Source organism: Hypomesus nipponensis, chromosome 9 (assembly GCF_054491055.1).
Source record: "Hypomesus nipponensis isolate SF chromosome 9, ASM5449105v1, whole genome shotgun sequence".
Taxonomy (NCBI): Eukaryota; Metazoa; Chordata; class Actinopteri; order Osmeriformes; family Osmeridae; genus Hypomesus; species Hypomesus nipponensis.
In genome coordinates this window covers 7,716,110-7,964,967 of record NC_140369.1, presented here as the reverse complement: position 1 = coordinate 7,964,967, position 248,858 = coordinate 7,716,110, and the positions used below count along the sequence as shown (strand labels likewise).

Here is a 248,858-nt window from a genome sequence, read left to right as displayed (position 1 = left end):
ACAGAAAACAGAAAGCGTTTGGAGAGGGTGATAACCCATAGGCATGCAGCGATGGCTCAGAATGCAATGTACAGCATTATATATACAAACAACAGTGAGACCCAAACATATGACAGACACCTCATCCTAATCAACTACAGAGAGAAAAAACACAGACCAACTTTCTTTTGGTAAATAAATTAAAAAAACACTTTTTTTAGCTCTCTTTTCTTTGTAAAAGTGCAACTCAATTAAAATAGAGCCCATTTCAAGGCTGAACATACAAATAAAAATATAATTTCCCACAAGTTATCAAAATGGAGCTATGAGAATATTGCATTTCTAGAATACCCACTCATTTTAGTTCAAGATTCCTGCTGAACAGTCTAAATAGTAATGTGAGATCACAGAGCATAGACACAGATGAAGAAACACCAGTCTAGAACATACCATTGATGTTGAGTGAGTAGACGAGAAGATGTTTATCCTAAACAGCATTGAACTTAAATACAGGGCTTCATTTTCAGATTGAAGCAGTTGGCATCCACTTAAAAACAAACAAAACAAAAAAGGGTTCATACACTCATCATCACAACAATGTACCATTAATGAATGTAGAATACGACAAAGAAGCGCCATATAGGTTTGCATTGGACAGGGACACACCTAATAATCTCACTCAACATTGTCAAACAAATGGTACTCCATATTGCTCAGGAACACATATATGAATTTAGAAATCGATGAGTCAAAGATAGGTGCTATCTTCATCATGAGACAGCTAAACTGTCAATCATGGTTATTTTTTCAACATTTTTATTTTATTTTCCTCAGCATAATTACTATTTTTTTAAGTTTATAGTTCCTTCATGGGCATTTCGAGCTGACAGAGGTCCTAGAGTGGCTGAGTAACAGAGTTGGTACATGCATTGATTACCAGGCTAAGTCAAAAGTGTGGTGGAGGGTTGGGGCAGGGCTGGGGAGTGGGGGGTGGGGGGTGGAGAGGGGGGTGACAGGGAGACGGGGGAGGAGCGAGGGGATGACAGGGGAGGAGCGAGGGGGTGACAGAGAGAGGGGGGAGGAGTGAGGGGGTGACAGAGAGAGGGGGAGGAGCGAGGGGATGACAGGGGAGGAGCGAGGGGGTGACAGAGAGAGGGGGAGGAGTGAGGGGATGACAGAGAGAGGGGGAGGAGCGAGGGGATGGAGTCAGTGCAGGCCCTCTAGTCATCGTCTTCATCCTCCTCATCGCTGTCCTTCATGGAGATGCCCTGCATGCCTCCCTCCCTCACGGACGCAGTGGCCTCCTCCAGGGTGAGCCGGTTCCTCACCGTGTCATACATCTTGCTGTTCAGGGTGGAGTCTAGCACTCCCTGCAGGCGGAAGTCACGGTACTTTTTCTATAAGGAGAGGAAAAGCAGAACGGGGGCTCATGGAAACAGGCGCGAACATAAGGCGAGGGCATGGGCTACTAGGAGCGTGGGCCCTCACAGGGCTATTCCTCCCCCCTGCGGTGGCTCTGTGTTACCTTCACAATCCTGATGAGGATCTTCAGCTGGTAGACGTGGAGCTGCTGTTCCATGCGCTCAGTCAGCCAGGTCCCCAGCAGGTTCATGGTGGCAGTGTACCATTGCTGAAACACACACAAACACAGTGCTCTCCAGCAAAACACACGCACACACAAACTCTGACAAACTGACATATATACCTACCCACTGTGGAGCATAGTAACACACAAATCAGACACTGCATACACATGCACTTTCATACGGTAATCACCGTCACATTGACAGTAGGGACAGACCTTTCTCTACACTATGACATGCTTCTCACACGCGCAGTCCAGATTTTTTCAGGCTACCCAGCCTACTGTACCTCCAGTACGGAACACATACACACATACTGTATTCACACATACACACATACTGTATTCACACATACACACATACTGTATTCACATACACACATAGAACATACATGCAAACACTTTACATGTAATTCCATACAAATAAACACATACAAATACTTTCCCTCCATGTATACATACATACTGTATATGGCACAGCACTCAGGAAAAGTGAGAGGCAGACAGTGAATTTCCACAAAATTGCCCATGAATCAAGTCACAGCCCAAATTTCTCCAAGCACTAAAAGGCACTGCATTTTATAAATGAATTACCATTGCCTAGCATGGAGAGTAGTGTGATGGGGGAAAAGTTGAACAAACGTATATATTAAACAAAACTCTAATAAACACTAACGTGCTTAGCTATAGTGAGATTCAGTTAGGACCTGTTTTAATCTTAGAGACAAATAACTGCGAACTTGCTTCAAGTTTCAGAAAGGCGATAACATCTGCTCCATAACGTAGTTCCATGGACAGAAGAGGTGATCGTTACAACACGCCTGAGCACTCGCATCTGCTTCAAGGACTTGTTAAGGTAAATATGTGTCATGATGAAAACCTATAGAAAGTCCTTTAAATCAAGAAAAGCTGAAAACTGATGAGGCTCCTTATCATAGAAGAGTCTTCTGTTGGCTACAGACAAAGTGAATCCCATGGAGAGTTTCAGCTCTGCAACAAGGAGCCCATTTGCAAAATGAAGTCAGAATGAGAACGTGAGTAAATGGCTAGCAGGCAGGGAGTTGTGCTATTTTCTTATACCTTTTCAAAACTTTTTTACTATTATTATGTAAAATTGATCCAGGCAGCTTAGATTTCAAGTTATAAGAGAACAGCACACAACAGTGACAGATCAAAGAAACAATTGTCGTCCCTCGAATGTCTAGAAAGTGGATCAACTGTTGTCATGTGGAGTGAGTAGGCAGGGGTACCGGACTGGACAGAATTGGACTCTAGGATTTGGAAATGTTTTGTCTGATTTGGGTCGAAGGTCAGGTTCATCCAGAGGAATGGTAACTTTTAAGGTGAGATATTTGGAGATGCCTGTCCACTTCACACAGTCGAGTTGAGCGTGCAGTGCATGCAGACCTGTCAAGTAGCTGGGTGCGTGGTGGTGAGTGGCTGGGTGCGTGCCGAGGTGTTGTATATGTGTGCAGTATGAGGCCAGAGCTCTGAAGAGGGTCATGCTAGAAGATGTACACAGGAAGATTATTTGACTCTAAAATCATGCCATTCAACAGAATGTGCTAAAACAACGCAACATTAGAGATAAGTGCCACTTTTTTGAAGAAGAGGCAGCAAGAATGGTGTTAATCCAAAAAGAAACAAATTGAGAGAAAATTTTAGGTTTGAAATAAACTAGTGAAAGATAGAGTAATTACATAGCTCATGCAACATTAAAATCATTGGCAGTTGCATGCAAACTAATGGGTGGCAATGCACTAGGAGAAGAAGAATACACACAGAGGCCTGGAAATGAACATACCATGGAAACACGTTGTTGCAACTAAAACATTCACACCTAAATTTTCCAAGGAACAGTTGATCATGATAGTGGGGCAGGGCTGGTTTGGAAGCAATGCAAGACCACACACATGATGCAAAGCATGAGTCGTTGAGGGGTGACAGGTGAGGGGTGAGGGGTCTCCACACTTGAGCAGTGATGACACAAAAGGAGACAGGACAGCCAGTGTTGCCCTCCAAGACAAAAGCAAACAATCCACACGAGTACTGGACGTCTCCAGAAAACACCCAGCCTGGCCACTGTTACGCTTACTGCACAGTCCCTGTCAAACATGGAAAACACACTGCGCCACAGCACTGCACACCTCGCACACACACACAGCCCGCACACACACACAGCCCGCACACACACACAGCACTGCACACACACACAGCCCGCACACACTCGTGAAACACCGCGCTGTACAAGCTGGATCTCTGAAGGGTGTGAAGCACTCATCACATCACAGCCGCACAGAGGAGGACCAACTCACAGATGTGGAAGACACATTACTTCAAATGTATCACAAAAGGATTATGTGTTTGTAAGACAGTGCTCTCAGTACCCAAGACATTTCCAGGACAATGTGTGACCTGAAAATACTGTCTATGAAAAGGTGTTTTTATCACATTTATAACATTATACAATTAATCTTAAAGTATAAATTTGATTCAATTACAAACCACTGCTGTGGTTTAAGTGTCTTTTGAGTGGAGTCTTTTAGTATATATCTATAACGCTGTGACTCCATGTACTGCATCCTGTGTGTAAGCAGTGTGTATGAGGAGAGAGCACTGCCTGGGATAATCCTGCCGGAGGGTGCTTTGGTTTGGACGCTTTGTTTGTAAATAACTGATCTGTTACACAAAGGTCCAAAAGCACTTTGGCAATGCACACCAGAATACAGTGGGCAGCAGCCAACGTTTAGAATATAGAAAGGATAAGAGATCGAGGAGGAGGAGGTGGGTGGGGAGAGAGAGAGAGAGAGAGAGAGAGAGAGAGAGAGAGATAGGTCTCTTCTGCCAGGCTGAGGTACAGTCCCTGGTCTCAAAATGGGACTCTGTTCTGTTGTTTTGCCACATTTTTGAAAAGCCCCTCCATATTGGTCAGGAGGAGACGGCATCTTACTTACATCAAATAACCTTTCTATATACACCTCCTCATTGACCTTATCACGCAGCATGTCCTGAGAGTGGCGCACAAAGGTCACGTAGCCGTCGGCAACATCCATCCCAGGCTTCTGCAAGACAGCAGAAACTCCCAGTCAGTAAGAGGCAGAGACAAACGGAAAGAAACACACTTCCTAAGCATGAGCATAATCCAGGATATGGACGTTATTTAAAAAGATCCCTCGCTATATCGTTGCGTACAGTGGTTTCGTCTTACAACAAGAGGTAGTATAAAGAAGAGTGCAGAGAAGCACACACACACTTGCACACACACAGTTGGTTTGGGACTGTGTCACACTTACAGGGACATCCACATACTTGGATGCTGCTTTCACCTGTAATCAGAAGCAAAATGTGTTTGGGCACAAACTGCACAACATTTGGTCAATATCATTAAAATGTTTTAACTTCACATGAAGACCACTCACCGTGAATGAAAGGAAAGAGGAGAAAAGAGTTCCTTCATCATATCTTGAAATCTTAGCCAACACACTCTCGAGAATGACCACAAACTGAAAATAAGTCACAAAATGAACCCGTTGTATATTGTCTGGTCTGCATTTACTACAGCCTGCGGTGAACTTCAGGTGAAAGCATGATGAAATGAGTTGAAAGTACCTTTGCAACCAGTAGGGAGATCATGTCTTTCACGGTCTCCTCAATCAGTTCATCTATCTGAGCATGGTACTGTTTCTGAAATCAGAAAAAGAATCCAATGAAACACACGCATGTAGCTAAGACAGACTCAGATATATTCTTTTACGAAATGAATGAAAGTTAAACTTAATACAAAACCACATCAGAAGACCGTCCAGTAATACAATCCAGTCTGCTACAAACACAGAATAAGTCTGACTTGGTAGGCTAACTGTCCAGTACCTCCTGCCCCATCTCCATGGCGCAGAGCTTGGCTGACTGGTCCTTGGCGTCCACCATCACGTTATACATGGTGCAGATGGATGGAGAGATGCGGAAGTCTGTGGACCTGCTGCTCTTGGTCAGCCTGGACTCAAACGCCATCCTGGTGCTGTGATACCAGGAGGGAATGCTATTATTCTATCGTGTCCAGAACGGGATAATACAACTTCTACAAGTCCACTTGTTCCATCTCTTTCTCCCTTAACAGGATCTACGTCATTTATGTCTCACACACACACACACCGTTTGACGCAGTTCTCAATCATGTCACTGGACATGAGCTTCATGCGGTTGTCCAGGTGCTTGGCGAACTCGTCCTCGGGCCAGTGGAGGTCCCTGATGAAGGTCTGCAGGGCCTCCAGCTTCCAGAACATGTCCTCTGATGCCCCAGAACCGTTGCTGTCGGTGACCCAAACACACACAGGTCAGAGGGGAAAGGTCACACTGCTGGACAGAAAGGGGTGAGGGGAGGAGGGGAGGGTGCAATAGCAGAGGAGGATGCTGTTCTTCCTCATCTCAACACAAGGTCTGTTATTCTGACCGCACACTGACTGTTCCAGATAAAAGGCTGCCCACAACCTGTCAATAAGATCCTCCTGAGTTTAGCAAGTCAGTGTATGGATAAAATAAGAGAACAAGAGGATTGTTTATATCAAATCAATAACCATGCTGCACAACATGATTATTGACCCTGAGATATGGAGTAGGCTCATGCAGGTTAGTCACTGCAGATATAAATAACATGAATGGGGGGATGGATAGGTGAGAGAGGGCATGTCAAAAAGTTTTGCTGTTCTAAAATGTCCTTCAATTAAAGCGGATTGCTTCTTCTCAGCTAGTTACAGTAGTAGTGACAACAGTATATTCTATAAGCTCTAAGTCAGCAACACAGGCCCTCTCTCATCATCCACATCCACAGGCTGCTGGTTGTCCCACAGTAGATACCAAACACAGCATGCAGGCTTGGCAGAGGGCAGGGGGCTGTCTTCTGGAGCGTACAGTAGCTGACTGGGATGCAAGGTATAGTGGAAGGGAGGGAAGGAGTGAGTGAGGGAGGGAAAGGACAGGAGAGCCAAGGACAGGAGCAGTGCATCCCATCCCACTTTCTGACCAGGAAACCACCCAGCACTGGCTGAAGGAGGACCAGCGGGGGTCACAGTGGCATGATGGGACACTCAACTGTGCCCTCGAAGACACAGTCAACTTTTCATCAGCATCTGACTATTTAACTATTCAGCACAGCTAGAGAAAGTGGTGGAGCTGTATTGTATGAGTAGGGTGGAGATATACATATTGAACAGAATGAATGACATCCCGATTTCCATTTTCTTTTTTTGGAATGAAGTTCAAATAGGGTCATAAGTCTGCAACTGACCCTTGATGGTGTGGTGATGAATGTTTTGGGTCTGACCGGTATCTCTGTAATTCACAGCTCTACTGCATGCATGTTGTGGAAAATGAGAAGCCCAACAACCTCTCATTCCTAAGACAGACCACCTACTCTAAGTACCTTAGAGGGCCCTTGGCATGAACATGATCAGGTAAATACTGGCTGCTACTGTGTTTTACTGGTATGTTAAGGCCAGATGTCACTTTGGTAAAAGACCAAGGTTCTTTTTTTTACCCTTTGAGAGACCATCAATCTTGAAGCTGCTAACCAGATTATGACAAACAACATCTTCATACCAAGGCATGTTTTGGTGATGCATTAGATCTAGGGTGAACTTGTTGAATACACACTCAGAGTCATATATAGCTGCCATCCATGACGGGGTGGAAAAGCTAGGCATTTGTGGAAGGTTAACTGATAGTCCTGCTACTGGCACTGGTAGATTTGGTACTTTGGGAATTTCGAGGTTCACATTTGGTAGTTTCACATTGGGCAGATTACTTGTTAAACTCCTGCAGAAGAGACAGACAAAAAGAAAAAGAAAAGAATCCATAACAGTGGTAATGTGGGCGCTGCAAAAAGCAATGTGACACTAAATATAAAATTAACTAAATCCAAAAGCAAAATTCACATGAAGTAACTGATTATTTTAAGACATACAGAACATACATAGCAGACATGTAGAGTACCCACAGGTTTAAGAGCAGTAGGGTTCGGATGCACAGATACAGTACATAGAGGACCTATATTTACACTCAGTTGAACTCAGAGACAAACATATTACAAAAGCAGCAGGACGGAACAACAATCATGTAAAGCAAATACTGTTTTTTTGTTTGTTTTTTTGCTTCAGTGCTGCTCATTGACAAGTTTCCTTAACGTTAAAATATAAACAGACCATAAGCAAACATTTAAAAGGAATGGCAAAGTCAGAAGCATACTATTTAATAATAAAATAACTTTGCAACAGAATAAACTGGAGACCTTCTCTCCCCGGGCGACATTTCAAAGCACACACTATGAGGGTTAGTCCACAGAACAAAAAGATGGAACTATTAGGTATTACCCTCAACAAAGGGACCTGGCGTGTAATAGGGTAAACATGGTAGTAGTTTTAGTAGTGCCTTAAAGTGAGTTGAACTTAACAAATCGCGCTTCATTCCTCTGGCTGTATGTGGAGCGTCATACACATATGGTGTTTCTGGATTTGTTCAGTCATTAGGCAAACGCCTGGCATCCCCAACCATCCTACACTTTGTTTGTTTAAAAGTAGGTCCCTTACTTAACAGGCTCCCATGACTCTCGCTCAAAGCCCCTGTGAATTGACTGTGCGATGGAAGACTCCATCAGGTCCACATATCTAACCACCAGAGGAGCATACAGGTCCTGCAGGTGTTTGTGGAACTTTCCATTGCACAGGTGATCTGGACAGAGAGAGAGAGAGGGAGAGAGAGAGAGAGAGAAAAGGAGAAAGAGAAGCATACACATTCACGTAGCCATTTGTTTATGTGTTTTATAAAAAGTTTGGTACCAGGCCTCAGTTCCTACAGAGAGTGAACACACGTACAGTCAGTGCGGAGGAAGTCATTAAGCAGCTGGAAGAGAGGGAAGCTGTCCCAGCTCTCAGGAGACTGGATCTCCAGGGCAGCATCCATGTCTACAGCATACATGGCCAGGAAATTCTCAGCATGCTCCACCATGAGGTCTGTCCACCAGGCGAAGGCCTAAGGAGACACCAGGGGCGGAGGGTGAATTCAGAGCCCAGTCAGGACAGAGGACTGCAGGCCGAGGCAAGGCAAGGTAAGGGAGGGCAGGGCGGAGAGAGGCACAAATAATCGGGAGCTAATAAGGACCTTACCACACCATAAACACTGCAATTCCCACACCAGCAGAGCAACATAGCATTGTGTATAGTTACCCGGTGCACTGTGTTTTAAGGACAACCTACCAAAAAATATTGTAATAGTGGTGTGACTGGACTGGACTGTGTAAAATGTCAAGTAAAACACAAACTCGATTCATTTGAAACTACTGTAGGACCCTACTGTGCAATCAGAACATTACATGTACTGTACTGTCTATATCAATAACATCTATTTACGTTTCTGAATTTGGATCTTAAAATTAAATTAACTGTCCATGAGATATGTATCAAAAGCAATTAATTTCATTTGGTTAACAGTCTGTGCCTTATTTCAGTTATAAGTATTCAGAGGTTTCCTGTAAACTAATGGGGAAAGCTTGGGTGCCTTTCTCATGCACACATGGAACTCCCTGCATGCATTGCTCTCCAAGTAGGAGACCGGGTTTCCACCATTCACATCGTTGGCATAACAACACACCCTGCGAGAGATGTGAATGTGACACATGCACCGTGCCGTTTTAGAGAAGGCACGTCAAAGACTGCAGCACATAGCATATCTGTCACAACACCTCCAGGTGATAGCCACAGCAATTGTCTGAGAGGTGAATTTGAGGTGGCAGTTTCCCAGTGTGGATATGTGGACCTCTCTCTCTGCATCTGTTGATGTTTGCTGTTGTGCTGGCAGTCTTGGCTCATTTGCTCATGACTTAAAATTTGACATTCTCCAAATTCAAGAAGGGAAACCATTAACAGACAAAGGCACAATCCTATATAATAATGCTGCATGCTCGGATTTCAACTCAGTCTTTCTGACAGACATCTGCCAAGGGGAACTAAAGCCACATGAATGGCAGTCACGTCCTTACTTACCTTTCCACTTACCTGCCAACCCCTCCTAACACGAACAATACTAGACAGCATTTAGGTTAGAGCCACAGTACAGGCAGCAAACAAGGCTGTCCTCCATCACATTCAAGGAGAGGGTGAGCACTCAGGGGCAGAGAAAATGGAGCAGGGGGAAGGGCAAATGGAACAAGGACAACCGGGGAGAGGCAGAGCCGAGGTGCTATTAGAGCTCCATTGTGTGAGGAGGGTCATGGGCCAGACACAGGCAAGGTCTGGAAGTCTCCGACAGGGCCGCAGCTCAACCACACTGGCTGGTGCTACAGTATCACCAAGGCAACAGTCGAGAGGGACTGTACCAGTGTTAAGGAGAAGTGAGGTGAGGGAAAGGGGGAGAGGGTCATCTACTGGACATGCACAGACCGTGTTTGGGAGGGGGGTGGGTTCTCATTCAGCTTCACCACATACCTCTTTTCCCTGCTTGGACCGTCACATATTGTACGAACAGTGAGAACACAGGGAGATGTACAAAACAACAACGTTTCTGTCAGACATTGTTCTTACAGGGTTTGGGAGCGTCTTAGACAGCAGGGACAGCAGAGTGATGACAGAGGAGAAGCCAGGAGGATAATGCTCTAAACTCAGAGTGAGCCGTGAACACCAACTTAAAACGCTGGATGGTAGAGAGACACGATGTTCATGGTGGACTCGGCCAAAGGACCACATGGAGCCTTCTCTGGCGATTTCTTACTTCAGCATGCTGCTACTGTACAGAGGCAAGGTCTTTATGGCCCAATGGACATGCTGTGTTCACACTGTAGGGCGCAGCCTTTCTGTACTTGAAATATTTAGTAGGTTGGCTGTTATTTCAGTGCCAACAAACACCCACCCATCCCACTCTATCCCCTCACCCCTACTCTACAGACACTACTATGGCCTCACTGGCACACATGCGAGAGGGGGAGGTTTGTGATGGGACTGGAGAGAAAGAGAAATAGTAGATACTGTACCGATTGATCTCCAGAACTTGTGACTGCCGCCTGTCAAGCATATTCAGAGAAATAGAATAAATCTGCTTATCTGCAAATATTCAGATCACACTAGGACCACCTCTAGATCTAGATCAATGTATACATGCTCCTCATGCTTCTCTCACAGAATCTATATATTTCTATATTAAAATACAGAAGACACTCGTAGTGCAGTGTAAACTGGGTAAGTGCAACTGTGTTCCATGTTTGGAAGATGTTCCACTGAATGAGCATGCATCATCTGCTGATCTACAGTGGAGTAGTGCAGTACTGCTACCCATAGTACACTGCATGGTTTACAGGGAGCTCTGTACCAGTGGTGTATGCAGCACTGCACCACTAAGAAAATGAAAGAGGGGACTGCACATACCACCCTTTTCCAATTCACAACCTGGCTGTACTGTATCCTGATATATTGTTAACATTCTTCATCCAACTAGACTATCCTACTAGGCTTTTGGCTGTTTCTAAGCACTTTCTTAGAGATATTTCAAAGACAGAGGCACATTTCAGAGGCCTGGGAGAACTACTTCTGTTGAGGGATGAGTGAGGGTGGAGAGAGATGGAGCTCCTGAGGCTGGAGAGAAGACGGCCGGCCCACTCACCTCAGCGTGGTGCTCCTGGTTCTGCTGGAGGACCTCTATGACTAACTCCGCCAGGCGAATAGTTTCCTCCAGTTTTTTGGCAGGCGTGACTAAGCGGCCTACGTTCTCTGAAGCAGAAGGATGAGGATGAGGGTGTGGGGGTTAGTCGAGCACACAGGGAAATGGCCGGAGAGCTTTCATTAGGAGCTTATCTAGGATTTCTAGCCCTCTAATGTCCCTACATAGAATTGTTTAAGACAACATGAATAAAATATCAAGATGCCTCTGCTGAAGTCACTCAGGCATGTGTACAAGTCAAACACTGTATAATCTTCGGTGAGTTGACCCTTTGCGGGACAGTCAGTAGATTTTTATAGGGATAGCAAGCAGGCCGATTGCACTAAAGATGAAAATGAGAAACGAAGACTATAGATTAGCATGCACTTATTATTCTCTTGTATACAGGCAAGTGATGTTAGGATATAAACCATCTACTTAACACGCGAAAGGAAACAAGAGTCATTATACCCTTCATGCAAAATGTTATACCCTGAATGCTGTTTCCGTGCCAAACGTATAACAGAATGTGTACAGTATGGTTGAATGGGTCGAGCATATAGCCTTTTACATGTCTTTTGATGCAAGATGACTCTAAACATCTGAATGTGATGATATGAGGCTGTCAGAACAATACAAAGTATGCAGCAACATAGGCAAATTATCGGAACATTTAACTGAATGGCTAACATGGACTGGAAATAAAAAGGACATACAGCTGTGCATACAGTTCTTGAGAAGATATTTGTGTGGATCTGATTAATCAGATGACACTGTGCTAAATGAAAAGTGTTGGTGACACATCACTTCAGTGATAGTCCACAGGTGCTTAAGGTTATGGCCATGAAGCCAAAGTGAATCAACAGCTATCTAATAAATAGGTAACTATGGTAAAAGGGTTGCAGTTTAGGCCTATGAGCTCATGAGATTACCTGTATTTATATGGGGCATGTTGTAGTGAGATTGTTGTGATATTCTGACAGATATAATTCTTACAGTATAGTCATGCTAAGGAGGGTCTTGCTAGGCCAAGAGCATTCCAAACATGTCTGAGGAGGGGTCATGCAAAGCAGTTCACCAGGGGGACAGAACAGGCTTCATTAGCCAGAGGGAGAGGGTACACTGTGTTTTCTAATTGGATCCTGGGTTTGCATGAGGCAGGCATATAGGTAGTGACTATCAAGGTAATGAGAGTGTTTCAAAGTCATTCATCTCATACTTCACCCATTTCCAATGTGTTTCTTGATGTGTAAACACTTTAAATATCAAACTTAAGAGTAGCTTTCTTGTTTTGTGATTGATCTTGTTGTAGTTCAGAAGTAATTAATTTCAATGCAAAAAATATGTATGAAATGTTTGCCAATTCCAACTCTGAGAATAAGGTGATCTTCTGATAGTTTAATATACTGCTGCACTGTTTTGCTGCAACACATTGGAGATGCTGTGTTCTTATAAAGTGTTCATTTGTAAGAGATTGCATCACTTTATCATATTTATCTTTCTTTCAATCATCACCGCCAGGAAAATTGAAAATGGGAAAGTACATTTTCTAACCCAACATGATTTGATACAATCTCCCAAAATATGTTTAGGTTTAAATCCCATTGAAAAGGGTTATTTGAGAAAGAACATGCCAAGACATGGGGGGGGGGGGGGTGTATGTGTCTGTATGGTGCATAAACATGGGCGTAGACATGGTCTGGGTCTGAGCCACAAGTTAAACAGGGCTTCACCTGGATCCTTTGGATCCTTTTTTTCATTTTTTTCATTTTTCTCAACTTGAGAGAGAGAAAAAGAGAAAAGACAAGAAAATAGTTAAGTAAATAATATTAAGGATTCATACATTTTAGGGTTATCTATAAGCTGCAGGGGGGAGGGGCGAGGGGGTAAGTAAAAGTTGTTATTCATCTCCATCTGGCCCTAGAGATTTCAGAGTATTTCTTAGAGCTCCAGCAGCATGATGTAGCTAGACAAAACACAAAGAATCCACAAAGGAGAGACAAGAGACGTGACACGTGGAAACCTGAAGCCTGAAGGCTGAGGAACATTGAAAAGTAAACACTGACGGCAGGACGTGTGTCGACAAACATACAAAGCTCAGACTGTCATCAAATTAAGACACACAACAGCTGCAAGGATCTGAGACAGGACACACTTGTAATGACTTGAGTTGAAACACAAACAGGAACTCTGCACATTATGCAGGTCATCCACTCTTCAGCTGGAACCTTTGCCAACAGCTACCGTTTCTACTGCGTGCTGTGGCAGTGCCAGGGGACATATCCTACCTGCCCGACCCGCACAGCCAGCACCACTGACACATGACTAGACGACTGAGGGAAATAACACAGAAGCAAAGTAACAATGCATTCAAGTCACAGGAATGGGTGTGTCCAACCAAAAGAAAGAAGCTTACAGACCGCTCATTCATGTTCATCACCACAAACAGTTGGCACAGTGCAGTACTGCCCAGGTCCCTGGCTGCTGTACTGCAGCAGTCCAGATCTCTGACTGGTGCTCTCCCCACTTGCTCTCTCACAGACATGAGCGACAGATACAAAAACACAGAGGAGAGGACATTGCTGAAGGAAGTGAAGGAGGATAGGGGCAATGTGGAGAAAGAATGTTGGAAGGGTTGGGAGAGATGGAGAGGATGAGGAAGGTACTCACGGATGGTTAAATCCATCACTTGTGACGCCAAGCAGAAGACAGGGTGCTCATACATTTCCCTCTTTTTCCCTACAGGAGAAAGGATTGGGGCATGCAAGAGGCTGGGGTCAGAAGGGGGAAGGCCAGACGTCAGGGACTGATGGGAAGAGGCCTGTCCTAGTGAGTGCTGCCTTGGCTTGGCCTTGCTGGTCCAATGACAAAGTCCAGTGAAAAATGTAGCCAACACTACAAGGAACTATTGATATTGGACCACCACCACGAGGACAGGGGGAAATAAGTTCACTTGGTATGACAAGATAATAAGGGTTTGTCACCTTAGTATCTTAGGCACCCTGGGGCTCTTCTTTTTAGGCATGGACATGGCTTTTGTCAGAAGATCAAATGGTGGGAAGTACAGTATTCCCAATCATCAGGTTTTCTGGAGTTTCTATCTGGTTAGCCCAATGCCTACAAAGAAACAGCTCTCCATAATAATGTATTGCAGCACATGCAGGTGACAGATGCTGGTTTGTAAGTGTCCAATTCCAGCATTCCTTTGCATTGGCTTGAAAGCCACTTATCACGAGTAGGGATCAGAGTGAAGTGATAAAAGTGACGAAGCCAATTACTGGGAAACGAGGAAGAGAAAACAGAAGGACAGGGAGAGGAAGGCAGAGGTCCCTTAGACAGGGGAGAGGAGAGAGAGAGGGACAGGTAGAGAGATACAGCAGGGGCGGAGAGAGGGGGCCAACTAGGACACTTGGTGGGGGAGGGGGTTTAAAGGTAGAGTCTAACGGGGGGAGGCTTCTAGGACAGGTAATAGTGGAGAGTCAGAGCAAGACTCACTGATAAAGATATACACATGGAGTGTAAAGTAGGTGGACTTTATGGACTTAGGCACCCTGGGGCTCTTCCATATGTCAAGATTCCTGAATAAAGCTAGAAAACTCATGACACAATATGGGACCAGCACTCAGATTTAAGGGCTTGGTTTTGAATGCATTTTTACTCACACATCTTTACAAAAAAGCCAACTTGACCTACAGTACACCACAGAGCTAAAGCAGGCCTGAAACAAAGGAGAGAGTTATTTGACTGAGAGACAAACAATAGACTGAGAAATGTTTGCTGGAAGTAAAATACACCAATACAATTTCAACTTGAATCCAGTTCTGTGACAAAGCAATAACGGCACCTTCAGAGGATGTCTGTCTCCGGTTGTGTTTTATACTTCTGTGAGGATTTCCCTCTTGACTAGTTTGGTTCTAAAGGTCCGATGCGCTGTAGAACCAAACCTGACCGTGCGCAACACTTGAGAGACTCAAGAGGCACTGAAACCATAAAGTTACTTTCACATGTTAAGACTATACCTTGGAAACGCCGTACTGCAAACACCATATCTGAAAAGCCCTATGACAAACTGATCTGAGATTCTTAACTGATCACAATAATGCACCTTCATCTTGAACAATTAATACTGTTGAGAATGTACAGTAGCCAAGCAAGGGTTAACTGCAAAGTCTGGGAGTATTACTGTAGCACACTGGTGCCATGTTGAAGATGTGTTTGTGACGCATGCTGTTTAGTTACCTTCAATCTTAGCATATTCTGTGATCCGTTGGTAGTTAAGCTGAGCAGCCTGCTCCAGACATTTGCGGATTACCCCTTTAACTTCCTCTTGTGGGACAGGGGTTACTATGTCCTTCATCAGCACCTGTCGGGATTGGGGGGGGGGGGGGACACACGAAGTACATATTGGTGTATTCCTCTCTTTTCATCTTAAAGTTAATTAACCCAATGATTTGCCGTATTCAGAAGTCACATGCAAGTTACAAACCCTCTCCAGCAGAGACAGGGTAGCCTTTAGCGCTCCCTCAGGACGGCCAAAAGGGAAGCAGTATCTAGAGGGAGACACACACAACTCACAGTGATGTGGCCCTGGACCTCACAGTCATTAAGACAACAAACATCAACAGATTAATAGTAACTATTTATTTTACTGCAGTACATTATTATTGCAGTGACATTTATTAGGTTAAGTAATTATGGGAATAAGTGGTGGGAAACAATTATATACAAGAGCACTTTTTTATTAGTAGAGTACATAATGTAAGAATAATTTATTTGATCTTAAAGTTACTTGGTACAGTACTTGGATAAAACAATACATTATAAATACACTTTTACATCTTGTTCATGTTTAGTAATCTAGGAGCAGTAAAAGCACACAGTAAAATAAAGAATGACCCTGTGAGTATGAGACAAGCAAGTTCACCTGAAATGTGTGATCTGGTTTTCCAGGATCACTCGCAACCGCTCTTTGATTTCTTCAAAGCGTTCTTTTTCATCCACTTTGACCGTGCTCAATCCATCTGGCCTGAGGAACACACACACACACCATAGAGCCACCATGAAGCACTGCGTCAGTGAGTCTGTCATGTGAACTGGAGGATTTTTGCCAAAGACAAGTCCGGTCATTCCATTCAGCATTCATCCGGTCTGCTGAAGGTCAGTACTTTTCTATGGTGTTGACCAAACTTCCATCTGAATGACGGGCATGAACCCGTCACTATACTGTAGCTATAGCTTGGCTATAGGTAAGCTGTAGCTGTAGCTTACCTTACTGGGGATTCTTGGGTGAGTTGTGATTTGGAGGATCTTTTCCTTCTAAACTTCATTTTGCTAGTCAGTTTAGAACTAGCCCCTGGTTCTGAGCTCTGGGAGCTCTGTGGGGCCCTGGGGCCATCAGAACACATCAAGGGCCCCCTGGGGCCATCAGAACACATCAGGGGCCCCCAATCACTGGTGCCCTCTCTGACTTTAGGGGATGCATGGGAGGATGAGCAACACGGACATTATAAGACTATGGCTTCAAAGGACAAAGGGAAAAGAAAAGACAGAGAAAAGAAATATCATGGAAACAAAAAATAAACAATAATTAATTAAAAATAAATATGAACAAAGAACAAACACATTTAGAATCAATAACTTAATGTAATGAGGCAAATACAGAAATGAGAAATCATAAGAGACGATTGGATGCTTCAGTGTAGATGGCTCGTTTTCTAGCTATGAAAAATATGAAGACGTCCCCTCTCCACTCTCAGATCGTGGAAACTTCCTCTACAGCACTCAGTGAGGGAGCTAGTTCGCACCTGTTGCCATGGACATGAGAGGCGCAAAATGCGAAACTGTAGTGCAGCAGGGTGGGGTCAATCATGGCCCCGTTATCCGCCCTCTCCAGCAGATCGCGCAGGTAACAGAGATGTCTGTGACACCCCCGCACTCCATTCCTGGCGCAGTACTCATCCAGGACAAACACCTGGCCTGGACTGAACCATCCCTGCACAGCACAGGGAAGGAAGGGGGTGTTAGCATAGTCCAGAGATACATTATACCTGTCAAACAATAATTGACAAGTATAATGAAGGCTGAACTGAAAAAAAAAAAAAAAGTATCAGTGCAAGCAAAAACAACATTTTTGTCTTTCTATAATGCAGCTACAGTCTGACATTTAATGAATACGCGCATTTATGAATGGATCCGCGCGTTCTACTGCTCGTGCCGTGAATGTAGCCCGCCGGCGCCAATCATGTCCTCGCGATTACTTATTCGGATTTAAATCAGTTAGCCGACATTGGCGCTTAAGTGGTCCAGTAAGAAAATGTTTAATACACCGAAACCTCGGCAAACACCAGGTAAGCGCCCCATCCCTCCACCACGATTAAAAACTAATGCTAAACATGCCTAGTGCAAGGCGAAAAGAGTGAGGAGATTTGTCCCGACCTGGCCAGAAGTTTCCCTGGCTTCGACATGATACTGATGGAGAAAGATGATGTAGCTTACTGCTCAACTTGAAGGGATTTCTCTGGTATTGCAGACAGGTAAGTCAACTGTCATAATTTAGCTTAAACAAATGTAATTATATAGCCTATCAAACTTGCTCTCACAGAATCAGTAGCTTTAAACCCAAATTTCCTTTTGAGATATAAGGCCACTGGAAACTAAAAGTTAGCTTTACTTCTTAGCTTTCGTAGCTTACGTCCCTCCTACCGGAGGAACCCTTATCAAACACACCCAATTAAAGTATAGCAGAGCCGAGCAAACATTGTGCCGTTTGTGACTGTGAGCTACAGTTATCTTCACTTTTAATAAACATATAAGGATCTTAATTTAAAAACTAGAATGTATAAATAAAATAAGTGTAATAGCCTACTAAAGAGCTAAACAATATGTAAAATATAAAATAGATATCAATATAAAATTAAGCACACCCAATTAAAGTAGAACGGCGTAGAGCCAAGCCTGCGTGTGCCTAAACAATAGTGATGTTTGTAAAAAAAAAATCGACAAGTGGCCCAAAAAATGAATGTCAACCGCTGATAGTCACAACTAAGTTACCACAGTCAGGTTAGCGATAAACAACTAACCTACACCTATCTGTTGTGACTCACTCACAGTGGAATAATGTAAAGGTCACTCACCAAGCAGCAGAAGGTGTCATTAAGCCTGTGGTCCAGGGTGAGGCGCTGCACCATCTCAAACAGGGAGGCGTGGTCAAAGCTACAGGGGTTAGCGGAGATAAACTCATCCATGCCGTGTTTCTGAGCTCTGTCTGCATCTATCCAGCCAACGGCACAAGGAAAAGGACATGGTTCAGAGGAGAGGATCTCAGAGAGGCAGAGGAACAGCATGTCTCTACCTAAGCACGACACATAAACACTAGGCTTCTCTTTCTACTTCTAGGGCAAATTATAAACACTTACAGCTTACATTGTCAACTTGCATTGTGTAATACAGAGTCAATTGGGCTGATCTGGACTAAGATATTTAGCTAATCTTTCTATCATGTCAGTAGCGGATGAGTTGTACTGTGTGGGAATGCATGCAACTTTTTGCTATTTGTGTAATAGTCCCTAGCATTTTAGTGCTATAGACCCAAAGTAGGTTTGAGAAAGTGTTGGGTAATGATGAATTCTCATTCATATGTATTCAATAGATTCTGCCATTCGCGATAGGTGAATGTCACTCAGTTCCTGACAAATGATGGGTCGTGTGCTGGAAAAAACAAAACAAGACAAATCAGAGAAAATAGTGATTTTGAATAATCTTGCTATAAAATAATCAATCAAAAATAGTTTAGTCAGTTCTGACAGCCGTCAAGTGACAAGTCAGCATAATTAAAAAAAATCTAAAATCAAATTAAGATTTAAATCTGTTCATCCAGCTTTGTAGTCTGTTTTGAAGTTGTCGATCCTAAACTGCGGTGTAAAATTTAGTAAAGAAAGATAATCATATCCCTAGAAGTCTAAAACACAATTTGATTAATCTGAGACATGTTCATATAATTCTTAGTGTTCCATTTACTCAGTAGCACAGTAAATACTGACACTATCAGTGATGAAGGGATGTATGTAAAGAGAATTCATAAAAGGATGAGAGAGTTTTTCATGTTCTCAAAGTGAGTGACAGCTGTCGTGACTGTGGGATACCGAGATGAGTGATGATGATGTGAGAGGGGAAGGTGGGGGGTTGAGGGAAGCCCTTACTGTCAACAACACTGAGGATTCTGACAGCCTGATGTGAGGAAAGGAGGAGGAGGGTGGGGGGGGGGGTGGTGTGGTGGCAGTTGATACCCATTCATTAGTTCTGGTTACAGGGGCCAAAGGCTTCCATTAAACAATTCTTCATCCCCTATAGATGTATAGTAGCGTATATCCCGGGAGTTGTTTCAGTAATCCTTATTAGGGATCAGATGGGGGGCCAAGGGAAAGAGAAGGGTGAGTAGGTCTAACAGATAGTGTTTCAGCAAGAGGAACGAGGGGTTTGAGAGCGGGGGGAAAAGTATGAAAATACATAGTTTAGGAGACAAGGACTGTTATTGTCAATAGCTTGTTATGGACTGAATTAAAGAGGAGTTGTTAGGTTAAGTAAGATAGTGTGAAGACAGAAATGAAGGAGAAAAAGAGAAAGACAGAGAGAAAGAGAGAAAGAGAGGCAGGTGGGCAAACTAGGGGTAAGAGACAGTTGATGAATAGGGTAGCAGGGAAGTGCTTAAAATATGGAAGACAGTGGGCCTGAGGCTTGAACTGGGAAGGAGTGGGACGACTTCTTTGACTGAGTTAAATGTAGGAATGAAATAGTTTGATTCCAGAATAGACTAAATGGGCTATGGGAATTATCATACTGTTTTTTTGTTGTTGTTTTTATCTCTTGATGACAAATACATACTCTACAGAAAAAAAAGAAACAAGACTGAATTGTTTTTGATGTAGATAGGCATAAGTAAATACTTTGTTACATAGATTATATCATCACATGCTGTAAAACAGTGTGACATTGTGCTTTAAAATGTCATGCAAATCTGCAGACCCATTTTTAACGTTGGATTTCATCTACCGGCATTCCTTTTCACTAAGCATTTGCAAGTTGACAATACTTGAGTATGTTGCAGTGTATTCATGATCTCTACAGAGCACACTAACAGGCATATCACTACTGAGATTCTCTAACAGGGTAGCAATACAATTTTGTGCAAGTACATGGGTATATAGCATGAAGCCAACAGAGGCCAATCTGTATCATTCTCTGGGAGATGGGCGGGAAAATGAGATAATAATTCCTGTAATTCCATCAATGTACACATGACACAGGTGTTCTCCTGTTCAGGCAATAAAGGGCAATCAAAAAGAAAACCAAAATGAAATATCTCCCTAAAGGAGGGGGTGGTTCAACAAGTCTAGCCTCTATCTATAGGCCCATCTACCGGGACAGGGGGGGTTGGTCCGGAGTATTTTATGGTAAGGAGGGGTGGCATTGGCTACTCCTTGTCATGGGCATTCAGAATACTCCGCATACATATTTGCCAACTCTCGTGAAGAGAAGCCCCAAAAAAGTACTGAAAGTAATTGAGCCCTGAACCGTGTCAGACAGGGTTAGCAAAGGGTCAAAACTCATGCCAGACTTTCCAAACTAGTCTGATATATTTCAAATTGACAGCCGTGGGTGTCGAATTATTTGTCGGTTTTTGTGCTCTCCACACAAGTTCACACTGAGTGAAAATGATTATTCCAAACTATTCAATAATGCTATCAAACATTCATATTTGTATCTCCCTCTATAGTAAATGTCTATAAAGTGGTGAAGATTTGTGACTAAAACTGAATCCAAAGTAAATTGCCTTACTTTGGAAGGCATTGACAGTTATGCCATCTCACTGCTTTACTCTGAGGGGTCGTACAACACCAATAGGATTAAAGAGAGAAGGCAATTATGCAAAAATAATAAATAGATAATAAACTTTAAGTCAAAATATAATTCTACTTCTCAAATACATGCATCCTAAACTGACAGAAATGGAGGCTTATATTTAAATCTTCAATTGAGGAGATAAAAGAAAAAAAAAGATATCTACGGTACTACTTTCTAGGACATGAATCGAGACTTGAGAAGAGGAAAGGGAAAGAGAGAGAAAAGCACGTTGCATTTGTCAGATAATCAGCGGGGATTATCTGAGCTGTGCCGGCTACAGGGAAGCACTTACCCTTGAGTCCAGCTAGAAGACAGCAGGGTAAGAAGGGACAAACCAGAATAACATAAAGACTAGCAACAAGGCTGGAGGAGAGCAAACACGAGAGACCCTGACCTAGCAGCTGCAATACTAGAGAAGGGTACAAGCAAAGCATGAGGAAGAAAACACAACTCAAAAAACAACAACCTGTACCAACATGAGAGAATTTGTGAGTGGTGGTCTGTGAGAGCGTGTGTGAGTTTATAATACAGATAGAGGTGCAAAGAGAGATTGAGAAAGAGAGAGACAAAGAGAGAGAGAGAGAGAGAGAGAGAGAGAGAGAGAAAGAAAGAGAAAAAGAAAAGTGAGTTACAGTAAGGGTTCTCATCACTCTGCTGCAGTTGACTTAGTCTGAATTCAGGATTTTAGATAGTTTGTTCACTACACTTTCAAGGCACAAAAGACTTTCACAACAATCTCCAGTCAGGTTAACTGGGCATACATAACCAGTGTACTGGCTCACTCAGGATCCACTGTAAACTTACTATACTGTACCTCCATGACTATGCTATGGACTTGTACGATTATGTGGAATTAAAGGGTTGGAGTGATGACCTTCAAAGAGACAAATAGCATTCATCACTATTCTAAATTATTATCAAACATTTGTGTTTCAGAAACACTTTAGTGTTATCCTCTATTGAAAACCAAATCCAACAACCTATTCAATCAATCAGACTCTATTCAGTTTGTCAGAGCAGAGAATAGTCCGATTGGATCTCTATATTTTAAACACTCCAGGACTTCTCCTAACCGTCACGGCATTGTAGAATCAGACCAAGCATCGGCAGCAGAGTCATAAGGGCTGTGTATGTTATGGTCCCTGTGCCATTCAAGACCACTGGGGGATGAAACATGTACGCTCAGTGTGCCACAATGTTTCAGAGGTGGGGGTGGGAGTGGGGTGGGGGGGGCTGTGCCACTGTGAGGGGATATTGAATGGCATCAGCTGGTATCAGAGGAGTCAACTAACCACAAGAACGATCACATACTGGACAAATAAATTAATGGAGAAATAACAAAGAATTTATGTTCATCTTGTTCTGCAAAGTTGTTCACACTATGGCTTGGAAAAATGTCCAATAGTGGGAAAACATTTAATTGGAAAGTTTTTTAATGAACTATATACCTTTTAGATTTTAATATAATCAAAATGTTTCGTCAAAGGACCTATCCGGATGTTGTGTTTAAGCGTTTATGTAAATGACATAAATGCCAATGTTGTAAAGAAAGAATAGTATACAAACCATCTAACATTTCTTTTGGACAAATTCAAAGCAAATATTTCTTTAAAATAAAGAAGTTGAAAGATGCACACCAAAAGCTATACGTTTTGTTTTGAATAGCAGGATCTATTATTGTGGAGTGTTCTTTAGTGTTGTACATGTTGACTTTTGAGTAACAAAAATTGTATATATGGTAGAAATACACAATCTACAGAGCAGGACTTGCAGTGAGTGTAGCATACTGACTGACAAAGCTAGATTACTGTATGTTTATACACTGTAGTAGACTTTACAGTGTCAAATGAGAAGACAAATCTAAAAAAATAATAATTAGTTACGCCGATTGAAAAGTTCATTTCTTAAGGAAAACAGCTACTCTTCTTTGATTTCATCATTAAACTGCATAAGTATTAGTTACTTGTTTAATGAAAGGTACACAGAAGAAACATTTACAACAGAATGTGTTGCCACACTGCTACAGACAGTCTTACCTTCTCTTTGCTACCTGACCAGAGGGCTGCTTAAAGGTGCAAGTAAAGTGACATAGCGGTTAAAACTACAGAGATATCTGACTAGACTGGGAGGGACTGGACAAACCAGAGGGGAGTGACCCTCTAAAAGGAGACAGAATATTCCACTGCTGTTCAAAAGTTGTTGTCAGCAGACAGGAACACAGGCTTGAGGATAGAGCAAAGTTCCCTAATATCAGTATTAGTGTCACAAACATAGCATGAGGTGAGGAAGTGCCACGATCAAAGACTAGCTTTAACACCAGCAGTGTTCAGATCGTATATATATTTCATGACCTATTTAAATTGTGGTTTGGCCTTCGTTCTTTTTCTCTCATTTTTCAGCCCGGTCGATGTTTAGAGAGCAGATGAACGAGGAGTCATGAGGAATTGCACCTTTAAACATGTGGAGTTGACAACGAGCGGAGGTCCATTAGATGCTGGACAGACCTGTGGGATAGCAGGGGCAGTGCGTTTCTGTGTGTGTGTGTGTGTGTGTGTGTGTGTGTGTGTGTGTGACTGTGTGCATGTGCGTGACTGTGTGTGTGTGACTGGGACTGTGACCGTGACTGCAGTGTGGGAGGCATGGCGTGAGACGTTCATGAGTGAGAGCCATCAGATGAAACCTGCTTTTTGCCTAGCTGATTATGTTCTGAACTGGGTTACTTACAGAACTGAGAAATGGGAGCATCCATCTGAGCTGCAGCCCCCCCCTTGGAGTTGAGTTTCTGGACCTGGGTGGGGGGGACGGGTTTGTGGGACTGGCCTGTGGCCCGGTACATGGCCTGCACCCACAGGATACGGTCCTGCTCGTCGTCGCTGGCGAAAACGACAGTGTCTCCCTCCTTCACGGCGTTGAAGAAAGATCTGCCACCATCCAGGCCTGAAGACGGACACATACTTGAATTAGCATCAGCCATTGGATGCTGGTGGCAGACAAACAGCATGTCTGCCTGAACGTGTGTGTGTGTGTGTGTGTGTGTGTGTGTGTGTGAGTGTGTGGTCCTACCAGGCTGGGGGTCAGTGTAGTCCACAGTGTAGCCGTCCAGCTGCAGCAGTTCTTGAGGCTCAGACTTCTTCTCTCTGTAGCTGCACATGGCAAACGTGTACTGGCTCACCTGCAAGACCGTTCATCATCATTCACTTGTACAGGATGACTACTGTATTTCCTCATATTAGCAACACATATAATAGTCTTGCTCTTGCAGGTTTCATCTTTCAAACCCACCTGCACCAGTACGAAGAATCGCTTCTTCCAGCGCTTCCACACATTTTTGCCAAATGCCCACAAGTACCTGGTAACACATGATGAGAAATATTAAAGTTCATCAGCATAAACATTCCAAACAAGATGAGCTTTGTGAGGGAGACACGCTGCGTCATTTATGCCTCCGCTGCCTTCAATACTTCAACTGTGTATAAATCAAAATACCCACTAGTATCCACTAGGGGGAGTATCAAACCTCACAGTACTTTTCCATTGTACGTGACTAGAAATTAGGCCAAGGATATGAAAAGGCTGAAGTTCTGTAAGAAACATGTGAGAAAGAAGTAGTGGTAAAGAGGCACTCCTCTTACCCAGAATGCTTCATGTTCTGGGGTTTGTCCATGCGGATGGCCAGTTTGATCTTCAGGTCATGATCAGGGCAGGCCTTGGTCAAGGCCATCTTATGCAGCTCGGACTGCTTGGGGCTATTAGGGGTTGGGTGAAGAACAACCTGTACACAAGCCAAACATGCGGCAGGCAGAAGTGACAAATCACAGTAATTCACTGGTTGTTTTTAGAACTAATAAATTAATTATGCCTTGTACAGTAAGCATCTACAATCAAAGCATAGGCCTAATGTCTGCCAGGTGTACTAAGTAATTTTTGGTCTGGATCTGTGCACTATTCAGCTCCACCAGTCAGCATTCTCAGGGATTCTGAACAGTCAATTCATTTTCACGAGGTTCCATTAAATCTTAATTGTTCTCTGGCAGGCCCGTGCGTGTGCGTGTATCTCTGTGTGTGTGTGTCTATCTCTGTGTGTGTGTCTGTGTGTGTGCATGTCTATCTCTATGTGTATGTGTGTGTCTATCACTCTCTGTGTGTGTGATGCTGAAGCCTGAGTCTCTGTATCACAGGAGAGTGAGCGGGGCGTAGGCCTAATCTCTCTTTGTTGAGTTAAAGAGCTTTGAGGAAGCCTTGCTGCCAGTGCTGCTTCTGCAGTAGGAGATCAAAGAGCCCTGTCACTGCCAAGGTCACCACCACGAGGTGATTTCCCAGCCCCCTTCCCCTCCACACATATCACCCTCAGTGCCCTTGATGGCCCCCACTCCTCATAGCCACCCAACACCAGATCGATCAGCATACAATTGGTGGCAGACAGTGAAAACCAAAGGTGAAATATAGGGTATCATATCACTTTTTTTTTTGTCTCCAGTGTATTTCCATTGTTATTATGCAAACAGCAGATGTTTTTAACTTTGGAGGAGTGGAGATTAGGCGAAGACAGAGAAGGATGTAGTTAGGACCACTAACAATGAACCTGTCAGGCCCTGTGTCAGTCTCAGCCCACCACACCACACAGCACAGGAAGGAGGAGAAAGGAGACAGGGCAGAGGGAGTAGACATGCACACCACACAACACTACGGAGCAGGTCGGCCATTCACAAAGAGATAACGGTGAATCACAGACTCTGATGATGAGCAGTTATGCCACTCCACTAGGGTCTAATAAAGGGACAGTATGGACCTGGGCAGCAGTTCTGTCTGGAGCTACTGTAAACACATTGTGCTTACCTGGCAATAGCTTATGACACAAGCCTTTTCCCTGACTGAGGTGATTAGGCTGAGCTGTGCCCTGAATGACAATACTACAGCAGGGTTGGAATGATGCACTGTACAGGATTAGTGTGAGTGAAGGCTAGGCTGGATGGCGTTTGTGTGTGTGTGTGTGTGTGTGCGTGTGTGTGCGTGTGTGTGTGCGTGCGTGTGGCTCTTCAAGCCAGGTCCCACGTGAGAACTGCTCAGTGGAAAGGGAGGAGAGGGAGGAGGGGAAGAATAGACAGATCTCGCCCACTTCGCTGCTCAGTATATGGGTCATACTGTATGACCTTTATTTTATTAACCAAGAAGAATGGATTTTCTTTGGAAGGCTTATAACTTCATTTGTGTGGAACCTGTCTATGTCTTTGTGAACTCGGACTTGTGGATATAGACACCAGAAAGTGAAGCAAGAAGACATAAGTAAGAAGAAATAAGATTTAAGTTCAATGACTAACAAAAGAATCTCAAAAATCCAATCAAAAGAGACGGGTTACCCTGCCCAGCTCCTTGTCCTCCAGTGCCAGCACTCCGGTGCTTTCTGTAAACAGTTTCACCTTGACAGCAGGGAGAGGGTGTGTGGTAGTGAAGTCCCCTTGGGTCCCCCAGCTGAAAGACACAACACCAAACACATTTGAATGGAAACCACTCTTCAAACTGCCCAGATAAAACTCACCGATCAACAGTTTCACCACGATACACAGCAGTCGCAAGGTCAACACGACTTGGAAACATTGCACCAATAAGACTCGAGGTGTCCTTCAGCGTCTGCCAGTCTCTCGCTGCCTCTCTGTCTCTCCTAATGTCCTATCTATGTGTATCCAGCAACACGCCTTTCCTGTGAAAGTTGTGAGATAGATCCTCGAAGAAGATTTCTGCGGTTGTTGAAAAGAGGCTCCTCCGAAGCAGAATGAAAAGAAAGACTGTAAGCCGTGACCATGTAACCAGTTTACTGCTCGGTTATGGCACAGGCCTGGGAAAGCAACTGACACTTTATTTGTCACTGAACCTGCCGTGTGCAACAATGAGGGGGTGATATGAAATGCATTGTCTAGTCCTACACACACTATGCTGCAGTAACATTTCAATTTGTTAGAGAGAGGAGATGGAGTGAGACTGAGTGAGTGCCTGGTGAACGAGCCTGAGGGAACACACTCACTCACACAGAAATACATCTAACAAACAAACGCTCGCACACACACACACACTCACTCACAATTGGAAATACTCAAAATAGCACTGCACGTAACAGCCTTCACAGAATAAGCATTGATGTACAATGGCTACACTACAATAACGTCTTCAATTTGTTCATCGTTGATTGATAGGGAAACATATGACATTGTCAGCTGTTGCAGAAAGGACATGTTCAAAGTCATGTTTTTGACTAATTCAAGGGCAGGAAGGGGAAACAGACATTGGTGCAGAAAGGAGGACATCACTAGCTTTGTTGAAGCCAAATTCTTGCTTCATACAACCACAAGGGGGGGCCATGGAGAAGACCAATGAATGCGTCATTCTGTAGGCTTTGTCGTAAATCTCACCCAGAAATAAGAATTTGACATCTTGTTTCATCTTGGACTGTTAAATGTATTATCCTTTACATACTGCAAACTGCTTGGTAATATAATTCCTCCTGTACTGAAGGCCAAGGGAGGAGAGTGTGTGGAGGGATGGGGGGAGGGGGGGCTTCTGGTTTGGGTGGGGTTTTGCCAAATGTAGCTATTACAATGGCATGAAGGTGACCTTGCAGATCCAACCAAATGTCTACAAAGGCATTGGTATTCAACACACCTTCAGCGCTACCAAGAGTCTTCTCATCAGTTGTCGGGTAAGCTGGTTATCCACAAAACATGTACACTAGGTTATTGGTAACACATTATATGAACCATAATAGCCTAATGCCTTTTAAACTGTAACTGACAAATACCCAAAGAAATCCCTGTTTCATACAGTATGTTTTCTGGGTTTTGTATTCTAGGATACCTACTGTACCATGAGTCACATATTCTGCAAACCAAAATGAATGATCACTATAATATATAAGATTTATATGCCGTTTTTGAAGTGCTCCACCATATGTAGAGAATATTTAAGCATAACATAATTCCTGCATTTATTCACTACAAATTGTATGTGTGTGTTTGTGTGTGTAGTGAATGTAGAGCATCACGTAATGTATGTAATTTTGAGGAGTGCTGGAGGAGCACTCACTCACTCTGTTCAAAGCTCTAATCAGCCTCCTCATACCAGACTGCACTATATGAGGCCCGTGGGTGAAGTCCCACTCTCCCCTATAACCTGCACTCCCCATCTGCCTCTCTCTTCTTCAACCCTAAATCTGTGGGTAGGAGTAGCCAAGGCTCAGAAATCTCATTTAATATTTACCTACTGGGAATTAATCCCTCTTTATCTAAGATAACTCCTAATCTTTCTGATTTTCTGAGTATTGAAATGTAATCTATGAAGTGACTAATCCTCTGACCCAACTCTATTTACCACCCCATGAGAAATAGTACCAAAGGTGGACAGGGAGACTTAACATCAAGTCGAGTCAAGATGGAATCTGGTTGTGAGGGTTTAACCATGAATCACAGATGACTCAGGGAATGTAAAGTACAGTCATGGTTGGTTGTGTTGGTCAGTGTGTGGGACAGATCAAGCTGGTTCTTACGTGGGCTTGGAGGCCTCAGCCTGGTCTGTCTGGAGTTTCTCTCCTCCTTCTACCTCCATGGTGCAGTAGACAATCCTGTTAGGAGCCAGAGACTTGAGGCCCACCACCTCCATGATCACCACCTGGAAATGACAAGTACCAGCCATGACTCAAGACTCACACTGAACCCCCTCCATCACCACAATACTCAGCCCTGAACCTCATGCCACCCTCCCAAACAGCACACTCCTGCCACAAGCCATGACATTATGGGATACTACCTCAATACCTTTAAATCTTTAAAAAGAAAGAATATGGTATTCTGTGACAAGTATCATAAGGGCTGCACCTAACATATATAAACAAATATTTTACAGTGGCTAGCTAGCTAACTAATGTATTTTATGTTCCCATGCATTATTTAGCTTGCTCCAGTAGTCGAGATGTTATTGTCGCACTGTTGTTGTGATTGGTTGATGAGATATCCATATAGCTAGTAAATACAGACAGTTTCTTGACTTGTTTCCTTTTACAAACAAAATACTGTAGAACCATCACTTCTGGTCCTTGATCTTCTGCTGTACTTTATATCTGCACTGTTTATGTGTTTCTATGGATAAAAGCATCCATTAAATGAATCAAACGTAAAATTGTATGTAAATTGTAAAAGTAAATTCAATGCAACACTAATCACTGCCTCTTTAAGATTCTAAAAACACCTGCTGAGAGAGGCATTGATCTGTGTAAGAATTGTCCTTGGACTCAGAAAGAGGAATAACAGCACTTGTGAAATAACAGTATTCTAGTTCATTTCTCTCTAGTGTGACATGATGCATTTCTGTCAACTATCACAGCTCATCATGATGACGGATAATGGCTGTGACTCATCATCTTTGTTAAGGTAGCATGTCAGTCTGCTCGCCTCAAAGATCCTGTTCTGGTCTCAGACTTGCCTTGCAGTCTGGATTTACTGGATTTATTTAAGTATACACAGTCTAAATGTTCGGTATTACCTTCAATCGATACAGGTGGTGATGGAGACAATTAATCTATACGTTCCACTAGGAAACATGCGTGGTTCCCACAAACATCCAGTGACTTTAAGGGCCTGCCTGGTGTGTACCTCCAGGGTGAAGGAGAGCACCACGTCAGACTTGGACAGCGTGTTCTCGTCCTCCTGGCCCATGTCTATGATGGACGTGTTGTGGCCCCGCTTGAGCTTCTGCAGTTTGAAGTCCCCCCCCTTGGACACGGGCATGCTCTCCAGGTTGGCCATCAGCTGGTTCACTGATGATTTGAGCTCTTCAATGTACATTGCTTCCATCTCTTTGGACACAAACTTGGGAAACTTTCCACCCTGCAATGGGACCAGGACAATGTGGTACTGTCACTTAGCATTTCTCTCATTTAGATTTGATGCCATTTAGAGGATTTTTATATTGGATTCAGTAGATATATAAACAAACTGTAGTGATCTGTTGATATACGGCTGAACTCAGGTCCTGATGGAATGAAAACTTGTTGTTCATGGTGTTTGACTTACCCGGGCAATCTGGTCTGCCATCTGAAGACGTCCGTCCAACTCTCGCCTGATCTGAGCAGCCTGCTCATCCAAGTTGTCCAACTGGTAGTAAACACAGGACACACAGCGCAGAGTCCTGGGGTCAGTACAGCCTCCATCACATCCCCACACCCTTCACCAGCCTGCTGTCCCAAACCAGAGGTGGACACTGTCTCTTCAGCCTTAACTTCATTTATTTCAGTTTACAGAATGCAAATAAATATTAACAACTCTGGATTGGACTCAATCATTCTGAGAACAGAGTACCAAAACTAAGAGTAATATATTGTCTTGCATTTTCTTTCCACAGTGCACAACTCCATTAGTTTGATTTGTTGGTTGAGAAACAATAACACAGAGACTGGGAATCAATGTGTAGACTGAAATAAGAGTGATAGGCATACTATACAGTGAGAGTCAACACTTGCATTCATATCAGAAGAAATTCCTTTATTTCTGTAACATCCATCCCGCCAAGTTTTTCTCTCTAAGCAATAACCACCCCCCCAGCTCTATGCCTGGCTGAAAGACTTGATCTATTATTCAATCCATATTTCTCCCACTAGGACTCCTGTCAGGACTGTGCCTGTGTTCTAGCATTATGACATGTCCATGGCTACACCCACACAAGCTCACAGAGCCCTCAGCACCACGAGCCAGGTTGGCCGTGCAGCAGTCACTTTCAGTCCTGTCACAAACACACACTCCCACCCACTCAGCCTTCAAGGCCTGTTACACCCTGCTAGCAAAAGCCACTGCCATGCAGCGATACTGAATCACCACAGGAGGCACAGCTCCTTAGACAAGGGAGCAATTGATCTACAGAGACCACAACCCACAGGGGGCCAAAAAGGTAGAGCTCCTTTTAGTGAAGACAAATAGGTTACCATGCTGACACCACATAAGGCGCATTGTCATGGTTGCCGTGTTGTGTGGTTATGGAGTGTGACCCAAGCTCGATTTCTAACGACTGGTGGTAAAGGAGAGCACTGGGGGAAGACAACCATGTCTGAAATGTTACTTTAAACTGGCAGTAACTGCACTAACCCTAACCCCTAACCCTAACCCTAACCCTAACCCTAACTGCATGTGAAAAAAACGCTATCTACAATATCAAAGTATGATTATTTATAGATAAAAAGGTAACGATTTAAACTCTTAAGGAAAATACTAAAATAATTTATCTCATGCACACATAGCCTACATAGCCTACAGGACAGTCACGACACACGTACAGTCACGAACCATGAACTGTGATGGAAGTAAGAGCTAAATAGACCTTCCCGTTTTGTCAGCAAATCTCTTAACCTCTGCCATGTAACACCAAATAGTTTAGAACTAGATAGGAAGAATGTATTTCAATAGTTAGCTTAGCTACTGTAGTGCTTAATAGCTAGCTGGTTAGGTAACTGAAGAGCTAGCTGTAAGCTATAGCTAGTTTACTTAATTTCAAATAAATACAGTACTTGGCTCCATACAGCTAGCTAGCGGTTTTGCTTAGTGGCTAGCTCAGTAGTTTAGGAACTTGGCGGCATCGCAAATATTTAAAGTGTGAAGTGACGTAGTCAGGGCAGCGCTCTGCTTAGATACTCGCATTACTGTGTAACTCTGTGTAGACTTTGACCAAAATGACATCTTACAGTGATGTGAACTCTGTACTTGTCACCAACGAGTTAAAAAACGTCCGCCGCCTTTGGTGTGTAAAGCCCTTTAAGCGTACACTGGGTTACTTGGTGAGGTGATTCTCCAATTGCATTATTGGTTGATGCAATACTTTTATTTAAACGCCACCGTGGCTGCAGGTTGTGCAAATTCACACGCATTTGGCTGGTGTGAATTTCCAAGCCTGGCCCCAAGATTTCAATCTTGCGGAAATGTTGCTTTTGTTTCCTCCTTGGAAGATGGGTCATAGTCTGAATGAGGGCAAAGGAACCCGTCTGTTAGCCTAGTTTTTGCCCTATAGTCATGAAAAGCACGGAAATGCATGACCCTCTCACATCAATAATGAATGAAGAGCTTTATATTAGCTGACACAAGGAAAGAGAACAGGGTTGATGGGATCTAACTCTCTCCTCATCTCCACTTTCTCTCTTCCTACTCTAATGGCCAGCATTGTTTATCTTTGCCCAACATAACTGTGACTCACCACCAACCCCTTCTGAAACCTCTGCATCCCAGCACAGTCTTTACTACAGAGGAAACTGTGTACAGAAGGTCAACCAGAAATGCCCCACAGGCACCAGATGATAGGCAACAATTCCCAACCCAATATACCATGAACCAATAAGCAGTTTTACTTGAGCTTTAAAGCAGGTACCATTTTGTCCGAATCTATGTGAGGAGAAAAAACATCCATTCAAAACGGCCTCTCCGGCCGAGTGCCCTCCTCTATGCCTGACTCAGAGCTCCAAGATCCCATAGCGTTCTACTGCTGGGATGTGAGCCAGAGAGCATCTCTCTCTGCCAGAGCATATTTCACCCACCTCTATTACATTAACATGGCCTCCTTCTGAGGCTTTGCTCTATTGATTCCCTTTAGCAATCCCCGTTAAGAGAGAATGAGCTGCAATCACTGTGAGGCTTCGCTAACAGGGAGGGAGGGGGCGGCTAAGTGAAATCTGCAGTTCTGTTTTCAGCCTGGACTAAGATGGAGAGATGGGGGAGTTGACAGAGAAAGACAGCGAGAGAGCGAGAGAGAGTGTGTGTGTGTGTTTGTGTGTGTGTGTGTGTGTGTGTGTGTAAAGGGCGCTCTGGATAAGTACACTGATGGATACCATTTTAATAATCGAGGATTCAATCCAGTGGGATTCAGCCTTCCAACTGAAAATAGGAAAATGACAGTAATGCAGGTCTTCCTGAAGTAGATCTGAGCATTCAAGACATACTATGCAAAATGTTTCGGCATAGATCAGAGAGAGGGACATTGGTGTGACCTGTGACGTACTGTGTGTTTCTAGTGTTAGCCACTGTGCATCCACCCTGCTGCATTTCCCAGAGTTCCTGGTTAGTAGAGCACATAATCAGACATAGCCACCAGCTGCAGCAGAATGCCTGCACAGCACTGACAGTCTGGGTCTGAAACTCACGAGCCAAGCAGCAGCAGCAGCAGCTCAGCACAGCCACACCACCACATCTTAGTAAAGATCTGCTCCGTGTGGCGGGAGCTCATTCTAGACGGGAGGAAATATATTTGTCCTGGTCCAGGCCTGGACTGAGAATGCGCTGCTGCTTATTGGAGTGCTCCCTGAGCTGTGCTTGGATGCGGTTTCCCTTGGCGCTGGCGGTCCTGCTCTGCCCGTCAAAGCGTAAAGAGCTCCAGGCACCCTCGGACTGCTGTGCCAGCGACCTCTGACTCGTGCTATCCAAACAGAACTGTCACAGGTCCAGCCACGCCTTGTCTGACGCTGCATTTTTACCAAGTCGCTTAGCAACTCTCTCCACTACACATCCACCAGAGAAAACTAGACATCACCTTCAAATTTAAATGTTCACATTTAAAGAGAACAAAAGATCCTATTCTATTTGAACGTCCTCTTAGATCTAAAAATGGATAATACATGAAACTAAGTGAGGCTTTGTTTGAAGTTACGTTGTCTAAGCAAATACCCTAGAATGTCTAGTAAGAGTGGAATATTGTGGAGAATGTTCTGATGGGCTGAGACGGAGTGAGGCTGTGGGTGGAGGTAGCTACAGTCATTACCATCACCTTTCTGAGACATGTGAGTCACACACCTCAATGTGTGTGTGTGTGTTGATGGCTGTTTGTGGTAGGGGTAGTGGGGGTGGTTGGTGGTGTTTCAGGCCACCCCCTGTAGTGCGCTATGGAACCTCAATCTAATCAGGCCGACCACTCAAAGGTCACTGCTGTCACCAGTCCCACACAGGTGATTTGAAGCACCAGCCCAGCCTTAAAGGTTCCGTCTGCGTTAGCTGAACTGACAGCAGCACTATATCTAACCCAAAGGTGACGTTCCTTCAGTGTTAGCTGAGCTGACAGTAGGTCAGGGGTGATGGAACCAAGTCAGGCCGGGTGTAGTTAACAGCCCAGCTGATGACAGCTACACAGGTGGAGAGGGGCTCTAACAGCAGACAGCCCACAGAACCGTGGTGGCTGGAGCCCGAGGGACAGAGAGGGATGAGTGCCATGTGTTGGGGAGAGAGCTAGTGGACAGGAGGGGCTGGCTAGTTCAGAAGGCGGATATGACATGGAGAGGTGGCAGCGGCTGGTCTATATTTAGACTCGCCATGTGTGAGCAAGCCTGTGTGTGAGAAAAGCTTCTCGTGTGAGAGGAGCTCTTATGCAAAGCATGCTAATTAGAAGGCTTCCACAATGTGCTCATCCTCAACACTTGCGGCAAGTCCAAAAGAAACCATCTCCACAGAGCACATTTTTGCCCTTTCAAATCAACAATGCAGATTTCCATGCCTGTGCAGTCAATCGTAGCCTGGACCACCGCTTCTCTGTAGAGGTGGCCAAGCCCAGGAAGCACGCGTCTCCTCTCCTCATCATCATCATCATTGCTGTGTGCAGTGAAGCATCTCAGTTACAGAATGATACCAGCCACAGGCTGAACCAGGAAGCTTTCAGACCCCATTTGCCAGCTAGCATTTGCTGACAAGACAAATTACAGTGGACTCGTCCAACATTCCAGCATCATGAAGTTCTTAAGGTGCATGCTAGGGAGGTGGGGATGTGTGGGGGTTGTAGTGGGGGTCAATTTGATGTGCTCTCATCAGACGTTGATGCCTAGGCGCAGGTAATTTAATCAGCAACCACTTACGATTGAGTAATCGTTTTAGCTAGTGAGAAAGTTCATCCGTGCGGGTAAATATTCATGATTACGTTAGGTGAGCGTGAGAAAATAAGGATTTTTTGGCCAATTAGTGACAGCGAAGTCTGTTATATACTGTTTTCTTACTCACTATAAAATAACAAGTCACTCCATTATATTCGATCATTTGTATCACATAGGTGCCACAAAATGAATAGGTCATCTATGATTTGTGAATGTTCTGAGTGACACTTTTATTCTAAATTCTTTGTCATTTTATAAACTGACTATAGAAAAAAGTTCACAAAACTATGTGTTTTCAATGTGTCTAAGTAACATACATACAACAAAATAAAATTGCTGTGGTACAAACCTTCTGTGGTGAAGGCAATCTCTATGCACTAGGAGTAGAAACTGACAGCTTTTATGTAATAGAAAGCATAAACGGGTGACAGCAAAATACATGTAACAAAAAGTGTTTATTTTGTCTTGGCAGACTGATGTTCTTCTCAACAGATGTTAATGTCCCTCCTCCACTTCTATAAAGGTAGCAGTGTAGCACAATGTGCATTCCCTGGTAAAGATGCTTTGTGTTAATTATGCAACACTGGACCTGAACACAAAACATTTAAGTATGAAGTATTCAACTGTTTCATAAGATAACTGTAAAGAGAACATTTCCTGTTCAGGTTCTTTCAAATTTCTATTTTTTGGGTGATTTTGGTACAGATCCTCATCTTGGGGATGTTTGGGTACAGCATGTATGCTCCCAAGAAGGAAAACAGGACGTTTTCTGTCTGTTGCTGGTGCCCGATGACTACTGGCAATTAGTGCTGATTGTGCTTTCATTAAATAAACTCCAGGTGGTGAATGAGTAGTCTATTGGCAAACTAATTTAATCTCTTTCACCACACATCTACACAAGACTGTCTTTTAAAAGAGAAGAACTGCTAATTGCTGAAGCTGTAAAGCGAAACATTTTTCTTTTGACGTCGATTTATTTCCTTGATTCAGACTTGCTCACAACTGACACATACCACAGAGAGGCATTTAGTCAGTCTACACATGTTAAATGGCCTCGAAAGCATTTAGTTGCTTGTCATTTTTACTCATCAAAACCTGTATTGTGAATTATGAAAAATGCAGTATTTTACAAACAGACAGCAGGTATGTATTTTCATGCTGTTCTTTTCCACATTCCCAAAGCATATTATTCACATTACCAACATTACCGCCATATGTTCTTCCTGCTCAGGGACTATCTTGAGAAAAATGAAAGCGTGATATCAGAAAGGCTGGTGACTGATCCATTGATTTGGTAAAGGATTCATTATTGACGTCACATAGCTATCAAGGTCACATAGCTCTATCTGCTCTCTAGCCTCCACTGAGCTGGCTCAGCGAGAAGGTGGTGGAGCCTCGCTTCATGCCCATCTACATCAGCTGTGAGTCACTTCCTTTTTTGAGCCTACACTGCTCTGTACTTCACTGCTTCACCATGGGAACAGAAATAGACGGCTGACTTTTTCCTACTCTCCAGATAGGAGACCATAAAACATGTAAATCCTCGGTGATAACAGCTAAAAATGATGGCCCCTGAATCCCAGCCAATCCCTGAAAACCTCTCATCAAATCCCTAACAGCCTTAAGCCTCCCTGTGTGAAATGCCTTCGGTGAGGACTCTGGCATTCATGGCAGTGGGAAGTGCAAGGCCACAGCATCTTATGAAGGAGTGGCTCAGTGTCGTCTTCGTGACAGCTATCCTGAAGGTTTTCTATCAAACTCGAAATGACAGCAAATCAAATGGCCGAAAACATTTGAGAGGGGATCATTAAAGCAATCGCTAAAAGAAAATCATTCATCATTCAGACCATCACTCTGCCCCTCTGCAAAGTAATCTACAGTTTGTTGAACTGAAAATACAGCATTAGAGCAACAACCACTTGTCCATTATCGTAAATACAACACAAAATAATGTCAAGCTTTCTAAAAAGAATGCCTTGATAAATTAAGCTCAGAATTAGGAAGAATACAACAGTTTTGAACCAAAGAAAAAAGTATAAACATAGATTTACAACACTGCGTCTTTCCTTTGTGTTCAGTTCTGCATTGCTGAAGGTGGGATTTGAAAAGAGGGAAGGCACACATTCTGCATACAGAATTTGACCCTACACCACTAGCTTGGCTGCCAGCATTAAAAACCAGGTTAAGAATCTTCAAAGAGATGCAGTGGGAGAATACACAAGGCCATTGGGGACTGCATGAATCTGGTTCACCTTAACATGAGAACCATAGAAGAAATGAGCTGCTCAAGGCTTAACAGGAATCAATTACATTCGATCCTCACTTTTTACTCATTCCATGTGGACCCATTAATCTCTAAAGGACATGCCTAGAGCATCCTGTAAGTGTACCTGTTCCAAATTTGTTAACATTAGAAAAAGTTATTATTGACTAAGATTATACCTTTCAAAGATAATCGTTTCCAAGGGCATGTTGATTGAATCAAAATAGAGAGAAGAAGGAAACGGTTTTTTTTGCATTAACTGAGCGGAGAATGTAAATGTAGCTGAGCTTGGCTCAAAATGGTCCCGTGATCAGACTTTTAATTAAGCTCCAGGAAGAAGAATATATTAGCACTGCTCTCAGAAGTCCCTGAGAGTGCTGTAAAACGGAGGCAGCAAGGATCAAGAGTTCTGTATGACACTAGCACCCTGGTGTCCACCATTATCCTTGTGCAATCTCAACATGTCAGCCAGCGGAGGACTGATGCTCTCAGCAGGATCCCCCAAGGGAGGATGGCAATGAGTGTCTTTGATATAGGACTGTTGGGGGCTCAATATCATCTAAGGTTGTGATCGCTAAGCCTGTATAGGGTAAAAGATGTCTTATGTTTTGTAGCTAAACCTTTTGGGAGTTTGTTTTTAGCCCTGTTTTACATATTTTAAATGAGAGACAAATGTAACACATTGAGTTGTGGGTGTCAGTGAAACTCACCTGGCAGGCTTGGTAGAGCAGCTGGTGCTCAAACTTCTTGATGCCCAGAATGTTCTGGAACATCTCGTACAGCTGGTCCTTGCTGAGGATGAGCTCGGAGGCGGCGCTGGCCGTCATGCGCTGCTGCGCCTTGCGTGGGTCCTCGTCTCCGCGGTAGATGGTGTCAAACTTGGCCATCCAGGAGCTCAGCACCGTCTCCTTGCTCAGGCCGTCGATCTCGGGCAGGCTGCGGACGCGCTTCTCGATGTGCCGCTTGAAGACCTCCCTGCAGTCATTGGCTGAGAAGCCTCCACTCTGGACCATCTTTGCCACACGGTCACTCTTGAGGAACACCTGTCAGAACACAGACCCCGGTAACAAGTATTAGCAAGTTCAGGCTATGGACAGGCAGGGAGGTGCATCAGGCAAAATGAAGTTTACACCTCCAAACCAAAAAGACAAAAGGTGTGGAAGTGAACCTCTTAATATCATGTGTAAGTTATCAAATAGGCTCAAGATACAGTACATTTAAAAAGACGGTTTACAAACATACTACTAATAAACTATAATTACCAACATGAATGATAAAATATAGCCTCATTGATGGGCTGTTTAGCTTTCATATAAGCGCAGCTAGTTCAGGCAGGGTAATCGGGCAGCGCGCGTCATCCATTTGTCGGGGACGTTAGGCGTCTTACTCCACCTTCCTTTCCTCCGCCCACTACTACACCCATGTTAGCAGCGCATATATTCATTGGGCCACGACCGATAAGGCGTCTTTAAAAGACGCGTGGATACGCACACACTCACCCCGGTCGTTGTATGATCAGTGCTGCTGCCGCCCTCCACCATCCCCTTCTCCCCCATGCTGTCTGTATGTTCTATCCATCAAGGGGAATATATCTCTATTGCTCCCTGCCTCATATGTCATGTATGTAAAGCACACAGGAGAAAAACAGGAAATGTATGTCGGCTCGGCAACGCAACAATTGTGGATTAATGTTTCTCTAGTGCTTTGCTCTGCAGTGATATCCTGAAGTATTCCACAAAACAAATAACAACAACAGAGCAGCATAGCACATTTCAAATGCTGGGGGATAATCTGACGGGTATGGATGAAAATTCACTCCCACACTCTCGGTTTGATTCAAGTTCATTCAGTGCATTATTTAGGGTGGTGAGAGGGCATTCTGTTCCACCCTCACTCAGTAAAAGGGTAAAGAACATGTCTGTCTCAAGACCCTGTGGGGGGAAGCCTTCTCTTCAGTTTGAAACTTTTACAGTTTTTACAGTAGTAAAGGAAAATATGTTTTTTTTTCCCTGTATAGCTATATGATTGGTAGAAGAGTCTGCCTAAAACATGAGACTTGAGTGAAAGCAGAGACTGATGAGGAACTTTTCAGAAAATAGCTTTTAATGGGTATTCATTTAGCATCTTCCAGTTTTTTTTTTGAAGAGAGTGTATGTGTATCAGGGTATACTTTCAGGGTCACCCCCATTGTCTCTCAAGACAGAGCTGGAGATGGCCATTTTCAGTGATGGAAAAAGACACAGAATCAGACACAGTTACCGTCAGGACCAGCTCCCCTGTCTGTGACAGTCACATTGTGGCTTCCTTATCTCCTATGACTAAACACCAGTGACACTACAATGGAAGGACAGTAGTGTTTTAGGCCTGCCATGTTGTTTGTCTCATCCACTGGAAGATGAGAGTAGACTGTGGTTAGAGAGGTGGAACCATGACAAGCTTGTAACTCAATTAACATTGTCCTTTTGAAATTGGAGCATTCAAGGTTGTATGACACAGAGAGCAAACGTCTGTTTGTGAGTTTTTAGTCTAAAGCCTACAGACAAAGTAACCTGTCATCATCCATTATGTGTATAATAATACCTCCCCACACTATTTCAATGGAGGTGCCATTTTGTATAATTAAATGCAATGACCTCATTTTCGAATTGATTGGTTTGGCTTTCCACGCCCTCTCCAGATGCAGTAGCAGCTATTCTTTTGATTTTTTCGTCATACATCACACGGAGATGCATATACTTCCTCTATAGGGTATGAGAGATTACTTCTGATTGTGGTTTTAACCGTTTTATTTGAACAATGTCTGTGCCTTGCTTTCAACACTGACTCATATTCCATCTGGTGAATACATGAGCACATAATACTGCATTTCCTCCACCAGCAGCTTTCTCTCATAACCTGTAAGACCGGTAAGCTCGCTGTGTGAGTGGGCTGGATCTATCGCCTATTTGTATCTCAACTGTCGCTCTTTTAGATTTATAGAGATGTTCTATGTCTCATGAGGCCGCGCTGGAGGGCCTTTTTATTACTCTCATCTCTATGCTAATTAAGTTACATCTTGAAACGATAACTAATCAGGCTTGGTATCAGATTTTTCTACTAAGGCTATCTAGTGCATTTTACATGAGAAACATAACACCACTACATGGCCATCTATTATAGACATGTGAAGATGAGTTTTGTAGAAGGGGACACAGGTCCAACAGTCCGATTACGCATCTGTAAAGAACCTAGGCTGACATTGCTGTGCAGGGTTAAGTCAACACATTATTACATCATCATTTTGCTGGCAGAGTCATAATGAAAAAGTGACGTTAGAAGCGGAAGGTTACCTCGTAGTAGCTCTGAACAGCATTGATGAAAGCCTCATCAGCCACAATCTGAGTGTCCCCGTTGAGGAAGGCCTGAAAGCGCCCCTTGGTCTGCTCCAGTTGCTGCTTGGTTATCTGTGGAGGCAAGGACACACAGAGGACACTTCAGAGGCACAGCCATGGAGAGAAGCAGAGACTCATAACCATGGTTCCGATCAATAAAAATAGCTGTGTACTGTGTGCAGTTATGATAGTGTCCAAATATAAGACTCCGTAGTGGTCACTCTTTGGCTAAATTATTGTATTTCTGTTTTGTCTATGCTTTGGGCTAAAAAGACAATAAGATATTTGTGGGTTATCAGGTAAAGGACCATTAGTATTCATTGTGAAGACTAATGGACTGACTGGAAAGGGTAGAACGACTATCATATAAACTTATGTTTGATAATCTAATCATCCTTTTCCTTACACATCCCATACACATACATTTGAATATGTATTTGACATGCTTTCATTAATGAGCAATGAACAGCATATATTTTATGAAAACATTAAATCAAAGTCTGCATTTAAAATTCGTAATATGTTCTCTGCAGGAATCCCAGTAATCTCATACTTTCCAAGAAATAATTCACTTTTTCACCTCAGTTATTATTTTTTATATGTTATATAGTGTAAGCGGCATGTTCACAGGTCAAGATGAAAGACGCAGAGGACAAACATTCCCTGACACCACCAGGGTAACAGCATGATTACTGAACAGACCATCTTAGACCTTATAACTCAGAGCCAGTGTGCTAACATGTAGAGATTATTTCAAAATGTACGTCCCTGATTACATTACTGTGTATGCTGTTATGACCCAGTATGTGTTCAGCAGGGCTCCATTTTAACTGAGTGCCAGACTTTGGTGTGGGAGGGAGTAAGGACAAAACTGCCTCATATTTTGTGCCTGTGAAGCTTTCAACACCATCTGTGTGTCCATGGCACTATTTCCCCACCTCTCAGTGCAGACCCGGAACCCACAATTTACAAGAGAAGCAAAGAGGAGACTGCCAGTGACTTCACTCTCTACAAAGATGAAAGCTCACACATCTACAAGCATACATGCATATGCACAAAAACACACATAGCTAAAAGGCAATTTGCTCCAGATTAGGTGACACTGACATCTCACTCTTTTTCTGCTGTCCTTGAAGAGATACACAAACTAAAATCACAAACCGTCATCAACCCCCAGCACACGACACAATCCCTCTTTGCTCGGTAGATCTGTCTGCCCAGACAACCTCTTCATCTTTAGGGAGTATTCTGCCTCAAACCCAAATCTCTGCTCTGACAACTTCTAACAGAGGGAAGCAAACCAGAAGAAGAGACTTCAGACTACGATCAATACTTTAGATTTGACCTCAGCTTTTATTTTTTGGCTTCTTTCTTGCAGCTTCAACAGCAGAACATTGAGACCATTCTGACTGGTGCCTGCTGTATTCTAATTGACTGCAGTGTTCAAGGACCGACCTAAGGCATCACTATGTTAATATTCAAACCGCTATGCAAATTAGTCAGTTCTACTGAAACACGGGGAGAGTGCAGCTCTCACAGTCGTCCTTCCCTGTCCTTTCTGGCATTAAGGGTGCGTCCTCTTAGAGTATGAATGCAGAACACACCTCTTCTTGGCAGCTATGCTTGACAATCTGCTTTTATTGTCCCTTATCATAATTAATGCTTACATATTTAACACTTCTGCAATCTTGCACTATTGTACTGTACTCCATTTAGGTTAGAATAGGTTATAGGGTTGCTTTTATGTGCATTTAGGGTTAGTATAGTGTATATTGTTTTCTGTAATTTAGGAAGTTTTAGTATTAGGGTTAGTATAGTCGATTATTTATTGCTATCTGTATATTTAGGAAGTTTCACTTATTTAAGCTCAGCATAGATGTAAATTATTTTCTGTGTACTTATGTTATGTTATGCCAGGTGCTTGTGTTGTCTTGTCTTAAGAATTTCAGTCTTGACCTTGTGTTATTCTGTGTACCTGTAACCTGACAATTAAAAAGACTTGAACTTGAACTTACACAAAATGTACACAATGCATCCAGACTACACTGGTTCAACATACCACATTTCAGACTAGCTTTAAAATAGTGGGGTGTGGTGGGGCGTGGTGGGGTGGGGGATCTGGGGTTTCATGGAGGGAGACTAAAAGACTTAAAGGAAGCTGACAGAAATATTCAAAGGCAAAACTGGCATGTCTGCTACTAGTCTGAAACTGAGGTCCCAGATAGCATCCTTGATAAATGCAGACAGTTTATTATTACGTATTAGCTGCTTCCATTACAGAGCTGAGCCTCAGAGTCAATCAATGTTCAATGTTATTGTCTTGCATTGGGGTCCATGTGGCACTTAATTCCATGAAGGAAATACAAATTGAATTTAGAGCAATTGTTTCTTTGAACAAAATCAATACACCTGTCAAAAGTCCACCTGATGTTGGTCAGTCAATGACCAGGCAATATTGCAACTTTACATGGTAGTACCTATAACTTGTGGAAATATCAATGGGTAGCCTTACAGTAATTGCAGGTTTTATTACAGTAAAAGCATGTACTGTAGATGACACCTTAGATATCTTATGTGTCTAATACTTTTGGTATAACATCTGATCTAAAGAAATACAGCAACCGTCATGCAGACTCTGGCAAACAATTTGTGTTTTTATCCCAGGACCCTTAAAGGTCAAAGCTAATAATACCTTTTGTTTATGCTGACAGTTTTGTACTGTGCTTTTGTGTGACTTGCTGTGATGCTACTGCATACTGTGTGAGTGTTAAGGGGCTAGTGTGTGTTTGTGTGCGTGTGCGTGTGTGTGTGTGTGTGTGTGTGTGTGTGAAGGGGCTAGTGTGTGTGTGCTGTGATTCTGTGATGCTGACAGCACAGCAGGACAACAGACATGTACAGGGGACATGTGCAGACAGAAGAACAAACCCAATAGTGCTCCAAAACAGTACACTGTGGATCACCAGCTATGCAGTTAAAAAAAAACTCTTTCCTACCATTAATTGGAGAACCCTTGAATAAGTAAATCTAGTGATAGATTAAAAAAGGGCTCCATTTTCATCAGTGTTCCCAGACTCCCATGTCGTGTTATCCAGCCTAGCTCCTATTGATTCTTTCTCACCCAGCTCTTATCAAGATTGCACTGTAACACGGTGATTCATTGACACGCAATAAAGTGGGCGGTGACATTAATCACCCTCAACATGTCAACACAAGAGGGACACGCACACCACACACACATTACACAAACACACAGTATACAGTACACACAAATGACACAAACACACAGTATACAGTAGAAATACATAGAAAAAAGCTACATTTACATCATGTTAAAATCTATTTTGTGATACTGTATCTTTAAACTATTTAGTATATCTCCTATTTTTGTCTTATTATCTTAGCAAGATTAAGGTACATTTGTGCTTTCCAGTGTAGATGCTGGGCAGGATTAACCCCTATTGTGGTAACCTATTTTTATGCAGCTGGCCAGTAGGGTGTAGGGCTGTATTTGGCAGTCCCTTTGTCACTGGTCACCCAGACACTCATCTGGGACAGTCGTTGGTTTGCATGAATGCTAAAATGACAATCACACCTTAATCACACCTCTGGAGAGGTGATCTCAACAGTTGAAAAGGAAGGTGGACCGAGGAAGACTCTGAAATTATCATTAAAACTTGTGTTCTTGTAAATATAGTTCTAAACAGTTTTTAATGTCATGTTTGATATGATTTTGTTTTTCTAATTTTATGTATTACATTTGAGTAATTATTTTAATACTGTAACATTTACAGAGTTCACAGAGTTTTGTGCTTGCAGCAGAACAACATGTGTTTAACATATTCCCTTGTCTTGCAAGGGCACCACTTGGTCTACTGCAGCCTTGATTAATGATCCAATTGGAATTTGTATGTGTCAGAAATGTGTCATATGGTGTCCCCATTTTAGTCAGGTTTGGGTGTATATAGGAAGAAGTTTTACCAATCACTTTGGATACAGCTCCGGTGCGTTTATGCGCCTAGTCTTCATTGTGAATACCTTTGTTAATCATTGCTCTGAAGGTATGCTTTATATTTGATTATGTTTCATTATCATTGTATTGATTATCTCACTATTTAGATAATAACCATTATTGTGCATTTTAAGTTACTTGTTCTCCTTGAAACGTATCTATCACGCTCCCACAGTGGGTCGATGCTCTGATCAATCAGACAATTTTTACCCACGCCAGAGTTTCATGTCATTAACTGTTTAGCGCTCAAGGTTACAGGTAACGGACTTGTGCACATTTCTAAAATTGGAGTCAGATATTAACGAGTCAATTATCTCCCTGAACATCTAACCAGAATTAAATTGTGTGTCCCAAGCCGGGGACAAACACGAAGCGTCTCCGGCCTTACAATTCACTACCTACAAGGGCACCAGTATGTGTGTGTGTGTGTGTGTGTGCGTGTGTGTGAAAGCTTGATCCTTGTAGTAGCGTGAATGGTGTCGCAATATTGCTTGATGAGGCCCTTGCAAGCCCCACACAGTAAACCCTCCTGCTGGATACTCATCATTTGTAGAAGGGAAGCAACATGAAGATGCACAATGTCAAGAGGATGCGAGTACACTTCAGAGTGTAACTTCTAAAATGGCCGCGCATTTAGTACTTCACGCTGTGTCAAGCGTCAGAAGCCGTATTTAACTAATTTATGCAGTGTTATTTTGAGGGTGTTGAAACACATCTTATGACTCATCTTGGCTACTCTGAAGCTCCACTTCTAACATAGAAATATTACTGTCGACATTACTTTGAGTGTGCAACCAACCAATATTGGAATACTGAACTCGTTTACGAAAGATAAGGACCAGGTTCCAAGATTCGTTAAGAAGCTCTTAACGCTAAGAGCTTCTTAGGAGCATTCTAAGAGCGTTCTAGAGCGTTCTTACAACGTTTAAAGAAGCTCTTAGCATTAAGAGCTTCTAAACGCATCTGGGAAACCCTGCCAAGAACTGTTCATCAGGAATGTGTACTTGAAATACAGGCACAAAAACATACAGACTGTACACACACACGTCACACACATTACACATGTCACAGACACTTCACACACCTCATACCTGTCTTACACACATCCATCATGCTGTCCCAAGGCAGACTGGTCTAAATGTCAGCCTGGTGTTTCACTTGCAGTCAGTATTACAGTCATCATCACTGTCCATAACAATCTTCAGAGTAGGTAACCAACACTGCAGAGCGCAAATTTGGTCAGATTCAGCATGAAGATTCTTTTAAAAGGGTGTAAGATGAATTATGCCTTTTTAATAATAATGGAGTCAGATGGCTGAGCGGTAAGGAAGCTGGGCTAGTAATCAGAAGGTTGCTGGATCAATTCCCCAATGATATGACATTGTGTCCTTGGGCAAGGCACTTCACCCTACTTGCCTCAGGGGGAATTTCCCTGTACTGACTGTAAGTCGCTCTGGATAAGAGTATCTACTAAATGTAAATATAAAACACCATATTATCCAATGAGTAGTAGCTACAATAAAGAAAGTAAAGTCTGCTGTTCGTTGTAGGTGGCCAAAATAAGATATTGTACTTGGGGGGTACATCATTTTTCAATAATCCCATTTATATTTTATGAGGACTTGATGAGAGAAAGTATCCTCCGGTCAGACAAAGCACATTTCTGTCATGAATCCAGATGACAGCAGCAGCAGCCTCCCTCTAAGTAAACAACAAACAGGAATGGTAGCTAGCACTCAGCGATAGTCACACACCGACACACACTCGCTGGGGCCAGAAGCAAACACAGAGGCACATCAGTCAAAAACTCACAGATGTACCCAGCCTGACACACACACAACATGCAAAGATACACACATACACATCTTAATAACTTGGATAGAGTTGGAGTTTCCTATTCTCTGTCTACAGAGACAGCAGAAAGTACTGGGAGGAAAATAGAGGCAACTGTCTCTATCCCAAACTCCAAGCTCTTGTCAAACTCTCAAGCTGTAGGACTACTCTGTAGAGGAACACAGTGTTCAGCTCCACCTTCCCCCACCCTCCTCCTCCCTGTCTTCATCCCAGATTCAGAGCGCCCACGAAGCTGCTGCTAGTCTGAGCTAGTTTCATTCCTGGGTCTCTTAAAAGATTCAGCTGCACTCTCTTTATGTGCTGAGCGTTGCTCAGGCCCCCATGTTAGTTTTCAATCACATTATAATAATATATTATAATTATATCATATTTACAGTGGATCAAACCCTGTTTCACGTTACCTCTGACCTGGCAAATCTGAGAGTTGTAAATCAGAAGCATACCAACACAGTAGCAATATGGGCATTTTAACGTTGTATGAAGATTAATGGCAAGATGTCGGCAGTCCATGGTAGCAGCAGCTTGTAGGCAGTGGAGCAAAGCTTGGATGGGCCAGAATACAATCTGACTGAGCATGGCCACCACTGGCTATAACAGTCTATGACGAGACATCAGGTTACACTCATCACAGAGACAAACCAATCCAATCCTCTCCTGGGGACACCCCTGTTCCCTTGCCCCCCACCCTCCTTCTCTCTTTTTCTTTCTCTCTTTCACTCTGAAGGAAAACAAAGAGAAAGATGAGCAATCCCCTCGTGTGTTTGTCAGATTTGAGGAAGATCATGTTGCACTCCAAAAGGCTTGCAACACAGACAACATTCTGTCACATACTGTACATCCAGCAAAAATATATATGTGAAACATGGATTGCATGTAAGCAAACAAATAAGTGCTCAGATACATTTACCTTAATCTGAGAATAAATGTGGCAAATCTTTTTTAATGCCAATCCTACTGAGCGAGACTGGGCCTTGATTGCCGTTTTTCCCTCAGAGGAAGACAGAAGGTCAAGATGACAAGGTCAGTGTTCGTGGTGGAGCTTTGAAAGGTGGGTAATGTGTGTGTGTGGAGGGGGTAGCAGGATAACAGGGTTGTATTGAGTGTCTCACTGTAGCCCACATAGCTCCTAGAGGACCCTGAGCTGCTCTGCGGTACGTTGCTGTTGTTGTCTCGTGATGCTTCAGGGACAGGAGGAGAGGCAAGAGGGTGAGGTAAGAGGTGCAGGAGGGTGAGGTACTGTTGCAAGGGTGCAGCTGGGAATTGTGGTAATGAGTTTCATGAGCTCAAGCTTTTGTCCCTACTGGGGGATGAGACTGTTTATTGTCCAATCCCATCTCATGTTGCTTGGCTCATGTTCCGTCTATCCCAGTTCTCCTGACTTATGTAACAATCTTCCATCTGACGCTTCCTCCAACACCTCTGAAAAACACCTGCATTTTGTTGGAGGTCATTTACCAGAAATTTAAGAACTTTTACGACATAAAATATAAACAGCTAACATATATAAAATGCTACTGAATCACTACTGAGGAGTGCACGTTGTGTGGAACATTGGCCTCAAACGGATTAACGGATTGGTTTGGAGACACGTTTTAAGAAGTATATCATGTAAGAGAACAGACTGCACTGGAGCAGGCAAGAATGTAACATCAAATACACAAGGACAAGTTGAGCTAGGCACATTCAGATTTACAGTTAATGACCTTCAAATCAGAAGGCACTACTCAAGTTCTGCATACTCTCGCAGACAAAAGGGTCCGGTTGTGCTTTGTGTGTGCTCTCTCCCTCAATGATAGCTAGTTCAATATGTACAGTAAGGTCTCTATTGTAGGGAAATTGTAGGCAGTTACCATTCATCTTCTCTAATTGACCTGTCGGTTTTTGGACAGCTGACGTTTACAAGGGTTTATTAGGCTCAAACGGACACATAGGTTAGTGTTTAATTACCATGCTGCAGAACATCTTATTGTTATGAATAACGTCAGCCATATCCAACAATGTTATGAAACAGGGCAGCTGGAGCACCAGTGAATTATGAATATACTGTAAATACAAAGACACAGACTGAATCACAGACAGACAAAGGGAAAAAACAGGCTTACGAGCGAAAAAAAGTGTTTGTATGCATTCGAAACACATGAATTGTCCATTTATAGCACAGTCATGAAAACCACCTTCTAGACATATCCCCTGTTTGAAATCAATCACATAATACATCAATTGACAAATTGTCTTTGTTCATTTTCTTTGCACTACATTGTGTTCCAAAGCACTGTTTGCTATAAAGCCCAATGGAAAATGTATATTTTCAAAAGCTTCTGTGATGAGTGCAGAGCTCCATGGTCTAACTGCAACATTGCTAACAGAGATATGTAACTGGTATGGATGTCTAAATCATCATGTTTTAAGAGAGGTGATATGAACTATAGAATGGGGCATGTGTGCTTGGTCCTCTTAGCCTGGGGGCTTCAGTTATTAATGACTTCTCAATCCCAATGTGTCATGTAACTTCCATTGGCTACTTGCATAGTCCACCAGTCTTTAAACAATCGTGGTCTGGAAATAAGGCTGAATGAGCAATGCATACACGGCACCATGACAGTTTTAATAAAAAAAGGCATGGTTATTTCAGGTAAGCTTTCATACACTATGCATGTATTTTAAAAGCATACTTGGCAAGTACATTATTTATCCAGATTAACAGTTTATACAGGATCAGCACAATGTCCACTCATCATCCAATATGTACTATGTATGTACTTACTGGCTCTGAATAACACCTCTTTTTGTTTTGTTTAAGACGTTTCTCTATTTATTGTAAACACTTTACCATATACTGTTGTCTCATTTTCTTTCCAGGACTGTGACACTGCTGTAAACCACTTTACTGTGACACTACAGTTTGTCATACTACTTGACCTAAACACAACCTTGGCGACACTAGACAGCATTATGGATCTCATAACATTTAACTGAATGTCCTTCACTACCTTTGTCCTGCTGTTAGGAGTGTCCATTATCCATAGCCTCAGAGCACATATTAACCTCCCTGCTTACAGTGTAACCTTGACAAAAATAATTCCCATCTCAACTCTCTGTTTCTTCTCACCTAATAGACTACCGAGTTATCTCTTCGAAGGCCTGTACACAATCCATGTCTGCTCTCTTCATTTCCAAAGACAATCCATATTATTATGGTATGATTGTTGATGATACTGCTGTGTCACTTATTGGCAGAGTTGAAACATATACAGTTCAGTGCAGCTACCGTATTCCATAGTGTACTGACCTATCCTAGCCTACTGTACACCTGTACATTAAATCAACGTCTGTTCTGCAAAGAAAAACTATTTTCCCTTCTGATTCTCCCAGACCTTTTAATAATGTGATATGTTTCTTGAGTCAATATCAATTCTCCTGTCTTTAAATAAGTGGACTGCATGCCTCCATCTTCATAATGTTTTCATCCCACTGTCTCTCATTTTCATCCTAACTATGGGTGTGAAATGACTTTATAATGGCATTAATCATTTGTCTTTTTCTCAGCTCAGTGGAGAAATGTGGATAACTGCAGTTCCTCTGTGCCTATTTCCTATGTCTCTAGTCCCTTCAACAAACACAATGGTTCCCATCACCCAACAGAATGTGAAGGTACAAAGAGGTTCCACTTTTTCAACAGTTTTCCCAGACCTGCGCAGGCAACTGAGGGAGGACCAAATTGCTAGGATCTACTACATTACAGGAGCACTAACTTCATCCATGCACTGATTTGCGTCTAAATCTGGTTTCACAATGAAATCATGAAATCCTGTTCTCCAGCAGCTGTGTGGCGTCACAGGGCAGCGGAGGAGGGGAGTGCAGTGCTGGAATAGAGGTGCTGGGCTCTTCACCCCACCACCAATCCTGACAGATGGGTTGGCTTGGCCTTGGGAGATCTGAGCATTCACAGGTTTCATGTACATAATTCATTCAACCATTAACATTCTCTTTAGGCCAAGACCATGTCAAGGGGGCCGTTGGAATATACTTTTATAAACCGTGCTCAATTCATAATATGCACAAAAGAAAGAATAACTGCAATCATGAACCATATTCAACAAAGAAGTCAATGACATAAGCAGGTACTGTGCATTACAGCATCATCACTTTCTCCCTTTGCTGTACAAAAACTTATGACCAAATGAACATTACGTAAAACTTGTTTTCATCTTACTAAAAAGAACAGACAGTCTTTAATTGCCCTATTGTGGTTGTCTTAATAGGGTCACAGCACTGCACTTCCAGGAGCAACAGCCCAGCTTGGACACTGGGCTGCCTATGCCTGTTTCACAGTGATAGCCCAGTCACTGCTGTTTGGGTGCCAAAGCTCCTAATAACAGATTATCATGCTGCCGCTCCACAAGCTACACAGAGGGCTTTCAAGTCTTTTCATTACAGAAATGCTTTCATCATATTTCTGTGACTAATCTATAACAAGTCAAGAGCTATAGGCTGTAAAATAAAATAACATTTCTGGTCAATAATTATGAGGAATTGTGGCAAATGAGATGGACTTCTTATGGGGTTGCAACAGCAGGGGCTTTTTACAAACAGTGTACTGTCTGCAGTCAACGTTTAGTCATAGTAGCTGAATACCCTGTAGCCTCTAACATTAGATTGGAAATTATACTTGTTTCACTAGCATATTCTTCTAATACCTACATTCTATCTCAACTAATTGTGTGTTATTTGTTAAGGCATTTTATGTATTTTATGTAAATGTGTATGTTCAAGTTTAGGATACAGTTAAATTAGTTTGACAAAGAGTTATTTCACCAACCATCTTCAGTATACATTCCTAAAATAAGTTCAAGGCCTGTGAATTGAAATTATGAAATGCGATCTCCGTTACGGAATTAAAAAACCGAACTGGTCTAAAAATTGACAAATAAGCTTATTTTAAAACAAATACATTACGACGTTGACACTTATTTAGAATTCAGAATACAGCAAGCTTTAACAGTTAGGCTGTGTGCACCACACCTGATTTGTAATAGAGCTTAATCTATTAAAGTAGGCCTGATGCAAGTGAGGTTTATGATAAGAGGACAGCGGGCCTGGCAGGTGTCGGCTGTTGCAGCAAGTAAGAATTGTCATCCGCAAAATACAGTTGGCTATGTTGAAAGATTGCTTCGTCTTTTACTAAAATAAGTAATTATGAAAAAAGAATTAACTAAATCCATCAAGCATCATCAACCTAAATGTAATGTAACGATTGTAGGCCTTATAGAAAATAAAATGAGTTGATTGGGCACCGCAGTTTGGATGTGTAGAGTTGATGTGTGCAGGCTGTAGCCTATACAAACACCACATCAACTCCAGACACAGTGCTCCGACGTCTGCTTCCAGTAGAAGTCACCTTGAGAAAACAAATCGACGGGGCAAGTGATGGCGCAAATGAGCTAGAATTGCATGCATCCGCTAAGATTAGACGCACACTGATCCTACAGTCCACTGAACATGAGCAAGTCACATGACCACGGAGGGTCTCAAACGGCGATGACACTACACAGTTTTGGATGATGTCTATCGATTCTTTCAGACTATATGTATTTTGGCCTGGCTGTCCCATAACCCAACTGTCCTGTCAGACTAGTTCAGGGATGGTTTATTTATGCTTATAAAATAATCTCATGTTGCCGGTTTGACAGACCTCTGCAGTGCCATGGTCCCCTCAATATAGGCTACAGACCTCAGAGCATTGATGCCTCGTGTTTGAGTGGCCGATTTCATTCCAATTTGCTTTTCTATTCTGTAGCCTAATCCATTAATGACCCAACCTGCATTTTCGAAAGTTCTCTAATTACTGGCTGAGGCATTGGGTAAATGTTCATGATATGGGACAGTAGGCTATTTAGGTCCTTAGGGAATGCATCTCACTGATATAAAAAAAAACGTTTGGCATGTGGTGATTTCTGTGTCATTCCACGGTGGCCTTACCTTCTGTTGTCGCCGTGCCATGTCAGTGGGTTGTTTTGCATTGAATGGATAGGCGACGCACCGCATTACAAATACATAAAGCTGCAGCTTCTTTTTACGCTCCTCTTCCTCCCTTTGCAAATTCTCCACCTCCTGTTTTTCCTGCTCACTGGCAGCCGACGGACTCGGACTAGTCGGTCGGGCGCTGCTGCGACTGCTGCTCGGCGCCAGTCCGCCAGAGCTCTCGCTGGTCCTGCTTGGAGATATGCGGGATCCGGCCTGGGGTGCCATCACCTCCTTGCTTTCCTCCTCCACTATCCCATCCGATTCCTCCTCGCTGGACGATGGATCCAACATATTGTCCCTAAAGAGGATGAAGGTAACTCAACTGACTGAAATTGGTCGATGTGTAAGGAATTCAGCCAAAATGTCCTTTCTAAAAGGTCGACAGTGAATAACTTGACACCCGTTCCGAAACGTTATCTTAATGCTATTCGGTTTTCTACGTGATGCAGAGAATAGGCTACGTCTGATGCTCTGAGAAATCCGTGATGCTGCGCGCAAAGACACAGTCTCCGCCTGCACTCGTCAATGCTTACGTGTTTTCTGTATTTTAACTCGCCAGTCACCGTCGTGGATGTGCAAGGAGGTAGAAGGGGTAGAGCGAGGGGGAGGGGTGCGGTTGAGTGAAAGCTGCTCTTTCAATGAAAAGCGCCAGCGATGGCCTCTTCATGCCTTGCAGTCCGCGCGCAGGAACACAGTCGTCAGGAACTAGCCGTGGTCCTGAATCCGCTCACTGGTGTCAATGTCTTAATCGAGGGTTTTAACCTATTTACGTTTTTGGGGGACAGCACTGTATTCAACCTATCATAAGAATCATGTTGGTTCTCACATAGCCCCATCACATTCATAAATCCAAATTAAATATGTAGAGATATGTAGTTGTACACCATTAACTCGTTGCTTTTACTTGTTAAAATAGTGTGGGAACGTTTATCTCCAACATTGATAGGTCACATATTCCCAAAATAGCATTGGTTTTGCCTCAATGATCCAAAACAAATCAGCCACAACAGAACTACAAAACACTGAATCTGGATTAATTATGCAGAACACGTTAAATGAACAAACACATTTGTACATTTGTATTTGCTTGCCAGTGTTGGACTCCGGGAGAAGGGGGGGCAACTAACCCCCTCTTGTGTCCCCACGCTAGCAAAAGAGCCCTTTTGGATACCCCTATGGTAGACTAAACATGAGAAACGGTCCTGTACGGTGGCCCAGTTTGCAAGCAAACGTGATAAAGTCCCTTCTAGGGGACTTACCAGTGGAGAAAACATGATGCAGTGCCCTCTAGGGTGTCCTACCAGTGGAGATAATATGCATCTATTTTGACTTGAACATAAAAACAACATGAATCCAACATATTATATGATATGAAGCTTTTTTGGCCTTCGCATGGTCACTCCTATTTACAGTGTAATTTCTGAACTGCTCTTGATAGAAACCTTATACAAAGAGGGGGTTATGCCATGGTAAAATGTTAGCAAAGAACTTCCTGGGACAATAATGACTGGTGCTAAGTAAGGTGTCAACTGCTAGCAGTGGATCTTTCTCAAGATTGATATCCCATCACATCAGTTGGTCTGAGGAGTACTATGGACTGTCAAGTTGTACTGACATCAGAGCATGGGGACAGAGCTCAAATCTGAATGAACAGGGTTTATCGTTAGCAAGGAGTGAGTACTATGGGTTGATATGACATCTATGTAAATGCACTTGGGGTTTGAATGCACTTGTTTTTCTCATCCCCTCCAAAATACATTGAGTATTAATCATTTAGATTAACCTGGTGGTTGACTTTGATTAATTTAACAATTTTAATTTTTTTAAATTTAATTACATTTTTTTTTTTATGAATTAAGCTTTGCATAAACATAATCCATCCACAGGGAAAACAAGCATGTTTGCACAGTATGAAATGTTGAAGAGCATTACAGAATTGGCCTAGAATCTCAACGCAATCGTCTATCATTTTCCACGTTTAGAATGTTGCATGTGCACAATCACTTCATAAAGTTATATGACACCCATTACAAGAGCTCAGAATTTTGACGAGGATCAGAGAGAGACCTCTCTCCATGTACAGAATGGGTGCTGGTGGTTCTATCTCAGTGGAGCTGTGCACCCTTCAGTGAAGTCACTGCACCTTCATCTCTCTCTGAAGACACTTTTACTGGGGGAGTGTTATCAAGCCACAGGGGTTACAAGCACACTGAAGTCTCTGCACTTAGACTAAAAATAAGAAAACCCACTGGCCCTGACTGAAGTGCCAGATGCTCCGCAATATAAGGCAGCATATCAGCATACAATATATCTTTTATTGCAGTCTGGTAGAGGTGCTTGTTAAATTGACCGTTGTAACATTAATTTAATGGCCAAGGGATCATACCAGATTGATCTCAACAATAGAGCAAGAATGAGAAAAGGAAGATGACCCTTCAATCATACTTTTCCTCCTTGATAAATATATGTTTTGTTGTCAAACCAAAGCCGTAGGTTAACTACCACCGCTACTCCGGGTCACTGCCTGTGCCCCATTGGGAGGTCTAGCACTGACTTACTTAGCAGAACAACTCTCAGAATTTTAACCATTAATTATTTAATTATGTTCTCTTCTCTGGTCTTGCAGCCTCAACCTAAGTGTCTGTACTTAAATGTTGATGAACTTCAAAGTATACTGAAAGTATATCTTGCACATGGTGTTTTAAGTAACAACACATATTGTATACATTTGGTAAGTAATTATGGTAACACAGACCATCTGTATCTGGTTTAATGCATTGGGAACATACTGAGTACATGTAGTAGTATACTTTTCATTTATGGGTTAGCAGTTTATCATGATTTATTTTGATAAGTGTTCACAACGAATGTCATAATGTTGTTTTAATGTACAATTAAAGTGTACTATAGTTTCTTAAATGCCTACGTTGGTTTATAGACTAAATACTTTAGATAGACTACAATTGCATTCTACAACAATTGCACCTCTTTGAATTTACATTATCTACCTGTTGTATCCTTGTGGGAACTGAGGTTTGGGGATGGGAAAGGTTGATGTGAAATTCATGTGGTTCTTCCTCTCCTCTGGACCCACTCCCTAGAGTGCTGTTAAGGGCAGGATGTCATCTTGACATCAAGTCCTCTCTTGGAAGCAGCAGATGTAAGATAAAGGCAATCCCATCTTGCCCTTCATGAAAACATGGACACACTCAACACAGAGTTTCCTCTGACACTTTCTCCTAATACTTCTTTGCATTTCTTATGTTGCTGTGAGGCTTACAAGAATCCTTGTTATTAAGATGTTCGCAGTGTTTCATTTTCATTTTTTTTAATTGCCTTCCATTTCTATATGCAGTTAATTGAGTCATTTTTTTAAACCGTGCTTTACTGGTAATCAATCACTGGAACAACCCTTATTTCCATATTCATGCCTTAAGATTCAGAGCGGGAGTGGAATTTACTGTTTCATTCCCACACTGCTTCAGATGCTCATCAGAGACTGCTAGTAACAATTCTATGATATACGACAGTAGATGGTCAAGTAAACATTACATGATAGATTACAGTAGAAGGCACAGTCTATGTGAAAGTAGTATGATTTTGAAGGCCATGCAGAATTAAGTGTGTTTTTTTATTTTCATGATTCAGTTTTAGTAAACATTAATATGTGTGCATTTTATATCATTACTTTTAATTTCACCAAATGTTGAAAATAGAAATCCTACCAACTGACTATTTCACCATAACTGTCTGTGTTGAGCAAGAGGTAAGAGGGGAACAATTGTTTTGTTTTCTTCCACATGTGTTGCTGCCCCAACAAAGAGCACACCTTAATGTTGAATATACATTCGATTCCCAGATTCAGCCTAATGGATGGGTCCATCAGCCTGTAAAATGACAGTTTCCTCAACGTCTTCATGCAAACAGCTGTCTGTGATCGGGAGTGAGGGTTCAGGAAGAGTGCGCAATAGTCTAGGATGGTTGGTACTACAGTGTTGAGAGTGATGCACTGAACGTCTGCAGAGGTAGCTGAAGAGCTCTTTGAAATATTTAAATGCTGGGAGTGTTTTAATGTGAGATTGATGGAATAAGGTCAGTGTCAGCAGCAGTAACTTGCTTGTGGAGTGCATCCATCTCGTGGTGAACAGACAATTCACAAAACACTGCACCAGACCAAATGAACACCAGCTTGTTAGCCAGAAACGTCCACACAAGTGCTGATTGAGCTGTAAGATGTATCTGTAAATGATACATTAACCTTTTGATCAAAGTGATGGATTTCAGGGTTGAACAGATCCGACATCTGAACTTTAAAATTGAATTGTCAAGAAAGTTTATATTAAAGATGGTATCCACTCATTGTTTTATTATTAGATAATTTCTTGTGTCTCTTTGCTTTGTGACCCAAGGGCTCTGAGTGATTGTTTATTCAAATTCAAATCCTACAGCACTGTATTCCCACTTTCTCTTTGCTAATCATGTATTGCCTTTGAAGTGGTCTAGAGTAGCACTCATCATCCTTTAACTCATGTTCTTCCCTTTCTAAACAACAAGTTCCAGGTCCAAATACATTTACTGCACATTTGTCCTTTGCTTTCTCTTTTTGTTTTGTGTTTATAATATTACATTACAGAAAATTACTTCAAAGACATGTTGTGGGAATCCTTTTCCTTCTAATATGGAAGCTCGAATGCCTCAAGCTGTCTCCCCTCATCCACCAGTCCCATTCTGAGCCTGAAGGTTGGCTTTGAATAGAATCCCATCTAGCCCAAGGCTCGGGGTGGTGTTCTGTAAGAAGTTAGACAGGCATTTTAACTTTGGTACATCATTGTTGTTGTCTGTCTTTGGACTGCAAGGCCATGGCGGTTTTGTTTTGGGTGGAGGGTTTGTGGAAAATGGCAGATTTTTACAGGGCTCCTCCATTCCCCAGTTTCAAGGTAGGGACCGGAGATGGTGTCTGAAAGATAACAATTAATAATGCAGCTAGTGGCTGCAGTCTCCCCACTTCTGCTTGGTGGGAGAAAAAAAACCTTTCCATGCTGTCAGACCCATACAGCAGCACATGTTCATCCACCAGAGTATGCTGTCATACCACTACAATCTAAAACAAAATAATGGACATGGTGCTTTTCTTGTCCTGTAAGTTTGAGACATGAGTCGAAGGCAGTGAGTGTGTCAAAATCAGCAAGAGAGAGGGACTGAAAGTCAGAAAACATACTGAGAGGTAGAAGCAGAGAGAGAAATAATGGGAACTGACTGGTGTGCGGTATTGTTTTGTAGTGAAGGAGTAAAACATTTTACTGTTGCTCCATTACAGTCCACAGTGCAGTCACTTATTGTGGCTGAACAGCGCCCACTCCTGGTTAAACATTCAAAGGGTTGTGCTCTACTGAGAGGGTAAGATTTGTCCATACCATGTGAAGTCAACCATTTTATAATTTGAAAAATAGAAATAACTCTTGATTGGAAATTAAATGGTCTCAGGTATTATGGTATTTTAAAAGAATATACTTAAATGTTGTCTGTTGCTGTATTTTATTTCCAGAAAGTATAAAACAGACTGACACTGTTTGTACATCAGTTGAGTTAGGGCAGTGGCCGTGATTTTAATTTCCATTCTTTTGAGTGATTTTGCAAACACAAATGTACATTACCGTAGCTTATGTACCATAGCTATAGTTCTATTGGCAGTGTTTTACCCTGAGATGTTCTTTGCTGGAAATATTGAACAATTAATACTGTATGTGATTAAAAAGACATTGAGTTGCTATCTGAAAAAAGGCAATCCTTTAGTTGTCAGATTTCAACAACAAAAAAGACATCGTACAGGTTTAAAAAAATAAAATCATCATTGGAGACCTGCATCTAAACGGTAATTGCAACTACATCAAGTCTCACCCCCTCAGCTACAGGCAATGTTGCAAATTGCTATATAAGGAAAAATGTACTGTACCTCACATTTAGTACCTTCGACTTTGGTTTCAGGCTGAGGAATAGGACTTGTGAGTGTATAAAAATGTACCCAGTCTGATTGACTGGTTTCCTCCAAGGCTTGGTGAGGGCCATTATGTCCTTCAGCAGCTGATTGAGCGGCCTCTCCAGCCTTCCAAAAGAGCTGAAGACCTCCTTTCCCCTCGTCTAATTCCAGGACACATCTGCTACAATAGAAAAACAACTAATCTCTTCTCATAGCCTCCTCTGTTTTTCACACAGTCATTGCCCAACTGTCATGTTTCAGTTTACGATGAAACTGCACCTAAATTATACATAACTATACCTAGACATTTGAAGGATTTCTATTATTTGGATATTCAGAGCCTGATGCCTTACATGTTTTATAAAAACTTTTTTATGGCTCATTGCCATACGCTTTTCTTTTAAACGAAAATGTAGATGATGTGTTGCTTTTATTAAAGTTGTTTGTTGGTTTTCTACTGCCTCACTGTGGATACCTAGGATCATTGCTTTTATTTTCAGAACTGTGAGTGAAATTGGCACTTCTAGTGGCAGAATGTTGAGGCACAAGACATCTTCATTTGCTTTGTAGATACTGTTATTTGCTAAGGTTGAGTGATTGCTTTGGAAAGTGATAATAACCAGATATTTTATTCCTCCAGAGTGTTTACAGCATCTTCAGCATGTGCTTCTGTGTTTTCCTGAGCAGATAAAAGGTTTATTGCATTGTAGAAAGTAGATAAAATAAAGTAAAATATGTCTTTAAAATGATTGTAAAGAAATGGATGGTAAAACAGAATACTTGCTTATTTCTACATGAATATGCACAGTAGAAATAGTATACAGTAAAGAAATAGTATACAGTAAAGAAATAGTATACAGTAAAGTTAACCTGAGCTTCACACTTTCACCAAGAGAGGTCAGCATAATACTTCTGTTTGGTACAGATCAGTAACTTTGAAATGAAGTCTGATTTAACAACACTGTTATTAATGGGTACGTGGATGTTGCTATAAATCTTGTTTTGGTGACAGAATTTGCAGTTGCCTTTTAGTAACACCATCTTAGCCCCGGAAACGTTACCCTTCCACGTACATGGAACACACAGTCACTTCTGGGGAGTGAGTTCTTATCCTGCTTAGCTCCACATATTTCTTCTACTTAATTCACTTAATCAAATTCTTCTTTATCTTACATATATTGTTGATAAGTGTACAAGCTCATATGAGTTAGGAATTTTTATTAAAGGTTTAGTTTATGGACAAATGGCAATAAACTTGAAACTACACAGTTTCCTACACAGTCAATTGCCTATGGAATCTTCTTCAGCATTCTGGAGTTACCATAGTGACTGAACTACAGATTGTCAAGGAGTCAGAGGGTACATTTGATGTGATCAGATCGATGCTTGGTGACAAAGACAGCCCTGACATGCTCATCTCAATATTTTAAAACGATGGTCTTTAATATTCTGTATGTTGATGAAAACAGATGAAGTAACATTTCGTTGAAAAGTCGATAAATGTTTTGGACTACTTTCAGACTTATGTTACCATGGTAACCATATTTGGCTGGAGGAATTCAATGATCTGCTTCTCTGTTGGATAGCGTGAAGAATGTATATTAATGTATGTGTGTATGTATATGTGTTTGTATATATATTTGTATAATAATTATATCTGGAATACTTTGCAAGTCAACTTATATTAAGTAGTGTTACTGTTGGCTTACCATATTTACAACCAGATCAAAGGAATGGCATTATGCATTTATGACCTCACCATGTGTTCTATCCCCAGCAGTGCCATCCCCCAGCTGGGGCAAACAGAGACCCTGCTCATTTGTCAACTCTAATAACAGTGCTTATCATTCTTGAATGTCTTTTGTGTCAAATGAAATGTTTTATGTTTGAAGTATTAATGCATCTAACACCGAGCAAAATAATGTACAAATACACCATCCGTACAGGTTGGGGAGACTTTAAATGAAAAGGTAAATCAGTCTGCCATTTTCGAGACAGCTCCTGTCTGTGATCTGTTTCTGTGTGCCTGAACCTCCTCAGCATTGACGAGTCTCTCCTAATATTGTTTAGTGATGAACTAGCCCTCCAAGTTTCAACATGTGCAGAGCTTAAATCTGTCACAATGACAAACACTAATATATTGTATGATGTGGGCTTCTGCGTGTGTGTGTGTGTGTGTGTGTGTGTGTGTGTGGTATGGTGTACTTAGTCTCTGTCTTTTCACTCTCTGGGGGAGCAGATGGCAATCTGATCAACGAGTCCTCACAGCTTCATCATCGTCTGATATAGGTTCCCAAAGAGCGGAGTGCAGTTATAAAGGGCTCTTGACTTCTCCTCCTCCCATTCATCTCTGTTCTGCACTCCCTCCCTCAAGGAATCATCTATCTCTTTCTGTTCACCGTCTATACCAGAGAAAAGACTACAGTATGAGAAGGAAGCTGCTTGCACTCTGTGAAGCACAACTTGAACACTGTGATTTTTAAATGTGTATGGTCATATTTGCTCCGGTAAGCTACTTTTTAATTACATAGTCACATTTTGTTCACAGTATTTGATTACTTGAGTTTGGATTGTTTTGTTTATTTATTTAGTTTTACATGTATGAGATGTGTCATGAATATCAAGTTTTTGTTTGTAATCATCTTTGTTTTCAGCTGTAAAGATTTCACATCTATGATTCTATGATGTTTGTCATATAAAAAGAGAGACCTTTTCAGATTTGCCTTTATGATCACTGTTAAGACAATGACTAACGTCTATGCAAAATTATGTTTCACATTATTATCAAGAGGTAATATGACGCTGACTGAAAATTCCCAGTAAGGAGTGTAGTATTAACAACTTGTAAGATTACTGAAACTATGGTTAATACATAAACATTACTGTGTGAGAACATGGTATTAAAGGTTAGTGGTATAGGTTATTCCAAAAGTGTCAGAAGGCACTGTATGTGGGAAGGGTGTAAAGGGTAAAAATCTATTGTAACAGACAGTTAAATGTTGCATTACAAAAACTAAATTAATGTTAACATCTTCTTACCCCTGAAAATCTCAGCCTCCCTCATACTGTAACAGAGTTACTGGGGTAATTCCTAATTGCTACATTGTAATAAAGTCTAACCACAAAGTAGTTACCTGTAAGTGCCTACATATCAACAATGGTGTTACTACGGTGTTGCTTTTGAGTTACACGGAAGTTACTGTATATTTAGTCATTTAGCAGACACTCTTAGCAGACACTCTTAGCAAACACTCTTAGCAGACACTCTTGTCCAGAGCGACTGTAACATGAACGCAAAATGTATTTAAAAAAAATGAAAAATATATATGTAAAGTTAGATGGAATCCTTCCACAGTGCACAGTGTGTGTGTTGGGGGAGGGGCTTAGAGCATTTCATCTGGTTGAGTCACTCAGTAGTGCTGTGCCCACCCTCTAACTCACAGTAGGTAGCTCTGTTTGCAGTCCTCCCATCTCTGAATAATTCATTTGTTTTGTTGTAAAAAAAATCAATCACAAGCCTTGAACATCAGTCTAGTTATTAATGTGGTGCAATATTGCATTTCTCTTTCCTTTTCCCTCTCTCTATCTCACTCTCCCTTTTCTTCCTTCCAACTTAATGGGTGTAGGCGTGTAGGGTCTGATTGAAATGGACCGATTCTTCAACATTCACAAGGTGCCAAAAGCACACCAGAGGGAGAGTGCTAGAGTCCTGTCTGAGACAGATGACATCCCACCAGACTTCTGTTTCTAATAGTTTATCTCTGCCTTGAACAAAACACATGATAAATGAATTAGTTACTTTGCATTTCCTTTAACAACATGGATTTAAACAGGAGTCAAATGGCTGAGCGGTTAGGGAATCGGGCTAGTAATCTGAAGGTCGCTCGATTCCCGGCTGAACCAAATGATGTTGTGTCCTTGGGCTAAGCACTTCACCCTACTTGCCTCGGGGGAATGTCCCTGTACTTACTGTAAGTCGCTCTGGATAAGAGCGTCTGCTAAATGACTAAATGTAAATGTAAACCTTTTATGGATCTATACTGCAGTCATGAGATTCATTCATGATCAGTAGTAGTAGTGAGTTATTGTGAGTGAAGTTATTGATAAGACATGTGCTTCTAATCTATCAACATTTCTTGTTTGAGTGTTGATTGTTGCGTCTGCTCATAATCCAGATGTTTGTCTGTCCTCTCCTATGAGGAGCAGACAGCAGAGGGAGAGGTGGAGTCGAAGCTCAATTATCCTTGCATGTGGAGGTTGTTAATAGATGTTGTCTCATTTTCTTCTCATTAGATTTTTGCCATTTGTGCCTTTGCAACATGTGGGGGATACAGTGGTCAGCTGCAGGTTAAAGTGGACTGTGTGGACAGAAGGCAGAGCAACCTCATCATCTCTATTCATTTTGCCTATCCTTTCAGGTAAAATATGCTCTCTTGGTATTTTGCATTTGAAAGATTAAAGTGTTATAATGTTTTTGAACCCCTTTATTCCCACACTATAGCTAAAACATTCTGAACAGAGGTTTTCACACTTTATATAGTTTAATACTCTAAGTGCCATCTTCCATTTAATGTGGTAGATGATATTACTGTGACTATGACCAAATATCATATGCCTATTTCCCTAGATGCTTTCTACCCCCTCATTCTATTTCTCCTTCTCTCTGTCTCTCTGTCTCTCTGTCTCTCTGTCTCTCTGTCTCTGTCTCTCTCTCTCTCTCTCTCTCTCTCTCTCTCTCTCAGAGGATTCAGTTCAATCTTGTGTAAGAGGGAGGAACTTATTTCATACAAGTGGAAGGGGGGGAGGTACAATTTCAATGATAAAGTGAATCAGAGTCTGGTTGATGGTATTGTCCAGACTGCAGTGCTCCTAGTTAGACGGCAAAAGTTCTTTCTGAGATGGAATCTTCAATTCCTGGAGAGTGTTTTATTTCTTTGGTTATATGGTTATTGTTCCATTTTCTTTGTCAATTTTCTTGAGTTCAGTGAGTTCACCACATCTTCAATGTACGGTTGATGTAGTTGGTTTAGGTAACTGACGGGGGATGTTCTACATCTCCATCCTGGTTAAGGTGACTCACTGATGATTGCTCTAGGACATATTTTTTTTTGCTTTTCTCATATTGTGATAAGCACCAAAGGTAATGTTACTTTTTTCTGACTTTGTATTGGTGTAATGATGGCTTGATGATTGGAAGCAGAATGGAGGAACAGACACAAGGAAGAGTTCCTCCAGTTCCTCCATGGAAGACAGTTAAAGCTTTCTAGTTTGTTGGGAGGGGATGGGGCCTGAATAGATTAGAACGAGTGCCCTTCACAGCTAACAACTATTGTTAGTTTCATTGCATAAATCTTACAGATATTTTTGGACATTTTTTTCTGTTCGCTTGACTAAATGACTTTGCCCAATCGTTACAAGGTATAACAACAACAGATATTCATAAGACATAAGATAATGTTCTACTAATGTAAAAAAAAAAATGGCTGCCTAGGTAAGCTCTCCTGCCAAAGTAAATTCCTTGTCTGTGCAAACTTTCATGGCGAATAAACACCAATTCTGATTCTGAATTTGATTCTTGCTGTGTCTGCTGCACCAATTCTATGTCCTAGGTTACAACAAGAGCATTTCAAGGCCCCTACGTGCGAGGGGGAAAAGCAAGAGATTCTTTTCCTGGAAGGTGACTACTCCGCATCAGCCCAGTTCTTTGTGATTATTGCTGTCTTTGCCTTTCTTTACTCCCTTCTTGCTACAATCGTATACATCTTCTACCAGAACAAGTACAGGGAGAACAATAGAGGTCCATTTGTGGTAAGATTAGCAGCTTTAATAATGTATCAAATTGATTTAACAAAAACGAATGTATGTATTCTCGAAGACATTCTCTTTATCTCAGAATCTCGAATGACAGCATAATTTTTTTTCTCATAAGATTTGTTTTGTACTCCTTCCTCCCTCCAATAGGATTTTATAGTAACAGTGATATTCTCATTCCTGTGGCTGGTAAGCTCTTGTGCCTGGGCCAAAGCTCTGTCAGATGTAAAGTCTGCCACAGATCCCACGCAGGCCCTTGCTCTCATCTCAGCCTGCAGAATCAAGGCCAATCGGTGTGTAACTGCCCATCAGCCTGTCTGGTCTAGTCTCAACACATCTGTGGTGAGTTACTGAAAAGACTGTGGACACCGATGTTGCACGAGTAGTATGCAGTGTGTTGTATTGACCAATGATACCTTTTTCACTAAACCAAAAAAATTTTCTCAATCTCCAGGTATTTGGTTTCATCAACTTTGTTCTTTGGGCCGGCAATATCTGGTTTGTCTTCAAAGAGACGGGCTGGTATAAGACAGGCCAGAGATATCCTACGAGGAGTGCTTCAGGGAAACGGGCCAGCGGGATGCGGCAGCGTCTTTACAGTGAGAGCAGTTTTGATCAACCCTATAGGCAAGCCAGCTTTGACCAACCAGAAGGAAACTTTCATCCACCACCATTTAGACAGGGCAGTTTCACTCACTCACTCAGCTTACCCCAGACACATCTTGGCCAACCAATCACCTACAGTCCAGATGATCAGCTCCCATCCAGAGGGCCTATTATATTGATAGATAAAATTTAGATCAATCTTTCTCTCTCATGCTGGCCTCTGTGATGTTAACTTGTGACTCAAATATACAGTGTCCAATGGTTTAATGGTACAATGAACAAATCAAAGTCAAAATGATTTGCAAATGCAAATGTCAACAAGGGCAGGTAAACGCCTGTGTACCTTCGATTAATAGAGAAAAAATTGAGGGCATTGGAGCAAAATTTATAAGCTCAAAGGAGACACCTGAGAATCATTTAAAAAAAGTTGATAATTAAGAAATGGAAACGCAAATGGAAACCCATGGATTCCATGGGTTAAAGATAGAGGGGCTCTTAAGGATTCAATACAAGTTCATGTAATGGATGGACATGCAGACATGTGTCTACAGCAAGTCTCAAAGTTCCTTAAATACTTTCTATGTTGTCTCTCTACTGTAACTTAAGAAGTTGTTAAGGGAGTTTTGGTTGATATTGTTAGATATTACAGTTTTCGGTTCCGGTTTAGTGTTGCTTTTTATTGATTCCGCTTATAAGCTGTTTCCTAATGTTCCTAAAATACCGACAATGTTGAATAAAGCAAGATGACCCATGCTTGATTAAGGATTAAGGTTAATTATGAAAGTTTACATGGAACAGTAAAGAGAAAGGCACATTGGAAATAGATAAAAGTTGATAAATGTTGATTTTAACAGCGTCAGTCAGTACAGTAACCCAATTGATTTCCTTTAACTGTTTGAAAAATGCAGTCATGTCAACCTGTTGTTTGTGTTGTGAACTATACTTTGCAGTGGCTAGAAGTATTGGTGTTGTTCAGAAGTCATGAGACTGGTACTTAAAAATGAACAAATAAAGCCTGCCCTGGCAATCTAAACTGTCAAGCATCTGAGGTTCCTTTTAAAGGATGACATTTTTGCCAACAATGTGGTGTTTACGTTTATCCCTAATGGTCCATGTGCTGTATAACATTACACATTCTAAAAGATAGCCATTTAAGATGACCCAAGCAGCTTAGGTAAATGGGAAAGTCCAAGTCCCCACAAAAATCATGCAAATGTCATTGACAAAAACGTTATTGATGGATCAGTTGAGCATTTTAAATAACATGTATTTCATTGTTATTTACTCTAGTTGCCTGTGTCAAATTGTATTTATGTACAACCATATCCTTGCTCTACCTAACTCTAAGTCTGTTCCATAGGGAACCAGTCCAGAAGGTTTCACTGTGATGGTCAAACTATTCAATTTTAAATACCTTTAGTTGAACTGCTGCAACAAACTCTGAAAGTTACTTAGAATTCATCTTGCCACAGAAAGGTAAAAGTGCCTTGAAATTTGAGTATGTCATTTCACTGTGATCTTCCACCCAAGAGCTGTTACCATGGAAATGCTGCTTTGCTAGGTGAGAGCTGTCACCCCCCCCCCCCCCCGCCTATTTCCCTAGATGCTTTCTACCCCCTCATTCTATTATTGTGACTAAGTCACAATATTTAAAATTTAAATTAGAACTGCTTGTCGTCACTTTTTGGTTGACCTTTTTGGACAGAAATAGAGAATAGACAAGAAATGCATTTATATTTAGTCATTAAGCAGACACTGTTATCCAGAGCGACTTAACAGTAAGTAACTGGGGACATTCCCCCCGAGGCAAGTAGGGTGAAGTGCCTTGCCCATGGACACAACGTAATTTGGCACCGCCAAGAATCAAGCCGGATTCCCTAACCACTCAGCCATCTGACCCCAAATGTATGTGGAGAAACCGAGGGAAAGACATGCAGAAAGCATGTGTGTACAAGCCTCAGCCCATAGAGAGCACACTCTCCCAGGTCGACCTTGACAGTAGCTCTTACTGATACAGCAGCAATCCAGTGTTACTTGTCAACCAGTCAAGCGATGATAATTTGCTGTCAATTCACCTCTATTTAGATTACCATTAAGAAGTATGAAATCTTTAAGTCTCAGTGTTCAATGAATGAGGAATACAAAATCATTCTGAGATTTTTCCCGCCAAATGTGTCTAAAAGCAGTTCGAGATCCAAATTATAAAGACAATTTCTCCCTTCTTGGCGCGCTCTCACACTGATGTTAACAGGACACCCCTGACACAGGAAGAGCAGAGTGGAGGGCGGACATTAGCCTTTGAAGCTAGTTAATCACAAGGCGTGAGGACTGTTATTATGACCTCTGTGTGTAGCATGGATGCTCTGGATGGAGTAATTAAAGCTAGGGTAAAGGCAGTATTTCTCTGCCTCCCCGGCTCCCAGCGGAGACGTTAAATACATGCAGGTGTCCAGGACATAGAAATGAACATGATATAAATTACTATGTAGGTGTTCAGTATAACAATTAAGGTCAGGTTATCAGCAGGAAATGAAGGGTTACATGAGAATGCATGCATGGCTTTGTTCACAGCATGGGATAGTGGAGAAAGAGCAAGTACAACAACATTCCTATGAGGAAACATTGCATGTTTGGCGATGCAGTTTGAATTCCAAAATGTTTAAAAGCCATCACACAACAGTATAAACAATTACCAAAAAATAATATTTTAATTTTCTAAATGCATGTTTTACAAAAAAGGTTTTGCTTCAATTTAGGATTTATACAATCTGTATGGGTACGCTTACAGTGTATACATGTGATGTGTGCTAAATGAATAATCTCAACATGAATAATGTACTATAAATACTAGGGCTGTGAAAAATAACGCGTTTACGCGTTATGATTAAATTACAGAAATAATTCGTTATTTTTCTTTAACGCATTTAACTTAATATAACCACAATTCCACCCAATCTGCAACTTCTGGATGAGAAGTTCGTGTTCCAAAAAAACTTAAGATGGAACATCTAATAAAACCAAAGTGATATTAACACTCTGGGAAGACGTTATCGCTCCGGATAATAGCGTCTGCTAAATGACTGAATGCTAAATGACTGAATGTTATCGCTTCACCGAAGCAATACCATCCTAAAGTAATCTATACCACCTCAACGCGAAGCATGCGTTGGTCGGCGAGGGGAGTTCAAGTAGAATGCGCCAATAACCACCCTCAGGTAGGCCTACCGCAAAATCAAAGACGCACATAATGACAACAATTCGGAAAATCGGTAATAGCCTATGTAATTAATCATGATTAATCCACAGAAACCTGTGATTAATTTGATTAAAATTGTTAATCATTTCACAGTAATAAATACACATGTCGGAAGTTTCATGGTACAAACATCTGAAATGCTGGCCAAAGGGAAACAGGTGGTTCTCAAGACTTGCTGAATATGCCTGCAGAGGGCACCATCAACCTAGCTGATACAAGCCAATCACTACAAATTGACATTAAATACGTGGATGAAGGCATTCCTGTGAAGAGCAACATGATCTGTAATTGACAAGATTATTTCAGCTTTTTTGATCACAAATCTGCATCTAAACAGTCAGCAAAGCCAGTCAAAATGTATCAAAATGTATGTATATGCTATAGTTTAAAAAGAAAGAAAGAAACATGTAGACAGAAATTGAAGGGTTACAATGAAACAGGAGTAAATGATAGGGTAAGGAACAAGCTGCCGTGATGGTACTTTTAGTAAGCACTCCCCTAATATTTCAACAAATATTTTGTAGATGTTTATTATTTACTAATACTCGTAAAATGCAACAACTTTATTAAATGAATTGCCTAAAGCCATTTGAGTTGAGGAACGGCATCATACTCTATTGATCCAGTTCTTCACCAATGGCTCTAGGCAATTCATTAATGGAACCATTTGAGTAAATGAAACTTGTCAGCTTTTACAGTGTGTGTATACAGCATACTGCGCATGTAACTGTAACATTATAAGGACTTCCGGTCTCCGTGATGTGACCAAGCTTTAGAATTACAGGTACTTGAAAATGTACCTGACACACACAGGACAACTAAGCAGCTTAAGTAAATGAAAGACCCAACAGAACACATGTAGCAAATACTAAGTACATTACAGTAAATTGTCAATTAGATTTAAGCAAAGTGTGTACATACTGCTGTTTTGTGCTTTGTCACTTTCAAACATTTCGTAGTCTGTCAGACAGACAATACTGCTTCAATTCAAGATTGTTTAGAAAGAAAGAAAAGAAAATGGACAAATTGTCAGATTAGTCAGTGGAGACTGGTAAGAAAATAATGAAATGAAATAGTAATGAAAATATTATAAAGGCATTAAGAATATAAATGTAGGGTTTTCACAACACTGTAATAGCAAAAACACAAAAGCCGTGGCAGAGTACATCTTTTATTTATTTGTTTATTGTCAGGGACAATTAAGCGCATATTATAACATACATAAATAACAATATGTTGTAGATGTGTTGCATAAAAGGTTTCTAGCCAATAGGCTAATTGCAGCCCAGTTCCTGGTCAAGCCTTTCAAAAAAGTTAAGAAATAAAATGTACTGCATAGTGTGTTACACAATCAACCAGCAGATACATTATATAAATAATATATTATTTATATAATTATTATTTATGGTAGTAAACAACAGAAAAATACAGCAAGGACAAAGTGCATCAGAAGACTGACACCACAAGGAACTTGCAAAGCAAGCAACAAGTTCAGTCAGACTCAAGACAATCAGATTTGAGCATTTATTGATACCATGACATGGACATAGGTTTGATTTTGGCAGAGTGGATGATCTAAGGGAAGCACTCCCTGCCTCCTCGATGCTACGCATGCATACATGACATATGAGGCAGGGAGCAATAGAGATATAATCCCCCTGTTGAAAAAAACATACAGACAGCTAGGGGGAGAAGGGGATGGTGGAGGGTGGCAGCAGCACTGATCATACAACAACCGGGGTGAGCGTGTGCGTACCCGCGCGCCCTTTTAAGGCCGTGTTATCGGACTTGGCCCAATGGGCTTGTGCTGGCTACCACAGGTGTGGTAGACTGCCCACATGGCTGCAGACTCCCGGTCGTGTAGATTCAGCCTTGACAACACCTTCTACAACATGAACATTCCACCCAGCTGCTAGTCCAAGCACTTGTCCTCTCCAAGTTGGACTACGGCAACTTGCTGCTTGCCGGTCTCCCAGCATGCACAACCCACCCTCTCCAGAGGATTCAGAACGCAGCACCCCCCTGGTCTACAATCTACTCAGACGCTGCCATGTTACCCCGCTCCTCATCTCCCTCCACTGGCTACCCACCAGGGCCCGTATCAGATTCAAGACCCTGATACAGACCTTCCGAGCGGTGAACGGGACTGCACCCAACCACATCGAGTCTCTCCTCCAGCCTTACACCACCACCCGCCATGTACAGTCTTCTTCTGACAACCGTGTGGTGGTCCCACCTCTCAAGAGCGCCGCTCCCAACCCAAGCCCTTCTCCTGTCTGGCCCCCCAATGGTGGAATCACCTCCCCACCTCCATCAGAGACACTGACTGTCTCCCCACCTTCAAGAAAAAGCTAAAGACGCACTTGTTCCGGGAGTACAAGGATACTTAGGTGATTTGCTGGACCTGATGTTAGTTTCCTCTAGCAAAACATAGACTCTTATTGAGGGACTTGTTGCTCTTGTTAGTTAGTTGTAACTGATTTAACTTCTTGTACTCACTTCGAATTATATTATTGTTGCTTGCTTTCCTATAGGTACACTCTTGCACTTTTGAGGTTCATGTTGTTTAATTATAACTTGTTTAACTACGTGCTCTTCTGTTTCTTGCTACCCACAATGTTTTTGAGGCTATCTCATTGTTTATAATCATTGACCTATGCACTTTTGTAAAGCTCTCTCTTGGAAGTCGCCTTGGATGAAAGTGTCTGCTAAATTAATGAATGTAAATATAATTAGCGGATGTTGCGCGCTGCCAGATTTCCCTGCCTGAACTAGCTTCGCTAAAAGTCTTAAAAGACTTTCAAGAGATGTCATGTTTATTGGTTGCACTGAGGCTTTGAGGCTGCACACAGTCTTCACTGCAGAGGCTGCACAGGGACTTCTCGAGGTCAGGTTCCCTGTATGGTTTTGATAAAGATAATACCAGTCCTAGGTTGTTTTAACATTTATTGGCACATAAAAACCGTTTTACTTTTGTTTTAGTTTTTTCAGAGCCTTAACATCCTAATTCTCAAACAGGTGTTTTGGGTAAACAGGAGAAGTAATCTACATGAGTGGACCATATCCATGTATTATTCATAAAAGAGGCCTCATGCAGGATTGGAAAAACAAGGATTTGAGTCTGGTTATAATTGGTTTACTCTTGACACACTACAGATAAATATCCTTGCTGCAGCTGTGGCGGTTAATTTACATGGTATACTAAACTCTCTAAAGGGTCTGTTTAATTATGTTTTAAAACACAATTAAAGTGTATAAGATAAGCCTTCTTAAAAAAAAATTGAGCATTGTCTGTGTATTTGATGAATACTGCACATCTCTACAGCAAATGAGCTTGTCTACAACTTCTGTGGGAATTCGATAAGAAATAAGACACATGTAAAACTTTAATAATCAGTTTTATTCTTAGAGAATTCAAGACCACCCATGCTTAACAGTTGTCATGATGTGCAGTAATGAAGGAAAAAATGCAAATACATCTCATTTATGTTGCTCTTTCTGACAAATAAAATAATATACTTCAGTGTGCTGTCTGTGTTGAATAACTCAGCTTAACCTCTTAAGTAACTGCTCCATCATGATTTGTATAACTGAAACCAGGAAGACATTTCAGAGTTTGCAGATTTGAGTAACTATGCCGCCTAACTCAAACCTCGCATGAAAAGTGCATAGAAGATTGAGTGATTCATTGTAAAAAAAGTGCATTATCATAACTACACTTTCTTTGCATTTAAAGTTAATAGTAGGAATTTGGTAAACATTGTAAACCATAATAATTGAATTCCATTGACCATTGATCAAGCAAAGAGACTGAAGTGTGATGTGTAAAACAGTCTTTAACCCTTTCCTTTACCTGAGCTGCTCATCAGATAATATCAAATACAGCGTCTTTGAATAAATTAAAAGGGATACTGGAGGCAGTATGTGAAAATGATTCCTTTTTGAAACAGTAAATGAAGAATGTATTATAGTGCTTTTTAAGAGAGAAACACAAAGTGTTTTAGTTCAATTTTGTGTCGTAGAGAGGACTGAAGTATTGAAGCTTGTTAAGGATTGGCAAGCCGATGGAAAAATAAGATGAACAACAAAGAAGTAATTTAATGCATGCATTTATTTTTCTAGTCCTATGTTTTTTTTTATTATTTACAAAAGATATGCAGTGATGACAGTATAAAAAATACAGTCTTGTGACTAATCGAGACAAAAATACAGAGACTTGTCACATGGACATCACATTTAAAAACTTGTCATTGAGACCTGGTTGAAAATACACTAATCCTTTGGTGAAAGAAATATAACTTTCTTCTAAACAGTCGGTGATCAGTCTGGTCAGGTTAGGTTGAAAAACAGGGCAATGTCCAGAGAGAGAAACATGTTTTTAAGCCGGAGCCACAGAGGACACTTCTGTCTTGCTTGTTGACACCTGAGAGGACTCCTCATCACCAAGAGGGTTCTTGCCACAGAAGACGGTGGTCATCATGCAGTTACGGAACTGTGAGGGAGAGAAAAGAAAGCCAATATTCAAAACATTGTGCAAACTGGGACATGCAAACTCTTTGAAGATCAGCCCTATTATTAATTTAGTTACTTTATCCTCCTCTGACTGACCTGTTTGTTCAGCAGCACATAGATGATGGGGTTGAACAAGGCAGAGCTTTTGGAGAAGAAGGCTGGTACTGCCATGAACTGGGCAGAAAAGGCAGCTCCTTTATTGAAGAAGATCCAAGCAGCAACACTGGCATAGGGTGTCCATGCAATCAAGAAGCCCAAGACCATCAAAATGCACATGCGTGTCACTTCCCTCTCTGCCTTCTGAGTGGATGCTGAGTCCTGCTGAGAAGCTGCTGCCTGAAGGTGTAGATGAGGTGGACAGCAGAAAATAAGATGATCTGTCCTAAGCTACAGTGCATGTCACTCCCAGGTGTTATTGTGTTGCTTGTCAGAATTTATTTCTCCTACACAGTATTATTTCTGTTTTTCTTTGTTTGTTCATAAAGTTAAGATACCTTACCGCTTTGACTGTGCACACAAGGTTTCCATAGGTGAAGAAGATTGTGGTGACTGGAACACAGAAGTGGCAGCTGAACATGTACATGACATAGGACTCGTTGTTGTAGGCTGGGCTCAGGGTGTAGTAGTCAGGACCACAGGAGCACTGCATGCCCTCAGGAATATACCTGGGTTGAAATTTAACATTTGACAAAAACAGTCTGAGAAATAGTACTGGTATATTAACCATTTAGGAACATTCTGCTGCCTTGTGTCAACAAGTAATCACACTGTAGTGAAGCTAAGATACATTACTCACAATAAATTACAAAATAGTGCTGAATTAATTATAAAATATTACAATATAATGTAACATTATCCGTGAGCAAGTTTGCATCTCTAAACTAAATGCATGAGCACATGAACCCATAAAACATACCTGGACCAGCCAACAAGTGGGGGAACTGCACAAGAAGCAGCCATTACCCAGGTAAATGCAACTCCTGCAAATGCATGGTTGCCTCCAAACTTGAAGCTGCCCATGGGTTTGCATACCACAATATATCTCTCGATGGCCAGCACTACCAAAGACCACAATGCAACTTGACCTACAATTGGAGGGGGAGTTAAACACAAATGTGTAACATCTGCATAGACCACCTGATTTTCATAAGCATGCCACTTCACAGAAACTGGCTAATATTAAGTTTCACATTACTGCATTAAATACAAAAAAAATGTTGCTTCAGAAGAAATAAAGGAATTCTCACCTCCAAGAGTCGCCATGAAGCCTTCAATGGCACAGCCCAGTGGCCCAAAGACAAAGTAACCATTAAGAGCAGATGTGATGGTAATGGTAAAACCAAAGCAAACCATGATCATTCCAGCCACAGCCAAGTTGACCAGGATAAAGTTAAGAGGTTGCCGGAGTTTCTTGTGCTGAGCTGTAACCACCAATGTGAGACCATTGATGGGAAGCCCTAAACAGATCAGGATAAACATGTAGAAAGCAAGAAGCTTGAATTGCCATGGTTCCGCCAAGTAGTACTGTGTATATTCAAAAGGACTCCTGACCAGCCCGGTCCTGTTGGACATGGGGATGTAGAAGTTGTTTCCCTCAGTGCCGTTCATTTTAAGTTTGTGCAGTCCTCTCTGACTATTAGCTCGTTGTCTGAGATTGCAGACAGAGTAAATCCCTGTACTGTCAACCCTGTCTTGGGAGTGATTTTTATACCTGTAGGAGGCCACTTCAAATGGTCTAAATTAGATTAGAAAGGGATTTTGTGCAACTCAGAAGTTAAAATCGGGTTGTTAATTCACCTTAATGCCGGATAGAAATTCACTAATTGAAGGTTCAACAGCCCAGCAGTGAAGATTTACTAAAGGTGATGTTCTTTGCCAACAGTTAAAGACAGCCATAATTTGATGTAAAACAAAAAAAACACTTCCCACTTATTAAAATGTAATGAGAAAAATGCCACTTTCAACTACAGAACTTCAATATGATAATTTTAAAATTGTCTCATCCAAAGAATTCCCTAAGATTCACTTAGACATTTTTAAGTATTCAGACAACACATTAAAACACATTAAGCTGTTTAAAAGTTAATGACAAAATCAAGCACCAGAATACTGGAATACTCTATTAGTACATTCAGTATGCCAAATATTTATATAATTGTAGAAAGATAAATTATTCATAGATACAAATATCTTTCAAAACTTTACACAGTGACACTGAAAAATATGCCAATGCAGAGGTCAATTAGCCCTTTACACATTTGCAATGAAAATGATTTTTCAGCAAATAAAGTAAGTTATTTTATTGGTAGAAAATATGTTTCTTATTCAGTTGGTTGCAGACTTAAGGGATTTAGGAGAGGTGTTGCGGTACATTAAAATCTTGTCAAGGATATGCAGCTCATTAGAATGTAACTTATAACATCTATATAACTTATTTGTAACATGTTAGACTTTTTGTTGACATTGGTATGAATATAAATCCAGAACATTGTAATTATCTCATCATAATGTATTGTGAGAACATTCTAAGATGTTGAGGTTTCTACCTATAAGGGTATGTTTTGTCATCTGACCTCTTCTTCTTAACCTTCTAACCTTCTTTCTTGCTAAATCCATCACCATGCCCCCCTAATGTTTCCACCACTTGGGACACTGTTAGTCATCCACAACATGTTAGTGAAGCAAATAAGCTAGTGCTTAAACCAATGGCCAACTGTAACAAGATTGTGAGGCAGCTTACTATAGAAGTACACCTGGACAGGACAGTTGTTAATCACAGTTCCATCCCTATTTTCTTTGAGTCTTGGTGTTTTGGAGCATGTGTGCAAGTGTGTGTGTGCATGTGTGCAAGTGTCTGTTAAGAAGTTGAGTTATCTTGTTTTTTGTACACCAGAAAGAGGCAATGACAATCATTGCATGCATGTATTTATTTTCTAGATTTACATTTTATAAAATATGTACAACAAATGATAACAAACAAGTTGCCAGAAAAAGAAATGCTAGCCTTGACTTAATACAGAGGTATTTTAAAGATTACTTACAGGTGTAATCTCGCAACAAAAACCTTTTAAAATAATTTGTGTACAAATGGAAAAGAGGACTTCTCATTTTAATACTTCCTGAAGCTGATCGTTTACCAGGTGCAAAGAGCCAACATTTGTTCAATTCTGCAGATGTTATGTTTGTTTTGTTTTTACCAAGGATCAAAATGTAATGTCACTGATTCTTTGTGCAGACAGTATCCAAGTTCATGGTGGTGGTTGACAAAGCTTGATGTATAGTTTATTTCTCCAGTAAATTATACGCGGCTAAATGGTTAATGGGGATACTATATGATAAAGCCTGATTGATAAATATATCCATCAAATACCAGTTGGTACAAAAAAGAAAATTATTTTGAGTTGATGCAATTTTATGCTGGAGCCACAGAGGACACTTCTGTCTTGCTTGTTGACACCTGAGAGGACTCCTCGTCACCAAGAGGGTTATTGCCACAGAATAAGGTGGTGAGCATGCAGTTACGGAACTGCAGGGAAATCAAAGGAGAAAATAATAAATTATTTGATTTGAAACTTTACACAATATTTATGTTGAGGATGATGATGATACTTTTTGCGTGTATAATTTTTATGCTTTACAACATTTTCAAACGTACCTGTTTGTTCATCAGGACATAGATGACAGGATTGAACAAAGCTGAACTTTTTGAGAAGAAGGCTGGAATAGCCATTGCAGTTGCTGAGAAGGCAGCACCTTTGTTGAAGAATATCCATGCAGCAAAGCTGGCATAGGGCGTCCAGGCAATCAGGAAGCCCAAGACCATCAGGACACACATACGTGTCACTTCCCTCTCAGCCTTCTGGGTAGATGCTGAGTCCTGCTGGGAAGCTGCAGCCTGACAATAATAAAGTTGTTGATAAGTTATTGATTTGTAAAATCCAACTTTAATGTTAACTGTAGACTACAAGAGAATTTAGTGACTGTCTTACCGCTTTGACTGTGCACACAAGGTTTCCATAGGTGAAGAAGATTGTGGTGACTGGAACACAGAAGTGGCAGCTGAACATGTACATGACATAGGACTCGTTGTTGTAACCTGGGCTCAGGGTGTAGTAGTCAGGACCACAGGAGCACTGCATGCCCTCAGGAATGTACCTGGGGATCCAATTTCAACAGGGTGAATCTTGGAATATTACTCAGACACATTAACATTTAGTCATTTAGCAGACGCTCTTATCCAGAGCGACTTACAGTAAGTACAGGGTCATTCCCCCCCAAGGTAAGTAGGGTGAAGTGCCTTGCCCAAGGACACAACGTCATTTGGCACAGCGGGGAATTGATCCGGCAACCTTCTGATTACTAGGCCGACTCCCTCACCGCACAGCCATCTGACGCCCGTACACGGTTGATACACGGTCAATGATGAAACAGTATTGTACTGTCCACAGGGGAGACCTTCACAGAACCTAGTATGGTCCTGAGTGGATGACTACAACTCAGATGTGGATTACTTCTCAATAATTCTGTGTTGTCTGAATTCAAATCAGGCCTTCAAACACATACACTCAAAACCATCAGATGTTCTCAAGTTGGTACACAACTAGTGGTGAACTAAATCACAACCAATTAATTGTGCAGCTCATGCCTTACAATGGCTTAACTGTCCATTGATTTTCAGAAGATTTAAAGAGAGACCTACCTTGACCAGCCGACCAATGGGGGAACAGCACAAGTGCATGCCATGAACCAGGTGAACGCACAGCCTCCCAAAGCGTGGTTTGCCCCAAACTTAAAGCTGCCCATGGGCTTGCAGACCACAATGTATCTCTCAATGGCCAGGACCACAAGAGACCACAGAGAAACCTGACCTATTCAGAAAAAAGAGAAACACAAATGACAGTCCACTACAAGTATGCACACATGATACAACAATACATTTTGTTAATGTTAACTTTTTGTTAACTACAATGATAGCACGCATTTTTTTTACTCTATAACCTGATTACTAAATGTGCTGTAAACTATATTTTTACCTCCAATGGTTGCCATGAAGCCTTCAATTGCACAGCCCAGTGGTCCCAAAACAAAGTAGCCATACAAAGAGGTGTAGAAGGTGACGGTGAATCCAAAGACAACCATGATTGTTCCAGCCACAGACAAGTTGACCAGGATAAAGTTAAGAGGTTGACGGAGTTTCTTGTGCTGAGCTGTAACCACCAATGTGAGACCATTGATGGGAAGGCCTAAACAAATCAGGATAAACATGTAGAAAGCAAGAAGCTTGAATTGCCATGGTTCCGCCAAGTAGTACTGTGGGTATTCAAAAGGACTCCTGACCAGCCCGGTCCTGTTGGACATGGGGATGTAGAAGTTGTTTCCCTCCGTGCCGTTCATCCTTACTGAGTAAGGATTAGAGTAACAGTAGAATGAGAGAGTAGCTTTCTGTGGCTGCAACCAGTGTCCGCTAGTGCTCTTATTCCAAGTGATGCTGAGAGTGGGGTTTTATACCTTACTAAGCAGACTGATTATGGCTAAACTGCAGTTGGAGGTGAAAGATGGTCCATTGGAAGAGGATTTTGATGACTTAAATGGTGTTGTCATGATCACTTAATCATGTAGTAGAAGATTACCAAACACGACTTTTACACATGTTTTAGATTTGGTGTGGGTTGGGCTTTGAGAATGATGTTAATGATGGTGTTAAAGACTTATTAATAGGTCAGGCAGTGGGGCAGATATTACAGGGAAATCTGTGTTGAATTATCTGTTTTGTTACAGTCTTCCTTGCACTTTTTGTAAAGCTCTTTCTTGTAGGTTACTTTGGAGAAAAGCGTCTGGTAAATGAATACATGTAAATGTAAATGACATTATACGTCACATGAAGGGAAGGAATGTATGAGTGGGTTGGCAGGTGTTCAGGGAAATACCGGTAGTTTTGGGGTAAGTTGGTCCATTTGAAGAATCCATGTTATGTGCCCGCAACCCTAAAGTTAAGTTAATGTAGAGATAGTTAACGATAACCACATCTAGCGATGAAATACCTTTTCAACCTCCATTTAAATACAAATACCTTTGTTCATTTTTATCATAAATAGTCATATAATGCATTAACAGACAGATATTTTGCTGCTGACAGATGTCAACTTCAGATTTGCTAGTGTAGAAAGTTCTACATAATACCAACAGCCAAGGATAATATTATATATATTATATGTAAACTATTCATATATTTTTATAAATTACAATGACTTATAACCACAAACCTGTGATAAATAATTGTACTTGAAGTAGCAAAAATAATTCTGAATGCATGAAATCATTTATTTACGTACTGTTTATTAATATATGAAATATGTACATTTTATTAACACTCTAAACACACTAAAATTTACATAAAATAAATCCATATAAACAGAATCCATGGATACATTTGTGCAGAGCAGAAATTTTAATTTAAATATGAATTCCAAAGCTATATTTCAACAACCTTATTCAGTAGAACAAACTAAATTTCCTATATCATGTTGTGGTAGCTATTGCGATGTTCTAACAGTGATATGAACAAACATGTTTGACTCTTAATATGGCATATAATCTCTGTTAAGTGACATTAAGTATTTGTCACTTGTCTTGAGCTTCTGTTTGAATGGCTTTGCTTTGTTTCTGTGAGTCACAAATCTTGGATGCTTCACTTAGATGCTTCTGGCAAATGGGAGACTTGGGTTGATGAACAGTTTATAGAAGCAGAGCATTTCTATTTCCGAGAATAGCTATTTTTATATGCTATCACAGTTGAATCTGTCCTTCGCATGACTCATTATTATTATGGATATATTTAAATCAAAACATTCACCTCAAGCTGTGTCCTTGCAAATAAGCCAGGCATGATATGAAATGGTCCCTTTAATGTGGAGTTGTTTGAGATACAAGCTGAACATTCCAGGTTAAAATATTTGCAAACATATGTATATGAACAGAACTGTCCATCCAAAGACTGCTCTAAATATCAGTTGAAGAGTGGGTCAGAGCTGTCTGTGTAAGTAGGTGTACTCAATGTCTCTACGCTGGAGCCACAGAGGACACTTCTGTCTTGCTTGTTGACACCTGAGAGGACTCCTCATCACCAAGAGGGTTCTTGCCACAGAATAAGGTGGTGAGCATGCAGTTACGGAACTGAAGAGGAAGAGAGGAAGAAACAAACGTCAGGGGCAGATGTGCTAAAAAGGGACTTTCCTTTGTTGAGCACAGGGATAAGGTAAGGACATGGAGGGAAAGATGAAAGATTAAAATGAAATGCCTCTGAAGCAGTGTTTAGCGTAAACCGTCTTCAGATTTATTTTAGTGCTCTGAAGTCTACAAAATCACATATTGTTATTTCTTGCAATGTACGTATGCAGAAAAAAAATCATTTGCAAGCAGCTACATTTTTGTTTGGGTAACCGAACACATATGCATTGGCAATGAGACACAAACAGAAATGTGAGATTCACATTGTGTCATATCAGTGCAGATTTTGCTATGCTCACCTGTTTGTTCATCAGTACATAGATCACAGGGTTGAACAAAGCAGATGTCTTAGAAAAGAAAGAAGGGATTGCCATAGCCTGGGCAGAGAAGGCAGCTCCTCTATTGAAAAAGATCCATGCGGCAAAGCTGGCATATGGGACCCAGGCCAAAAGGAAACCACAGACCATCAGAATGCACATGCGTGTAACTTCCCTTTCAGCTTTCTGGGTAGATACTGAATCTTGCTGGGAAGCTGCAGCCTGACAAGAAAAAATTATACAGCATATAAATAAGTCCGTATGCAAAGCACACATAACACCTGCCTGTGCGTAGGCCTAGATATCTATGAAACAGATGACACTGATTACACTCCATAGTGGAGGTGAGTGTGTGGTTTGCTCTGTCTGTCTTTCCGACTGACTGTGTAAGTAATTCTGGACTTTAGTATATCTTACCGCCTTGACAGTGGCCACAAGATTTCCATACGTAAAGAAGATGGTTGTGACGGGAACACAGAAGTGACAACAGAACATGTAGAGGACATACGATTCGTTGTTGTAGACAGGGTTCAATGTATAGTAGTCTGGCCCACAAGAAACCTGCAGGGCTTCTGGAATGTACCTGTGATAAAACCACACCAAACAGTTGGAGAAACTTCCACAAAAGTTTATTGCACTTCCTTTAAGTCTCCATTTGTTTTTTTTTACACAGGCCTACCTTGACCAGCCGACCAATGGGGGTATAGCACAAGTTGATGCCATGAACCAAGTAAATCCAACTCCTCCCAAAGCATGGCTGTTCCCAAACTTAAAGCTCCCCATAGGCTTGCAGACAACAATGTATCTCTCAATAGCCAGTACCACAAGAGACCACAGGGAAACTTGACCTAGAAGTAGAACGACAGACTGAAATTGAGAGTGATGGAGTAGTAAATTATGAACAAATGACACTTATGCCATACAGTTCGATTGTCAACCATTTGTTATATATATATATATATATATATATATATATATATATATATATATATATATAAATGTACTTATAAAAATAAGTATTAGTACTAAAGATCTCTCTCACCTCCAAGTGTAGCCATGAAGCCTTCAATTTGACAGCCCAGTGGTCCCAAAGCCAAGTAACCTTGCATTGAGCAATAGAAGGTCACTGTGAATCCAAAAAGAACCATGACCAGTCCTGCAAAGGCGAGGTTTACCAGGATAAAGTTAAGAGGTTGCTGGAGTTTCTTGTGCTGAGCTGTAACCATCAGTGTCAGACCATTGATGGGGAAGCCAAAACAGATCAATACAAACATGTAGGCAGCAAGTGCCTTGAACTTCCATGGCTCAGCCAAGTAGTATTGAGTGTAATAAAAAGGATTCCTAACAAGTCCAGTCCTGTTGGACATGGGGATGTAAAAATTGTCACCCTCTGTGCCATTCATCTTTAATGGTCTTAATAGCAAAGTTTAGTCCGTGAGCCAAGTGAGAAACTCAAAGCTACCAGTCTACACTGTGGTGACATACAGTTATATAGGCACATAAGAAGACACACCTCAAGTTTTTAAATCCACTCTATAATCAGATTAAGATCTTTATTTAAGATCAGCAACATGATAACCCCATAAGACACCTCTTTTGAATGAATTGCTTTCACAACAAAGTCAGAAGGATTTCGTTTGTGATTGACAGGGACTTACGACACGAGAGGAGAGAGAAGCTTCTGTGTGGCATGCTAGTCCTAGTCTTGTTTTAGGGGTCAAAAATGTCCCACCATTACGTTTATCTTAATAGAAAACCCTCTAAATGTTTGTTTTTTTCAACTTGAAACATGTGCATTGAAACATTGCATTTGTTCATATTTCCATGGAAGCTGCACACCACTAGGGTACAAAGATTGTCTAAGGGTCATTTTTGACGGCAGTTAAAAACTATTATACACACCACAAAAACAACAAAGAGACACACATACACCCCCCCCACACACACACACACACACTAAGACATTTAGATCACATGTGCTACTGATTGAACTCAGAAAAAAACTTTCTTGTGCATGTGCAGCATCTCCCCTCCACAATCCCATACATGACTCTAGTTCACAGACAAAATTGAAATCATTTCAGATCAATTAAACCAAATTCAGACAAAATAAACATGTATTCAAAGCATTGTTTACTAATGGGGAATGCAGTAAGAGGCTGTAACAGTCTGGCAAATTACAGTGGCCCCCCCACCCCCTCTCGCCAGTATTCTTTGCTGAAGCCATGAGTGCACATTTCAGTGCCCAACAGGGTTAGGGTCTCAGCTCTCAGATCTACAGGTCGCATATCAGATTTTTTCAGACATACAGAAAGAACAAGCTTGTGCGTTCGAGCCCAGCGAGTGGCAAACAACGCCTTGTGTTTAGGGAGCGTGGCCACGTCCGTTACATACCGTCACACATATATAAAAAAAACATTACTAGGATATTTTATTTACTGTTTTAAAGTAACAAAATTGCTGCCTGTAATATGAACATATCTCCCTAGAAAGCAGTGTTGACCAGTCAACTAATCAAGTCTCTAATTTCCATGCTGTTTACTGATACAACGTTAACTCGAAACTAATGAAACAATGCTGTAATCCAATTATACTATGACTTCCACCAAAAACAATTGATTTGCTTAGTGCTCTATCCTATTAGTCTGGAGTCAGTTGGGTTGGTTCTCTAAAATGATCATTTAGGTCAGTTTTACTTCTATCCTGCAGCAACATCTAGACTATATATTATTGTTAACTCATGGTCCTAACCTGAAATCACCTAATTGGTGTGCTTTGAATACAATCATACAACAACAGTCCTGTATGTAAGTGTTTGCAAAATCATACCTCATGGTGACAAAAAATGTGTGTGATACTTCTTGCATGTGTTTTTTATGAACGAGTGCATACTGTGCATACTGCATCTCCTGCCTCTTTCACAGATAGGGAAAACAATCCACTTGACTTTATTAAAGATGCAGTTGTTACGTTATGTATATATTTTGCTTACGTGTTATGTATTTTATCCTCATATTATCTTGACCCCAGATAAAATGTGTGCGTTTAAAATGTACACAGTGATCTTGTACATGCAAACGCCCGGCAACACATCTTCACTCATATTTAGAGAAAGGCTTCCTGTTACAATATCAACTTCAAAAGTCGTACCACTTTATGTCAAAGATCATGTCTTGATTTCATGATTATGATTTCAGATGTGACATATTTTCGAAAACAATACATACCTTGTTGATATTCAGCTGCTAAGTAAATATTTCCTAATGATCATTGCTTGGAAAAAGGCTTTATGTCGTTGCATATTCTTGCACAAAGCATGGCTTGCACCAAACTTAAAGCTGTGATTGGGCTTGCATACCACAATATACTGTAACTCTTAATGGTCCTTTACTTGTTCAATCTAAAGGTGAATCTCTGCATGTATTTTCCCAATCTCTATGCTGTGACACAGGAGGAAGGTGATCGAGCTCTTAATAATAGTTTTAAAATGTATTGAATATAACTAGTTTCTGTGAATTCTACATTAAATCAGTTGAATTAGTTGAATAGTTTCTCACAAAGTCTAAAGGGTACAGCAATAATTACACAAGATGTTAACAAGTTAAAGGCTTTACCACTGGCATTTACCACTTTAACAATTAACACCATCCTTATTAAGGTTCCCGGCTGCAGGATTAATTAAGGCAGATAGAAACATCGCTAATTGTTATTGTACTTTGACTTATTTGACTTACTATACACTTGCTACTGTATGTTGATTCATAAAATGTTTGAAAACACCATGAAAGGATAGTAATTACCATGCAACTAGAAAGGCTTACAATAACATTGTAGACACAGTACATAGACTATGTATTAACATGGTATTACGGTTGAGCCTTAAACTGTAAATTACTCAAATATAAAAGAGGAACAAGGGAGAGAAAGGACGTTTTTCCAGTATTGCTATCTGAATAATATCTACTGTAGCACCCTGCGAAGACGACAGTTGGCTGCCGGCCTGTGCTGCACAAGAAGCTAAACCTCTTACTATAGACTTCTAACCTTAGAGATCTGAGAAGAGCTGGGAAGGTAAAGGGCTTTCCATTCAGTTCATTTTATTGAGTTCAAGTATAGGTCAGTTCAAGACAGGATCACAGTTAAACAACATTTAAAATATTGAATGGAAAAACTACAAAAGGAAAATATTTATTTAATAACTACCTTAAAAGCATTAATAATGAATGTGTTATAAATTTAAAAAAATCTAGTACACAACCTTGGTTATACAGTGTGGGCCTGTTGGTGTCCATAGTTAGTGTTTGCTTCTATAGAGACTTTTTAAGAGACAGAAGAGAACATTGTTTTATCAAGTTTATCAAAGATACAGTAGTGATCAGCTACTGACGGTAGTGAAAACGTGCATCTGTTATAATAAAGAAAGTGGGGTTGTAACAAAAGTAAACAGAGCAAAGTATAGACCAAATATTTGTTTGTAAACATTCGGGATGCGGGCGCAATGTGGCTGCAAAAAAACGGGAAAGGATAGCATTTTAAATGGCAAAAGGACCACATGGATAATACAAATAGCCTTTAAGAGAGAAAGCGATTACCCATTGATCTGTCGCAACAGAATTTTGATTCGGGTCACGAAAGTCTTGACATTTGAGTGAGAATGTCGCCCGGTACAGACCGCACAGTCGAGCGGCAACCATGTCTTCATGTCATTTCCCAATGTTAATAATTTTACAGTCAATTCTACATCTAAAAAGTCGAGCAGGGCAGCTTTCAAGAGATATGGAAATTCTGCTTTGAGCCAGCTGGTCCGATTATTTTTCTGATTTGTTTAAACTGGTAATCTGACAGAGACTGCATCCCCGTACACTGTTTTGACGTTAGCCTCAGTCAGACTCGCTCACTAGCAGTGTTCACAATGTTGTATTTCACTCCATACTACACCAGAAACATCAGGGAGGACTGTGTAGATACAAGCCTGATGAAGATGGCCAGCATCTCAGATTTATTAACTGAGCCTGTTTCATTCGTCATTTACCTGAGAAAGCGACCTCCGTTAGCCAGGCTAGTTTGGCCCGATCACTTGGTCAGGCTATTCAAGGGTATCGGGGTCAAGTGACTTTTGTGCATTGACAAGTGAAACGAAAATGTATTTGTCCAAAGGCCAAGAGCCTCAAAAAGTTAATATCAAGCCCTGCAATCCATTGGCCAGAGATATATGATGACCTGATCGACACTCCAAGTGTAATAGACCCGGGAGAAGTTTGTCTTTTGCAACCGACACACGCAGTTGAGCCTGTTTGACAGTTATGTGACATAGGGTGATAATTGGTCGCAAGTAAGGGATAATGCTAGCCTGACGTTGTCATACTCATAATTCTAGTCAGAATATGAGTCTGAAAACTCTCCGTTGGGCTGTGACTACGGGGCGTGTTTCAACAGAACTCGTAAAACAAATGCCTCTAAGCTCAATTGGATAGACCTACAACCAGAGCATCAGAGCAATGTAATATGTTGTTTGTTGAAAACAAATTCAACCCAAGGGCTCTTTCGTGACGTTGTTGATTACTTTACTCTTGATCATCTGACCATCATCGTATAAAGCCCGCCCTGGCAATTTCATTGGTCCGCCCAGATCCTGGTTTTATGTAGTTGTTCCCAATATGAGACCCTCCAGACCCAACTTCCCAACCACATTTTTTTGGGGCGGGGAGAAGTTGGGCTGGCATGCAGGCTAGGATAATGCTCGACGAGGTGTCCAATATCAGCTGATAATGAACGATGCGGAGGTGTGAACCGTCCGACGCGCAGTGTCGCGGAGTGCATTATCAGCTGATATTGGACACCTCGAAGGGCATTATCCCGCTTATACCATGGTCACTTGCCAACAATGTTTTTTTTACAAACATTAATTTATGTTTTCAGGCGTTTTGCAAAAGAAATGTAACGTTTTTTAACGTTAGCCAACTCTGATATTTTATAGTCCGCTCAGCTCATGGAACCAGCACTGGCTTTCCCTTGGCTGAGATATTAACCCGAAAGCTAACGTTAATGCTAGCAAGATTTAAAGGCAATAACATTGTGTATGGTTGACAAACAGTAAATATAATTTTACAGTATGTTTGACAATAAGATTTGCTAGCTAACCAGCCATGTCACTGTCCCAAAATCAATATCAAGATTTTCAAGAACAAAGTAGCCTATACCGGCCATAGTCTTGGCCACTGTCGCCGAACGCAGCGAGTTGAACATCAAGACTCTAGCTATCCAGCCGTGTCATTGTCCCCAAATAAAATCAAGATTTTTAAGAAGAAAATAATCGGCCATGTGTAGAGTTGCTGCTACTGTCGTGTTGGCCGCAGCCTGTCTGAAGTAGATTGACTAGCGAGGTGAACAGCGAATGGGATGTGAGATGAGCGGTTACGTGACACTGACACACTACATTCAGAAAAGAAACATTTTAGGTTAAAATAAATAAATATTGAAGTCACTCGTTGTAAATACAAGTTACAGTACTTCAAAAGCATTTCAAAATTGTAAATGGAGGCTTTGACTCCGTCACTGTTGTTATGGTTACTTATTTCAGATGCTTTGTACAGTCTCCTGTGTAGCCAGCGGAATAATTTAGAACGGTGAAAAGACAGTTTTGCTGCAATGACACAGTAGTTGTCCGTTATCACCCGATATCAGACACCCCTGCAGCCAATCAGAATCGAGTATTCACCCAGACCATGGTATAATCCTCTTTGTTGTAGTACTTTTATTGTCTGTGGCTATAACTTTCACTAGGCACGTTTACTACCTAACCCTAATTTAAGAAAAACATAATGAGTGTAATCTCATACTGCTATTAAAATTAAATGTGGTGCCATTAAATCTACTGATTTAGGCATTGACAATCCTAGTAAAATCACACACAAAAAATCACATAGAGTTAATGAGTCCTGTTGCAAACCTGTTAATGCTACCCATGTCATAGCCTTAACGATTGGAACTTTCCTTTAGCAGATAATTAGAATGTCCTTGCAATCAGTTGACAGTTCTTATCACATTAAATGATGGTCAATGTGGGACTTCAACCAATTTAAATGGCTGGGCAATGTACAGTAACAAGTAAATTGCTGCTAATTAGGATCCTCAGCTTCAGCAGAATGAGCTTAAGCCATTACCTGCTTAGATCAATCAATAAAAAAAGACTACTTTAAACTACTTTAACCAAGTAAAAAAAAAGTATTATTTAGAGATGAGATCACAGTGAATAGTCAGATATTTCACTTGTTACACAAAGTAGATGCTTGAATGTGAAAATAAAAATGTTGCAACACAATTCACAAACTTTTATTCAAGAGACATGTACTGTATATGTTACAGATATGTTTGTGAATTTGGATTGTTATTTTGTGTAATTTACCAACAACAGAGGCCTTAACATATTTACCAAATTAGCAAACAAAACAACAAATTAGGTCCTGTATAAAGAAAATCTTTAATATTAATATTAAAATTTACCAACAGATTTACTTTTTGGTGTTCACAAAGCACATCAGACACACATGGTACATCACATGACTTGACCAATCAATGATTTAAAATAAGTAATTTGGGGCAACATATTTGATAAAGTTTCTTTCCACTTAAACCACTCTTTTTCACTGTTTGAAACTGTTCTTATCCATTCAATGTAAAATTCGACCTGGCTGTGCAGTGGCCCTTAATTAGGATAGCGTCCTTAGCATCAATAGGACAGATAAATGTTTGGAAATTATGTGAATAATTCTGTCTATCTTTCCAACAATGGTGGCTCTTACAATATGTGATGGGCACTGAAAGCAATTGTATCAAACATTAGGACTACAGAGTCATGATGAGTCAAAATGCTATTCTAGGATGTATTGTCCACATTTGACCACCTCTGTTAGTGTAAAATGGACTGTTGGTATCAATGCCAAGCTCATGAATCCATTCAGCAACCTCATTAAGACAGACTCCTTTAAGTCCCCATCTGTATCTCAACCACTTTGTCCTTCCCTCATTTTATTATCAAGGTTTTGGCTAAGCTAACACAATGTCCTTGCAATCAGTTGACAGTTCTTATCACATTAAATGATGGTCAATGTGGGACTTCAACCAATTTAAATGGCTGGGCAATGTACAGTAACAAGTAAATTGCTGCTAATTAGGATCCTCAGCTTCAGCAGAATGAGCTTAAGCCATTACCTGCTTAGATCAATCAATAAAAAAAGACTACTTTAAACTACTTTAACCAAGTAAAAAAAAAGTATTATTTAGAGATGAGATCACAGTGAATAGTCAGATATTTCACTTGTTACACAAAGTAGATGCTTGAATGTGAAAATAAAAATGTTGCAACACAATTCACAAACTTTTATTCAAGAGACATGTACTGTATATGTTACAGATATGTTTGTGAATTTGGATTGTTATTTTGTGTAATTTACCAACAACAGAGGCCTTAACATATTTACCAAATTAGCAAACAAAACAACAAATTAGGTCCTGTATAAAGAAAATCTTTAATATTAATATTAAAATTTACCAACAGATTTACTTTTTGGTGTTCACAAAGCACATCAGACACACATGGTACATCACATGACTTGACCAATCAATGATTTAAAATAAGTAATTTGGGGCAACATATTTGATAAAGTTTCTTTCCACTTAAACCACTCTTTTTCACTGTTTGAAACTGTTCTTATCCATTCAATGTAAAATTCGACCTGGCTGTGCAGTGGCCCTTAATTAGGATAGCGTCCTTAGCATCAATAGGACAGATAAATGTTTGGAAATTATGTGAATAATTCTGTCTATCTTTCCAACAATGGTGGCTCTTACAATATGTGATGGGCACTGAAAGCAATTGTATCAAACATTAGGACTACAGAGTCATGATGAGTCAAAATGCTATTCTAGGATGTATTGTCCACATTTGACCACCTCTGTTAGTGTAAAATGGACTGTTGGTATCAATGCCAAGCTCATGAATCCATTCAGCAACCTCATTAAGACAGACTCCTTTAAGTCCCCATCTGTATCTCAACCACTTTGTCCTTCCCTCATTTTATTATCAAGGTTTTGGCTAAGCTATGGCTGATAATTAGGATAGTGTCATTATTGATTGTAAACGGTGCGTAAATCCATTACTTAATTAACCATCCAAGCAGGACATTAAAACCAAGTAAACAACTAGGTGCTTGAAAATCCAGGCTAAATGACTGTTGAAACTTTGCAAAGTGATTGCAGAAGTACCCTGCAGATGTGGGCCTACATTTTTGAATGTGGTGTAAAATCCTGTTTTAGTAATCATCGCCATGCTAATGCCAACCATGCTAATTATAATACTAGCTGTCCATTGCTGTCTCCCATTGTTTTCATCTCTTTTCATTACTTTCTTGGACTACCTGAGGTAATCCTTTTACGATAAAGCTGGATCTAATAAGGATAGTGTCCTAAGAATCAGAAGAGCACAAAGTAAACTGTAAATCCATTACTTAATGAACCATCCAATTAAGTCATTTAAAATGTAATGAAGAAATCAACCAATTTCCTCCACACCATAGTAAATGTATTCTTAGTACACTCACAAGTGTGACTGTGAAACAAAGTAAAACAACCTTGTACACCTTGTTCTTATTGTGTTGTACTGTGTATATTTTCTCAATTCCAATTTGACACCTGTGTGTGTTATTGCAATGTCGTTTTGAATGATTTACACTGTTAGATCAGATTGTCTGTTAATATTGTGACATCAGTCCAAAGACGTACACTTGGCATGTGACAAAAATCGAAATTAAAGTAAAAATAAATTCTCTCGATTACTAAACTTTATACTTTAATTTTGCTCAATTCTGTGTAAAGTAACAGTAATCTTACAATCAATTAAATGGTAGGTAGGTTTAGGTTATTTTACAGAATAAAACAAAAATTAAGTCATTACAAACCCATTTCTAGTTTGCAAAAGGCTCGAAAATATCAAACCCGTCTGATATATCTGTAAAACATATGACTGATACAGAAATATATGATAAATAAAACTGATGTATTATGAAGTACATAACCAAGTTCAAATGAGAATGTGCCCCTTATGTCAGATTATCAATCCTTAGTATGTCAACATCTCCAGGAGGGATTTATGTTTAAGGAGCTTGTGTCCATCCGCTTAGAGTCCAGAATTGTCACTTGCAAGCTGTTAAACCCAGGGAGTTTTCCCCCTCATTACCTCCAATCCTCCCAAATTGGATTGACACCTTACACGTAACGGTAAGGGATTTAGAAGGTACCACATAGTTGAGATGATCTTTGAGGGGACAGCTGTCTCCCTCAATCCATCAGCGCACGATGATTTTAACCACAATGACACTGTCTTTGAGGCAGGGCCGTAATCATAATATATATTGGGGGGGACAGATCCCCCGGCAGGCAACCACGCACGCTGTCCGAAATTATCATAAAAAATGTAATCATATTCATGACTAAACGTAGAGATTACCATTTTATAACTACTAGTAATACAATTGGCTGAAATCCGGGGACGGGGGACGGGACGGGGACGACACTACCCCCTCATCCTGGGAAAAATATGATTGGTCCCCCCCAATAAATCACTGTAAACATAAGGACATTTTAATACTATTAATAATATACATTTAAATTATTACAAGGGAGGCTATCCGTTTCCCCTCAGGAATTGCTCTGGAGAACATGACATATAATTGTCCCCCCCAAAATAGACATCAGATTTTCACCACTGACTATTACTGATACCGGTGGTCTATACGGGGTGTAAGCTCGCGAGGAAACACGTGAAATGTCGCCCCGTCAAACATAACTCAAAGTTTTTTTGAAAAGATGGCAGCCCTACGTACATGACCTGTCTGTCTCTAATCTGACAAGCTGTTTCTGTAAAATATTTTTCCAATCATCTGAAATTATCATTGCATACTATCAATTATATGAGAGGAAATCCAAATTACAAAATAATACTGAATGTAGGCCAGTTAGGCAGACATGAAATAAACTTTAGGATGATTAGGATGTAGCCTAACCCAAATCCAAGGTCAGACTGACACTGCATGCATAGGCCTACTGGGAATCCGGTCCGTCTTTAAAGGGATGTTAATCCATGTATCTCTTAATCACTAGCCATTCAAAAGTACAGTTGCAGGAACTCCTATGCCCTCAAAGGCATAAACAAGGAAGTAACAACATAAGTTGTAAGTTTTTACATTAAAAGTTGCCATGGGTGTTCATTGTTTATGCTTTTGTAGAGTTTTATATTGTCATTGTTTGACTAGTGTCCGTTTGCCTGATGGAAGATATTTTAAAGTGGTTGTGAACATACTTTATTGACATAATTGATGATAATTGTGTATTTAGAAGATTTAAAATGTTCATTTGCATCATTATGCACAAAAACATTATTGCATCATCTAATTTACAGAAATGATTAACAAGGAGCCTAACAAATTCACAAGATAGTCTCAATACAAATGTATTCCATGGAACACCATGGTAACAAACCCATGCTACCTGGGTCAAAATGTACCAATTCTTCAACTCACAAACTCAGACATATACCACTAGACTAGAAAATAACGGATCACTGAACTATACAAGGGATATTTAGTATTTTCAGTCACAGATAGGTCTACTTAACACACGTTTTGTTCCAAACAACTTCCGCTACAGTTACCCATTTTTGAACCCTTATTTAAAAGCCATCACCGTTGTTGAGTGCCAATATAACCAGTGTGAACAAAAAAGCAATCTTTTGACTTTTTCATTATTCTCCTGATGGCATGCAGTAACTGTTGAATGAGGGCCCTCTAGTGGTTGATTCCTCTATTACAAGGTGGGAGAGCTTTTTCTAAATGCAAACCATGTTTTGAGAGTTTATTAAGTATATATTTTCTGGTACTATACACCAGGGGCGTACCCAAAACCGATGCATCGGGTGCCCATCGCAAAGTAAATAAGAAGAAAAACCTGAAAAGATGCCTATCCATATTTTTCTAGGCCTACCCAAAAATATTATTCTGGCTACGCCCCTGCTATACACAACACATTTATGTCAATTCTGTTTATATCATTTACAGTGTAAAGGGAGAAAACATAAAAGCATAAAAAACATGTTCTTTATTTTGTAAACATATAAACATTTGGAATATTGTAAAACTTAAGTAACTCATAGGTTGAGTAACTCATAGCATCAACATTAAATTAATAATTTAAACGTTGGAATATCAAGGAAAATCAAGGTTAAGGAATATCAATGTATCCAGATTTACTGTTATTTACATATTTTGTCATTTAAAAAGCTATCATAAGAAATTTTACAGTTTTATTTACATGTATGATAATTAAAGGGTCCTTGTTTTTATTGCTATCTAGCTTCAGGGGAGTATTCCAGAAAGCAGGTTATGCGCCATACCCTAGTAAGTTAACTCCCAACTGACACCCAGAAAGCTCTGGAATACCCGCCAGGTTTTTTTTACCTGGAACTAGTTGTTTCTATTATTCGCAGTGTACACAATTCTGTAAATGTCTGGAATGCTGCAGGATTTAAGGCCTTATGTGGAGATATTTTAGGCAGGTCCTCTACAGGAGTGCATAGCGTTGCAATCCTCTATGAAGATTAAAGGAGACATGTATTATGTTTAATTCAGTAACTATAGATTTTACTGTAAACTTTTCCGTTGCCACAGTAAAAAAAAGTTTAGAAAAAAAGAACTTTGTATTACCTGTCTGAGGGTGCCAGGGGTGGTAGAAATAGAGTACAGCATCCAGAAAGGAACCATGAGCGTTGACGAGAGTGTAAGAAACCCACCAATGGCATAGCCCCACCAGGGGTACTCATAATTGTTGTTAAATTGGACAGGGGTATACTTTACAAGGGAGAAAATAAATGTGGCCTAAGGAGAGAAAACCAGCATAGGTTGAGCATAAAAGTTCTTGTGAAGCTGATGATGTGTTCAGATGCACACTACCTATTCAGTGTTTATAATCATTTGTATTATCATTGTATCATAGCTTAAGTATATTATAACTAATTTGTCAGCAAGTAGCTTTCCAGGTTGTACAGTGGCAGTTAAATAATAGCATACTTAATTTAATATACAACATTTTAAAATTCCTATGTTTATAATTGCATAGACTTTCATGTGATATAAACAGGTTGGAGGTAATGAATTTGTTCTCATAAAGTATACTTACAATGCAGATAGCTGGTGTGATGTACTGCCAACAATATTTTATGAATGCCAAAGGATGGTAACCGATCATGTCCTTTAAGTTATCGTTTAGGCGGTTTCCACCTTTCAGACATAGATATTTGAAACAGGTTAACAGCTACAAGGTAAATAACATGTTCTCCCACTACAGGTTTACCAATTACTTATCTAGTATTATACCATGGTCTGGGTAAATACTCAAATATAATTGGTTGCAGAGGTGTCCATTATTTTATGATGATGGGCACCTATAAGTAGTTCCAGTAAAAATGTCTGTTCCCCATTCTACATTTTTCGTGAAAATCTTGATATTGAATTGTGGATAGTGACATGGCTGGTTAGCTAGCTATTCCTCTTGTCAAATATACTGTCAAATAATTTTGACTGTTTCTGAACTGTACGCAATGTTATTGCCTTGGTAGTGACCATGGTACAAGCAGGATAATGCATCGTCCATTATTGGATGATAAGGACACCAAACGGAGGCGTATCTCTTACATAATGGACACCTTGTCTATAATTTGTATTATATCAACGTTTTCGTAAAATTCCTTTTGAGCGTCGAGAGCTAGCTGGATGATTTTTGCAAATGAAAAACAACAATGTTTATTGTAACTAACTAAATAATTAATTATGTTAGTATCCAAAGTATTCCATAACCATGCTTTCTTTTGAGCATATTTTACTCACCATATATCCATCCAATACAAACAGACTGGAAAATGGCAAAGAACAGAAGAGTGCCTCCACTACAAGCGTAATAGTCAAACAGCTGAAACACGTACAGTCCACCCTTCAAAAACAGAAAATAATGCAGGCACAATTTATAAATATGAAATTCAACTGTCTTAAAACCTCATAATCAGAAAAGTTTGGACTGAAGTCAACTGTTTAAAATGAAGACGTGTGTCTACTGCTTTGTGTGTGGAAGTTGTTTGATTTCTTACTTCTGTGATCATCAGTAGGCCAAGGAGGAAGCTCCCCACACACATGACAAGTAGGAGGAGTTTACGACGGTAACCAAGGCGGAAAAAGGAAGGATACATATCGGAGATAGCTGTGACCAAGGACTCATAATTCACAAACTATGGAGTAAAACATTAGCATTAGTATTATAGTTTTAGACATGAATTTGACCTCATCTCAAGAATGGTATATCAGGCCTAAACCAGAATTTTACAGAAGTGACCATATTTTTGCCTATACCTCGCTGTCTAATCCAAGTAAGATTATCATAATGAAGAAAAAAGTAGCCCAGAGCTGAGGTACTGGCATCATGGCCACTGCACGAGGATAGGCAATGAATGCTAAGCCAGGACCTGTAAGTACATAAATCACCTGATTAGGTCAATGTTTTCCCAGGAAGTAGTGACAATGTAACAAATCATGCACAAACAGCTCAAGTTGGTTGATAAATATGGAGAGAATGCTTCAGGCAACACTTTACAACACGTTAAGTAGCATGGAACTACATATCAATACCTATAGTAACAACGTTGTAGTTATATATGAACTGCTGTTACACAGTTGGTAACAGTTTAGCAGTATATGTTATTACACAAGTTAAACTTGCTATGGGGGAAGATGCAACCTTAATTGGGTGTGCTCAAGCCTTCGGCGAGTGTCAAAATGTTCGTCTTGTTAGCGATTGCGTTGCTTGTATTTTCATTTACGTTCCGTTGCATGGTTTAGGAGCTTACAACGTTTTTGTGACAAAAAGTTCCTTGTGTGGCAGAAAGGACCTCAGTACTGACGTAACGTCACAACGTCAGCAGACGTTACCCGGTGTCATGGAGCCAACCAGCTAAATAGTTGATTAGCACTAGTGTTGCTACCTGCATATACCTAACGCTGGCAGCTGTGCTCCGTTTTGCTCCTATATTCAGACCTAGCCCCGGTAAATTGTCTGCTGTGTGGGAATCGCAGGAGATAATCAGTCGAGGGGGCGTATAAAAATACAGGGTGTTGATATTCACAGCCTGGAAACATAGGCTACCCATCTGCAACCAATGCCAGCACACCTCACGATATCTCAAGAAATTGTACCCTCTCTCGTTGTCAATATGTCTTACCTGATTCAGCCACCATTGAGATGTCAGTACCTTGCTCATAAGCCATGAAACCCAGCACAGAGAAGATGGCAAAACCAGCAACAAAGCTGGTTAAACTGTTTAGGAGGCAGAGGTATATACAGTCCCTGAAATTAAAAACAAAGATAGCCAGTATGACTTACTATTTCAGGATTTAAGAAAAGTAAGAAAGGATACAACTAAAAGTTCAACAGCACCTGTAGCAGTTGTTATTATACTTGTTGTAGCTCCCTAAAGCCGTCAAAACACCAGTGCAAAGTCCATAAGAGTAAAATATCTGGCTCCCAGCATCCATCCATACCTACATAGTGATGAAAATCAATTACAGTATTCCTCCATTTTAAAACATCAGTCAGAGTAGTTAGTATTCAATTTTCTTTCAAAATGGTATTACCTGGAAGGTGGAAACTAGACACAAAGGTTTAGTAACCGAGCAGGTCATTCTTACCTGAGGGTCAGCAAGACGGGCTGGGTCAGGATACAGGTAGAACTTGATACCATCTATGGCCCCTGGCAGTGTGAGTCCGCGGACTAGCAACACCCCCAGCATCACATAGGGGAAGGTGGCAGTGAAGTAAACCACCTGAGAGAGAAAGAGTTTTGAGTCCGGTCTTGCACATCCAATACATCACTAGTATTCATGGTAAACACCTGCCTTACCTTTCCTGTTGACTTCACTCCATTCCAGACACAAAAGTAACAGATGATCCAGCACAGTAGGAGACACAGTGCCAGTTCCCAACGAATATTTCCCATCTCCTCAATTCCTCCTGATAAACCCAATATCCTTCTCCTGTAAGTACATAAATAAATGCCTGTAAGTAAAGCATACATTTAAAGAACGTATCTATGTCTTTGAATGCAACAGAAAAAGGGCAACGTCACTTACTCCCAGAATTCTACGTCCGATGATTTTGTCTTCCCAAGGAGATGATCTGTGTTATTTTTGCCATGTTCAAAGCAGTTGTCTTTTGGTAAATCAAAGGATTGAAATCTTAATTGTTACGTTTAAAAAATCATCACACAAAACCAGAAAGGAATCATGCACAGTTTAGCACACAATTGTAAACTTTATAAACTAGCATTTGGATGCAACCTTTAAACACAGGATGAATTAAAGCGCAAATATTATTACCTGTATTCCAACTGTTTTGACAGCTAGCCCAGGGCAGTTCAGAGCTGAAGGAAGAGAACAGGTAGAGGAATGCCCAAGCCAGAATGATGATGTAATACACCCCAGAGTATAAAACAACAACTTGACTTCCATAACCCAATCCTATTGAAAGTGAATAAATCCATGGGGTTAGAAAACATACAACTGCATTACTAAAGTATTACTGCAAAAGCACAGAATCTTATTATCTTTCTTGTCACATAAATGCATCCAGAATGTTAGACATGACACTGAGACACATTTGTGGAGTGCCACTGAGATGTAACATATTCTTTAACATTAGAGTGTTCCAGGTTCTGCACCATAAGATCCCCATGAGTTCAACCCCCAACAACATCCAATTTTAAGTGTTACCTTCAGGTTTATTGTCACTGGACATATTTCTTTCCAACATTTTATCAAAATAATAAGACTGATTAACTTAGAAATAGAAAATCTGTATAAATAGGTTTGTGAAAATGTGTCATATTGTGTGGTTGCTGTCAGTGTCACAAAGATAAAGAATAATTTACTGTATTAATACCTTCAAATAGTGGGCAAATTTTCCTCCAACAAGTGATTCCACCCTGACTGGTGAACTGGCCCAAAGATGTCTCCAAGAGGAAGAGAGGAATTCCGCAGGTGAACAAGAATAAGACATAGGGTACGAAGAAAGCCCCTTTTGAATAAAACATTGAAGCTTGTTTCAGTCCAACTGTTACTGGTTTTAAAATATGGATGCTATGATAGTAATGTTAACACATTTAACCCCACTCTTATAACTTCAGAGTGTACTGGAGGAGCAAAATATGTACATCTGATTCACTTATGAAATCACCTTACGGAAATGTTTGTGCACAGATACTCTCTTTCAAAACAATATTCAAAAGCACAATAGGACCCCCCTTGGGGCTGAGTCCTGCAAGACTATCTGAGGTAAACCAATTGAACCCCCATACTTCAGTATCACATGCACATACAATGTCAGGGCTGTTTTCCCTTACGCACAAAACCAAATGTCCCTGGTTTGGCGCTATCTGTTGCTATCCTATAGGTTACACAACCGGAACTGTGATTGGATTAACAAGTTTTACTCTGACCCTTCTTGGTGTATTGTAAATGTATCAATTGCTTGACACAGTCGACTGGAATTATTTTTTCCACTGATTTAGCGATAGTCAGTTTCTCAGGAGATAGTTGCACACACATTTGTAATTCAACTTTAAACATATGTGAGACAGAGTGGTAAACTCACCTCCTCCATTTTTGTAGCATAGGTAAGGAAACCGCCAGACGTTACCCAGACCAATGATGTTTCCAGAGACTGCCAGCAAAAAATCAATTTTACTGCTCCATTGACCCCTCTCTTGTAATTTGGGTTCAGGGGTCACCAGCCGGCCCGCAAGACTCATCAGCTTTGTCTTTACCAGTGATTCATTCATGTCAGCCTTGGGGGCGGGGAAAGTCAGGACCAGGTGTATCATTAGTTTTGTTATTCTTTCTGCTATCTATTAGGCCGTATATAAACCTTATTCTTGCTATATGCTTTATGTAAACATGCAAAACGTGTCACAACTACTGCATGTTTGGCTCTTGGCACTAGACCCAAGATGTGTTCAATGTGTCAGAAACCATCTCTTGTTTTTAGAACATTAAGTTATACATAAAAGCTACTGTACCCCAGATAACAAGAAACAAAATGTTGACATTTGTGATTCCCGTAAGATCTTACAAAGGTACTGTGTCACTGCCTGTTCAGAACATTATTGGTGTATTCATAACATTCCCCTGTCTTTCAGAGGTCACTGTGACTACAGGTGCAATCATAACATACCCTATATTTTAGAGGCAGTGATGACGATTTCAGTAAGTGCTCATGAAGGGGTCTTGCTTTTAGTTAACACAAAAACAATGTTTAACTGAAAAAGGTTGAATAAAATGTTTGTGCCCGCCAAAGTCGAAAACCTTTAGAAAAAGTATCAATACTATTTTATAAGGTGGTTTAAAACCACTTTAAGATTAAGATTTCTTACAAACATTCATTTACAGTGTTTAACAGTAGCCTAGGTTTCCACGCCAATGCGTACATCGAGATCAATAGTCCAAGTTACCTGTGGTTGTTTTCCTGGACTTCTTTAACACCATTTGGCCGCCTTTATAAACACAAGTTTATTCAAACACTGAACATGGGCCTGCGTGTGGAAAAAATAACGAACTAGAATGAAAAGGCAAGTACCGAAACCAAACTTGAGCTATATGGAGGGATCGAGTTCAACTGGTTTTTTTGCTTAAGAAAGTACTGGAATCGAGTTTCAAACAGAACAATTGAGTAGTCTAGGACATTCAAATAGCCTACTTGGGAACGGGTGTTGTGGCCAATTCATTGGTCTCTAGTAATGGGTCGTTCGCGATTCGAGTTTGAACATAGGGAGCTGGCTTGCATAGGCTATCTGAAGAGCAGACTCTCTTTTTTATAGATTAATATACCCTATAGAAATTAAATGATTATGTAATAATTAAATAATGAATTATTTGAATTGTATTGAAATAATTGACAATGTAAATGTACTTTGGCATCGACAGATAACACCTCAGCACAGGGCGGGTGTTGCAGCCTACTTTGACTGGGGGGCCAGTGAACATTTCTGGGGGGGCATCATGATTATGGAAGAGGGTCGTATCATTTTGTATATAACCATTATCATTTTTGAGTCTGCTTAACGATCCGAGTGTTAATCAGGCATGGAGCCGGACGCGAAATTTTGGGGCATTCATTTGAGCGCAAAATAGTTTATTGAGCTCAATGTAAAATAAATCGCCGCCATTTTCCAATTGGTAAAAACCTTATCTATGAAGGTGATGTCTTTATCATTCTGGCTCCAAATTTTCGAAAGGGGAAGCAGAAACAAGCACATAGCTTGGCTGAGTAACCAAGTTTGAGAGCGATGCCTAGGCCCTTGGCTGAAAATGCGCATGGGGTAGGCTACGTTTGCAGAACAGGCTGCACTGGATTGCTGTCATTCAAACCATATGCTCGCCTTCACCCACAGCAGCGGTAACTTTGGTACAGAGAGACAGAAGAGCTTCCACTGTGACCAGCACGCTCTGCCTGCTCTGGAGTAACAGTGCGTGTCCACTGCAGCGACGCGATGCAAGCGACAACATGTTTTCCATTCATTTTATATGGAGCCAGACGAATCGCTTGCGTGGTGCATTGTGGGTAGCGACGCGACGCAACATAGTTGAGATTTTCTCGACTTTATGCAAATGAGGAGCGATTTTCGCTAGCGATGGCCAATTGGAGTGTTTTCTTGTTTCTCGAAACGTAGCAACATGGTAAACATTTCTAGCTTTCTAGGTTTCAAGGTGGAGGAGAAACTAATCGTTTGTGTGGCTGCTTACCCAGTCCTGTAGATGCATGGCTGTATTTGTACAGAGATGTTAATAAAAAATAAAAACAATGCATGGCGCAAGGTTGCCGAAGTTGTTGGTGATTGTACCTTCTAATTCAGTCTAGTGACATTACGTAACTTTGTTCTGTGGTAACTACTGTAGCTAGCTAACCTAGCTAGCCCGGCTGGAACTCCCTATCGTATCGACAGATTAACAGAGACTTTGAGTAATATAATTAAACGTTTTATACACATGTCAACGTGTATGTCTATTAAACAGTTTTGTATTTTGTATCCAAGTTGTATTTTGATCGATGCTGCGAGTACGTAAACCCAGTCTGCACACTTGGCCATTACAACTAGGCTAGTTGTTCCCAATAGGAGACCCTCCAGACCCAACTTCCCGACCAAATTTTTTTGTGGGCGGTGAGAAGTTGGGTTGGCAGCCAGGCTATCAACATGTAACTATTTGGGCAGAAGTCAGAAGGAGCTTGGGGGGGGAACTTGATTTTACCTCGCCAGAGCAGAAAGTGTCTGAAGGTGAGCTTGAACATTTTTAACTTCAAGTTCAGCTTTTGTGTTATGCACATATTGTTTGGTAACTAAAGATGAAAGAAGGTTACATGTGTTACTAAAATGTTAAGTATTAGTAGGCTATGTTTTAAAAAGCTAAAAGGCTAAACTATTCCAAGTTTGACTTGTATTTAATTATTGAAAGAGTTTCCTTTCTGTTGTTTATCCAGTCAAGGTTTATAGGGATTGTAAGAAATAAGGCACTACATTACTTATTGAATAATTACATTACTTTTCAGACAGAGTAATCACAAAAATATTTTTAAACAATATTGATGAAGTAATTTGTAATTAGTAATTAATTACTTTTTTGAAGTAATTTACCCAACACTGACTACGAGTAAGCTATCCAGCAGCAACCCAGTCCTCCCATTGTCCCGTTTTTATGTCCCATATCTGAATAGGACTAAATTACAGATGTTTGAACTTTAACCAAATCTGACAATGGGTGCCATTGGAGAAATGTTTATTTTCTGATTCAGAAATTGAATAATTTAATGTCTAAGTCTGTTAATGGCTTACTAAGATAAGACGCAGCGCTGATGAGTGAAGGCTGGTGGGTACAAATCCAGTCAGAGGTACAAAGATTTATTTTTATTCTGACATAAATTACAGTTTCAAATCTTCTGGTTAATCCCAGGGTAACTATCTTTTATGTCAATTTTACAACATTTTGCCATTTCGAAGGAGGAATCCGCCATTGCTGCTTGCAGCTATATTCCAATCTATTTTTTGTTCATAGAGGATTATGATGTTTTTTTAAATTGTCACAAAGATGTTAAGGCTGTACTAACTGCGTAAATATTCTCCAGACATATAAAATTGCGAAACTTTCTGAGAGATTATGTATGAACCACCAGTACAGAATAACAGATTGTTTAAAAGGGTAATCAGTCTAACAAGTCTGCAAACTCATGCTGACAGAAAAACTTGAAGAAACACTTTTATGGGAAATTATGGAAAAACCTGAGCAAGGATTAGAATAATTTCTACAAGGCTGCAGTTCATCTTCAGGCAATAAAGACTGGTGAGAGGATCACATTTTACAGTAGCTACTGCTTTAACAGTTTCAATGTTCCATCAATTTGTATTACTAGTTCATGTGTTTGCTGCAATATTGATCTGACTTTCTTTGCTGTCTTATCAAAATATCAGTTGCTTGGTAATTAAATGAATATTTAAAGTTGTCACTATGGACAATACTTTTAGACTAAATGTAGTTATAAAAAAAAATACAAAACCATCATATTTTACAGTAATTTGATAACTTTAAAGATCCTGTACTTTTCAGCATATAGTTCTTTCTCAATACTATCCAAAATCATTTAGTAGTAGGTCAGAAAGCTAGTTTAAGCCCCTTTTCACTGTTTATTGTCCTCTGATTTCCTCCCGTAACACTTGTTCCACATTGAAGTATTTTAGCTATTTCGCAAGTAACTTTGTGGGCGTGACTTCAGCTTGGTTGTTATTTTGCCGGAGGGATAAATGACTTTGACAAATGACAAATCTAAAAAGTGTTGGTCTGAAGTAGATATATTACTAATGGGTGTGGTTTGGGCGTAACGTGCAATAAACCAATCAGAGCATCATCTCACATTTCCTTTAAGAGCAGCGCTTGTTTCATGGCGAATTGCTATTATAACGGCGGATTTACCAGGGGGATTTGCCAGGCGCACGCCAGGAGCGGTTCACATGAGGAGACCGACATTCTCGTCAGAGCCATAAAAGATAAAGAAATTTGTAAGGGAAAGGCAGAGCAGTTTTCTCATTGCACTAAATTGCCCGCTCATGCTGTTCATTCAAATTAGGCTATTATTCTTATTTTTACATATATATTTTTTTTAGTTCTTAGAATTAGTTTAACTAATGTACTTTTGTACTTAATTTATACCCGTTTATTGTTTGCACCTTCCTGCCACAGTAAATCGCGTATTTGTGTAACATAAGCTTCATGGCGAATAAACCGAATTCTGATGGGCATGGGAGAAGAAACATAACCAAATTAGCTTCGGTTAAACAGTCATGGGAGGAAATTGCCACTGTTGTTACAAATGAAGTTCACATAGGCCTACAAAGAAATTTCTTATGAAAATCTTTTTTATAATCATTGAAGAAATGTAACACGCCATAAATCAAAACAATGTAACGTAGCTTCGCAGAAAGAAGACCCTGGCCTCGCCAGCAGTGCGCACGGACCAAGCTTGCGCCCTTAAAATAGCATCTGAATAATGCGCCATTGACTTTAGACCACATTTTTCCTGGTCAGTAGCGGAATTGTTTTTCGGAAACTGCAAAATAGCACCAGGGAACGTTTGCGCCGGAACACGCCTCCTTTTTCGCTGAACCGCCCACGGGAGCGCAAAGTCATTTCGATGTGCGTCTGAGGAGGGAAAGGTTTTTGTGTCGAGTGCAAACTAGGAATGACACTTGCGTCGTTGACTAAGTCAATTGCGCTGGGTGCAAAATAGGGCCCAACGTCTATATCATGAAACAACAAGGAGTATTCATGCTGGCCTCATTTACCAATCCTCTTCCTCTGATAGTTGGGAGTGTTTCCTTGTTTCATAAGCTCCGCCTCAAGCCTGATAAGCACACCCTTACTGAACACTCACACACGCACACACACTAATATTTATTCCTCCACATGGGCTCAATCGTAGCTCGAGCTGGGAAGAAAGTTTGCCATGGAGACATTGTAGGTCTAGTTTTGGAACCACTGAAAGGGACCAACACACATTTTCTGCAAGCGCAAAATGGAAAAATAGAACACAGCCGCAAGCTTCAGAACTGCTACTTCCCCCTTAAGGTACTCACTGTTTATCTTATTTTTTCTCCCTTAAGCAGCTCTTTTGATACTTATTACTTTATGTATTTAACTGTATAGGCAATGACAAGAAAATCTGCAAATCTAGTCCTGTAAATCAAATGACAAGGACCTATGCTCAGCCATTTAGGATTGAAGGGGTGCCTCAACTGCTGTAGTACTTGTTATAGCTGCTGAATGTAGGCCAAAGGTTACAGACTGAATGCTCCGTGCCACAATGAGAGCAGGGATGTCTTCTTGTTTCGTGTTACACCACAGGCACACTGTTTATATTTAAACATAAAATTAAATGTTTATTTTACAGACATTAAGATGCTATAGAAAAGTCTAAATATTTGTGCCTGGAATAACATTTATTAAATATAACTGCAAGCAGTAATGGCGGATTCCTCCAAACACTGCGAACCATTGAAAAATGTTTATTTTTGACAAATTGTAACTGTATAGAAAAATGTATGCTGCAGAATTACCAATGGCATACCAAATCTGAAATGCAATACCATCAAGATCCACAAGGGCCTTTATTTCAAGCCAGTAAGTGAAGGAAGGGGGCTTGGTGAGCTTATCCATTCCAGAAAGCCTTGTATCTTTATGCATTAAGGCGTGGCCTGTAGCGCCACCTATGGGTAATGGTGGGCCATTTGTGGTGTGGTAGTTACTCTTGGCCTATACTATTAATGTTTCAGGATTTTAAAAACTTTTTACCATTGCATATAAAATCGGAAATGCAATACCAACAGGATCCACATGGGCTTTGGGTAAAGTGTGGTAGTTACTCTTGGCCTGTACTGTCAATGTGTCAGGATTTGGAGACCTTTTTACTATTGCATACAAAGTAGGAAATGCAATGACACCAAGGTCCTCAAGGGCCTATGCTGATATTCAAGGAATGAGTGGGGGCTTGGTCAGCCCACACAGTCCTGATATGTTGCGTGTGTGTCTTGCCAAGCCCGCGCGTGTCAAGGGAAGAATGAGTGTCTGAGAATTTGGAGCATGCGCGGGGGAGGAGCAGGGGACACATTTCATTGTAAATTTCCCTAGAAATTAGCCAAGCATGCATGTTTCAAAGATTCACCAAAAATCGACCTTTCATCTTAGAGTCAACTTTTTCTCAGATTTGTGTACTAAACATTCTCAAGAGTCTTCATATGAACTTGTTTGACTGGCTTACGTGTAAAGCATTGCGAACCATTGAAAAATGTATATTCTTGACAAATTGTAACTGTATAGAAAAATCAATGCTGCAGAATTTCCAATGGGATACCAAATCTGAAATGCAATAACATCAACATCCACAAGGGCCTTTATTTCAAGCCAAGAAGTGAAGCGCTTTAATCTTCACAAGAAGTGAAGTGCTTTGTGCTTTAGGGCGTGGCCTGTAGCGACACCTATTGGTAATGGTGGGCCATTTGTGGTGTGGTAGTTACTCTTGGCCTATACTATCAATGTTTCAGGATGTTTTTAACTTTTTACCATTGCATACAAAATCGGAAATGCAATACCAACAAGATCCACATGGGCTTTTGTTAAAGTGTTGTTGTTACTCTTGGCCTTTACTATCAATGTTTCAGGATTTGGATAACTTTTTACCATGGCAAACAAAATCTGAAATGCAATACCATCAAGATCCACATGGCCTTTGCAAAAGACCAAGGAACACTCTCCTGAAATGTTGCGTGTGCGTCTTGCCAAGCCCGCGCGTGTGTCAAGGGAAGACCTATGGGTAATAGTGGGCCATTTGTGGTGTGGTAGTTACTCTTGGTCTATACTATCAATGTTTCAGGATTTTTATAACTTTTTACCATTGTATACAAAATCGGAAAAGCAATACCAACAAGATCCACATGGGCTTTTTGTTAAAGTGTTTCTTTGCCTATACTATCTATGTTTCAGGATTTTGAGACCTTTTTACCATTGCATACAAAATCGGAAATGCAATACCATCAAGAGCCACATGGGCCTTTTTTTCAAGCCAATAAGTGAAGGGAGGGGGCTTGGTGAGCCTATCCATTCCAGAAAGCCTTGTATATTTGTGCTTTTTGGCGTGGCCTGTAGCGCCACCTATGGGTAATGGTGGGCCATTTGTGGTGTGGTAGTTACTCTTGGTCTATACTATCAATGTTTCAGGATTTTTATAACTTTTTACCATTGCATACAAAATCGGAAATGCAATACCAACAAGATCCACATGGGCTTTTGTTAAAGTGTTTCTCGGCCTACACTATCAATGTTTCAGGATTTGAGACCTTTTTACCATTGCATACAAAATCGGAAATGCAATACCCTCAAGAGCCACATGGGCCTTTGCTAAAGACCAAGGAATGAGTGGGGGCTTGGTCAGCCCACACTCTCCTGAAATGTTGCGTGTGCGTCTTGGCCGCGCGTGTGTCAAGGGAAGGCTGAGTGTGTGTGAGATTTTGGAGCACGCGCGGGGAGGAGCAAGGGAGACATTCATTGGAAATTTGCCTAGAAATTAGCCAAGCAAGCATGTTTCAAATATTCACCAAAAATCGACCTTTCATCTTACAGTCAACTTTTTCACAGATTTGTGTTATGAACATTCTCAAGAGTTTTCATATGAACTTGTGATTGAATCAGAGTATCAGTTTTTGAATGGCTGATGTGTAAAGCATAATTTTAGCGTTAGCGATAAGTTCAATTTGCTTTATATCAATCATTTTTTGAGATATGAATTTGCCTTTGCACATGGTAACATGTTGTAGTGTCTTCCTCCGATCTACCAAGTTTAGTGTTGATATCTCAAAGATTTGCTGAGACATGACTTCACATCCTGTTTTGCGGCTTTTCTGATGAATTTGATTGGCTGTACCGGACAGACGGTTATGAGGATCAAAATTCCTTTGATAACTTTTGTGAGGCTTGGTCTGAAGATCATCTCTGGTGATTTTGAAGAAGATATGACAAAAATTGTAGGAGGAGTAGGCTTTCAAAGGTTTTTGATAAAACCGGAAATGGCGGGAAATCTATATAACCGGAAATTAACGCCATGGTGTGCGTTGAACTCGGCTTGATCCAGGGAATCCAATGGTACCTCATTTTTGAAAATGAGTCATACGGTTCAAAAGTTGCGTGTGTAAACACAAGTCCAACTTTGACCCATTGGTGGCGCTAGAGTGGTCTAATGGGAGACATGAAACTTGGTGTAGGTATAGAAGAAACTGTCCTTAATGAGTGTGCCAAATTTCACAAAAAGTTGTCGATGGGGTCTAGGGGCTGCCATTGACTCCCATGGTACAAGAATTACAAATAATAAAACCACCAATAAATATAGCTGCAAGCAGCAATGGAGGGGCCAAGCAGTCCAGAGCAGGACATGGCCTCCATAGCACTTGCACAACAATTAAGTCACAATAACCTGTTGCACTCATGCAACACACCTAGTTTGGTTGAAATATCTGTTTGCGTTCCAAAGTACTGAGTGTTCAAAGTGTTTTTTTCTGGTATAACACCACAGGCCTCCTCTGCTCCTCGTGGGAACGATGGAACCCAAGTTTGGTGACAATCGCACAAATGGTTGCTGAGATAGGCTCTTGCGTCTCGTTTGGCGGCTTCGCCGCTGCCTGAGTGTATGACACTTACATAATTGTGTGGTTAATATAGAATAGCAGACAGATATAAATGTATTGTTTAAAAGTTATGACCATTCTAGTGATGAATGAGAAAACAGGCTAAAGCATTTAGAATGTCAAGATTCATTTCACATCACCACTTCTCAAATACCTTTGCATTCAATAAATTGCATCTGAAAATAACGGACACCACCACTGAAATATGCATTTTATGTGTTCAATAAAACACACACTTTATTTGTTTTGAACATTAAACTGTGAGGGGAATGATATCTCAGCAAAACAACAAACTTTCTACTGTAAATATTTTTTTTTATAAATAACTGCAAAGCAGAAGATATATAAATGCATAAACTCAACTGCAATCCCTGTTGAGAAAGGAGAGGGAGAAGACAGGGAGATAAAGAGGCAGGGGGAAGACAACACCAATAAACACATCCTTTTTCATCTACGCCTTGTCGCGATACTGGTCACACTCAGATGACTGCCAAAACGGAAAACAGTTCCTATTGCAAAGCAAGCAAAGTCGTTTGCCATTACATTTCGGCGCGCAAGAAACTACATTTGTTTTATTTTCAGTCCTATTTTTACGATCATAGCCATAGCATAGCCAGGCAGTGGTTCTCAAATCTGTCCTCAAATACCACCTGTTCTGCATGTTTTAGATGTTTCCCTGCTCCAACACACCTGATTCAAATGCATGTTTGTTACCAGGCTTCTACAGAGCTAGATAACGACCCATTTATTTCATCAGGTGTGTTGGAGCAGAAACATCTCATATGCAGGACAGGTGGTACCTGAGGACCGATTTGAGAACCACTGTGTTACAGGATTTTTTCCATTCTAGGGAATATGGGTTGTGTGAAGTGACGACAAAGGAGGGACTACAGGTTTTAGCATAATAATCCGATTATTATGAGTATTAGTCTTATGGGAAACAGAAACAAATAATATACATTGATACATACCCAGATGATGTTCCTGGCTGGGTATCAGGTTCAATCTCATTTTTCCATCTCCTCCTCGTCCTGGTCTTCCTCCAGCAGTTCCTGGTTCAGTAGGTCCTCCTCCTGTGTGGTAATCAACAGTCAGCTGCCTCCTCCTCTTGCAGGGATAGTCTTCCTTCACCTCTACAACAGAAAAAAAAAATTAGTAGCCTGCAGTGTGTTCTTCCCAAATCCGATAAACCATAACGTTGAACTGTGGACAGCCCTTTCACACCTTCCTTGCGAATAGTAAGATACAAACATCCTAAAATCACGTCTGTATGATGGATGGGTATAGCTATCTGCAAAAATATAGAAGGATGTTTCATGACATGAGAAAATCAACAAGCTAAACTTATCCAACTGCAGTAGCACACCAGTTTCCAGGCAGTTCTGAACCTACCTATCCCAACCTCAGGCAAATGTACGGAAGCAACAACATTGGCCCAAAAAGTTATTGATCTTTAGCTAAAATATGACATAGTATTGCTAGTAACTATTTACTTCACACACACAAAAAAGTTGATATAAGAAGAGATTTGCTGCTTGCCTGTCAACAAGCACCGATTGGGTGAAGTCGAAAAACTAACTAGCAGCATAGTTACTCCTCCGCGTAACTATCAAGGTTTTACTATATTCCACAATCGGCTAAATTGCCCAAAAAGTTATAAATATTTAGCTTAAAGTGTACATGGTGGTCCTAGCTAATGTTTGTTATCCAGGTTTCCCAAAATTAGCTAAATCGTTCTTCTTTTTGCTCACGTCACTCCAGTCCTAGTTCTACAAATAAATGCTTCGTAACTAAAACATTTGACTTTTAATTTGAACAATGTTGACAATATTGATAACACATGTAAAGAAACTTGTCTTACCTCGTATGATCGACTCAGTTTTCAAAATGAAGCAGTAAATCCAACTCTTGCGGTGATCTTACACCATACCATAGATATCCTTTATATGTCTGTGCGGTCAGAAATAGGACTCTACCAGCAGTTTCAAAAACGTGTTTGTTTTGTTGCCACGGTGATGGTGCAGCTAGGATTGCTAACAAGCTGGGCAGACAGAATAATATACATTTACCTAGCATCCACACCTCAAACAAGTTAACCTAGACGCAAAACTATAAGTCCAATCAAAAAAATGAGGATATTTTCCGAGACCCAAGACTCTGCCGAAACCAGAGATGTCCTTTATATGTCTGTGTGGTCAGAAATACGACTCTACTGGCAGTTTAGAAATCGTCTTCCTTGTGCTTTTTCTGAGAAATGTGTCCCTAGATTTTACATTGGTCTCTAACGTGTTTGTTTGGTTGCCACGGTGATGGTGCAGCTATGATTGCTAACAAGCTTGGCAGAGAGAATAATATACGTTTACCTAGCATCCACACCTCAAACAAGTTAACCTAGACGCAAAACTATAAGTCCAATCAAAAAAATGAGGATATTTTCCGAGACCCAAGACTCTGCCGAAACCAGAGATGTCCTTTATATGTCTGTGCGGACAGAAATACGACTCTACTGGCAGTTTAGAAATCGTAGTCCTTGTGCTTTGTCTGAGAAATGTGTCACTAGATTTGCGTTGGTCTCTATGGGGCGAGAGTTGGACTTTGTCTCGCTTTCGTGGGGCTCTGAAAAAATGTGTAAGTTTGTTGGATTCCACAGACAACTGTCTACGACCAACACATAATTAGCTATCTATTGATCCAAAAATGAAGCATGAAGAGTGAAAATTGTGGCAATGCTGGCAAACTAGAAATACTTTTTGAAACTGATTTCGAAGCTCCCCTCCACTCTAAGCGTTTCAGTCAGCACTCTAGACTCTCACATAGACACCCATGTAAATCTCAGAAACGGTTTGAAAAACTAATGAAACATAATCAGTGATATTAAAAAAAGTTGAAAAGATATCAAAAGGCTGAATTACAGAAACAATAGTTTAGTGTTTTCTCATCATTTTAAAGTTTAAATGGTGGCTGTAGCTGAAAGATTGAGGAAGAAGAAGGATTTGAAAGTTGAAGAAGTTTAAGAGGATTGAGAGGATTTGAGAAAAAAAAAACATGTAAAAAATATGATGAATATTGATATTTTCCATGAAATCCAAAATGGCGGCCGCATCAATTCGGTTATTATGAAAAGTTATCAATGGCCAGGCTTGATATCTCACAAGAAATCAAGAGACAAAGAAATTACTTTATTAAGGTAAACACTTCAACGGTTATTAGCCAAAACACGTTTATGCTTCCGGCCACGCCCCCTTTTAGTCACATGACACCATTTTTGGAGGACATCCTTAGAATAAAGTTCAGAGTAAGCGTACCAACTTTGGTGTCACTGCCTCAAAGAACTGCTGAGATATCGCTTCACTTCCTGTTTAGCGGCTTATCTGCAGAATTTGATTGGCTGTACCGGACAAACGGTTTTGAAAATCAAATATCCTTCGATAACTTTTGTGAGGCTTGGTCTGAAGATCATATCTGGTAATTGTGAAGAATATTTGAAAAAATTTGTAGGAGGAGTAGGCTTTTAAAGGTTTTTGATAAAACCGGAAATAGCGGAAAACCTATATAACCGGAAATTGACGCCATGGTGTGCATTGCACTCGGCTTGATCCAGGGAATCCAATGGTACCTCATTTTTGAAAATGGGACATACGGTTCAAAAGTTGCGTGTGTAAACACAACTCCAACTTTGACCCGTTGGTGGCGCTAGAGTGCCAAAGTATGGGACATGAAACTTTGTGACTTGGACCAGGGGACTGTCCCTAATGAGTGTGCCAAATTTCACAACTTTCGACCAAGCGCTTCTAGGGCCTGCCATAGACACCCAGTCTTAAGAATAATAATAATAATAATACTACCAATTACAATAGGTGCCTCGCAGCTTCGCTGCTTGGCCCCTAATAATACTACCAATTACAATAGGTGCCTCGCAGCTTCGCTGCTTGGCCCCTAAATATAGCTGCAAGCAGCAATGGAGGGGCCAAGCAGTCCAGAGCAGGACATGGCCTCCATAGCACTTGCGCAACAATTAAGTCACAATTCCTGTTGCACTCATGCAACACACCAAGTTTGGTTGAAATATATGTTTGCGTTCAAGAGTACTGAGAGTTCAAAGTTATTTTTCTGGTATAACACTGCAGGCCTCCTCTGCTCCTCGTGGGAACGATGGAACCCAAGTTTGGTGACAATCGCACAAATGGTTGCTGAGATAGGCTCTTGCGTCTCGTTTGGCGGCTTCCCCGCTGCCTGAGTGTATGACACTTACATAATTGTGTGGGCAATATAGAATAGCAGACAGATATAAATGTATTGTTTAAAAGTTATGACCATTCTAGTGATAAATGAGAAAACAGGCTAAAGCATTTAGAATGTCAAGATTCATTTCACATGACCACTTCTCAAATACCTTTGCATACAATAAATTGCACCTGAAAATAACGGACACCACCACTGAAATATGCATTTTATGTGTTCAATAAAACACACACTTTATTTGTTTTGAACATTAAACTGTGAGGGGAATGATATCTCAGCAAAACATACAACAGCAAACTTTCTAACTATCTACTGTAAATCATTTTTTTTATAAATAACTGCGAAGCAGAATATATATTTAAATGCATAAACTCAACTGCAATCCCTGTTGAGAGAAGAGAGGGAGAAGACAGGGAGATAAAAAGGCAGGGGGAAGACAACACCAATAAACACATCCTTTTTCATCTACGCCTTGTCGCGATACTGGTCACACTCAGATGACTGCCAAAACTGAAAACAGTTCCTATTGCAAAGCAAGCAAAGTCGTTTGCCATTACATTTCGGCGCGCAAGAAACTACTTTTGTTTTATTTTCAGTCCTATTTTTACGATTAGCATAGCCAGGCAGTGGTTCTCAAACCTGTCCTCAAATACCACCTGTTCTGCATGTTTTAGATGTTTCCCTGCTCCAACACACCTGATTCAAATGCATGTTTGTTACCAGGCTTCTACAGAGCTAGATAACAACCCATTTATTTGAATCAGGTGTGTTGGAGCAGAAACATCTCATATGCAGGACAGGTGGTACCTGAGGACCGGTTTGAGAACCACTGTGTTACAGGATGTTTTCCATTCTAGGGAATATGGGTTGTGTGAAGTGACGACAAAGGAGGGACTACAGGTTTTAGCATAATAATCTGATTATTATGAGTATTAGTCTTATGGGAAACAGAAACAAATAATATACATTGATACATACCCAGATGATGTTCCTGGCTGGGTATCAGGTTCAATCTCATTTTTCCATCTCGTCCTGGTCTTCCTCCAGCAGTTCCTGGTTCAGTAGATCCTCCTCCTTTGTGCTGGTAATCAACAGTCAGCTGCCTCCTCCTCTTGCAGCGATAGTCTTCCTTCACCTCTACAACAGAAAAAAATCAAATTGGTAGCCTGCAGTGTGTTCTTCCCAAATCCGATAAACCATAATGTTGAACTGTGGACAGCCCTTTCACACCTTCCTTGCGAATAGTAAGATACAAACATCCTAAAATCATGTCTGTATGATGGATGGGTATAGCTATCTGCAAAAATATAGAAGGATGTTTCATGACATGAGAAAATCAACAAGCTAAACTTATCCAACTACTGTACAGTAGCACACAAGTTTCCAGGCAGTTCTGAACCTACCTATCCCAACCTCAGGCAAATGTACGGAAGCAACAACATTGGCCCAAAAAGTTACTGATCTTTAGCTAAAATATGACATAGTATTGCTAGTAACTATTTACTTCACACACACACACAAAACGTTGATATAAGAAGAGATTTGCTGCTTGCCTGTCAACAAGCACCGATTGGGTGACGTCGAAAAACTAACTAGCAGTGTAGTTACTCCTCCGCGTAACTACCAAGGTTTTACTATATTCCACAATCGACTAAATTGCCCCAAAAAGGTATAAATATTTAGCATAAAGTGTACATGGTGGTCCTAGCTAATGTTTATTATCCAGGTTTCCCAAAATTAGCTAAATCGTTTTTCTTTTTGCTCACGTCACTCCAGTCCTACTGTAGTTCTACAAATAAATGCTTCGTAACTAAAAACTTTGACTTTTAATTTGAACAATGTTGACAATATTGATATTGATAACACATGTGAAGAAACTTGTCTTACCTCGTATGATCGACTTAGTTTTCAAAATGAAGCAGTAAATCCAGCTCTTGCGGTAATCTTATACCATACCATAGATATCCTATATGTCTGTGCGGTCAGAAATAGGACTCTACCAGCAGTTTCAAAAACGTGTTTGTTTGGTTGCCACGGTGATGGTGCAGCTATGATTGCTAACAAGCTTGGCAGAGAGAATAATATACGTTTACCTAGCATCCACACCTCAAACAAGTTAACCTAGACGCAAAACTATAAGTCCAATCAAAAAAATGAGGATATTTTCCGAGACCCAAGACTCTGCCGAAACCAGAGATGTCCTTTATATGTCTGTGCGGTCAGAAATACGACTCTACTGGCAGTTTAGAAATCGTCTTCCTTGTGCTTTTTCTGAGAAATGTGTCCCTAGATTTTACATTGGTCTCAAACGTGTTTGTTTGGTTGCCACGGTGATGGTGCAGCTATGATTGCTAACAAGCTTGGCAGAGAGAATAATATACATTTACCTAGCATCCACACCTCAAACAAGTGAACCTAGACGCAAAACTATAAGTCCGATAAAAAAAATGAGGATATTTTCCGAGACCCAAGACTCTGCCGAAACCAGAGATGTCCTTTATATGTCTGTGCGGAAAGAAATACGACTCTACTGGCAGTTTAGAAATCGTCGTCCTTGTGCTTTGTCTGAGAAATGTGTCACTAGATTTGCATTGGGCTCTATGGGGCGAGAGTTGGACTTTGTCTCGCTTTTGTGGGGCTCTGAAAAAATGTGTAAGTCTGTTGGATTCCACAGACAACTGTCTACGACCAACACATAATTAGCTATCTATTGATCCAAAAATGAAGCATGAAGAGTGAAAATTGTGGCAATGCTGGCAAACTAGAAATACTTTTTGAAACTGATTTCGAAGCTCCCCTCCACTCTAAGCGTTTCAGTCAGCAGTCTAGACTCTCACATAGACACCCATGTAAATCTCAGAAACGGTTTGAAAAACTAATGAAACATAATCAGTGATATTAAAAAAAGTTGAAAATATATCAAAAGGCTGAATTACAGAAAAAATTGTTTAGGGTTTTGTCAACATTTTAAAGTTTAAATGGTGGCTGTAGCTGAAAGATTGAGGAAGAAGAACGTTGAAGAAGTTTAAGAGGATTGAGAGGATTTGAGAAAAAAAAACCATGTTAAAAATATGATGAATATTGATATTTTCCATGAAATCCAAAATGGCGGCCGCGTCAATTCGGTTATTATGAAAAGTTATCAATGGCCAGGCTTGATATCTCACAAGACATCAAGAGACAAAAAATTACTTTATTAAGGTAAACACTTCAACAGTTATTAGCCAAAACACGTTTATGCTTCCGGCCACGCCCCCTTTTAGTCACATGACACCATTTTTGGAGAACATCCTTAGAATAAAGTTCCGAGTAGGCGTACCAACTTTGGTGTCACTGCTTCAAAGAACTGCTGAGATATGGCTTCACTTCCTGTTTGGCGGCTTTTCTGCAGAATTTGATTGGCTGTACCGGACAAACGGTTTTGAAAATCAAATATCCTTCGATAACTTTTGTGAGGCTTGGTCTGAAGATCATATCTGGTAATTTTGAAGAAGATTTGACAAAATTTGTAGGAGGAGTAGGCTTTTAAAGGTTTTTGATAAAACCGGAAATAGCGGAAAATCTATATAACCGGAAATTGACGCCATGGTGTGCATTGCACTCGGCTTGATCCAGGGAATCCAATGGTACCTCATTTTTGAAAATGGGACATACGGTTCAAAAGTTGCGTGTGTAAACACAACTCCAACTTTGACCCGTTGGTGGCGCTAGAGTGCCAAAGTATGGGACATGAAACTTTGTGACTTGGACCAGGGGACTGTCCCTAATGAGTGTGCCAAATTTCACAACTTTCGACCAAGCGCTTCTAGGGCCTGCCATAGACACCCAGTCTTAAGAATAATAATAATAAATATAGCTGCAAGCAGCAATGGAGGGGCCAAGCAGTCCAGAGCAGGACATGGCCTCCATAGCACTTGCGCAACAATTAAGTCACAATAACCTGTTGCACTCATGCAACACACCAAGTTTGGTTGAAATATCTGTTTGCGTTCCAAAGTACTGAGTGTTTAAAGTGTTTTTTTCCGGTGTAACACCACAGGCCTCCTCTGATCCTCTTGGGAACGATGGAACCCAAGTTCGGTGACAATCGCTAAAATGGTTGCTGAGTTACGCTCTAACGTGTCTTTTGTGGCTTCGCCGCCGCCTTTGATCGGCTCTACCGAACAAACGGTTTCGAAAATTTGAAAATCCATCAGACACCTTTGTGAAGCTTGGTCTGAAGATCATCTGTGCCAAATTTAGTAAACATTGGACAAAATTTGGGGCGTGTAAAAGGTTTTTACACTTTTCCATGAAATCCAAAATGGCGGCCGCGTCAATTCGGTTGTTATGAAATATTATCGATGGTCAAGCTTGATATCTCACAAGACATCAAGAGACAAAGAAATTACTTTATTAAGGTAAATACTTCAACAGTTATTAGCCAAAACACGTTTATGCTTCCGGCCACGCCCCCTTTTAGTCACATGACACCATTTTTGGAGAACATCCTTAGAATAAAGTTCCGAGTAGGCGTACCAACTTTGGTGTCACTGCTTCAAAGAACTGCTGAGATATGGCTTCACTTCCTGTTTGGCGGCTTTTCTGCAGAATTTGATTGGCTATACCGGACAAACGGTTTTGAAAATCAAATATCCTTCGATAACTTTTGTGAAGCTTGGTCTGAAGATCATATCTGGTAATTTTGAAGAATATTTGACAAAATTGGTAGGAGGAGTAGGCTTTTAAAGGTTTTTGATAAAACCGGAAATAGCGGAAAATCTATATAACCGGAAATTGACGCCATGGTGTGCATTGCACTCGGCTTGATCCAGGGAATCCAATGGTACCTCATTTTTGAAAATGGGACATACGGTTCAAAAGTTGCGTGTGTAAACACAACTCCAACTTTGACCCGTTGGTGGCGCTAGAGTGCCAAAGTATGGGACATGAAACTTTGTGACTTGGACCAGGGGACTGTCCCTAATGAGTGTGCCAAATTTCACAACTTTCGACCAAGCGCTTCTAGGGCCTGCCATAGACACCCAGTCTTAAGAATAATAATAATAATAATAATAATAATAATAATAATAATACTACCAATTACAATAGGTGCCTCGCAGCTTCGCTGCTTGGCCCCTAATAAATATAGCTGCAAGCAGCAATGGAGGGGCCAAGCAGTCCAGAGCAGGACATGGCCTCCATAGCACTTGCGCAACAATTAAGTCACAATAACCTGTTGCACTCATGCAACACACCTAGTTTGGTTGAAATATCTGTTTGCGTTCCAAAGTACTGAGTGTTCAAAGTGTTTTTTTCTGGTATAACACCACAGGCCTCCTCTGCTCCTCGTGGGAACGATGGAACCCAAGTTTGGTGACAATCGCACAAATGGTTGCTGAGATAGGCTCTTGCGTCTCGTTTGGCGGCTTCGCCGCTGCCTGAGTGTATGACACTTACATAATTGTGTGGTTAATATAGAATAGCAGACAGATATAAATGTATTGTTTAAAAGTTATGACCATTCTAGTGATGAATGAGAAAACCGGCTAAAGCATTTAGAATGTCAAGATTCATTTCACATCACCACTTCTCAAATACCTTTGCATTCAATAAATTGCATCTGAAAATAACGGACACCACCACTGAAATATGCATTTTATGTGTTCAATAAAACACACACTTTATTTGTTTTGAACATTAAACTGTGAGGGGAATGATATCTCAGCAAAACATACAACAACAAACTTTCTACTGTAAATATTTTTTTTTATAAATAACTGCAAAGCAGAAGATATATAAATGCATAAACTCAACTGCAATCCCTGTTGAGAAAGGAGAGGGAGAAGACAGGGAGATAAAGAGGCAGGGGGAAGACAACACCAATAAACACATCCTTTTCCATCTACGCCTTGTCGCGATACTGGTCACACTCAGATGACTGCCAAAACGGAAAACAGTTCCTATTGCAAAGCAAGCAAAGTCGTTTGCCATTACATTTCGGCGCGCAAGAAACTACATTTGTTTTATTTTCAGTCCTATTTTTACGATCATAGCCATAGCATAGCCAGGCAGTGGTTCTCAAATCTGTCCTCAAATACCACCTGTTCTGCATGTTTTAGATGTTTCCCTGCTCCAACACACCTGATTCAAATGCATGTTTGTTACCAGGCTTCTACAGAGCTAGATAACGACCCATTTATTTCAATCAGGTGTGTTGGAGCAGGAAAACATCTCATATGCAGGACAGGTGGTACCTGAGGACCGATTTGAGAACCACTGTGTTACAGGATTTTTTTCCATTCTAGGGAATATGGGTTGTGTGAAGTGACGACAAAGGAGGGACTACAGGTTTTAGCATAATAATCTGATTATTATGAGTATTAGTCTTATGGGAAACAGAAACAAATAATATACATTGATACATACCCAGATGATGTTCCTGGCTGGGTATCAGGTTCAATCTAATTTTTCCATCTCCTACTCGTCCTGGTCTTCCTCCAGCAGTTCCTGGTTCAGGAGGTCCTCCTCCTGTGTGGTAATCAACAGTCAGCTGCCTCCTCCTCTTGCAGGGATAGTCTTCCTTCACCTCTACAACAGAAAAAAAATCAAATTAGTAGCCTGCAGTGTGTTCTTCCCAAATCCGATAAACCATAACGTTGAACTGTGGACAGCCCTTTCACACCTTCCTTGCGAATAGTAAGATACAAACATCCTAAAATCACGTCTGTATGATGGATGGGTATAGCTATCTGCAAAAATATAGAAGGATGTTTCATGACATGAGAAAATTAACAAGCTAAACTTATCCAACTGCAGTAGCAAACCAGTTTCCAGGCAGTTCTGAACCTACCTATCCCAACCTCAGGCAAATGTACGGAAGCAACAACATTGGCCCAAAAAGTTATTGATCTTTAGCTAAAATATGACATAGTATTGCTAGTAACTATTTACTTCACACACACAAAAAAGTTGATATAAGAAGAGATTTGCTGCTTGCCTGTCAACAAGCACCGATTGGGTGAAGTCGAAAAACTAACTAGCAGCGTAGTTACTCCTCCGCGTAACTATCAAGGTTTTACTATATTCCACAATCGGCTAAATTGCCCAAAAAGTTATAAATATTTAGCTTAAAGTGTACATGGTGGTCCTAGCTAATGTTTATTATCCAGGTTTCCCAAAATTAGCTAAATCGTTCTTCTTTTTGCTCACGTCACTCCAGTCCTAGTTCTACAAATAAATGCTTCGTAACTAAAACATTTGACTTTTAATTTGAACAATGTTGACAATATTGATAACACATGTAAAGAAACTTGTCTTACCTCGTATGATCGACTCAGTTTTCAAAATGAAGCAGTAAATCCAACTCTTGCGGTGATCTTATACCATACCATAGATATCCTTTATATGTCTGTACGGTCAGAAATAGGACTCTACCAGCAGTTTCAAAAACGTGTTTGTTTGGTTGCCACGGTGATTGTGCAGCTAGGATTGCTAACAAGCTGGGCAGACAGAATAATATACATTTACCTAGCATCCACACCTCAAACAAGTTAACCTAGACGCAAAACTATAAGTCGTATAAAAAAAATGAGGATATTTTCCGAGACCCAAGACTCTGCCGAAACCAGAGATGTCCTTTATATGTCTGTGCGGTCAGAAATACGACTCTACTGGCAGTTTAGAAATCGTCTTCCTTGTGCTTTTTCTGAGAAATGTGTCCCTAGATTTTACATTGGTCTCAAACGTGTTTGTTTGGTTGCCACGGTGATGGTGCAGCTATGATTGCTAACAAGCTTGGCAGAGAGAATAATATACATTTACCTAGCATCCACACCTCAAACAAGTGAACCTAGACGCAAAACTATAAGTCCGATAAAAAAAATGAGGATATTTTCCGAGACCCAAGACTCTGCCGAAACCAGAGATGTCCTTTATATGTCTGTGCGGAAAGAAATACGACTCTACTGGCAGTTTAGAAATCGTCGTCCTTGTGCTTTGTCTGAGAAATGTGTCACTAGATTTGCATTGGGCTCTATGGGGCGAGAGTTGGACTTTGTCTCGCTTTCGTGGGGCTCTGAAAAAATGTGTAAGTTTGTTGGATTCCACAGACAACTGTCTACGACCAACACATAATTAGCTATCTATTGATCCAAAAATGAAGCATGAAGAGTGAAAATTGTGGCAATGCTGGCAAACTAGAAATACTTTTTGAAACTGATTTCGAAGCTCCCCTCCACTCTAAGCGTTTCAGTCAGCACTCTAGACTCTCACATAGACACCCATGTAAATCTCAGAAACGGTTTGAAAAACTAATGAAACATAATCAGTGATATTAAAAAAAGTTGAAAAGATATCAAAAGGCTGAATTACAGAAACAATAGTTTAGTGTTTTCTCATCATTTTAAAGTTTAAATGGTGGCTGTAGCTGAAAGATTGAGGAAGAAGAACGTTGAAGAAGTTTAAGAGGATTGAGAGGATTTGAGAAAAAAAAACCATGTTAAAAATATGATGAATATTGATATTTTCCATGAAATCCAAAATGGCGGCCGCGTCAATTCGGTTATTATGAAAAGTTATCAATGGCCAGGCTTGATATCTCACAAGACATCAAGAGACAAAAAATTACTTTATTAAGGTAAACACTTCAACAGTTATTAGCCAAAACACGTTTATGCTTCCGGCCACGCCCCCTTTTAGTCACATGACACCATTTTTGGAGAACATCCTTAGAATAAAGTTCCGAGTAGGCGTACCAACTTTGGTGTCACTGCTTCAAAGAACTGCTGAGATATGGCTTCACTTCCTGTTTGGCGGCTTTTCTGCAGAATTTGATTGGCTGTACCGGACAAACGGTTTTGAAAATCAAATATCCTTCGATAACTTTTGTGAGGCTTGGTCTGAAGATCATATCTGGTAATTTTGAAGAAGATTTGACAAAATTTGTAGGAGGAGTAGGCTTTTAAAGGTTTTTGATAAAACCGGAAATAGCGGAAAATCTATATAACCGGAAATTGACGCCATGGTGTGCATTGCACTCGGCTTGATCCAGGGAATCCAATGGTACCTCATTTTTGAAAATGGGACATACGGTTCAAAAGTTGCGTGTGTAAACACAACTCCAACTTTGACCCGTTGGTGGCGCTAGAGTGCCAAAGTATGGGACATGAAACTTTGTGACTTGGACCAGGGGACTGTCCCTAATGAGTGTGCCAAATTTCACAACTTTCGACCAAGCGCTTCTAGGGCCTGCCATAGACACCCAGTCTTAAGAATAATAATAATAATAATAATAATAATACTACCAATTACAATAGGTGCCTCGCAGCTTCGCTGCTTGGCCCCTAAATATAGCTGCAAGCAGCAATGGAGGGGCCAAGCAGTCCAGAGCAGGACATGGCCTCCATAGCACTTGCGCAACAATTAAGTCACAATAACCTGTTGCACTCATGCAACACACCAAGTTTGGTTGAAATATCTGTTTGCGTTCCAAAGTACTGAGTGTTTAAAGTGTTTTTTTCCGGTGTAACACCACAGGCCTCCTCTGATCCTCTTGGGAACGATGGAACCCAAGTTCGGTGACAATCGCTAAAATGGTTGCTGAGTTACGCTCTAACGTGTCTTTTGTGGCTTCGCCGCCGCCTTTGATCGGCTCTACCGAACAAACGGTTTCGAAAATTTGAAAATCCATCAGACACCTTTGTGAAGCTTGGTCTGAAGATCATCTGTGCCAAATTTAGTAAACATTGGACAAAATTTGGGGCGTGTAAAAGGTTTTTACACTTTTCCATGAAATCCAAAATGGCGGCCGCGTCAATTCGGTTGTTATGAAATATTATCGATGGTCAAGCTTGATATCTCACAAGACATCAAGAGACAAAGAAATTACTTTATTAAGGTAAATACTTCAACAGTTATTAGCCAAAACACGTTTATGCTTCCGGCCACGCCCCCTTTTAGTCACATGACACAATTTTTGGAGAACATCCTTAGAATAAAGTTCCGAGTAGGCGTACCAACTTTGGTGTCACTGCTTCAAAGAACTGCTGAGATATGGCTTCACTTCCTGTTTGGCGGCTTTTCTGCAGAATTTGATTGGCTATACCGGACAAACGGTTTTGAAAATCAAATATCCTTCGATAACTTTTGTGAAGCTTGGTCTGAAGATCATATCTGGTAATTTTGAAGAAGATTTGACAAAATTGGTAGGAGGAGTAGGCTTTTAAAGGTTTTTGATAAAACCGGAAATAGCGGAAAATCTATATAACCGGAAATTGACGCCATGGTGTGCATTGCACTCGGCTTGATCCAGGGAATCCAATGGTACCTCATTTTTGAAAATGGGACATACGGTTCAAAAGTTGCGTGTGTAAACACAACTCCAACTTTGACCCGTTGGTGGCGCTAGAGTGCCAAAGTATGGGACATGAAACTTTGTGACTTGGACCAGGGGACTGTCCCTAATGAGTGTGCCAAATTTCACAACTTTCGACCAAGCGCTTCTAGGGCCTGCCATAGACACCCAGTCTTAATAATAATAATAATAATAATAATAATAATAATAATACTACCAATTACAATAGGTGCCTCGCAGCTTCGCTGCTTGGCCCCTAATAATAATAATACTACCAATTACAATAGGTGCCTCGCAGCTTCGCTGCTTGGCCCCTAAATATAGCTGCAAGCAGCAATGGAGGGGCCAAGCAGTCCAGAGCAGGACATGGCCTCCATAGCACTTGCGCAACAATTAAGTCACAATAACCTGTTGCACTCATGCAACACACATAGTTTGGTTGAAATATCTGTTTGCGTTCCAAAGTACTGTGTGTTCAAAGTGTTTTTTTCTGGTATAACACCACAGGCCTCCTCTGCTCCTCGTGGGAACGATGGAACCCAAGTTTGGTGACAATCGCACAAATGGTTGCTGAGATAGGCTCTTGCGTCTCGTTTGGCGGCTTCGCCGCTGCCTGAGTGTATGACACTTACATAATTGTGTGGTTAATATAGAATAGCAGACAGATATAAATGTATTGTTTAAAAGTTATGACCATTCTAGTGATGAATGAGAAAACCGGCTAAAGCATTTAGAATGTCAAGATTCATTTCACATCACCACTTCTCAAATACCTTTGCATTCAATAAATTGCATCTGAAAATAACGGACACCACCACTGAAATATGCATTTTATGTGTTCAATAAAACACACACTTTATTTGTTTTGAACATTAAACTGTGAGGGGAATGATATCTCAGCAAAACATACAACAACAAACTTTCTACTGTAAATATTTTTTTTTATAAATAACTGCAAAGCAGAAGATATATAAATGCATAAACTCAACTGCAATCCCTGTTGAGAAAGGAGAGGGAGAAGACAGGGAGATAAAGAGGCAGGGGGAAGACAACACCAATAAACACATCCTTTTCCATCTACGCCTTGTCGCGATACTGGTCACACTCAGATGACTGCCAAAACGGAAAACAGTTCCTATTGCAAAGCAAGCAAAGTCGTTTGCCATTACATTTCGGCGCGCAAGAAACTACATTTGTTTTATTTTCAGTCCTATTTTTACGATCATAGCCATAGCATAGCCAGGCAGTGGTTCTCAAATCTGTCCTCAAATACCACCTGTTCTGCATGTTTTAGATGTTTCCCTGCTCCAACACACCTGATTCAAATGCATGTTTGTTACCAGGCTTCTACAGAGCTAGATAACGACCCATTTATTTCAATCAGGTGTGTTGGAGCAGGAAAACATCTCATATGCAGGACAGGTGGTACCTGAGGACCGATTTGAGAACCACTGTGTTACAGGATTTTTTTCCATTCTAGGGAATATGGGTTGTGTGAAGTGACGACAAAGGAGGGACTACAGGTTTTAGCATAATAATCTGATTATTATGAGTATTAGTCTTATGGGAAACAGAAACAAATAATATACATTGATACATACCCAGATGATGTTCCTGGCTGGGTATCAGGTTCAATCTAATTTTTCCATCTCCTACTCGTCCTGGTCTTCCTCCAGCAGTTCCTGGTTCAGGAGGTCCTCCTCCTGTGTGGTAATCAACAGTCAGCTGCCTCCTCCTCTTGCAGGGATAGTCTTCCTTCACCTCTACAACAGAAAAAAAATCAAATTAGTAGCCTGCAGTGTGTTCTTCCCAAATCCGATAAACCATAACGTTGAACTGTGGACAGCCCTTTCACACCTTCCTTGCGAATAGTAAGATACAAACATCCTAAAATCACGTCTGTATGATGGATGGGTATAGCTATCTGCAAAAATATAGAAGGATGTTTCATGACATGAGAAAATTAACAAGCTAAACTTATCCAACTGCAGTAGCAAACCAGTTTCCAGGCAGTTCTGAACCTACCTATCCCAACCTCAGGCAAATGTACGGAAGCAACAACATTGGCCCAAAAAGTTATTGATCTTTAGCTAAAATATGACATAGTATTGCTAGTAACTATTTACTTCACACACACAAAAAAGTTGATATAAGAAGAGATTTGCTGCTTGCCTGTCAACAAGCACCGATTGGGTGAAGTCGAAAAACTAACTAGCAGCGTAGTTACTCCTCCGCGTAACTATCAAGGTTTTACTATATTCCACAATCGGCTAAATTGCCCAAAAAGTTATAAATATTTAGCTTAAAGTGTACATGGTGGTCCTAGCTAATGTTTATTATCCAGGTTTCCCAAAATTAGCTAAATCGTTCTTCTTTTTGCTCACGTCACTCCAGTCCTAGTTCTACAAATAAATGCTTCGTAACTAAAACATTTGACTTTTAATTTGAACAATGTTGACAATATTGATAACACATGTAAAGAAACTTGTCTTACCTCGTATGATCGACTCAGTTTTCAAAATGAAGCAGTAAATCCAACTCTTGCGGTGATCTTATACCATACCATAGATATCCTTTATATGTCTGTACGGTCAGAAATAGGACTCTACCAGCAGTTTCAAAAACGTGTTTGTTTGGTTGCCACGGTGATTGTGCAGCTAGGATTGCTAACAAGCTGGGCAGACAGAATAATATACATTTACCTAGCATCCACACCTCAAACAAGTTAACCTAGACGCAAAACTATAAGTCGTATAAAAAAAATGAGGATATTTTCCGAGACCCAAGACTCTGCCGAAACCAGAGATGTCCTTTATATGTCTGTGCGGTCAGAAATACGACTCTACTGGCAGTTTAGAAATCGTCTTCCTTGTGCTTTTTCTGAGAAATGTGTCCCTAGATTTTACATTGGTCTCAAACGTGTTTGTTTGGTTGCCACGGTGATGGTGCAGCTATGATTGCTAACAAGCTTGGCAGAGAGAATAATATACATTTACCTAGCATCCACACCTCAAACAAGTGAACCTAGACGCAAAACTATAAGTCCGATAAAAAAAATGAGGATATTTTCCGAGACCCAAGACTCTGCCGAAACCAGAGATGTCCTTTATATGTCTGTGCGGAAAGAAATACGACTCTACTGGCAGTTTAGAAATCGTCGTCCTTGTGCTTTGTCTGAGAAATGTGTCACTAGATTTGCATTGGGCTCTATGGGGCGAGAGTTGGACTTTGTCTCGCTTTCGTGGGGCTCTGAAAAAATGTGTAAGTTTGTTGGATTCCACAGACAACTGTCTACGACCAACACATAATTAGCTATCTATTGATCCAAAAATGAAGCATGAAGAGTGAAAATTGTGGCAATGCTGGCAAACTAGAAATACTTTTTGAAACTGATTTCGAAGCTCCCCTCCACTCTAAGCGTTTCAGTCAGCACTCTAGACTCTCACATAGACACCCATGTAAATCTCAGAAACGGTTTGAAAAACTAATGAAACATAATCAGTGATATTAAAAAAAGTTGAAAAGATATCAAAAGGCTGAATTACAGAAACAATAGTTTAGTGTTTTCTCATCATTTTAAAGTTTAAATGGTGGCTGTAGCTGAAAGATTGAGGAAGAAGAACGTTGAAGAAGTTTAAGAGGATTGAGAGGATTTGAGAAAAAAAAACCATGTTAAAAATATGATGAATATTGATATTTTCCATGAAATCCAAAATGGCGGCCGCGTCAATTCGGTTATTATGAAAAGTTATCAATGGCCAGGCTTGATATCTCACAAGACATCAAGAGACAAAAAATTACTTTATTAAGGTAAACACTTCAACAGTTATTAGCCAAAACACGTTTATGCTTCCGGCCACGCCCCCTTTTAGTCACATGACACCATTTTTGGAGAACATCCTTAGAATAAAGTTCCGAGTAGGCGTACCAACTTTGGTGTCACTGCTTCAAAGAACTGCTGAGATATGGCTTCACTTCCTGTTTGGCGGCTTTTCTGCAGAATTTGATTGGCTGTACCGGACAAACGGTTTTGAAAATCAAATATCCTTCGATAACTTTTGTGAGGCTTGGTCTGAAGATCATATCTGGTAATTTTGAAGAAGATTTGACAAAATTTGTAGGAGGAGTAGGCTTTTAAAGGTTTTTGATAAAACCGGAAATAGCGGAAAATCTATATAACCGGAAATTGACGCCATGGTGTGCATTGCACTCGGCTTGATCCAGGGAATCCAATGGTACCTCATTTTTGAAAATGGGACATACGGTTCAAAAGTTGCGTGTGTAAACACAACTCCAACTTTGACCCGTTGGTGGCGCTAGAGTGCCAAAGTATGGGACATGAAACTTTGTGACTTGGACCAGGGGACTGTCCCTAATGAGTGTGCCAAATTTCACAACTTTCGACCAAGCGCTTCTAGGGCCTGCCATAGACACCCAGTCTTAAGAATAATAATAATAATAATAATAATAATACTACCAATTACAATAGGTGCCTCGCAGCTTCGCTGCTTGGCCCCTAAATATAGCTGCAAGCAGCAATGGAGGGGCCAAGCAGTCCAGAGCAGGACATGGCCTCCATAGCACTTGCACAACAATTAAGTCACAATAACCTGTTGCACTCATGCAACACACCTAGTTTGGTTGAAATATCTGTTTGCGTTCCAAAGTACTGAGTGTTCAAAGTGTTTTTTTCTGGTATAACACCACAGGCCTCCTCTGCTCCTCGTGGGAACGATGGAACCCAAGTTTGGTGACAATCGCACAAATGGTTGCTGAGATAGGCTCTTGCGTCTCGTTTGGCGGCTTCGCCGCTGCCTGAGTGTATGACACTTACATAATTGTGTGGTTAATATAGAATAGCAGACAGATATAAATGTATTGTTTAAAAGTTATGACCATTCTAGTGATGAATGAGAAAACAGGCTAAAGCATTTAGAATGTCAAGATTCATTTCACATCACCACTTCTCAAATACCTTTGCATTCAATAAATTGCATCTGAAAATAACGGACACCACCACTGAAATATGCATTTTATGTGTTCAATAAAACACACACTTTATTTGTTTTGAACATTAAACTGTGAGGGGAATGATATCTCAGCAAAACAACAAACTTTCTACTGTAAATATTTTTTTTAATAAATAACTGCAAAGCAGAAGATATATAAATGCATAAACTCAACTGCAATCCCTGTTGAGAAAGGAGAGGGAGAAGACAGGGAGATAAAGAGGCAGGGGGAAGACAACACCAATAAACACATCCTTTTTCATCTACGCCTTGTCGCGATACTGGTCACACTCAGATGACTGCCAAAACGGAAAACAGTTCCTATTGCAAAGCAAGCAAAGTCGTTTGCCATTACATTTCGGCGCGCAAGAAACTACATTTGTTTTATTTTCAGTCCTATTTTTACGATCATAGCCATAGCATAGCCAGGCAGTGGTTCTCAAATCTGTCCTCAAATACCACCTGTTCTGCATGTTTTAGATGTTTCCCTGCTCCAACACACCTGATTCAAATGCATGTTTGTTACCAGGCTTCTACAGAGCTAGATAACGACCCATTTATTTCATCAGGTGTGTTGGAGCAGGAAAACATCTCATATGCAGGACAGGTGGTACCTGAGGACCGATTTGAGAACCACTGTGTTACAGGATTTTTTCCATTCTAGGGAATATGGGTTGTGTGAAGTGACGACAAAGGAGGGACTACAGGTTTTAGCATAATAATCCGATTATTATGAGTATTAGTCTTATGGGAAACAGAAACAAATAATATACATTGATACATACCCAGATGATGTTCCTGGCTGGGTATCAGGTTCAATCTCATTTTTCCATCTCCTCCTCGTCCTGGTCTTCCTCCAGCAGTTCCTGGTTCAGTAGGTCCTCCTCCTGTGTGGTAATCAACAGTCAGCTGCCTCCTCCTCTTGCAGGGATAGTCTTCCTTCACCTCTACAACAGAAAAAAAAAATTAGTAGCCTGCAGTGTGTTCTTCCCAAATCCGATAAACCATAACGTTGAACTGTGGACAGCCCTTTCACACCTTCCTTGCGAATAGTAAGATACAAACATCCTAAAATCACGTCTGTATGATGGATGGGTATAGCTATCTGCAAAAATATAGAAGGATGTTTCATGACATGAGAAAATCAACAAGCTAAACTTATCCAACTGCAGTAGCACACCAGTTTCCAGGCAGTTCTGAACCTACCTATCCCAACCTCAGGCAAATGTACGGAAGCAACAACATTGGCCCAAAAAGTTATTGATCTTTAGCTAAAATATGACATAGTATTGCTAGTAACTATTTACTTCACACACACAAAAAAGTTGATATAAGAAGAGATTTGCTGCTTGCCTGTCAACAAGCACCGATTGGGTGAAGTCGAAAAACTAACTAGCAGCATAGTTACTCCTCCGCGTAACTATCAAGGTTTTACTATATTCCACAATCGGCTAAATTGCCCAAAAAGTTATAAATATTTAGCTTAAAGTGTACATGGTGGTCCTAGCTAATGTTTGTTATCCAGGTTTCCCAAAATTAGCTAAATCGTTCTTCTTTTTGCTCACGTCACTCCAGTCCTAGTTCTACAAATAAATGCTTCGTAACTAAAACATTTGACTTTTAATTTGAACAATGTTGACAATATTGATAACACATGTAAAGAAACTTGTCTTACCTCGTATGATCGACTCAGTTTTCAAAATGAAGCAGTAAATCCAACTCTTGCGGTGATCTTACACCATACCATAGATATCCTTTATATGTCTGTGCGGTCAGAAATAGGACTCTACCAGCAGTTTCAAAAACGTGTTTGTTTGGTTGCCACGGTGATGGTGCAGCTAGGATTGCTAACAAGCTGGGCAGACAGAATAATATACATTTACCTAGCATCCACACCTCAAACAAGTTAACCTAGACGCAAAACTATAAGTCGTATAAAAAAAATGAGGATATTTTCCGAGACCCAAGACTCTGCCGAAACCAGAGATGTCCTTTATATGTCTGTGCGGTCAGAAATACGACTCTACTGGCAGTTTAGAAATCGTCTTCCTTGTGCTTTTTCTGAGAAATGTGTCCCTAGATTTTACATTGGTCTCAAACGTGTTTGTTTGGTTGCCACGGTGATGGTGCAGCTATGATTGCTAACAAGCTTGGCAGAGAGAATAATATACATTTACCTAGCATCCACACCTCAAACAAGTGAACCTAGACGCAAAACTATAAGTCCGATAAAAAAAATGAGGATATTTTCCGAGACCCAAGACTCTGCCGAAACCAGAGATGTCCTTTATATGTCTGTGCGGAAAGAAATACGACTCTACTGGCAGTTTAGAAATCGTCGTCCTTGTGCTTTGTCTGAGAAATGTGTCACTAGATTTGCATTGGGCTCTATGGGGCGAGAGTTGGACTTTGTCTCGCTTTCGTGGGGCTCTGAAAAAATGTGTAAGTTTGTTGGATTCCACAGACAACTGTCTACGACCAACACATAATTAGCTATCTATTGATCCAAAAATGAAGCATGAAGAGTGAAAATTGTGGCAATGCTGGCAAACTAGAAATACTTTTTGAAACTGATTTCGAAGCTCCCCTCCACTCTAAGCGTTTCAGTCAGCACTCTAGACTCTCACATAGACACCCATGTAAATCTCAGAAACGGTTTGAAAAACTAATGAAACATAATCAGTGATATTAAAAAAAGTTGAAAAGATATCAAAAGGCTGAATTACAGAAACAATAGTTTAGTGTTTTCTCATCATTTTAAAGTTTAAATGGTGGCTGTAGCTGAAAGATTGAGGAAGAAGAAGGATTTGAAAGTTGAAGAAGTTTAAGAGGATTGAGAGGATTTGAGAAAAAAAAAACATGTAAAAAATATGATGAATATTGATATTTTCCATGAAATCCAAAATGGCGGCCGCATCAATTCGGTTATTATGAAAAGTTATCAATGGCCAGGCTTGATATCTCACAAGAAATCAAGAGACAAAGAAATTACTTTATTAAGGTAAATACTTCAACAGTTATTAGCCAAAACACGTTTATGCTTCCGGCCACGCCCCCTTTTAGTCACATGACACCATTTTTGGAGAACATCCTTAGAATAAAGTTCCGAGTAGGCGTACCAACTTTGGTGTCACTGCTTCAAAGAACTTCTGAGATATGGCTTCACTTCCTGTTTGGCGGCTTTTCTGCAGAATTTGATTGGCTATACCGGACAAACGGTTTTGAAAATCAAATATCCTTCGATAACTTTTGTGAAGCTTGGTCTGAAGATCATATCTGGTAATTTTGAAGAAGATTTGACAAAATTGGTAGGAGGAGTAGGCTTTTAAAGGTTTTTGATAAAACCGGAAATAGCGGAAAATCTATATAACCGGAAATTGACGCCATGGTGTGCATTGCACTCGGCTTGATCCAGGGAATCCAATGGTACCTCATTTTTGAAAATGGGACATACGGTTCAAAAGTTGCGTGTGTAAACACAACTCCAACTTTGACCCGTTGGTGGCGCTAGAGTGCCAAAGTATGGGACATGAAACTTTGTGACTTGGACCGGGGGACTGTCCCTAATGAGTGTGCCAAATTTCACAACTTTCGACCAAGCGCTTCTAGGGCCTGCCATAGACACCCAGTCTTAAGAATAATAATAATAATAATACTAACAATTACAATAGGTGCCTCGCAGCTTCGCTGCTTGGCCCCTAATAATACTACCAATTACAATAGGTGCCTCGCAGCTTCGCTGCTTGGCCCCTAATTACAATAGGTGCCTCGCAGCTTCGCTGCTTGGCCCCTAATAATACTACCAATTACAATAGGTGCCTCGCAGCTTCGCTGCTTGGCCCCTAATAATAATAATACTACCAATTACAATAGGTGCCTCGCAGCTTCGCTGCTTGGCCCCTAACAATAGGTTTCCTCCTTACGGAGGAATCCTAATGAATGATTCATGATTGCGTATAATCATCCTGTAAGATTTATCAGGCTTCAATTGTTTTCAAACATCCCTTAATGAGATGTATGAACAGCAGTAATGTACTTACCAAATAGGATATGTGGTAAGGAGATCATTTTACACCTACTTAAACACTTACACTTAGATTGAAAGTGCTTCATATGCTAAACGTACACAAAAAAAACTGAAAGTACAATGAAATGATATTCAGAATATAATTTATCATATTTTCCAATCTTCATCCCACTTGCACAACTTTCAAAGCAAATAACAAAAGCTTCATTGATGACACAAATACCCTTGTCCCAAAGCAGTGCAGCTGTGCTGTGGGTCTTCTAGTCATATTTTGAACATGAGCTCATATTGTTTAGCAGTTTGAACAATACTCACCTCAAATTATATAACACTGGAAATCTGTGTTCCTGGGCCTGCATAAGTGTTTAAAATATTTTGTTTCAGCGTGATTGCGAGTGTCACTGAGAATCTCCATGAGCATGAGATGATGTTTAAACTGGAACCCCAGGACTTGAGTACAGTCCACCCAGCCCCAAGCCCCCAGCCACGAGGCCAGTGGTCCAGCAAGTTAGAATTCCTCCTGGCCGTAGCAGGACAAATCATAGGCCTGGGTAATGTGTGGAGATTTCCATACCTGTGCTACAAAAACGGAGGGGGTGAGTTTAGTTTGTTCGATGATTATTTAAATTGATTTTGTACTTAAGCTTGTGTCATTTCAAATCATTTGTGCAAAGTAACAGAATTCTTATCTGGTTCAGCATAAATCCTGGTGGCGTGCTGAAATTGTGCTATACTTTTGTTTCTGATTTGTGACTAGTAATTTGTTTTATTCCTAAGGGGTGTTCTTCATTCCATATACACTTTTCCTTTTCACTTGTGGCATTCCACTGTTTCTCCTTGAGACATCCTTGGGCCAGTACACCACACAGGGGAGCATCACATGCTGGCGGAAAATATGCCCTCTCTTTGAAGGTAACAATGGAACACTAAGGGGCGAATAAGTGGGGAAGTGAACGGGAAGTGTGCTTGAGGAATGGGTAATTTTTGGCACCAGGGGGTGAAATCTTCGCCAAAACATGACATCCTCAGTTAAATTACCATGTAAGATTAAAACACAACAATACATGGATGGAAAGTCTTCTTTAATAAAGATTAAAGATAAATTACTTTATATAGAAAAAAACTGATCATTGATTTAAGTCTTGGATCAGCTTAAACTGTATTACATGGGCCCACACTATTACATCACTTATTATTTTTTGAGGGAATTCCTGTATGAAATACATTTACAGCCACATCAATGATTTATCTGAATGTGTGATTTTAATAGAGACCTACATCCTTTGTAGTTACAGCTTAACTGGATGAATGCATTTTGATTGCGTGACAAATTTCCTTTCAACCAATTAAAATACCAAATTGTATTGGAATCATTTGATGTAGTCATTTGGTCTAAGTAAGAAGGATTTTAATCAGTTTTGACTTTTTTTTAAAACTTCTTTTGTACTACATAGATTGTAAATATAATTGGGTATGTTCTTAAATGTGTACTTTTCCTTTCTAGGCCTAGGATATGGAAGCCAAGTGGTTGTTCTCTATTCCAGCATTTATTACATCATCATACTGGCCTGGGCATTCTTCTACCTGTTTTCTTGTTTTGAGCCTGAACTCCCATGGGCTAGTTGTAAAAATAGCTGGAACACAGGTATATTTGCACTTGGTTATCCTCATAGAAATCGAGATGTAAAGTTTCCTAATCATGAAACAATTGATCAATTGAACAATTGTTATGAACAGGGAATTGCGTTGAGTTTGAACGAAATATTGGCCATCTAAATTGGACCAAAGAAGAGAATGCAACATCGCCAGTTAGGGAATTCTGGGAGTAAGTCTACAAGATATAACGAGTTAATGCATTTGCTAAATTTAAATGAATATGTATGAAGCACTAACAGAGTATTCTACATTAAGTCATTTTGAATTGTAACTGACACTATGCTTTACAGAAGAAGAGTTTTGAATCTCACAAGCAGCATTCATGAGCTTGGCAGCATACGGTGGGAGCTGGCACTTTGTCTTCTGTTGTCTTGGATCATCTGTTACTTCTGTGTCTGGAAGGGAGTGAAGTCAACAGGAAAGGTAAGGCAGGTGTTTACCATGAATACTAGTGATGTATTGGATGTGCAAGACCAGACTCAAAACTGGTTCTCTCTCAGGTGGTTTACATCACTGCCACCTTCCCCTATGTGATGCTGGGGGTGTTGCTAGTCCGCGGACTCACACTGCCAGGGGCCATAGATGGTATCAAGTTCTACCTGTATCCTGACCCAGCCCGTCTTGCTGACCCTCAGGTAAGAATGACCTCCTTGGTTACTAAACCTGTGTGTCTAGCCTTCCACCTACACATCCACACATTCTTGGTTACATAGAGGGCTCCAGGTTGTGAAGAAAACTGACCATTAATCAGTTAACAATTAAAGATAGTGATTACTTTATTACTTCTATACTGTTGGAAATGTTCTGAATATAATAAACAATGTTTGAGCTATACCTTGCAATATTAAGCTCATGAGCACATAACCCTTGATTCAGTCAAGACACTCACGGGATTGATTTCACCATTTATTCGTACACATGACAAATGGTTTCACATTGGCGGAATGGATGTACATGGGGAAGCGCTCCCTGCCTTCACTACACATGCATGACATGAGGCAGGGAGCAACAAGTTAAATTCCCCACGGGGAGGACAGACAGACCACATAGGGGAGAAGGAGATGGTGGTGGGTGGCAGCAGCGCAGAACACAAAGGTAAACGAGGATGCGGGTGCGTGCATGTGACGACTTTATAGCGCCGCCTATTAAGCTAAGCCTATGGGATAAGAACACGGCGATGGGTGATATGATCGAGTGCCATGCCTGAACCTGCTTCGCTCATTTATGTCCAGGAGAGAAATATGCCTAGCTATTAATCATGTTTCTTGTATCATTGATAAACTGTCATTATACTGTTTTATTATGCCTGTACAGGCATAAGTTGGATCTTTGTAAGAAGAGACTAGGAAATGCCTGTGACACTAGGGTAGATCAGATGTCACAATATTACCAAAGTGTATAATGCCATGCAACTTTGAATGAGGAAAATAGAAGGAGTGACAAGGCCATTTCTAGGAGCCCTATCTAAAGACCTAAACAAAAGCTATCTGGCATTCTGTGTCCTTTTTCAGTGCCTGCAAGGGCAATGTTAATCATATTGTACCCTCCCATATTGTGTAACATACACTCTCTTGATTTCCTGTATTCATGGTCCAGTCTTCTGTGATACTCAACTTGAGTGTAGCACACACCTGCACCACACATTTGTGTAATAAATACATAGATTTTGTCTTGAACTTGTCTTGAACTCATCTTAACAATTCCTTTCTTTGACTTGGCACTTTCAGAGCAATTGGGTATTATCTAATACGTCTTCAGTTAATAATGTATCTAAGATGTTAGACTTTTATCATTGTCTGTCACTTGGTCTTGCAGGTGTGGATGGATGCTGGAACACAAATATTTTATTCTTATGCTATTTGCATTGGGTGCCTTACTGCTCTTGGCAGCTACAATAAGTACAACAACAACTGTTACAAGTGAGTGAAGAGGTCATAGTGAAAAGGAGCGGAAAGAGAATATACACTATACAATGTATACAATATGGTCCTAATAAATGACGGATTGTCTTTCTCAGGGATTGTGTGTACCTGTGCCTTCTTAACAGCGGAACCAGCTTTGTTGCTGGCTTTGCTATCTTCTCTGTGCTGGGATTCATGGCGTACGAGCAGGGAAGTGACATATCAACAGTGGCTGAGTCAGGTCAGAGTAAAGATATACAAGACAAATGCATCAGCTATCAATAAACCATCAGGACTAACATGAAATGCATGTATGATTGTTACAAAATGTACTCCTAACTCAGGAAACTCATGCACACTTGTTCACACGTTTTTTTTTTTTTACCTCAGGTCCTGGCCTTGCATTTATTGCGTATCCTCGTGCAGTGGCCATGATGCCAGTACCTCAGCTTTGGGCCATTCTTTTCTTTCTTATGATCATCTTACTTGGGTTAGACAGTCAGGCAAGTACTGAAATCTCTTCAATTCACAAAAGTTAGTCAGTTGACAGTTAAGTTTATTCTCTGTTTCAGTTTGTAGGTCTGGAGGCTCTGATTACGGCTATCTCCGACATGCATCCTTCCTTCTTTCATGTTGGGCATCGGCGTAAACTTCTACTCCTTGGTATTAGTGCAGGGTGCTTCTTCAGTGGCCTGGTGATGGTCACAGAGGTAGGAAATCATCTTTGTTGTATTACAATAATACATTGATTTATCATCCAAAGCGACACATGGAGGGATTTGAACATGCAACCTCTTAATCTACTGTCAAGTGTTGTACCATTAGATCACCCACATCTCATTATAATTGAGTACTCATAAAGGCATATCAATTGTAACCAACAACTTGAAAGTTACAATTAGACAATAATGAGACAACAACTGAGACATGTGACAAAGAAACATTTTCGAGTGTTGGTGTCCTTTTAATATGAGTTTGATCTTCTGCTTGTACCTCCTCCACATCCTGGCCTGTGTAGGGTGGCCTCTATGTCTTCCAGGTGTTTGATTACTATGCTTGCAGTGGGATGACTCTGCTTCTCTTCGCCATACTGCAGTCTCTGTGTGTCGGTTGGATTTACGGTGAGTGTTATAAATCCACATAAAAGGTCTGTATAGTTAGTATTGTAGCTCTCAATATGTTAATGGTGAATCTATTGATGTTTATAATTCCCTCTCCTCACTGTAATGTCTACTCCACAGGCTCAGAACATTTCTATGATAACCTTGAGGACATGATTGGGTATCGACCTTTCCCCTTGATTAAGCACTTGCTGAAGTATGTGACTCCAATTGTGTGCATGGTGAGTATTACAGTATTACTCAATAAAAATCAATTCAATCCATGCCTCAACAGATGTTGCACAACATCTGTTAGTTAAAGTTTATGTTAATTAAGAAGTGTATTTGTTTTGTTTGACTATTTGTCAAATACATACAGTACTGTGCAGAAGTCTTAGGCACAAAATATTTTTAACATGAATATTGTCTTATATATTCATTTTTGTCTTATGTATTCATGCAGAAGTATATTTATTCAATCTTTTTATTTAATTTTTTCTTAAAGCATTTTTGATTCACTTAAAAACAAAAGTGTGCCTAAGACTTTTGCACAGTACTATATATATATAAATTAGTCACTATTATACTGCATAGGTAAATTATGTTTACAACCACTCTTATTTCAGGCAACGTTTGTCTTCTCCTTGGTCAAGTACACTCCTCTCAAGTTCAACAACAAAACTGAGTATCCATGGTGGGGTTATGCCCTTGGCTGGTGGTTCACTCTCTCCTCAACACTCTTGGTTCCTCTCTGGATGATCTACGTTATGAGTGTCACTCCTGGAACACTGAGACAGGTACTGAGAGGGGAATCTATCCCTTTTGGCTTGTAGCTAAATTAGATAGAAGAAAAAGCATTTTCCAAATGCATTTAGTTTGCTGTTTTCACTTAATTTACCCTGTTGTTTGAACATGATAATACTAGTCGAGTTTCTCACAAAAAATCTGTTCTCTTCTTCTTCAGAGAATCTCAATCCTCTGCGCTCCATCAATGGATCTTCCCTTGACAAAGTCACAAAAGAAAGTATTTCTAAATGAATCTGACCAGATTAAGACTAGAGCTTTATGTGGAGACAGGGGTCTACAAGCATTCAGACATATCGAAGAGCTGGTACTGTAATCACTTAGCACACAAAACTAAGCAGCCAGAACATAGAGTCTGCATGCCATTATATTTGAGCTGACGTTGAAGTGAAGGACATGTCTCCTGACTTTACAACACGGTGTGTTGGGGTATTGTTAGATTAATCTGAGGTAGTGTTTCCCCTGGAACAAACTTGCTCAACACTGTACTACCGACATTGGATTTATACTTCCTTTTACTGCGACTCGTAAGAGTAAATATTACTGTACTTATCGGTCTTCTGAGTGGAAGGTTGAAAAGGTTTTAGTGAAGTTGCCAGGTCACATGCCAAACTCTGACAGGTTGTGCTTTAACCAGTTCCAAATATTTTTTAACACAGGGACATAGGAGAGGGTGTTAGACATTGTGTAATCATTGTGTGAACTGTTTTCACAGTTCTCTGAGTCTGTTAATTCATCAGCAAACTTAAAATCTTCTTTAACTGTAAGTTCAGTCAAGACACTCACGTGATCGATTTCACCATTTATTCATACACATGACAAATGGTTTAACATTGGCGGAATGGATGTACATGGGGAAGCGCTCCCTGCCTTCATTGCAGCATGCATGACACGAGCCAGGGAGCAACAAGTTAAATCCCCCACAGGAAGAACACATGGGGGCGAAGGGGATGGAGGTGGGTAACAGCAGCGCAGAACACAAGGGTTATCGAGGACGCGTGTGCGTGCATGTGTACGTGTGTGCGTGCATGTGTGTGACTTTATAGCGCCGCCTATCAAGCTAAGCCTATGGGCTGAGAACACGGCGATGGGTGATATGGCGCACGCTGCCCCCGTTCCATGCCTGAACTAGCTCCGCTTATATGATATTTCAGTATCCAAATTGTATTCTTTCACATGTACAATATAGTATGTTTTTATATGAAGTATGGCATTGAGAGGTTTCCTTTGTACAGAAAACAATTACGGGCAACAGTTGTAAATGTAAAGTGTGGTATAATATGTACATTATACATTTTTGATGGTGATGTAAGAAATAAAAATGCCTTTTTCTGTAATCATATGCAATAATAATTGGAAAATGTTTCTAAATGGATTGAACCAAAATTTCTATTTGGTCAGTGTGCTGGGTTTTTCCCATTTAACAGCTTAAAGTGTTATGTATCCGTATCAGTAAAGCTTTTGAAACAATTACAAAAAAACTAATTATCAAAAAAGGTTTTGGGGGGTTCACTTGTAAAAGAGTTTAGCTCTGTTGGGCCTCATGTTAAGCTTTTGTTGAATCTCAAACTCAGCAACACATTTGAGTCCAACCTGAGTGTTGATTACAGCAGGCTTGTACTGTATGTAGCTTACTCAATAATAGAAGAGGCACAGGGTAGTTGTCTAAGATTACATATGTGTGTGATGTTTTGCAAAAAGCCAATTTCAGAGTATCTCCTAGTTTATTAAATATAAAAGTGTTGTAAGATGGGACACTATAAATCTCGGATTGGGATGTGAAGGGCCTCTTCACATTGTCATGTCTTAAGAGACACTTTATTGACATTGACAATGCATAGCATATATACAGTATACAACAATTGTTAGTATTGCATATGTATCTCTCTTCTTCATATATTAACGTGTAGTCACAAATTCATAATGGTACGCAGTCATACTTCTTTACATTGATCCCTATTTTTGTTCTCTGTACCACCTAAACTGTGTCCTTTGTGTCGGAAACTATTTATTCCTTTTTAGAATATTTGTGTAGGCAGCAGTAAGGATGTTGCTAGGGGTACTGTTAAGTTGTCCCAGTTCTAGAATCTTTTATAAGCCTGCCTTACTCAGAGTAAGTTAACAAGCTTGTTGTTACATATCTGTTTTGGTTTCAGATCATGTTGAGACAGTTAGCGATTGGACAAGAAATGTTTACAGTACCTGACATTATCCCACACAGCCGCGCTCTTCAGAGGACTGACATCAGCATATCCACCAATGAGTTCAACCACAGTTAACTATCCTGATTGGAATAACATACATTTTATATTGGCACCTACCACTAAAATTTCTATTGAGTGGTCTCAGGTTTTGACACATTGTGATTGGCAGATGGAGATCAGTTGTGTAATTAAGATTCAGAGGTTGAAGTTGTGTCCCGTAAAAGTTTGTTTTGGTGATCAAATGTTATAGGATGTTACATGTATGAAACTTGTCATTCTCTGAAAAATATTTTGGTGGTTGAGTGATATATCAGCACAACATGAGGGATACATTAGTTGAAACAAAATAAAAGAATTATGAATAGAATTTTAAAAAGACACACACTTACAATGTTTTGTTTCATACTGTATTAAAGACACCCCCAGGCTCTGATAGCAAACCAATGTAAAACAAACATCTCAAATTTAAAGCCAAGAATGTATCCAGGCGCAAGTCATGGTATTTCCTTGAAAAGACAACATTGGTGGTTTTACAATTTCTGCCAAAATGCCGACTCCCAGTGTGAGTTGGCACTTCTAAGATATGACATGCTGATTTATGTAATGTTTTAAATATAACTTTCTACATTCCCAATAGTCTATTACAAAATTTTCAAATTCAAAAACCATTGTAAAACTGCAAAAAACACCTCATCTCACGTTTCACCTGTTGTATCTGCCCCTGGTATAAGGTTTGAGTTTCTATGCATATGTCTGAAGCACATGTTTCCGAATAATATGGGCAACTGGGCAACTGATTTTCTGTGCTCCTGGGTCAATCAAGATTGTCTGCAACATTGCACCTATGTGTTTCACAAGGTCAAACTGTGTATTGAGGACTATGAAAATCTATGGCAATGCCACCAAAATTGTTACCTTGTGCACCTTGTGCATAACAACTGTGACTAAACAGATAATGTAACAATATACTAACTGTACTGTATTAGGTCTGATTCATTCGTTATCAAAAGAATGCTAACTTTAAGTGCGCATATAGAGGTGTGGGGCTGCATGTTACACATGCAGTTTTCAATCTTCATGAAAAGAAGAGTTCGTATTGTAAGTACATATTAATATAAATAGGGCAAAAGTGCATTGTATGCAAAGCACCAATTACATGTGATGTGTCATATCATTTTAAATAACTTGCAACTTTGCATTTGTTTGGAATATTTTAACTTTGGGCATTGGTCATCGGCACTTTGACGTTCAAGATATTACCCAAGATTGTTGATTCCATGTGACTGAATGTTTGCAGCTGTTTTCACTCATACCCAGCCTCTCATGCAGGAACAGCACGATGGGCACTGAGATGGGTCTCGGGGCTAGTCCCGCCCCAGTCCTGCCTCAAACCCCTGGTCTCTGTGTGGTAAACAATGGGAGGCCTGCCCCCTTGTCCCTTTCTTCTGAACATCAACAGCATCACGGGCAGTCTTGACTTTTGCGTCGTCTTCTAACGCCCAGGTGACTGTTCTCGTCTGTCCTCCCACCGTCATCCCTCCTCCTCTTCATCTTCCCCACCTGCCGTAAGACAAACAGATAGGAATGTGACGATACACCAGGTAACCACAATACTGCCACACAAACTTTTTGAAAGTGGCACGAGATCTTGTCACACCTCTACAAACCAGGGAAGGTTCTGTCCCCAAATCTCAATAAATATGGGCAACGCAGTTGAGGACCTTTACCACTAGGTGTCAGTATATGATTAACAAAGTGAATCTTCCTGACCATGACATCCAGTTTGTCAATGTCTTTGCCGTTGAGCCAAGCAATATCAGTTACATTATAACCAGGGGCGCCACCAGGAATTTTGGACCCCATGAAATATAAAATATATATTAATATTTTTTGATCATTTCTATTCGTTTTTCAATTTTTTGGGGCCCCTGTCAGTCAGCGGCCCTTAGAATCGTCCAAACTTTTCCCCCCTATACGGCGCCCCTGATTATAACTACTATAATCTTGTCAAAAGTCAGCATAAGATTTGGCTTTATAAAAATTACTGCAAATGGACATTGTAAAGACTAGTACTGGGACAGAATATCACAGCTTTTTAATTAAATAGATACATGGGACAAGAGCATAAGATATTGTCAAGTGAATCAATATTTATAACAAAGATTTTTGACATTTACATACCTTAGCGTCATGTTCAGCAAATTTCTGGAACATGTTGGCGTAGATTATCTTGTCCCGTTCATGGTGTTCCCGGATCTTCCGCTGGCAAATGGAAATTTGAGCGCGGGCTGCTTGATTTGAGGAGTTGACCTGCAGCACTTGCCGGAAGTCAGTCAAGGCCAAGCCAAACTCATTACGAAGGAGCCGAGCCTCCCCACGACGGTACAACGCCTTCTCATTCTTCCCATCCACTTCTATGACCTGGGACACACACACACACACATTTTACAACAATGGCTATTCATATATAAAAATTAAAACAGATCAACATGTCCAATGGGCTGCTAAAAGGCCCCACCTTGACTAAAAGATCAACCAAACTCCACCAGGGTGTCTATAAGCTTGTGTCTAAACATGTAGCAAGGCTAGTTTTCTATTATTCTGGAAAATGTAAATGAAACTATTTGTACTGTAGGAAATGTAATCTTGCCCTTTCCTCTCATCTCAATATTTACATTTAATTATGAAGAATAATGTTATGAACAAGTGTTTTTGTTTCTTTACACCTACTGTGAGTCTTTTAAATAAAGCATGTGGTTGCCACCCAAAACAAGTCATGACTGGAGGCTTATGCTTGAAAACGCTTGATTGACTTGATGCATTTGTGAATGAATGGATGATTAGACCAAAAAATTACACATTTTAAGATTAAAGATTATTGGAAGAGATCATAAAACATTTTCTGTTTATTTTTTTGAAAAACCCCAAAGTGATCTGTTTAGTGTGATGATAATGTAAAGCAGGTGTATGTGTGCAGTATTTACCTTGTTGCAGTTATCTATTGCTTGTGAAAAGTCCTTCAGTCGCAAGAAACACAGGGCTAGGTTGAGCTGGGACAACATGAGCAAGTCCCGGATCCTCTGTTGTTGCTCCACACCTGTCCCACACTCCATTTCCAGCCAGGACACGATGCGCTGATACTGAATAACTGCCTGATAATACCGCCCGGCCTAGCACAGAAAAACACTTGGGCTCAGTTAAGTGACTAATCAGAGTTCTCTCTAAGGTGTGTCATGTGAACTCCCCTAAACATGAGAAAATTAGTCAAGATCTTGGGGAGATGTGTAATAAGTCGCATGTAGGTAAGGGAGAAGAGAAAACTCCTCGAACTTTCCTCAAAGACTGAAATAATATGCAAAGTGTGTTATTGTCCTAAAGTTTTGTTCCGTTGATGTTAGTCAGATTCTGTTTCTCATTGCATGTTAATCGCAGCTTAAGGAACGGCATGAAATGATGAAACAATGTCTGTTTCAGATGTCTTTAACATGTAAAATAAGGTATACACTGGTTATAAAAAAAATACTATATGGATTCTGTACCTTGTAAAAATGGTTTCCTTTATGTTTGATTCCAACAGCCATATCAAGTTTTTCACTCAAGTCCATTTCCCAGGATTCTTTGGACTTAAAATCACACAGGCAATTTGATTATTTTATTGGAAGCTATTATTTCAACATCAGCTAATCAACTGCTTTACCTTATTAGAAACTCACCTTCTGAAAATCTTTAAGTGTAACTTCATATACCACTTCTGTGTTTGGTCCGATCTTGAACTCTGGATTACCCTCTTTACCAAATGCATATCTACAGAAGCAGAGAACGTGTTATGACTGAAAATTCCTGGCACTGTGTAAACTGCATTTAATAGGTTTAACCAATAATATGTCTCCTTGGTAAGCATTGTTCACCAATTTTGCAATAGGAAGTATATTGAAGTTACGCCAAACTTACTTGGGTTTTAAATAAAGCAAGCAGCACTCTCCTTTCTGCATCTTCTCCATAGCCCGGTCAACTCCCAGAGGAATCCTCTTGTCATCAGCCTCACCCACAATAAAGTGTACATCTCTTGAGTCAAACAGACAACCCTCACAGCTGCCTTCGAGGTGAACTAGGGGATGTGAATGCCAGACATACATAAGCATCAACTAATCATTTGGAAACCACTCAACTACACTTGTAAGAAGGCATTCAAAGATTTTACTTAATAAGGGACAGTCAAAGACAGGCCACCCTGAGAGGCCCCTGTACCTTCAACAGTGGACCCTTCGTTGGGATTATTGAAGCTCTCCCCTTTCACCTTTATCCTCCTGATGATCCCACCATCGTCAGTGAGCACCTCTCCCTCAAAGTTTAGTAGTTCCACCTGCAGAAAACACACACACACACATGCAACCATCCACCTGGTTCAACAGCAGAAATTGCAAGGGCCAAGTAATTGCATAAGTAGTTCCTTAAGGTTCTCTTGGGCTTGATCTGCACTTATCTGCACTGATTGTTAATATTGCTGTTATATCAGATCTCTGGTGAGTCAACTCACATCATAAATACCCTGCAAGGCATAATAGGACGGGGTCTCAAGCTACAGCACAACACTGTAAGAAAAGCAACTGTCTGTGAGATTTGGTGAGAAACCCATGTGCTTGGCACTTCCCAAGCAGGATTGTTGAGCTCGATGCTCCAGCCTACATGAGGGAAGGGCTTCCTGACCCGCAGTGGCCACGTTACAGTTTGCACTTTAAGTGGCAGAGATGCGCACCCTGCACATCCTCTAAATAATCTGTAATACTCTGAGTAGTCTACTAAGGAGGCTCTTTAAGAGGTTTGAATCCTGAGCAACGTTGTTGTTTTAATTAGAGTAGACTAATATAGCTGCAGTACTGAAATACGTGTCTGCTTGTACTACTAGTATCCTACAAGAATAAATATGATAACTAAGTATTACTTGAGAAACTATTTCCTGTTTTATCTTAAGCAGTACTTATCAAGTAAAGGTAGTTAAGAAAATGGCTTTGAGCAGGCATTCTCAAACTGTGGGGCACCCCCCCAGGGTCGGCCTGAATGACATAATTTGTGTACATTTCGTTTTTTTCTATACAGACACTCGAACACAAAACTTGAAACTAGACTCAAAGTTATTTTCAACTTTAGGAGCATGAAAAAAAGCTAATAAAAAACATTAAAAAGTCAAACTTGTGCTGCCACTCACCTCAAACAGTAGTGATGAGTTGGGAGGTATTTTGGGTGGGCTTCCAGCAGATCCATAGGAATACTCTTGTTTACAGAGGAGCATGCAGACTTCTCCTCTCTGCATGGTAGCCAAGGCAATGTCCCAGGCCTTAATTACCTGCCCTATGGCATGAATATAACAAAAAGTACTTCAGTGATGGAAAATAGACTTGGGTGTTTACACTTGCACGTCAACCATTAAGAAATTGTGTTTAATACAGTTAACAATCTTAAAAATAACGAAAAAAAACCTTCTGTGCATAGATTCCATGTACAGTCAAGAGTGGATGTTTTAAAAGCACACTGACATAAAAAGTGCTCAATAGTGAGTTCCCTTACCCCTTCCCAGATTGAAGCAAAAAGGCTCTTTGCGATCTAGACTCGAATCAAACTTCTTCCCATTGAGTAGTCTGCCAGTGTAATGAACAGTCACCCTGTCTCCAATCATGGGTCTGTCCCCATCCTGTCCCTGCCGTTTTATCACCTGGAAATACAATGAACATCAAATTTGAGCTCAGAATGAGGTGCAATTCCAAGGGTGGATTATTTCATCTTTTCATAACATTGGTGTGCGCAGCTGTGTGTGTACATGTATACACGTGTACATGCAAAAAAGCATCTGCACAGGTATTAAAAAGTGCGTTGGTACACCAAGGTTTATGTTTGTGTGTGTACCAAAATGATGTCTTAAATTCAAACTGAGAAATTGCCTAGATTGTTAAACCCTCCCAATACCTTGTAAACTCCCTGGTCTTTATTAGGAGTGATGTCAATGCCCTTTGTTGTAAAAACCACTGGAACAGACTGGCCATGCATACACAGATCCTTATCAGTGGTCATCTCTGCACCCGGGCAGGCCCTTCTATTCCTGTAGAAACAAAGAAATACACAAACAATTGGGCAACTATTGGTGGATTTTCTTTTTTTTTCATAAAAAGGTGGATGATAGGTCTCCCTCAGTACAAATAAATCTTGCTGCATGTGTCTTCCTGCATGTGTGTGCGTGTTTCCCAGTGTCGCCGCTCCCTGTATGCGTGCATGTGCGTTGCTGTGAGACCAATAAACCTTTCTTCTTAAATCAACCTTATCCATAGTGCACCGCAAGACATTTAAATAAAAAGGTGGCCATTACATTACATGACAGCTCTCCCTTTATTCATTCAAAGAACACACAGACAAATACCTGGACTGATGTTCAAGTTCAGCTTGCAAAATAGATCACATGGATAAAGCATTCTAAAGCCTTGATATAATTGGACAGATTGTCCAGAAGACCCCCCCCCCCCCACCGTAAGTGCTTTTGATAAAAATAAATAATAATCATTACAGGTTTGTTGAATAAACTATGATGGATGACATACGTATTATCACGTCTTAATTCACCAATTTTATCTGTGGCAGCTAAGGTAGCAAAACTAAAAGCACAAGTCATAGTTTAGCTCCTGTTCCTCGATGCAACATTCTAACAGACCTGCAGGATGTGAGTCCTTTTCCAGCCTATGGTACGTAAATTGTAAAATATTTAACTACCTCTCTATTGGTACAGTATATAAACCCTTTATTAAACATGCAACCTAAAATAAACCTATACAAAGTTTCTGAGAAATACAGGTAATAACCTTGAAGAGAGTTAGAAACAGAATTTTTTGGTCAGATTAACATTTAGTCAACATTTAAGGTCAGTTTTATACCCTATGCTCTATTTTCCTATACTCCTTCAACATCTGTGCCTTCTGCCTTTCTGAACTGTTGTTCTTGCATTTATTTTCCAATTAGCACAATTGTCTAACAAAGACTAATTTAGTGAATGAGGTCAGGTAGGCAGTAGACACAGCAGTATACAGTTTCAGTTGTTCTTTGTTCTTCAGTTTACCTACCTTTATGTCGACAAAATGTGCACTGTAAAATATAGCTTCCGGAAATAGTATTATTGAATAAAGTGGACACCAAGTAAAAAAAATATAAAAAGACATACATGGAACCTGTTAATAAGCATGCTGGTTATTAACAGATTTAATATTTATATATGAAATTAAAATTGCTTGTTATGCCTACATTGACCTTGAAACTTGTTAACACATAAGTGCCGGTGTCTATTTGCGTGTGTATATTATACTGTATGTCTGTGTTCCTAACCAAGAATGAAAGGGCTTATGAGTGTGTGTGTGTGTGTGGGTGTGTGCATGTGTGAGTGTGTGCACATGTGTGTGTGTGTGTGTGTGTGTGTGTGTGTGTGTGTGTGTGTGTGTGTGTGTGTGTGTGAGTGTGCGTGCGTGCGTGCGTGCGTGGGGAACACTATGTTCCGTCTGTTCAGAGTTCCCTGGCACAATCGGATGGTGTTCACCAATTTGAAACCCACTTAGTCACAACACAACACAGCATCTGCTTAGAATGGCAATGGGCAAATATAAATTCATTAAATTGCCTGTCCCAAAATCTGAAGGATTTATTTATAAATCTGATACATCAGGATATACAATATGTAAAATAAGTGCATTTGTGGGGAGGTGGGTTTCCATAACATAATTAAAAAACAAAATTGTGACAATGATGGGAAGGTAGGTAACATTTTATTCTTGTCCATGTACACTTTTACAAAGGACAGTGTATGGCAAATTATTGATGTTTTTATATGGATAGTGCTATGTGTCTTATAAGCATGGAACTCAGAACCCTGCTGAGAAATGAAGGAACAGAAAACCACAAACCAGTGAACATTCAGTCCTGGTAGCTCATGGTCACTCAACAGATAGGCTGTGCTTTCAAGCTCTCAAACCTAATGCGTCAATGCTATTTTGCAAGTAAGTATGACTTCAAGCTGACAGTTACTGACAATGAATGAAGCAAAACATTGTCCACACTAAAAGTACATTATCTGTATGTATTCTCTGATCTACCACAGGAAAATAGTTACTTCATATGGCAATTATAAATCAGATGTAGAATAACAGATCTCTCAATTCCATTGCTGTAGACTTTATGCACATCATTTCTGGGAACTACATAACTGACTGTCTCTGACTCTCTCTCACAGATGAATCATTACACAGTCTTTACTTCCACCTGGCTTTAAGCTGTCCTTAACTAGTCTATAACTTGTATCCTTGCTGAAAAAGGACCAATACAGCACTCCAGTTTTGGCTGTTGAGAAGGCATTTGCAATGAACCATTATAGAGTCCAACCCCAGAAGAAAATATTGGCCTGATGAACTGACTATACTGCATATTCTTTTCCAATTCACAACACATCCATAAAGAACTTGCCTATATTTCTCCAATGTTAACCTCATTGGCTACTATTTCTTATGCAGTTTTTCTGAATTTGTGCTTAATGCCTACATGTGTGTGTGTGTGTGTGTGGGGGGGGGGGGGGGGGGGGTTGTGTGTGTGAGTGAGTGAAAGAGAGAGCCGTCATTAGACTAGAAACATTAGACTGTTTAAGGAATTATGCAAATAAACTATTTCCCAGGATTATCAGTGGAAATATGTACTTAAGACAAGCATATAGCTATAGGTATATGGCCTAATATGTGCAAAGAACAGATCAAGTATGTCACGCGAGGAAAATAAAAGAATAAGGAAAATAGAATAAAAGGTATCCTGATTATTAACACTGAAATTGAATTCAACAGAACCAATTGCAATCTAAAGAACAGACAAATTTGAATATAAGGTGAGTGTCATATCAGGAACAAAAACTTATCAATACGATCTAGCCTATATCCGCTCTACGCTCTAAGATTGAAGATACAAATCAAATAAATGTCGATAAAGATATGACTTACTATTTGTTTTGATTATTCTCTCCCTCCGTGTATATTTTGTTGTATATAGCCTGTAGTTTCAGCCGGTAGCCTGTATTGCCAGTGATACAGCAGCGCACGCTATTCCGTTTAGTTTAAGCCCGCCTTCTCATAACCAGGGAACTAAATGTTCTGTCCATAGTTTTTTTTTACACCCAATACCACAGACAGAAGTGACGATCAACATGCTAGTTTGGACCACATGGAGAACTGAATAGAAATGACACCGGGTAAGAGGCGGGGAGAACGAAGGGGAGGGTGATTTAGAGTAAAAAATTAAGGGCAGGTCTTGGAAGGTAGCCACATAGTAACACAATGTTCCGGCTGTACTGTAGCTCCTCTGACGAGAACACTGTGTTCCAGTAGACACCCTGACCTGTAACCCGTTCTGTGCCGAACGCCGGCGCTACCGGGAACAGCCTGTACAGCACTGTTCTGTCCTCGGGGGCTCAGATGAACAGTTCATATAAACATTGCACTCCTCGGTTCAATGCGTTATTATCGACGAGACGATAAGCACACCACCTGGAATAATTACAAATATAAAATAAGTAATTTTGTAGGCTACTGAATCTGTGTTGGGCTGCATTTCACATTTGAACATTATGCGTAGGATGCAGAACTTAACGACCATCAGAAGATATGCTTACAATTTCAAAAGCAGGGTAATTTCATTTTAACAAGTGCTTTAGGGAAAGCATGGAGCTTAGGCTAATGTCACCATTGCTGTTTATTTCTGACCGGTGATGTAGGCTACAGTACGCATACCCTTAGCGGTTAACTAATTGTTAAATATAGTTAGCCTACACAACATCAGCCTCAACCTTTTGAATATTCGAACGTATTGCTGTAAAATCAAGTATCTATATGTCTATAGGAATAACACAACTGCCATCTGATTCTGTCAGGATTCCACATGTCTGAACTGAAATTTAATTAGGCCTATAATTATGCAACTTCATATAAAATAAAAAGCCTGGCGTGCATCTCAACTCAGCTAAAAATAGCCTAGTTGATGCATAGTAATACACACAATAGCCTACCAAGACAGTGCAGTCTTTCTACTTCTTGTGTGGGTTTGCAAGAGTGAATTGAATTTCATCCCCAATAAAGTTAGCTATTGTAGGCTACTGACGACTCATCAGCCGAAAGACAGTAGGCTACTGTAGTTGAGGGTTAATTATAACGTTGACTAACGCTCCAATGACTGCCTCTCCTCTAGAATTCCAGCAAAACGTTTTAAAAACACTCATTAAACAACTTTTGTTGTCAGCTCAATTAAACCAAAACCCTCAAACCCCGTCTAAGAATGAGTTTATTGTCACAGTGATTTAGGTTAACAGTTAGGCTAACATCTTTAAAATTCAACTTGTGAGTGGACTTAATAATCATGTCATCTATATTTACAAATAGCCTTCTGGTTTTGTTACTCCATGCACATTTCAAGTTTTAATGCAGAGTGATCGAGAAATTATCAAGCGTCTAGGGGTAGGCTATAGCCAAGGCTGTTGGCTATAGCCAAGGCTGTTCAAGTGATGGGATATCGATACCAGTAAGGGTAAAATGGATTGTTCTTATCTGTGTATCCTTCTTTATAAATAGCCTAGCCTAGCTATTATTGTTAGCATTGTTGGCTCTCATTCCATGACAACAAAGTGTTGGGTAATGTAGGCAACATTCCTCAATATCCATCGTACCTGAACAATATTGTAATCTCTAGAACCAGTCCTAATGAATGAATTGGCTAGTCTTCTTCAAGTACAAACTTCGCTGCAGAATTCAGTGAATACAAGCTAGTGTCTGATTGAGTGTCATTGTAACTAAAAGCACGGGGGCGGGTTCATTCAAGGATACACAGTCATCAGGAAGTTAATCAGAACAGAATGTGCTGTTCTAATCTGATTGAAAACTGTGCTCTGAGTGGTTGTGAGAAAGAGGAAGATGTTGGCTATTTCACGGCTAAACAAGAATGCAGAGACAGTGGGGAAAACATAAACAGCAAAATATGTTGATCCATGTGAAGAAAATGTGGAATAGGAGCGCCCACCCTCACACAAACATGCATACCAAGACCAAAATAAAGCAACATAATGCTCTTTGTTTGTGTTCAAGGCATCTGTGTTGCGTAACCCCCACCAGCGTAATCTCCTGCTTGATCCTTTTTAGCAATGAACTTCTGCCCTCTAGGGGGTCACGGTGTGTGATGTGAGGAGCATTGATTGTCTTGTGTACCAGAACCAGAAATGTTTTTGCTTTTATATATAGCCTAAATTAGGCCCATGTAGGTCCATTAAGAATATATTAGGTTTCAAAGCTTATTATTGAGCAATGAATAACATGAGATACAACAACGGATTTAGGTGAGAGTAAAAGGAGAGTATATATACTCTTATAGGCTATCGTTAGGAGTTAGACAGTATAGAATAACGGTAGTCACAAACTAGGACAGAAACTTCTCCCATTTTGAATGTCATTAGGCGATTATGTAGCCTAGGCCTATTTGTGGCCCATAATTGTATGACTTGAATTTAAATAACTTTTAGTCATATGTGGAATAACATAGTAATTGGTTTATTTTAGTTATAGGCTAACAAGAGCACGCATTATATTTACTTTGTATTATTAATATTATTTAATAATAGGCCTATTAATAATACATATTGCTTTACCTGTTTTAGGAATGAGGCTATATCTACAAAAATTAAGGATCAGCTTCAAAACCCATTAAACATGTTTTCAAAGAAACATGTATTTTACACAAGTAGGCCTACGCTTATTTTGTCAAACATTATGATGGCCCTCCAAGTCGATCCCAGAATGCATTGCACTTTAATTTCCCGTGCGTAAGAAGAAACGTTTTTTTTCCTTTCTCACTAGTAGCAACCTGACTGTAGCTAGCTCGACGTCGCCTTCGCTTCTACACGTTGTGAAACTAACCAACGCATACGGAAACTGGGGATTAACTGGTAATATTTCTAGATGTGTTCAAATTGCGAATTTTAACGTTGATGTAACGGAAATTTATAACGAGTTACCAGTGTCGTCGAATGAGATCTTTTAGTATAGTTTGCATGCTATTTTTACTGTTAACGTTGCTGTTTTCCCTGTCGTGGATATTTGCGTTAGCAGATTAGCAGTAAAGCTAAGCTAATGGGTCGAGCGTAGATCCTAGACACGGCCCGGTAGCAATATATCCAGTACTAGCTACATAGGGAAGTATTGTCTGGAGCAGGCAGATAAACCAGAATGGGATTTAGGGATTTTATCGTGATTATAGGTTAGGCGCTCGCATAATAATGATCCCGTCTTTTAGGAGAGACTCCAATATATCAGCTAGCTAGCTAATGAATGGAGGTTCAGTTCCCCGCGCACAGTGAGTTCCTTGGCCTTAAGGCTCCAGCTAAATAGCTAGCTAACGATTTACAACATGGCCGACTGTCGTTGGCATGCTAGCAGTTTGAATGTAAAAGACGGTAGCTAACTACCTGCCAATAATACTGCTAGCGGTCTTTTTTAATGTACATGGAGTTTGGGGAAATAATGGGAAATTTACATGCACTAAGTAGCCTTAATGAGTCTTTTAATAAATATCTGCGAATAACATTGGGCCTAGCTAACTGGCAGGAATCACTTGAAAGCACACGCTTGTCGGCCATGATAGCTGTCCGTGTGTTATGTCCAAACAATGAAATTAACTTCTGGTGCTAGCGTAGCAAGCGCTGGCTTTATCTGGACATTGATAAATGGGTTCTCCCATCAATTATAACCTCTAGTTGTGGTGGCTGCTGTATAAAGACGTTTATTTTTATTAGGTCATTGATTATACATGATCCAAACTGCTATGTAAAATGGCACCCTGTTAGGACGATAGTATGTACCGTCTAACAGCGCTATATTCAGAAAGTTTACAAAGCTGTTTGCCTTTAGCATGATTTCAGTGCCTGGATGGTGTGTTAATACATGTTTTTCTTTGTGACAGACTCTACTATTTGAGACATCGAGATCGGTTAGAATGGGAGGTAATGTAGTATTTGCATCGTTGAATACATTGCATCAACATGAATAATTTCTTGAAACAAACATTTATGTTTGTTTCCCCCCCCCCCCTTTAGATCCTGCCCTTAACAGAGATTGCCCTCTTGACTGCAAGGTTTATGTTGGGAATCTAGGCAATAGTGGGAACAAGACAGAGCTGGAGAGGGCCTTTGGGTATTATGGCCCTCTGCGCAGTGTGTGGGTAGCCAGGAACCCTCCAGGCTTTGCCTTTGTAGAGTTCGAGGATCCAAGAGATGCAACTGATGCTGTGAGAGAGCTGGATGGAAGGTACGTGCATGTGTCTATTTGAGCATTAGTTTTTAACATGAGTAATGGTATTCCATTCATGCGTGTCCACGTGCTGATTTCTTACATTATGGTCAATGTCTTCAGGACGCTGTGTGGCTGCAGAGTGCGTGTTGAGTTATCCAGTGGGGAGAAGCGCTCTAGGAGCCGCGGGCCCCCCCCCTCATGGAGCCGACGCCCGCGGGATGACTACAGGCGTCGCAGCCCACCAGTGAGACGCAGGTAATGTTTCTCTTAACTTCTCTATCTCCTCTATTCCAATTTTGAACATGTGTACCAGAACATTTATATCCCCTTTCATCATTTACTCACAGTTTTGATTTATCCTTAGTTAATACTGCTGGATTCAGGTAACGGGTTGTGGTTTACAGTAGTGCTTATAATATTCATTTTTTCTAAAAGGGGTAATCATATCTGGAACATTAACTGTAGTGTTAAAGGGGTCCATAACGCACGGGATTGCTAGATTCTGAGAAGGGGGTCATTTTACATGTTTAGCCCTAGTTTGGGTTGTGACGGAGAAAGTGAAGACTAATCGAGCAGTTTGTCAATTTATGAAAAGGTGGCAAGTGTTTGGTCATTTTATTTTTATGGATGTAAGCTTTATTAGAATTTTTTTTTTTTACGTTTGATTTATTTACCATCTATATTAATAAAAATGAACCCCGTTGCAGAGTCACCACCATGCCTCTCCTCACCACCCTCTGAGTCAGTCAACTAGTCCTCTTTCAGCATCATGTGACCGCTGACCAGCGTGCCCCAATCAGCTTGGCTGATGTCGTGTTACATGACCCAGGCATGGCCAGTCGTCAGGTGGCACCAGCCTTTTGGTTCCTGAGCATGCCGTTCCCAGCACCCTCCTCCAACCTAAACCCAAACGGCAGCGGCCCATCCCACATTACCGACCAATCAGCTTCTATACCTTTTCCATTATGAACACAACTATCTACGACCAGCTGCCCTCGGCTTACCTATTAAAGACAGGGAAAATCTACAGCCGCCCCCGCCAGCCAACCAACTACATATCTCCAACATTTGCAACATGTGGCAAATCCTCTCTGCAAATTCGACCTCCCTCGCCATCACTGTCTGGCCTTCTTGCGTCATTTCTATCTTGTCCAAATCCCCCCAAATAGTAAGTTGTTTTTCTCCTGCTTTTTGTAGTGTCATGCTTAATCTAGAGCTGCTTGAGCTTGAATATGAACTTCACAGTTAAGTAATTGTACTTCCAGAGTACAAATCATAAGAGTTTGGGAACTCCATCCGTAGGTCCCTAATTCAACCTATATCCCTAAATTCAAATGTTGTGGTTCCATGCACTGCTGGAAATCTTGTATTGGTGATAAAGCACAAGGCCCTATTTAATTTGTTGTGACGTCCACCTAAACAGCACGTTGACTTATCTACTGTGCATTGCAATATGCTGGTAACATATTGGAAATCTGGTTGTACTGGAGCAAATGTATTTACCCTCAGAGGTGGCTCTCCAAACAGTACTTTGGTCCAAGTAAAGGTTGCTGAGGACTCTTTTCCCCCCCCACCCCCCCTTTCCCACCTGCTCAGAAAAGGGCGATGCTGTGGTTGGTGTTTTATAATGATTCCAATGGATTTGATTTAATAGGAAATGGCCTGGGGGTATTCTTAAAAGTCATGGACCCTCACCTATCATTTTATCCCACCCATTCCTCAGATCTCCCAGGAGGAGGAGCTTCAGTCGGAGCCGCAGCAGGTGATTTTTCAGTGCCTCTTTCCGTTTTTGCAGTGTGTCATTTTCATTGATCTGTTGTAGGGAGAAAAACTGATTATTGGGGCGCTATCGCCCTGGTCTAAATGCCACCATTAACTTACTACCATTTTGTGTGTCTTTTTGATTCAGGTCTCTTTCCAGAGACAGAAGACGAGATAGGTCTCTGTCCAGAGACAGGAACCATAAACCCTCCAGATCCTTCTCAAGGTCAAGGAGGTAAGTGTGGACTCGGATATACTTGGGTAAATGCATGAACTGATCAGGCTGTCATTTTCAGTAAATTGACATCTTTCTTTGTCTACAGTCGCTCCAGATCTAATGATAGGAAGTGAGGATCGGAACTTGAACTCATACAAAACCAGAAGATTTCCGTGGTGTAGAATCAGGTTATGGATGGGTTAAGTTTCATTTTAAAATGACACGATATTTTAGATTGTTCTCTTTTGAAATGGGACAACTTCCTGGTTCAACTATTTTCTGTAATTGTCAACTATCATTAACTGATTAACTGTATGTGAGAAAAAGGTGCGTTTGGAATATTGTCTCCATTATAAGTTGCTTTCTACAGTACAAGTTGCTTTCTTTTCTATTTGTAGTTGTATGGGAAGTGAGTACCACCCATTGCATGTCAAATAAGTTGGATTGATTCCTGGCATGCAACTTCCCATACTTTTTTGTTTTTTGAGGTATTTTGATTAAAACTTAGATGCAATGTTTGGTGGTTTTTTACTTTGGATTTAGCTTTGTTTTATAATGACTTTTTTCTGTGGGGATGTCATAAGTACAAGACCATGACTGAAAGTTTGTTCTTTCAGACATTTACTGAAGTGCTCACTTAAGCTTTAATGGTAAATAAATTGCTATTGATGTCAATGTGTTTGAGAGTTTGACTCTGGCTATTAGTGCACACATCATGTTTATGTCAAACTGATCCAGATAACACAAGGTATTCAACAACATTTCAACAACAATGCATATGGGTAAAAATACGTAATGATAGTCATTTATGGTTTAGACACATTCAAAATTGAGCTACATAGTGTGCTCATAGACTACATTGATATAGCTAGTGGTAAATGTTAGTTTCCCCTGTAAACTGGTGCTTTGTTATTTATGATGCGTCAGCTCACACCTAAAAGTATAACTGACTTCAGGAAGTGTTCAGTTCAGGCAATTTGGTAAGTGTTAATGCACAGGAAGTGAAGTTGTGGCAACATAAATATGCATGAAAGTGGAGACAAACGACAGGCTACGGTTGGTGCGAGAAAACGTGGGTTTTAGATGTTTGCTGTTCCAGAAATTCAAAGTTAAGACATTATACTGTGAAGCTGAGCTCAACGCTATGCTGGCACTTCGCTGAATAGTGTTTGGTGTTAAACAGCCAGACTTTTTTAAAGGTATGTTGAATTAATTTGTCACATTTCATAGATCAGCTACATTTACAAAGCTCAAGCATGCTTTTAATCTATTCACAGTACATCTTTCCTGCATAAAGCAAATGTAATGTTTTTCTCCTAGTTTGTCAGAAATTAAGTCAATCAAGAATTGAGAGATCAAGGGCCACTTGAAAGATGCCTAGAAAAATTAAAATGGGTACATCACGAAGGGTGGGGAGGGATAATGGTGAAAAGAAAACCGAGACAAACGATCAGTCTCTTGCGTCGATGGAGGACAAAGGGATAGATGTTATGGCTAACGCTGGATTGAGGAAAGCGAAGCCCATCTCACAGGACTTCGGTCAGTTGATAGCTTCGCAATCTGAAAATCCAGAATTGGATACCACAAAAACAAAAAGGAAACTTGGATCTACTCGTAGATATAGAGAAAGGCAGGATGTAAAGGAGTTGTGGTTAGAAGAAGCATGTGGAAATAAAATAGAAATATGCAATGATGCTGCAACCAGTGAGGCTGTAAACAGTGAATTGCATAAAAATGCTTCTCTGTCATTTGAACCTTATTCTCATCGGGAACCAGCAGAAGAGCATTTCCCATCTTCTCTAAAGGAGACAAAAAGTAACCCTCCATATTTACAAATTCTGGTAGACAAAAATACTGCTCGGTCAAGTAACTCTGCGGACTTGGCAAACACTCATGCAGTGGTAAACAGTGATAGAAGGACAGTAAAAGAGGAAGAGCAGAAAATGGAGCATCATTGGCAGAGGCTACAGGAGGATATGTTGTATGAGTCACCCATCCAACTAGAGAAGGTGGAGTCAAACATGATCAAAGCAGAGAGCCCTGTTGACAGAGGATATGAAAGCAGCTTGAAGTATGACACTCTTACCAAAGAACATTTGGACCAATCTGATAGCTCCTTACTTGGCAAGGTTACACTTTCAGATCACACAGAGAACACAGTGTCTCTTTCTCAAATCCTGCACTTAGCAGATAATTTCACTGACGAGACTCAGTCTATGGTTAATCTTGAGGATATTGACGCCAACTTCAATGAACAGGCTGATCTGACTTTTGATGAGCCGATCATATTAAACCCTGATGATATTTATCTCTCAGGACAAGTCAGCCAGGAACCAATGTACCAGAAACATACTGAGTGCACGTTTGCAGATCTGAGTGACACAAGGAACACATCTACAAACCAGACAAGAGAAGAACCAACTGAACGTAACGAATTGTATGGGAATGAGAAGGAAGAAAGATATGAGGGTTTTTTGGTGGAGGACATGTCTTCACATTATATAAAGAGACTACAAGGGCAAAAGGAAGACATTGACCCCTTTTCAAAGATCTCACAAGCAGAGATTACTGGGAGGATTCAGGATTCAGGCACTGGATATTTAGCAAGTAAGGTTGCCTCTTTACAAACTCTCCAAACAGATAGTTATTTGTGTCATCAAGAAATTACTACAGCAGAACCCCTACCAGTAACAGGAAGAAGAAAGAGGGGGTCCACTCGCAGTCCTTGTAGAGATCTAATTGTGGGTGAAAACACAGAAGACTGGGAAAAGGAAGAACACATTGATGGTGAAAATAACAAAGATGTAATGGTGGGCGAAGGAGAAGTTTGTCATGGGGAAGACAGAGATACGAAAGTAGAACTCAGTGATGGTGAAAATGGGGACAAAAGCATCGGGGAGGAATTCTTAACTAGAAGCGTCACTGAGGGATTTGACTACTCAGGAAATGTGAGTGAAAATCAGTTAAACGTGTTTCATGAACATGACTCAAAGACGAGCCTTATTAGAGACATTAGACAGCCAGAGGACGTATTGTTGGCTGGTGCTGATAATGCTGTGCTTCAATGTATTTATGAGTTCACTGACAGCAGCCAGACATCAAGTCAATATGCGGACGTTCCTTTCCCCTCCCAGTCAGATGACAGACTGAATTCAAATGTTATTGTCTCTGATGGGCAACATAACCCAGCACCCAATGACGACACACTCCATCAATCAAGAGAGAATCTCAGCTACTCTCAGTTTCCACCATTACTGGGGAGAGCAGAGGAAAACGTTAACTTAGAACCCAATGGCACAAAGAGAAAACGTAAGATGGGCTCCACTCGTGGGAATCCTAAAAGTAGGCATGGTGAGGAACACACAAGAGAAGGGGATGAACAGGATACAACAGTACCTGAGGTGAAAGACAGTGTCAACATAGGTACCACTCCTAGTATAGAAAATATAGACTTGAGAGAATACACAGAAACCATCAGAGAGGTGGAAAGAGGAGGTCAGTTGAGAGGCGGGACTGATACTGAGGACAAAGATTTGAAAGTCATAGATCTGCACCAATCAGATATCAAGATAACTTCTGAGGAGGCTAATGATAATACTTTGCCCAAGCAACATGTGTCAGAATTCAACAACAAGGATCCCATAAGATCCGAAAAAAATGAAATCTTGAAAGAGAGAGAGAGACAGGATATTTTTCAGGGCCAGAACGAAGAAACTACGACTACTGAAGTCTTAGATGAATCTCAAAGCAACGAAACACAAGCAACTGAGTGTGCAGACATAGAGGTGGAATATGTTGATGCAGTTGAAGTGACCATGGATAAGGCCCTCATGACAGAGACTTGGACAAATAAGGAAGAAATAGAGGACCCAACAAATTACCCATTCACTGTGGAAGAGACAGTAAAGCACTCAGTGGATCCATTGAAGTTGAAGAAAGTTGCTAAAATATTAACAGTTTCACACGAAGACACACATGAAGAAGCCATTCCTATTTCTGATGCGCGTACTGAAAATATGTCTTATCAACTTGATGAAGCCAAAATATTACCAATGAATGTTCATGATGTGCATGTATCAGAACAAAGTTTGGATGTAAATGTAGCTGACAACTATTTGAGCCAGACAGAAAATGCTAAGAAACTTCCCCTCGATAGCTCTCTGTGTAATGAAGAAACACCTTGCATGAACTCCAAAGCTACAAAAAAGAAAAGAAAGATGGGGTCCACTCACAGGCCTTGTAGAGATTTAATTGTGGGTGAAAACACAGAAGACTGGGAAAAGGAAGAACACGTTGATGGTGAAAATAACAAAGATGTCATGGTGGGCGAAGGACAAGTTTGTCATGGGGAAGACAGAGATACGAAAGTAGAACTCAGTGATGGTGAAAATGGGGACAAAAGTATCGGGGAGGAATTGTTAACTAGAAGCATCACTGAGGGATTTGACTACTCAGGAAATGTGAGTGAAAATCAGTTAAACGTGTTTCATGAACATGACTCAAAGACGAGCCTTATTAGAGACATTAGACAGCCAGAGGACGTATTGTTGGCTGGTGCTGATGATGCTGTGCTTCAATGTATTTATGAGTTCACTGACAGCAGCCAGACATCAAGTCAATATGCGGACGTTCCTTTCCCCTCCCAGTCAGATGACAGACTGAATTCAAATGTTATTGTCTCTGATGGGCAACATAACCCAGCACCCAATGACGACACACTCCATCAATCAAGAGAGAATCTCAGCTACTCTCAGTTTCCACCATTACTGGGGAGAGCAGAGGAAAACGTTAACTTAGAACCCAATGGCACAAAGAGAAAACGTAAGATGGGCTCCACTCGTGGGAATCCTAAAAGTAGGCATGGTGAGGAACACACAAGAGAAGGGGATGAACAGGATACAACAGTACCTGAGGTGAAAGACAGTGTCAACATAGGTACCACTCCTAGTATAGAAAATATAGACTTGAGAGAATACACAGAAACCATCAGAGAGGTGGAAAGAGGAGGTCAGTTGAGAGGCGGGACTGATACTGAGGACAAAGATTTGAAAGTCATAGATCTGCACCAATCAGATATCAAGATAACTTCTGAGGAGGCTAATGATAATACTTTGCCCAAGCAACATGTGTCAGAATTCAACAACAAGGATCCCATAAGATCCGAAAAAAATGAAATCTTGAAAGAGAGAGAGAGACAGGATATTTTTCAGGGCCAGAACGAAGAAACTACGACTACTGAAGTCTTAGATGAATCTCAAAGCAACGAAACACAAGCAACTGAGTGTGCAGACATAGAGGTGGAATATGTTGATGCAGTTGAAGTGACCATGGATAAGGCCCTCGTGACAGAGACTTGGACAAATAAGGAAGAAATAAAGGACCCAACAAATTACCCATTCACTGTGGAAGAGACAGTAAAGCACTCAGTGGATCCATTGAAGTTGAAGAAAGTTGCTAAAATATTAACAGTTTCACACGAAGACACACATGAAGAAGCCATTCCTATTTCTGATGCGCGTACTGAAAATATGTCTTATCAACTTGATGAAGCCAAAATATTACCAATGAATGTTCATGATGTGCATGTATCAGAACAAAGTTTGGATGTAAATGTAGCTGACAACTATTTGAGCCAGACAGAAAATGCTAAGAAACTTCCCCTTGATAGCTCTCTGTGTAATGAAGAAACACCTTGCATGAACTCCAAAGCTACAAAAAAGAAAAGAAAGATGGGGTCCACTCGCAGGCCTTGTAGAGATTTAATTGTGGGTGAAAACACAGAAGACTGGGAAAAGGAAGAACACGTTGATGGTGAAAATAACAAAGATGTCATGGTGGGCGAAGGACAAGTTTGTCATGGGGAAGACAGAGATACGAAAGTAGAACTCAGTGATGGTGAAAATGGGGACAAAAGTATCGGGGAGGAATTCTTAACTAGAAGCATCACTGAGGGATTTGACTACTCAGGAAATGTGAGTGAAAATCAGTTAAACGTGTTTCAGAGTGAATCAAAGGCAAGCCCCATTGGTGACATAACACAGCCAGAGGATGTATTGTTGACTGGTGCTGTTAATGCTGCCCAATATATGTATGAGTTCAATGACAGCAGCCAGACATTAAGTCAGTATGCTGATTGTGCAATGCCATTCCAGTCAGATGACAAACCAAGCACTTATTCTATCGTCTCTGATGGGCAACATAACCCAACTCCCTATGAAGACACACCTCATCAAATAACAGAGAATCTCAACTCTTCTCAGTTTCCACAGTTACTGGAGAGAGCTAAGGAAGTAGTTAACGTAGAACTCAACACCTCACGGAGGAGGAAAAAGATGGGCTCCACTCGTGCAAATCCTAAAAGTAGGCATAAGGAGGAACACACAGGAGAAGGGGAGAAAGAGGATGCAACAGTTCCAAAGACTATACCTGAGGTGGAGAATAGTGTCAAAACAGGAACCACTTTGAGGACAGAAAACATTGAATTTAGAGAATCTGCAGAAACCCTTACAGAGGAAGAGAGAGAGGGTCAATTTAGATTAGTGTCTGATGCCAAGGACAAAGGTTTGAACGTCAGAGAACTACACAAAACAGATGGCACAATTTATAAGGAAATAAAAGACTCAACTAATGACCTATACACTGCTCAAGAAAACATGAAACCGTTTGGAGATACAATGATGGTAGAGGACCCACACCATGTATTGGAATCAGATATAGTGAATTACCATTGTAGTCAGTCAAAGGATGAAGAAACAACTCCAGGGGAATCTTCACACAGACTCCTCTCAGACAGTTCTTTGTGTCATATAGGAAGTCCTCACACAATCACCACAGGGAAAAAAAGAAAGATGGGTTCAACTCGAAAGAATCTACATGGGACACATGAAGAAATAAATTGCAATAGGAAACTAAAGGGAGATCTGACTGAGCCTGAGGATGGTTCATTTGGAGAACAATACAAAGAAAGAGAGAATGACAAAGCTACAGAACGCAAGTTCTGTCACAGTACTTCAAGTCAAGAGCAGGAGCAAACCAACAATGACAGTTTAGACATAGTTGGAATGGCGGATAACAGCCAATCAAAGAATGATTTGGGGGGTTTTAATAAACCATCTGGGGTGTCAGTACAGTTGGGGCAGTTTGAAGACATGTTATCTCATAAACCTGTTGGTGATCAACACCTTTCACCAAGTCACTCAGAATGTCGAGCAAACATAAAGGATCCAATCCGAAATTTAAACATTGACCCCAAGGCCACAGGAAAGAGAACCAAAAATGTCTCCTCTCTTAGCAATTTGAGAGAAAGACAAGATGAATATCTGAGACCAGAGAAACTGGAAGAGGACGCCGAAGTGAAAGAGTTAGCAACAAATGATGATCAAGTTGTTCAGAACTCGGACCCCTTAAACAAATCCCACCAATTTGAGGATTTCTCAAATGCCAACAACGATGTTGAGAATCCACAAGGAAAAAGAAAAAAGATGGGTTCTCGACGTCATGGCCATGGTGAGTTCAACAATGGAAATAACGGAGATGAACATTGGCCTGGTTTCACCGAAAGGAACAAGGATGACATGTTACATCTGGAGAATCAACCAGAAGATAAAGGCACAGAGAAGGTAATGTTATTATTACTGTATCTGAGAGAGAGAGAAACAACCCCTCCAAAATGTATGAATGTCAACCGTGAGAAAAGTAACTTGTTATGATTAAGACGTACTTTCAATAGTTTATTTAAAAAAATTGTGAATGTAAAAATATAATAATTGTTATCTTTGTGAGATTAAATGTATATACATTTAAAATATTTTGTGGCAGGTTGTTACTTTGGATTTTGAAGAAAACAAGACACTCTTATGCCGTGATGGTCCTAGACTCAGGCAGGAGGTTGGGTCTGCAGATTTTTCTGGGTAAGAGAGACTACACAGAGTAATATCATGTCCCGTTCCCATGATAACTGGATGGTCCATCAGCATATTGTCGGTCATGTATTGTAGAATTTTTTACACAATGCTTGTTGTCTTATCCAGTAAAACACTGCCTGAACAACTGGAGCCAACACCATATGTAGGTGCTGGCAATACAAGGAGCTCTGCAGAGCAAGTGGAGAAGACCTGTGAAGGAGAGGAAGTAAAGAAGAGAATACAGACAAGACAACATCAGGGTAAATCTACATGTTAGAGCCATGAACATATGAAGAAATTATTGAAAATGTAAAGAAATAAAGGAAGCTCTAACAATCAACTTGAGTAGGTTCTAGAATCTGCAGTATAGGAATAGACACAAAACTATTATCTACTTTCCCTCTTTTCCACCCAGCAGACACTAGCACAAACTGTGTCCCTGGGCAAAGCCGCTACAACATAGTGATGGTTGGAAACAGCAATGTAGGCAAGACCTCTTTCTTGAAGCAGTTCCGAAGTGGGGAGTTTTGTTCAGACATATGTGCATCAATTGGTAAGTTTGATGACCTATCACCATGCTGACTGTCACAGATTCACTTTGTTAAAATACGAAGAAGTTATGTGCGTGTGGTGTCCATGCATGTATGCACATGTGTGTTCTTGGCAGGCATCGATACATGTACACAGTCTGTGATAGTGGATGGGAAAACAGTGATGTTACAGTTATGGGATACTGCAGGTCAGGAAAGGTAAGAACATTCAGCTAATGCAATGCAATTAACACAGAATCTAGTTTTTTATGCAGTTTTTTAGACTGAAAATATTGAATCATTTTGACTTAATTATTCATTTCTGGTCTGTAAAGGTTTCGCAGCATCACAAGACAGGTATTTCACAAAGCTCAGGCATTCCTGTTGATGTATGACATCACTTCCTCTCAAAGCTTCAATGATGTCCGCTACTGGGTCACATCTATCCAGGTATAGTGCATTACAATGCGAAAAGGGGTGTAATCATATGACCATCTTGTCTGATGTTTTTGTTTTGTGGTGAGATATGCTTACATTACATTATAGTTTCTTTAACCTTCTTGACATTAAGAATGTGGAAGTATAAAGAATATACTTTTCTGTGTCAAACTATTTTTATGCATTTGGAAGGACAATGCTATAGATGAAGTCATCATTATCCTGCTTGGAAACAAGACTGATTGTGCCAAGCGTCAGGTTGAGCCACATGAAGCGGAAAGTCTGGCCAAGGTAGGCCACAAGCAAATTGGGAGTCATCGTTCGTCCATGATACCCTAACATGTCAGCCTAATTGTATGGTGTTTGGCAGGAATACAACATTTACTTCATGGAGTGCAGTGCCGCCACAGGGGACAATGTGAAGCAATCCATGGAAATTGTGGCAAGGTTATAAATAAAGTTTTATAGATATTCTATTCATGTTATTGTTATTTTATTGCCAGAGTGGAACTGCAAAGTGTTTCGTTTCTTGTTTGTCTCCCAGGTTAATGAAGCAGAAAGTCGACGAGGCTGAAGAAGGAAGTATGGTGTTGCACAAAGAGCCTCCAGTGAAGAAATCTGGAGGCTGTTGCTAATCAGGATGTGTCCACAGTTGTGCTTTATGAACTTCTCTGTCTTATTTTAATATGTCTATATGTCATTTAGCTTCAGCAAAACTAGGCATACTATTTGTAAATGCAAATTCAGACAGATGATGACTGATATTATTCAGGATGCTGTTTTAACATTTTATATGCAGTATACATGCAGCTGTACATCCTATACAATCTTAATTATCTTAATGTATCTACAATGGCAAATACAATGTATTGAATAAAAAGCTTAATTTCTCATTGATCTACTTATTTTGGGGTGAATATCAGATCATAAATATTAGAGGATATAAGACTATGTTTTCTAAAGTAGAGGGTGAACAGGTCTTGATCACCTCATCCCAGAACTCATTGATTTGGTTTCCAGATCCAGAGGACGGCTAGAACCACAAGACTGAGGAAGACTGCAAAGACAATGAAGAAGACCTCAGCTGCCCACTGACTGCGCTGCACCCCTGTCACCACTTGGGGGTGATCTGGAGGTATCAGATTGGTCAGGTTCAGCATATATCCAAGAGTCCAGCCAATATCTGTATCAGCAACCTGAGGAGCCAACATAATCCATAGAACATCAAACGGTTTGTAATTTACAAATCTTCTGCGATGTTATGGAATTGCAAGTTTAGACATATTGACACACCTGTTTCTGGAAGTATATATTTTCCCAGGTTGCGTTGAATTTGTAACCTTCCACTAGCACTGTTCTCATGTAATGGGCTGAGGCACAGTACTCACGAAGATAGGACTCTTTAACTTTTGGATATTCCGTCTTGAGCTGCCAAACATACATGTATTACGAGCATGTCAAAGTACTGCTGATTGTGTGAGTGTTTAACATAATTTGCACTGTACAGGTGTATGTCTCACCGAAGCCCATGTCCTTCTACAGAAGGTATCTATAGTGGTGAGAACCTTAGGCAGCGGAGCTTTGGGGGTCAGTCCCAAGAAGTCAAAAGTGTAGAAATATGCTGAGAAAGCCTAAGGAATAAACACCATGTTAATGATGAGACGAATATGGGATGAGTGTGTCATTTTACAACTTGTGTGACTGCAGCATGCTGCAACAACTCAATTTCCCCATGGAGATAAATAAAGTACCTACTACTTTTACTACTAAATACAAATACAATGGGGAGCAATTGTACTCACAAAGAAGTCCCCACTGACAGAGGGCTGGTAGACTCCATTGAAGCCACAGTCAGGAGCAAAAGAGCAAGCTGTGAGATTAATGATAATTCTCATATGGCTGAGACATTGGGCTGGATCACTGGTCCCAACAAAAGTGACCACTGCAGTAGGGTCAAACCAAGTTGGTTTGGCTACACAAGGGGAGTCATAGAGATTACCCATGGTAATTGTCATATTGTAACCAAGGGGGAAACAGGAGTGGTTGACTGGTTTGGCAAGGCCACTCATCTGAAATCAACAACAAAATAACGATCATGGTTCACTTTATGATTCACAGTTCTTGAAAATTGTGACTGGAGATGTCATGTTGCTACAACAACTATCTCTCTCATTCCCCTCTATTTAATCTCAATTAAGTCACAGTTCTCATCTCTTTTTAAACAGGTAATTTAATCAGCCACTCACCTCCAGCAAATGTGCTTGTAGCTGTCTCAAAGCCTGATCTTTACCATAACATAGATAACTATGGGTGTACACCTCATATTTATGACCATACAACTTCAGGTCTGCTGCAGTGGCAGGATCTCGCACAGCGTCTACAGGTGTGAAGGCAATCTGAGTGGAAGATCCTCCCATGTCCAGAGCCCCAAGAATCTTCCTCCCTTTAGGACGTACCCACTCTCCGTCAAAGGAATGCTAATGGTAAAAAAAAGTATTTGGTAAAAACACTAAGCCCCTCTTTGGGCTCCAATTCATTTATGTTGCCCAGTAAGTTATTACTAATAATAATTATTACTGTTGCATGTAAGGTCAAGAGTCAGGCCGATGCAGTCTATTCATTTTGCACATGCACGTTTGCTAGGTGGTGAACTCAAAAGTTTGTAACGTGTAGGCAGATTAAGCATACTTTGTATGACCTACAATACTAACAGGTGTCTATTCTAGCCATGTGTGTGCATGGACCTGTGTAGGCTACAAAGTGATCCATTTGCAGGAAAGAGCACTTTGTCCCTATACTCCATCAGCAATTGGCATGGCCTGATCTACAAACCTTGATGAAACCCTCTAGTAGATAGTTGACAGTGATCCATCCATAAGCCCCTTCCTCTGTACCTGAGAGAATACGGGCGCCTCGGAAGTCAAATGGAAAACTCTGGATCACCTTTGCCACCTGCTCCATGACCTGCTCAGTCTGAGTTGGATTTGTAAGCCTGGCAGTAAAGCAAACTACATTTACTCACACTACAAGACCAAAAGGGATCTCAGATACTGTATCAGTACAATTTACCCCCTGCCTTTTGCATTCCTTCCTCCCTATTCTACTTGATAGGGGACTGACCAATCAAGACTTACTGCAGGAGACGCATGCCAGCCGTGGCCCCCAGGTACACCGGGGTGGCTGTCTGTTGACCATCAGGAACAGCAGTCTTGGCCATTTCCAGACATTTCTTCAGACTTATCCCAGCGGCAGGAGGGTTCTGGGCATAGCTAGAGATACCAAGTCCTGCAAGAGAAAAGCCACAGTCATGTTAACAGGACATACACCAACATTTGACAGACATGGACAAGCCCTGATCATCAACCTGAGCAAGCGAAACGTGTTATTCCAATGATGAAAAACGATTAGTCTTTGCGACGCTGTTAGAGTGTGAGAGAGAAGTCAGAACGCGGATGGCTGAACAAAACACATATTCTTTTAATTCAGATTGCGTCACATATACGCTCTTCCGAATTTTTTATTGTTTGCCACTAGGACAAACCCAACCCCAAATACTATATAGGTTTACTCTCTAAACCAACAAACTAAACAAAATAAATAATCCCCAAAATAATATTCCCACCCCAGTGTGTCAACCTTTTAGCCAAACATCTGCCCCCCTTGTTGTGAGTACATATTGGGCTCTCCTGCGGCACCTATTTGCTGGCACTAGGAAATTGTAAGAAAACGAATAATCCTTTCATGTTAATTATGACAACAGACAGAGTAATGTTTGCTTCTTCGACGATTTATATGCAAAGTATTTAAAATGTGCAAATTTACAGTTAGATTCAATAAGAGGGAAAGGATAGACCTCCGGCACATTTTTAGATGTTGTCATATTGATGCAGTCACAATACCATCGACATCACAGACCAGTGCCTGTGAAACCACCCCAGTGTTGTTTTCTTTGTTTCCCGGCCACCGGTATATGTACAGTGATGTGTGAGTTGATCCAGCATCAAATACCATCCCATACTGAAAGACACAAAAGACATGAAATAGAAAACCTTTCATGTTTTCTACGCTAGAGAGAGACAGAGTATTTGTGTGCATTCCTATGTAAAAGATTGTGTATGTGGTGATTGAGACACTACAATTTGACCAAATATCTGGAATGTCAAAGCATACTATATGTCATATTATATGTTGTACTACTGTGTTGTAGTATATCATATATGGATATGTGTAAATATGTCTGACAGACATGCACTGTCTTTCCAATTTAGGATCACCTGCAAACGATGAGGCAGAACCAGAGATTGATGCTGGACTACTGTGAGGATTAGAGCAATGATGGCTATGCACCCCAGTGACACCACTAATGCCCTCACAATGGTCTGTTTCACCATCATCTTCCTCACTGAAGCGATTCCTGTGTTTACAGAACATACATACTCAGACACAAAGATATACTCATATTACTCAAAGTGCTTCAGAAGAATTAATGTTGTATATAAATCTGTTTCAGAAGCAAATAAAAAATAATCTAAACTTAAACTAAAACTGGAGGATAAAAAAGGATAAAAACATACTGCCTTGAACACTGAATGACAATGCTACATTGCAAGCCTTGCCATGCTGGAATTTTAATACCTGCAGTGTCTAGTTATCCATTAACTTAAGGATTCCCTGAACTCTTCCATAACAGCACAAGTTGACGACAGAGTTGTTATCTGCCTGACGCTCTGGGTTCTAATACATAGTGTCATACTTACTTAGTTGTAGGCTAGTCTTCCTATGTAGTCTTTTTTTACCGCAACCAAACTCACTAATCAGTCAAAATAATTGATCTACCAACTTAAAACATTTACGTTGGTAGCAGCTGTGTTCACTTCTCGTTCTTTCCCTGTCAATTCTTTCTCCCTCACCGTGTCTACACACTGTTCACTCTCCTCCTCCCTGGCTTGTGTTGATTCTCACTGTGATAGGTTGACAGACTGTGACTAAGTCCAAATGTGATCACCTTAATCATCTGGATGATCTAATTGATTTCGTTCAATGCGTTCAGATTTTGTAACAGTAATTTATTTGTGCGTTTCAATACTTCTAATTATCTTTTTAGTTAATGGTTAACTATGTATATACAGTATATTAACAATGGGAGTAGACTTGTGTTTACAGTATTTTATCATACTCACATATTGTGTCAGATATTCCTCTACTATGAGAAACTCTTGTTTCATCGGGGCGTGTAAAAGAAATTGTCTAGTAGTTACTTAATTTAATTCCATTGTGAGTTTGATGAATGCAGCCTGTGTTTCAAAGCCAAGGCCGAGGTGAGGTAGAATCATTTGAACACAGAGGGCTATTGGTAGACAGATCTGACCTTGGGGGCCATAAGTAAGAGGCACAGGAAAAGGTAAACTACTGCCCAGTGTGGAAGAAGGAAGGGAATATGACCACAGTATTATCAGTAGGCCTATGTCTCATTAAATATTCGGAGCCCAAGTTACTCATTTGCCATAACTTACATATCTAGAGCAATGCTGTGTTCTCATCGACACCAATTTAAACTTCTTGTTGTACTTTAAAATTGGCTACAGAATCCCAATTTCTACATAAGAAAGTTACAGGATGAATAAGAGAGATGAGTAACTAGGCAGCACCTGAATTTTTCTTTACGGGTATCACCATGGGAATGACCCTCTGGCTTTCAAGCACCTTTGTGATACGGCTCTCATATATCTTTTCTCCAAATTCTCTATGGCACCCTAACTGTTCCCCCACAAAGGCTTACCTCTGTCCTGCACCTCCCACACAAAGCCCACGCTAATAGTGTGCCGTCACAGTCAATTATAAATTTACAACTACAACAAATGCTTACGAATTGTTAGGGTAAGGTTCAATAAAACTCGAAAATTACAGGGCAGTGTCTGTTTACACTATGCTCTGTTTAATTGTTCTGCATCAGGAAAACGGACATAATGTGATATTCACGTTTCATAGTTCATAGTTTCAAAGAAAATGCGCCAGAGCAGAAGGTGGCAGCATTCTAAAATACAGGTGGTCTCGCCAGGCCCGTTGAATGTCACATGCGCAGTGTGAAGTACTTGGACACGAACATCACGCAACGTGACTTTACAGTATGTTAGGGGTTTGCAAGCGAATTGAGCAATATTTACCTACTACATTAATTAGTTGATTTAGACTATACTCACTATAGTATTACATCTATCTATGATAGACCCAAGTAGTCCGTTAGTTTGTTTTTAAGCGTCATGTCGACGCAATCTATTCGGGTGTTTCGTAAATTCGAAGGATTATTTTCTGTTTACAAACCGAAGGGAGTTCATTGGAAACTTGTCCGTGATACAGTTGAGACGAATATACTGAAAGGTATGCTGTCTTTGTAGAACTGTTGATTTTGTTCTTTTAAATGGAAATCTGTCAAGGATTTCTCAAGCAAAGCGTTATACATCCTTGTGCAATTTGTACTCCCATCTCCATATACTAGCCTATGTTACACAGCTAAAAAAACTACTGTTCTTGGTCTGCTCAGGTATAAATGCAGCCCCTCCTTCAGCTCCTCGTCTCAGAGTCAAGTTTTTGTTAGGGCCAGGTGGGAACAAGAGTTCCAGTGACCTTACCCTCTCTGCGGCCTCCCTCCCAGCACTAGCTGACCACCCACTGGGTATGTGTAACCTACAGGTTTACTTATCGCTATCTCAATTGTCCACTGTCAATTGTCTATGAATCCATAGAGCAGTGGTTCCCAACCCTGGTCCTCAGGGCATCCCTGTCCTGCATGTTTTATGTTTCCCTGCTCCAACACACCTGATTCAAATGAATGGTCATAAGCAGGCTTCTGCAGAGCTGGTTAACGACCCATTCATTTGAATCAGGTGTGTTGGAGCAGGGAAACATCTAAAACATGCAGGACAGGGGTGCCCTCAGGACCAGGGTTGGGAACCACTGCCATTGAGCATAAAATAACATTGATGCATGTTTCTTCCATTCAAGTAAGTGGGCCTGAGTTTCAGCAGGTCCGTGTAGGAGTCGGACACCGCTTGGATGCCTTCTCCTCGGGTGTTCTAGGTAGAGTATTTTTCTAGGGTTACAGCTCTTTTCTGTGGAAAGGTTTTCAAATTTCACAAGGATTAAATTGTTCTTGTGTAAATTTCGTTATCTACCCAGTTCTTGGAGTTGGGCATGGTAATAAGGCTCTCAAAGACCTCTATGGATCATGTGTCACCAGGGTAAGCTTCTTCATTTCAACCTCAAACAGGACGCACATTTTTTACATGATACAAAAGCACCATAGAGATTTGTAACCATATTTAAAAATGGGCTTTTTGTTTCAGGATTACATCTTGGAGGGGGAATTTGGGATGGCCACTAACAATTTCACTCACACTGGCACCATCATAGAGAAAACCACATATGGTATGTTAGTTTCCTCCAGCAACACAATGACTCTTGTTGAGGGACTTGTTGTTCTTGTTGGTTAGTTGTAACTGATTTAACTTCTTGTACTCGCTGTGAATTATATAATTGTTTCTTGCTTTCCTATAGGTACACTCTTGCATTTTTTGAGGTTCATGTTGTTTCATTGTAACTTAACTACATGCTCTTATGTTTCTTCCCATTGGCACTTATTTGCTTTTCACAATGTATGCGTCATGTTTTGGCTACCCACAATGTTTTTGGGGCTATCTTATTTATGATCATTGACCTATGCACTTTTGTAAAGCTCTCTCTTGGAAGTTGCTTTGGATAAAAGCATCTGCTAAATGAATAAATGTAAATGTGACAGCTCTCTTTGTTAAGAATGTTTCCATAAAATACTAAATCTGTTATGAAGGCTACACTATTACTCATGCTTTCAAACATGTCCTTCTTCTGACAGATCACATCACTAGGGACAAGCTGGAGAAAGTCTTGGCCATGATGCAGGGAGTAAACCAGAAGGCTCTTCTTGTGTATGTCTACATTTATGTCCATATTGAAAACGACTGAAGTCATCAAATAACTCCTGGAGTTTCAAATGTATGCCTCTTCTTGCAGATACTCCAATGTCGACATGAGCTCCCAGGAGGCATATGAACTGGCCGTGAAGGGGGCACTGCGTCCAGATGGGAAAACACCGCCAATAATGTTGGGATTGCGCTGCTTACACTTTCAACCACCCCACTTCACCCTGGGTGAGTGGTCACCAACGATCCCACTAATACCTACTCACACATGACTGTCAATAGAGAATGCAGCTGTCTTCTGCTTATACTATGTAAAATGATTAGCATCTGGTATATCAGAAAATCATGTGATTATCCGTTACAGAGGTGCAGTGCATAAATGAGACACAACGATACCTGTGCAAAGTCCTTCATGAGGTCGGTTTGGAGCTCCGCAGCTCTGCATTTTGTAAAGGAGTGCGGCGCACCAGAGATGGGCCGTTCATCTTGCGGGACACTTTGACCCGCCATCACTGGGCTGCTCCTGATGTCATGCAGGCCATCCAACAGTACCGCTCTCAAAAGCTCACAAAGGCACCCAAACACAGGATGGATACCAAAAGCACCATCACAGGCACCCAAGAGGACAACCATACAGACAATCAATGGCAAGAGAAGGGAGGAAAAGAAGCAATTGCTCCACTCAACTGACTTCAGTATTTTGACATAAGCTGTCCTCATATTTGTAACTTTTATTTATTCTGTGATGTCTATGGCGAAAAATGCTGCAATGGAACATGCAAATTCACATGTATATTATTCAGATTAAAGTATGTCATGAAAATATGTTTATGGTAGTAATAAGGAGTGTATTGTAGATTTTAATGTCGAAAAGAAACTTTTAGGACAACCAATCAATACTTCCCCGAAATAGCCACATGGTGGCAGGAGAAGTTGCCTTCTCGGGATGGCATTTATTTTTCTTATAAATTATGCCTTATACGACATTCTACTGTAGCACAGACTGTACAAAGTAGTCTATATTATGCTACTATCAATTGGGTAAAAAGTTGCTGTACTAATTGCCTACCATTTAGACATGGTTGGGAACGATTCCTGTGAGCAAGATGTGTTCTGCGGATGTATTTGATCGCCGCACATTCAGCAAATCCAAAACGATACGCTTTGCAACAATTTGGTGCCCACCGCTTTACGTAATAGCCTACTTCGTAATACCACGCCAGTAATATTCAACATTTTTCTGGGTTTGTATGTTTTTCAAAATAATGTATTAGTTACTAAATGTGTTTGGTTATGCTGATCACTGCTGGTTAGGTAGGCCCATGTTTGACTAAAAAGTCCTTGAGTGAATTACGAGGAGGAGCAGACCTAGCCAATACATGACTCCCCCCACCCCAATCTGATTTGAATGCTATTTAGCCTTTGATATTGGTAGATTATAGTTGTCATGCAAGGACCATTGCGCTGGGTGCTTTGGGATGTGAAAGACACCCTATTGAAGGTCCGCCGGTCTGTGGGGGAGCAGTATTGCCATGAGGCAAAAAGAGCTGGATTGAGCCTTGATTCTGTAGAGGTGGAGACTGCTTTCCGTCGGGTTTACCGCCAGTTCTCTCGCATCCATCCCAACTACGGCACTTCTCAGGGCCTAAATGGAAAAACTTGGTGGTGCGGGGTGGTGCGGGACACCTTCCTCCAGTGTCGCGTACAGGATCCTGCCTTGCTGGACAAGTTAGCAGACAACCTATACCATAACTTCAGCAACTCGGACAATTGGGAGGTAAGGGTGTTATCAAATTCAGCGTTAGAGTTATAATAGGGTTTGTCAGGGAATACAATTTGTCCTGACCAGACCATTACCAGTAGGAAATACGTTTTTTCCATACAATTCTGTATGGGTGTACAATATGAAAATATAAAACAAAATATTGTTATTTCTCAGGTGTTTCCAGACTCAAAAAGGGCCTTAGAGAGCTGTTCATCTGTGGGGCTGAAACTTGGTGTGGTGTCTAACTTTGACAGTCGTCTGGAAGGGATTTTACAAGCCTGTGGCCTGCTGTCTCACTTCAGTTTCCTGGTGACGTCGGAGGAAGCACGCGTGGCCAAGCCTAATCCTGCCATTTTTTACCTGGCCTTGAAGAAATGCGGTGTGCCTGCAGCTCAAGTGGCCCACATTGGGGACCACTATGACTATGACTATATCACCGCTCGCTCCTTGGGCATCCATGGGTACTTGTTAGATAGAGATAAGAAGCACTGCCACCTAGATGTACCCCAGCAGCATTTAATACATTCTCTAGAGGAACTGTCAATAAGACTTCAGACAAATATTGGTTAATGGAATATCCCTGGGTTTCAGAAAACCATTGTAAAAAATAACACCAATTAAAATAAGCTTACTATTTGTCCAGTTCACATTCTATTTGTAAATGTATATAAATGTTATTTACACAATCAAGCCTGGCTACATGCCATTCAAAACAGTGAGGGAAGGTGTGCATTTTCTCAAAGCCTACTTTTGATGTGTTTTGTTAGTGACTAACAGGCTGAAAACCTTTTAGCGGTAGTGATCTCAAAGAGGCAGGAATGTACTGTGTCATGTCAATGTAGCATACAGATGTATTTCAATATGTCAAGTATACATAGTATTGAAATCAGAACTAATCAGGCAACTTGAATGGAAATCCTTTTACAGCTTACTGTCCTGTATATTTGAGTTCTAAGCAGTACATCCATAAATCCACCACCTGGACCAATCTTTCAACACTACACTCATGAGTTAACAGGAAATGTGCCTGTAGGGGGAAGGGAATCCACCAGTTGTCGTCCCAATGGCTTGGCAAGAATAAAACATCCTACTTTGTTATATAGACAGTGGTCCTTTTCACTGCAAAATGTATCATGAATTTGCTGTGAGCTGTAAGTGGCTATTACGAGAAGACAGTGGAATTAGTTGGTGGAATCCTTGTCCCAGACTCGTGTGAGATGATGCGTTCTCCCTCCAGCTGTGCCCTCAGTCAGTTAAGCTCTTTGATCAGAACAACACATTCCCAACAAATAAACATTTATGTGAACATTTTTGATAAAAGCGTTTTTATTGTTATCAACGATGGTGTCAGCAGTGATGTCAGAGAGAAATGCAGAGTTGTGAAAGGGACTGGAGTGGGCAGGATTGCTTAACCCTAATACTTAAATACTCTTATTTCAAACCATCTGGTCTGAGAGATACTGTGAATGTTGGGTTAGGATCAAAAAGACCAAGAGAGGGTGTACACTAGTGAGTAGCACAGCGCAAATCTTTCAGTTATTGAAATTGAACAATGTCGTAAATCCAAAACTGAAGTCATGGACATGCGCATTGAATCTTGCTCAAAATAGTTGATGCTGTCTTACATAACATATCCGCACTCGATGTTGGATAGGTCCCTGTATTGTCACCTGTCCCTCTCTATTTTCTCCCCATCAGAACCTAAGCCTTTTGTTATCTTTAGGGATGCCCCCAGAAGAGCTCCTTAATTCAAAGCTGGCTTTAGTAAGCTCAGCCAGTTGGGAAGGACTCCCTATAAATCCAATTGCAAGCATAATAGGATTGGGAAATACAACACAGCTTATGATGGAGAGAACAAAAGGGAAGAGCAAATTATAGATTGAGAGAAGATGAAAGGTTAAACCAACAAAATCTGCAAAGGGAAATAAATAGATCTAGTATGTGGGTCAACTCACATTTTCACAAGAACACGTATGTGTTCTCAGACTACATATAGGCCTAAACATATAGTAACCAAGGGCATAAGCAAACAAACAAATAAATAAAAGCTACAAACAAGTTCAACCTTTCCTTCAGCTAAAAAAGCACTCATGGGGTAGGCTCTTTGTTCAGTTGAGCCTGGGGTTCAGAGTTTTATGTTTGTATTTCCCCTTTTGAAATATTCAGTGAGAGGAAAAATAGACAAACAGAAAGCTTTGTACAAGACAGATGAGGGAAAAAAGACCCGTAAAAGTGAAGAGAGAAAGCACGCAATGGATTGTACCTTCTGAAATGGCGCATCTCTGAAGATAGTCAAGTGAAGGATACAAGCTGGGTCAGACTGTGTAATGCTATAGGGTTACATGGAATCAGAGTGACAGACAGCACCAAGACAAATGTTTGCAGATTAGAATGTTTTTTTTTTCTTTTCATTAATACATATTTTTCCATTGAAAACAGAAAGTTCAATAACAGTACAACATTGAAGTGGTTAGTTATCTGGAAAAGTTATTCTGTTGGTGATGTTTCAACTAAAGACTTAATCACAGAAGTAACACTGCAGATTGTAAAACATTCTGACATAACTTAACATATCCATGGTCCTTATTTTATACAGAACATATTTTCAGGGTTTATATACAAGTTTACTTATATATTTGACATTTTCATGCTAACTATTAACTATAATGCTCATTTTCATTCTCTATTCAGATATTGACAGGGAACAAGAAAACATGCATATATCTCCTTAGGAAACAAATGTTATTGTTTGGTATGTAAACAACAATGAAAACATGTTCACAACGCAACAAGACCGCACTTAAACACACACTCATACTTTCATTCATATACATCCATTCACCATTTTTTTTTCAGAAAGTATCAATCGTATCTACTTCAAAAGCAAACATTCAAAACCCCAGAATCAAGGAAAGAAAGAAAAAAATATTGGCATGTCTCTCCCTTCTATCAATTCAATCTAAATCACTTTCTAGAATGCAGACCTTTTTTGCATGTTTACTCCACCCAGACCAACAGCCACAATTTTGTTTTGTTTTTACCCATAACCTATTTCTACGCTCACTACAACACATTTGGTCCTTGAATACTTTCCAAAAAGCCAGGCTTGTTTGCCTGGTATGACCTCTCAGTATGACCTCTCAAAGCATAAGAGTGGTGGTGTCTTCCATGACGGCATTAAATCAACACCTAGTAACTTCTGTGCATATACTCACAAGTGGTCCATAAGGTGCATTTGGCATTTCTTGCACGTGAACCCATTTCTAATATCTCTAAATAAAGTTATACCTCTAAACCATAAGTGCACAATTTTGTGATTAAGCTTAAAGAACAAGTGAGCTTTGACAAATTCCATACATTGAAGTAAGCAACTGAAATAAGCACAGGTTTTCTGTTGCCGGATACTCACGCTTTTGCAACATGTGCCTGGTAACATGCAATTGTAAGGACACACAATAAAAAGTAAAAAGTCATTTACTGGTTCTAAACCTCAGAGGCATTCAGAATTGTTCAGAAAAAAACACTAACATAAGAGGTTAGTAGCAGCACTGGAGTCATTCAACACCTTTACAATAACTAAAGACCTCTTCTCCATGAAATCCAGCCCCTTGTTTATCTTCACTGATTTAACAAAAGCAATATAAAAGACATTGGGGTAGTTAATTTAGGACTAAATATACTTGAGAAAGTGGTGTATTAGGGATATTACTTTGTACAACAAAAAATACATTGGCAATATTTGCGAGGCATATTTGTCAGAACTTTTTTTCCCATATTCAAAATTGATTCAGTCAGTAGATCCTTACTCTCTTACTCTCCCTTAGTCTAAGAATACCTACAAATAAGAATTCCCCATTTTTGTAAGGTGAAGTGAGTTTATATACCTTGCTTAAAAAATAACTAAAACTTATTTAAAGAACACATTTTCCCTCCATTCTTTAATAAAAAATTATCTCAGTGATCACATAATTTATACGGTGTTTGTTAAAAAGACAAAAATGGGGAGTATTTGAGGTCCTCTTACTTGAAGTATATCACACAGGATGTCCGTCTGAGATCATGCATTTTGTTGTTCCACATCGTCTTTGGATGCCAAACCTCTTCTGAAAAGGTGTTCTCTGTCATGTCCAGAATCAGCCCTCCAGGCAGTGTCCTCATAATGATACAGTGCTGGGGCTAACTCCTCATATTCCTCCTTTCAATTCTCTCTAGGTGAGCCAGGTCAATTCCTAAATCTGATGGACTTAGTTTGATGTTAACAGAGGTGAGTCAATTTCTTGCTCCCTCACATCGTAAATAATCCAGCTGTCAGTCAACCATCTTGGTTCCAGTCTGTAGAGATCCCAGGATGTGGAATTTCATTGTGTAAAATCTAGAAGAATGATCCTCTTAAACCACTGGAAAAAAATGGTGGAAAAAATAAATAACAGGGAATTTAGCATGGTTACGTGGGAAAAGTCCTACATGAACACTACTGTGCTGTATTTTGCGTGGAACTAAATTTTAAGATCACTCTCTGACTCAAACCTTGCAAACATATTCATCAATACAAAAGTTGTAGTCATGTAAGTCATCACCAACACAGACCATGAAAGTATGATCACATAATCTAGGCTAAAATCTATCCCTTGAAACTAACTACTCCATCAATTCTACTCCACATTAAAGCACACTGATGAACACGACCCAATAGTACCTTGTGCATAGGGAACGTGATCTGACAGAGGTAATGAACAAAACAAGAATATAATCAATCAGAAGCACCGAGAAAACAACATCTGTATATTTGTGATAAGTCTACTTCTATGTGATATAAGAAACTTACATGAAGGGTAAGAGGCAAGTATGGAAATATTTGACTTAGATTTGCATAACCATTGGATTGATCCATAGCATGACACTGCTGAATAAGAGAAAGCACTGAATATATAGTTTTCCAGTCATCGCTCTTAATCTAGTTGTCTATCCACATTAAGTTAACAAATACAAAATATGTTAGTATGACAATGGAGGCATTGTGCTTTTTGTAAGAATAAATATAAATTTCCAGTAAACTTGTAGTATGTTTTAACTAAACATCATAGGACTAATGTATTATGAAAACCAAAACGGGTCTTGAATGCACAGGGACAGTTCAGTCACTTTGATTAATTGAATACCTGCCAATCAGGTTTATACACTCCATGGATTCCAGTTTCAAGAAACGTCAGTGAGCAAAATTGCTAAATAGACTGAGGCCAAAAGAGAATTTAAGTATCTACCACTTTCAGTTTGACAGCAGGATGCTTTGCCTGTCAGCATACTTCCAGGTTTTTCTGGGACACAGTAGAAGGCCTGGGTCCGCCTATGACTTTCACGCCTCCACCAGCAACTTGGAAAGAAAGGACATATCACCATGTAAGAAAACCATGTGTGGTTATATTCAACTACGCAATCACTTTATGACATACAAGAGTGATGGGGAAATATTTGTGGATTGATCACATCACTGTGTACTGTATGCACTCACTGTAAAAGAGTGCAAAGCAGCATCATCATGACACTACCAATCACACAGAGTACTAGCACTGTGGCGACTGTCTGTTGCCTGTGATTGGTTGCGACAACAGCCAGCAGGTCGGCATGTTCACACCTCATCCCAACGAAGCCAGGGTGACACCTGCATGTGATGGACAGGGACTGAGTTGACATGGTAATAATAATGTTCTACATCCTCAAAGCATAAACCTCAAATCTCAAGCAATATTTTAGATTTGCAACGTTTTCAGATGTAATAGGTTCCAAGCATCGCAGAATACCAAAAATAGACTTTATGAGTATAAGTCAGATGTATTCATTCTCAATCCTCCCCAAACAAAGGTCTCAGGGTGCAAACCAAGGGGTGGCAGAGACAAACCTAAACATGTTTTGCAGTAAATCTGTGTGTGTGTGTGTGTGTGTGTGTGTGAGACAGAGATGCTCTTTGCTTATTCATGCACGTAACAGCAAGTTACACTTACACACATGCAGGAGTCTCCTCCAATATCAGGAAACGACAGGTTCCATGGAAGCAGAAATGGGTGTGCGAATCCGGACAATCATCAAAATGAGAGCGAACGGCTGCTGCCACAAACTCTGTGAGGGAGATATGGAGCCATTACTTTACATTTTAGAACTGTAATCATAGAGCTTTAATCTATTAAACAATCAAAATGCTCCTTTCTAGTAAGTGTGACCCTTTTCCATAACTTCAAAGGCCAGTGTCTAAGGAATCTGTCATAGGTCAAGTTTTAGCTTCAAGTCTACAAGAGGACACCCATGCTCCAGTTCCAGGGCAGCAGGGTCGCTTACGTCAAGGACAGTCCAGAAGAAAAACAGCTATGCATTAAGAGGTGCTGGATTCAAAGAGACAAGGACTAAATTCCCAATTTGACATAGCAAACAAAAAGGTCTGTCCATCAACCCCATTAAAGCACAAGAGATCCCTGCAGGGAATACAACCTAGAATTCACCCCATTTCTTCAGTTACACACTCCATCAAAGACATTATTTAGGATGAATATCATGCAAGACAAGTGGAATAAAAGTCCCAAAAGAAACATAACTTTTATCATCAAAAAGCTTGATGCAAGAGGACAATGATAACCAAGTTACAGAGCACCGTTTTGAATATACATACAGCTCAAATAATACTCAAACTACATGCTTGCTCAAATTGCTTTGCACAAACACAGTTCTATGTAGGTTTCTTAGGGCAGCCAAAACAGATGTTACAATGTGGCATTCAGAGAGAAGGGGATGGTAAGCAGACAGACAGATAGCTGCATTACAGCAGTCACATACTCCATTCCAGTGGTAAATGGCCTTTTGGATTCCAGCCTACATGCATTGTCTCCTTTCAGGCCCTGTAAAAGCCCTCTGTTTTCCCAGAGGCATTTGCCCTACCAGTCTCTTTCCATGTGATTTTGGCAGTCATTCCAGGATGAAATTCATGAGGAAATCAGTCATTATAGGGCATTTTCTGAATTTTATATGGAGCCGTGTAGATAGTTACAGTAATTTCTAGCTGCAACCTAAGCAGTGCTTTATACTCTTCTATTTCAGTCATGGTTTAATCAATCCATCAGACTATCTTTTCTGGGATATCCCAATACCCAGCACTCACAAGACATGTTTGCTTGTGCAGACACTTACTTTTCACTGGAATTTTAGTAGTAATAGGAGTGGTAGAAATAGTGGTGGAAGAGGTGGCAGAGGTTGTTGTGGTGGTAGTAGCTGAAGTAGTAGAACCAATGGTAGAATTACCCTGTCCCGTACCATAGGTAAAGAAGGACCCTATAGGATGGAACACATTGTAGAAGCATCAATACAGACCTTTTAGGACATTTAAGGGAAATCATGAAATGAGGACACCAGTTAAAATGTGAATCAATTACTCTACTACCCTTAACATGCCAACACAAATACTCTTCACATGGTATGAACTAGATACACTTGTTTTACAGTTTGGCTCAAATTCAGTGTGTGTGGGTGTAGCTATATATATTGTGAGAGAACTGATGATATAAATTAGACCTCCATCAGACAGGGAAGCCTCTTAGTTATTGATGATGAGCCTCCTCTGAGTATTACTAAGTACAACGTCCAACAAAGAGACGATGCTGCGTCCAGCTGATCAGCCAACCAAAGGAGCAGGGTCAAGTATCCATCACTAACAGGATGAGTCCATTAAAAAACTATACATAGCTGGTGTTCACACACAGACGATAAAGAGTTAGAATACAGGCTTACAGGAATACAGGAAATACAGGCTTTTAAAATGGAAAAGGCCTACATGTGGATGGATCAACTAAGGCAAATCCACCAAATTAGTTAACATTTTTGTCTTCTGTCCTCATAAATGCAATCACCCACATCAAAGGGATCCAAGTGATTAATTTAGCTGTGGGTCATAGGTACGCAGCAGACCATTTCCCGATAGGATCATTAATTAACGTACATGAACTTCCATGTATTAGACTATTCACTTGATATCACGTTTATGTAGCCTAATCAAAACACGTGTTTGATGATGCACACACGATGCACATTTATCACATTTTTAAAACAACATTTGTTTCAACAAGGTTTTAGCACTCACCAGTGATGAGAAAGATCGTGTCCCAGAAAACGCGATTCATTGTGAAGTCTTGTTTTTGCTTATCCACCAAAACGTGAGTAGCCAATACAGATTACTCCAGTCCATTAACACTTGAAGATCTAATTACACGTTCTTATTAGAAAATAAAATGTTACACTCTAAAACTGATTAGATGTTAAATCCTGTCTACGTAGGCTACTTTATTGACCGTCTGCAAGTTAGCAAACAAATGTTCAGACTTCAGCCAATGCCAAGTGCAAGCGTAGTGTGCGTGAATGACATGTCATCGTTAAAGTGTCTAAGAAGTAATTAAATCTCTTATTATTTTCTGAATATTGTTTTCCGTAACGCTACTTTCCATTATAAAGACGGTCAATCCGAATGGCTTCCTTTAGAATGGTCTGCATCAATAGAAGACACCTCCAAGAACACGTATCTAATCTCATCCCCCTCCACCGAAGGATCCACCGAAGAGACAGTGAGATACGCTAATTGAAAAGGAAGGGGAGAGTTCATTCAACATTCGGTTAGGGTTACCACTCCTTCCCAGTAGGGGGAGGGCAGAAAAGTCCAAACGCCCAAATTAGTCCGCTTAAAGTGTAAAATAGGCCTACACTTATCACAATAATTAAATTAGGCTTTCATAATTCAATTTCATAACTCAATAACTAAATATTCCATGTCCTCATATTTTAACTTGCAAAAGTAGTAGCCTAGCTTTGACAACAGTTGTTGACTATTCCAACAACCAGAATGTGTAGGACCTATGCTTTGTAACAAAACGAATGCATAAATCAATATTTAAATAGCATATCATTGTTGGTGAATTAAGCCTAGGCCTACATTAAAACTTTCTACAAAATTCATGTAAAGAAAAAACATAGGAACGTAGAATAATCCAAGATGACGGGCCACTCTTAATGTAACAGTGGATCATGCCTCTGCCATTCGGTCTTCAACTCTGTTAGCTCCTACTCATCCAAAACGTATATCCAAATATTTTCAGGTCATGAAGCCTACTTCTGTCGACAGTAGCTGTTTTAGCTCCATCTGGTGGCTAGATAGCGCCAGAGAGCCGCAAATTTGAAACTGCGATCACTCGCTCAGTGTACAGTAGGTACAATAGTCAGAGGACAGTGTTGAGTGCTCTCCCAACCACTGTTTTTAGCGTATCCAGTGTTTAAAACAACCATCTGACTCGATTCAGCATGTCAGATCTTGCTGTGGAAAAGGTACCGTAACATTTACATTGTATGCTATATTTTAAATTACATGAGAAAAAGGTGCCTACTATTCAGATGCATGAAGTTTAAAGTCAAGTACTCAAGTCTCAGCAAATGTGTGCTATTGTTACAATTGGTCCTCTCAGTTGTTCTCTGGTACAGTAGACTACATTCCAATACGTGTTATACATATGTATAACCTCAGGTGTAACGCTAAAATGGGTAATTTGACCACCCTGTGCTCCTAGGGTGCCAGATGTTAATATAGGCACTCCAATTTCTCATTTGAAATGAATACTGACAGATATACCTTAACAGGGCAATGTCCGAATGTTGGCATTAATGGTAACTTCAGCTGCTATTGGAGGCACACTTCAGTACGGCTACAACCTTGCCATCATGAATGCTCCTACCATTGTAAGATCAGCATCCCCACCATCTTGTGTGTGTGTATCTGTGTCTTTTGTCAATGAAACCCTGTTTTTTCCATTATCGTCTAAGCTCATAGATTAATGTGTGACCAATCTCATACTTTACTTGCAGTTCATTCAGAATTTTGTAAATGAGACATTCCTGGAGCGCTGGAATGTCCAGTTGCAGGATTACCAAGTGACACTGGTTTGGACCTTCATTGTGTCAATATTCTCCCTGGGAGGTTTGGCAGGAGCTCTTATAGGTGGACCTATGGCCATACACTTTGGAAGGTAATGAAAGGCATAATATAGTCAAATCAATGCCATTTGCAAGTTGTGTTGAACAACTTGTTATGGTTGATATACAAACAGTTGTTGAAATGGCAGAACTCTAGTGGTTGCACATGTTTACACACCCACCATGACTCTTAACTATCCATTTATCTCAGTGGAAGGAGACTTAAAGTACAACAATCACAGCTAAACTGTAATAGGCAAAAACAATGTTTGACCAAAACAGTAATTCATTGTTCTGTGGAGGTGAGTCTTCAATCTGCAATCATGCTGTGCAGGCAGCACCATAACACAACAACACAATTACTGTTAAGTTTTCAAAAATCATAACATACCCCTCCACAAAGTAACCATAGAGTCAAGGTCAGAATCAAAATCAGAAAGGGGTTTAATCACCATGAAAATTTGCACAGACAAGGAATTTACTTTGGCAGGAAGGTGCATACATTCAACATATAGGGATCATAAATCTTGAATAGTGGTGTTCAAGACTAACTATACTAATGGTACATGTTTACATGTACAATAAAACCGACTCAGCTAAACAGGATGAACTCTTTTCGGATGATAGATATGGTCTGATCAGTGATGTCTGATCTACAGCAGCCCACATTTGAGTGAAAACATAACAGATAACTGTTCTTTTATTGATCCATCAGGAAGAAAACCTTGCTGTTGAACAACATTTTCCTGATGCTGGGTTCAGTCTTAGCTCTGACAAGTAGAGCTGCCAAATCTTTTGAAATGATCATCCTCTCTCGAGTCTTGATTGGAATCAATGCTGGTACGGAGGGCTGTGTTATATTACCCTTTTGACAGTATCCTTAATGCATTCTCCTTGTGCTCATAAGTATGTCTACTATTGAAGTAGGAGAAAATGTTTGAACAATTACAAATTCCAAGTGTACGTTTCCTCTATGTATGTTTGCAGGGATCAGTATGAATGTACAACCCATGTATTTCGGAGAAAGTGCTCCAAAGCATCTGCGAGGAGCAGTGTCCCTGTCATCAGCTGTCTTTACATCATTTGGCGTGGTTTTGGGACAGGTTGTGGGTCTCCGGTAAACACAGATAACACACACACATAAGTTGTACTGTATTGGAACCCAATAAGCAGTTCCATGCTCAACGGTTGAAATTTGGGATGATGACATCCACGCCTGTCACTTTGCAGGGAGATCTTGGGCAGTGAGCCCCACTGGCAGTACCTCTTAGCCAGTAATGCCATCCCAGGCATAGTTCAGCTTCTGACTTTACCCTGGTTCCCTGAAAGCCCTCGCTATCTCCTCATCGACAAAGGGGACAAGGATGCTTGTATAAATGGTACGTGAGATACTGTAAGCCAGCTCCCTTGTGTTTGGCGAGAAGAAGAAACAGTTAAGTAGAGATTGAGTTGTTTTTTGTGATTCCTCCATGTTAGCTCTGCGGATTCTGCGTGGGTGTGAGGTCCAGCGAAGTGAGCTGGATGAGATCTTGCAGGAACAGGCTGAGGCCAAGGGTTTAAGAGCCAGCCGGCCATGGGAGCTGTTCACTGACCGCAGCGTTCGCTGGCAACTACTGACCATCTTAGCTACAAGCAGCGCCATGCAACTATGTGGCAATGACTCGGTGAGACATGACCGGACCTCATGTAAGGTCCTGTATGATGGTGGCAACTTAAAATCCTTTTAAATGTTGAGTCCCATACTTAATAATTATGGTCCTCCCAAGTAAGGTTACTGCCTGCTAAGTTGTCTCTCTCCTTTAATCATTATTTTCTTAGTGTGGAAGAAAACCCATGGGGATGTAAGTTCCCTACCTCTGAAGCACACCATTGTCTGATTGTAAAAGAGATTGTAAAAGAGATCAGATCAACAATGGCTCAAGTTTCCCCTGGCCGTTTTTTCCATAGCGCAGACATGACAGTAGATGTTCTATCAATATTTCATACTGTGTGCGGACAGCTTCAATTTCAGTGTACCTTTAAAACAATGTGCGCAGTTTGGCTGTTTTAATGCTTTGTTCAGGGAATTATTGGTGATTAGAACCAAATGTTTACACTGTAATTCAAAAAGGTAAACAATATACACATTCTAAAAAAATGCTACAAAATTGCTAAATTGTCGCCTTTATTTCTCAAACTGCCAACTAGAATGTTCAAGTCACTGAAGTGTTTTTTGGTTTGAAACCAGGGATTATTAAAGAAGGCCATTTTCGTCTTGCTTTATAATTTGAATTAAATGTTCGATGTTTTAATTACTGTGGAAAAATGTGTCTCTTCCTCACAGATTTACTTTTATGCCTCCTATGTGTTTCAAGAGGCTGGGATGTCTTCTGAAAAGATCCAATACATCACCATAGGCACTGGCACATGTGAATTTACAGCCTGTATAATGTGTGTGAGTATTCCAGAAGGATGCATGTGGCAGTTATGTAGGTACCTAGAAGGTAGGGAGAGAGGGAGTTTTCTTCTCTAGTTAAGTATTGCAACTGGGCTACTACTAAAATAGCTTCTCTGTAACACAACATCTTGCATTCCAGAGCCAGCTAAAGCTTTTCACTGGCTTACTGTTCGGATTATAATGAATTACATGAATGCGAGGTTGAAGCTGAAAAGTATGTTGTTCAATGTACCTTTCCTCAGAATCTGCTGATTGAGAGGCAGGGCAGAAGATTTTTGTTGATGGGGGGTTACATTTTGATGACAGGCTGGACAGTCATCTTCACAGTAGCACTATCCCTTGAGGTATGCATCCAACTCAAGCCTGTCTTGGGCTTTTTAAATTAATTCAATACATCACTCATCCACTAGGAGTCATAGTTTCTGCATGATACAGGTCTGACTAGGAGGTGTTGGGTGGATGGGTTGGATTCTCAAAAAAAAAACTCCAATAAAAAGCTTCCACTCACCCAGAGATATAAAGTAATACTGTGATTTGGACTGTAATCTTTTATGACATGTTTAATCAATTCAACTTTTCACAACAAACAGCACAAAATACAGTGGATGCCGTACATGAGCATGGCTTGCGTCTTCACTTATATTCTGAGCTTCGGCATGGGACCAGGTATGTCTGAAGTTGTACCACAACGGGGCACAGCTCATACTAGAGATGTGATGATTTATAAGAAATATACCCTAGCATCATACTCAGATAATATTATGTAATACTCAGATTTTCATTTTAATTGCAGTACGACAAATAAGAGTTGTATACCTTATTGTTGCTACCTTCCCAAATTAATTTTCATACATTTTTCAACAAATTTGTCTTTGCCCTCAGCTGGAGTAACTGGGGTCCTCCCTACAGAGATCTTCAGTCAGACCTCCCGGCCCGCAGCCTACATGATAGCTGGTTCTATGATGTGGCTAAACCTCTTCATAATAGGAATGATATTTCCATTCCTAGTGGTTAGTAGCAGCAATAGCAAACAACCAATATACGTATAAGCACAATACACGTTCACACCACACTTATATCTCTTTTTATAACTGCCTTACTCTGTTCTCTCTCTTTAGAGTGAGTTGGGCCAATTCTGCTTTGTCCCCTTTGGAATTGTCTGCTTTCTGTCTGCTCTGTTCGTGGGCTTGGTTCTACCCGAGACCAAGGGAAAGACATTGACAGTCATTGCAAATGAGTTCCACAAACTGAACTACAGAAGCCAGGACAGGCAGATTTTAACTACCACTCAGGGCCAGTACCAACTAGGTGAAATGTGCAGGTCCACTGCCTTATAATTTTGCTTTCAGCACAGCCTGACAAGTAGGTGAATCAGATTGTATCATCAAAGTTACCTCGAAATGTCAGAAGTTCCTAACAAAATGTGAACATCTAGAGTTTGAGGAATTATTTAGATGAATCCAAAGTGTAATTTTTTTATCTCTTATTTTAAACAGATTGTTGTTTGTTTCAATTTGATGTGGTAAAATAAACAATCTTGAATATATATGACTTCTACTATTGATTTCTATGTTTCATCCTATAGCCAAATAGTTTGAAACCACAACTATGTTTTTACACACTCAAAGTAATAGTGACAGACATTCAACATTTTACTTTATACACGTGCATTAAAAGCACTGGCAGAATTTCACAAAATCTAAAAAAAAAGAAAAACAAATTGTTATAGATTCATAAATTCCTAACCAGATTGTGACCACAGTGTCCTGAAAATTTGCATCCCTTAATAGTCTTGGAAAGATCATCTATAATGTTCCTGTTCCTTTTGGGGTTTTTCAACATCATACAATGTCATCATATTCAATGAAACTGGCTAAGAAATGTTTGTTGGGATGATCATATGAACGAAGCCATTTCCTGGAGGTTGGTTGACATGTATTGGAAAAATAAGAATGTGTATACTTTTGTACGTTCATTTACAACATTGTAATTCCTCTAAATATCCATAATTCAAAGACAAAACATTTAATAAAATGTAGGCCTATTCATAAACATAAACATACAATCGGACCATGGTCCGTTTTCTTTGAAAGTCTGGTTCGTTTGGAGAGGTGAGAGCATTCGAACTCAACATGCCTGCGGATTAACAACCGAACCATGGTCCCTTTAACAGACGGGACTCGGTCCGGTTCCAAGTGAACCATATCGGTTTGCTTTAGGTGTGAACGTAATCGTTTACTCTTATTTATTATTTTGTGATTTACTGATATAAAGGGTCATTATTGCACAGTGGACCAATATCGGTTGAAAGTAAAAAATAAATTTAAAAAACGTAGGCAGCAATAGATAAAAGTGCATGATGTTCTATGGAAAAGTGGTAGCTCGTCGGACGAAAGAAAATAATTCCAATGCTTGTTGGATATAATATGACCTGGATATACTGGGTAAAAGACCAACGAGCAACCCAAACTACGTGCTCGTGTAAAAACAAATCATAAAATTAAATATATTACAATCGCAAAACACTGCGGTTGCTCCATTGTTGTTCGTGACAAGGAAGTGATTTTCCCTCACACATTTTCTGTGCAATAGATTAACCATCTGTACGACAGCGTGTTATTGTTTTTTACAAACGTCATAGTTTTTTTTACAAACGTCGTTATTTTTTACAAACGTTGCATCACTTAAAACAGGACCGTGTGAACACTAACCGGACCTAATGAAAAATGCAACCAAGTAGCAACTCATCCACAAATTCGAACCAAGCAAACGGACTAATAGGTGTGAAAGCACCCTAATATTAATCGCCCCCTTCTCAATAAAGACAGGACACACATGCAAAAAAAGGGGAAAATAAATGATCTACATGTCAAATTTGTACTACCTTGTGCTATTTGATTAACCTGATTCACCAGATGGTTTGTAACACATCTGGGATGTCGTTATTGGAAACGGCCGGTACAAAATACATGACAGGTGATTTGATGAACTATCTGTCTATCAACTTCAACCACAACCACAGCTGCCAGTAGTTCTTTAAAATATGTTGATTGGTCCAAACCTCTCTGGTTAGGGCACAAATGGAGAAGGTTGGAGGATAATGGATGGAGGTTGGAGGATAATGGATGAAGGTTGGCCAGACAGATTCTCACGTGGTTGTGATCCCGCAAATCCAGCTGTCTCGCAAGCTTACTATTGGATGCACCAACAAAACAATGGGTAAGTCATTCTTGTTCAGACAAGAAACCCCTATCACCCTCCCACAAGCTAAACTATGGGAAATAATTTACAAGCGATGGACATGATGCTGTCATTGCAAGTAATAACCAGATAAGATCCAGTTTGGCCCAGGTTCCATTCCGTTGTCTGTACATATTGTTAACTTATTCTGCACTAATGGTTTAAATGACCAACCCAGGCTAACTGATGTTTGGTCATCGGTGGAGATATAATGGCCCTTTATGTTGTGTGCATCCTCCTCATCCAAAGCTACAGGTGGGTCCACAGCACGCTTGTTCTCCTGTGCCAGTCAGCAGCCAGGGAGACACTGCAAACATGAAAGACACTCTGAAAGAATTGGTAAGAAGGACACATAATGACCATCATCAACACTGTCACTTGTGTCAGGTTCATTTAAAAACTCAATGTGTCGATACGTTTGAAAAACAGTTGATGTGTTCTTTCCATTTCTATAGGTGCAGTATTGGAGGCTTTACCTGTTAATGTTAGTCTTGGGAATTGGGGGATCATTTCAGTATGGGATCCAAGTTTCCATCATGGCATCCCCGGCACAGGTTAGTCGATGGCATGACATTTAGACATTTAGCAGACACTCTTATCCAGAGCGGCATGAGGTTATGCAAGTATGTCTCAGTGAGTGTATACTGAAATTGTCTTTCAAAACAAAGACACCTACTTTTTAGGTTAATAATGAAATCTATGAACATACTGAAAGCAACAACTGAAATATTGCAAGTTTGTGATTAACTTGGATTCTGACCTTTGTGAAATGAGAAAGAAACGCATGCTGGTCAACCAACATGTGTTTTTTGTTGGAAAGTTAATTCATAGAATGCCATAAATCCCCTTTCTTGGTGAGAGAATATTCTCAGTTCTCCAAATATTACTTATTCCTTTCCTTTTAACTCATGACTTACCAGTACAGTCCTACTGGCCTGTGATTAATGTAGCCTACCTGAATGTGATTCTGTGAAAGCCTTGGTAGGAGTGACATAATAATAAACAAATAGAAATAAAAGCATGTTTTAACTGTACATCTTAGTATGCTAAAGAAAGGCACATCTCTCTGTCTGCAGCATATCCAAGGTTTTGTGAACCAAACATGGCTGGGGCGGTATGAGGTTCCAGTGGAGGATTCCACCAACATGCTCATCTGGTCCTTCATTGTGTCTGTGTTCAGTTTGGGTGGATGGTTTGGAGCTATACACAGTGGCAGCCTTCCCGCTGTCCATGGCAGGTGCAGCGAGATACAAACACACAAATATTACACCCCCAACCCACAGTAATAATACACACACGCGGTTACACATGTGTTTATACATGCTTTCACACACACACACACACACACACACACACACACACACACACACACACACACACACACATATAAAGTCTATAATCATCTCAGCAGTGTATGATGTCAAATTTATTTTGTAGGAAGAAAGCCCTGTTAATTAACAATGTGGTGGGCATTGTAGCAGCTCTTGTTATGGTCTTCAGTCCCATGGCCAAGTCTTTTGAGATGATCCTGCTGGGCAGATTTCTCTACGGATATAATGCTGGTGAGTGTTATGTTTTTGTGTATAAATGTATGCATATATGTGTTTGTTTCCACTGGTTTGTGCGAGGTTCTAACATTTACAGCATCAAACTCCCCAATTTGTCATCAGGTTCTTTGTTTGTGAAAGCTTATGTCTCTGGCTGTCTTCCTCTTAACTTAGGCCTTGGGCTGAGTGTAAACTTGATGTATTTGGGCGAGAGCTCTCCCAAGAAAATGAGAGGATTCATGAGCCTCACTTGCTCCATCTTCATTGGACTTGGGAAGATTATAGGCCAAATTTTAGGCATCAGGTCAGTATGTCCGAGTCAGAATTATAAAAAGGTTAAACTACATATGATTACTTAATTAATGATTGACTAATTACCGCAGACACGATGAAGGACCAGATGATTTTGCTTAACTGATATTGACAGCAGCGATGTTGTCCCCAACTCCTCCTCTTCATCATTTTTGCAGGGAGTTGTTAGGGAGAGATGACACGTGGCCATTTCTGCTTGGCCTTTGTGGCCTGCCTGCTGTCCTTCAACTTCTGGCCCTGCCTTTCTTTCCTGAAGCACCTCGATACCTCTATATTGACAAAGATGACACTGAGGGCTGCAAAAGAGGTATGTGAACAAGGCCTTTCATTGCAAAAATGTATCTAGCTCTATGTGTACGTTAAATTTATATGTGTGTGTGTGTGTACAGTACCAGTTTTATATATGTGTGTGTGTACAGTACCAGTCAAAAGTTTGGACTAATGTGTCCTGTGTCCAAACCTTTGACTGGTACTGTATGTGTGTTTAAGCCTTACAGTGGTTATGGCAGGAGGATGACCTGAAACTTGAGTTAGATGACATGGATAAGGAAAGAGAGAGCTCCCAGGGTCAGAAGACTAAGACAGTACTGGACGTGCTGCGATCCCGCTGTGTAAGATGGCAGACGTTGGCTCTAATTTTCCCTTGTGCTGGCGTTCAGTTCTGTGGAGTTAATGCTGTGAGTCAACTTTTTCCACCGTTAATATAAAGTTTCCACTGAAGTAATAATGAATTCCTTCGTCGTTAGTAAACATATGTCCCCCCTCTTCTCTCCTGTCTTCCTGTCTATTAGCTGTATTTCTATTGTTTTGACATTTTCCGTGAAGCTGGAGTCGCAGAGGATAAAATGCAGTACCTGTCCATTGGCATTGGGGCAACAGAGCTCATTACCGTATGTTTCTGTGTGAGTACTGCAACAGGACACACATTAGGACAGAAGTAAAACTAGTGGGAATCATACATTGAGGCATGAGACATTCACGTGAACTGTCCCACCTGTAAATAAAAAGCCAAAGTATTGCACTGTAGATCTGCCTTGTAATGAAAGAGGAATGTTGTCTCTCAGTCCCTGTTGATAGACCGTGCTGGCAGGAAGAATCTGATGGGTTATGGGTACCTGTTGATGGGGACCATCATGTCTGTGCTGATTGCCATGCTGTATTTCAAGGTACGCTGTACCTCTTTAATTTTCATATGCTGCTTGTTCATTAAACATACTACATTTACATTTATTCATTTAGCAGACGCTTTTATCCAAAGCGACTTCCAAGAGAGAGCTTTACAAAAGAGCATAGGTCACTGAACATAACGAGATTGTCCCAAACATTGCAAGTAGCCAAAACATAAAGCATACATTGTGAAAAAGCTAAACAAGTGCCAAAAGGGAAGACCCATAAGAGCACGCAGTTATACAAGTTACAAATTAAAACAACATGAACCACAAAAGTGCAGGACTGTACCTGTAGGAGAACAATCAACAGTAACATATTTCACAGCGAGTACAAGACTTAGCTTCATTATATCTAACCTAAAAGAGCAATATATATGAGCAAACATATATGAGAAGAACTACAGCTTTGTTTTCTCCTCAGGATCTATATTTCTGGATGCCATATATAAACATCACCCTTATCTTCGCAGTCATCTGTGTGTATGGACTGGGGCCTTGTAAGTTTCATGGACATACCAGAATCCACATAGGCTTGTATTCACTGGATTAGAGTGTATAGTTCATACGTGTAGTGCTTGTGCGGTCCACGCACACTGTCATGAAACTCTTGCTTTTTAGGTGGAGTGGCTATGGCTCTTCCGGCTGACCTCTTTCTGCAGGCTTGGCGTCCCTCCGCTTATGTGATCAGCGGCACTGTCAACTGGCTGGGCCTGTTCCTCATCGGCATGTCCTTTCCCTACATAGTGGTGAGAATCAGCCATACACTCAACATATGGTTAGCTGTGATAGCTCATTTGTTTTATGTTTTTCTTCTTACATTTGTTAACGAAACATTAGATCCATAGCTCACTGTCACACAACTAATTTCGTTATTTTTTTGGCTCACACAGGATGGTATGGGAGAGTTCTGTTTCCTGATCTTTGTGGTCTACTGCATTTCCAGTGCAGCATTCATGCTATATTTCATCCCCGAAACCACTAAGAAAACTGTGATGGAGATTACAGAAGACTTTAACAAACTGAACTACAAAAACAGGAAATCTGACACAGAAAAGGCTAACTTTGGTTTTGTAACAAAATTCTGAAAATGTGTATAATTTTAAATTCTGAAAGCCCACATCACACACCGTTTAATTTGTCATTTAAATAGCTTTATCTTTGAGATGCTTGTCCTTAATTGATCTTATAACTATTCTTCTTCTGATCTTATAATGTTTAAAAATGAAGTCAGCAAGGTTTACTATCATAAACAACCAAAAGCTTTTTCGAAACTTGAAAGTTTTGAGCATGATTGGAAATAAACAAAAGTACTAAATATTACTGTCATTTGTTATTGTGTCCAGTTTCAAGGTGAATTTCACTTATATCCACAGAACAATACAACCACAAATAGTATAATTAACAGAACTGAATAAGAGTTTCAAATAAATGTTTATTTAATCGCTCACCTCTGTAGCAATTGGAGACAACAGACTCAAAAACTGAGTACAAAAACAAACATCTATAGAAAAGTATGCTTATATTGAAATATGTCCAAAGATTTTATAACAAAACATGTAACTCACATGTTTAAAGAACAATCTTGCAGAATACAATGATAAAATACAGAGTTAACATACTGTACATCTTGTGTATGCATGTTTTTATACAAAAGTGTCAATGCAAGTCACTCCGTGTATGATTTACCTTTTAAAAAAGAGGTCCTTTTTAATCCACTGCTGTGCACTATCAGTATTTGGAAGGCACTTTGCAACAGACCAAAATAACATGATAAAACAGTAAGAGTATCTACAAAATCACACACAAAACACATCCCATACACCAAGTACCAACATGGGTGAGAAACAACACCACCAGACAGCCAGTATATATAAACAGTGAGCCATTCCATTGTGCCACAACTACCGACTGTAGCAAAAGAGCATATTTCTAAACGTCTCTCACTCATCCAATAAATAACATAAAATAAGTCTGGGGCTGACTTGTTTTCCATCCACAGTGAGAATGCAAGTGCATCACTATTATGGAGGAGCTCAAAGTAGGGTACTAATGGCCTAGGCAGACTGATTGGTCAAGCCACGAGTTATGCTACAGGTAGCGTAAGGACTACCAGAGCAAGGTGACAGTGTTTATAATGAACAGTGATACTACTGTCACCCTCCAGTGGACAACATTCCATCCCAAATCAAACCCACATAATCATACTAGAACAGAGTATATAACACTGTTCACTGGGTGTGCAGTGTGGTTACTTTCAAATAAGCAAAATCTACATCCAATTACATAATGGACAAGGAAAAAACATTAACCTATGTACAGGCTCCCTATTTGATCATATACATGTATAGTGTATGCAATGTACACTTGTTACAATCACAACAATAGAACTATAAATAAAAAAAGGAATGTAAGGAGCTTGATCAATCAACTGAATTTGATGTTATAAGACAATAAAAGCATATCAGAGAGAATAAAACGCAGACAAAATTAGCACGCTCGTTTACACTTGTTATACTGACAGTTAGGCCTCCTGCTTCTAACATAACTTAGAAAAATTTGCTATATCAGCAGACTAAATCAACATTTCAATAAACAATAAAAAAAGTTGCACAAAGCAAACAGGGCAATGAATAAGTTAATAAAATATACTCTACATTTCTCAATTTCAATAGTCAAACCTGAATTTGGTCCCTGTTTATAATGCAGAATTGATTTCACATTACGTGACCACAAACAAACTTATCTTAGAATTCCAGAACATTCTCAAATCGCTTGAGGCAATGGGCATAATCCTTAGTTTTTTATTTTTGTGTGTGTGTGTGTCTGTGTCTGTGTGTGGGGGGCTGAATTGGCTTTGCTGCAGTGTAGTTAGGGATTCATCTCAAGCCTTGAGCAGTCAGGTGCTATGAAGGGAAGACGGGGCCACAACTGCAAGATTTGATATGATTGTTTTAAATAAGTTTTTTCAAAAGCTTGGTAGCAAAGGATTATTGGTAAGTCTTATTGTCTGCTAATTACATAGTCTCTTTAGTTGACAATGCTTTTAGCAACATCCTTATTTGTCAAGTAGATAACATGGGTTTTTGGTAATGAATTGAAAGGGCTCGATTATACATTACAGAGAGTAAAGTCATTAATTAGACTGAGCAAAGCAAATATGGGTATAACTTCGTAGATAAATCAATGATGTTGCTTAATGTAAAGAAAATGTATTTACAATTTCGCTCCAAGATGGTAAATATCAACAAATTATAGCCCATAATACAGAGACATGACAAAATATTATGAATATCTGAACAGCAGAGTAGTCTTCCAAGAAAGTCTAGTTAAGCTGAGATGCTGAATGCCAGGTGACTGATCAAATCTAGCCCTCATCTGGAGAAAGGCAGTTCGGACAGACTCATCAGCACTAGAGTCACTTTTCCCCAAGGCCAATCCCACTGTGGCCTGCCTCAGAGTCCACCAGCGAGGAGGCAAAAGCAGACTGTACTATCTGAAAGCCAAAAGACTCCAACAGCGACATGTTCTGTTGAGGGGAAAAGGGTGAGCTTAGGGAGGGGGCAAGATCCCCTAACCCCGACGCTGTACTGCTATGGCCTTTCGGAGCCTTGTGAACCCTGTGTTGGTGCTTGTTGAGGTAGGACTTGGTACGGAAAGCCTGGCCACAGTCGCTGCAAGGGAATTTTTTCTCCAGATCTGTCTTGACTTTGGTGCTCCCCGGTGATGTCACAGCACCAGCAGAGGCTCCGTTGCACGCCAGAGGCGTCATCCCCTGTTCCTCACCGTCAGGCTTGTGTGGAGACTTGAGCTCGTCCCCGTTCGACAGCTCCCCAAAAGAAGGGTCTGACTCTTCAGATTCCTGATGGGGGCACTTCCCAACATTCTCCTGCCCGTCTGAGGAAAACACATGGTGGGGTGGGGGTTTGTGGAGAGCAGGAGGAAGAGAGACCAAGAGGAGGCGGCCAGGAAAAGACAGAAAGACAGATGAGGGTAGGGCATAAAAACGGGGAAGAGAGAAAACTCTAATTAGTAATTACACACAATTCAACATATTGCTCCTCACTCAGTAGAAGTACTCCAGTTGGCCACCACCTGCAACGATATAAACTGAAATTATTATGCAAAGTTAAGTGTTCCATGTTGAAAAGAAAAGTGATGCATCCAGAGAAATCTCCAAAAGATTGGTCCCAGAACTCCTTTATCAGTGAGGGATGGAAAGAGTATCATTCCTTTAAATATAGCTCTACAAGGACAATAACAAAACAACTTATTTCTTACACCATACATATCAAAATGACTTGAAACCAGATTACACATGTAGCTTACATCTTAAGACACAGAGACAAGCCACTAAATTACAGCCAACTTTTTGCAACAACATGCTCTCTTAGTATGTTGATTCCAGTCATCTCCTTGCCCATGCACTCCTAGTGGCTGGATACTTCTCGCCCAAATCCTTCCAGCAGCATGGCTAGTATCGTGCTCAACCAATCAATAGGGTGTTTCAGAGCTCAGCTCCCACCCGCCCTCCTGCTGGCCCATACTGACCTGCAAGAGGCCCGTGGAAAGGGAAGCCAGGCGCCCCGCCAGAGCGACACTCCCAGAAATATGGCGCACCCCCTGATTTTCCCAAGAGCAGCTCAGGCTGCAGGCTCAAGGTAGGGGGGCAGGGCTGGGAGAGAACTGGGGGTCCAGAAAACCCTCGAAAGCGACCTTCTGCCTCAGGGAAGGTGACCAGCAGCCGGCGAGTAGTGCACAGGTCTACACAAAACACCCGCCCCCGAGACAGATGTGGAGGACAGAAATAACAGGAAAGGCCACAGAAACTATACAGTCAACAGTTGTTGTTACCATGACATCAGATCTGAGCTACACCATTTACTGTCAGTGGGCAAACCTAAGCTACGCAGGTTTGCAGTACTTCTCTTAAAATAGAAACTGACTAAATAACCATAAGGGAAAAAAACTCAGTGAATGAAACTTTTTCCTCTATTACTTGCCAAGCCAGCAGTACCTTGTGGGAGGTATACTATATAGTGCTTGGGTTGCTAATTGTTTTTGTTTTTTGCAATTCGTCTGTGATAAGTTAATCCTAATAATTTGCAGTGCCTTTAAAGCCACCAACCAGTTTATTGGGCACTTATTTTGTTTATCACACTTCTTTGCTTCCCCAACATTGTGCATGTCTCCAGAACGCTCTTCTCCATTTCAAATGGAAACTGTGTGGTATTGCATTTCAGAGTGATGCTGAGCTCGATCTGAAGTGCTGCATCAATGCACTTCTTAGACTGATTCACAAATAGGTAGACAGTACAAGGTAAATGAGCCTACTAGCCAGAGGTTGCTGGTTTTCATGGCAATAATATACATGAAAAAGCTCCATTGAATCCAGGTTGTTGTGTACATTCAACTGATACACAGCTGTTCATGCAACAGAGCGTACCAGTGGCCACCATGTGAGAAACATAACAGGAAGCAGCAGACAGCATTCACCATGTTGTCATGCCAAACAACTACTATGGCAAAACAGATCCAACACAAAAAAAGATCCCAAAACAATGCAAGTATGCTAAAACACATTTCTATAAGTTTTTTCCTCAAGATTGATAGATTTTTCCAAAGATATGGCAATATTTTGAAAATAATCTGCATCCAACAGCGACACTTTGGGTAAATCCAACCCAAGCTTTGTTTTGTCATTATTTAGGAAAAGAGATGGAGAAGTCAGATTAGAGGATGAAATATAGGGATCATCAGGTATTTTCTATTTCACAAAACAGCCCATGTATGCGGGCTGTTTTGTGAATAAGGAAAGTCAACGTAGCATCTTATCTTAACCATTAAACACAATTCCTTCCAGAACTGTTTCTCCTTCCCTTATTGGGCATGAATCACAGATGACATGCATTGACATTTAAGTAGAGGTTGACACTACACCTGCTAGCCTCATCTACAGACCACAAGTGCCGCTGTTTGGTGCTTCCTTTATGAAGAAGTCCTGTTAGCTCATGGAAAGACAGACAGCAAATGGATCCATTTAGATAAAGCGTAATGGTTACCGGACATGCAAAAGCATGTGAGAGTGTGCCTATTTTATGTATGCTTTTGGTAGAGCTTTGGAATGGCTATAGGGGATGCAACACCTCCAGGCAGCAGATGATAAAAGGCAAGAGACACGAATGCTGAAGACAGGGTGGGCGGCTGCTTGCCTTCCACTGCGCACTGGCGTCCTGTGTGGTAAGGAGCGCCGTTGTGTATCGGCGGTTCCCCCCGCGGCTCAGGGAAGCTGTGTGCTGTGGCAGCGGGGAGGAGAGGTGAGCCATGGTGCGTTTTTACGTGCACCTTAAGGTAGGATGCTGTGGAGAAACCTAGGTCCAGGAAAAGAACACACAACAAAAGGCAATTGCAGACCTATACACCGCTGGATATGAACGCGAGAGCATTCAGCCTTCTGAATCCCAGATTGACCACAGATCAATGGTACATAACCTACATAAACTTTTGTAGAGTTCCCACGAGTTTTGGCAATTTTTTTATGACTGAAATGTATGTTGTCTGGTTCCGGTCCTTACATACCATTTCTCATATTTGTCCATATGTAGGCATGTATCCTTGACGCAGCCCTTACCTGCAGTACTAGTTTGCCATTATAAGGCAGGATAGGCAAGTTTTGCAAACCTAGCAATTTTTGTATTTTGGAGTAGGTGGCATGCAACAAAAACCCTGTTCTGTATCAGTCTGAATTAAATAATGAGCTGGTAACTGTATTCCAGGGATACTAAACGAAAAAAGATACAAGAGACCGGTTGGTACAACAGCCTCCTCACAGGTGTAAGGTGTACTCTTCAGGTAAAAAAAGTCTGCCTCAAATGTCTCATTTTCAACAAAAGTTTTAGAACTCAAAAGTCTGAATATTTGGGGCCTTTCTACAACCCCTTCAGACAAACCGTTTGGCATTGGATAAAAAAATATGGGTTAGTAATACTAATGGCACGCAATTAATAAAAACACATGAACAAATTGTTGGCAATGTCAAGACATCACTGAATACCATCTTAACAGACATTCGCCAGAGACAAGTCATGGCACCTAAATGAAGTGGCTGATGTAAATTAGGCTTTACCTTTGTTGCATATGCCACAGTAATTGTGAGTTCCTTCACTGTGTTTCTTGAGGTGGTCGGTCATATATGCAGCCCGGAGGAATTTGCCACAAATCTGGCAGGGGATCTTGTCCTCGTGGCATGCCAGGTGGGATCTCAGTCGGTCTCTCGTGGCAAAGGAGGCATTACAGATCTGGAGAGGAAAAAAAAGGCACGAAAAAAAGGTGGATTTCATAAGTTTTTTTAGACATGCATTGCAAGACACTGTACAAAGCACAGCTGTGATCATTCAGACAATGGCCCATCAGAAGCCTGCATCTAGACCTTCTAGAAATGTATCAGACATGAACTGTCAATAGTTTAGACAGAGGCCTAATGCCAAAATTGCTACCCAAGAGATCACATTTCCAGAGAGAATCTTAATAGTCTTACCTGGCACTTGTGGGGTCTCTCTGTTGTGTGAACTTGTTTGATGTGTCCATTCAGATGGTCTGGCCTAAATATAGCAAAACAGAAACTATTACCATACTGACACAACCGAGTGAATTGCATGGATCTGGTTGCAAGAAACATCGAAGTTGCCGATAACTGATCATGTCCTTTCTGGTATTCTATCCAAATATGAACTTACCTTGAAAACCCTTTTCCACAGCTTTGACACACGTAAGGTTTGCCAACGGAGCCATCGTGTGACCTCACATGGTATGACATTCTGTCCTTGCGTTTGAAACGAAGGCCGCATACATGACACGCGTATGGCTTTTCTCCGGAGTGAGAAAGCTTGTGTCGGTTCAGGTGGTAAACGTCACGAAAAACTTTACCACAAATGTCACAACCAACGTGACGTCTCGTCCTTTCACGTTTACGACTGTTATCTTCGATGCCGTGCATGGATATGCCATTTTCCAACAGACCTGGTTGTGATTGAGATATCAACATAGGGCCGTCTGCAGTGGGTAAGGTATCGCTGCTACTGTTTACACCGCCGGTGGATGCTCCATGCTGTGCTTCGTGGTTTCTTAAGCGTGTCGCCTCTGTAAATGCTTTCCCACAAATTCTACAAGGAAATAACCCATTGTCTTTAGGGGTGCTGTGATTAAAATGTATAGGCTCCATGACTGTCCCTTTTTTTGGCCGCCCTCTGCCTCGTTTCGATCCAGGCGAGACATCCTCTAGAAAATGATTCCCCGTCATCTCTGATGATGGAGACACTGGCATTCGACCGGCAGGGTGCAAAACTGGCATTGTTGACGAAGGGCTACCGACCAGAGACGTGTCACTGTTTCCATCCAAGTTGTGCGTTTGTCCAATATTAGAAAACATTGAGCCATTTGATAACATTACAGTACCATTTGGCATTTCCTGTTGAGTCGCTTGGAAGCCCAAATCCGGGGCTCCTGAAGGGAACAAGCTGGAGTCCCCTCCTCGTGAAGGTGGAACAAGAATTTGTACATTAGACTGTTTTATTACCTCCTGACATATCTCGATGACTGATCGCATTAACAGAAACTTGGCTGCTGTCATCAACTCGGGGAAGCATTCCAGGCGTACCACAATCTTCGAAGTGTAAGCAAAGTCTAGAATGTCTTTAAAAACTTTAGGGCTTATGGTATGCATTTCAAGCTCCTTTGCCTCGCTGTCGCCCTCTGTTTGACAGCTAAAGACCGATTCGAAGTACTCGCTACACGCGGCCAGTACCGCCTTGTGGGCAGGAAAGCTCTCTTCACCGACGCGCAAGATCACATCGCAAAACCTGCCTCCATCTTTCCTCTGAATGTTGAGGTTGTGTAGCATCTCCGCGCTATGCTTGCTCACCTGGTAGGTGTAGGAAGAATTCCAAGACTGTTCCACTATTTTCTCCATGCCAAATTCATTCAATAGTTATGTTTGCAACAAGGGGTGGAGAAAGGAACGAATGTTTTGAACTCTTTGGGGGTAAATTAAATATAAAAAATTTACCAACGAAAACCACCCCTCCTTTCTCCTTAGCATCTAAAATGTTAGCAGCACCAGGGAAAAATGGCAGCCCCCAGCTTCCTGTGAACTTTGACCTTTTATTCTGAGGGGGAGGGGGGGTCTCTTTCCAGAAACATGTCAACGTCACACTTTTTCTCATGTATATTGTATTGAAAAAACGTGTCAATTATACTTGACGGCTCTCGATCCCGTCGATACACAAAAATATAGTATACATTTCTCCTTCCTGTTTTGCCGTTGTCGCCCCCACCCCCTCTAAACAACCCCCTCCCCCCAATGACAGACGAACAAGCTTCCCTGTATGGTCAAACAGATAACGACACACAAGCGCGCATGTTGAAATCGAAATGGATACTCTTCGTGGCAGTTTAATAGCTTACACACAACACTTTTGCCCCTGTGAAATGTGCTTTTAACACAAAAAGGTGTGAATAAAAATGATTCGAATGTCGTTTAGATAATTAAATGTTCAATCACGAGATAACCGTGAATTAGCACCATTTTGGCAACACGCGTCTATGTACGATCGACCAAACCAAGTCGGCTGCTTTAAATCCCACAGCTCAAAACTATTTTGAACACCATACATTTCTCAAATTGCTTTATCAAAATACAGCAAAACTCACACCGTAATATCGCAAGGTTGGAACAAGCTTAAAAATAATACAAAATGCTTTTGTGAATTCGTTTTATTGAACATTTTATTTATTAATTCTAATTGTGCTTTTATAACTTAATAGCACATTACCTTAAACGGAATCCCAAACACCCCCCCAAAAAAGAAAATCGTGATTTCAGCAGTGCTTCTCTTCCAGTGACAGGGCAAATGGGAGGGGAATACGGTAAAAAAAAAGAAAAAAAAATACAAGAGAAAGGCACAACCAGCACTTGCTGTTCCCACTGGGGGCGTACTGAAATGCTCAAACTAGTTACCGCTACAAACAGGGCCACTGACCATGCCTTAGAGGGGCATTTGATGGGAAACACTCTGGGAACCTCCACAAACAAACATGACTTGCAGTAGCCCTTTTCTCAGTGCAGTTCCAATCTGGGGTTGGGGTGGGGTGGGTAACTTCTCCAGGATCAGATGGAAACACTACCCCATCTTGGAGGTTCCACTCAAGTCCCTGGCAGTTCTCCATTTAACTGCAGTACAACCTTTTCCATACCAAGAAAAAGAAATCATATCTATTATGTACAGGGAGAATAAGTTTCTTTCCCATGGTCTGTACAATTTGGGCCTATACATTATTTACTTCATCTTTACTGCAAAAACTGAATACAAAAAGAATACTCAAAACAAATAAGCTGCAGAAAAGAACCCCATTACGCATCTTTCCCTTTCTTAAGTTTAGGCCTCTTTAAACACTACCAGTGACTTCAAGGTTTAAGACAAATAATTGACAGACATCTCAAATCTGTGCATTTTGACTTAGAAATGAAAGTTCACGTTTGTCACTAATGGGGATGTGAAGATGGGAGACAAAGAAAAGTCCTGCTATTGCCAGCATCTTCTAAATGCTCACGGCCGGAACTCCAGTTCGTCAACGCTTATAACTTTAGCAGGCATGGAGGGAAGGGGCTGCTCCAGTACATCCGAGCCAAACCACTTGGCCAGGCCGAGAGGGGGGCTGCCCTCGCGCCGCTGGGAGTGGTTCGTCCGATGGGGGCCATGGTTTTGAGACTGAGGGCCGTGGACTGTTGGATGATGCAGTGCTTGGATAAACAAAAACATGAGTTAGCTGGAACCATGAGAATTCATGGATTGTGTCAAATAAAAAAAGCCATTCTAAATGTTAACTGAACATTCTAATTAGGATAAATGGCACGTTGCAATACAGATGGTGACAACGTCCCTTTTGTATTTTCATGGGTGTAATGATCCAAAAACGTAGCTTACTTGGTCTTTGTTGCTGTTGGAGTTGCTGCTGCATAACTGCTAGCTGCATGTGGGTGTTGGCTCTGGGAGATAAGAGAGGGTGCCCTGTTGCACCAAGTGGGTAGAGGGGTTGTCCAAGCAAGGCAGGGGGTAAGCTCTGAAGTTGTGCAAGGTCTACATGTTGTGGAAATATACCTGGTGCAAAAAAAAAAAATATATATATATATATATTTTAATTAGCAAAGCCCACAGATGTAATTTCATTTGAAGGTCAATGACAATGCTGTGGATAAACTTCAGAAACGTCACCAACCTGCTTGTAGCAAAGCCGGGCCAAGCTGTTGGGGCTGGATTCCCTGGGCCAACATCCTTTGCACCACGCTGGGGTGAAGCTGGGGTGGAGGTGGCCGTACGATTGGAACATGGGATAGCAGCGGTACTGGGTAGATAGGTCTGGGAAAGGGGGAGGATGTCCCAGGGGACACCAATGTGGGGGTGTGGTGTCCAGCAGAGGCGGGCTTTGGACGCTCTTGTTCCTTGGAGGGCCGAGTTTGGGAGGAGAGTGGGGTGGAGCAGGCTTTTACCCCACCAGTCTGAGGACCATTCCCATCCATCCCTTCCAGGAAAGAATTAGGGGAGCTGCCATCTGTAACGAGAGCAGAAAACCTGAAGAATCAATAAGCTGTAAACCTTCCACTGATGACATTGTTTTCCATCTTGGGGGCAAGTTGCCCTTGGACCCAATGGTCAGACGTTTTCTTTAAATAAAATGGGATCATTTGTGTGGTGATTTACGAAATTGCATGGAATCTGTCTAGAATTTATAACTTGTTCCGTGTTCCCTGTCCATTTGGTCGCCTCGCCAGTGTCAAAATCTCAGAGTTTGGATTCTTACATTCGTCTCCACAAAGTAGAGTGCAGATTGGAGCAGCTGCCAGTAAATACCTTCTTGAGAGTTTCCAGCATCCTCCTTGCCCTCAGGACGACTACCTGGCTCATCTCTACTTTTCTCTTTTGTCTCGTACATTTTTCGGATCACAGATGTGGGAGTGAAGGACGCAGACAGCTGTGCAACACACAAGCATTAACAGGATGTTTACATGCAAGCTTTGAGTAAACCAACCATGTCAAATGTTAAAACTGTTTTTTAAGACAGCATTTACACGCACCACAGTGACTGCATTGCAAGGAGAGTTTCTCCCAGCGGGATGAGGGCCTGGGCCAGGGGACCGATTCATCTGTGGTTGTCTGTGGACCACAAACCTAAATCATAGAACTACTGATCTGCATTCACACGCTTGCTGATGCATGTTCACCAACAATAGCAAAATGTTGTTAGCATTTACTTCGCCAGATCCTCTGGAAGGAGGAACAGCAATAATAGACAACCAAATCGGAACTATACCAAATACAGGCCTCAAATGCCTTCGTTTGTACAGACCTGTTGCGATAGGCCTTGTCCTGAAGCTGCTTGTTGTAGCCTGCCTGGAAAGAGTGATGTGCATGCAGGGCCAGGTCCTGCTGAAACACCAGGGCCTCCAGGTCAGCCTGATCTATCCCCATGGAGAGTACCCTCATCTGGACAACACACACACGATAACACAAGGAATAGAACAATGTTTAATGTAACACTGTAGTTCCTGTAGCAACTGTGTAACCAGCACTTCTTCCACCATTTTAGAAGTCAAACTTGAAAAAAGGAGAGTGGATTTAAAATCTAATTTGGTGTTTGATAGCACCACAAATCTGTGAAACTGCTAATCTAATGTCGAGGTCTCACCTGCTGCTGTGGAGTAGGTCCAGGGCTCAGTGATCGATGCATGCCTGGGAACTGATCTGCCAACATCGGTGGTGGACCAACAGGAAACCCTGAAAACGGAACAGCTTAGACCCTGGAGTACTTACAAAGATAACAGCAATATATATCCAAATTGGTCTTTGATATCTGGCATTTCAATTTTCTGATGTCGGAGCTGTGAGAAATGACGTTTGATACACTTGCCAACCAATAGCTGCCTAAACAAAATAGGCTGCCCAAGAAAACATCTCTCCCTAAGACAGTACATGAATCTCAATAACAAAATCATCAGTTCCAAACCTCCCAAGAACACACCGATCAGTTTATGGCACTTGTGCATTTACCTGCTGCAGGCTGCATGCGTCCACTAAAGTAGTCTGGTGATGGTGCCCTCTGTGGGAAGAGTGGGGGTGAGGGGCCCCTGTGCTGCAACAGACCATGGGTAGAGGCTGGCAGAGCATCAGGGCTGGGCAGCAGGCTGCTCAGGAGGATGGGGGAGCCACTGTGTGGAGGACACTGGGCACCCAGGAGCTCCTATAAAAAAAAAAAACACATTTAGCTTACAAGGAGGTCCAGAAAGTTGTACCTCACCACTATTTTCAATACACTTCAAAGCAGGATCTACTCTTAATTCTATAATAATAACCCCCCCAAAAGGCTCATCACTAACAAAGCTTTAAAAAAGGCTATACACACACACAGCAAAATCCTAGCTACACACCTGGAATATGTTCTTGGGCTGTGGAGCAGGCCCCTGGGCTGCCTCAGGCTGTGGCATCAGGGTAGGGTCTGATGATTGCTGAAGCTATAGAAGGTGGAAAGGGGTTGGGGAAAGGTGCAAACAAGACAAGTTCCAGACAACTTTCAGTCCATGTCCCTGGGCATTTCAGTAGTGTGGTTGCAATTTCTTAGTAAAGTATTAGATCAATTAAAAATGGATTCTGCTTCAACAAAATGATGCAGGAAATCATAAAGGATTTGGAATGACAAGCTGTCCAATCCAATAGCGACAGCCGAGCAACCAAACATTAAACAAGCCCAATGACAGAAGACGTTATGCAATATATAATTGTTCTGAGTGCAAGTTAATAGTTCAATATAATATTAATAAAAGCTACCCTACCCGGTGAGAAAAAGACCATGACTTGCAGCCAGAACATTAGTGTGTTTTGTGCATAAGTTTAGCATGTCATAAAACCCACACAGTTTTTGTAAAAGTTACTTATCCACACAAATTTATGCCCATCGTTTCTTTCAAACCTCCAGTACCATTAGTGTTTAACATTTGACAACGTTTGTTAGAAAAGTGCTTGCATGCAGCACACTGGTTTTGACCTTCAAAAGCCAAGCCCTACAAGTTCACGTCAGACTTGAACCAGCAGACGTAGCATATTAGTATGTTAACACATCCACAGTTACCTGAAGCAGCATGCTTAAAGCTGTTACACATCCAGCGTTACCCGAGGCAGCATGCTGGCAAAGCTTTAACATCCAGAGCCATGGGGGCACACTTACGTTGTTGGTGTTGACTTTGGGGTGGGTAGGCAAAGTTCCACTTGCCTTCATGCTGCTGACCAGCTTGTTGAAGGCTGACATGTCAGGGTCCCGTGGACGGCCGCGGGGCCCCACAGAGCTGCCTGTTAAAGCTTCTTCCAGATGCTCAGCCATGAAGGGTGTGCCATCCCCCCGCTGCTGATGGGGAGCCTTGTGAGCCTGTGGCTCAGAACTCACTTTCAGCCCCTTTAGCCCTCCCTCCACCTCCTCCAGAGAGAGCACCACACCTGAGTGAGCTGCAGACATGATACAGCCATCGTTAAACCAAATACAGACACTCAGCCTAAACTAAGCTTAGCAAGTTTATTTTCTATTAATTCTCTGGAGAACTATATGCTAATTAGCCAAAGACATGCATTGAACATAATTCACTCACTACTCTCTCGTAGTCGCGCCTTATTGACAGAAAGGCTTGAGAGGAGAGGCTTCAGGTCTATCTTGGCCTTGTGAAGCAGCTCCAGGATATCGACCTTCTCCTTGCGCTCTGACTGGATGGGCGTGAAGTACGGCGCCGGTCCCTGGCTTGGGGAGGTACATCGGGGGTCGAAGCCTGAGGGATGCGAGGCATGATTAACTTTTTCACCAATCTCTTGGTTTACAATAGTTCGACAGCCCAGGCTTATGAGTAGGGTTGTGTACAAAAACCCAGTGCTAATATGGCACCGGTACCTATATGACTGCTGGACCAAATCGGAATGCAGATTTCGGTGCCACTTAATTAAATGCCTGAGCTATTGATTGAGATGTTTGCCCTGTGGTGCTCTGAAGCAGTCATTTTGTGGCTCTTTTTTGTACCGATGGCACCGGAACCATTTAAGTATCAATTTGGCACCGGTATCATAACCCAAATGATACCCATCCCTACTTATGAGTTAGTTGGAGCCTTACCTGCCAGTCTTTCCAGCTCTTCGTGTGGGGTGGAGCGTAGACTGCTGGAGCGGCTACCAGAGGGGCTCAGGTTACTAGAGAACCATCGGCTGAAGCGGCTGGCTGACACAGGGCCCTCCCCCAGAACATCTTCTATCATCTGCAAGAAACAGAGGGAGAGCTGTAAGAGTGTGGGACATCCGTAAGGGCCGACTAAAGGGTGCAAGGACAAAAGCTGGGACTTACGTTTAGAGCTCTTTCCATCTGACAAGCAGACAGTGTGCTAGAAGAAACTTTTTAAATGGATGCACTTAAGTTTGCCATTTATAGCTAAATGTATCTAAGATTTAGATTATATCTAAACTGTCAAGGTTTTTGAAGTCGTTTTGATACTCCCATTAGACTTGTTACTAGGTTAAAAAGTACGGTTAAATATTTTGATGGGCATAAATTTGCATTATTGAACTGCATTCTGACAACAAAAATGCACAAACAAAAAAACAAAACAAGAGAAATTCCTAGTGAAATCATGAAATAAACCCCATTGGTGATTGAGAAAGAGCCCAAGTGCAGCTAAAGAATCCATCTCCTTCACACCAGCAGTCACCCCATCGTGTGTTGATTTAGAACACCTGACAATGAAACACCAATCCTGCAGTGCTCCCCAGGTACTTACCGAAGCCAACCCTGGCATGGTCTTCTCCAGGTTGAAGAACTCATTGAAGTCAAAGTCTCCAGATGTTTGCTCTGGAAGAACTTCCGGGTGTGGGACCTCCTGATCTGCTGTGGAATCTCGGACCACATCTGGCTCCTCTGCTAAACCACCATTACATTCCACTGCTGTACACAGAAACACACACACTTAGAAATGGACTGACAATAGTCTGCTTTCCAAGTGACCATATATAACATGTTATTTATAAACACTGCATTTAAAAATATAAACACTGCATTTAAAAATAATTGAAAATAACTTGACAAAGCTGCTCTTTTAGTAAACACGGCAGGCCATGTCTGAGGGACACAGGTTTGACATGCCTTCTCTCACAGAGTCCGTTCGCTTCCTTGAACGCTTGGGTCTACGTTTATCTTCCTCCAGAATCTTGTCATCAAATCCAATGAGCTCAATGGTCTCTGATTGGCTGGTAGGACCTCCAGAGAACCATTCAGGCTCCTCTTCTGCATAGGAGTCATTCCTTCTTCGTTCACTGAAGACACGCTTGTCACCAAAGTCTCGCTGCTGAGGACAGGATAAGAAAGGAGCATTAGGGGGAACAACTTGCAGGCAGTATTTGGCATGCAACACTTAAAAGGCAAAGAGGATATTGAGTAAAATTGAATTCACTACAACAGAGTAACTGTACCCATGTATAAATACTAACCCGGAACCTCTTATCCTTAAAATCCCTCTCTCGTTCTCTTTCCTTCTCCACACGACCTTCCCTCTCAAAGCCTCGTGCTGCCATGATGCGACCACTGCCAATGCGGCGAGCCCCTCCTAGTCTGAGACTCTCGTTCTCCTTGTTCTCCAATGGGCTGACAGGGCGGCGGGTAGGAGGAGCAGGAGCAGCAATGCCCTGACAGCCTCCTCCAAAGCTGCGGCGTTGGGGACTCAGCACAACATCTAGGTCATCCTCCTTTAGTCGCTCACGGGGATCTGAAAAATATCACCGCAGGGGTTATTAAAAGTTTTCTATTAAGTTCTCAAGCCATGGGCAATTATCCAAATGATTAAGCAAATGACCATTGAAGCGGATAGATACAATATGGATAGATTGTTTACCTGCAATTCTACGTTTCAAAGGGACTCGATCTTCCACATATTCCTTTTTATAACCTTCTACTGGGGAGCTACACTCTGATGTTGGGTAGAGTGAGGCATGCCATTTCTCTGGGTCCCACACACCATCACTATAAACCCAAAAGTCAGTCAGACTGGAGAAGAAACTAAAACCATATTGATAATTTAGCCTCAACAATTATTATTTTTTATTTGATTACAGCTATTTTATCCTACCTGTCATATTTTTCTGAAAGACACTCAGGCCTTTCATTAGAGAATGGGTATTCCTTTATTTCCAAAAGTTCCTCCTATGAAAAGACAAAAAGAAAGTGAAGTTAAATTAAATGCATCCTAAACTAATGCCGCTTGCTAATCACGAGTGGTGATTTTAAAAATTACCTTTGAGTATCTGTAAGCTGAGGATGCAGTTGGATCTTTCACTGGGTCTCTCACTGGCTCCTTTGCAAGCTCCATGACGGCTTCACCATTCTCCTTTTCTTCAACACACGCATCCTTCTCCATGACTTTCAGGGGGCAAATCCAATGCAAGAATTCAGTTTTTGGATTCTAGTCGTATCTGTTGAAGAAAAAAAAAACATTTAGGACGATAGAAAAAACTAATCATAATCGAGTTAATTTACAGCCTAACGCGGTGAAAAAATTAACACTTAAAATATGAGTATAATTAATAATATTAACTTATAATTGAGCGTGATTTTCTAAACGTTATCTAACCAGCCGAGTCCGATTGAGACTTGACGCCTAGGTCAGCATAGTAAATACAGGTGTTACATCGAGAGGACTATTCAACATGTATAGAAGTGTGAAAACATTTAGCATACGAGATTGAAGTCGAAATACTGTATGGCGACATACTACAGAATATGTTTGGTTAACCTACTCATATTCTTAAATACATACTACCTTGACTTGTTTGAAGTAAGCTAAATACGCGTTGACGTGACCAGGCTTAGCGGTGTTAGCCTGGCATCAGAGTTAGGCTAGCTACTTGTGAATCCACCCATCTATCAAGCTAGCCAATTAGTTAATAAGCACGTGCTGCGTTTAATCACCAGCATGACTGGCTAATTGGCAATGTTTTGGTCTTACGACGTCGGCAGAAATGTGTCCTTGTTTAAATACCGTCGCTACCAGGCTAGCAAGCTAACAAACCACTATAATACAATGGAATAAACCGACATGAGCATACTAGCTACCAACAACCATACCATAATGTCGATGACGTTAGTCGACCAATTTAGTTAGCAAAACGTTACACCAACTAGCTAGCTAGTTCAGGTAGTGATACAAAATATTTAGTTTCTGTTTGTATGAGGAAAAGTCAACAATCCAAATGGTAAACATTCACTTACGATGCAACTGGCTAGCCAACGCTTTGAAACCGCCTGAGCTGCTAGCTGGCCAGCTAACCTAGCTAGGCTAGCTAGCTGCCCCCCTTTTGGCTAGCTAGCTAGCCGAGTGAGTATAATGCTCCCCAGTAATAAAGTAGAGTAAAGTAAGAATTTCAGCACAGGGCGTCGTCCTGGTTTTGCCACAAGAAAATATGCAAATAATACACTGGCTTCCGAATGGGACTTAGAAACAAGAAGATGTAACTATGTCTTCTTTCTATGTTTCGGTCGTAGCAGCAATTTTCCTCTGATCACCGCTTCAGAGACAGGGGCCTTGGAAGGATTATATAGTGCCCACTAGCGCCTTTGTACAATTGATGTCAGTGTTCGAAAAGATCTAATACAGACAAAATGTATTTTTCTATTTGTAGGTATATAATCATATGTATCACTTATATAGTTTGTATACGTTTGTATAATTTGTGTACATCTACATAAATGCACGAATGCCCTTCATTGCTAGCATGGAGAGTTGCAATGCATCTTGTGATTTTTCTATCCGGCAATAATAGGGGCAACTATTAGTAGTCATTCGGGTTGTTTCCCCGATTCCACTTGCCAATGGTCTTAAGTTCCAGAGATGTGCTGGTCTTGCCGTTGTGCGATTGTAAAGGGAATGAATTCATCATATATAACATTAATTATACAATAGTTTAAAACAAACCCATAGACCTGCGTAAACAATTAGTCAAAATGCCGCGAATATTTCAACCGGAACCTTTCTTATATTACTGATACTGTCGATTCTTGAACTAGAGCACACAACATTGGTCCTTCCAACCGCGCGACGGTTGATTTTTTCCCCTAAACAAACAGAACAGTACCAGTCAACTTCTTGTCTCTGTCTTTAAGTCATAAGTCTGTGGGGTACTTGACAAAAAAGTGGTCAGTGACTCCACTCCCATGCGCTAGCTGATTGTACTTACAATGTCTACAGTCAAGGGGCGACGTCCAAAAGAGCACAACACGGGTTCTGTACGATCCAGACGTACAATAAATTATTTATCCCGAACAATTTCTTACAAAGTCGGATACAGTTGGAACAAAGGTGGAAGACTAAAGGAGCTGAGGATAAGGTGAACGAACACTTTATGGACCTCATAATTAGGCTTATTCTACGCCATCGTCATCAGATAGATCCCTTCGTGCTTAATGTCTGTTATTTCCAGGCACCTGGCGCGGAAGTTTCTTCACATATGGAGGATTAACACTTTTGGGCGAGTTCATCCATGGAAAGCCAGGTACAGCTGGCAGGTGTAACTGCAAATAGCTGAAAACTAGAACTGGTATGTTTGTTTTGAACTTATTTAGTAACACAGTAAGTTATGTTGACCAATTCCAGAGCTTACCATAACCAAAGGGTAATTAAGAAAGCATTCGGTGGTTGGAGAGATGAATGGTGGACATCCAGAAGAGAATGGAGTCTCACAATTCGGGCAGAGTGCCATTTTAGGTTAGTGCAACCTCTGCCATATCCTCTCCTAAATACAATGCTAGTTGGATCTCGTTTGGTACTACGCTGATCAGTTAATCCTATTTTTTATGTTTTAGGTATTACCTGTACAGTCAGTCATTCCATTGTTGGCAAAAGTTTGTCTCTGTGGAAAAGGATAAGAAAAAAACACTTCAAAAGGCTGCATGCTTTGGTATGGAAAGAAAGTGCTTATAGTTAGAACAGTTTTTTTGGGGGTGACAGGTACTTCTCCAACTTAGCAATTCTCTCACAGCAGTTGTTATCCTTGTGTTCCAGATGAAAGGCGGCGTATGCGCGCTGCCTTGGATTGCTGGGAAGTGTACCTAGAGATGAGGCAAACGAAGCGTAGGATGTTGGAATCAGCTCTCCAGTTTGGGAGACTTGCATCTCTTCGGTGAGGCATTGACTCACACATTTTGTAAAATAACAACCAGCTACAATGCACTAAGATTCTGATGATATCTTATCATATGTTTACCATGGTACAGTTCAACATGGACTTTGTGGCAGTCTGGATTGCAGCGTCGATACAACGATTGTGTTCGGGAGGACAGTGCACTGCAGCACTGGGCTCTGACTCTACAGAGCAGGGTAGGAAACATTTGAGATATTTTGATTGTGGTCTATATCAATATGTTAATAGAGAATGCTTACTCTTGCTTGTTTGTCTTATAATTTAGGCATGGCTTCAATGGAGAGAAATGTTTGTAGCTGTCTGTTCTCAGAGAGAGAGGGAGTCCAAGGCTTCACTTCATTACATTCATGGGCTTCAGCGGAAAGCTCTTGGTAGCTGGATAGGTTATGTTCACCACCGCCAAGCTAAAGGGAAGCCACAAGGTATCAAATTTATATTTTGTCAATCAACAGTCATATTTGTCACTTACGCACTTAAAGATTATGGTTAAATGCATATTAGAGGTGTTTGTTCAGCCAGCAACTGAAAGTATGCTACTGACATAAACACTTATGTTGCTTTTCAGTATTTCTGTTCTTGATTTGTGATGTTGAATGTTCTTAGCAGGGGCTGTGCATGCCTTTCACCTCAGGCTGGCCAGGAGAAGTTGGAATAAGTGGCATTATAGACACCAGCTGAAACAGAGAGAAGAGGACCAATTGCAATCTGCTTACCACCTGGCACAGCTAAGCCTGCAGCGCATGGCATTTGGACGCTGGAAAACGTGTATCCTCACTCCCTTTACTCACTCACTAAAACTTTGCAAATGTAACTTAAACCTTAAGTTTCTTCAAAGTGGTTTTTATTTCTTAGCTAATGTATAGATGTGGAATTGGGGGTGTACGAGGCTGAAAGAGAAATTGCCGCACACCAACATTATCATCATCATCTGTTGGTAAGAAGGAGAATAACGTCTGTGACTTTGTATTTGTACCACTCTGTATTGTCATATGACAGCACCTTCTCTGATCTGCTCTTGTCTGCAGCATGCTGGGCTCAGAAGGCTCAAAATGAATGTCACGTTGAACAAAACACATCAGCTTAACAAGAATGTTGCTCTGCTGCATTTTCATCACACTGTAAGTAAAGGTAGTTTTTTTCTCAAATAGTACTCAATGTCTCCAAAGAAGTCCAACTTTATTTTATTTCATATATTCATGTGTTTGTTGTTTTTATCTGATAGGTAACAGATCGTTACTGGAAGTTATGGCATGTTTCCCTTGAGGAGGCTGAGAACAGGCAACTACAGCCACAAATGGAGATTGCCGTGACACACCACAGGTGCCTCTTTTTATCTTTGCTTTTATAAAGTAGTATATATTATATCACAATGTATCATTTTCCTAGACACCTACTAAATGCTAAGAGTGGCAGTTAATAAGCTATATTTCCTATATTATAGCCAAGTATGGATATTTGGCCAAGTAAAAAAAAAAAGTGTTATGTGTTCAGGGGTATGCATTATAAGTATAGCTATAATTTTGTTTTAATTTCTTCTTTTTTTTACAGTACTTTAGTCATCAGAAAATGCATGCACCTATGGAGAGAACAACTTGCTGAGTGCAGGGCCATGCAGGTACAGTATTTATGACTGAACACACGCATATACTCACACACATTTGTAAATTCAACTCCCTGTGGTTTGTGTTCTCCTCTTGAGTGTAGAAGCTGGAACGCTGTGCTGACGCCAGGTTTGCTGGCCATATCTTGCCTCGGTGCCTCAACTCCTGGGTGGGATTTACTCTTCAGAGGAACCTGAAAAGAGCAAGGAGGGGGCGGGCAGAGCTCCACAATCAGTCAGTCACTCGCAAGTTTCAACTTTTTTGGGGGGGTGGGGGGGGTGGGTGGGGGGGGTGGGTGGGGGGGGGGGGGGTTGGTAAATATCACAGCTACCCTCACAATGTCAGTGTTTGTCTTTTATTATGTCATTGTGTTTACATGATCACCCAAGGCAGCGGCAGTGCAACTGGGCCTTCTACACATGGTGGAGTCATTCAGAAGAGAGAAAGCAGCAGAGGCTGTCTGAGAGGATGGTAGATAAAGCAACACATTCCGACTGCATATAAATCAGCAAATCGTCTGCAAAAATGAGTTGTTTTCTAAAGTTATACCAAGTCCACACACACTGCCGCAACCATTGAAAGATAACTTGTTTTCTTTGTGTGCTCCAGGCTGTTCTGCATGCTGAGCGAACACGTGTGCAGGACACCTGGAACTACTGGAGAAGACAAACGTGTCAGAGACAAGAGGAGAGGGAGAAACAGAAGCTCTCTGACACACACTACGCTCACGCTTTGCTCCACAAGATGCTGAACGAGTGGAAGGACAATGTCACAGATATCATCGACCGGTACGTTGGACAACTCCTCAGATGCTAACTTTGTTTGTTTACTCGTGTGTTTGTCTTTGTACAGTATGTTTGGTTATGACCGACAGGAGAAACCGGGAGGGGCAGGCCGATTATCTTGGGGACCTTTGCTGTATGAGGAGAGCCATGAGTGGCTGGAGCATGGTATTGTAGATTCATTTAGTTGCCGTTAAAAGTAAATATCTTGGGAAACTTTTTATCCTGAGCAATCTTGTTTTCTATTCCCACGTTGCTTAGTATGTCCAGTACAAAAAGGAGAAGAACCACAAGGGGGAGCACATCGATCATTACTATGAAAAAAACCTCCTGAAACACACCCTGCATGCCTGGAAGGTATGGTAAAGCATAGTCACACCATAGCTTGTGTACAGTGTATCACCACACCAGATTCATCTAGTTGTCCTTGACTCTTAGTGTGTGTGTTGGATGTCCATGAATCCTCCTCTTCTCACCCACAGAATCACCAGCACCAGGCCCAGGAGGCCTATGCCCATGTAGAGGACCGCTACAGTGTGCAGCAGCACCACTCTCTAAGGTAACCACCTCGAGGGCTCAGCCTACCTGTTTTGTAAACACCTCTAAGGCAGTAATATTATCTACAATCCAGGTCACTGATTATGGTTGCGCCTGGAGGTTGTCACCGTATTGGACTTGTTTTATGGAAGGTTTATTTCCACATGATGTTCTGACTTTTTTCTGTATTTGTTTTCTTTAAAAACAAAACTTTTGCCTTCTTGTCTCCACAGGAGGCTTCTGGGTGTGTGGAGGGAGAATGCGGTCCTGTCAGCTGAGAAGAGGAGGAAAGAGCAGAGGGCAGAAAGGCACTTTCAGCTCTGCCTGCAGATCAAGGTATGAAAGCTGTTTTTATGAGTGACCTAACAAACCCTTCAATGCTGTTTGTCTCCAGTACAGCTACAACCACTCCTCAGGGTAATTTACTCAGTCTGTGTACCATTGCCTAAGGTGCTGTTGGCATGGACACAATTCACTTCATGCACTGTGTCAAAGCGTGACCAGCAGAGGGAGGCATTGAACCAGGCTTCAAGTCACATGGATTTCTGTAAGGACACAATTAACTGCCAACCAGTTTAAGAGTGTAATTCTAAGTGTTTATATCAGTTACAGATAAATCATATACAGATTTTCTGTTGTTGGTGTGTGTCACCAGTGTGTCTGCAGCGGACGTTCAAGAGATGGAGGGCACGAAGAAGAGAGGTTTTGGAGGAGAGGACTGGCATGGAGAAGGCCAGAGAACACCTTCAGTCGACGCTTCTGTGCAAAGCTTTTAGAGTGTGGAGTGCGCACCACCAACAACAGCAGTGCAATAAGGTTCAAACATTCTGTTCACTTCCAGTCCTGTCATAGAGGCATCTTTGTGCACTGCTGTCTGGTACTTTTTACTGAATGTGTTTTAATGTATGTGATTGGGCTTTTAAGGGGCTGAAACAGAGAGGAACTTTACTGCTGAGACAGAAGACAATCAAGCACTTTTTCGAGTGCTGGAAGATTGCGGTATGTAAAATATTTCTGTGAGTCTTTCAAGATATTTTTGAAAGCTTGAAGGCATTCCTTATCAAACTTCATTGTTGTGATAAGTGGAAAATATACTTCTTATTGGATTTAATTTCTATCTAAGCTGGGATACCTGCTGTTGAAATATCGTTCTTGAAAAATCCAAAAGGGCTTCACATTTTCTCACAGATCCCTGGGATTGAACTCCTATCTGAGATGCAGTAAAGATAGTTGTTCTGTTCTTGTCAGTCCCTGGGATTCATGGTGAACTAGTGACCGTCTTTTCTTCCCTCCACAGCTGCAGTGCAGGAAGAGAGAGACTGAGCAGACAGAGCTGGCCCTCTGGCACTGGTCCCTTAGTCTGCAGGCCAAGGTAACACCTGCACATACTTAACTGTCAGCTATTGACACGTTCACAGAAACCTGCTGCTTTCTGTGTTATGCAGGAATGCACACCTGGCAGCAGTGCAGCTCTCCTTGACATATTAAATCCATCACATCAATGGAAGAAAAAGAAAGATTTTTTTATTCAATTTTTTTTTTTTTTTTTATTCACAATTTTTTTTATTCACAATTTTTTATTACATTCCGATTCAATATATGCTTAGATTTGATTCCAGTTGCCTGTTTAGTGTTACGTGTTTCTATTAGACTGTGATAGGCAGTTAAGTGTTGAAGAAAAAAATCCTAAGGCATCAAAACCTTGAAATATATTGTTTTTCTTGCAGTTTTGTAAACTCATTGAAAAAAAAAAAAATGACTTTAGACATTTGTGAATCGCTAGAAGACTGAATCGCGATTCAAATGCAAATAGATTTTTGTAGGAATCAATAGACGAGATGGAACTAAAACCCCTGTTGTCTGGGGCCCTGGGTAGGTGCTGGAGGCATGGAGACTGTGGGTGTCAGAGCAGCACAGGAAGCAGCAGAGAGTGGCTACGGCAGTGCACTTCTACAGACACCAGCTGCTGAAGGAGGGAGTCACTAGCATCCTTACACACGCTGCTCACATGAGCAGCTTCCACAGCAGCATGGCACTGCATAGCCAGGAACAGGTGATACATATGTCCATTATGGATAATATATGTATGTCTACTGTCTGTATGCAGAACCAACCTCTTCAGGTCAACATGTGTCCTTCAGAACTCTCGTCGGCTCCAAGGGCTAGTGCTGCGTTGTGCCCTGAAATGGAAGCATCAGGCCCTGTGTAGTCCAAACAGGGTGCGACAGGTCAGGGCAGTGACACCGAAAAAGAGCGTGACCTTTTGTCTACCTGCATGTGGCACCGAAGGCCCCTCACAAAGGGCCGAGCAAGAAGCAGGACTCCTCAACCAATTGTGAGTGGGTGCTGCTGCCATAGTGACGTGAGCTTTAACCATGTATGTTTTCATACCTTTGTCTCACGGAGTCCATCCCTGTTTGCAGGGTGGTGGCTCGTGCGTCCCGACTTCAGCCCCGGCGTCCCAGAGATCTACTAGACTCACCAGTCAAAGAGCTTTTACATAAAAGGTACATATCTTCATAAAGATGCCTCTGTACAGCCAACCACTGAATGATATTTGATGTGCCTAGAACATGACATAGAATATAATACACTTACATCATTATACAACATTCCTTTATGAATGTAGTACCACACCAGATGTATGGTACTATGTAAATAGAGTCCCAGGCAACAACAGGTACTGTATCTCTAACTCCTTAAAACCTAGTACCCAAGGGCTGCTTACAGACACCAATGCTGCTTCAAAACAAGAGCTCCCAGAATACTTCCACGGAACAGCACACCAGGATGTTCTGTTACCCCCTTCCTCCTTCATGACCATCCACCATTCAACAACGGTACCTGCTCATTATTACTTGGACATTGAATACCAGCTAACGTATTTTATTTTGGGTGATATGAGGGCGTTTCTTGTTTCAGATGAGGCAGACCCACAGCTTTTGTCCCAGAGAGTCTCCTGTCATCCCATCATCTCCCCCAGGTTGTCTTTAGTAGCTGTTTAGTAACAGTTTTGTTCTGTCATTTGGGCAGGAGAAAGGTGCAAGATGTAATGACACTATATGTCCATGCAGGTGTTTGTTTAAAAGGAAATGATGAGGATGATGATGATGAGGAGGAGTGCATCCAGTCAGAATGTGATCCAGCTCTATCTCTGAGCAGGGAGATGCTCAGCATTCGCCTGGACATGCAGCGCTTCAAGCAAAATAAAAAGCAACTCCAGTATGGAATCTCACACCTGCATGTGCCCATTTGTTTTATTATCATTAATAATTGGATTGATGTTTTGATTGCCCACTTATCCAGTATCATAAGCCAGTAGCCCTGATGTGCGTGTGTGTACATGTATTCGCACACTCTTAAAACATTTTTATGTGTAGGACTTGGCAAAGGCTGAAAGAGGTGTTGAAGAACTGGCTGCAGTCAAGTGAAGATGAAGGAGAGACAAAGGAGAGGAATGACACAAGTCAAGAGTTAGCAGAGGTGGGAGTCACAGTGAACAATGAATACTTGATATATAATAAACATTGATGATTAAACAAATACATATACAAAGATAATGCAGCAGTTATGAAATGGGAGTTTGAAAAAGACAATTAGTTGTGTGTCAGATCATTTGTACCATACAATTTAGCTGTGACTCATCAAGTTTGTAGTAGTGTAGCATAGCAAGTTCAGTCAATAAATACTTTTAATCTAGTTCAAGTATAAAATGGCATAGTAGCTTAATCCCCACTATTCAGCACATTTTGTCGTTATGTCATGTAGAATTTATTCTTTTGTTCCCAGCTTGAGGAGCGTATCAGAAGATTATCCGATGAAGTGACGAAGCAGAAGCCAGTGATGCGTCTTCATGCTGCCAGGGTCCACAACATGGAGTCTGTCCTCCTCAGCTCTGGACATGCCTCTCTCAGCAGGACACCAGAACACAGAGCCACTGATCAGCCTTCTGTGCTCACCAGATAACACACACCAACACTACACCACAGTGGAATGTCTGTAGCTAACACACACAAACACACTGGATTGTAATCGATACATGTCAATAGTTTGTAATGCAAGAGCATGATAATAGTGTCATTATAGAGAGATTGAATAAAATATTTATTAAGATTTTAACCTTTTTAGTTGTTAGTGTTACTTACATTACATTACATTTAGTCATTTAGCAGACGCTCTAATCCAGAGCGATTTACAATAAGTACAGGGACATTCCCCGGGGCAAGTAGGATGAAGTGAAGTACTCATACTTATTTCAGCAGGTGTAAACAAGTACATTTTAATTACGTTCTAAAACAAATGCATCAAACAGACCACTGTATAAACCACAGTAGGAATACATGTGCAAAACTGTTTAGATGTGGTTGGTTACTGTAACAGCTGGTAGGAAATTGTTTCCATATGTGTGCAAAGTTGCTTTCAGCCTACTATTCTTGAGTCTTGCACAATACTGTTGTTTCAACTTGCTTCAACACTGCGTCGCTCGTGGTTGCGACAATACTGTTAACTGACATGCTGAAGTATTCAAACGGATTTGAGATCAGAAAAAAACATCTGTCCCTGTTATGTAAAACTGACGGCGTTTATGTCTTTGTTGGACGGTAATATCCTTAATAAGTGATCATTATGCGGCCAGTTCTTGTCATTCTTATCAGTTTCATCTGCTTCCACTCCAGTTTGGGTAAGTGTCTTAAGAGTTGAGTATCAATGTTTACCCATTAAACTGATGTCTTTATTTGTAACAAACGATATTTATTCATAGTGACAAAAGGATAAACAAACACAGAAGCTCTTTTTACATAAACATTCATAAACTATCATCTATTAACTGTTCAGAAAGCATTTTTGGACTGGCCTGTTTATTTCTGTTTCTTGACTGGATTTTTAAGGATGTATTTATTTCCAGGTGTTTTACTGTTTTATTGAAGAAACCACAGCTAACATCTACCATGCAGCTAATCCAAGTTATGTTCTTACTCCTGACAAATGAATGTGGATATTGTGGCGGTGTCAGTTGGTCACTGAGTTTCCACTTGGGCTTTCTGGGTCATAGCTAAGAAGATGCGGTGGTGCACCGTGTCCGACCCAGAGCACAGGAAGTGTGCGGAGCTGGCCAAAGCACTGGTCGCAGTGTTACCTCCTGCTGCTGTGGCAGCCTTTGCCAGGCTCTCCTGTGTGCGTGCTTACAGCACCACTGACTGCATCAACAAGATCAGGGTGAGACCATAGAAGTTGCATTATTGCTGACATTTATCTTAATTAACACTCAACATTTATCAATCCATTCTGTTTGGATATGGGACTAATGTGTTTTTTTCCTCCCAGGCAAATCGTGCTGACGTGGTTACGTTAGATGCAGGAGAGGTTTACACTGCTGTGAAGCAGTTTGGTCTGACTGCCATTGCCAAGGAGATCTACAATGAAGGTAGGTAATCAAGATAGTAATTCCTCATGGTTCTTCCTGTTGTCCTTTGTGTCAGCATGCATATCATGAACATCATCACAGTGCTTCCCTCTGCCCTGTGTTTCACAAGGTGGCTGTATTCTGGCTGTGGCTGTGGTGAGAAACAGGACCCTAGACCTGCGCTCCCTACAGGGCCACAGGAGCTGTCACAGTGGAGCCCGCTGGACAGCGGGCTGGAGTCTGCCACTGGGCTTCCTGCTGTCTCGTAACTACCTAACCTGGGCTGAGGACCAACCGCTGAACCAGGGTAAAGAGACCTATTCACAAGAAGGAGAGAAGCAAATTTACACCGGGCAACAACAGAGCTTTCTTGTTAGGATTGATAAAGGAGAGAATGAAGTTAGATATTGAGATGATTCAGTGACGTCAGGAACTCATCTCATCCTCTCCTCAGCTGTCAGTGCCTTCTTCAGTGCCAGCTGTGTCCCTGGGGCAGCTGGCATGGCACCCGCCCTCTGTGCCCTCTGTCAGGGGGAGAAGTCTTATATTCGCCATCGTAACTACCACTGTGAGACGTCCCATAGTGAACCCTTCTATAACAGCCAGGGAGCACTCAGGTCAGATGGAAGGGGCATTACTGGGAAACCAAAAACGTTACCTGTAGTATTACACATAACACCAGTATGTGTGGACCATATGATTGCAAACATTTCAGGCATACTGTTGACTGTAGGGAAGGTACAATCAGTACCAACCAAAACTTCTGAATCCTTTCTAGATGTTTGAAGACAGGAGCAGGGGATGTTGCTTTTGTTGAGCACACTGCTCTGGAAAGTATTGATGGTAAGTTGACTTTTTGTCATTGTTTGGTGCATTTTGAGTCATTCAAACTCTTACAACTCTCATGACTGGACCAAAATCTGCCTAAAACGATCTAATAAAACTGTCATGTGTCCCTCATGTCTTTCCTCTGATAGAGAGTAATAGGAAGGATTTCAGCTTGCTGTGTACAGATGGCACTCAGGCTCCACTAAGTCAGTTCAGGATCTGCAACCTGGGTCGTGGTCCAGGAGGAGGTGTGGTCACACGATTAAACAATCGGAAGACTGCCCGCAAGTTCCTGGTGGCAACACAGGTAGCAATGTTTTCATTACTTCCTCAGCCAATAAAGGATCTGAGAACAGTTATGTCCGGCCGAATATAAATTATGTGGACCCATATTTGGCACCAACACGTGTCTGTCTTATATCTATGTCTGTTGCTGAGAAAATAATCTTTGTCAGATGGCCTTTGGCCAACGAGGAAGAGAGAAGCAGCGCTTTCAGCTATTTGAGTCAGCTCCCTTCGGTTCTAGTGATCTGCTTTTCAAGGATGTGACACAGAAACTGGCTATTCTGCCAGATGACAAGGACATCAGTCAGGTCCTCGGTCTGGATTATGTTGCTCTCCTCAAAGGCCTCGGACATGAAGGTATGTCTCCACTCAAATGTACTCGTAATTGCCTGAGTATGCAGGTAGTTTAAAATGATTATCAAAAGGTCTAACTGTGTGTGTGTGTGTGTGTGTGTGTGTGTGTGTGTGTGTGTGTGTGTGTGTGTGTGTGTGTGTGTGTGTGTGTGTGTGTGTGTGAAGGTAGCTCACTGGAGGACAGTGTTGTGCGTTGGTGCTGTATCAGCAATGCAGAGCAGGCAAAATGTGAGAAATGGGCCCTCAGTATAAAATCAGACCCATTGGTGTGTGTCAGAGCTGTCTCAATGAGTGACTGTGTAGAGAAGATCAAGGTAAGTTTCACATTTTTTACAGGACAGCTCACTAACCATAGCCTTTAATCACAGTCATAAAGATATATAATGCTTTCCCATATAAGATAAAACCCCCACCATAATCCACACTTTCAGAGAGATGAAGTGGATGCTGTCTCGCTGGATGCCACACATGCCTTCATTGCTGGAAAATGTGGCCTTGTTCCGGTTGTAACAGAATTTTACGGTTTGATCCTAATCTTAACTTTCTGGGGAATTTATATACATTACCCACCATCACAGGAGGGAGCATTCTTTCTGCATAGCTGACTTATTACATTCAACAAGTCATGCAATCGTAATCAGAAGTAGCTTCTTATCATTAATGCTCTTTTATCATTTAACTGCTTGTGTGTATCTGCCTTTCTTAGGGAAAACATGTGTTCCTTCTGAGGGAGGACCTGATGGAGCGGTCCACTTAGAGACAGATGGTGAGCTGATATGATACAGGCATGAACATGGCATAGTAATATTATATACTACATAGATATGATAATATTCCACTACAGTATGCATAAATACTTAGAGTACCGTGACTGTACATTTCTTGTTTTGAGCTGTTCTCTGTTTCCCTCAGTGTTACCGCCTGTGTTGGGTGTGGCAGTGGTGAAACGCTCCAGCAGAAGTGTTTCTTTTGGGACCCTTGGAGGCCGACGCTCCTGCCATGGCCATATGTACAGTCCTGCTGGCTGGATGCTTCCCTACCAGTATCACCTGAGCCTGGAGCACAACAGTACATCCACATGCGACCCTACAAAAGGTATTGTTCCTGATTGGCGGTCTACTCTATTTCGCTCTATGGCCTCATGTAGTAGGCGTATGTCTTGTACAACTTACGTCTGAAATAACAAAGCTCTGCTCATTGACTAGAATGGTAAAAACCCAGTAGAAAAGTGGACACATCGTTTTTGCACACAGTCTCTATGGTGACATTCCATCCTCTGTGTTCTCTTAAAGTGTACAATGAAGTGTTCTGGAAGGGGTGCCTCCCTGGCTCCCAGGGGAATCTGTGTAAAGTGTGCATGGGTGGCACAGTGGAGGCTGCCACCAAACGTTGCGCAGACAATCACAATGAACGCTACTATGGAAATATGGGGGCTTTAAGGTGACTGTATATATTTTCAGTTCAGTAAACAGGTAGAATTGTTCAATTTACATGTTTCACACAATCTTACCCTTTATATAACCCTCACTGTTTTGCAGGTGCCTGGTTGGAGATGCCAGTGGCAAAAGCTATGGAGATGTGGCCTTCCTTGAGCAGCACAACCTGGAGACAAATATCCTAAGTAAGAGATACAAATACTCCCACACACATGCTCTTATGTATATAAACTATTACTCTTGTACATGAGACCAGAGGTGTAGATATAGTATATTCTGGTCTTTTCCCTCTGTTACATGGTCATGTACTCTGTGTTGTAGTTTTCTTTTGTCCTGTTGTGTCCTAGGTCTGAGCACCAGTGGTTGGGCAGAGGGGTGGTTGCCCTGGGACTTTGAGCTTCTGTGTGGGGATGGCCGTCGTGCTCCTTTGTCAGAATGGGAGAGTTGTAATTTAGGAACCATCCCTCCCAATATTATTATGACTCGTCCTGTGCTCACTGCCCGTGTTTATGATTTCCTCATGAAGTCACAGGTCAGAGACTAATTGTTATTTCTTTATAATCTTCTCTGTCACATTTCTTTGTGTGGTTGTCTATGAGAGATATTTCTTTTCTTTTTACAATTGTTTTATCTATTCAAAATTATTCTAATATTTCCTCTCCCCATAGGAGACTCTGGCAGCCAACCAGGGTACTGAGTTCAGACTCTTTCAGTCTGAGCAGTATGGAGAAAGTGACCTGCTTTTCAAAGATGCTACAAAGTGCCTGGTCCACACCAGTCATCTGGACTATCGCACTATCCTTGGGGAGGACTTTTACAGACAAGCAGAGACTGTATTCAACTGCACACATTCTGGTGAGACCTTTTACTTGTATATCACATTTTCTTTGTTACAATGTCATATACATTAATAGGCTATGTCTATGTTAATACACCTAATGTAGGTTATGTACCCCTCTCTTACAGACATTTTGGAATTTTGCAACCAGGACATCTGCAGCATTTTCTGAGGCAGATGGAAGAAAATATGAGAGTGATGGGGAGGACGTGGAGACCAATAAAGGCTGATACCTGTGTCTCGATTTGATTAAACATATTTTAAGATGTATCTATGGTTACAGTCGTCTTTTACAATTCAGATCTATTCACGCGGTTTCGCAAATTTGTTTAACTCAAGGCGATTGATGTACTTGTATTAATGACGGTCTCTGCTATTGTCGCAGCATAATTTGGTGCTAATATTTACGATTGTCCTGCGTGCTTTTATGCTTGTGGTTTTTAAAAAGAACAGTCCTAACTTTAGCATCGGGAGGATGTTGTTGCTTACATTTGAACTTTAACTAGTGTGTTCTTCATTCAATTGTCCGCCTAGAACAAAAACCGGAACGCATAATGTTTATGAAACTGGCACGATACCGTCTCATCATTAATGTCAAGGTAATAATTACATTAATTTACCGGTAGTTCACTTTGACTTGTACATTTCACTGCGTATAAGCTTTGGCACTACTTTACTAAAATGGAAGCTATCGATAGTTATCGGAGCATTGCCTTTGACCGAGAATAGACTCTAGCCATGTGTTTTTCTACCTCCGTTGTTCTACCTCCGTGTCAAATTAGTTAGCCCTGTTAGGACAATTCGACAGGGACTTTAAGATAATGTTATAACACCGGTAACAGAGAACGCCAATCAGCTCAAAACCTAGGACATGTTAAATGTTACTTACAGATAACATAAGGTAGCCACAATAGATTGTTATTTCTTCAGGTTGCAAGACGGCTCGTTTTGATGAAAATGACTATGTAGCTCGTTGTTTACCTTAGTACAGTAGGAAACATCCGTTATTTGTGATTTAATAACATTTTGCTATAGCGTAATTGATCCCGGAAGTTTGAATCTGTGAATGTCATGCCAACTTTACCGAACTATCTACGGCAGACAGTACAATAACGTTGCCTTGCATCTTGTTACCTAGCCTACTTTTCCAAAGCCTTGTTATACAGTCTTTCTTATGAATCCTGGTCCTCGGGACCCTCTGCCCCAGCCCTGCATGTTACATCTGCATCTACATGATGTAGGGTCGTCTTCAAGGTCTGCAGAGGCCTGATTACGACCAGTTCATTTGAGTAAGGTGTGTTGGAAGAGGGAAACATTAAAAACGTGCAGGTCAGAGGGTCATACGGAATTAAGTGCTGAGGAAACTAGTCACAATACATTTTCAAAACATTGTGTACATTTCTACACAATTTTCTCAGATACATGAACTTCTGTAACAAACAAAGTAGGTTTTGTTGTCTTGACACAGATGTGGATGCTATGGAGACCAGTCACCCTGTGTGCGGCACCTGGGATGCGGGCGTTGTCTTTTCCTGCTGGGGTGCAGAGCTTTGTGCCTGCCAGTAGTACCATGGATGATCATGTTCTGAAGCAGCTGCAAGCTTTTGTGTCACGTTCTACACGCCTCTTCGTCATAACTGGTGCTGGTCTATCAACAGAATCTGGCATTCCAGACTATCGTTCAGAGGGCGTGGGTCTGTACGCCCGCACAGACAGACGCCCGATGCAACACGCGGAGTTTGTCCGTAGTGCCAAGTCACGGCAACGTTACTGGGCTAGGAACTATGTGGGCTGGCCACATTTCTCATCACACAAGCCAAACTCTGCACACTTGGCTTTAAGGCAGTGGGAAGAAAGGGGTAAATTGCACTGGCTGGTCACTCAGAATGTGGATGCCCTACACTCTAAGGCAGGGCACAAAAGACTTACTGAACTCCATGGATGTACACACAGGTGAGAGAGACCTAAAAAAGCCTTTACATGCATACACACAAATGCATAGGATGCGTTATTAGTCTTTCTGTATGCTTTATCCTAGGGTGGTGTGCCTTGGCTGTGGCGCTGTATCTCCCAGAGAAGAGCTCCAAAAGCGTTTTGAAACACTGAACCCCGAGTGGGGAGCGAAAGCAGGTGGAGCCGCACCAGACGGGGATGTTTTTCTGGAGGATGAGCAGGTCCTCCACTTCAGAGTGCCTTCTTGTGAGGGCTGTGGAGGGATTCTAAAGCCAGAGGTTACATTTTTTGGGGATTCCGTCAACAGAACAACAGTGGATTTTGTACATAAAAGACTGGCTGAATCGGATGCAGTGCTAGTTGCTGGATCCTCTTTACAGGTAGGGCAAGCGAGGTTGCTCAAATGCTGATGTCAAGGCTAACAGTGAAGCAATAATTATGCGCTAACTATTAGATTGCAAACATGACAGGTGTGCCACATTTTTTTCCAGGTGTATTCCGGGTACAGATTTCTTTTAGCAGCCAATGACATGAAGATCCCAGTGGCCATTGTGAACATTGGTTCTACCAGGGCTGATCATCTGGCGGAGCTACGATTGAGTGCACGCTGTGGGGAGGTGCTGTCTGTCATCTTGCCCCTCTGACCTCACCATGGAACCAGAAATGGGCTCACTACGAGTTGAATTCACTCCTTGAGCCTGGAATAACTTCTCAACAGGTGCTTTTACTCTACCTCTTTTTACAATGCAAACCGCTTCAGGACTATAGGGTGAAGTGAATGAATCTTACTCATTTGTAAAAAAAACAGTCATCGGGAATCTTGATATTGTCTTGAGGAACTGTAGCTGTAATACTGTAAATAATGTAATGTGTTTTGGTTGAAACATGAGTTTAATAAATTGATCAGTTGGAAACCTTTAAGGTTAATTCATGAAAGTGGACATTGTGTCCCTTTAACATTTTATTTTTCACATGCTGTTTATACATGTTCTACTCCAATAGATATTCCTCTTTCATTTAGTATAAGGTGATGACTAGTTGAAGGCCATTGCAATGTACTTATGTTCTGTATCTAAAAGATTGAAGATAGAAAGACTGTAATCAAAGTGTCACTGATGGTAGGGTGGCAGTGGTTTTGGAAATATTAAGTCCAGAGAACACAGTCTGCTGCTGAAATCTTTCTTGAAGCCTTGAAGTCCAGTCCTCCAGGACTGACACAGTATCTGCCTCCAGGGCCTCTGGTGAGCTAAAGGAGTACAAGCAACACTGGCGAGACTCTGTGCTAACCTGCCAAGTTGCAAGAGCTTTGGTCACCACAAGTGGGGTCATAGTCAAGCAATTCTCAAAGCTTTCTTTTTGATCAAACCAGTAAGTAACTGGGTAACCCAATATAATCCCAAAGAGGGTGCACAGATTCCATGTCTCAGAAAGGTCCCCAATAAGGAGAGGAGTCTTAACTTCTGAAACTTGTCTAAAATCCTTCAGAAAAGTAAGCGAAGTCTGAATCATCTTTTCCAAATCTCCCTCCCGTAAATCCGTGATAATCAAAGGCTGGTCCAGTGAGTGACGCACGTCAATAACAGCCACAGTCGTCTTTGTCAACTTTTCTAAATGATCTATTGTTAAAGATGGATTAACAATTAGGTTATTTCCATTAATGTCCAATGTTATGAGAGATTTAGATACGAGTTGTTCTGACTGTAGTGAAGTTAGATAGCTTTGGATCTGATCAGCCATAGCGGAGTTAGCATCATACAGCAGTGCAGGCTTCAGACCTGTGTTAACAGCCATGACTCCAGCAGCCAGGTCCAAACTCCGAGGGATTGAGAGCGATTTCTTTCCAACACGCAGCCATTTTTGAGCAGCAGCGACAAAATGGTTCTGTGTGGCCATAGTATTTTAGCGGCTTATCAATACATTTGCTTCAACTCGACATGTTTCCATTCCGTGGACTTCAGAACTTGTTAAAATAGCCATGGGTGTCACATCGACCGTCTTCCGGTTCACAAATATTGGTTCCAGTTTACGACTCCTCAGGTTCGACGTAAAGAATGATGGTATGTATCATTGAATGAACTTGTTAAATGTATTAAATTGCAGTATTAACAATAAGGCCAACATTTCAGTTTCCAGAAAATATTTAATAAATGTTAACAAATAATATTGTCATTGGACAAATATCCTGTCCCTTGTGGCTCCTGTTTGGTCCATGACACCTAAACAAGAATAAAGAGGTTAGAAACGCATTAACATTGTCAATACGTCTGATCATTCTAAATCATCTAATTGATTTAGATCAACAACTACATTATCTATAAAGCATTTAGTCTACTGACCCTTTCACACTGCCCATGGTCTCCATCATTACGTGACAGGTTGTGGAGACATCAGGTCAAAATCTGACAAGTTTCTGGCAACCCACACACCAGCTGCAAATATGCCCAAATTGACCAGTAGGTTCCTACAGAAAGACAAATATAGTAGTGGGTTTTATCTGGATTAAAACAACACACTCATTTAATTTGATACATTTTCATTATGCTGTCATATGTAGCCTATCTGCACTCTGCAACAGCAGATCAAATTCAACAATGCTTTTATTGGACTCCATCATCCAATAAAATCAAGTATTAACGAATTTGTATCAATGCATGTAGTACTGGCAGCACATTTATGCAGATCAATATTTAATGTGGTTGGACATTGTAAAAATACGTTACACATTTGATTGGATCAAGACTGAAAACAACTTTTAGATTTACATTTCTGATGTAAACCACGTACTGTTGTCTGGCTAGAAAACCTCAATCCCGGTGCGTACAATTGCTACTATTATTGTGTAACACTATGTAGTCTAGCTGTTACAAGCTAATGACTTGTCACACTAACGAACCAATAGTTGAGTAACTAGCTCAGCGGCTATGTGTAAATGCATCACCAAGATAGCGATAGCTAACTACTCTAGACACTTGTACAGAGAAAGGGCGAATGAAAGGCATGCTTTCCAGATTCGCTTAACAACGCATCGCTCACATGGATACTGTACTCAAAGCTAACTAGCTATGCTAGCTAGCTATGCTAGCACCTCAACCATACTTGCTAAGATATGTTAACGAAAGGACCACAAAACGGCGTTAACGCACCTTCTAAAATCGTTTCTATCAGTGGCGAAATGGCAAGCAGAGCGAATCCATTCTACAACACCAGATGGTCCCACAGCACCCTTTTTCCCAGCTCCACTCATCTTGAATGTCTGTGTTCTGTCTTCTGTGGCTTTCTGCTTTAGCATGCGGCAATTTTACAGTGGGAATGATTTTCATGTAACACCAGCCCTTACCATTGACGGTCCGTGCATCATTTGCGTTCCATAACAAAACATGGCTGCTACACGGTACCGTCGGTTCTTGAAACTCTGCGAAGAATGGCCAAGGGACGAATCGAAGAAGGGCCGCGATTTAGGGACCGTTCTACGACAAAGAGTCGCCCATGCATTTCGTGAGGGTGAAAACACACAGGTAGAGTGCACATGCTTGCACAGTCACCATCAATAGTCTTTAATGACCTTGTTTCGAATAGATACAGCTTGCTAGCTAGCTCTACCAGTACTGACTACTGAGATGTGTTTGTACACTGACTGTTGTTACAGATTTCGGACCCAGAAAAGTGTGATCAAATGTACGAAAGTTTGGCCCGGATTAACACCAATGTGTACAGAGAAAGAGTAAGTAAACCCGCTTAAAGAAAGTTCACCTCGTGTATTACAGAATTGTTTAGGCTATTTTACTCGAACACGAATTACCCATTAATTATGAAAATCTCGTTTTCCCCATTAACTCAGTTTCCTCGCATACGAGATACCAGCTTTACCGGTGTGACATTGGAAGAATGTAAAATGCTGTTGGCAACAGGTATGGACACTATTTAAGTATTACTTGTGTAAGGTTGATGTTTTTCAAGTCAATGATGTCGCTAGGATTAAGACTGTTGCCATGTCAATCATTAAGATCCCATCTGAAACCTCCAGTCATCCACTTTTTGTACTTTGGATGGGGTGTGGGAATTGAAACTATCAAGTTTACTGTCAGGAACTTTAAACTACTCCTTTTACAGGAAGCATGCAGCAAATGGACGAGGAGAAGAAGGGATTATGGAAGACACTGATGGAGCGATTCTCTTCAAAGGCGCCAGAAGATAGTCCGGATAAACCTTCTGAGAAATAATGTTACATATTTGCATTTGCCTTTTCCTGTAGAAATAAAGCACCTCTTATTATATTTAATAAGGTTGTGATATATATATATATAGCTACTACACTTAACGTTGTAAAATCCGAAAGGTAGAGTTCTTCCTCTTTACCAATGTAACATATTTTGATAAGGGTTCCAAAAATAAGTTAAACAAAACTAATGTAAACAACCATATTTTTCATGGTACTCAATACAGTTATAGAACAGTCAACCAGATTAAGATGAGGACTTCCAAAGCCAAAATGAGTTGAATAGCAACCAGTGCAAAATATTTAAATTTTATGTATAACTAGTTTAATGTTTCAACATCCAATAGATTTGTAAATACATCTTGCAAGTATTCAGTGTTAATGTATAGTAAACATATGAGTGAAGGATGCAATGGTAATGGAATGTGTCGTAGAGAAGCAAATGAATACATGATATTTTCCCATGAATGTCCCTTCATTTTTATATGGTGTCATGAATATATGAGAAATTATATATTATTATAATTGATTGTTAAGACAATGCAAATTAAGCTCAAGGATTTCTGAATTTTTAAATTCAGATTTCTGAATTTTTAAATTCAGAAATGCCTTAAATGCCTTAAAAAAGTTTAAGGCATGTGTAGCACTACTCCTCTTTCTCCTCCTCAGGGTTGTCTCTCCATATACAGTAGTTGAGTGCGGTGGCGAGACACAGCCAAGCTAAGTAGGGTGCCATGATAAGTGTGGCTGTGGAACTGATAGGATACCAGGACACCATGGTGGCTCCCACTGCTCCAGTGAGCATCACAATCTCTATGAGTGCCTGGAAGGGAGGGAGAATTCAATCAAAACCCTTGCTGCAGTTTTAGTTGAGACCAGAAATGACCGTACAGTGTTGTAGTCTCATAATTTTCAGGGAAAAATTAACCATGCGGATAAAGTTGTTTTTAAATACCAGTTTGATTTTATGTGCTCCGAAGAAGATGGGTGTCCAGGCCCAGTTGAGAGCAAGTTGAAGTCCATACAGCCCCATTGGCACCATGGCATCCTCAGTAAAACCTCCTAGTTCCTTCCACACCAGGTAGGATCCATATCTAAAATTTGAGAAATATTGAGTTAATTATATATCAGCCTTACAAATACTTTAAGGGGTTACCTACGGTCAGGTGTTGCTGTAGCATGAGCAGTGGAGTGGGTGGGGCATGCTTGCCAGTGAGACTGGAGAAGGACAATATCACTCACCCCATGCCTGTGTAGAGAGTTGTCCACACTATTGGGAATGCAAAGTTGGGCGGGCGCCACCATGGCTTATTAAGAGTGGGAAACCAAGTTTTCACTTCTTTGCGTGTGACGAAGCCTCCATAGAGCCCTCCTAGATGTGGTAGGGCAGTCAGTCCTAGCATAGGCAGCCACATGTCTACAGGGAGGATATGGGGCATGTGACTTTAAAATTAACTTGAAACTTAATTAGCTTAGCTTATGTAAACGTAGCAGCGGGTTTAATAAATGTATTAGTTAATTCTATGTAACAACCTCAGTTTCGCATTTTGAATTATTATTAGAAGTATTTTACTACAAAATTCGAATTTAAGTTCGAAGATCTATTTCTCACAGTAGCCTAGCCGACAGACCTACCAGTTTAGAAACGAAAAGGCTGTATTGTGAATATCCTACATTCAATGTCTAGAACGTTGTAAACTGGAAGCGGTGGCTAGCCAAGTCTACTATTAGAGCACACGAATTAACTCTTACCTGTCAGTTCAATATTGTGGGTACTTGTCTGACTCGCTCTTTCAGGATTGAGGATGAGGGTTTTCGCTCGTTTTTGTCTACACCGTAATGCTAAATCATGCTGCAACGGTCAGATGAAACTCCCTTTCTGGTCAGAGTTTCTTATCAGAAAAGGGAAGGGTTATACGAGGACACTCCCAGGGTTTGCCATAATGCTACAGGCAGGACGATTTTGTAAATAATGTGAGCGTTTCATAACGACAGAAATCATGTTAGATGGATTCAACATTGCGCTAATGCGCCTATGTCGACCAGCTGCGCAAATTTGTCTACAAATAAAATATAATGTCGTTTTAGCTGGGGACCATTTATCTCACGAACCAGTGGGCGTGAAAGAATATGTAATATATTGTTTAAAAAAATGTTAGGCTAGATTAACTAAACGAAAATGTAAAATCTAATGATAGGCTACGAGTCCTGCGCATAGGTCTTTGTAGCCTATCGAATTATTTTCAAATCTGTCATACAAAGTGTAGATGCTATACCTTAATGACATAAACAATGTCAGTTTATGTTGGGTCCATCCTATACGTTTTCAAAATGTGTATGTAATTTAAAAACGCTTGCACAGACAAATATCGGAGGTTGAGTTGGAGCTATAGGCTATGAGCCAGGTATACTACCACACAAACTACAATAATGAAGCAGGGGTTTTCATTTTAATAATGGATGTTATTGTGTTAAGAAGGGTATTATGAAAACCATTTTATTATCATATTGGGATTATCTGCTCCTCCTCCCACCTCATCATGCTTAGGCAAACAGTCACACCTTACATCTCGGTCCTCCAGCGTTCAACATCTTCTTGTCTCTCCACAAAACCTCGTTGTCTGTGAACTCTCACCCTGACGGTTGGGAAATGTCAAAGAGAGGCCCGTGCTGCAGTAGGGGGGCGGACAAAAAAAAACAGTTTATGGCTTTATTTGAACACAATTAGTCTAATTTTCCGTTCTTCTTAAACAAGTGCCATAACCCATGGACTATTATCAAAAACCGACCCGTGGGCTATCTGATCCCTCCAGCGCCACCGACAATTAATTTGCAGCCTTCACTATTCTCGGTAGTTTCGTATCACAATCCTTGTCAGACATGTGAGTAGCAAACCCCCGCTGTCTTAATTCAACAACCCGTTATATCTGCGATAAAGCCTGTGCATAACCTCGGTGATTCTTATCCAAAGATACAATGTGTAAATGCAGTGTTTCACCTAAATAACTGCTCTGTAGCCTACTGCCTACCTGTGCAGTTGACTGCGCCGCAGATTGAAAACATATCGGTATTACTGCGTGTTTGTCGTCGTGTTGCCTACGATATTATTCATTTTAATTCTCTGTGTTAAAATGTCAATATGATAACGTTAATTTGGCATTAGACATTATTTTGATAGACATCGTATTGCTAGCATCCTAGCCTCATAGCCAATATAGACTGGCGTTGCTTAGCGTATTTAGACCTCGGCAAATGCTACCTACCTTACACATAGATACAAACTATAAAATGCCCAGAATCTTGTGTCATTAGAAATATTCTTGCTTTGAATAATGATTGGGCCATTGAAAGTTGCCTACAACGAATCGTTTGTTACCATAATGCGATGTTTCAGACTTATAGACTACTGATATTTTCATACACTCATTTTACCCTTCATGGGGTTCTTCTCAATCTCGTACATGTTGATTAAAACGATTAAGTGTAACTAAGAACATGCATACAAGTTGTAGACATCACCAGAATGAAATTATTTAACCAACCAACACTAAATGATAATAATAACAATAATAATAGGTTGTTATTTGCATTGTCAATGTTTTTTATTCCTATTATTGTGGGTGTGATTCTTCCATTTGAAGGAAGGTCTACTGGTCTATCAGATTCTGCTCTTTTTAATCTAAAGTTTTCTTTCTAATGTTTACTAGGCCTATAAGTTTTAACAAAGATTGTTGCCCATCTCACTTATAGGAGAGAGAAAATAATGCTCCTCCTGAAAATTATAATGCAACCATCCAGCTCTCCTTTCACCATGACACCCAGCAGAGGATTTAGGGATTTATGCTTGGATCCCTACCACTGATGGCCTGGACTGGGTAAAAACATTGTGTGTGTAATGAGTCAAAATGTAAGATGCTGTGACTAGTAGACCAATTGAAAAATGATAGACAAGTTCTCATTCACCTAGACTGTCCCTTACTTGTTTTATTCAAATCTGCTTGATTTGTTTTCACTTCCATCTGTTGTCAGGTTTCAGCTGGCCTGCTGAAGTTATGGGGAGCTGTTGGAGCTGCCTATACAGAGACCGCATCAGAGACAACCATCTCACCAAATTTAAGGTTGTCTGCTTGTCAACACTCTTCTTTACAATGTATTGTTTTACTTAAGATAGACAGTTTGATTGTTGTGTACAGTTTGTGTACAATGTTTGCATTGAAGATTTTTTTTTTACTGTATTCACTTTTAAATGTTGTTTTGCACATTATACCCCCACAACTATCTGTAATCCTAATTTAAACACACAATTTAGACACTTTCCTTTCCGAAGACAGGATTGATATGGTTGGCAGGAGATGAAATGATGTTAATTGTACAGTGATAAAATATGACATGTTTTCCATGACAGGTAACTAATGTTGATGATGAAGGTAATGAACTGGGCTCTGGGACCATGGAGCTCACCCAGACAGAGCTCATTCTGCACACACGCAAGAGGGATGCCATTCGGTGGCCCTACCTCTGTCTGCGCCGCTATGGCTATGACTCCAACCTCTTTTCTTTTGAGAGTGGAAGACGTTGCCAAACTGGACAGGGTGAGTAACCTGGTCGACAGTTGAATGATTCCTGCACTGCTGTATATTGAACTAAGTTAAGTTCCATTGTGAATTTATGTGTTAGTGCTTGCATTGTCACTTTGAATCTACTGTTAAAACTAAGTAGTTCTAAGGCTGTTCTAACAGTTGTTTAACCTCTGTCTCTTAGGCACCATCTCAATCATTCATACTATTGCTTAGTTTCACACTGTTGTTTTATTATTCAACACCAAACTAATGAATATAATTTTGACATTTGACAAACAGTTTCTCACAACTTACAGCAAACACACAACTACAATTTGTTAAATCTAATTTTTCTATCGAAATGTTTCTTTTTCCATCAGGAATATTTGCTTTTAAGTGTTCCCGGGCAGAGGAGATCTTCAACCTGCTCCAGGAGCTAATGCAGTGCAATAGCATCAATGTGGTGGAAGAGCCTATGATGATGAGTCGCAGTGGCCACACTCCAGAAATGGACATTCCCCGCACACCTCAAACCCCCAACAGTGAGACATCTACACAACGAAATACACACACTTGCTAAGTCTTTCTAAACCTGTAACACATAAGTCTGGGGGCATCTGTCTCACAGTTGTTAGTCATTAGTATTGTGGGCATGTAAAGGTAGTCATTATACTGTCATCTGTCTGCAGCTCCAGCATTCCCTGTCCAGGGTTTCCCTAATGGTTACCCTGGATATCCTATCCGAGCTGACTCTTCCCAGCCTTCTCTGGCTGACGATCACGGCCACAGCCTCATGGGCCTTGAGGACCAGGTAAGGGAGAACTGTTAACATTTTCACCTTTAATCTTCATTCTCCACTGATGCTGTAACTGTTGGAGGGCTTACAAAACACATTGTTTTCTTCTACAAAAGGCACACACCTACGTGAACACTGTTAGTGTGGAGGGGGACCTCTCCAGTCGACACTGTGTGCACTCCCTACCAGAGGTGCGGCCTAGCTCTTTTCCTGAGCCGGCACGCAGCTCCATGACTGTGGGGGGGCAAGGAGGTGGCCAGTCCAGCATGCACTGCTGTCCGTTGGAGGAACGCAAAGATCCCCAGGTATTTTTACAGCCTTCCTCACAGGAGGTCAAATTCATGTTAGGACCTACTCCAGCCCAACGTCATCTACTGGAACGAGAACGAGAAAGGGAGAGACATGGGCATAATCCCCATGTTCTGCGGCCAGTAGAGGGTGCAACAGGCTCAGAAACAGAGGGCGACGAGCCTCCTCTGCACATGTGCAACTCTTATCATCACTACCAACATCTCATGCACCGGCATCCAAGCCATGAGCATCAGGAGGGCTGTCAGGGTAGCCAACTTACCTACGAGAACATTAACGGCCTGAGTAGGGGTCGCAGGCTGAGACTCAGTCCCAGCAGTGTATCCCAGTCTGTGGGCTCCAGTAGCAGCAGCAGCACCACTGGAGACAGTCACTCCCACCCCATGTCCCACCCACACCACCACGGCCCCTCATCATTGCCTCCGCAGGGCTACCCCTGTGAGCGGGGTATGGGTGGAGGTCACCGGCGGACAGCTCTGCTCAACTATGAGAACCTACCCTCCCTGCCCCCAGTGTGGGAATATCGTGCTCTGCAGAGGGACGAGGAGCAGGATGAGGAAGATGACGAGCAGGATGAGGAGTACGAGGAGGAGGAGGACTTTGATGAGTATGAGTTTTCAGAAGGTCCCAGCACACCCAATGGTTACCATCAGGATGGTGGAGGGATCCACCGGGATGCCCTGCAGAACTACGTCAACACAGAGCAGGTACAACCACCCCGGTTCCGACACGCCTGCCCCCCACACCCCCAGCCATGTCAGTCAGACAGAGGAGGGCGAATATTCAGCTTTGATTTTCGCAGAAGATCGGGGGTAGGGGTGGGAGGGTGCGAGCACGGCCATATGCCTCCCTCGGGGCAGCTTAACTACATCCAGGTGGACTTGGAGGGAGAGCCACCATGTCAGCCTCATGGTGTTGGGGGTACCCAACCCCAGCCACAGCACCAGCGCCTACCACCCCTTAAATGTGGTCCCCAGGCACCCCGACGCAGTGAGTTCTACGCAGTCATCGACCTGAAGAAAACAGCAGCCATGTCTAACCTGCAGAAAGCTCTTCCCAGGGACGATGGGACCTCAAGAAAGACTCGCCACAACAGCACAGACCTGCCTCTGTAAAGGAGATTGGAGGAGAGGAAAAGATGAAAGCAAGGAGCAAATACAGCAAAGATGAATGAAGGGATAGAGGTGAGGTGGGTGGACAGCTTAAGTGGACAGGTTTAGCACACTGGACCCCTCACTGTCAACCACCCATTCGACCTTCAGGCTGGCTTATCTACAGTACAGGTACCTAATTAGAAACTTTCTGAAAACTATCTGTGCATATACCAGTAATTGAGGAAGCTGTTTGGGGCATTGCCCTGTTATTGTCTGTTATTTGGATGTAGTGTAAGGCTGTTTAGTTTAACGGCACCACCTCTGATTGGCCAGATTTTTGGTTGTGCTCCTAAAACTTGCATTCATTTAGACTTTGCTGTATATCTTTCGCATTAGCTATGTGGTGGAGGCCCTTGGACATAAACCAGAGAAAGATACAGCTTGGTTATATCAGCTACCTTGTATTTACCCATGATGCTTTGTATGAGATGAAAAGTCACTGCCCAGGAAATAACTAGATTTTCAATTTTTCATGGACATTCTTTATATTATTTTTCTACTATGTAATAACCCTCGTTATTGGCCCTAGATGAATATTCTCTTAATCAATTATTATTCCTGAAATAGTTTATGAAGTTAATATTATTTTTATTTTTTTGTATCATACTGATTTGAGAAGTGGCTGAAGTGAAAAATTGTTAATGATTACCATGAAATGATGCGTATTCCTCAGTTCACAAGCACTTATTCTGCTGTGACTGTTAGAAAGGACAGTTGATGTATATTTATAATCTGCCCTCAGGAAATATAACAGATCAGAATGTTTTGCACAATCCTTTGGAATTGTAAATTTACATTCTCATGTTAAGTATTATTTGGACTCGGACCCTATCACAGAGACACAGAATGGATCACATTATCACCATTTTAAGATCAGCCCATGTTAAATTGAAAATGGGTATGAAAGGGGTTAGGGTTGGTGGAGTAGTTAGAATTGTAGCATGTCCTGGTGGTGCACATACACTAGGTAGTCTTCTTCCACCAACCACACCAACCACTTCAGTTTATTGCAAAGATGAATGCATTTGGTACTTCCTTTTCACATGAGTTAGGGTGGAGCATAGAGATTAAAACTATTTAATGGGTATAGGCTGCTTGTTCTTAATGGTTATTTTACTGTACCAAACATTTTATGGATATTTCCGATCTGACTCTGACAACTTCGAATAGTTGCACCTACTTGTTCAGTAATTTACCAAGTGTCAAATTGACATGTGCTGAAAGGATTAATTTAAAGGGGAATATGTCAGTATGTTTTAAATGTAAACTCATGAGCGCCATGCAGAAAGCCTTTTGAATGATTATATTTATTTGTCTATTTATTAATTTACTAAATTGTTGTCTGTTTTGTTATTGCTTTATCCAAATGTGATGACCAGCTTTTTTTAACCAGTCGGTGATTGGGAGACCAAAGTATCACCTTGGATTACCGCTGGAGACAGGGGTAACACTGTTATAACTGTACTATGTTTTGAAAAAGAAAGACTGTATCAACATTTAAAGTGCCAAATCTTTACTGCTAACTGTATTAACATGATGAATAAAATCAATGTGCCATTAGGAATAAAAAATAATACAAAAAAAACTGGAAGGAAACAGAAATGAATGAGGAGGGAAGTCAGTGTTCATCAAGTTCACTCCTCGTGAATCCATTGTTTTCAGGTTAGCTAGACAAAAAAGGGCAAGAATGACACATTTCACCTCATTCACAGCCATATTGGAGTGAGACAAAGGATTGGTAATCGTGTAATCTGGTAATCACAAATCCTGTGGTTCAATGCTGCTACAGTATGTACATAAAAACAGTATGTAAGCTACTAGTCATGGTAAAAATGCTGTTGTGTTGGAGCCTATGCAGGATTTTTTGCTATGTTGTTTGGTAATAGAACTAGCATTGTCTTATTCCTCAAGATCATGGCCTCTGAATTATACATGTGAAAATTGACATTTCTAAATTCCTTTATTTGTATTTGGCAATGTTTCAAATATTTGACCTTGTAATTGTTTTCATCACAATCTGGCTGTCTAGTAAGTGAAGTTGCTGAAGCACATATCCACCAACTATAACCCTCTCATGAGTGTGCATATTAACTGCTTATTTGAAGTGATGAAAGTAGATACTCTGGTAGAGTTCTACATGGACATTTCAGATGGGGATATGTACTGAACACATATATTTTCATGATACATTTAAAGGGTGTTTACATTTTGCAATAATGGTTGAATAGAGTTTTGTTGATAAAGATAATGCTCCCAACCCATGTGTGAAGTTTTAACAGATTATAGAGCTGCAGACCTATTTTATTTTGGCCAAGTTATTTTGTCAATCAGCATTATCTGACTACTTTCTCAGGCCCTGTGTTGATAATACAACTTTTGTAATGTGTGTTTAGGTAACAACGTTTTCTTTTTCTTTCAATGATTTATATATTTTTTACACTTATTTATATATTTATTGTTATTTTTATTTGGACAATTTGCTTACACACACTTTAACTGTGCCACAAATGAATGTTTCCAAGCTCTAAATAATTTGTGGCTTTTGGATGTGTATTATTTACAGAACAGATATCAGGAGGCACACTGCCTAATTTACTGTTTTTCAGTAACAAGTGGGCTTCTGTTGTCTGTTTTTGGAAGTGTTACGTTTTACATTGGTTGCAGGTACTTACTATTATTTTAGATAACGTATTAGTGCTTTCTCTCGAATTTTGGTAAAGCTGATACCACAAGAATCCAGAAGCAGTCCCTACCCTTAACTTTGAAATAGGTAACTTTTACAACAACAAAAAAAGTGGATAGGTAATATTACAGTGCTTTAAAGCATATTGAAGATCTTAATTAAGACCTTAAGTAAACTTGTAACTTTGAACAATATTAAGGTCAATGTCTCTTCAGGAAGTTAGAGTCCATCACTGAAATAGAAGCAAAGGCACCCTCCAGTTAGCGTCAGTCCTGTGGTGTGATATGATAAATTGTTGTGAGGTATTCCATGCACATTCAACAAATGTGACTCAGTTTACTTCTATAAGTACACATTATTGTCCTAATGTGTAAATGGTAGCTTAAATACCTAGGAAATGTCATAGTAACTTGGTGCTGTGTTAAAATATCCCTGTCAAAGGTTTGTTTCATTTGTCTTTTTTTATTTTATTGTAAGCAATCACTACTGGGTGGTAATAATATAGGTCCCTTTTCATATTTTCCTTCAAAAAAGCTCTTTACAAGTACCCCAAGCAATGGAAATCTGTTGACCCTCAATGTGGTGATTGTCTTTTGAGGGTTTGTGTTTATTGATGTAAAGGTCCAGTTACAGTTTTTGCACATTCCTACAAACTAAAGAAGATGACTGTGTGAACTGTTTTAAGAGCATAAACTAACCTTAGTTGGGAGAATTGTGCAAAATCTATAAAGTAACACTTATTTGGTGGGGTTGACCAATCAAACTTAATGACTGTGATGTAAACTAATATGTACCAGTGCCAAATTTCTTTGAGTAAGATTAAGGCCAGGTATTACCTGGTTGAACCTAGGTATGAGGACTCTTCACTAGAGAAGCCAATGAAGCACCTCTGGTGTAGAGTAAACCTGCTGGATGAATGTAGAAAGACTCTAAAGCTGATGGATCATTATGCTTCATGTGCTGAAAGTGAGAAAAAAAAGTCTTTATTTAAATTTTGCAATCCAAGTTTATTCGTATTTATTGTAAGTTTATATCTGTATGTACATACTCAAACTGTATGTGTATGCAGTAAAGGTTGCTCATGTCATTAAAGGTAACTGATATAAGCTAGTTTTGTTACATCTGTTGAATTGTGAAACATTTCATTATTTTCCATCTAAAATTGCATTTCAAACTCTAGTAGATGGCCAGTTTGTCATCTTCATTCCTCCATCTGTGTCCAAAGGGATGAATGTTACCCTGATTTATACTTCATTAAAAAAGTGGGGCTTGTACAAAATGACTAAATGTTATTTCCATATTAAAATCCTACTGTTGAGAAAGTGTTCTTTTGCTGAGTATTTTCATATGAAGGAGGTTTCGTTACTCCGTAAGAAATGAATTCCCAAGTGAACAGCATAATGTTTTTGCTTAAACACAGATCTAAAACTTTGGTATTATTTGAGGTTTGCTTTTGCAGGTGAATATTGTTTACTATCTCATTTAGAGCATGCACTTGGTGTCTGCCTGTGTAACATGTTTCAATGATTTGATGTACAGAGAGCATGGTCTTGATAGTTCTAGAGATTTTCCAGCAAGCTGTAAAAATATGCCTTACGGTTGTCTTGTCTTGTTGTGTTGGTATGTCTGTCTTGTTTCATGGCCACTAAGTCATTGTGTCAAAAGAGGAATCTCTCAAATAAAGCAGAGCTTTTATTGTTTCTACTCCGTTTGGTGTCAATAATATAAGACAAAGAGATGTTTAGTGATCTCAAGTGAAAATGAAGTGAAACTGGATGGAAAAGTATGTCATTACTGGATGTCACAAGGTAAAGTATGTCATTACTTTAACTAATTTAACTAAAAATAGAAAGTTTCCAATGAAATTGCACATGGTGATGTGACCTGTTCATAGTCAGCATTTCCCATTGACCAAAGTATAGCCTAATTATGGACTTGTGACATCCAGTACCTTCCAGTACAGTTGAGGCTCAGCTGATTTGGTTTAGGTGTAAAAATGCAGCAAAGGAGTTAAAAGTGGATGTGACAATCTTTGCACGATTCTTAATGTGGGGAAGAAAATGTAGAGAACAAGATAACTTCCTCACGTGGGGTCTACTAATGTCCTCTTGCCATTATACAGCAGCTGAGGAGCACCCAGTCTGAGAGGAATACTGATTAGGCTGGGAAAGGTCTTTAGTGATGCACGGGTAAGTAAATGTACTTGCTGTGCATAAAGTATGACAGGAACTCTGTTATATCTAGCAATGCAACTTTTCTTAAAAACCTGTGACAAAACATCCACTCTTTATAATCCTACATTTTTAGGTTGAACTGTAAATGACTAAAGCTACACTACCAGTGCCAGCTTAGGGTCAGCTGAGTCACAAAAAATGAATGAAAGTTACTCGTGAAAAAACAAACTTATCTTATGTAAACTATCTGCAATACTGACTGATTCAGCTTCTCCATTTCCATGTACCTATCTGTGCCGAGGTATTGGTTGACAAAAATGTATTTAATTGGCAACACTTTATAATTCCCTAATACCTGAAACACATTTTGGAATGAGTGTACTCATGGACATGGCAAAGGATTTCCCTAAGTTTACCAGTCATGAAATTCCCGCACAAGACGACAGTTTGATGACAAAGAGCAAACTGCTGATGGACCTTGGCCAGGGGGCCAACAAGTTTAAGTTCCTTCTGGCAGTCGCAGGTACCTTGGCGGGGCAGAGGAACATTTGGAAGTTCCCTTATCTTTCTTACAAAAACAGAGGAGGTAAGGAACCTTTTCATAGACTAATCAAAAGCTTTGCTTGCTTTAGAATTAACTCCCATATACAAGAATAAGTTATCTTTGGACCATATGTAAAGTCAACACTGAAAATAGTACTTTTGACAGTTTGATAATATCCTTGATCATAATGACTATTATTATTTTCTGGTAATTCTGTGCAAATGATTTGAGTATATTGAAAGATCAACATGGGTGGCCTTTGGGTCACCAAATACATTTTTTGGCAAAATAACAAAACAAACAAAAATATATATTTTAATTGCATAAATAAAAGATGTGAATTGTAAACTGTGTGCTTTTCTCTACTCAGGGATTGGTGATCCCATCCATGGAGGGATTTCCTATGCTGCAGTGTTTGACATTATAATCCAGGTTAGGGCAAACATGTTCCTTTCCCTGCAGTGGAGACGTGTCATGGTCCTGCTGCAAGAATGACTTGAATACTGGTAATAAACATTGCAGGTTTGCTTAATTGTTTTTTAATTTTAATTTTACTTAAGGAGGATAGTCGTTGTTGCATTGAATTTCATCAACACAATTAATTCTGTAGATATCCTGTAGATGGCAGAGCATGACCGTATTCTTGTAAACTAGTATACTAGAGTGGTGGCCAACCGGAAACCTTATTGAGACGATTACTTAACCCTTGTGCTGCCTTCGGGTCAGATGACCCAAAGGTTCATAATGAACCATTGTTGTGTTTACCCAATTTTACCCAATACAAAAACAAATACAACATTTTTTCTTTTAACCTTCGCAATGTGGGGGGTCTGAGACAGCCCAACGGTAAAAAAAAAATTATTCACCTTGTTTTTGTATGCGGTAAAGTTGTTGCAATACGACGGTGGGTCACAATGACTGATGGGTCAGAATGACCCAAAGATAACACAAGGGTTAAATTCTCTCTTAATCGTACAGTTCTAATATTCAGAATTCTAATCCTATCTGAGTATTCCTGTAGTGTGCCAAATTAATGAGATTCAGGAACTCTATGTCAGCTTAAAGAAGTATGAGTTGCTAACCCTGTGGAGTATAACGCCCTTACGGATGAGTTAGGTTGCTCATTTTAGGGCAAAATAACACCCATAATCACTGAATACGTTCCAACTACTCCCAAGACAATAGATGACTTTAAAAATATTAGTGGAGCCACGAAATGTTTATAATAATAATAATAAGGATGATGTTCCTATATTTTGGGTTCAGTGATGTTGAAACAAGAAAGAAGAGGGTTGTCTAAATCATAATATAGGGATTATATTTCCATGTGCTCAGTGTATGGATTCCAGGTTTGGTTGCCACAAATGTATGTCTTTAATAATGATCATATTTTATTTTATTTTTTACCATAGATGCCTGTGTTGAATTTGATAAAAAGGTATGTGTGAACTGGACAGTGCCAGCGAATGCAACATCACCTACAACTTAATTCTGGGAGAAAGTTGGATCTTCCATAACCTACACTTAACTGTAATATTAAATGCAACCTTAGTGGTATACATTTATGGATAACTACAAATAATACTTCAAAGGCATTAATGTTTGGTTACCATAAATTAATGTTTCAAAAGGTTGGTTCATCACACTTGGCTTGAGTACTAAGTCATCTTTTGCTCCACCCTCCTCATAATAACATACATCCTTGATTCAGGTTTCTGTCTAGTACCTCTTGTGGGATTAATGTTATGTGTATATGAACTCTATTGTAACCAACAATTGCAGATGTGCTCAATTTGTTTCAAATGTGTCTTTTCTCAAGAGAAAGGTTTTAAGCATCTCCTTAGGAATTGATCCCTGGCAATTTGTATTGGTAGTTGGTTTTATTCTTCATTTTGGCATGGATACTCTGTTACTTCTGCGTATGGAAAGGAGTGAAGTCTACAGGAAAGGTATATTGTGATTGGGATCAAATGAATTTGGTTCTAGTTACTTAAATTAGTGGAAGCTAATTGTGAAATAATCAGACCTTATATAGATATGTCCAAACAAACGACATTCCAGCTGTTGTAATGAGCATACATAAGGAAATATATAGCATACATAAGGAAAGTACTTCAACTGTAAAATGATTACTGACTGTGATTATACTTAAGTCAATATGACTGGATGAACACAATAAAGATGCATGAGGTAACAGCATTTATCCCTACCACTGGAGCCATTTGAGTGTATTTCTATTCTCACAGCATCCTGTCTCAGTCAGTGAGACTAATGAAAGTAATGGTGTGTGTGCAGTCTGGTATGTAGTAATAGAATGCCAGCTGTCAATCATGAAAGTCACACCCAGTTTATGCTCGTCTCGACAATCTACCCTGAACTACCCACCATCTGCTGGACTAGAGTGGACTTTTATAATTCTTTATGATTTCTATAATTTAGCAGACATTATATTTCAAAATGACATACCTATTATGTGTATGGAGAGGAAATTTTATAATTGATATTGTCTAGGATACTTGACAAAAACGACATTTGTAATTTATATGTTCCTAGAAGGCTGCCAATACCAATGGTTAGAATATAATGTTACTTAATGATATATGTTGTTTACTTCACAGCTATCTGACAGTGGTGTTTCTTTTGGAGTAATCAATGGCCTAGTATTTCACCTCTACCCTGATCTGGCTCAGTTTTTGCAACCACAAGTGAGAAATGTCTGGAGAGCCAGACTGCTCGAGGCAGTTACAACCAATAGAAAAATGACTGCTATAAGGTAAGTAACTTACCAGTAGTTACTGTTTAGTCACTTAAGTCACTTTAGTGACTTAAGTGACTAAGGTGTCATCCAGTCCTTGTTTTCTTAAATTGTATCTCATTACATAAACACAAGACTCCTCATCTATAATTTTTTTGGAAAGTGCGTCACTGAGACTGGACCCTCAATATACCATGGGTTTATTAGTTATTCGTTCAAAAATCCAGAAAATTAAGACAAATGTGTGGCGGCCTATGGAAACCCGTCGGATGTCGCGGCCGCTCATTGTTAAAATAAAAGATCGAAAATCGTTATCTGTCCAAATTGAGATTTTTTATGTTTTGTATAGTTAACACCCTAAACTTTATTGTAATTTACAACAATTCTATGATTAATTATGAAAAACAGTTCATTTCTATGTTTTTGGACATAGATAGCAAGATTTTCAAGCCATGTCAAATCAAATGGTCAATTTGCCTGCTCTTTTCAGTGCTGCAGCAGCAGCCCCAAACAACTGATCAATAAAGTCTGGCTGTTAAACTTAAAAATAACTTGCTGAAAAGTTATTAATGTATCCTATAGTTAAACTGACATTTACATTCACAATGTGATTTCGAACAAAAAGATTTCCTTTCCATATTCGCCACAGTAAACTACAATGAAACGGATTGGAGTCTTTGAATGCAGTTTTCTCCCTTATTACTTTTTACACAGGTCAACTTTTAAATGATGTAACTTCAGTTGTGATAAAGATATCGAAGTGATTTAAACATATTTGTTTTCAGGAGAGTTTTTAGTTTCCAACTATACCAAGAAAGTCACATTTTCACCATGTGAAGGCCACCACACAAATGGCCTTTTTGCATGAATGCACCAAACACTAGTAAAATGATTTAATCAAACTGTTATAGGTTGGAGAAGAGCTCAGTCAATCATTTAAAATGACAACTTTCTGAAAGTAGTATGCAAAAAATGTCAAAGTGCTAAAATGGCTGTCAATTTGAGTCTGTGTAAATCAGGTACAACTTCACTTTGACTTCTATAAACCCATGGAATGTCTCTTAGGGTACCTTTATCCCCTGTTTGGTGAATGGCGGTTCAAGCTTTGTAGCTGGGTTTACTATTTTCTCTTGTTTTGGGCTTACGTCCTATGAGTGGCTGCATCCTGTTAGTGTAGCTCTTTTCTGTACACTCTTAGTACGAAGAACCGTTAAACAAAAAAGAGTTTTATTATTGTAAGGATTTGTACTGATTGAATTAATCTTAGTTTGTATTCTTTGTATACAGGTCCTAGCCGGGCATTCATCGCTTACCCTCATGCAATATCCATGATGCCTTTACCCCAGCTGTAGGTCATATGTTCCTTCATTATGGTAATCTTTTATGGTGTGGACACACAGGCGAGAGGAAACACTTTCTTTTGAGACACATAGTGTCGGCTATAATGAATCAACTGAAATGATCATATTTAGGCTACAACAAAAAAGGATCCTATTGTTTCTTCCGTCTAATAGTTTGTCCGTTTGTATTGTCTAATGACATCAGTAACACACATAATCCCTGCTGTGTATCAGACAGGATATTGTCGAGAGTTGTTGCTGCTTGTCCTCTGCTCTGTATGCATGTCTGCTTCCGCAAAGACTAAATGCAACACACCCTCAAATGTTGGCAAGTAATATTACACCGTGTGCTATATTAATTATACTTCAGAACCCATGAGGAATTAAAGAGATAGTCATCTTAGAAAGTAAGCTGTCATTGTGCCAATGTGTCATTTTGGAATTTGAGCTTCCAAGAAAAAGGGTGTAAAATTGACCCATACCATTGGAAAGCTTACGTCCCATTTTCATTGTAACAGTGCTCAATGCTCTTTTGCAGGGTGGCTTGTATTTCTTACAACTTTTGGGCCATTATGCTTGCAGTGGCAACAATCTTCTGCTACTCTGAATTAGTCAGTCAACAGCAGCTGGATGGATTTATGGTGAGTGCCTAAGATTCTCAGGTAATAAATGAACTGATTCATTGTTTTGTCTCCTGACAGGCCCATATTTGGTTGTATTTTTTTTTTTAAGATCCAGATTTTTCAAAGTGCTGAGTGAAGCAACCGTTCAGTCTAAGTACTAGAATCTTTGTTTCAGATGTCACCCTGTTGCTCTTTTGTAGCTAAAGTTTTGACATTCCCTCTAGAGTGACTTGTATGCTCTGTTTGGCTCAAATTCACTGTTCTGTTGTTTGCTTGTTTGAGAAGTAATCTCCCTTAAAGCTTGATGGACAAATGGGCCGCAGGGAAAACAACTTGTGGCTTTATACTGTTAATCCTTATAGAGTTATACCTTTCACATGCAAGTGCACGAGAAAACACTATGAACATTTTGACTTAACACACATCTACTTAATGGTGCATTGTTGCTCCTATTCCTAACGACATGAAGTGTGTCTTTATGAATGCTTTCACTAGACATGTAATAGATTCAAGTATGAGCATGTCATTATTGCTCATACAGTTATAAAACAGGGCCATCTGGCAGGGATACAATTGTGAGCTTTCATAAAAAAAAATTCTCCTGTTTTCTCAGCGTCAGGGTGTAGTAACAATATTGTTCAAATACAGCAGCCAAAGATCACATACTAGAAATGGTCTTTTTGACTTACACAACTTGAATGTGTCATTGGTCAAAGCCTAACCTGCATCTGTGCCACATATAATAGTAGTAGTCGATATATTTTTAGGGGGGAATAGTCCTTCATTATTACATAGACTGAACTAAGACTTGCCCTGAGACCAAAGGAAGATGCAGTTGACAAGGCTTGGCAGACAGGATACAATGTCACAGTTCTCTGATCCCTGCCTGTTACATGATCTTGAGTTGAATCAGCAATTACTGTTTAGCCCTTTAGCCTTATAGTACCCAATAATGTAACCATTTCCTGGGAACTTTATATGTGCACGTGCAGAACGTGCACTTGCAGAACGTAAAAAAAACTAATGATTTGATAACTTGACCAAAAATATAATGAAATGTCTTGACTGATATTGTAATATAATTGTCCACGATTATTTAATACCTTGTTACATTATTGGGAATTTATTACATTTTCAGGTGGATAATTTAACAAACTATTTTAACTTCAAATAATTATAATAATTTAACTTCAAAACTAATGTAATAATTTTGACAGAGAATGTTGTTATAATAATATGTATAATAACATACGATAATTATTATAATTTCATTTTATTTACATTTAGTCATTTAGCAGACGCTCTTATGCAGAGCGACTTACAGTAAGTCTGATCGAACTCTGATCTTTGATTTATTCTTGTGCTTTTTTCTCAGAAATGTAAAGTGTGCAAATATCCAAAACGTATATTATTGTTAGCATAACCTTAGCCTATTGAAATCATTATCATTTGACAATGATTAGTATTATGTTTGCAAATCTACATTAAATGTAAATTCTAGGCTTTTCGTAGAATTTGAAATTAACAATGGCAAGTGGAAGTATCAGTGAGGATTAATCAGGAAATTAACCTGCCTATACCCATGCTTATTGGTTGTTGTGCAAGGAATGTACTTTAGACCAGAGTGGATCTTAGATCAGACACCATTAAAAGATTCCAAAAACAGCAGAATATGGTTAACATTACACAAGCAAGAGATGAAGGCAAAATAGTTCAATCTCCATAAAATGTCCTCAAAGTTATTATTATTGAATGAAGGGTCTCCTTTGCGTCGTCTGATTTTGTGGCATGGTGCATTCAAAAAGGGTTACAAATCTAATTTGAAATCGAGAAAAAGGATTAACTTAATACTAAGTACATTTAAAAGTAGAAGTGTTTAGTCTTTGATGGGGGGATCCAATCATGGATTTTCTAGTTTTAAAAGGGGGCCTGACCAAAAATGTAGGTTGGTAGGCTTTCAGGTTATTACATTATTGGGTTTTATTACATTTAAGATCAAGTGTAAATGCACTTACATTTTCAGATGTTATAACATTTTCAGGAAATTATTACATTATTGGGAGCTACAAGATCCAAACTCGAATGTTGAATATGTGTTGATTTTAATAAGGAAGGCATTCAACTTTGTCTTACTGTACATTGACAGGTATAGATTACCTGTATGAAGACATTGAGGATACGATTGGGTATCGTCTCTGGCCATGCATATTAACATTATTATTTTTCTATGCCTCTGCTTTTTAATGACAACAATGAGTTTTTCACAAAACCTTATTTTCACAGATCCTCAAACAGCTCTGTCAGCCTGAAAGTATTAAGACATTCAACCTAAAGAAGACATTTGATGTCCTGTTGAGACTCAAGAGATGAAGTTGAGCTTGTAATGCAAATATGAACATCTTCTAGATATGGTAACAAAAAAGTTCAAACACTTTCCCATAAAAAG

The 248,858-nt window shown here is 40.6% G+C and overlaps 26 protein-coding genes across 49 annotated transcripts; 13 read left to right on the top strand and 13 right to left on the bottom strand.

Annotated features, from left to right (window-relative positions):
- Nucleotides 1-1,199: 1,199 nt before the first annotated feature.
- On the bottom strand, nucleotides 1,200-52,821 carry cadpsb (Ca2+-dependent activator protein for secretion b). 12 transcript variants are annotated; one of them, XM_084704670.1, is made up of 34 exons: nucleotides 52,486-52,821; nucleotides 40,602-40,715; nucleotides 37,983-38,315; nucleotides 30,196-30,276; nucleotides 29,776-30,009; nucleotides 28,674-28,795; nucleotides 26,497-26,608; nucleotides 24,772-24,911; nucleotides 24,422-24,488; nucleotides 24,203-24,311; nucleotides 23,864-24,076; nucleotides 21,432-21,443; nucleotides 18,373-18,509; nucleotides 17,044-17,231; nucleotides 16,673-16,702; nucleotides 16,508-16,624; nucleotides 16,164-16,265; nucleotides 15,726-15,789; nucleotides 15,479-15,602; nucleotides 12,973-13,017; nucleotides 11,204-11,310; nucleotides 10,578-10,607; nucleotides 10,036-10,044; nucleotides 8,428-8,584; nucleotides 8,143-8,284; nucleotides 7,211-7,372; nucleotides 5,714-5,869; nucleotides 5,432-5,579; nucleotides 5,171-5,245; nucleotides 4,981-5,064; nucleotides 4,855-4,887; nucleotides 4,516-4,623; nucleotides 1,505-1,609; nucleotides 1,200-1,376 (listed from the first exon to the last, which is right to left on the bottom strand). In XM_084704670.1, the coding sequence occupies exons 1-34, from the start codon at nucleotides 52,819-52,821 to the stop codon at nucleotides 1,200-1,202; spliced, it is 4,173 nt and encodes a 1,390-aa protein (XP_084560796.1). The 12 variants fall into 12 exon arrangements, with proteins under 12 accessions (XP_084560796.1, XP_084560795.1, XP_084560799.1 ...); XM_084704669.1 differs by lacking the exons at nucleotides 10,036-10,044; nucleotides 12,973-13,017 and adding an exon at nucleotides 13,910-13,978; XM_084704673.1 differs by lacking the exons at nucleotides 10,036-10,044; nucleotides 12,973-13,017; nucleotides 16,508-16,624; nucleotides 16,673-16,702 and adding an exon at nucleotides 13,910-13,978.
- Nucleotides 52,822-60,990: 8,169 nt separating this feature from the next.
- On the top strand, nucleotides 60,991-65,117 carry synprb (synaptoporin b). The gene is made up of 5 exons (XM_084705306.1): nucleotides 60,991-61,014; nucleotides 62,801-62,925; nucleotides 64,117-64,315; nucleotides 64,469-64,660; nucleotides 64,773-65,117. Exons 1-5 carry the CDS (start codon nucleotides 60,991-60,993, stop codon nucleotides 65,115-65,117), a joined length of 885 nt encoding a protein of 294 aa, XP_084561432.1.
- Nucleotides 65,118-72,558: 7,441 nt separating this feature from the next.
- LOC146272630 (green-sensitive opsin-3) lies at nucleotides 72,559-74,303 on the bottom strand. 2 transcript variants are annotated; one of them, XM_084705652.1, is made up of 5 exons: nucleotides 73,940-74,303; nucleotides 73,609-73,777; nucleotides 73,192-73,357; nucleotides 72,789-73,028; nucleotides 72,559-72,672 (listed from the first exon to the last, which is right to left on the bottom strand). In XM_084705652.1, exons 1-5 carry the CDS (start codon nucleotides 74,298-74,300, stop codon nucleotides 72,559-72,561), a joined length of 1,050 nt encoding a protein of 349 aa, XP_084561778.1. In that variant the 5' UTR covers nucleotides 74,301-74,303. The 2 variants fall into 2 exon arrangements, with proteins under 2 accessions (XP_084561778.1, XP_084561777.1); XM_084705651.1 differs by having other exon boundaries at nucleotides 72,789-73,074; nucleotides 73,142-73,357; nucleotides 73,940-74,300.
- A 1,801-nt stretch (nucleotides 74,304-76,104) lies between these two features.
- LOC146272629 (green-sensitive opsin-4-like) lies at nucleotides 76,105-78,086 on the bottom strand. The gene is made up of 5 exons (XM_084705655.1): nucleotides 77,726-78,086; nucleotides 77,392-77,560; nucleotides 76,682-76,847; nucleotides 76,348-76,587; nucleotides 76,105-76,218 (listed from the first exon to the last, which is right to left on the bottom strand). The coding sequence occupies exons 1-5, from the start codon at nucleotides 78,084-78,086 to the stop codon at nucleotides 76,105-76,107; spliced, it is 1,050 nt and encodes a 349-aa protein (XP_084561781.1).
- A 1,053-nt stretch (nucleotides 78,087-79,139) lies between these two features.
- Nucleotides 79,140-81,639, bottom strand: LOC146272628 (green-sensitive opsin-1-like). Its single transcript, XM_084705654.1, has 5 exons — nucleotides 81,279-81,639; nucleotides 80,916-81,084; nucleotides 80,654-80,819; nucleotides 80,219-80,458; nucleotides 79,140-79,865 (listed from the first exon to the last, which is right to left on the bottom strand). Exons 1-5 carry the CDS (start codon nucleotides 81,637-81,639, stop codon nucleotides 79,752-79,754), a joined length of 1,050 nt encoding a protein of 349 aa, XP_084561780.1. The 3' UTR covers nucleotides 79,140-79,751.
- On the bottom strand, nucleotides 81,279-98,165 carry slc6a22.2 (solute carrier family 6 member 22, tandem duplicate 2). 2 transcript variants are annotated; one of them, XM_084705649.1, is made up of 14 exons: nucleotides 97,979-98,165; nucleotides 97,268-97,402; nucleotides 96,706-96,846; nucleotides 96,460-96,538; nucleotides 96,231-96,363; nucleotides 96,019-96,153; nucleotides 95,768-95,871; nucleotides 95,553-95,677; nucleotides 94,687-94,799; nucleotides 94,428-94,565; nucleotides 94,171-94,273; nucleotides 93,464-93,564; nucleotides 92,992-93,162; nucleotides 81,279-81,392 (listed from the first exon to the last, which is right to left on the bottom strand). In XM_084705649.1, the coding sequence occupies exons 1-14, from the start codon at nucleotides 98,163-98,165 to the stop codon at nucleotides 81,360-81,362; spliced, it is 1,698 nt and encodes a 565-aa protein (XP_084561775.1). In that variant the 3' UTR covers nucleotides 81,279-81,359. The 2 variants fall into 2 exon arrangements, with proteins under 2 accessions (XP_084561775.1, XP_084561774.1); XM_084705648.1 differs by lacking the exon at nucleotides 81,279-81,392 and adding an exon at nucleotides 91,806-92,876.
- Nucleotides 98,166-103,282: 5,117 nt separating this feature from the next.
- On the top strand, nucleotides 103,283-137,508 carry slc6a22.1 (solute carrier family 6 member 22, tandem duplicate 1). The gene is made up of 15 exons (XM_084705647.1): nucleotides 103,283-103,494; nucleotides 131,095-131,306; nucleotides 131,488-131,622; nucleotides 132,215-132,355; nucleotides 132,448-132,535; nucleotides 132,657-132,789; nucleotides 132,867-133,001; nucleotides 134,182-134,285; nucleotides 134,384-134,508; nucleotides 134,658-134,770; nucleotides 134,840-134,977; nucleotides 135,286-135,388; nucleotides 135,509-135,609; nucleotides 135,994-136,164; nucleotides 136,332-137,508. The coding sequence occupies exons 2-15, from the start codon at nucleotides 131,135-131,137 to the stop codon at nucleotides 136,485-136,487; spliced, it is 1,815 nt and encodes a 604-aa protein (XP_084561773.1). The 5' UTR covers nucleotides 103,283-103,494; nucleotides 131,095-131,134; the 3' UTR covers nucleotides 136,488-137,508.
- Nucleotides 137,509-138,768: 1,260 nt separating this feature from the next.
- fkbp5 (FKBP prolyl isomerase 5) lies at nucleotides 138,769-147,638 on the bottom strand. Its single transcript, XM_084705650.1, has 11 exons — nucleotides 147,387-147,638; nucleotides 144,337-144,469; nucleotides 143,941-144,085; nucleotides 143,582-143,724; nucleotides 142,624-142,738; nucleotides 142,327-142,483; nucleotides 142,089-142,179; nucleotides 141,915-141,998; nucleotides 141,360-141,545; nucleotides 140,557-140,796; nucleotides 138,769-139,935 (listed from the first exon to the last, which is right to left on the bottom strand). Exons 2-11 carry the CDS (start codon nucleotides 144,439-144,441, stop codon nucleotides 139,837-139,839), a joined length of 1,365 nt encoding a protein of 454 aa, XP_084561776.1. The 5' UTR covers nucleotides 144,442-144,469; nucleotides 147,387-147,638; the 3' UTR covers nucleotides 138,769-139,836.
- A 2,582-nt stretch (nucleotides 147,639-150,220) lies between these two features.
- Nucleotides 150,221-154,365, top strand: srsf3a (serine and arginine rich splicing factor 3a). Its single transcript, XM_084704077.1, has 7 exons — nucleotides 150,221-150,370; nucleotides 151,384-151,423; nucleotides 151,517-151,727; nucleotides 151,833-151,967; nucleotides 153,436-153,474; nucleotides 153,622-153,708; nucleotides 153,797-154,365. The coding sequence occupies exons 2-7, from the start codon at nucleotides 151,417-151,419 to the stop codon at nucleotides 153,822-153,824; spliced, it is 507 nt and encodes a 168-aa protein (XP_084560203.1). The 5' UTR covers nucleotides 150,221-150,370; nucleotides 151,384-151,416; the 3' UTR covers nucleotides 153,825-154,365.
- A 299-nt stretch (nucleotides 154,366-154,664) lies between these two features.
- On the top strand, nucleotides 154,665-163,244 carry rab44 (RAB44, member RAS oncogene family). The gene is made up of 10 exons (XM_084704072.1): nucleotides 154,665-154,889; nucleotides 155,011-161,309; nucleotides 161,509-161,600; nucleotides 161,721-161,854; nucleotides 162,010-162,147; nucleotides 162,262-162,343; nucleotides 162,460-162,574; nucleotides 162,755-162,853; nucleotides 162,933-163,009; nucleotides 163,107-163,244. The coding sequence occupies exons 2-10, from the start codon at nucleotides 155,064-155,066 to the stop codon at nucleotides 163,195-163,197; spliced, it is 7,074 nt and encodes a 2,357-aa protein (XP_084560198.1). The 5' UTR covers nucleotides 154,665-154,889; nucleotides 155,011-155,063; the 3' UTR covers nucleotides 163,198-163,244.
- A 95-nt stretch (nucleotides 163,245-163,339) lies between these two features.
- Nucleotides 163,340-166,960, bottom strand: entpd8 (ectonucleoside triphosphate diphosphohydrolase 8). Its single transcript, XM_084704078.1, has 9 exons — nucleotides 166,837-166,960; nucleotides 166,462-166,579; nucleotides 165,697-165,847; nucleotides 165,395-165,554; nucleotides 164,809-165,039; nucleotides 164,365-164,631; nucleotides 164,083-164,193; nucleotides 163,856-163,990; nucleotides 163,340-163,758 (listed from the first exon to the last, which is right to left on the bottom strand). The coding sequence occupies exons 1-9, from the start codon at nucleotides 166,954-166,956 to the stop codon at nucleotides 163,564-163,566; spliced, it is 1,488 nt and encodes a 495-aa protein (XP_084560204.1). The 5' UTR covers nucleotides 166,957-166,960; the 3' UTR covers nucleotides 163,340-163,563.
- Nucleotides 166,961-168,649: 1,689 nt separating this feature from the next.
- trub2 (TruB pseudouridine (psi) synthase family member 2) lies at nucleotides 168,650-171,342 on the top strand. Its single transcript, XM_084704073.1, has 8 exons — nucleotides 168,650-168,940; nucleotides 169,104-169,235; nucleotides 169,565-169,639; nucleotides 169,739-169,800; nucleotides 169,906-169,987; nucleotides 170,451-170,523; nucleotides 170,609-170,745; nucleotides 170,882-171,342. Exons 1-8 carry the CDS (start codon nucleotides 168,823-168,825, stop codon nucleotides 171,205-171,207), a joined length of 1,005 nt encoding a protein of 334 aa, XP_084560199.1. The 5' UTR covers nucleotides 168,650-168,822; the 3' UTR covers nucleotides 171,208-171,342.
- A 112-nt stretch (nucleotides 171,343-171,454) lies between these two features.
- hdhd3 (haloacid dehalogenase-like hydrolase domain containing 3) lies at nucleotides 171,455-173,588 on the top strand. Its single transcript, XM_084704074.1, has 2 exons — nucleotides 171,455-172,294; nucleotides 172,457-173,588. The coding sequence occupies exons 1-2, from the start codon at nucleotides 171,965-171,967 to the stop codon at nucleotides 172,850-172,852; spliced, it is 726 nt and encodes a 241-aa protein (XP_084560200.1). The 5' UTR covers nucleotides 171,455-171,964; the 3' UTR covers nucleotides 172,853-173,588.
- A 1,005-nt stretch (nucleotides 173,589-174,593) lies between these two features.
- On the bottom strand, nucleotides 174,594-180,898 carry tgfa (transforming growth factor, alpha). Of its 2 annotated transcripts, XM_084704076.1 has the most exons (6): nucleotides 180,402-180,898; nucleotides 179,456-179,596; nucleotides 178,282-178,396; nucleotides 177,792-177,941; nucleotides 177,544-177,653; nucleotides 174,594-176,679 (listed from the first exon to the last, which is right to left on the bottom strand). In XM_084704076.1, the coding sequence occupies exons 1-6, from the start codon at nucleotides 180,439-180,441 to the stop codon at nucleotides 176,672-176,674; spliced, it is 564 nt and encodes a 187-aa protein (XP_084560202.1). In that variant the 5' UTR covers nucleotides 180,442-180,898; the 3' UTR covers nucleotides 174,594-176,671. The 2 variants fall into 2 exon arrangements, with proteins under 2 accessions (XP_084560202.1, XP_084560201.1); XM_084704075.1 differs by lacking the exon at nucleotides 174,594-176,679 and having other exon boundaries at nucleotides 177,042-177,653.
- Nucleotides 180,899-181,954: 1,056 nt separating this feature from the next.
- On the top strand, nucleotides 181,955-186,124 carry LOC146272618 (solute carrier family 2, facilitated glucose transporter member 11-like). Its single transcript, XM_084705312.1, has 11 exons — nucleotides 181,955-182,041; nucleotides 182,168-182,328; nucleotides 182,991-183,115; nucleotides 183,263-183,392; nucleotides 183,506-183,654; nucleotides 183,752-183,939; nucleotides 184,599-184,709; nucleotides 184,955-185,056; nucleotides 185,303-185,378; nucleotides 185,595-185,722; nucleotides 185,831-186,124. Exons 1-11 carry the CDS (start codon nucleotides 181,955-181,957, stop codon nucleotides 186,047-186,049), a joined length of 1,476 nt encoding a protein of 491 aa, XP_084561438.1. The 3' UTR covers nucleotides 186,050-186,124.
- Nucleotides 186,125-188,007: 1,883 nt separating this feature from the next.
- On the top strand, nucleotides 188,008-192,151 carry LOC146272617 (solute carrier family 2, facilitated glucose transporter member 11-like). The gene is made up of 13 exons (XM_084705657.1): nucleotides 188,008-188,031; nucleotides 188,202-188,291; nucleotides 188,408-188,506; nucleotides 189,029-189,189; nucleotides 189,390-189,514; nucleotides 189,674-189,803; nucleotides 189,970-190,118; nucleotides 190,301-190,488; nucleotides 190,603-190,713; nucleotides 190,876-190,977; nucleotides 191,402-191,477; nucleotides 191,599-191,726; nucleotides 191,871-192,151. Exons 1-13 carry the CDS (start codon nucleotides 188,008-188,010, stop codon nucleotides 192,063-192,065), a joined length of 1,578 nt encoding a protein of 525 aa, XP_084561783.1. The 3' UTR covers nucleotides 192,066-192,151.
- Nucleotides 192,152-192,394: 243 nt separating this feature from the next.
- patz1 (POZ/BTB and AT hook containing zinc finger 1) lies at nucleotides 192,395-200,107 on the bottom strand. Of its 2 annotated transcripts, XM_084704835.1 has the most exons (6): nucleotides 198,714-200,107; nucleotides 198,515-198,578; nucleotides 198,104-198,275; nucleotides 197,190-197,348; nucleotides 195,529-195,741; nucleotides 192,395-194,874 (listed from the first exon to the last, which is right to left on the bottom strand). In XM_084704835.1, the coding sequence occupies exons 1-6, from the start codon at nucleotides 199,943-199,945 to the stop codon at nucleotides 194,396-194,398; spliced, it is 2,319 nt and encodes a 772-aa protein (XP_084560961.1). In that variant the 5' UTR covers nucleotides 199,946-200,107; the 3' UTR covers nucleotides 192,395-194,395. The 2 variants fall into 2 exon arrangements, with proteins under 2 accessions (XP_084560961.1, XP_084560962.1); XM_084704836.1 differs by lacking the exons at nucleotides 195,529-195,741; nucleotides 197,190-197,348.
- A 626-nt stretch (nucleotides 200,108-200,733) lies between these two features.
- eif4enif1 (eukaryotic translation initiation factor 4E nuclear import factor 1) lies at nucleotides 200,734-209,639 on the bottom strand. Of its 2 annotated transcripts, none has more exons than XM_084704833.1 (19): nucleotides 209,314-209,639; nucleotides 208,340-208,517; nucleotides 208,175-208,248; nucleotides 207,941-208,068; nucleotides 207,540-207,814; nucleotides 207,196-207,397; nucleotides 206,834-206,997; nucleotides 206,179-206,317; nucleotides 205,667-205,840; nucleotides 205,252-205,526; nucleotides 204,458-204,541; nucleotides 204,081-204,270; nucleotides 203,719-203,807; nucleotides 203,380-203,516; nucleotides 203,108-203,186; nucleotides 202,884-203,004; nucleotides 202,252-202,584; nucleotides 201,960-202,133; nucleotides 200,734-201,775 (listed from the first exon to the last, which is right to left on the bottom strand). In XM_084704833.1, the coding sequence occupies exons 2-19, from the start codon at nucleotides 208,460-208,462 to the stop codon at nucleotides 201,582-201,584; spliced, it is 2,955 nt and encodes a 984-aa protein (XP_084560959.1). In that variant the 5' UTR covers nucleotides 208,463-208,517; nucleotides 209,314-209,639; the 3' UTR covers nucleotides 200,734-201,581. The 2 variants fall into 2 exon arrangements, with proteins under 2 accessions (XP_084560959.1, XP_084560960.1); XM_084704834.1 differs by having other exon boundaries at nucleotides 205,297-205,526.
- A 373-nt stretch (nucleotides 209,640-210,012) lies between these two features.
- On the top strand, nucleotides 210,013-218,280 carry sfi1 (SFI1 centrin binding protein). Of its 2 annotated transcripts, none has more exons than XM_084704155.1 (31): nucleotides 210,013-210,428; nucleotides 210,522-210,593; nucleotides 210,695-210,805; nucleotides 210,904-210,998; nucleotides 211,103-211,220; nucleotides 211,315-211,417; nucleotides 211,507-211,663; nucleotides 211,848-212,006; nucleotides 212,105-212,175; nucleotides 212,267-212,359; nucleotides 212,464-212,561; nucleotides 212,790-212,856; nucleotides 212,946-213,076; nucleotides 213,232-213,313; nucleotides 213,452-213,630; nucleotides 213,717-213,792; nucleotides 213,886-213,981; nucleotides 214,107-214,183; nucleotides 214,395-214,497; nucleotides 214,612-214,708; nucleotides 214,817-214,977; nucleotides 215,086-215,160; nucleotides 215,459-215,533; nucleotides 216,038-216,214; nucleotides 216,303-216,496; nucleotides 216,585-216,668; nucleotides 216,872-217,001; nucleotides 217,084-217,144; nucleotides 217,236-217,383; nucleotides 217,542-217,644; nucleotides 217,951-218,280. In XM_084704155.1, the coding sequence occupies exons 1-31, from the start codon at nucleotides 210,280-210,282 to the stop codon at nucleotides 218,125-218,127; spliced, it is 3,519 nt and encodes a 1,172-aa protein (XP_084560281.1). In that variant the 5' UTR covers nucleotides 210,013-210,279; the 3' UTR covers nucleotides 218,128-218,280. The 2 variants fall into 2 exon arrangements, with proteins under 2 accessions (XP_084560281.1, XP_084560280.1); XM_084704154.1 differs by having other exon boundaries at nucleotides 210,015-210,428; nucleotides 211,845-212,006.
- A 346-nt stretch (nucleotides 218,281-218,626) lies between these two features.
- Nucleotides 218,627-223,576, top strand: sxph (saxiphilin). 2 transcript variants are annotated; one of them, XM_084704157.1, is made up of 17 exons: nucleotides 218,643-218,842; nucleotides 219,215-219,378; nucleotides 219,487-219,586; nucleotides 219,696-219,872; nucleotides 220,020-220,182; nucleotides 220,344-220,408; nucleotides 220,543-220,700; nucleotides 220,849-221,035; nucleotides 221,198-221,346; nucleotides 221,464-221,554; nucleotides 221,739-221,798; nucleotides 221,945-222,127; nucleotides 222,325-222,472; nucleotides 222,571-222,653; nucleotides 222,816-223,000; nucleotides 223,137-223,323; nucleotides 223,435-223,576. In XM_084704157.1, exons 1-17 carry the CDS (start codon nucleotides 218,788-218,790, stop codon nucleotides 223,476-223,478), a joined length of 2,199 nt encoding a protein of 732 aa, XP_084560283.1. In that variant the 5' UTR covers nucleotides 218,643-218,787; the 3' UTR covers nucleotides 223,479-223,576. The 2 variants fall into 2 exon arrangements, with proteins under 2 accessions (XP_084560284.1, XP_084560283.1); XM_084704158.1 differs by lacking the exons at nucleotides 223,137-223,323; nucleotides 223,435-223,576 and having other exon boundaries at nucleotides 218,627-218,842; nucleotides 222,790-222,927.
- A 20-nt stretch (nucleotides 223,577-223,596) lies between these two features.
- sirt4 (sirtuin 4) lies at nucleotides 223,597-226,173 on the top strand. 6 transcript variants are annotated; one of them, XM_084704162.1, is made up of 5 exons: nucleotides 223,597-223,905; nucleotides 224,514-224,600; nucleotides 224,775-225,259; nucleotides 225,345-225,639; nucleotides 225,751-226,173. In XM_084704162.1, the coding sequence occupies exons 3-5, from the start codon at nucleotides 224,775-224,777 to the stop codon at nucleotides 225,901-225,903; spliced, it is 933 nt and encodes a 310-aa protein (XP_084560288.1). In that variant the 5' UTR covers nucleotides 223,597-223,905; nucleotides 224,514-224,600; the 3' UTR covers nucleotides 225,904-226,173. The 6 variants fall into 6 exon arrangements, with proteins under 6 accessions (XP_084560288.1, XP_084560289.1, XP_084560285.1 ...); XM_084704163.1 differs by having other exon boundaries at nucleotides 224,514-224,635; XM_084704159.1 differs by lacking the exon at nucleotides 224,514-224,600.
- On the bottom strand, nucleotides 226,132-227,276 carry c9h1orf74 (chromosome 9 C1orf74 homolog). Its single transcript, XM_084704165.1, has one exon. The coding sequence runs from the start codon at nucleotides 227,150-227,152 to the stop codon at nucleotides 226,361-226,363; it is 792 nt and encodes a 263-aa protein (XP_084560291.1). The 5' UTR covers nucleotides 227,153-227,276; the 3' UTR covers nucleotides 226,132-226,360.
- Nucleotides 227,277-227,379: 103 nt separating this feature from the next.
- tomm6 (translocase of outer mitochondrial membrane 6 homolog (yeast)) lies at nucleotides 227,380-228,574 on the bottom strand. The gene is made up of 3 exons (XM_084704169.1): nucleotides 228,403-228,574; nucleotides 227,596-227,720; nucleotides 227,380-227,475 (listed from the first exon to the last, which is right to left on the bottom strand). Exons 1-2 carry the CDS (start codon nucleotides 228,546-228,548, stop codon nucleotides 227,624-227,626), a joined length of 243 nt encoding a protein of 80 aa, XP_084560295.1. The 5' UTR covers nucleotides 228,549-228,574; the 3' UTR covers nucleotides 227,380-227,475; nucleotides 227,596-227,623.
- Nucleotides 228,575-228,592: 18 nt separating this feature from the next.
- uqcc2 (ubiquinol-cytochrome c reductase complex assembly factor 2) lies at nucleotides 228,593-229,541 on the top strand. The gene is made up of 4 exons (XM_084704168.1): nucleotides 228,593-228,774; nucleotides 228,906-228,980; nucleotides 229,098-229,167; nucleotides 229,370-229,541. Exons 1-4 carry the CDS (start codon nucleotides 228,637-228,639, stop codon nucleotides 229,477-229,479), a joined length of 393 nt encoding a protein of 130 aa, XP_084560294.1. The 5' UTR covers nucleotides 228,593-228,636; the 3' UTR covers nucleotides 229,480-229,541.
- A 236-nt stretch (nucleotides 229,542-229,777) lies between these two features.
- Nucleotides 229,778-231,446, bottom strand: tspo (translocator protein). The gene is made up of 4 exons (XM_084704167.1): nucleotides 231,228-231,446; nucleotides 230,718-230,892; nucleotides 230,431-230,569; nucleotides 229,778-230,298 (listed from the first exon to the last, which is right to left on the bottom strand). Exons 2-4 carry the CDS (start codon nucleotides 230,888-230,890, stop codon nucleotides 230,122-230,124), a joined length of 489 nt encoding a protein of 162 aa, XP_084560293.1. The 5' UTR covers nucleotides 230,891-230,892; nucleotides 231,228-231,446; the 3' UTR covers nucleotides 229,778-230,121.
- A 636-nt stretch (nucleotides 231,447-232,082) lies between these two features.
- frs3 (fibroblast growth factor receptor substrate 3) lies at nucleotides 232,083-240,680 on the top strand. Its single transcript, XM_084706192.1, has 7 exons — nucleotides 232,083-232,357; nucleotides 233,226-233,350; nucleotides 233,505-233,593; nucleotides 233,881-234,067; nucleotides 234,415-234,576; nucleotides 234,724-234,845; nucleotides 234,947-240,680. The coding sequence occupies exons 3-7, from the start codon at nucleotides 233,528-233,530 to the stop codon at nucleotides 236,252-236,254; spliced, it is 1,845 nt and encodes a 614-aa protein (XP_084562318.1). The 5' UTR covers nucleotides 232,083-232,357; nucleotides 233,226-233,350; nucleotides 233,505-233,527; the 3' UTR covers nucleotides 236,255-240,680.
- The last annotated feature ends 8,178 nt before the right edge of the window (nucleotides 240,681-248,858 follow it).

What these genes read in the sequence shown, in the direction of transcription:
- eif4enif1 (XM_084704833.1), bottom strand. Translation starts at nt 208,462, where the DNA reads ATGGAGAAGGATGCGTGTGTTGAAGAAAAGGAGAATGGTGAAGCCGTC. An exon ending in TTTGAAACGTAGAATTGCAG is followed by an intron (nt 207,815 to 207,940) that starts GTAAACAATCTA and finishes GATATTTTTCAG; the next exon opens with ATCCCCGTGAGCGACTAAAG. An exon ending in TGCTGGAAACTCTCAAGAAG is followed by an intron (nt 202,585 to 202,883) that starts GTATTTACTGGC and finishes CTCTCGTTACAG; the next exon opens with ATGGCAGCTCCCCTAATTCT.
- synprb (XM_084705306.1), top strand. Translation starts at nt 60,991, where the DNA reads ATGTGTATGGTCATATTTGCTCCG. An exon ending in CATTTTGCCTATCCTTTCAG is followed by an intron (nt 62,926 to 64,116) that starts GTAAAATATGCT and finishes TCTATGTCCTAG; the next exon opens with GTTACAACAAGAGCATTTCA. An exon ending in ACAATAGAGGTCCATTTGTG is followed by an intron (nt 64,316 to 64,468) that starts GTAAGATTAGCA and finishes TCCCTCCAATAG; the next exon opens with GATTTTATAGTAACAGTGAT.
- srsf3a (XM_084704077.1), top strand. An exon ending in GTGAGAGAGCTGGATGGAAG is followed by an intron (nt 151,728 to 151,832) that starts GTACGTGCATGT and finishes CAATGTCTTCAG; the next exon opens with GACGCTGTGTGGCTGCAGAG. An exon ending in TCCTTCTCAAGGTCAAGGAG is followed by an intron (nt 153,709 to 153,796) that starts GTAAGTGTGGAC and finishes CTTTGTCTACAG; the next exon opens with TCGCTCCAGATCTAATGATA.
- sfi1 (XM_084704154.1), top strand. Translation starts at nt 210,280, where the DNA reads ATGTCTACAGTCAAGGGGCGACGTCCAAAAGAGCACAACACGGGTTCT. An exon ending in GGGAGACTTGCATCTCTTCG is followed by an intron (nt 211,221 to 211,314) that starts GTGAGGCATTGA and finishes ACCATGGTACAG; the next exon opens with TTCAACATGGACTTTGTGGC. An exon ending in CACTGCATAGCCAGGAACAG is followed by an intron (nt 216,215 to 216,302) that starts GTGATACATATG and finishes TGTGTCCTTCAG; the next exon opens with AACTCTCGTCGGCTCCAAGG.
- LOC146272618 (XM_084705312.1), top strand. Translation starts at nt 181,955, where the DNA reads ATGTTGGCATTAATGGTAACTTCAGCTGCTATTGGAGGCACACTTCAG. An exon ending in CTTGATTGGAATCAATGCTG is followed by an intron (nt 183,116 to 183,262) that starts GTACGGAGGGCT and finishes GTATGTTTGCAG; the next exon opens with GGATCAGTATGAATGTACAA. An exon ending in TGATATTTCCATTCCTAGTG is followed by an intron (nt 185,723 to 185,830) that starts GTTAGTAGCAGC and finishes CTCTCTCTTTAG; the next exon opens with AGTGAGTTGGGCCAATTCTG.
- hdhd3 (XM_084704074.1), top strand. Translation starts at nt 171,965, where the DNA reads ATGCAAGGACCATTGCGCTGGGTGCTTTGGGATGTGAAAGACACCCTA. An exon ending in GCAACTCGGACAATTGGGAG is followed by an intron (nt 172,295 to 172,456) that starts GTAAGGGTGTTA and finishes GTTATTTCTCAG; the next exon opens with GTGTTTCCAGACTCAAAAAG.
- uqcc2 (XM_084704168.1), top strand. Translation starts at nt 228,637, where the DNA reads ATGGCTGCTACACGGTACCGTCGGTTCTTGAAACTCTGCGAAGAATGG. An exon ending in GTGAGGGTGAAAACACACAG is followed by an intron (nt 228,775 to 228,905) that starts GTAGAGTGCACA and finishes CTGTTGTTACAG; the next exon opens with ATTTCGGACCCAGAAAAGTG. An exon ending in CCAATGTGTACAGAGAAAGA is followed by an intron (nt 228,981 to 229,097) that starts GTAAGTAAACCC and finishes CCATTAACTCAG; the next exon opens with TTTCCTCGCATACGAGATAC.
- sirt4 (XM_084704159.1), top strand. Translation starts at nt 223,861, where the DNA reads ATGTTTATGAAACTGGCACGATACCGTCTCATCATTAATGTCAAG. An exon ending in CTCCATGGATGTACACACAG is followed by an intron (nt 225,260 to 225,344) that starts GTGAGAGAGACC and finishes GCTTTATCCTAG; the next exon opens with GGTGGTGTGCCTTGGCTGTG. An exon ending in TTGCTGGATCCTCTTTACAG is followed by an intron (nt 225,640 to 225,750) that starts GTAGGGCAAGCG and finishes ATTTTTTTCCAG; the next exon opens with GTGTATTCCGGGTACAGATT.
- sxph (XM_084704157.1), top strand. Translation starts at nt 218,788, where the DNA reads ATGCGGCCAGTTCTTGTCATTCTTATCAGTTTCATCTGCTTCCACTCC. An exon ending in GGAAATATGGGGGCTTTAAG is followed by an intron (nt 222,473 to 222,570) that starts GTGACTGTATAT and finishes ACTGTTTTGCAG; the next exon opens with GTGCCTGGTTGGAGATGCCA. An exon ending in ATTTCCTCATGAAGTCACAG is followed by an intron (nt 223,001 to 223,136) that starts GTCAGAGACTAA and finishes CTCTCCCCATAG; the next exon opens with GAGACTCTGGCAGCCAACCA.
- patz1 (XM_084704835.1), bottom strand. Translation starts at nt 199,945, where the DNA reads ATGGAGAAAATAGTGGAACAGTCTTGGAATTCTTCCTACACCTACCAG. An exon ending in TGTGGAAAAGGGTTTTCAAG is followed by an intron (nt 198,579 to 198,713) that starts GTAAGTTCATAT and finishes TGCTATATTTAG; the next exon opens with GCCAGACCATCTGAATGGAC. An exon ending in TTTCCACGGGCCTCTTGCAG is followed by an intron (nt 194,875 to 195,528) that starts GTCAGTATGGGC and finishes TGTTTTCCTCAG; the next exon opens with ACGGGCAGGAGAATGTTGGG.
- cadpsb (XM_084704669.1), bottom strand. Translation starts at nt 52,821, where the DNA reads ATGTTGGATCCATCGTCCAGCGAGGAGGAATCGGATGGGATAGTGGAG. An exon ending in ACCCAAGAATCCCCAGTAAG is followed by an intron (nt 16,266 to 16,507) that starts GTAAGCTACAGC and finishes TGTGTTCCTCAG; the next exon opens with GCCAGATGGATTGAGCACGG. An exon ending in GCAGCTATATATGACTCTGA is followed by an intron (nt 5,870 to 7,210) that starts GTGTGTATTCAA and finishes GGTCACCGACAG; the next exon opens with CAACGGTTCTGGGGCATCAG.
- LOC146272629 (XM_084705655.1), bottom strand. Translation starts at nt 78,086, where the DNA reads ATGAACGGCACGGAGGGAAACAACTTCTACATCCCCATGTCCAACAGG. An exon ending in TTGTGTGCACAGTCAAAGCG is followed by an intron (nt 76,588 to 76,681) that starts GTAAGACAGTCA and finishes TATTATTGTCAG; the next exon opens with GCTGCAGCTTCCCAGCAGGA. An exon ending in ATGTCCTGATGAACAAACAG is followed by an intron (nt 76,219 to 76,347) that starts GTACGTTTGAAA and finishes ATTTCCCTGCAG; the next exon opens with TTCCGTAACTGCATGCTCAC.
- LOC146272630 (XM_084705651.1), bottom strand. Translation starts at nt 74,300, where the DNA reads ATGAACGGCACTGAGGGAAACAACTTCTACATCCCCATGTCCAACAGG. An exon ending in CTTCATGGCGACTCTTGGAG is followed by an intron (nt 73,778 to 73,939) that starts GTGAGAATTCCT and finishes CTCCAATTGTAG; the next exon opens with GTCAAGTTGCATTGTGGTCT. An exon ending in CCACTTGTTGGCTGGTCCAG is followed by an intron (nt 73,358 to 73,608) that starts GTATGTTTTATG and finishes ATTTCAACCCAG; the next exon opens with GTATATTCCTGAGGGCATGC.
- LOC146272617 (XM_084705657.1), top strand. Translation starts at nt 188,008, where the DNA reads ATGGACATGATGCTGTCATTGCAA. An exon ending in CACTGAGGGCTGCAAAAGAG is followed by an intron (nt 190,119 to 190,300) that starts GTATGTGAACAA and finishes TGTGTGTTTAAG; the next exon opens with CCTTACAGTGGTTATGGCAG. An exon ending in TGTCCTTTCCCTACATAGTG is followed by an intron (nt 191,727 to 191,870) that starts GTGAGAATCAGC and finishes TGGCTCACACAG; the next exon opens with GATGGTATGGGAGAGTTCTG.
- tgfa (XM_084704075.1), bottom strand. Translation starts at nt 180,441, where the DNA reads ATGAATCGCGTTTTCTGGGACACGATCTTTCTCATCACTG. An exon ending in CACGATCTTTCTCATCACTG is followed by an intron (nt 179,597 to 180,401) that starts GTGAGTGCTAAA and finishes TCCATCCTATAG; the next exon opens with GGTCCTTCTTTACCTATGGT. An exon ending in CTGCTTTGCACTCTTTTACA is followed by an intron (nt 177,654 to 177,791) that starts GTGAGTGCATAC and finishes TTTCTTTCCAAG; the next exon opens with TTGCTGGTGGAGGCGTGAAA.
- LOC146272628 (XM_084705654.1), bottom strand. Translation starts at nt 81,639, where the DNA reads ATGAATGGCACAGAGGGTGACAATTTTTACATCCCCATGTCCAACAGG. An exon ending in CTTCATGGCTACACTTGGAG is followed by an intron (nt 81,085 to 81,278) that starts GTGAGAGAGATC and finishes TTCTACTTCTAG; the next exon opens with GTCAAGTTTCCCTGTGGTCT. An exon ending in ATGTACTGATGAACAAACAG is followed by an intron (nt 79,866 to 80,218) that starts GTGAGCATAGCA and finishes CTTCCTCTTCAG; the next exon opens with TTCCGTAACTGCATGCTCAC.
- frs3 (XM_084706192.1), top strand. Translation starts at nt 233,528, where the DNA reads ATGGGGAGCTGTTGGAGCTGCCTATACAGAGACCGCATCAGAGACAAC. An exon ending in CACACCTCAAACCCCCAACA is followed by an intron (nt 234,577 to 234,723) that starts GTGAGACATCTA and finishes ATCTGTCTGCAG; the next exon opens with CTCCAGCATTCCCTGTCCAG. An exon ending in TCATGGGCCTTGAGGACCAG is followed by an intron (nt 234,846 to 234,946) that starts GTAAGGGAGAAC and finishes CTTCTACAAAAG; the next exon opens with GCACACACCTACGTGAACAC.
- fkbp5 (XM_084705650.1), bottom strand. Translation starts at nt 144,441, where the DNA reads ATGACCACTGATAAGGATCTGTGTATGCATGGCCAGTCTGTTCCAGTG. An exon ending in TTGCTTTATTTAAAACCCAA is followed by an intron (nt 142,180 to 142,326) that starts GTAAGTTTGGCG and finishes CTGCTTCTGTAG; the next exon opens with ATATGCATTTGGTAAAGAGG. An exon ending in TTGCTGAACATGACGCTAAG is followed by an intron (nt 139,936 to 140,556) that starts GTATGTAAATGT and finishes GTCTTACGGCAG; the next exon opens with GTGGGGAAGATGAAGAGGAG.
- slc6a22.2 (XM_084705648.1), bottom strand. Translation starts at nt 98,165, where the DNA reads ATGAATGAATCACTGGTAAAGACAAAGCTGATGAGTCTTGCGGGCCGG. An exon ending in TCGGACGTAGAATTCTGGGA is followed by an intron (nt 96,364 to 96,459) that starts GTAAGTGACGTT and finishes ATGTACTTACAG; the next exon opens with GAGAAGGATATTGGGTTTAT. An exon ending in TACTTGGATTAGACAGCGAG is followed by an intron (nt 94,566 to 94,686) that starts GTATAGGCAAAA and finishes TTTACTCCATAG; the next exon opens with TTTGTGAATTATGAGTCCTT.
- entpd8 (XM_084704078.1), bottom strand. Translation starts at nt 166,956, where the DNA reads ATGATGGTGAAACAGACCATTGTGAGGGCATTAGTGGTGTCACTGGGG. An exon ending in ACTGGTCTGTGATGTCGATG is followed by an intron (nt 165,848 to 166,461) that starts GTATTGTGACTG and finishes TTTCTCTTGCAG; the next exon opens with GACTTGGTATCTCTAGCTAT. An exon ending in GTAGAAGGACATGGGCTTCG is followed by an intron (nt 163,991 to 164,082) that starts GTGAGACATACA and finishes TATGTTTGGCAG; the next exon opens with CTCAAGACGGAATATCCAAA.
- slc6a22.1 (XM_084705647.1), top strand. Translation starts at nt 131,135, where the DNA reads ATGATGTTTAAACTGGAACCCCAGGACTTGAGTACAGTCCACCCAGCC. An exon ending in CCCGTCTTGCTGACCCTCAG is followed by an intron (nt 133,002 to 134,181) that starts GTAAGAATGACC and finishes TTGGTCTTGCAG; the next exon opens with GTGTGGATGGATGCTGGAAC. An exon ending in TGACTCCAATTGTGTGCATG is followed by an intron (nt 135,610 to 135,993) that starts GTGAGTATTACA and finishes CTCTTATTTCAG; the next exon opens with GCAACGTTTGTCTTCTCCTT.
- tspo (XM_084704167.1), bottom strand. Translation starts at nt 230,890, where the DNA reads ATGTGGCTGCCTATGCTAGGACTGACTGCCCTACCACATCTAGGAGGG. An exon ending in ACTCTCTACACAGGCATGGG is followed by an intron (nt 230,570 to 230,717) that starts GTGAGTGATATT and finishes CTCAAATTTTAG; the next exon opens with ATATGGATCCTACCTGGTGT. An exon ending in GAGCACATAAAATCAAACTG is followed by an intron (nt 230,299 to 230,430) that starts GTATTTAAAAAC and finishes CCTCCCTTCCAG; the next exon opens with GCACTCATAGAGATTGTGAT.
- tomm6 (XM_084704169.1), bottom strand. Translation starts at nt 228,548, where the DNA reads ATGCTAAAGCAGAAAGCCACAGAAGACAGAACACAGACATTCAAGATG. An exon ending in GATAGAAACGATTTTAGAAG is followed by an intron (nt 227,721 to 228,402) that starts GTGCGTTAACGC and finishes GTCTTTCTGTAG; the next exon opens with GAACCTACTGGTCAATTTGG.
- c9h1orf74 (XM_084704165.1), bottom strand. Translation starts at nt 227,152, where the DNA reads ATGGCCACACAGAACCATTTTGTCGCTGCTGCTCAAAAATGGCTGCGT.
- rab44 (XM_084704072.1), top strand. Translation starts at nt 155,064, where the DNA reads ATGCCTAGAAAAATTAAAATGGGTACATCACGAAGGGTGGGGAGGGAT. An exon ending in AGACATATGTGCATCAATTG is followed by an intron (nt 162,148 to 162,261) that starts GTAAGTTTGATG and finishes TGTTCTTGGCAG; the next exon opens with GCATCGATACATGTACACAG. An exon ending in GATACTGCAGGTCAGGAAAG is followed by an intron (nt 162,344 to 162,459) that starts GTAAGAACATTC and finishes TGGTCTGTAAAG; the next exon opens with GTTTCGCAGCATCACAAGAC.
- trub2 (XM_084704073.1), top strand. Translation starts at nt 168,823, where the DNA reads ATGTCGACGCAATCTATTCGGGTGTTTCGTAAATTCGAAGGATTATTT. An exon ending in ATGGATCATGTGTCACCAGG is followed by an intron (nt 169,801 to 169,905) that starts GTAAGCTTCTTC and finishes TTTTTGTTTCAG; the next exon opens with GATTACATCTTGGAGGGGGA. An exon ending in CATAGAGAAAACCACATATG is followed by an intron (nt 169,988 to 170,450) that starts GTATGTTAGTTT and finishes TTCTTCTGACAG; the next exon opens with ATCACATCACTAGGGACAAG.